The sequence below is a fragment of the Pseudopipra pipra genome, chromosome 8, assembly GCF_036250125.1.
Source record: "Pseudopipra pipra isolate bDixPip1 chromosome 8, bDixPip1.hap1, whole genome shotgun sequence".
NCBI classification, from domain to species: domain Eukaryota; kingdom Metazoa; phylum Chordata; class Aves; order Passeriformes; family Pipridae; genus Pseudopipra; species Pseudopipra pipra.
Genome location: NC_087556.1, coordinates 33,170,927 through 33,379,066, shown reverse-complemented (window position 1 = coordinate 33,379,066; position 208,140 = coordinate 33,170,927). Strand labels below are relative to the sequence as shown.

General features: G+C 41.0%; 1 protein-coding gene across 2 annotated transcripts; it reads right to left on the bottom strand.

Moving 5' to 3' along the window:
* Positions 1-27,686: 27,686 nt before the first annotated feature.
* On the bottom strand, positions 27,687-207,229 carry ADAM12 (ADAM metallopeptidase domain 12). 2 transcript variants are annotated; one of them, XM_064663550.1, is made up of 23 exons: positions 206,969-207,229; positions 189,809-189,942; positions 159,845-159,918; positions 104,375-104,453; positions 100,677-100,753; positions 88,252-88,435; positions 83,803-83,868; positions 82,890-82,961; positions 81,406-81,575; positions 80,169-80,253; positions 76,194-76,342; positions 58,155-58,332; positions 53,133-53,222; positions 51,214-51,409; positions 43,958-44,066; positions 43,656-43,854; positions 41,031-41,108; positions 38,322-38,430; positions 35,581-35,716; positions 34,859-34,967; positions 34,115-34,297; positions 29,818-29,939; positions 27,687-28,989 (listed from the first exon to the last, which is right to left on the bottom strand). In XM_064663550.1, exons 1-23 carry the CDS (start codon positions 207,114-207,116, stop codon positions 28,929-28,931), a joined length of 2,808 nt encoding a protein of 935 aa, XP_064519620.1. In that variant the 5' UTR covers positions 207,117-207,229; the 3' UTR covers positions 27,687-28,928. The 2 variants fall into 2 exon arrangements, with proteins under 2 accessions (XP_064519620.1, XP_064519621.1); XM_064663551.1 differs by lacking the exon at positions 27,687-28,989 and having other exon boundaries at positions 29,717-29,939; positions 206,969-207,217.
* Between the last annotated feature and the right edge of the window lie 911 nt (positions 207,230-208,140).

The following is a 208,140-nucleotide window of genomic DNA, read 5'->3' as shown; positions in this document are numbered from 1 at the left end:
GGGGCAAAAGGTGATTTACCTGCCCCCTCTCTGGTGTTACAGCAAATGACACCGAATTAGGTCATTCAGCTGAACTTGGGAACCACTTTTCCTATGACCTTCATGCATAACTCTACCCTGTGGGTTATCTGATTTTGTGTTACATCCTTCCCTGTTTGTTGCTGCAAACTCCCTACCATTGAGATCTCTGCCTCTCAAATGTGCCCAAAATTACTCAGTAAGGAAAATGTCATGAAAGGATTAGAAGTGCAATCCTACAGAGGATTTTTTTTTTTTTGTAAAATTCAGCTTAAAATTACATGAAGCAAACACATGAATTGCTTTTATTTTACTTATTTTTTCACATGTTTAGCAGCAGTAGCACTGTGTGCTCCCTGATTTCCTCAATTGCAGTGCAGGGTGCAGGTTTACCTTCAAAACACTAAGAACTGGACAGGAATATTTTCTAGTTCACTGAACAAATTTAAATAGTCATATCACAGCAATCTTTTTATTTTTCCTCATTTTTGATTTGGTGATACAAAAAAGCAAATTTAAATGTTACCAAATCAAGAAAAATGTTTATTATTATTTGAAACATCATGAAACTAATACTCCTTTTATGATACTGAATGTTTTAACAGACCAGGTTGTTAAATGATTGATAACCTCATTGCTAGAGCTCTGGAATTCTCTTCCAGAGGGCTGGCTTCTGCTCCTGCCTCTGTTAGTCCTTAATTTTGCTGCCTGTCCCTTCTGTCCTGTCCTGTCACTCCACCTGCCTTTGACCACCCTGTTGAATGTCTTCTTGTTGTTCTTGGCTTTGCCTTCACTGTTTAGCCAGATCTCTTCTTCCTTTTAGAGTGGTTCACCCTTTTCTGATGAGGCTCCATGATCATCTCTTCTGATTGCCATTATTACAGCAGGCCCTTAAGGACTTGCAAGATGTAAATTTTAACATAATACAGCAGGATTTTATTAATCCTAATAAATAACAGAAACACTTGCTGCAGATGAGTGCTTTTAGCAAATGAGGGTATGAGCTGCTTTCAAAGATATCAATGAGAACTTTGCTATTGATTTAAATTATATGTTGTTGTGCAAGTGCTTATGATAATGTGCTCTAGGAAAGCCATAAATACCACATAACATATTCTGGATTTTTAATAAAGACTTCTTAATGTATAGGCACTCTTTGCAGCTTTGCTCTTAAATCTTTCAGAGGATGAGGATGTTCTGTGTGTAGTTTAGAATAATTTAGATTTGTGATATCAGTGGCAGTACAGAGTTCTTTCTTTCTTTGCTCCATTTTGCTTCCCCTGTTTTGGCAGCAATAGTTTGCAACAGCAATGGGAATGTGAGGGTGTCACTTCTTTTTTTCCCCCAGAATGTTGTTTAAATAGAGGATTTCAGATTTCATTTACTATATAACAAAGCCAATTAAGCTTGTGAAATATGAAGGTGAAACATATTGTATTTTAAAAAGCAGAATTATAGTTTACTGTTAGATGAGAACCAGCAGATGCTGTCAAGAGCAGTTCCTCTTTCCATCCTGTTTTCCAGCACAAACTCTTAATGCCAAATCCCTCCAGCACTTGTATGTATGTCCACTGGGATGTGGAACAGCATCTTTGCAGCTGGAAGTGGAGGGGCTGTTCCTAACCTTGAATTAGGTTAGTCCTGAAGGCTTTGCTAATTTTCCCTTTTAACATAATAATAGCAAAAAATATGTGTTCTGGGGTATTTCTGTATTTCATATTTTTGTTTGTGTGCCTGGTACAACACCTGGTGGCTGCCCTGCACTTTAACCCAGGAGCTGCCACCACTTTGAGCTCTGTTTGTCCTAATGAGCCAAACAAGGGCTATGTTTTACCTGCCAGAAAACTTAGTTTATTCCTTGGGACTGGGTTACCTTGCTGAGCCACCTCTGTTTTCCCATGGCCTGAGCCTGGTGGACTCAAGGGCTTTGAAGGTGTCCAGGACAAGGGGGAGCCCAGGTTTTTCCTGGACATGCAGCTCCTCGTCCACATCCACCGCGGAGTCACTGGTCCCCAGGGGCAGCCAAGGAGAGGGGTGCAAGTGGGTGGGTTGGGGGATAGCTGAATTTTGGCATGTTAAACCCTCACTGGAGATGTTTTCTGTGAAAAAGCAGACCAGGGCACTGTGTATAACAAAGCTGACCCCGTGAGCTGTATGCACACACCAGCTGGAGCCCACTGCAGGGGCGAGCAGTGCCCAGTGCCAGTAGAACCTGGAGGTGAAAACATCACCATGATTTATGGAGTTCTGCTGCTAAAAATGACACTTTCATAGTCTCAGCAGGATTTTTTTGTTGTTGTTTTCGTTGCTTTTTATGCTGCTGTGAATATGAAAGCTTGGTGCCTGGCCAAGAGTCAGCAAATAAATGTGAAAAATACCCATCTCATCTGAAGACTCTGTTAAACTTCTCCCTTGGCCTATGGACAGCAACATTTAACCTTGCTTATACTGTAATTTAATTATAGTTTATTGAGCAACTGTAAAGGTAGAATAGAGAATTTCCATCACATGAAAGAGGCTGCAGCAGCACAAACCATTCACACTTCTATTGTGTTTTAATTTCCACTTAAGGATCTGTTGTCTGATAAAATACTAGTTTTTCATTACTGCTTTTTAAAATACTGACAGCCAATGACAGATTGATTTAAAACAAAGTGTTTCAAATCAGGACATTAAAAAATGTCTAATTTTTACTCACTGGTTGCCCAACATTGGGTGAGAATGTTACAGGAATTGAGCTGAAATTGTGCATGTATATGAAGCAAACTTGCTTGTGTTTGAGATTCTTCATGTTCACATTTATGTGAAAGTGAGGGAAAAGTACGTAAGACACTCCATGGTTCTTTGTCTTGTTTGCTAATTGTGGATTTAAATTAATATTAACTTTAAATTACAGTGTAGTTTTTTAACATATTCGCTAATATTGAAATTTAAAAACATAATATTTAAAAATCCCAAACAGATTTATTAAAGAAAAGGAAGTGTGGCCTAATGGCCTAATGGAAAATGTAACATGACTGGATTTTTTAGATCGGTGTAATCCTACAAGATTTAAATCAAGAAAATATTCTCTTTTCATATGGAGACTTTGATGGTCAGAAGCTGTTTTGTCATTCCAGCAGGTTCTGGGCACAAGGCAGTGCCTCTGCTCAGTTTAGTAGTGGCAGCAGATGTAAAATACTCAAGTATTATTTCTACCGAGTTTGTCTGTATAGACTGACGTGAAGTTTACTTAAGTTTTATTTTTAAATGGATGAAAAGTAAACTAGATATATATTTCAGTAATTTGTTAGTTGTTCAATATCCCAAAGAGGTAGCTTGAGCAATTGTAATGATTTTTATTATACATATCTGGTATCCTTTTGCAGATAAGGATAGATAAGATTAATTTCTGTACCATTTAAACCTAACCAGTACTTCTGGAAAGACCTGGTGCTTCGTCCATGAGACATAGGAGGTGTTGGGTTCCCACCAGCACTGTGGTCATCACACCTTCTGAGCCAATTTGGAGCTGCTGGGGGTTTGCTGGGTCTGCTGAACACATTAATTTCTGTGCTGGGTGGTTGAAAGAGAAGATAGTGATGAGGAAAGAGGTTGGGTTGTCACTGCCAGAACCCTCCACCCCCAGGTCACCTCCAGGAAAGGGCTGAGGGATGGACTGGATGAGTGTGGAGCACAATCTGAAAGAATGCCCTTAATTTTCATATTTAGAAATTAAAAACTACTCAAACCAAGGGTTTTTTTGTATGTTACCGTGTTCATCCCCACCATTTGCTTAATAAAACCACTGGCTATCTCATTATCTGCAGCATAACTGTGCTAGGACATTGTCCACAGAACTACCAGCCTGGCATCAGATCTGGGTTTACTCTCCATTTGAATGATGACATGAAAAGCAAAACAGTAGCTCTGTGTGTCTTTTGCAAGTATGTTTTTTCCTGAGCTGTTTTAGAGAATGGCTTTAAGCATAATTTAAACACTAAGACATCTTAAGAAGACAGATGATAGGAGGCCTAAATGGAATTTTATTCTAATTTATTAGTGGTTTGGGGTTTTTTTAATGTAATGGGATGTCTTAATCTGTTTTCTCTTCTCTTTCTCTTGTTTAGAAAAAACAAGACCAGCTTTGTGTTTTCAGTTCATTAGTATAATATTCGTGTGTGCTGTAGAGTTAATGCTTTAGAGAGCCAGAAAAGAGGGAAGAGACAGAGATAACTCACAGGGAAGAGAATAAAAGATATTTTGGACTTGGATTTGCAACGAGATGAAGAGTCAGCTAGACAGTGTTAGTACAGTTTGTTCCAGATGACAGGAACGAGAGACAAGAAGTTTGGGTGGGGGCCAAAATGTCTGATGGGGCAGCAACAAAAACTGGTGCTGTAGCAGTGCAGGGAATAGAGACACATCAGGCTGTTTGTGAGAGAGATGCTGCTTCAAAAACTGATGAAAAATATTCCCTGGAAGTTTCTTGGAACATGTCAGGAACTGTGTGAAAATACCAATGATGTGGTGATGTTTTTCTTTTAACGAAAAGGCAGAAATATTTTTTTGTGGCCTGGAATAGGAATTTGTGGATTTTGGGGGGATAAAGAGGAGTGTATGGAAGGAATGGTGAGCGATGAAAGAGGAAGATGTGCAATGTAGTGGAAAATGAGCAAGGTGAAGCTATTACAGACTGGTAAACAGAGGTGCTGATGGATTTATGGGCAGTTGACAGGGGATGAAGTGGAAGGCAAAGCTTCAGTCACCTGGTGGCAGTGGGTGAAAAGGAGCCATGATTCAACCCAAAGAATTTGAGGATCAGTTCTGGGGTTATTCAGATGATCTTCCTCTGAATCAGAAGATGTTTCCAGCAGCAGAGGAGGTTTTGCAGAGATGAGCAGCCCTGCTGTGTCAGCAGTGTGAGGCTCAGCAGTTGTTTTGGGAATTCATGGCTTCAGTTTTCTTTACAACTTTTGGCAGCAGTGAAATTTTGAGTGGTCACTGCTGCTCTGATGGATGATAGAGAAGCCTCTGCACTCTAGAATTAGTTTTCTGAATTGTAAGATATTCCAAATGCCTCTTTATGATTTGATTGATGTGGCTGGTTTTTATATTTGCCCAATAAAATATATTACACACACCCCCCCGAGTGTTTTTATGTCACAGGTGTTTACCTTTCTCTGCACTGAGGTTTATTCCTTTCTCTGTGGGTATGGATTTCTAATGCTTTAAATCCTGCACAACACAGTGCATACATAAAGTTAACTTAATTTCTTTTTATTATATGTATAAAAAAAGTATTTTGTGTCTACTTTGTTGTAAGTACAAATTCTATTGATTTGTCTCACATTGCAAAGATTTTCATTTATTTGTGCTTGTTTATCCTTACTAGTTTTTAAGGAACTTAATAACTTATTTAATGAAGCATGAGATGTGAAAATGTTGCACATTATGGATGTCCCCTGATGAAGAAACTCAGCACTTCTGCACAACACACACAAAACAGAGGCAAAAGGGTGAGAACTTTGCCTTTGGGAAGGATTGACCGTGCATGCTGGGGCTGGACATTTTTTTGCCATTACTGTTTGAACTGAGCTGATGTTGTCATGGCTGTTCTCTGGTCACACAGTCACTGTCACTGGGAGCTGGCAAGGATCAATGTGCTCTGAAATAAAAGTTTGGTTTGTTTTGCCATTAGGAGACTGTTTTCATGTGACACTGCCCTGGCTCAGAGCACTGGGCCCTGTCACTGTCACCCTGTCACTGCTGGGTTCCGTCACAGAGCTGTTGTCACGCCCTGATCACCAACTGAGACACAGAAAATCCCACGTTGTGGCTTTGGACACCTCTTCTTGTCAAAATATTCCAACTCTAACCAGGTCAGTGGGAGTTTTGTCAAAGACATAAATGGAGTCACTCTTCATTATTCCAGCCAAAATCCTAGGGAAGCCACTGTGCCTGGCGTGGCTCTGCTCTGCCAAATCAGGTCCTCGCTGGTGTTGGATGTGCAGATGATATTTAATATGAATGTCTGTTTCAATACAAATGCAGAACTAAATGTTTGGCCTTTGGTTTAAATGGGAATTTTTCCATTTGTAGAAATCAAGCCAAATTTGTCTTCCAGGAAATGTTGTTAACGTGTCTGTGACATGTGTGTGATTAAAAGGATTATGAAAACGCAGCTGATTTTCTCAAGGTAGAGTAACCCTCTATGTGGGGTCAAACTTTATTATAGTTTTCAAAAAAGTAAATGTTAGATAATGAGTGATCCCTTGACCTTGAATTTCTGTTCAACTCTATAGAAGAAAGAACACATAATTGTGCATGTTGATTAAGAAAAATACCTGCTTTATTATTTTTTTCTTCATTCCCAGTAATTGTGTTGCTTCTTCTGAGAGAATTTCACCTTTATGTCACCTTAACTTTGAAAGCTTCCAGAAAGATAACTTTGACTTTTTCCTTTGATGGTGCTGAAGCAAACTGCAGCACTAGAACATTTTTGGAATGTGTTAGGAAGGGCTATATGGACATGGGAATGAAAATTGATATCTCTTATAATAATAAATACTGTGGTTTAAAAAAATTTACAGTCTCTGAAAGGGGAGGGAAATATAATAACTTTGCCTTTTGTAGGTGCATTTCATTTTACACATCAGACCATTATGGGATGGACTAAATGGTATTGTTAATTTTTAAGGACTACACAGGTTTTCTTGAGCTTTGAATGAACAGCTGAATATTCAAATTCACCTGCTCATTATTTCTACACTCTTTCCTTTCAGTAACTTTCAGTCATGACCTTTATTGAATAAATCATTAAGAACAATCTTATACAAATGGGACCATACATCACAGTTTGGTTCTAGCAAGTTATAAAGGAGCAGGTTTTGTTTGTTTCTCTCTCCCGTAGGTAAAATACATCAATTAATAAGCACTCTGTTGTTTATGCTTTGCTGCTTAATGAAGAGCAACAATGAAACATCAGTGAAGGGAGAAAAATGTGACTCAAGGTAAGGGGAGATGGGGAAAAGCTCTCAAGAAATAATAGAAGCAATAAAATCATACTTACAGAAATCTGTGTGCAGATAAGCTTTGGTTTCTTGGGTGGGGAATACAGTCACCAGATCATGTCCTGCAAATATATATTTGAAAATCATTCAGGAAATGTTTGAATTTTTAAGTTCCTTTAAGTAGGATTTTGTTACCTGGGCAGGTTGGCAGTAGAAATGGAAGTGTCCAAGGCCAGGTTGGATGGGGCTTGGAGCAACCTGGGTTAGTGGAAGGTGTCCCTGCCCGTGGCAGGGGGTGGGACTGGATGAGCTTTAAGGTCCCTTCCAACCCAAACCGCTCTGTGATTTTCTAAAACAGCAGCTGGATTATGTGATCCCAACCATTTCTGAAGGTTTCTTTGGCCAAAGAACTCAGCTGGATTGAGACCTCGGTTCCTCTACTACTGAGTAGCTCCTTTTCTGGTTTTTAGGATTTCTGAAGGTTGGTGGTAAGTCTTGAAGGCTTGTGTTTGCTAAACCACACAAATTGTAGTTGACAAAGTGTAAAAGATTAACGGAGCAGGAAGCACAGGCTTTTCTTCAAGTTACAGACCCCACCTGGAGTTCTGTGTCCAGCTCCTTCTCCCAAACTCTGGAGTCACTTTTACCAAACCAATACTTTCCATGTGCTTAAATATTTCACTTTTTAGGTACTACCCCAAATGAGTCCCGAGGATTTGTTTCCCTTTCCTTGGAACTAAATATGGAATGATGGTGGTGGTTAAATCCAGAGTTGGCTGGTTTGGTTATAAAGGCTCCACACTTCTGTTGTTTTCCAACAGATAAATGTATTTTCTAGGGACACACAGTAACGTCCTTCCAAAACTTACCTTGGAAAGTTTGTCACTAGGTGGCACAATTAGACTGTATTAGTACCAACATTTCTTATGATTTGTCCAGTTGGCTTCTTTCTGTTCTCTAAATACCCCTTCGATTACACCCAGCATTCAAAAGTATCTAAACGTTACAATAAATTCTAATAAATGCAACGGTTTTGAATCAGTTTGGTGGCTTTTTTTTTTTTTTTGAAATAGCAGGTTTTGTCTGCTGGACTTCAGAATTGTTTTAAATATTTGATTAATTTTGGGTTTGACATAAAACCTGCTCATTTTCTGAAGAGTCTTAGAAGTATTTTAGTATTCAAATTTTTAGATGTAAATAAAACCATGCTGTTCCCCTTCGATGTTTTCCGAAGATGTCTAATATTCAGATGTTGCTTTAACTACATGTGCAGATTGAGATATTTATATGTGAAAATGTCTTTTCTTGTCTCTAAATTTTTCATATGAGAACCACTAATTCACAGCCACAATTGAGGATACTTAGAAATCAAGTTTTTCCTGCGAGGGCCAATTTTAAATCTCTTTATTTTGGGACATGAGCAAACTGAAAAAACTCTAATTGGAAAACCAGTGGTTATAGCATTGGTATTCTGGTCTTCATTTATTATATCCAAAAAAATCCTGGTTGGAATATCCTGCTGCCCAGATGCATCAGCAGGAGCAGCGATGCACAACCCCAGGACATTTTCTTCTGAGGGATAAAACATGTGCTTGAAAACACTGTAGAAACATCTCTGATCACTGGTTATGTGCTGAAATGTTTGGAATATTTGAAGGGACATGTGAGACTTCCTTGTCTTTTTAGGGATGTGCCACACAGCACGTGGTGGGTGGCTGTGAGCCAAGAATGTCCTACAGGTGTAGATTAAAGGTCACCAGCCCTAAAGGAGCTTTTACTTATAGTTCAGTTATCCCTCTGTTCAACAACAGAAAATAGTACGGATTTTAAATTTTAATGAAATGACTAATTCAAGGCCTCCTTAGTTAGATTTTTTAAAAAAAAAGAAAAAAGCTTAAAAAATGTGTTTTCTGAGCAAGCATGAGAGGAATCACATAATTTTACTTCAATCCTCAGGCTAACTAATATGGACTAAAGTTATTCTGTACATTAAATTAATGTTACAGGAGGTCTCTAGAGTGCTCTCTAACATAATTTTAAAAATTATGATTAAAATGTTACTTGATTTTCTTCTGGGTTTTTTAAACTATTTTTAAACTCTCTTTTTTTTAGCCAAGTACTGGTTGTTCAAGGTAAGCAGGTGGAGAAGCATCTGTGTACTTTTTATGTAGACTGCCTCATGCCTTCTGGATTTTGCAAGAATGTGATTATGATCCCAGAAATGTTTCTGTCAAGGAAAATGTAGACATGCATGCTCTTACTTAGACAGAATTTTTTATTGAGAATATATTTACATTTCTTTTCAGGTGTCTGAACAACTTCTGAAGTTGTTAAAAATGGCTTTTGGAGGTACCCAGTAGGATAAGACCAATTACAGGAAGGGTTTTCTTAACAGCAAGAGTAACTTCTGTAAGTGGGAGATGCTCAGCTATGAGGAAAATAATATGAAAATCATTAACAATGAAATAATAAATACTTTTTTTCCTAATAAACATTCTCAGTCTTGCATAACATCTGCTTGGAACCAGCCAACTCATTTTCAAGGCTTTCAGGGGTTCTAGTTTTGCGTATTTTTTAGATGCCACCTGAAATCACTTCAGGAATTAGTTTTTTTACCAGAAGCATTTTTCATTAAATCTCCAAGTTGACATTGCAGTTGTTTTTTCCAGAGTGAAGGAACGCTCTCCTAAAAGGTGAACATGTTTTTATAGATGCTTTCGATGCTTAAAACTGATAGTATTTAAGAACTGTGTGGAATATTGGAGACTTAGATGCAAGAAAAGTAAGCTTAAGTAGATTCCCTTGTTTTGAAGCAGACCTTGTAGAGCTGAGATTTATTTCTTCAGGCATTTGTTACAAACCTTCAGCTTTTCAAGGAATCAGAGCTCGCTTGAAATTATTTTTTTAGTTGAAAAGTATCACTGGACACGTTGCCCAGATCATTCCAGGCAGCATCTCATCTCTGCCATAACCTGAGCAACAGGATTTTCATTTGAAATTCTTGCTCATGGCTGAACTGGAACAACCGTGGAGAATCCACTACAGTAGTAGGTAAATTGTTCCAGAGATTAATTACCCCTGTTAAAAAGGTACACCTTGTTTCTGGTGAATACTTCATTAGTTTCAGTCTTACTCTGGTTTTCCAACCACACTGAGGAGCTGAGGTGTCAGCAGCAGTTTTTGCTTCCTTTTTGGACACATTTTCTAACCGCTTTTTAGCTTTTATATTTTACACCAGCACAAAGCAGAAATCTCTTTGAGTAGTTTTGCTGTAGGTATCTCATAAACATATATATAACATATATATGTGTGTATGTGTATATATACACATGTGGACTAAATAGAAAAGGAAGGATGGTTTAAATCTGAAATAAATTCTTCACCAACTGGGGTTTTTTTCCAGTTTATTTCTGATTAACAGTCCAAATATTTTAACTCTGATTTTTCAAATCATGTCTGCATATTCTATACAACAAAGCAGAATAAGTTTCTAATTTGTATTCAGCTGGAAAAATGTTCTATAAATCAAAAGAGAAGTCTTCTCTCCCCCTTTGGTGAAGTACAAGAGAATTCTGCTTAAATGAAGCATGCAATTTTAATCAATTGTACCCTAAAAAAGAAGACAAACAGCTGCTGCTGGTTAATTGGTGAATGTCTCCACCAATGGACTCATCATTTATTCACTGCCTTATATCCTGAAAATAAAGGTGTTCTCACCATGCAACAGCACTGCCTGCACATTTGCAACTGAACAGCTCAGATAATACATGGGGAATTTATTTCACAAGACAAATATGTGACCTTCACCCTCCCAGAGTCATTGTTTTCATCTAATCACCACATTTTCTGTGAAAGGTCAGATCTCTTGTGTGAAGCCAAGGGAAAAACATATTTAATCTCTCCAGCTACAAGATTCATTTCTTCTTAGAAATGATACCAAACTGTGAAGATTTCCCCACTCTGGGAAAGGGTTCTGGGGTAGAACCACAGACTCCTGTGGGTTGGAAGGGACCCACAGAGGTCTCCTGGTCCAGCCTTTGGCTCAGGTCAGATCCAACCACAGCAGGTCACTCCAGGCCTTGATCAGTTGGGTTTTGAAGCTTTCCAAGGGTGGGGATCCCACAGCTCCTCTGTGCTCCAGTTCCAGTGCCTGACCACTTCATTGTAAAATAAATTCTTTTCCTTACATCAAGTCAGAATTTTGCATCCTGCAAGGTGATCACCACCCATCCTTCCCCTGTGCACCTGGGGGAAGAGTCTCTTCATCATCTCCTTCCTTCCTCTTCTCCATAGCTCTTCATTTACTTGTATTTATTTTCCACAACCTCTCTGTTACTTTAGCTTATAGCTCCACTTCAGGGTTGAGATTTTGTCTTCTCCCTCTTTCTGAGTGCTCCTTTGCAGGCTTGCAAACTTTTCCAGGGAAATATCACAGTGAAATACAAGCCTTCAATTCAACTTGACAAAAGTTTGAGTGTTTTATTCTTCTTTCCTTCCTTTTCTCTCTGGTCTTGTTCCCTTCTGGATCCCCTTTTCTTTTCAAGTCGTTTTTGCAGCCACTGTGCTCAGTTGTTCTGTGCTTATCTTTTCTTTTGCCCTTGCCTCTGGGTTTGTTCTTCGTATTTTAGTTTTGCAGCTTATTTCTTTGAGCCTTCCTTGTCCTTGTTTCCCCTCTTCATCCATGGTGTGGCTGTTAGGGGCCTCTCCACATGATCCTGGGACTATTCCAGTGTTAGTTATTTACCTGGAAAATATTTGTTTTGGGTTACCCAGCTGATAAACACAAAGAGTTATAAAATGCAAAACCTAAAAATAATCTCTGGGTTTTTCTTAGTAAAAAGAAAAGTTAAAATTAATTGACAACTAAAAGGATACAAACACTTCACTTGGTCCTATTTTGTTTCCTTTAAAAGATATTTTAAAGGCAGGCTCTGAATCCATTTCTAAGTCTCTGAAAGAGGCAAGATCTGAAATATTTTGCCATAATAATGATATCAGATCTTAACTTTGAATAATCTATCACAGGAAACACACCTAACTGAGAGGTGTGGAAGGAGCTCTGTTTTTGGAGTAAATAAATTGGAAATGAAGTGATATCAGAGCACTGTATTATGAAAAGTGAAGATTAATTATCTGCAGCAGTGGTGTAATCCTGTATAACTAAAAGGAATATGTTCAACTATTTTTTGGAAAAAAATGCTTTATGTCTTTCTTTCTATAGGAGAAGAAATGAATGGAGGACAAGTCCATTGGTTGTTACAATGTAAAGGCATTTTCTGACATTCTTCAAGGAGAGTAAGAAAATGTTCTGGGCTAAAAGAACAGATTTAGAAGTGTTAAATAGCATTATTATGTTATTTAAATGTTTTAATAATGGTGTTGCACAATGTTCTGTGAATGTTATTTACATTATAATTGCTATTATAATGTTAAAATACCATAAATGAGATGCTATTGTGCTTCCAAAATTCAATTATCAGTGTATCTTCTATTATATCAAGCTTAGCTATTGTACTGGCAAATTTTATCTAAACCTTACTCTGCAAGCATCCATATTGAAGCAAAAAGGGGCAGAAGAATGGAAGCTTAAAAGACTCAGTGAGAACAGTGAGAATCTACTTTGTATATGATACAGGGAGACCACGTGATATACAAACATTTCTGTATATATTTCTGTCATATTAATATCTATATTAAAATAGGTAAAGTACTTTTTATGTCATTACTTTTTCATACCTGGAGATTATGATTTATAATCTATTTTAGAACACAGTTAAAAACCACCTTGTTAATTTTTGTCTTGGGTTGCCTGATATTTCCCAGATTTTGCTGTAGGTATTGGAAGGTCAAAACAATCCAGTGCAATAACCTTTTGCCTCCTCTCTGAGCACTGAGCGTTGTAGGGTAGAAGTGATGTCTTTTAGGTGGGACCCAAAGAGAGGAAACTTCTGCACTATTAATTCTTTATGTGTTTCTGAAGGTCTGTGGGGACTTGGCTCTAACCAGTAGTGATTTTTCCCCTTCACTAATCCATGTATGTATTCGTAGATTTGAAAAGAAAGAAATCAAAGAGAATTATTCTCTTTATTTAAAAATTTGAAAATGGCAGTCCTGAGCTAGACTCTAACAGACTTCCCATAACACAGGAGCACTTCCAGGTAATCAGCAGGCACCTTTCCTGTGTCAGACCTCCCCTTTTAATGTACATTTTGTGAAGAAAACCTATTTCTCTGTATTCAAAAGCAAAGATTCACTCTACATCACTGTGCTGTGTGTCGTCCTGATTATCTCCCCCTGTAGCCTGGAAGGAGAATAATGTGATTTTCACTGAAAATCCAGTGTGTAGTCAGATGCCAGATTCTGTTTGTTGTAGGTCAGTTTTTAAGTCCCTTTTACTGAAGGATTGAAAAGCTGCAGCTAAGAAGCTCAGACAGGTGAGTTCACTGTGCTGGGTGTGCAGCAACAATGATCAAAAACAGAACGCCGAGGAAAGAGGGAGAGCACTCTGAATGAAATTAATCTGCATTAGGCATTGCTTTTCTTCTACAGAATGTAAGGAATTTTCAGTAGACCATCCAAATAATGTCACTTTAGGCCTAAGGTTCTGTAGTGGGTAATTATGACTTTTAGGCTGTTACCAAATGTCGCCTAGTCCTGTGGGTTGAAGGGGCTCAGCCAGGGCAGCTCAGAAATGACAGATCCTCAACACAACGACTTCTTTTGGGATTCAGCAGGTGTTTCTTCCTTCAGCTGTAAATCCATAAAGATCCCTGTGTGCTGATTGCTGCATTGTTTGACACCCATTCAGCCCCGAGGTTTGGCAATCACCGAGCTGATGAGGGTGGGGAGGCTGATAAAAGTGTTGTTGGCCTTCAGCAATCCTGTGCTCAACACCTGTATTCCTGGAGAGAAGTTTTGTGGACTGTCTTGGATTTTAATTCCCTGGGCTCTGGTCATCCTCAGAAGTTATTTCTCCCAACTCTAAATTGATATTTTAGTAAATGTTGTCATATTCGGTGGGGCAGCCACAGAACTTTGGTAGCTCTTTCCCTTGGAGCATCCATGTGTTTTCCAACTGCCTTCTGCTGATTTTTCCCAGTATTTTGGTAACTAGTGCTGGTTCTCCTAGGCAGCTTTATGCCCCAAAGGCAGCTGTGCTGTTCTGCATGGAAATTTGATAAATTGTGCAGGAGGGAAAGGTGTTTCTTGGGTTCTTTCATGACCTGTCCATCGTTCCTGGACTGCTGAATGTATTTCAAGAATTGTTGGGGTCACTTTTTTGTAAACATTTTCTTACACATATTGTCCCCAAGTTTGTGAGGTTTCTTCTGCATTCTTTGAAGAAGTGGATGTTACGATTTACTGCCTTTGCTTGAAAAAAACCTGCTTTGTGCCGTGTTTTCATCTCTGGCAAAGTACAAATCTGCAACCAAAGACTCAGGGTTTGAAACCCTGCTTTCTGTTTAACTTGCTTCATTTACAGTTTTACTACACATTTAGCAAATGTATCGATGTGGTATAGAATTATTACATCAGTGACTGGGTAAGCCAGTATAATATTATATTTTGAATCACATTATACTTTGCTATATCCAAGACAACAAGCCTTTTAATGGGAGTTTAACCATAGTGTCACTGACACTTTTCCATGGTGGTTGGTCTGCTTGCTGGTGGGATAAATACATCCTAGTACTGGGGGAAACACTGTGATAAATACAAATGTGAAAAAAAAACAAAAACGACAACAAACCCATAAAATTTTATTTATGCGTAGCTGGAACTTGGTTTTGAAGAGATTGACACAGGAATGTTATTTGGCCAAGCATTACATTGAAGACTCATTAATTGAGAGACTCTTACAGCTTTGTTAATTGTAATCTCTGAGAGATGAATGCAGATAATTAATCACCTCTCAGAGTTGGGTCTGACTATAATGCAAAGAGCTGAAAAAAAGAGAACATTCTTGGTACAAGTAAGTTTTCTACATCAGCACAGTGAGATTTTTGGAATAGCTGTCCGGCTAGCAGGGCAAAATTCTCATTCCACTGAGGACTATATGTGCTAAATTTGTGAAAGGCATAAAATGATATAGTTGGTTTGAACACCAGGAGGCTGGACTTGACCTGAAAGATCTCTTTAAGTCCTGTACTAATAAATTTTAGGATAGTAGTGGAAGGTGTCCCTGCCTGTGACAGGGGGGTTGAAACTACAAAAATTTTAAGGTCCCTTCCAACCCAAGCCATTCTGTGATATATATATATATATATATATATATTTATATATATATATAATTACTCTATGCAAACACATAGTATGACATGAGAGGTGTTGTGGTACCATGCTGAGGGACAGGAGAGTCATAGTGGCAGAGGATGTCAGAAAATCATCTGATATTTTATTCATTTAAGAAAGTAAATAAAAGAATAATCCCTGGTGAGCTATTTCTTTAGCTGTAGTGCTAAAACATTATAGGGTTCTTTTCCAGTATTTTTATTCTATTAATATGTTACCAAATTCTTGTATTTATTTTTGTTTCCCGTTAAGGTTAAGGGTTTGAGAACCAGAGGGATTTCAAACTAAACGAAACCATGGGTGTGGGATGGAGCATCTGAAGCACAGCATCCAATAAAAAGGGAGAAAGGATGAGAATGCAAGACACACACTTGTTAGGCTAATGTTTTATACTTCAGTCTGTCCAGTCCTATAGGTGCTGAAAGTCCACTGACAACTTGCCAACAGGCATGAAATCAAGCAGGAGAGGTTTCTGGCTGGGCATGAGGTAAAGCCCCTCACCCTGGGGATGCCAAACAGCGGAACAGGGAGCACAGAGAGGTTGTGCCTCCTCTTCATCCCCAGACATTTTCAAATCCAAACTAGATAAATCCCTGAGCAACTTGATCTGGCTTCAGAGCTGCCCTTGCTTTGAGCAGGAGTCAGACTAGAGCTCTCCCAAGGTCCCTGCCAGCTTTTATGATCCTGTGATTAAGGCAGTCACAGACATTCAGTGAAGAAAAGGTGCAGAGATGAAGATCTTAACATTTATGCTGGAGATAATGGTTAACTCGAGAGCTGATGGGGACATTAAACAGCTGCTGGAAAGCTGTTCCAGGCACACACTTGAGTGTTAAAACACATGAAGAACTATCAGAAAGACCTATCTGCAGGTTTTATTTTAATGTTTAGTGCCACTGGCCTTCAGCAATAGGTGGCAAACCTCTGAGGAATAAAATTGTCTCAAGTACCTTTGCATTTTAAGTATGAAAGGGGTGTTTTAAGAATTTACCCAAGGAGAAAGAAGTCTATTTTCAGAGCCACACATTGTCTCTTTTGGAATAGAGACATAAGTCCAGGTCCTTTAGGTTTTAATAATTTCCAGCTGATGTCTGGAAATATAAAGGTCACACCCTTGTACCAGAGTGGGAATTGCGAAGTCAGTAAGAAGAAGAAAGACATTTGGTGTGAAAGGTAGATATAGTAATGACATCCCTTTTCTGAACTAATGGATGGTAAAGGCAGTAGGAGAGTTGAAATTTAAATGTAGATTTCTCAGTGTGTGTTGCTGTCCTTGTCTGTCTCTTACCCTCCTCTGTTCAGAGGCAGCTGTTCATGGGGTTTTAGAAAGTTCTTAGAAGTGCATCAGCCTTTAAAAATATATTTATGGTGTTATTTCTTATCTTCACAAGGTCAAGTATTTTCAGATCTTTCACATGTTAGAGTCAAGTTACAACTGGGACATTTTTACTATTATTTATCAGAATTTACAGGGTATTGAACACATTTAATTTTTTTCTTTTTAAACATTGATAATGATGTCCTGGTTTTGCAGCAGGGTAATTTCCTTTTCTTCTGTATTTTTCCTAGTGATGTTAGATACTTTTTCTGGTCACCTGGGCATGATTAAGTACCTGAGATCACCAGGTGCCTCCTGGGAAGGCAGAGATCAGGGAGGTCACACCACTTTTCATTGAGCTACAGGCAGAGGATGTGGACCTGTTATTGGATGGATGGCTGATGATCATCAGAGGTGTTTCATCTCTACATTTTGCAGCAAAGGCAGCATTGTTCCAGATGTGAACAGGTTAATTTTTATGCTCGTGTTAGTCCTGCACTGATACATTCCAGAATCCTTTGGGCAAAGGGGTGCTGCTGCTTAATGGAAATTTATTTGCCCAAATGGATGCTGGCAATAGTGTGGGTTCAGAAAAGTGAAGAATGGTGTAAATGACTGAAAAATGAAAGAGTGGCTAAGCCCCTGCTAATATCATGGCAATAAATAGAATAACCTCCAAGTCTTTAGGGCAGTGAAACTTCCACTGTAGTGGTTCTGTAATTAGATTTATTCTCTTTAGTTATGGCAAAATAGCAGTTACTTAGTAGGCAAGAGGGTATAAGGAAATGTTCTCATTAGCATTTGATAAAGGATAAAATAGGGAGCCTTCCTTGCTTATAATGAGCACTTTTAGTTTTAATGAAGGTACAATATTTACTTTTATTTGCAGGTTTCTATGAAAAAAGAGGCAGGGTTGCCTGGTTCTGGATTCACGACATAGACACAAATGTGTGTTAGCAAACAAAATTGGACATATTTAGTAATGGCTCAGCAAATATTAGCAAATGGATGGTGTAATTTAATCAACATGGTTGTATTTGATAAGGTGCTGAGGAGCTCTGATCAAGCCTGCTGGTGGCTAAATGAGGAGCTGAAGATTCAGAGAGAAGAATTGATGGATATAATGTTATTTTAATTGAGACTGGGGGAGAACCTAAACCACTGAGAAATTAAATTTGTGACCTGTAAAACAAGCTTAGATTAAAAAATAAAATCAATCAGATTGATAGAGGCTCCTACAGGAGGGTAGAGAGAGGGACCAGAGAGGACTGGGCATGTGTTGGATAAGCTGAAGTTTTCCTGATGTTTTTCTCAAAGATGGTCAGGATAATGTGTAATAAATACAGTGTGTAATAATGGGTGCATAATAAATGTGTGATAATGGGTGTCATTAAAAGTTGTGTATTGTGGAATAGAGTTTAGTCTTGTATTCCTTTTATGGAACTGAGTGTGAGGGTGGTTTTTCTCTGCACTTACAAACCCTCTCTCTTCCCAGGGCTGCCTTGTTTGGGAGCTGTGAGATGTGGTGAAATTCTCTGTCCCTCAGCTCCCATCTCTTTGCTCCCAACATTAACTAAGCATATGGTGGTGCCTTAGTTCTGGCACTTCTTTGGGGTGAGGGAGAAATGTTGCTTGGCTGTCTTTGGAAGAAGGAAGGAGAATGTAAACTATGGAATTTGGTGCCTGTAGCAATGACAGCTCTGGAGAGCAGGATGGAGAAGAATACCCTCATTATTTAACAGGTATTGCTGTCCCAGGCATAAGTAGGTACCAGAGCTTCTGTCTTAGCAGGTTTAATGCTGATGGATGTTTGTTTCTCTAGGAATTTCATGGTTAAGGTGCTTACAATTATTTAATTTTTATTACATTCACTGGGAACTGCTGTTCTCCATGAGACATTGCCCCTGGACAGGTTCTGCCGGGGGAAATGTGTCTCGAGAGGTGAAGTTTGGAAAAATTCCTGTTCACCAGTTGTTGCTCAGAGACATTTCTCTAGACCATTTTCATGCTGTTTCCAGAGTGTAAGGGGCAGTGATGTTTTTTGTTCCTCAAAAGACAAGAGACTTTGAAGAGAAAGGCCACAAAGCAGGACAGAGCCTCTCCAAGAATCATGAAATAACCTTTCTTGTTTAAACTTTTGCCCATTTTCTTGTTGTTCTGTGGTTGATCTCAGGCTGCTATTGGAGATAAATATCAGTGGGAAAACTACCAAATTCAACACATTCTCTTGCAACCATAATGTTTTTATTGTTCTTAGGTCAACGTCCTCAGTACTTGGAACAGGCACGTTCTGTAAGAAAGGCACGGAAGTTGTGTGGTATCTGATGAGATGAGCTCTGTCCACCATGAAAAAAATTGCCAAATGATTTTTTTTAATCTGTACTTAAAGCATTCTGAGGCTCTATGATCTATACAGTATCTCAGGATAGAGATTTCTATGACTTTGATTTCCATTCTGTGTCACAAGCTTCTACTGAAACGTTGTGCCTTAATTTTTGTTGTGAAGTTCTTGTAGCTGTACCCGTTCTAATGGAGTGAGATGATGATTATCTTTGCTTGGATGAGTTTCTGATGGCACTAACTGGGCTCCCAAGGAGACTTTACTCACTCAAAAAACAATTTAAAGAATCTGTGATTAGAATTTGGTGCTGGAAGAAGAACTGGCTTCGCAATAGTAGTTTTTAGGAAATTGTCTTCATTGGCTATAGAGGTGAAATAAGAAGTGAATAAGGTTAAGTTAAAGTTCCAGGAGTAACCAAACCTTGTTGGAAAAAGCAGACTTTGTTACAGCCCTCAGAAATTTCAGACCATTCCAGGTGGGGGGAAGTGAACAGTCAGACCTGAGATGGTGCTCAGGTGTGGCTTCACAGAATGAAGAAACAAGATCTCAGGGAATGTCAGTAGTGGAGAGAAGTCAAAGCTGTAGGAGAAGAGAAATCTGAACTGGGAGCATGTTGAGAGTGTAATTCATCTATTCCAATCAATCCATTTGACTATCTTCCCTGTTATTTATGGCATTGCTTCTGGAGATTTATAGTGTGCATCTGAGGTTGCAAAGCTTCATGGCAGACACTAGACACAAAGTGGGGGACAAGATAAAGAAAGAAAAGATTCCTTAGAGAGGGTTTTATAAAATCCTCCTCTGTAAACACCTTTAGGTTTGGGGTTGGTTTGAAGGACTAAAAAAAAAAAAATAAAAATTAGTCTGCCAAGAGAATTGTGCCCCAGAAAAATTTGTGCTGCTCTACTCTGGGGTTGAAAGCTGACACTGGGAATTACTGAAGTAGTAAATCTGGAATTTGGCTTTTTCCTATGGCCTGGCACAGCAAATGGGCTGTACCCAGTGTGCTTCCGGGGACTTGGGCTTCTCCTTGCCTGCAGAAGTGCCAAGTGTGCCCCTCTGAGCCAGGCATGGTGCTGCCCTGGGAAAGTCTGTTGTCTGCATGCCTTGGAAAAACAAAGATAATGCTCAGAAGACAGGCCTGGCTGGAATAAGAAGGGGAAAAGAAGCTCATTCATCTAGAGGATTTATATAAAATTTGCCAGGTGAGCTGTAAGTCTGTCAAAAAGACATGGGAGCACAAAGCAGATGCAGCAAAATGAGAGAATGAAGGACAGGAAAACAGCCCAAAAGTGATAAAGAGGGAATGTGTGAGGAAAGGCTTTGCTGGATGTGGAAGGGCCAAGGTTGTGCAGACTTTCTTCTTCAGGGAATTGAATAGCAAAATGTGAATTTGCTTGTTTTAGGGCTGCTGAGGGGCAGATACGTGGGTGTTGCACTCTGGGCACCCTCTTGGGCCACGGGGAAGGACACCCAAACTTGACACTGGAAATTCAAACTTCAGAAGGTTAGAAACATAGAAATCATGTTAAAGCAATTGTCCTGTAGTTTGTTATATCTTACTGAATGCTGGAGGATATTTGAATTTTATGTAATTCCCTGCTGTAGTAAATCTAGAGGATTTTCTGTCTCCAGAACTGTGATTTTTGTCTAATTTAGGTTACTAATTTACGGTAATAGGTTGAAGGCAATTAGAAAGGAAGGAATAGCCCAAAGTGCATCCAAACCACAATTTTAGGGAAAAGAATTGTAAGCACTAGATGTATTAATTGAGTGAATATATTTTTCATACATTCCTAATGCACTTCAAAATGTTTGTGATAAATAAGGAATTTGATTAATTTCTGCAGCTTTTCTTGACCTGTGTTTTTATATAAATATGTGTCTCATTCAGACTACCTAAGAATCCTCTTAAACCATCTATTTGTTGCAATTTCCAAGCTACTGGGCTTTACTTACTGCCAGATTCATGTTAGTGGTTTCTGCACCAGCCTAATGACTCTATTTTGCATCATTGTGTGGGCTCTGAGTAGCAACAGGGGTATTAAAGCACTTTGGTGCTTTAGGTTTTGTTAAAACCTTAGTTGATAGTTTAATTCCAGTCAGCAGCACCCTGGATTACTTTGGTGTAGGACGGAGATTATACCTTTCAAACAGCATTACAGGTTATTTTTCAGGATGTGCTCCTCCAGGACAAAGTACCCAGACCTGCAGGTGCAACATCCAGCTGGAGAGACTTTTGCTCAGGTATTTTTTAGGGTTTTATTTCTAATGTTGATGATTTGAGACAGTTTTGACTATTATGGTTTCCCTTTAAGTCTGTAGTCATGACTGGGGCTGTGCACTGTTTGTGTTGGCATGTGCTGGGGATCAAAAGCTCTTCTAAAGTGCTTTTCATCAAAATTAAAGGTGTCAGTGTTACTAACAAGAGAATTTGTTCTCTGGTATTAATAATTCTAGAGTAATAATTAATCAAATGCAAATCTATGCACGTTTTATGCTGTAATGTGCAGGTAACCATCAAACACAAGCTGTGGTTAAGGTGAGGTAACATATAATTCCTACGCCCTGTTCCCAAACTTTACAGTGTGCAACTGCCTTCTGCACAGTCCTCCCACTGTGAAAATGTAGTGCAATTTGTCTTAAAATACAAATATTCCTCACCAGTCTATATGGTGGGAATTACCCACCATTTCTCTCTTCCTGTGTTATCAGCATGGCCTCCTATTAAAAATGAGTTGACATAAAAATATAATTTTCAGACAGAAGTCTGAAAAGATCATCAATATCAGATTAGTGCTTAAGTAATTAATTATTAGTAGTAGCATAATAATACTTGAATATTTGTTTTCTAGCTGCTGGAATAGCTGAGGATAAACTGCTGTTAAAAATCAGACAGCTAAGTTTAAATGTAGCTATCACTCCCTTTTTATAGAGAAAAGGATTATTCTGTCCTTTTTACCAGTATCACAATGGGCTCCTGGAAGACTGGAAGCTTTCACATGAATAATCTCTCTCTAGAGATTTTCTGATTCTGGGTTTACTTTTTTGAATGTATTTCCTCCTCCATTTGTTACAATTTTGGTTTGTTTGGAGATTGGTCAATTTGTTGGAGTCAAGAAGAAAGAACTGTGAGAAAAACTGCTATTTCCCAGCTCAGAGGTGGGTGCCTCCGATGGTTTTTCCTACTAAGAGAGTGAAAATATGAATACTGGATCTCGGTTAGATGCTGTAACTTGCCTGTTTTGCCTCTATTATTCAGATTTCTGGGTCCTTGGCACTCTAAATTATGGAACTGAGCCTCCTCCTCAGTGGGTTCTCCTGTATTTTAGTGCTTCTATGGGGTTTACAGACTCTGTTTTCTTATAACAAAACCCTCTTGCAGGCAGAGTTAGATGTAAAAAATTCAAATTAACACACACACTTTTTGGCTTTCCCCTGAGGATATTACTAACCGCATTTAAGCTGCTGAAAATTAAACACTGAATTATTTTTTTGCTTCTCTACTGCTTCCCTCTCTTCTTCAAGACCTTTTTTGCTTTCATGACTGCCTTTTTGGTAAACAGAAAATTAGCATTTCTTACCCAACCTTGTTAATACTCATCTTTAAATTTTCCAAGGAGATGCTTCTTTATTTCCAATCACGGGCTGCTTGTGCAGCAAATTTAGTTTCAGCTCTAGAAGTGAAAAATATGTTCAAGATGTTAAGGCACCCAACAGTCTTACAGAAAATTAGGCTAAAATGGATGTATTTTTGTAAATATATATGTATGTATATTAGTTTTTGGTTTTCAGAATTAAAAAGTTATTTACAACTTTAATAGTAAAGTAATCTGATATAAATGATCTGAGATATTTTCAGACCTATTTCTGGAAATGATACTTTTATGTCAACTCATTTTTAGTAGGAGGCCACGTTGATAACACAGGAAGAGAGAAATGGTGGGTAATTCCTATGCACTGGTGATGAATATTTGTATTTTAACACAAATTGCATAAAATTTTCACAATGGGAGGACTATATAGAAGGTAATTGAAAACTGTGAAGTTTGGGAACAGGGTGTAGGAATTATATGTTGCCTCATCTTAACAGCAGCTTGTGTTTGATGATTGCCTGCACGTTACAGCATGAAATATGTACAGACTGGGATTGAATTTTAATTTTTTTTTAAAAAGCATTGTAATTCTTTCCACTTTGGAAAATGAAATGTTATAGTGCTGCCATAGTACTTGCTTTGCAATGGCCATCAAATGTGGCACTCAAGGACCAGACCTACAGGGGCACCTGTATGTCAAAATATAAAGTGAAAGGTGTCCCTGCCCATGGCAGGGGATGGAACGAGATGGACTCTAAAGGTCCCTTTCAACCCAAACCATTCTATGATTCTACAGCTTACTTGAACACTTTGCAAGAAGAAAACCTCTAAAATTGTCTCAGACACATTTTACTTTACTGGGGAATGTGCTGCAATCTCCTTGTGATATCACTTTACTATCTACCTCTTATGTATAGATGGCTTCAGCAAACAGAAGGACCATTTTTCTAGGCTATGCTTTCATCTGTTCCTTTTGTTTGAGTAATTTTTAAAGCAGAAAATATTTCTCACATTCCCTCTACTTTGGGGTAGCCTCTGCAAGGAAGGCTGTTAACTCAGCATTTTAGAAACAGCAACCAAAACCTTCCAAAGAAGCACAACGAGTTGTGGAGCCCAGTTTTCTTTTAATTCTTCTTTATGTGATGCAGACTTCAAACTGGAGCAGTTTAGGAAGTGTTCAGAGAAACCTGGAGGTGGACGAAGAGGGGTGATTTCACCAGGTAGGAAATGGGAGGAAACAAGTCAGGAGGATGGGAGTGAGACCAGGAACTGAGAGACTTCTGCCTGAAAACTGGGAAAGGCAGGCAAAGAGGTTGGGACTGGGGCCTGGAGGTCAGGAGGGAGATGAAAAAGTCAGTCTGGCTGTGATGGGGACAAAAATCAGGATTCAGTGGTCTGTTTGGAGCAATCCTCTGGGACGCTGATCATCAAATACATGCTTTCTCTTCTACCCACTGCTGCTTCTGGAAGCCCATTATTGCTGCTGGGGATTACAAAAAAAAAGGTGGAAAAGAGTCTGGGATGGCAGGCCAGGTTGGAGCAATCTGGAGCAGTGGCAGGGAGGTGGAACTGGGTGATCTTTTACGTCCCTTCCAACCCAAACCATTCTGTGATTCTATGCCATAAGGTATAATTTCTGTGGTTTAGGTGTTTAAAAAAGTAGTCTTAGATGTCTTATATCGACTAACATCAAGATTGCAAAGTCAAGCATTGAGAAATGCAAAATTAAAGCTGCTTTAAAAACAAACAAAAACCCAAACAAAACCCGACAACGCCCCAAATCAGTCCTGTCCTCCAAATCAAGCATAATCTAATATACTGCATAACCAGGAATTTATTTTCTCCCCACAGGGTCATTCACACATAAAGAATGTAAAATAAAGGTAGCAGTAAGTATATATTGCTTACATTTTCTGTAGTGCAAAGGGTCTGCAGGTAATGACTCCCTTACTCTTGCAAATTTGCCCAAACCTGCAGGGCAGAGAAGTGGGAGCTTTATAAATTTGCTGGCATGTGGGACTGTAGCTAATGCAAGGCCATTCAGTGCCAGTCACTTAAAATCTTGAAGTGACCTGTGGAGTGCACTTGCCCAAAGCCACTTCTGGCCCATGGAGAGGCAGGGGAGAGACTTCTGTAGTGCTGAATTTCTGCTCTGTAATCCCTCCCACAGAGCTGCTGTGTGAGACTTTCTGCTTAATGGCACTCACTTCATACTCTGGGTTTACTACACCCTCTCTGTGCTCAGCTTTTGGTGCTTTCAGTTTGCAGGAGAGCCAGTGCAGCTAATGGCTTTTTTCCTCAGTGAGATGCTTTTCCTGGTTTAACTATACTCCTTTGATTTATCAAGCTTCTTCTTTTCCAATTCTGTTTAATAGAAGGAAAATATCCTGGAAATACCTACAGATAGAACCCTCAGTGACATGCCAATGAAAGGCACAGAAAAAGGCAGTCTATGGGACAGAATTTTTAGGTTTTGCTACATGTTCTTGGAGCAGGGAGGATGTACATGCAGAAAAATGCCCCTCCCTCTTTGCAAGTTGTATTTCTTGTTAGGCAACTTCGTCAGAGTTAGAAATTTGGGTAAGTAATCATTTGGGTAATTACATATAATTAGTAATACATTTATTGAGACATGTAACTTGAGAATGAGCAGATTTGGTGTTGGATTTACCAGACTCTATTTGCTGGAAGATCCTACTAGAAGTGCACATGTAACTTAAAACCTTCTGTGTTGGCAAAAAACCACCTCTAATTCCTTCTTTCAGGGAAGAATTCTTTCCCAATATCCAACCTAAACCTCTCCTGGCCCAACTTGAGGCCGTTTCCTCTTGTCCTGTCACTTGTTCCCTGGGAGAAGAGCCTGACCCCCACCTGGCTGCACCCTCCTGTCAGGCTTTTAATTTCTTTCTCTTATAAATATTATATGACAATATAATTACAGTTGCCTGTAATTTATTGGGCATCTTTTAAGTTTTGGCAACATATGGTATGGTCATATGGAAGGATGGTCTCTGTGCATGGTGAGTTTTAGCACTGCTGAGTTTAGAAAATTATATTTTGTGGAATGCTTGGAAGACAGATAAAGAATGAACTTGCTTGCTGCTACATGGTAATTCATAGTTAAATTAAAAAAGGCTGTTATTTGATCGGAAGTTAATACAAGAGAATATTGTGTACTCAAATGATCAGAAAAATCAGAATTGAAATGAAGGGAAAAAGCTCTGTATCTCTTTCTTCTCTGAGCTTTTGAAAAGGCTTTTAAAATATTCCATGAAATTAAAAAAAAAAAAAATCTTGCTACTCTCATAATTGTTAGCTTTTAAAAACAATCTAGGAATACTAAACCTAAGCGATTTGATGAGGAGAAAGATGGTAAATATGCAATTTTCTTTTTGTTTGCTGCTTATTTATTCCTTTTCTTTGGTGTTTTGTACTTCCTGTTCTATTGACTAGCATAATGGCAGCAGTGCTTTAGGGAGAGCACACTCTGTTCCTGCCTTGCCTCTGGAAAAGGAGCTTGGTTGTAGCAGTTCCCAAGGTAGGAGGCTGGAATATGTGTGTGGAAGAAGAAAGAAAGGAAGAATCAGCATAAAACGTCTCTCACACAAAGGTAAATTGAGCACTATAAAATACTGAGGGTTTAAAGGTTGATGTATCTTAATTATTAAAGGTGATTTTAGAAGTTTGCTGACCATGGAGGTAGAGGAATTTATTATGACAGGACTGAAAGCCTGTGCTGACACAGATACTACAGATCCACACAATGAGTAGCACAGGTAGAATTTCACATCCTGGTGTATCCCACCCTAATTCGTTTGCTTAAACTGCCCTTAAGAATGTAAAACCATTTGTCAGTGGAATTTCACATGACATCTGCATGTCTAATCATAAAGACAATAATTTGGTGCAAACCCCATCACCTACTCATACTGCTACTCGTAAAACTCTCCAAAACAGAAGAGGTACTTGATGGTTTTTTTGGTGTCAGGCAACCTGTGTTATGTATCCTTCATCGTCCCCCCCCACCCCAAGCTGCACATCCTTTTCTGCTGGTAGTGGTTTTCACCCTAATATGTATAAATATATATGCATATGGTGCTAATTGGAAGGATTCCAGGTTATCTGGCTGTCCTACACATTGCACCTGCATGTCTGTTTTGCCAGGAAATAAATCAGTCTGCAGTAGGCCAGTAAGTACTTTTTGTTGGTGTCAAGTAATGCTCATTTTTACAGGATGTTTGAATTTTGCTACCCTTGTTTCAGATAAGGAATTAGGATTTTTTTTTTCCAACCACTAGAAATCTTTAGGTTTAGCCGTGTCTAAGATTAGATAAGAACTCTGGTAGATAATACATTCTTATAGTCATGTGCTTTTAACTGGAAGATGAAATTCCTCTTCACTGGATACCTGTGTTTCAGCTGCTTGTTTTAGGGAAGTGTTAATAGTTAATAAATTTAACACATGACTCGGTGTTGATGAGATGGCTGCTTGCATGACAGGGACAGGGTGCCTTGCATGGATATTTTTATTTTCTAAACTTGTAAGATTGCCCAGGTGAGTCATGTTGAAGTTTATGAACGTGCTAAGTCCTACCTAAGTGGCTGTCATCAAATTTGAGTGTTAGAACTTCTGATGCTGATAATACAGTTTTAATTTCACCACCTCCTTTCACTCCTCACAGTTTCAAATTATGGTTTTCAGCAGGTAGCAAAAGTTGACTTGTCCTTCTAAAAATGGGAGTATTCAACTGGGCAAACTGAGATCATGTGGCTGCTTCAAATGGAGACATCCCCTCACTCCCCCACTTTAGATATAAAGAAGAAATTAGTGTTTTAAATCCAAAAAAAGTATATGAAAAGCATCCTTTTGGTTTCACCTGCATTGCTGATCCAGGGATGTTTGCATCCTCCTGTCCTGGTGATTCTCTATGCATAAAGCCTCCTTGTTGCTGTTAAGAGTTGCTTTAAGAATTGAAACACTTTAGTGAAGCATTTCCTTTGTTATTCAGCAACAAACTAAGCTGGGTTTTATTTTGGCTTGTTTAGTTTCTCAATAAACATGAGGGTTATGTTGCTGCAGTGGGGAATATCTGGGAAAATGAAATACAATTACACTTACTGAATGGAGATACAAGTTTCTGTCAATGCTTTTATTTTTGCTTAAAGAAACAAAAACTACAAGCAATGAGGAAACCAACCTATATAAGGTAATAATTCCTTCTCCCTCTGTTTCAACTGATATTTGAAAATTGTTGTTGTCCCAACACAGGTGAAACAACTGTGTTCAGCAGTGCTACTGAGAAGGTACAGAAGAGATCAGCTGTAATGCTGCCAACAAAGTAGAGATGAATTATTTTCTTCCATGTCTTAGGATAACCAAAATACACATTTTGATTCAAGAATTAAGAAACCCAGAGCAACACTGTAGAAGTTAAATACAAAACAGTAGTAAATATGCAAAATACAGTTGATAAGCAGAGCGGTGAGGCAAAAGAAATAAGTATAATATTTGAGTCTTAAAATGTAATTCTTTGTAATGCTTGGCTTCCCCCCCATGCCTGTAATGTGCTGTCAGTCTGATCAGGACAGTGATGCAACAGAGATGGTTGAATTGAATCAGCAAAGCATCAGAAAGGAGATGACAGTGGGAGGCCTGATATCTGCATTAATATGTACTAACCATGTGGTGTTTGAGGAAAATGAGGTTAAAAAAAATACAGTTTTCTGATATACAGTACTTTTTCAGTGAGAGAACTTGTGAATACATTCTCTTTCAGCACAGATTTCTTCACGATTTCAAACAGTAACATGAAATTACAGTACAGAGTGATCCTTTGGCTAAGTACATGTTACACTTCTTTGTGCAGATATCAGGCGTTTCACTGTGTTCCAGGACAGATTTTTCCTTTGTACCCTGACGTATTTATTCCAAAGTTTGTTCTGAATCACTGAGATTGAGTTGGCTACACGTTTGATTTATCTGTGAGTATCAACACTCCTCAAAGAATAGACCAAAACTAAAAAACCTACATAGGACCAATAGAGCAGAATTATTCAAGTTCAGTGAAATATTACAAAAAAAAAGGCTTCCTTCTTAGGAAAACTCAGCTATGGTAAAAATATCTATTACAGTGCACTGCACTGTAATAAATATTCAACATAAATTAATAATTTACAAGTACCTGAGCAAGTATACAGAGCACCATAGCACAGCACAGCACCAAAGGCAGTAGCTCAGAATTCTTAAAAATAATGCTGTTTTAAACATTAAAAATTCTAAGTATTGTCATAGAAATGAACTCCAGCTGGAGCTGAAAGATAGTGCAAACGTCTGTCTTCACTTTTTAAAACAAAGGTGTCAGGTTTTCCAGTCACTTCACATCCACAGCGTTGCTGGACCTGGATACCTGTGGTGGATGTCTGGGAGCAGGTCTGTTGGAAAGAAAGAAAATAGCAAATTATGTTACTTAAACTCTTTATTTCTTTGGGTGCTCATCAATTTTATACCTGTTCAAAAATGCTACTTAATGTTGTAGAATACCAGTTGGTTTCCAAAAGTTGTAGTAGTCAGTTTAAAATGTTATTACTTTCAGAATATCTTACTGGAACGGACAGCCAGGAGTTTGGAATCAAAGTCCCTTCTTGCAGTCTTTTTGCTAGAAATATTAGGAAACTGTGTTGATTCTATTTTTAATGTTTCTAATTAAGTAGAATTCCTGTAGCTTAAAAAACCTCCTTTATCTTCCTTGGAGCTCACTTTATTCAAATGAAAGTGAAGAATATTGGGGAAGAAAACACCATCGAATATGCTTATAGTTATTCTACTTCCTGATTTTTTTTTCACCATAGTTTATATTTTTTAAGTGTACTATTTGTGTGCTTTCTGAACATTTTGGATATTATTTTCAGATGATAGAGATTGGAAATGGGTTAACAGGAAATTGCTTCTGTTGGTGGTTGATCTTAGCAGCGTTCAGTTCTCAGTGGGATTCTGTCGAGGGTCTGAAAAGGACTTTTTGGGGAGTTATTGTATTTATTGGTGAGTTTTTGTTAACATACAGTTGGGTGCTTACAGTTAAACCCTCACAGGTGGTATAAATTCTCATATTTATGGAGGTCAGAGCAACTGTGCTGCCGCACTCCCAGTGGGAACAACAGAAAATGGTTGCTGTGTGGCTCAGAGCACAAATTACTCAAGACATTTTAGACATGTCTTTGAATGAAGTGCTGTAAATCAAGGTATTCATGAGGAGGACTGACCTTGCAGGAGTGACTTGAGGCAGAGCCTTTGTGTGTCCAGGCACAGCTGTGCAGGAGCTGCGTGCTCTGGTCAGAGGGTCTGCTGGGAGAGGCTTCCGAGGAGGGCTGGGCTTGGGGAGGTCCTGTTATAAAACAAGGTCGAGTTAGTTCTCAGAACTGACAGAACACCCTTCACACAGCAACAACTGAGACAAACTCAGAGAGTAACAGACTGGTTTGGATTGGAAGTGACCTTAAAGATCATCATCAAGGACACCTTCCACTAGCCCAGGTTGCTCCAAGCCCCATCCAACCTGGCCTTGGACACTTCCAGGGATGGGGCAGCCACACTTCTCTGGGCAACCTGTGCCAGGGCCTCCCCACCCTCACAGTGCCTCACCCCCACTGTCCAAATGAATCTCAACTGAAGATTATTTTGAAACAGCTGTGACTATATATCTTTAAATGAGTAAACCATGACTTATTTTTAATAAGTGGGCACTTATGTTTTAAAACAAATGTTTATTAATATATTTTAATGATTTTGTTTCTTTTGATTCTTTACTGTAGAAATACGGGGTGCCACTCTCCTGGGGTCAATGATTAATTGGTGGTAAAAGAAAACAAGGAAGATTAAATATATAACTTTGTAAAAGTAGTTATATAGAAAGATGGAAATATTAGAAATCACTTTAAAATGGAAATTCAGATGACCAGAAAAACAAACTACTCCAGTCTGGTTTGGATTGGTAGCATCTGTGGAATTTTTTTTTTAGAGATGCTGCTGTGCTTTCATTCTGTGGAATTAAAGGCTTCATTAATAAAGAACAGAAGTCATCTGCTGTCAGATGACTCTTCTGGGTGGTCCTTGAAGCCCTGCAAACATGGTAACATGTCTATTTGTGGTCTTCATTATGAAGAGCTGGGACAGATTAAGTGGCTCACTCAGGGCACACAAAAACTCGCCAATATATCCCCAAACTCTCTTCAGATCTTTCTACTATTTGAGCTGCACAGCTGTGCTTTTTCCAAGGAATTTTATTCTTCATTTTTAGTTTGCCATAATTATCATTAGTAAAATTAACCAAAAGGAAATAGGCAGAACTTACAACCATAATCTGGTTAAAGATCCCCTGCAAAATGTAATCAAAACAAGCGATCAGAGCACCAATGGCTCATGAATAAAGTACTCTTCATTATTTGTTTTGAGCATCCCTTTTTTTTTCTTACTTTTCTTGGCAAATGTTTGCTGTTTCAAGAAGGAAATGCAGGTTGACTATCCATAGGCATTTTCATAAGGAAGAAAACACGTGAGCTCAATAAATCTCATATACAGGTAATTTCAAATTTGCTACAAATTACATTTTAAATTACATGTAATGTCCATCCTCTTTTTAACCCTCTGTATAACTGTTACTAGTACTTGAGTGAGTACAGGAGGGTCTTTTATATTCTTTGTTGCCACAGGAGAATCCAAACTCACACAGCTTTGTATGTTAACATGTGTGGGAACCTGCTGGAGCCTTTCAAGACCATGGTTGTCCTTCCCTGCTCCACCTCTCCCCTTTCTCCAAGCCCATTTCCCCCCCTACAGAGCTTCAGCCCTTCAATACAAAGAGTTTGGGGATGGATTTCTTTGTCCAGTCTTATACTGAGAACTTGGCATGTCATACACTCGGTCTCTGCTTTTGGGGAAGTGCTGTTTTAAATATTGCCATGAAAAAGGTAATTTTCATATTGAGCAGCTACAGAGACATCAGGGGCATGAAATTTCTATTCTTCTTTTCACTGATTTTTAAATAAGCAACTGGAAGAATATTCTTGCCTGACATGCAGTGGGTGAGAAGGGGGGTATTCCTCAATCTGTTTAGATGGGAACTTAATTTATGTAAGCCCTCAGTGCCTAAAGCCAGGCTGAGGTGTCACAGGAGAGCTATTCCCAGGGGTGACTGTGGCAGAAGGAGCAGAAGCTGAGCCCAGCTCAGTTTTACTAGAGGAAAAGTAAAAACACAAAGCTGTACCTCCTGCAATTAGGGGTGAGCTGTAAAATATGAGATGTATTTTGGTAAGGAGATGATGACAGTATCAGAGGCAGCAACTGAATGCTAAGAGTAACAAAACCAAGAGGAAGAGATCAAATCCAAGGCCTGGACTGAACCCATGGTTAGGATAAACCTGCACCTTCAGTGGTGCTGTGTTGATTTATATTGACTGTGAATCTGGCCTGCAAATGAAGTATATCTGCCTTGCAAGAGTATCTAAAAGAAGAAAAAGCTGTTTATCAGTCCAAAGTTTGTTAAACATGAAACTTGGCAACAGCTCATCTGCTAAAGAATTTTTGGGGTTTTGTTTGTTTGTTTGGGGGTTTTTGTGGCATCTTTTAACTATTTTAATTACATCTGAAAGGAAATGTTATATCAAAATAGTAATTTTAAAATTCATTAATTTCTGTCTCAACCATTAGAGGGGAAAAGAGTTGTCTCAGAGTCTACTGAGGGTGTGGTGCCTCAGCTCTCCAATGCTCCAAGCCCAGAGGCACAGGGAAGCAGCTCATGTTTAAATGCACCTCTCGGAAGGGAGAAGCAGGAGGAGGCAGCTGTGGAGCCATAGAAGCTGTGAATGGGTTTTTGGATGCTCCTCTTCAGCACCATCCTGCAGAACTGAGCATCTGGAGGACATTATGAATATAGCAATGATTTTTAAAGTGCTTCCTCTTGATGACCTGGTGGATGTGCTTCCAAGAGAGTGCTGAAGCAATACATTCATTAGTATCTATAGATATTATCCAAAGCTATTCTTAAACTAATTTACTTCTTCCAAGATTTGAAGGAGTAAAATTGTTCACCTCAGAATAAAAGATTTTTTTCCTCCTACAGTCTCCTCTGATATAAAAAGTAGCTGTTTCTGACAATGTTGAGATTATGGAGAATGTTAAAGAGGTAAGAACATGAACCATTGAAGCTAAAGACAAGTAAGAGAAACCAATACTATTTCAGATTTCCTATAAAATTGATTTTAGAAAGAATCAGTATTTCCCATTCCCCTGAAAAGGGAAAGGGCTAGCAGGATGGACAAGAGAAAGAAAAAAAGTTTGAATACTTTGAAAGGAATTAATAAACTGGCCACAGTTGTAAAACTTGGTCTAAGTTGAGTGATTAAATATCCAGATTTAGAGAAAATCAAAACCAGATACATTTTATTTGCTGTCTCAATATGTAAGCAGCCTGCCATGGAGCTCAGTGCTGCCTCATCGAATCACAGAGTGGTTTGAATTGGGAGGGATCTTAAAGACCATCTGATTCCAACTCCCTGCCATAGGCAGGGACACCTTCCACTATCCCATATTGCTCCAAGCCCCATCCAACCACGCCTTCCAGGGATGGGGCAGCCACAGCTTCTCTGGACAACCTCTCTTACCCCTGTTTGTTTCTCTGTTATTTTTCCAACCACTTTTCAAATCACTTCAGCACTGAATCTCACAGCCAAATCCTCCCATCAATCACTGGGAAAGTGTCTCAGAGCAGCTCACAGGAGATAGCCTGGTGTTAACAACATTCACTTCATTTTAACCTTGTACCATATCCAGAATAGCACAATGTCTACAAAACAGAAATTGCTGGGTGCCTGGTTCCTTTGCTAGGAAACAGTCATGCTACAAATGTGACCAAAAGAGAGCAGCTATTGACAAGAAAAGGGACTATTTAATGTAGACAACTGCACAGACAACTTCATGTCCCCTGACTACTGCCCTCAGAGGCATCTTACTCAATAAAAAAAAAAAAAAGGTTTCCCATCTCTATTTAAACACTGCAATGAAAGGTGTGTCTGCATGAAGTAGTGAGGGTAATTATCAGCCTTCTCTTCAGATCTGTGCTCTGGGAAAACAGAATGCAGTTCATGCACCCCTTGGCAGAGAAGAAGCACACCAAGCTACTACACCTCCTGCTCTTGCACATCACATCTGCAACCTGCCTTCCTAAACTCTGTCAACTGTATTTGGCACCTTGCTAACAAACTGTACAGTTTCCCCTCTGGTTGGGCAGCTGGGGAGACGAGCCTGCATTTCCCTGTAATATGGAGATTGCTTGCATTGTTGTGTCTTTGGAGTGGTGAAAAGAGAGTTCAGGATTCTAAATTTTAAGCTCACAAGCCCAGCCATAAAGAAACATATCTACACCTCATTTCTAAACTCCTACAAAGCATAAAGGAAATACTGTGGGAAAAGGGCAGCGTGAAAGATGAGTAAACACTTCCCTTCTCCTCACCACATGCAGATAGTCACACGGTAAATATTAAACAGAAGAAAATCAGTGCTTACCTGGGAGAACCTCAGTGAAGGGTTGGCTGGCAAGGGTCTTTCAGGCCCAGCTTGGTGGCCTGGCAGCTGGGGAAGGGGTGGTAGGACTCGCTGTGGTGTTTTTAGTTGTGGCAAATCGTGTGTCTTCACAGGGTTGCTGATGTCGATGATCTGATAGGGCAGAGGCCGTCTGGGGCCGTCTCTCTGTGGAAAAACATCCAAACAAAAGTTATAAACTTCAAGAGCTGACATAGAATCATGGAACGGTTTGGGTTGGAAGCGACCTTAAAGCTCATCTCATTCCACCCCCTGCCACTGACAGGGACACCTTCCACCAGACCAGGTTGCTCCAAGCCCCGTCCAGTCTGGCCTATTGCTACTTTAAAATTATGTTATTCCCCAGCTTTTCTCTTCTAGCCTGTTTCTATCCATCTTTAATATCTCTGCAACCAGAGAAGCAACTAACAGCTTCCAGAATCCTATTCAACCACTAACCCTCCCCCATCCAGATGTTCTGGTGTAAGAACTGGCTCTATCCTGGACACAAAGCTGTTCCTTGCCTGCACTTGCACTGGTCTTAAACTTGGAAGCCATAAATGAATTTTGAAGCCTACATCTTCTCCCATTTTATTACTGTTAGCTCTACATGATATTAAGTCCATGTAGTAATTTTATTATATTAAAGAAGTTAAATGAGATACAAAATATATATTCCTGCCCCGCCCCCTTCCCTCCTCGGCTTTTTTAAACTATTTAGGGACTCACTTTTTGTATGGTTGTATTTTGTGGCTTCGTGGTGAGATTTTTACTAATAGCTGTGGTATGTACATGATTAGGCTCAGATGAACTGGAAGGTCTTGCTGGACTCACAGACCTGCAATGCAAACATTTATTTGTTGAACCCAACATTCTGTTTTATAACACCTATATTTTTTTAAACAGTAGCTTCTTTTCAGAATGGGATTTTGCAAGGACTTTCTGACTTGTTATAGTAAACAAGGAAAGTAAAAATTGTCTAGTGCTCCTGCAAGAATAAAAATAAATATTGATTTTTTGGAAACCAGTAGTCTGTTAAATTAGCTTCTGCAATCTGTGGAAATGCAGCTTTGTAACACCCACGAGACTATTCTAATGAATCTAACATTTAAACAGTAATGACCTCAAATATAAAAGTTTCAGCTCATTCCAATGAGTTTAGATAAAAGGCCACACAATGTAATGAAACTATTTCAAGCAAATGAAAATAAAGGCAATACTTCCATCACTGCTGATTTTTTTATCCCAAAAGGAAAGGAATATATTCAAACCAATACCTACATTATTTACTGGTTATCAATGAAATTAAACTAACCCAGGGAAAATGTTGCTGTTAATCCTTGTTGAATGTTTATGTCAAGGCTGGCTCTCTCTAACATATTCACACTGCTGTGTTTATTGGTTCTTTTCTCTAAGATCTATTAAAGTATAATTAGGGAAAATGATCATACCTTAATTTCTCTATTGTTGTCTTCTTACTTGTAAACAACCATCTCATGAAAGTCTTCCTTTTCAGGTACATGATTGATCCAGCAAAGATAAGGCACAGGATGGTTATCAACACTCCTATGGTCAAACTCTTATTATCTGCAACAAAGCACACGGAAAAAACTTCCTTCAAGATCCATCTTTACCAAAATATGTTGTGGATGTGGAGCAGGACAGTCCTGTCTGGCCTGGCCTGGCTTTCTTTCTCACCCCAGCAACGCAGGTGGGGTAAATAAATTGTAAATTAAGGACTAATCAACTCATTTCTTCCAGTCTGATGCTTGAATTATGGCCTGTTTTAAAATTGTTTCTTTAATATTGGGGGAAAATGGGTTAAAATATGACTTTGTAGGTCCCTTCCCACTATTTTTCTCTTCTCTTCCTCTTCTCTCTAGGTCTAAACATGAATACCTCATTGTATTCTCTCTCTCTGCACCTATGTTCAGATCCTGACATGCAATGCCAACTGGAATTTTCTTCCTGCTGCCAGGGTGAGAGGGGGACAGAGGCTGGGAGGGAGGGAAAAGGATCAGAAATGCCGAGATCATGATATGGTAACGTTCAGACTTTCATGCATTCCATCCCTCAGACACAAGCAGCGATCCAGCTCCTTTATTAAGAGATTTTAGGGGGTTCATTGTGCTTTAACACCAGGCAAACAGTCTGAAATCTGCACAGCTGGGGCTCAGCCCAGATGCTGTTGAATCAAATGTGGAGGCAAGCGAGGAGCTGAAGGAAAGCCTTCGGCTCTCAGAGGGATGCTCTGCCTAGTGAGGGGCTGCAGCCTGCTGGACTTGCTCCAGTTTGCAGAGTGCTTTAAGCTGCTTTAAGTACCTTGCTGGGACCTAAATGAGGCACAACAGTGAGATGAACCCTGCCTAGATGACTTGCAGCTGGAAGGAAGCCTTACTTTTAGGAAGAGGTGAGCGGCAGCTCTGATGTGATATGATCGTTGCCTGGAGGAGAGGATGTTGTGATTCTTCAGGACTGCTGACCTGAAAAATGCACACTCCCACAGTAGGGGAAACTTCTTTAATCTTTGCTCTGGTAACCTATCATCACTGGTTCTGGCTTATCCCAACTAATTCCCAGCCAGCTGGCTCCCATCCACTGGCCTGAACTCACTGGGATGCTGGGGAACAGTCAGCACTGACTGAGATGTGGGGCTTGATGGGGACCTTACAAAACTGCAGAATTCTAGAATCTTTAAGGATGGAAAACACTTCTAATATCATCAAATCCAATCATTTAATGACAAAAATAATAAATCCCGAATAATAAACACCTCACTAAGCTAAGAGGATGTAATTTAAATTAATTCCCTTCTCTACCTAACAGTTAAATATTTAAGGCTTCTTCGTAAGAAAAATACAGTGTCAAACACATTGGTTTGTTGCAAGTCATCTGGGTAAAATCCAAGTGCCAACTGCAGAAAATTCCTCTGGAAATTTCCATTTTTTTTATTCACTGTATTATTAAATATAGCACTCTCTTTGGAGAAAAATGGTGAAACTAAAACACTATATTAAACCAATGTTAAAACAATTTTCTGTTAAACTGAAGTGTTGGCTTCCAAAACACAAAATTCAAGAATTATCAAAGCATAAAATATTAGAAGTATCAAAGATATATACTTGTCTTCTCCAGTGACTTAGTTTTCAGGTAAGCTGAAAAAGGACTATAATGCTTTAAAGAATACCTTAAAAGGAAACATTCAACACAAATAATGACATTTATTCAGTGCCTGACCATGGTTTCTTTGCTATCATTTAAAAAAAAGAATGTTTCAATAGTGAAATCATAATGTGAAGCTTTGTCATGGAAATGACCATGGTGTCATAAATCCAGTATTACAATTCACTGCAGCAGCTGGTATGTAGAAAAGAGAATCCATTTTGGTTTAGAATAGTATTATTCATATGAAAACAGACCTTATTTTCCATCAAGTTTTAGTTTATATATGTATATGTGAATAGATTGCTTGTCCTGTCACGTACTCAGTAATAAATCAGAAACATCCCTATGGAAATCACCAAAGTTACAGCACTCTGGGGAAAAACTGGCATGTGATTATCAAATCCCATAAACTTAGCAATGTGTAGAAATAATGCTTTCTGAGGTTGGCCAAAGAGAAGTAAGATACTATAACCAACGTTCTGCAGACCCAACAAGGGGAAATTGGAATACAAATTATAGAAAATAATAATTTTGAATTTATAGTCTTTGCAATACCCACTCTTCATTAGGCACATAGCTAAGGGATTCCCATCCTGATACACTCAGTGGAGAACACCAGAGCTTGGCATGTCTCAAGGTGAATACAGGAGTACTGCAATGTTCATCTGCCATGGCAACAGGATCAGCTCAAGTGTGGGAGTCAGCTCCTCATCCTCAGCTTCAATCAATACCACTTACTGCAGTCAGCTACTAAACTTGACCATGTATCTTGAAAAAAATAAAAAGAAATGCAAAGAAACTATTCTGCCAGGACTATTCTGCCTTTAGTTATGCAAGAAAATTGATGCTCTCAGCCTGCCTTGGCTTTGCTTCCTGAATTCCCAAGCTGGCAGCAAAGCATTTGAACGAAGCCATTTGATTTACTGACTTATTTCCCGATCTTGCAAGTTCCTTGCTTACAAGGTGACACTTTGTATTTCCATTCTTTCTCACGGAAACACCAGGTAAAACCTGGCTTAGCACTGACCTGCCTGTCTGATGGGTCCACTGTCCACGCTGCCACCAAAGCCTGGCCTGTCACAGAACGGGGGGGCCCAGTCGGCCTCGCAGTGACAGTTCTTCTTGTTGTTGCAGACCTGCAAAACAAGACAAACGGCTGAACATCAAAAGGATTACCCTTGGCATCTGAGAGCAGCCCTGGATGAAAAGGGCTTCTAATCAGACAGTGACAGGAATAAAACTTGCAGATGAAAAGATCTGTGCTGGTATCTGGCTGCTGGCATGACTAAGGTGGGACGGAGCAACTCAGCACGGAGCAACAGGGATCCTAAACAATGTTATTTATTTGGCAGGTAATCGTTGGAGTTGCCCCAGCTGACAACATCAATAATATCAGGATAATCAGACACCTCTGAAAGCTTATTCTTTCTTTGCTTCCAGCAGCATTATCTACCTTCTAACTTCTGTTAAACTAAATTTCTTCTGCCTCCACAGGAGCAGGAGTCTCCCCAGGGTGTTGAGGCTGTAAAGCTGTGTCAGCCCACTCCTATCCTATCCTAGGGCTTGCAACTAGCCTCTGTACTGATTTTTCCACTGCTCCAAGATGAACTAGTTGTGAAACTGGGATCAGAGCTGAGGAAACCCTCAGGGATCTTTGATATCACACCTGCACTGTCTCTAAAGATACTGTCCTCCCTGTTCTGGTAGTTTTAATCTGAGTTAAGAAACAGTTTGCAAGACCTGATCTATCAAATGCCCCCTGCAGAATAAGAGAGCTCCAGAAGACTGGAGCCCATCACTAACATCAGCCTGTTCCCACTGCACGGAGCAGACAGAGCCAGTAGAGTCATGGATTTTTCCTCAGGAGGTCCCACAGTCCAAATGCTTCTTATTTCCTTTTGCTACCACCCAAGGAGTGGCTGTGTGGTTAATACAGAGGGTAAAGTTCTGTGCTGAATTGTCAGAATACGTAGAATCACAGAATTGTTTAGGTTGGAAAAGCCCTCTAAGATCACTGAGTCCAATCATTAACCACTAACCCCGTCCTCAAGTGCCACATCCTCACAGCTTTTAAATCCCTCCAGGGATTGGGACTCCACCACTGCCCTGGGCAGCTGTGCCGGGGCTGGACAGCCCTTTGGGTGAAGAAATTTTCCCCAATATCCAATCTAAACCTCATGGCACAGCTTCAGGCTGTTTCCCCCTGTCCTGTCCCTTGTTCCCTGGGAGCAAAGCCCAACTTCCCTCCCGGCTCCCCCCTCCTGTCAGGGAGCTGCAGAGCCAGAAGGTCCCCCCTGAGCCTCCTTTTCTCCAGGCTGACCCTCCCAGCTCCTTCAGCTGCTCCTGGTGCTCCAGACCCTTCTCCAGCTCTGTTCCCATCTCTGGACACGCTCCAGCCCCTCGGAGTCTTTCTTGCAGTGAGGGGCCTAAAACTGAACACTGAGGTGTCACAGTCACCTGTAGATGATCAAATTGTTTTTAAAATGAAGTTTTTTGGCTTAAGGCTCGTTGTTAATATGGCCCTTTATTCTGTGCTAACCCTGATCATCTCTGATCTACAACTACCATGGAGAACCCATAGAACAGATTCATAAATGGGTTTCTCAGTAAGACACAAATCAGTTCAAAGGAGTTTGGGTTATTCTGAATATGCACTTTTCTGACCAGGGCAGCTGGCAGGCTCTCAGAAACACTGTTCTGTCTGTGTCTCCAGAGTAATGAAATATCATTCACAGAGCCCAGACTGGCTGTGGTCATGTAAAATTAAAAAATAAATGATTTACTTTTCAAAGACAAGAAGATAATTAAAATTATACTTTGTTAAGCTTTTTTTTTTTTTTTTTTTTTTTTTTTTAAATTAAAGCACTACAGGAGTTCTCATTTAAAATTCCACAAGGTCATTTTTTGCCACTCAGGAGGCACCAGAGAATTTCCAGTGTACAGATTTAAAGATGCCAATCCAAGCTGCTGCTCATTTGAGCTCAATGATAACAGGCAGCACCATCAACACTGCTCAGTTTGTCAAATTCAGAGGGATAAAACAGGTTAAAGCAAATTCAGATTCTTTCTCAGGAGAGGACAGTGAATTTCTATGGTTCTTCCAATGTGGTTGCCGCAGCTTTTCACAGAAACAAACAGCTCATCAGCAAATCAATGTTAATAAGGCATAACTTGACATAATTAACATTATCATAATATAAACTGGGTTTCAAAACACTAATATTATTAAATGATATCATCAGATTTTTCATCCTGCACCACTTTCATGCCATGAAACTCATCAATAAGGTTTCCCTTTATTTTAATACTTTTGGAATGCTTTTAATACATTTGAAAATGCTTTTTCATTTGCCTCTCAATTCAAATGCTTCAAATGCTCAATTCGAAAATTTTAATTTCTTTGTATCTATGAAGAAACTGGTTTTTTTAACTATTAATGGGAATTCTTCATGATGAAAGGTTAGACTTAAAATTGCTTTGAAGATGACAACATTCCTTTGTACCACGGACTCTTAATTAAGGACAAGATAATTGCTGCCTGATAATTATTTCTTTGTCAAATAAAAATAATTTCAGATAAGGGACAGTAAAAACAGAAATACATAATAAAAAATTACTGCACCGACTCTGACTTATCGATTACAAACAATCATAGATCCCAAAGCTATAACATAAAGTGAATTCTTGTCCAATAGTTATTGACTGATTATAAAAACAGTGTTTTTATAATGCTTACTCCACGTCCATGGCACTTTGTCGCACATTTGTGGACCCCAAAAACACTCGTGTTCTGGCACCGGCGATTGAGGCAAATCTGCAAAATAAGGGAAAAGAGTTTTAACAGGGCTGCTGCTCCCAAGGCTTCCTGTCCCTCTCTGCTCACCCTTCAGGGCTTCTTTAGCAGTCAAAGATTTCCCAGTACTCATATATATATATATATATATATATATATATATATATATATAATTACATTGATACAAAGATAAGGACACCAAGATTAGGTGTCTTCGTCTTCTCAGCCCTTTTAAATCCAAATCTGTGAAAGTTGAATTTTGCTCTCGCCAGCATGCTGGCCAAGCCTGACTTTCCCACACAGCTCCTATTTGGTTGGTATGCTGAGCTTGTGCAAGTAAACCCTCATAACTTCACTGGAGTGGAACTAGTGCTGAGCCCCTGGGGTCTGGGAGGTTTTAAAGCCAATTTAAAAACCAGTAATTTGCATGTTTTCGGGACTAGGAATGCACTGAGCAGGATTCTTCCAGGTACCTGATCTGTCTGAATTTGTGTCTTCACAGCAGCAGGTAATTCCTCAAGGAAAGCTTCAGGTCTCCTCATGGTGTCAATTATCATAGTTCTGTTTACAGCAAAATGTTTTTCATGCTAGTACAGAACCTGGACCCAGGGCAGCCTGAATATTTCAGTAAGTTCATTGACATATATATGGGCTCATCATTGTTCTTCAGCAAAACTGAGACCTTACGAAAAGTTTTTCCAAGTTAAACAATTTTTTTTGTGTCAAATGTGAGCCAACCATATTCAAAGGCTAATGACCTAAATGGAAATGGAAGTAAACAAATAGCATATGCAAAGTAAAGTAAAGAAGTAAACAAATAGCATATGCAAAGGAATAAAACTCAATCTTTTTTTGTTTTCCAGACACTACAGGTAAACTTTACTCTGTTAATAGAGCTGAAAATTGAAGTACAGCAAGATGAGTGCCATCCAATAATGCCATCAAACAACCAAACAACTGATGAGGATGTTAGCAGTGAGAAGTTATCCTAATCAAAACTGGAAAAGGAAGACATTTGGACTGGAATAACTGTTCCTATTCTATGTCAACAACAACTACAACAACAACAAAAAAAGTCAAACCCCCCGCCACTGCACAATTTTGCTACTGTTTTACTGCAGTGCAGTTCAGTAGTACTAGAAGTCAGTCACAATAATTAGCATTAAGCAGGGAATAGTGTCGAAGGAGGCGACAGGGATGCTTAATCAGGGCACTTATCCCCTGGGGAGAAGGAAAAATGGAAAGGAAATTAGAGTGAATTGGCATCAACATGCACGCACAGAGAGAATATGGTCTGATTACAGCAGCATTCACAATTCAAATATTCACAGTGCAGCAGCTCACAGAATTCTGATCACATTAAAATGGCTGCATTTCAAATTGTGGATCCCCAGCTTAGAAAACCCAAGAATATTTGAATTCATATTCTTAATCCATAATACAAATGCACTAATGTCCTCAAAGTAAAACATACAATTTCATAAGTATTAGCCTGTGTGTTCTATAGTGTGTATGTGTATGATTAGATAGATTAGAAAGATTAAATACTCATTATCAAAACATAATGGGGTGCTTTCCCAGCGCTGAGTTTTCTTAAAAAGGCATTTTGTAACAGATTGACTTAGAAATATTGTAAGGGTTGTTTTCTGTAACAGAACTGTAGTTTAACGAGGGATGTATTTCAAACCAGTTCCCAGTGCAGGGTGATAATCCAAAGTAATTCAAAAGCATTCAGAAATTCAGAGGCTTACTTGAATTTACCACAAATTATCAAAGCATTTGTTTTTTTTTCCTTTTTGCAAGCAGTCCACTGAGGGTATGGAAACCTCCTTCATTTCAATAGTTCTTGGACTTCTTTCCATTCCTCCCCCGCTGTAAACTCATGGCTGTCTCCCATCTTTCTCAGTTCCTTTTTCTCACAAAAGCAAAACTCAGCCATATGAAATCTGGACTATATTCATAGTGGATAATTCACAAAGTTTGCAAAATAAGATTGTAAAAATCAGTTTTGGTGCCTTGAGCATCAATGGCTTTATGTTTTTCTATGACAGAGATAATTTTTCCTGCATTAAAATAAAAGTAATGGGGAGCCATAATCAGCACACAAAATGTACTTTGAAACCTCAAGTGAAGTTAATGACAATTTTGCAATGCCAGGGACACTGGGAAGGTGAATACATTGAACTCACAGGTTCATTAGTAAGCCTGTAATGTATTTTGCTGTACTTATTTTGCAGAAAACCTCAAGTCTATATGGACAGATACTTGGGAATGTCCTCAAACGGAATCACAGAATGGTTTGGGTTGGAAGAGACCTTGAAGATCATCTAATTCCAACCACTTTGTACTAGGTTGCTCAGGTTGCTCAGAGTTACATCTGCAAATCTATAATCCAGAACAGTGTCCAAAAGAAGAGATTAAGAATCTGACTCAGTCTGAGTTTGAGAAACAATTATTTTGTGGGGAAAAAAAAAAAATCCCAAAGAAAAAAAGAGGTCAGTTTAGTACAAAATACTTGGCGGTATGGGGGTGATGTTCTCCTCGTCTGGGAGTATTTCAGAATCTTACTTTTCCATCTTCACACTTGGTTCCTGCCAGTACAAGACCAGGATCAGGCATGTCATCACCCAAATACACGTGGGTACCACGACAGAGGATCTTGCCACCTTCCTGAAGCGGGATATTGGTTTCTATGGAAACAGCGTTGGTACCGATCACAGGTCGGTTTGCTCCTCCTTGACACTGGATTTTTCCACATTTGGCATCCCTGATGGGAATTGAACAAAACCAAAGATCAGGTAGATAATTTTCAATGGCACAAGCCCTCTCCCAGCACCATCTGTTCCTGTGGTTGTAGGGAGGGACCCTACCTGGGTTCACATTTAGCAAAGGAGCTCTTGGAGTCTTTCCCGCAGTTGCCGTAAGGATCGCCGGCAGAATTGACTCTCTCGAAGCAGATCCCAGGAGCAGGTTTCGCACCTGAAACAAAACCTAATCAGAACTTTCATCTCATACAAGGTGTTCTTAATAATTTCCTTTGAGCTCCTCTGATGCTTTAGGGGAAGGTGGGATGTGAGCTGCATGCTGATGAAGCCCAACAAAACAGTTGTGCTGGATCAGCATGCTAATGGAAGAGCTTGGATGTGTGGGATTTCCACTGTGATTTGTCTCTCTTGGCAATGCTGAGAGCAACACACAATGCAGAACTCTTTCAGGATTTCTTAAGGTGATATACCCCTCTTTTGAATCCTCCTAGGACACAAAAACCTTTAGGAGATGCCAAATCTTGCTTGGTGAAGAGAGACAAAGGACAGCTGGTGAGTTAACTCCCTTCTTTTTACAGGAGTCCATATGGTTCTAGTGAGACCCCAAAGAAAATTCTTTTCAAGAAAGGCCTGTTTAAGTGCAGTTCAGAATAAGAAAACTAGAAAAAAATCCAGTTGTAAACTAGAGTGCTGTGTGTCTGTAAAGATCTGGTGACATGAGAAAGGGAAATGTTCTGCTGCTAACTGAGGGTGATGGACTGGGGAGGGGAAGGGAACCCATCCCCACCTTAATCCTCAGGACATCCACTCCTAAGAGGAAAGACTGACTTGAAAGAAGGGCCATTTCTACCATGGTGGTGCAAGTAGGCATCTGGGAAGACAGGCAGCATCTGGTTCTTATCTACTGTGGCCTTTTATGGTGGAGACATATCCTAATGGCAAAGGAACTTCCCTGGTGGGAGTAGGGCTGGAAATGTCTGTGCAGGCAGATTACTCATCTCTACATTTTAGAAGTTAAAGGTTACTAATAGAACATCTCTTCTAATGTTTTTTACAGACAATCTGCTGACCATTTTCCCCCAGATTATGAGCAACTATGGAATATCTGGTAGGGGAAGATGGATGCCTTCATCTGGAATGTCAGAGGTGGAGGATCTGCTCCCCTGCTGCAACAATTAATTAGTCCATGCGTGAGTATTTAATCCCTTTGTTCTGCTCTGAAGTGTGGGTTTTATTTCCAGTCAATAATTGCTGCTCTTTGCAAGATTAAGAGGTCCTTTTTTTAGGGCTCTTTACTACTCCATATTTTCTTTCTGTGAAGACAACTAACAGCACAATCAGGTCATTCCCAACATTTCAACTGCTCCAACAGGGAGACTGGCTCTGAGGAGACAAGGTGTTAAGGAGATACACTGGCTAAAACTCTGACCAGAGATCTGCTAGTTGCATTTTTGTACTTCTGACAGATCAGCCAAACTAAAATAAAAAGAACTTGGCAGCAAATAACGTGATGGCCTAAAGGCTGAAAATACACCATTTCTACAGTGTTCCTGGTCTTTAACAGAGACAGAACATCTGGTAGAATCTTACTTTTTGTCAAATGTTTTGAGCCACTTCCAAGTGTGTATGCCTCTAACTGTGGGTAAAACATAGCATTTATTTAAGCCATCCTGAGGATTTCATTAGAAAGCCTTAAAAAAAACCAATCCTCTTTTTTTTAAAAAAAAAGGGGTCAGATTCCTAGAGAAGAAAATACATATATGATTGTAAAACTTCCAGTCAGTGTGGATCTTTTCACTAATAACTCAGAGATTAAAACTTAATTAACTATCTGCATTTCACAGTCAGAAGCTTGACTAATACTATATACTGCTGAACAGCAATTTAATGCTATTAAGAACAAAATATTAAAAGTTGGAGAGGCTTAAGACAGCACTCTCTTTTTTACATACTTTAACTGGAAAACTCAGAAAGAAAGACACAGAAGGAACAGAATATGAGCTGTTGGTTCCCTGGAGAGAAGGACAAGAGCTTGAAATTCTTTGCAAGATTACGATCAAGCTTGCTGAGTTCAGAATATTTTTTCAAATCTGGAACTATTAAAAGGGACTCACGCAGGATTCTTTCAATTCTTTTCATAAAACTACAAGCAATAATCAAAAAATCAACAAAAGCATCCAGACAAGGCACTGTGCAAAAAGCAAAAGTCAAATTTCCATTTTCAGCATGTAGATTCCTCCTCATCTTTCCAGGGCGGGCACATCAACTATTCAGCTTGAGATAAACATTAACATGTGCATATACTATGCTGGCTTTGGAGGGAAGGGAAAAAACATGCTGTGAGCTGGAGGCCAAGTAAAACTCCTTTTTCTAAAACCGAAAAATCAAAATGAAATGAAAATCAAAATGAATGCTCATGTTCCGTGCTTTGACTGCAAGGGACATAAAGGCTTATTTTAAAAACGGTGTTAAAAGGAGAAAGGGCTCACTGAAATACTGAGAGAGTTTCAGGTATTTATCTTCCTCTTTCACCTGGTTAAACTTTTTTGCATGGTTGATTTTTTTTTAATGTAGAAGTCAAGTGTTCTACAGATGATGGAGAGCAGCCTGCTCTCTTCCTGCAGGAACAGAAGCACATCTGCAGCATCCTTGCAGGGCTCAGACAGCGAGTTTTAACTCCAACCAATAACACTAGACAAGAAAAAAGATCTCATGGAGTACAAAAAAACTCTCCCCTGCCAGGCTCAGAGCAGTGTGTGTGTGAAAACACCTGGTACCCAATGATGATCTGTGACTTGGAAACCAAAATCCAGCCTCAATTTTTATCTGGTTTCAAACTAACACATGCTGGTGCTTGGGATTCAGATGGCTGTTCCCTCTCCCGGCTGGCTTCTCATAATATTTGGACTTTTTATAGATGAAAACATATCAGAGTGTAAGATACTGAACAGATGGAGCTACCAAGTTAAAAGGAGGTTTTCAGAGGGTGCTTAAGGAAGGGAATTGTAATGCTGTGTTTCTGGAGGAAACTCATTTATCACGATTGCACCACAGAAGCTGAAGCAGAAAGTCCTGTCTCTCTCTATTTTGCTGCCTCTGCAGACAGAGGCAGAACGATTCGTGAAAGATTTCTAGTGGTTATTAAGTGCTTTGAGCTGGATGAGCAGAGTTTATTTCACTCTGCTACTGGTAATTATAGTGTCATGACCCTGTAATTAAGGTCCTGTCAGCCTTTCCACGCCAAGCCTTATTCAAGGCATTAAATCAGCCATTTGAAGCTGCAGAAGGTCAAAGCTCAGCACTGCAGTTGTCAGGCTGGAGACTCTTTTTTCTCCAAATGTGTATATTGATGAGTTCACTTCTTTCCCTACGGACTTGCAAAGAAAAAAAAAAAAAAGAGATGTTGTACATCTTGGGAGTGGGACAGAAATGCTGTGTCATTTCAGACCTGCTGTGATGAGAAAACACCGGCAGGGGCTCCCAAAAGGAAAGAGAGAAAGTTCTGACCATGGTGCTGATTCCGAGAAACACCCACTCTCAGGCTGACAGCAGCAAAGGAAGACAGTTCAAGTCAGTTCCCAGATGTCTGTGGGTGTGGAGGGGAAAAAAACCAACCTCTGAGTAACAGGCTGGAATTCTGCTGCCCAGGCTGTGCCAACCGGCACCACGAGCTACTGTGCAAACAAATGCAAGCATAAAAATGCAGTTCTCTGCCATGGGACCTGAATTTCATGCCATTAAGATTGTTTTACTGTGCTGATGATGCAAAGCAAACTTTCCACAAGCTCCCCTTGGCCTCTGTCTCCATCTTGGTGATCCCTGTTAATGTCTGTGCAAGAGCAAGACGGGGTCGAGCATTTTGTTTGCATTTAAGGAATATGATGTCTCCACCTCTGAGAATATCTTAATATCATTTACCTCTCCAAAAGAAAAGGCCTGGCTATAAAACTGTGATGACCAAAATAATTTGATTTTACTGTATTCAGATCTTTACAGTGCTTGGATAATTAGCATTTTTGCCAAACCCACTTAGCAATGGTTTGGTCAGGTAACTGAGAGGGGCAGCCCATGTATTTTGTCTATATAGGGTTGTACCTGGTTTGTGGCAAACCCCACAAAGTTCTTACAACAGTGTCAGGTCTTTGCAACAAATATTGACATCAAAATTAAGAATGTTCCTGCCTAAACAAATGGCCATGTCTATGCAAAACACTGAACTGTGTTCTAATTATTAAGTTGATGCCTGCCATTGGCCCCCCAGAATCATTGCTTTTTTTCCTCTTGGGGAAATATAGGAAAACACACTGACAATCTTCTTCCTTTCCCTAAAAATCATTTTCTTGTCAATGGAGAAAAAAGCCACAGGTCTAAAGTTGAGAATCAATAATTTCTTTGACTTAAGTAGCTTTATCTGTGTATCTGTCTCTCTGGAAAATGCTAATGGAGTAGCAGATATCACACAGAGGCATCACTATTGATGTGTTTCTCAGTCACACTCCTATCAACAGGTCACATTGGTGCAATTTGATATTTTTGAATATGGAACAAAAAAGGTCACAGGCAATTCCTGAAAGTTGCTCCTTAAGGATAAAAATGACATGAATTATGGTGAGAGAGAATAGAGAAAGATGAGTATCCTGGGAGCAGACTGGAATCCCCTTGGTCTCTGAGAGGAATTTATGGCTATTTTCAGAGACTCCTCCTCTCTTTCCCACCAAGCTTTCCATGCAGATAGGAAAAAGCAAAAGATGTTCCTCTATTTGATTTGAATTCATCTGTTGAAAGCAACAAAAACAACCCCAAGGAAATGCAAGTACTTCTTTCTGGAAATAGGTTTCCTACTGCCCAGCCTGATGTAAACAATCTCTGACAGTGTTCATCATTTTTCTTTAACTAGACCTAAAAATATTAAGATTGACATTTATCATTGGGCTTCTGGACATTTGTAACCTGATGAATAAAGAAAGATATACAAAGGAAGACTTTAACAAGGAATTCAATATACTGAATATTATTTTAGGAAAAGTTATTGCATTTTGTTCTGCATGGTTTTTTCCTACTGGGAAGAAGAAAATAAGAATATAATAAAAATGAACTGCGATCTGCTTTAATTTTATGGGATAGAATTTTGTTTTAAAAAGCACAAAATTATTTCACTCTTACACAGTTGTTAAAAACGATTCTAATCAAATACAACAATCTGGTAAAAAATTCCAGTGTATCTTTTTGATACAAAGTCCAGACAGAACATCTTAGAATGTCAAGTCTCTCTTTGTGCTGCAAGCAAGGCTGGAAAGACTTTTTTTTGTGTTTTTTTTTTTTTTAATCTGTACCATGATATTTTTCGACTGCATGACCCACCTACCCCCTCTTCCTATTCAACCCCACATCTGCCACTTCATACTTCAACCAGGTGTGTGATAAAGCAATGGATATTCACATCTGTAGGCTTTAAATCCAGAATATAGGCACCATTATAAGTCTTCAAGGCCAGCTTGGATGGGGCTTGGATCAACCTGATCTAGTAGAAGGCATCCATGCCCATAGCAGGGGGTTGGAACTTGATAGTCTTTTAAGGTCCCTTCCTACCCAAGCCACTCTCTGATTCTATGATTATTTCTAATTTATATTTCCAAGAACATGACAAGAATTAAGACTTTCTCTTCAGGTTTGGTCATGCCCCATCCCCCCTCTTCAAAATCCTTATCCTTGGACATTCCCAAGACACACACAAAAAAAAGTTATTCCAGTAAAAGTCTGTTTGAACTTTGTTCTTAACAAAACATCTTTCTCATAAGCAGCCCCCCATAGCCTTGACCACTGGAGGCTCCAGGCGCAGCATTGCCCATATTGAACAGTCCCAAGAAGGAAGACAGGAAAGAATTAGGATAGCCCAGGGGGTTTGGAGGACTTGCTGTGTTAGGAAACAGCCCTGGCAAGGCAACTGCAGCAACTCAGCTCCCTGACCTTTAGAGGAGTTCTTCTCAGCCACTGGAATTATTCACAGCCTGACCGAGTAACTTTCCATGGCCTGGGAAACTGGATCGGGAGCAGATTTTGCTTTATACAAGAGAAAATGTCTCTGTATCCAGGGAATTAAATATCCCAGTCTGACTGAGGCTGGAGGCTGTAACTGCCCATGCCTGTATGAGCTCACATTAATTCTGTGGTGCACGTGGGACACAGAGGAGGGGATCAGATGCACCGTTTGTTCCATGTGAGTTTTATTTTGAGCTGGAACTCCTCCTGAGCATGTTCTTATGCCCACATGGTCCAGCTGACCTGCTGCCTCTATCATTGATACTAGTTCTTGAGATGCTTTAATGCTCTTTTAAAGAGAAATTGTGAATGGTCCATGTCCCTGGGAAGATAAGAGATAAGTTCTTCACTAGACTTCTGAGGAGGGTTTTGACTAAGGAAACATCTGCGTGTCATTATATTGATAACTTCTGGAACAGAGTTAAAGGCAGAGAGATCCTGAATTGAAAGAGGCTAAAGGAGGTGGAAAAGTTAGTTTAAAAGAAGTAATTACATCTATCTCCAAATAATGTTTCTCCTCAAGAGACGTAAAAGTGGTTTTCAAATTTGAGAGAGGGGTTCAGTGAGATGCCAGAGGAAACATGAGCTGTCCACAGAAATGCAGGAGGCAATAGCAAGATACTGAGTTAATACTTGCATTTCAGTGGAAGGGCCACAGGGCTTTACTGAAAGGTGAGCAGTTTTCCTGGGATATATGTTCAGGATAATTCAAGAACTCATGTTATTAGATTTCTACACAAAGGCACCTATTCTCCCATGGGAATATAACACCTTTCTGCCTCAGTGCATACCCAGCTAAAAGTGCTGTCAGGAGGCAGGTTTACAGGTAGCACCAGTTAATCAAAATGCACCCAGTGATACGAGAGTCTCATGTTAATGTCAAACCCTGAGCCCTGGTTTGGGATGTAGGCAGACACATATGTTTTGCAGATGAGCTACTTAGAGCACAGGAGGAAGCTCACACACCATCTGAAAAGGGATGTGATTTCAACCTGCCAAGAGCAATTCAGCACTTTGTAGGGTGACATAAGGCCATATCAAAGTCAGTATAAAATGATTTGTCTAAGCTCACCTATCCATTTGCAGCATGTTGCAGAATGAGCCTAGTTACTGTTGCTCTCTACCTCCTGCTGCAAGAGATGAACACGACAGCAAATCAAGGCTAAAATGAATCACAAAGTGATTCCCTCATTATTCAGTTCTCCATTTCAGAAGAGAATAGATACAGATTGGCGCTGTATAAAATCCCTCCAAATCACATGGTTTATTTTTTTTTTTCCCCCCCAAGCCTGTCTGACACTCAGCTCTGTTCTTACACTCACCTTGGCCCCAGAGGGTGATGCACTGCTGCTCGTGGGTCTGGCAGATGCCATTGTAGCAGTACCCATCCACCCCGTGGCACGTGTGCCCATCGTGCAGGTACACGTTGGCTGGGCACTGAGGGCTGGCTCCAGTGCAAAACTCTGGCAGATCACAGGAGTTACTGGACTCTCTGCAAGAAATCCCCGCTGGTTTTAACTGCAAAACAAAAGACAACTTTAGCTGCTGCACACGCAGCACACAAGCAGCTCTTTCCACTGGCCCCGCACCAGCTGACTGCAGAGGACAGTGTAAGGGTTACACAGCTCCTTAAAGGCATTTGTTTGACACGTGTTGGGTAGGGTTTGGCAGGAAGGAGGGTCACGCTGGAGCTGCAGCTGCAAACTTGGCTCATGTGGGTCAGGGCAGAAGGTGAACCCAGCCCTGGTGTTTTCAGTGTGGCTCCTCCATCGTGCCTGAACACACGGGCACAGGAACACTGTGATGATCCATAGCACTGGCCAAAAGTCAGATCAGAGCCCTCTCCATCCATGTGGCTGTAACAGCACTGCAGTGACCAGGGCAGCCCACTGATCACAGAACACTGTGCTGTGTTAGGGCTCGTGAAGTCACCAGCCCAGTTGACTACATATTCAGATGCATGATGATTTCCTGGGATGAAAGTTGGGTTGGATGATCCTGAAGGTCATTTCAACCTTAATGAGTTATGTTTCCCCAAGGAAATGTTGCCGTCATGGGCATCAAGGTCTTCTTCAACTTCAACAGAGACTCCCTCTTCAACAGAGGAGACTGAGGGGAGACCTCACTGCAGTTACAACTTCCTTGGGAGGGGCAGAGGAGGGGCAGGCACTGAGCTCTGCTCTGTGGGGACCACAGGAGCCTGGAGTTGTGTCAGGGAAGGTTTATCTTGGATATCAGGGAAAGGTTCTTCCCCCAGAGAGTGGTTGGGCACTGAACAGGCTCCCCAGGGCAGTGGGCACAGCACCAAGGCTGACAGAGCTCAAGGAGTATTTGGATGATCCTCTGGGGCACAGGGTGGGACTCTTGTGGATGGGCCTGTGCAGGGCTGAGGGTTGGACTTGATGATCCTTGTGAGCCCCTTCCAATTCAGCATATTCTGTGATTCTGTGAACTTAATTACACAACAAGTCCATGTAACTGTTCCTATCCTGTCCCCATTTCCCTGAGTAACTACATTCTTTCAGGAGCTGAAGGCATCCACTAGGAAACAGTGGAATGTTCCAGCCTGAACATTCACTTCTCAACACCAGCCACAAAAGATAGGTGTGCTCTCGGAACAGCCCTGCATTTTAATCACTTTCCCTTTGGTAAAAAGCAAAGAGAAATGAAGATTTATTTTGCTAAAAAACATTTGCTCACTGTGGTGAGCACTTGCTGCTCTGAGCTCTGAGGCAGATGGTTGCCACAGACACGATGGGAACTTGCTGAATGCTTTATTAGCCCATATGCAAGGCGTGGTATGAGAATTCAAGCAGGTAAATGCCTGTGGCAAGTTGGCTTTAGTAGTATGTTAAGAGACCACAAGAGCTGATGATCTGCTATTAAAAATACATACGCTGTTGATAGAATTAATATTTTAAGAGCCTTCCCCAAAAAGATGGTTCAGCATTTAATGACTGCTTGCCATGCAAGCATGAAAAAAATCAAAGCATTCAAAAGTTCATTAAAAAAAAAAAGAGGTTTTGCATGAGCAAATGAAGTGGCCATAAATAGCACAGACATTTAAAAAGTCTGGTGATCTGCTCCTTTTTTAAAAAAAAATTCTTACATGATACACAAGCATCGTAACACTGATTGATACCAATTTACTTGTTCTCCATCCATGTTCACTGCTCTGCAGTAGGAAAATCATGGAATTCTGCCCACCCCCCACAGGAAAGAAACACTTCCCAAGGTTTACCTGGCAGTCTTCACAGCAGAGTCCATGTGCACACACTGCTCCTGGTTTCAAGGTGCAGGTAGTTGCATTACAGCACCGGTTTGTACATTCCTGGATAAATTTAGAGAATAAATTTAGAGCAGACAACCTTCAGTCACAATGAGCCCTAAATCAAGAGGCTGCCTATAGCTCTGCCAAGAAAAGCCAGGCATGAAATCATGAATTATGCATGAAATTTGACAACTTGATCCAAACAGCCTTGTCTGCCCTTGGATTCAACAAGCCCAATAAGTGTAGTAAACCCAGAGAAGCTGTTGAGGGAGGCTGGTTTATTCCAGCTCTGGCTCTAATCCCACATGTCACAAACGACTCAAGTGCTCTGACACCAATCCTGATTCAGTACTGTGGTGTTTTATTTCCACAGAAGGCAGTGGAATGATTCCATTGCCTCCAGAGAGGATCCAGGGCCTGTGTTGCAGTTCTTGAGCATCACGACTGCAGCTCTGTTTTGTGATAGCTGCTCTCTGGGGCTGCCACAGAGAAAGATGGTGACACTATTCCATGTAATCTCTTATCAGCATACATCAGTAATAGAGCTTGGAGAAATGGAATGAGTATGAATTGCAGTCTCACTACCTGATACATCCCAATTTCACACTTATGGATTAGATAGTGCCATGTGTGGGCTTTTGCAAACTTTAGTCTCAGTAGAACAAGGTAATAAGGAGTTTCAGAAAATAATGGATTTGTTTTTCCAAGGTTATTCTCACAAGCTGCGAGTTACATCAGCTGAGCTGGAATCTCATCTCTCTAACAGAAATAGCAGCAGATAAAATTGCTCTTCAACTCTGTTAAGTCAGTTTGACTTAGCAAGGGATCACTAACAATTTAGGGAACACAGGGAAAACAAGAGGGTTAGAATGATGTTCACAGCCTCTTGTCACTTCATTGCCTTCTGTAAAGCTTTCCAAGGTAAGGCAGGGCTAACACTGCACTCAGGAGTAAAGAGCAAAATGGTTCTCAGAGTTTCACTGTTTTCTTAGATAATATCTTCCTTAGATAATATCTGCCTGGATATACAAAGCTCCCAAGCAGTGGGACAACATCCTGCCCCTATTTTTTGCTCATGTTAGAAGGCAGCAGGTTATGGAAATATTGCTGTGCAGCTGCTGCATTTGAACACATCTTATAAATTCTCCTTCAAAGCAATCTGAGAAAAGCAGAGTGGAGGAAAGCAGTGGCAGTCTCATTTAGGTCCTTCTGAAACAGTCATCCCCAATACCCCATCCTTTGCCCCTATCCCAGCCATGGAAAGCAATCAGCATTCCAGAGGCAGACTGGGATAAAGACACAGCTCTTTGAGTGATGTTACAGCAGCCACTGAAATTTCCAATTGCTAACTAACTCATTGGAGGGAATGAGCTTGGTAAATAGTTTTTGTGCCTGGGCTATCAAATTGTCAGGAATGGTTTTAACATAAACAGGCAGAAAAACAGGAAAGGCTCACAAGGCTTCTGGAGGAAAATGATTTTTTAAAGAAATGACTGTTATGCTGTAGTTATTATTGTTTATTCTTATTGAAAAAACCAGCAATGATGGGAGGGGATTTCTAAGTCTCCTGGCTCATCAGGGCAACTCAAACAGACTAATGCCAAAGTAATTGTAGCATCACTTACGTGATGCCAGAGACTATCCTGTAGACAGGACACCTTGTTTTCATCTTCTCTTTTCTAGGAACACAAGAGAGAACCCACTGGGACAACCTATAGCCCTTCTCTCCTTGTTTTCCCCTGGCAGCAGCCAGCAGAAAATGCTTAAGGACAAGAAGGTGAACAAACACATGAGACACAATTACAATCTCCTGGCTTTCCCTTGGCTCCATGGGCATTTTTATCACCTGTAACAGCCAGTGAAAAGGAATTTGCACACAGTCACAGTCATGGGAGCAGCTCCTTCTGTTTGTTTGAAACCTGCCATTTTCTACCTTCCTTTGCCACAGTTCTTGTCGGGGGAAATTGCTCCTCGCTCACCTTTTCCACTTTTGCTCATGATTTTATCAGCTTCTGTCACATTTTCCTTAATTTTCTTCTTTTCCAGCCGGAGCCCCTTCGAAATTTTGAACCACCCTACTGCTTTTCTTTCAATCTTTTTCATTCTGCTTTATCGTCCCTGAGATCAGGGAGGGGTAGGGAAAACCTGCTCATGCAGCTTCAAGCTCAGCAGATTTATAGAGCTCTGCTGGTGCTTTGTTTTGTTTTCCTATTTCTCCCCTAGTACTTTCTAACAGCCTATTTACCTTTTAGACCACTCTGGAGCACTGAGCTGACATTTTCATGACACTATTTATTGCAATATGAAGTCTTGTTCCTCTGTGGTCAGAGTCAGTTCTGAGTCCATCATCTTCTTTGTGATTTTTGGAATGTGTATCACTCCTCACCGAGTCCCATTTCTCATCTTAATGCCTGGTCCAGCTGTCTCAGAAGGTTTCTCTGCAGTCCTTCACAGCCAGATTTCATCTTCTACCAGCCTAACTAATATCAGCAAATTCAGACTATTCTTCTTCCCAAGCTGTTTATGAAAATGCTGAATTGTGTAGTCCCCAGGGCTCATCTCGTGGATACATCACAGCAGATCTCCTTCCACTGTATAAAATGGATGATTTATACCTGGCTGCATTTTCTATCTTTTAAACCAGTTTTTGCCCATGGAATTTTCTCTCATCCTACAGCTGCTTGGTCTCCTAGAGAGGCTTTGGTGAAAGCTTTGGTCTAAAGCCTCTCTGGACTCCTAACAGTGTTGCAGTGACAGCACCATCCTTTCCATCCACTTGCTAAGCCCTTCAGAGCACTGTGAAAGGTTTATGAGACAAGAGTTTGTCAGACAAGATTTCCTGGTACAAAAGCCACGTTGACTCACCCCTGGCATGTCACAGCTGTTTGGGCACTAGCTCTTTATTAAATTTGGAAGTAATTTGTCTGACTTCTGAGTTACCAGTTCATAGTTCTCTGATCCCCCTTTGCAGCTGGTTATAGAAGAACATTTTCACCTTTCAAGGACCAAGGATTTTTAATTCTCTTCTTTCTTTCATCTTTCCACCTGTAATCTACACTAACTCTCCTTCCAAAGACACTGTAGCACATCAGACATTTTTGGTCATCTAATCCAAAATTAAGTTTGAATCATAAAATCATAGAATGTTTGAGTCTGAAGAGACCAAGAAATCATCCAGTTCCACCCCCTGCCATGGGCAGGGACACCTTCCACTAGCCCAGGTTGCTCCAAGCCCCATCCAACCTGGCCTTGGACACTTCCAGGGATGGGGCAGCCACAGCTTCTCTGGGCAACCTGTGCCAGGGCCTCCCCACCCTCACAGGGAAGGATTTCTTCCTAATATTTAATCTAAATCATAGAATGGTTGCAAGAGAAGGAACCATCTAGTTCCAACCTCCCTGCCATGGGTAGGAACAACTTCCATCAGCTATCCAGAATGATATATAATTCAGATCCCTGATAAAATACAGCCAGTGTGTGTTATTGTACAGCTTTCCATGCAATAGAATACTGCAACACTATTGACAAAACTCAGCTGGTATAAATGACTGGGCAGTGAATTATTAACTAATCACACAGGTTTTCTGGAGCCACTCAGATTATAGCAGTAAATCCCAAATAAATTTAATTGCACCCAAGCTGCAGTTTTCCAATATAGTTAAAAAGGAAAAAAGATAGAAAGAGGAGGCAAACCAACTCAGGGATTGCTGACATTAAGTGGCTTTGACTTGAAAAGGTATCACTAACATTCAAAAATGAAAACAAGAAAGATAACTGGGTTAGAAAGACATTTGCAAGCTGCTTGCACTCTATTGACTTTAAACAAGAAGATAAGCCTGCTTCCTCCAACCTTGTTACCCTCCAGAATGAGTGAACTGCCAGGAAATCCTTACGGCTCGTATAAATCCAATGCACTCTATAGACAGGATGCAGCAATATCTTGCTGTTTTAAGTGCCCTCATCTCTTTTGTCTGCAGACCTGTATTTATCACAGGAAACAAATCCCTCATGTGCTGATGCATTTAATTCAGATAATCGATACGGCCAATGAGGAAGGGATGTGAAAGGGATAAGGATGGCAGCTCGGATATTATTTGACCCCCAGGTTTTGCCTCTCTCCTCCTGATCTGAGGAGGCCTCTGACACATTCACTAAACTAAATGGAACGATCTTTGAAGCAGCAGCAATCTGTTTGGGAGGAAGAGAAGGCTGTTTCTGTTAGTAAGGTAATTGGCCAGTGGGAAAGAAAAATCTTATAGTGAAGGAGAGAAAGGTCTGGTGCCTAAAAGCTGAAGCTTCAATGAAAAAATAAATAGCTAGTATTAATGTTTATATTTATATAGCATTATAAATACAGCAATGAGGCCCTGGCATAGGTTGCCCAGAGAAGCTGTGGCTGCCCCACCCTTGGAAGTGTCCAAAGCCAGATTGGATGGTGATTGGAGCAACCTGGGACAGTGGAAGGTGTCCCTGCCCATGGCAGAGGGGCTAGAACTAGATGATCTTTAAAACTATTGTATGATTCCACAATTTCTACGGTTATATTGATATTAATATAGATATATTAGTGGCTTTTCATGGATGGAAACAAACCTTCAATTAACGCATGGTATAGTGAGAAATTTGGGCACAATTTGGGCAGGAATTCTGTTCACAAATTTGAGTTTAGATGATTAGCTAACACCTAAAGGGATTTCTCTTATTAGGAACATGATTGCCATGGCCAGTCTGCTGGACAAGCCATGAGAGGGTTTGTTCTCTAAGGATGATCCAAACACGTTCTTAACTCAAGCCCTGTCTGAACTCCAGCAACTCAAATGCCAGTCAAGAGGCACTCCCTGCACTTCTGAGGACTCTGAAGTTTAAGCTGATGAAATAGAAGCAGAGAAGGGAGAGTTCTGTTTTATACCAGATTTAAACATGCCAGGCCAACCCTCCAGTGTTAGAACCCACAGGTGGGAGGTGAGCAGTGACTCTCAGGTGGTGTCTCACCTCAGGCTCCCCACAGTCACACTCCTCTCCATCTTCCACATAGCCATTCCCACACTTCTGGCCACCAAAGGATTCCTTGACCTCAGGCAGGTTAAAGAGGCACATTCCCACTCCTTTTTCCAGGCTGTTTTCCAGGTCCTTCCTGCTGCAGCTGCTGAATACCATGGGAAATGGGTAGCTGGAAGAAAAATACATGGAGATAAAAGGTATTATCAGATGAAAACCCCTCTCTCCTGTCACACTGGTGACCTTTTGCACGTCTGTGCACTAACCAGAAGATTGTGTTCACTTTTTATCACCCTTTAACACAAGATTGAGATATGGCAATACACTGTAAACTGAGCCAAACCCATTTATAATGCTTTCTGACTATGAGTAAGGGAATTTCCATCTTCATCACTTCAATTTGTAGCTGCTGTTAAGCACTGGAAGTTTTCACATTTGAAATTCCTTCTCCCTCTTTTGCATACGGAGTTATAATGCAAATTTTGATTATGAACATAAAGAAATGCTGGGCTTGCAAGTAGTATTCCTGCATTTCCAGGACTGCACAACATCCTAATCCTTCTTGGAAAATTCATCCTCAATGGCAAATTCATTCATCTTGCTCTGCAGAATAAAAAAGTTCCTGCTTTTTCAGGAAAAAAAAAGAGAAAGAAAGAAAAAAACTACCGTTACTTAAAAAGAACCTGCTTCTTCAATTCATAAAAGTTGAGCTTGGGATCTGCATGATTAAAGCAAGACAATTCTCATTCTAAATCAGCATGACTATAAAAGCACTACTGAAAACACCCACATTTTGAATTCCCACTGCTGGGTGCAGGATTGGGCCCTGCTGTGCAGGCACACGGTGGCTTTGATTTCCTTTGCAAAACACACAGACCATGGTAACAAAATGATCCTGTGTGGTACACTAGATAACTGCTGTTTGTTTTTTTTTTTTTTTCTCTTGGAGAACTTAATTCCATCTCTACTGATGAATGTTTGCGGTTTGACTCGCAGATATGAGGCAAAGTGGCACCTGGGTCTGCCCACCAGTGTGGTGTCCTAGAGGCTGCTGTGCCCTCTCTGCACTGGCATGGCATGGAATCATAGAATGCTTTGAGTTATTAAAGATCATCCCATTCCACCCCCTGCCATGGGCAGGGACATCTTCCACTAGCCCAGGTTGCTCCAAGCCCTGTCCAACCTGGCCTTGGACACTTCCAGGGATGGGGCAGCCACAGCTTCTCTGGGCAACCTGTGCCAGGGCCTCACCACCCTCACAGCCAAGAATTCCTTCCCAATATCCAGTGGCCACATGGTTACATGGAATCTGTATCACAACCACATTGTAAAACAACACCTCCCCTAAGACTTGGTACCTTCATCATTGCCAATCCCTGGTCCAGCAGTAATTCAACATTTTGGCAGCACAGGAGCCAGCTGGGTAATTTTATTTTACTCACTTTACTCACTAAATGCTTTGTGTCACCCATGTGTTATTAGGACTATTATCTTTACAGACAAGCAAGGTAACAGATGGAAATTCTGCACTGCTGAACTTCAGACTTCGATTAATCTCCTGGTGTTTCTAATATCCTGAAATGAAAAGCTTGTTTTGGGGATGATGATGCCTGTAGGTATCAGAAAGGGATCATTTCTATTACAAAGAAAGAAATGTTTGACAACTCCAAATGCAATAGAGCTTCCTATGCTGGCATAAGGATGTTAATTAGGTCTTCTAGAAGGTTATTGGTACCTTACAGAACAGAATTTATTTTGTGACTATTTAAAATTACCTCTTTTACAGTTCCTTTTGCAATAAAACAGCCAGCTCATTGGAAAAGAACATAAACATGACTCTGAAGAAGAAAATAATTTTCCTGTATAACTATAGGGCTTGTCAAGTTAAACTAAACAGTTTGGAGTTTCACTGAAATATGACTTCAGAAATTTAATAGGCATCTCCACTTAAAAAGCTGATTTCTGGAAAATATCAATGATTCAGCAAAATGTCAGAGTCTAAGACAAATAAAGAAATTTCAGAAGAGCACGAGGTAGGAGCCAGGCTGCGAGCTCTGGGCCCTGAGGGAGAACAGGGAAGGTACTCAGAGTAATGGAATAGAAAATAAAGGCTTTTGGAAAACCTCTTACTGACCATTTCATATTGAGCAATAGGGGATGTTCTTAACAGGACACCTCAAACTTCTGTCCTACCCTTAGTTTGATTGGAAAGAAAGCTCACAAAATTCTGTGTGAACAAGTAAATGGATGCACAGTCCTGAAAACACCAAAGAAAAATGAAGAAACCCAGACAGATCTGAGTGATAAATCCTGCTGAGACCTTGATCAGACACAATCCTCATATCAAAGTATGAATAAATGAGTATTGAAGCATCCAGGCAAGATGCTTCCCTTCAGTGACACAGAGTTACTTTGATATCCACTGAGGTGACACATACACAACTTACAGGGGCTGAAATCCATGCAGGAACACAAATAATGCAGTTTTCCATGTGATGTCTCTCAGCCACACAAGGATCATGAGAACAGCTCACCAGTCAAAACTGTCAACATTTTAGGGCTGTTCCTGTGCATCCATGAATGCTCAGAGTCATTTGCATGGATGTGAGATGTGTCTGTCCATCAGCAGGAGGACAGAATCTTCATTCTGTACCAGAGGTGAAATAGTGTCACTGCTAATGAAGGAGGTTTATGTTTTCCCCCAAAGGAACTTCAGGCTGTTTCCTATTTTGAACTCAGACACTCATTCATCTTCTGGCTTTTCCTGCTCTTGACACAGATTTCCTCAGCTGACATCAGTGCAGCACATGTTATGTGATGACACTTTCTGAAAATACTTTGTCTGTATCAAGGAAGCTCAAAATAAAGGCATACAAACCCAGACATGAACCCAACATGGAAACAGAGCAACTGAAGGGTAACCACCCCATGTAAGAGGAGATCCCACATCAATTGATGCCAATTGTTATTTCATTGGAAACTCGATTGATCTTTGGTTCTGTGATATTCTGATACACAACCACTCTTCGGTTTTTTTGATAAAAAAAAAAATCCCATATAACAGCCATGGCATTTGGTTGTCATGATTTTAGGCTACATTTTGGCTGTCTTCGCAATTTTAAAGCTGTTTCATCAGAAGCGTGAAATCCCTGACAGATGGGAAGGGAAGCCATAGACATCAGACATCAGGAGCATTAGGCACAATGTTTGAGTGAATCTGGGACTTGTGAAAAATGGCAAAGGAACTCATCCTCTGGACAAATGCAACAAGTTTCCTCACACTACCCTGTCAAGAGGCTTCAGACCTCACCTGGAAAGAACCACCTTTGGGCAGGAAAAGGGAATGGGGACTCCACAGTAAAGTCAGTCCTCCAAGATTTCAGTAACATGCTAAACAGGGATGTTTGTGCTTTCTGTGGTAGCTCAGACATTTGTCTTATTGGAAAACCCCTCAGCTACCAGCTCATAAGCACCACTGGGGAACCTTCCAGAGGTAAAAAAATTCATTAGCTATCTTTATACTCCATTATTCTTCACTCAAGACATTTTCTTTTACAGATCATAATTTTTTTCTGCAGTTGGAAAGAGAAAGAAAATTTTAGTCCAACCTCATTCCTATTCTAAAATGCTGAGTATCCCACACATTTTTAACACTATTTGAATCTGTAGATTTAACACACTATGGATCATTTTGTCAAACTGTTCTGGCTGTGGGTACAACTCTACAGAACTCCAATTGTGCCCAGCACTACCATCAGTCTCTTCAGTGTTTTCATAGCAAGGAAAATCATTTCAGTCTTTCCACCCCTCTTGAATCCACAGCACTCCTCGGTGCCTCCTTGGTGCTTAAAAGATGTATGTCATCCCCAGCAACAAATATCCAATTTCCCAACAGAAGTAGCTTTGTCTGCTCCTGCAAATGAGACCTTCCCAATAGGAAGAGGACCCCTGGTAATTGATTCCTTTGGAAACAGAGCCTGGTCTTTTCCTCTTCATCTATATTTCAAGCACTCAAGCCATCCAAATGCCAGGTTCCTTTATGTAGTTTTGCATTTAGCCTGTGGTAGATGGTTCCTTTCATTAACCAAGTGAAATGGCATCATCACTGTGTCAAGTCCCATTTAAGACTAGAGGATTCTTTGTACCAGCACCTCATTGCCCAGCACAGGCTTTTTTTGGCATGAAGTATAAAAGCTCACCTCCACCAGCTCCATTTCAGAGGAATTCCCCTTCCTAAGGGGCTGAGTAACCAGAGAGTACAAGCACAGGAACAGAGTCACTGCCCCAGAAAATTATAGTCTGGAGAGATGAGACAACCAAAGCATTCAGGAGAAATGGAGGGGCTACTGATCCATGCAAGGTATCCCAGCAGATCAGCTGCAGATCCACCACTGCTGAGGCTGATGGGACATGTTCCCATCACTGTCCTTCCCATTGCTCCGTCTGGGAAATGCCTGGAGGGACACTGACTTGGACTGCAGGAGATGTGTCCTCCATTCCAAACCCTACCCCTGCATTGCAGTAACACCTCAGGAAAGTCATCTGAAGTGAAACTCCCTTGGTTCCTGCAAACATCATCTATCTACACCCTTAGGTGTATAAACATTTAGTACCTTGGATCCACCTCCTCCTTGTTCCTCCCCCATAAAACACAACTTATTTTGCTGTTTCTCAAAAAACATCACTGAAAAAGTAACACCATCACTGCTTTGGTAATTCTCTGTGTGTGGCACAGGAGGATAAACCACAGGTTCACCATACCTTGAAAACTAACATTTTGATTATTATGATTATCACTATCCAATCTCATATTTTGTTTCTTATTCAAGAGCTGTAGGATTTTTCTAAAGTAACTGCCTTGTTCTCTCAAAAATGTTGATGTACATATACACACATACACTATGTGTATTTACATATCTATTTATAGGGTTAATTTATTCCAGTTCATCTCACAACCTGATTATTCAGCATTATGGCAATGTTTATACAGAGCCTTTTACCAAAAGACCCTGAAGTGTTTTACAATTATTCACTCAATTAAAATGCACAAGAGCCCCAAAGAGCTCTATTAAGTACCACCAGGCCTCCCTCCCTGAGGTAATATGATAATTGGAGATTATATTAATTTTAAAAGGGACATTTTGATTTTCTGGAGCATACTTACTGAAAGAACTGTTGGCCAGCTAATTTCCAAAGAGGCAGAAAACTGGGACTGGGCTTTGTCCAGAGCTCTTGAAAAATCAAACCTAAGGAGCCATATCTGGAAATAACTCAGGCATCAGCTGTGCTTTTTAGGAACATGAAGGTGCTCACAGACAAGAGGGGTGCTGGGTCCCAGTGCTCAGAGTCACAATTTCACCTGTCAATCATCTGAATTTCCAACACCTTCCATGACAACACCTTGTCTGAACTGAACATCACAGTGACTCTATGTCTGTCTCAACCCTGGGACCCTTCGAGAGTCAAAAATATGAATATTTACCTCTTTAGCCTCCAAAATACTTGATTTTTGGCTGTGGAGTGGCTCTCTTACAACTGGAGAGGAGGAGAGCAATGGAGAGACTTTTACTGGAGGGTGGAAGATGTGAGTTTGGGCTCCCTCTTGTTCAGACTCCACAGAATATCTTGCACAAATCCGTGGGTTTTCTTTTGCATATCCCAGTTTTACATAGGTACCCAAAAATAGGGGGGTTTAACTTAAAGAATAAAGATAAGGGTTTTTTTTAATATAAGTAATTTTTCCATGGGAAAAATTGGCAGCACTAGAGGGAGTAACATAAGAATAAACCTCTAGAAGGTAAAAAAAATCAAGCAACATTTATATTTCTAGACCCAGTGAAGTGTTGATTTCAAGGGACTGTGACAACTTTCCAGCCTCCTCTAACTCCTGATCTAATTGATGTAATTCTTTCCCACTAAAAAGCATCCCCCTTGGTTTTAACCTTCTAGACATTATTACTGCTCTCCATCTTTTGAGAACAACTTTTTATGGTCTCCTAAGAGAGATGAGCCTACCAGAATAAAAGTGAATTTGCTATTAGATGACATTTTTTGACACTCCAGCTCTTCTGTACAGCATGTGTGTTAATGAATTAGTAAGCATAAAGAACTTCACAGAATTAGGTATCAAGCAAGAGATAAAATCCATTTTTCTTTGATATTGAAATAGGTGTTCAAATACTACAGGTCCCTTCATGTATCAAGTTCTGTCATCACAGGTTATTTCATACACCTCACGTTTTAGTAGCAATTGTTTAAAATTAGACAAGTGCCATAATATGGAAGGACTTTTTAATCTATTATTTAAACAATGTCTTAATTTCTAAGTACTTTTGAGGGAGAAAGACACAAATGCAGTTTTAAAGTAGATCCCACAGGCACAATAAATGGTGACCTCAAAGGTGTCTGCGGGTTGTCTCACACCCAAAGTTTTTCAAATGACAAATGCACAGGAAAATTGGGAGGAGGGGGTAAACTGGAGGACCTTTTGGGCTCCTGGAAGATGTGTAAGCATCACATGATAGAGCTTTGTCCAAGACACAGTCCCACAAATGATGGGGTGTATCTTTTTCAGCAGCATTGGAAGGATTTAGCTAAAAACGTAGAATGGTTTATATATATATATAAAGTATTTAAACGGGAAGTTTGCTTCAAAAGGCAGTAGATGTCTGACAACTCATACTTATTTTTCTAGCCTATTTTTCACTCTCTTGCTCCTCCTTTATAGTTTTAATCCCTAGAGCATCAATAAAGTAGAGCACGGAATTGGGCCATGGAGTTACATGTGATATCAAAGCTCTTGCTGTCTGAGTTCATGGTCAGTGACTTAAAAACAAGCCTAGATCTCTCCTACAGCTTTTGTCACGTTCACTATATGGTGGTTTTTACACTTCCAATAAATACCTGTGATTATGTCACACTGGTGGTTAATTTAATTGATGTATAGTTGGCTGGCTTGTTGTGCTACAATGAAATTTCCGGGGTTATTGAAAAGAAAGTCTTTCCAAGTCAGTGTTTAAATTTCACACACAAATGCTTTAGATTTGTGTTAATTTGGCCCTGGGGATGGTGCAGATTCCCAGAGTGCTTTCCAGTAATCTCCCTTCAGGTTCCCAGGTTGGACTGTCACAGCCCCAGATGAGGTTTGACCTCTCCTGTTACATGGAAGGTGAAAATTTAACTACCTGAAATATTCAAAAAGGCAGATTAATATTACTGGATGTGGGACTTAGGGCAGAAAGCAGTGACAGAACAAATGGCTGGATGATTCCCAAAAATATATTCTGCAAAGGAACAACACTTAATGGCTTTATACAGTATAGACTGACATGGCACTCACAAAACTGCCAAATAAAACATTATTAGCAGTTACTTTCCCTTTGACAAATGGACAGTCAGAGAAGTTTTTTCTTGTTGAGAGGCCTGTTGTGACTTTCTGGGGGTGAAGCAATACTAAACCAATTTATCAACCCTGACAGGATTCTGACTCTATGCTGGAGTTATCTGCATTGCAAAACTCCATGGGAATTGAACTCAGACAACTGTTCTTCCTGTTGGAAACCAGACAGCCAAGGAAAGTAGCTGTAATCACTTCAAATTTGCCTCTGGCTCATCTTTTGCTCTGTTTCCTTTTAGACCACTACCTCATTAATAAAAATTTGCTGGATTGCTGAGAGTTCAGGTTTCACAATCTACTACTTAGAATTTGAGGCTAATCCAATGCTGACTCCAGTAAAAGTGAAAAGGCAAGACAGAGCAGAGGGAGGGATGAAAAGGCCAGGTCAGGTCTGGTCCCAGGCTAAGGAAAAGCTGCTGGCAGAGAAGGAAACTGTAGATAAAGAGAACAACCAGAATGCTCTGAGTTTAAGTTTGTCACATAAAACACAACATCCTCAGCACGTGACCAGCAAATAAAGACAAATTGTCCATCCCCTTGCTCAAAATACCTTGCTGAAGATCAGCTTCCTGCTGATTCTTGGTTAGGGAAAAGGCACTTCATTTAGTTCCAAACATGATTGACAATCCCCTTTTGTTTTAAGCAGTTATGTTCTGATTGTCTCCCTTGCAAAATCTTGGAATTGTTTTTTTAAATGGGCCAGGAGCAGATCAGGAGGAAAAAAAAAATCTGACTTTGCGAACCAGCTTGATTTAAAGACCTGCCATCCTGTGGGTTCTTGGCCTCAGGAAATGGCTTTGGGTGAGGATGAGCCTGGACATCAGGTGAGTAGAGCAAATGTCACTAAGAAGGGGACTCCAAGGGGGGGCCAAACCCACCAGAAGGAACCCAAGGCAGGGAGAAGACATTTCATACAATCATAGAACATCCTGACTTCAAAGGGACTCACAAGGATCATTAAGTCCAACTCCTGGCCCGGGCCAACCCCAAGGATCAGCCCCTAGATGGGGGACATGAAGAAGCTGTTCCCCTGGGAAGAGCAGGACCAGAATCACTGAGAAAATGGAGTGCATGGAAATGCCAGTTGGTGAGATGTGGGTGCTAGAGAAAAACATCTGAGCCCTGCAGAGAGCTGAAAATAACACATACTTGGGGCACAGGCTCCTATTGATTTCACTTAACATCTGTACTGCCTAGTCTCTTAATAAATCAGGGCTAAAGGCAGGAGTGCCTGACTTGCAAGCAGCATGGCTCAATTTTTTTTCCTTTGAGAAGATCCAGAGGAAAGATAAGTGAGGCATAACAGTGCCAGAAATCAAACTGCATTTCCACTGCATTTCCACCTTTCCTTCTTCTGTTAAAAGAAAAATGCAGTTTCTCCCATATCACCTAAATCACCTTGACAAATGGAGGTGGAATTATTTAAAAAAAAAAAAATCATAAATATATAATAACAAGAAAACACTTTTTTCCCCCATAGCTTACAGATAAAGCAAATACACTAATTAGTAGCCACACTGTATGTAATCATTATTTCAAGCCATGAGAAAGAATGGATCCAGCCATAGTCTAGGACTTAAGGGATCATTAAGTGAGCAAATTAAAACTTTCACTCACAGAAATGAAAGACTTCTGATAAATCTAACCCCCCCCCATACATATCCTGGTGAAATCCTGGCCTTATTAAAGTCCTTAGGAGCTTTCCTGTCAACTTTGAGGGAGCCTGGATTTCACACCTGGTGGTGGTCAGCTGCCAGGAGATGGACACAATTCCATGCTACAAGCAGCAGCCAGAAAGGCTCTGTAGGACACCAAAGTTATTTCACCTCTTCATTTTCAGTGACTTTACACTAAAATAGGTGGTTTCTTATCCTCATTCACCGCTGGGGCTGTGTCATTCATTTCAAAAAGCTGAAATGGAGCCTCCCTGCAATTCTGCCCCCAGAACCCCACAGTAAATGTGTCCAGGGCTTTGTAATTGGCTTTGACATCAGAAAAGAAAAAGAATGACTTTGCAGAGAGGAATTGTTGGGGTAAAATGGACATCTTCCCTCTCTGATTTTGAAACATTTTGCACATCTATCCCAGGCACAAAAGCCTCTGTGATTCCCATGACAACTGTGGCAAATGCAGCTGAAGGCATCACTTAATTACAGTGATTCAGCCTTCCAAGTCAACATCAGTTCCTTCAAGTGCTCCTGGCCATACAACACATGTTCAAAAAGGAGTATTCATGTGGCCTTAAGAATATGCCCTTTAAAGTATGTTTCCATCATTATGCTGGGAATTTGGAATTCATTAACACCAATTAAAACTGGACACTGTGTGCTTCATTCTCCATGCACTTCACTACAGATTTATCCCTGCAGGTTGAAAAGTTTGGGGTTTTTTTTTGATGAAACAGAAAGCTGAGATAAAGGGAAATGTCCTTATATGATTTGTTCTCATGGGTCATGGCAATAACAGCACTGCAGGAGAAAAATGTCCCTCACAGAGCTATATTTTCTATGGATATTACAGCAACAAGATGAAACGCAGCTGAGCTCCCCCATTCCAGCATCCAGTAAAACTGTTCCCATTCTGGATACACCTCAGAGTAGAAACCACGACTTGTCCTTAAGTATCAGCTATAAATAATCCCACCAGAAGTAAAATGTGTTTTCATTTGAGAAGTCACCTCTGTCCTTGTCAGTCTCACTTACAGAAAAGTCACGCTGTCAATCTGCACGAGTTCTCCTTGAGAATACACCAGGAAAGCCAAATATTTTCACTTCTAACAGCAGATCTACTGAAATGGGAAAGACTAAACTAAATAAAAAGCAATTTTTTTTAAAAGACCTGCCCCAAAGCTCTGAATGCTAATTGTTACCAGTGACCCAGTCCTGTAAAGGATGGGGAAAAATTAAATCTATTTCAACCAACGCTACTAATTCTTCACCACAGATCTTATTTATCACAAAAACTAAAAATATCTGTAAGGTATGGAAGTTATTAACAAAAAAAGAAGGCCAAATGCACTGCAGATATGGGGCTACTTGGAGTGAAGGAAAAGACTGACATAAATCTATCCTGTAATCTCGTGGCTGCTTCCTACTAAAGGAAGGACCAGAATGCAATGTGCTGAATTACTGGGGCAGAGGGATATGTTGTTTAAGGGTTTTTTTTTAAGAAAAAGCTGTTGCACTGCTGGCACAACAGACCTAACTCTGTCACAAGTAATTTATTACATCAGTATATCAACTTTATTAAAAAAAGAAAAAGACAACAAAGAAGCCTGTCTTTGTGCCGAGCTCAGCTCAGAGTGGTTTGGAAACATAAACAGCTTCAGAGTTTAATTAGAAACTGTTTACATCTGAAAGATAATTTCATTTTCCTCGAATTGTAACAGAGGTAATTCCAGATAGTTCTACTGGCTCCATAGTTTAATGTCTCTGAGCTGCCAGACTGAAAAATGCAAAGTGAGGTCTGAACAGCTGAGAACTGACTGAGAGGGGTCAGGAAATTCTGGGCTAAGCACTAATGGTTTGATTATCCAACATTTAACAGCTCTGCAGCTACAAGATGCTGTGAGATGTCTAGAAGGAAAAAAAGAGTACCAAAAAGAGTCAGCAAACTGAAGTGTCCTTTCCCACACTCTGTTTCTGATTTCTGTCCCATTCCCACCATGACTTTTTGCATTTTTTGAGCTTTATATATTTATTTATTTTTAAATCTTGTGAAGTGTTGGAATAAGTGTTTTTCCCTTGAAGTTGACTTGGTAGCAAAGCCAAGATGCTGTTTTTCCATGACATACCTGACTGTCTCCTGAAGATAGTGAGTTGGAAATCTCTGGAGGGTCTATATTTTCATAGCCCAGATCTGTAGGCTCCAGTTCAGGGTTTGAATGACCAAAATGATGGTGACCTTATATCCTGCTTCCTTGAGGTCATTTTTCAAACAAAAGAAAGTGATTGAAACTAATACTTTATACAACAAATGCCAAGAATTATTAGTATTTTCCTAACTTGTCCTTAATAGATTTTAACTATGTTTTATTTATTTAACTGCATGTTTATAATGTAGTTAAATAAATATTTTCTTGTATGGCAGTTCAGAAATCATACCAGAGCAGATGACAAAATAACAAGGCTCCCCACAAAACTCTTAGAGAACCAAACCTACTGAGTAAAACAGTTCTCCAGGAGGAATCAGCCCCCCCCCCATCTAACATGCAAATATACACTTGTGGAGGATAAAATCAGCATTACTGCTACTGGCCTTCTTTTGATGTGCAGTCCTAAAGCTCATTAATGGTAATGGGTGATACACAAGGGAAGAACAGACCTTCAGCACCATCAAAGGACATCAGTTGTGTAACACACTTTGCTGTTCCCCCAGACACTGCCCTCGGGGGTGAAGGCAACAGAGAAGCTGCTGAGCGTCCCCTCACCCTGACCCAGCCCTGCTGTTCAGTTACCCCAGTTGCACCAGGATAACTGGACAGCCAGACAGACCACTAAGAAATCCTCATTAATATACATTCTTCTGCCTCCACAAGCCTTGCTGTTAATTTGGATGACTTCCATCATGATTATCACGTAGCCCTACAAAACGCCGTTCCAGTTCAGCAGAGATGGAGCAAAGTGCAGCACAGAAGCAAGCCAAGTTTAGATCCACAGGCCAGTTTCTCTGCCCAAACCCGTATTTCATGTTGTTAGCCAGAAATATCCAATGACTTTTGGGTAGAGAGCCTGTACACAGATCCTACAGTTCACACATCTGTGACCTACCATTTAACTTTAATAGAGAGAACATAGACCCAATCCAAGTTGTGACCCCTCAGTGGCTCTGGGGAGCATTTCCAGATGCATCCTTAGATGCCAGCAGTTTGGGGAAGAGGGAATGTAAGAGCTGCTGGACTCCCAAAATAACAACTACACGTGAATGTTAAACCTTCTGCCAATCCTGCCCCTACACCGAGCATGAACTCCAGAGAACTCTTCAAACCCTCAGCACTGCAGAAGTTGGATCAGAGCATTTACACTGGCAAAATCAGTCAGAACAACGTGACAATCACAACAACGTGAAACAAGCATGAAATGGGGATGGGAGAGGAAGAGAAAGCAAATAAGTGGCTATTTTAGATGTCTCTGGTACTGTACTTGCCACCAGAGGGGCTGTCAATAGAGGGGAACCAATAAAACCAGGGTTTCTTTGCCAGCAGAAATGGATGTTTATTTATAAGACAAAATTAAGTGTAATGCACCTCTCCTTGGCCACAAAAGGAAAGCATCAAATGTAACTGTTTCTCTTCCAGATCCTACAGCACTGCACTTCCAAAACAGCTGGGAATTGGCCTGTGATGTGCAACAAAAGAATAAATGTTTCCTAAGATAATCCTTGGATGTCAGGACCACTTCTACAATGAACCCATGGATCAGTTCATCACCAATGAGGCAAAAAGGAATGTTCACATTTATGCTGTCTTCTGTGCAACTTGCTTAGTGTCACATTTTAGCTACTCACAGGCATCTGGTAACATTACTCTGGAAAAAAACACTCTGTTTCCACTTAAATATTTTATTTAGCCTTAATTACAACTGACGTAGTCAGTGTTCAGTGCAGAATATCTAATTACTCCTGGAGGGAATTAAAATCTACTGAATACCAATGCTCTTTTTCAGTGGTATCTGGAAGTAGCCCACCTGATGGTCCTTCCCATCTTTAATTTGTCCCTATTTCTCCTCAGCAGTTCTTAAATGGAGTCAATTAGTTCAATTTGGGGCTGTCACTCAGCTGATTCTTAACAGATCACATTTTGCTCTCTTTGTCTTTCACAAATATGTTGCTTCCCATTGGCTGTCTGCTTTAATTCTAACAGAAAAAAACCACTACTGATAACAGTATGGGGGTTTTAGAGTCGTTAAAAAATGTCCTCTCCAAATTACAACAGTAAATGAACCAGGGTTTTTCTGTGTATGATTTCCACTCTGTGCTCTTTCTGTGTTCCTAATCGTTCTCCTCCTCCAAATCTGGTCTCCAAAAACTCAATAATTAAAGGGAGATTGTGTTCTAAAAGGCAGTTACTCAAAACTAACTGTTCTTTTCTACCATAAGACAAAGTTCCATAAAAATCCTCCAAAATAATGATCTATATCCGAGAGGTTGAATTGATCTCATTTCTCCTTTCCCTTCACTTGTGATCATCAACTACACAAAACACAGGCATTTCCACCAGCAGTGGCACAGCCCAAGCTCCACTTCCCTGTAACACAGTTATGTTTATCTGAGTAAATTCAATTTAAAATATGACTGAATCAGAAGGACAGGGTGACTTTAAATTCTGGCTGTGAGAATGGAAATGGTAACACAAGATCCAAGATAAGAGGGGGAAAAAGGCAGATGTAGAGGAGCTCAATTCATTCTTGACTTTTCAAAAAGAACATCACACTAAAGAAACATGACAAAGGGGAGCTGCTATGTTGAGAAAGTCTCATAGAGAATCTGCTTCTTTGTTTATGTGACTGGCCCAGCCCTTCCTGTGTGGCACTGAATGACTTTCTGTCCCTAACGCTTCGTGCCATCACTGGGATGCAAACCAGAATATGCCTTGGAACTCCTGGAACAGAGGAAAAAATGGTCTACTATGGATCTAGATTATAATAAAATTTTCCTAAGAGATATTCTTTCTTTTAGAACTCCGTTAAACAAATAGCAATGGCCAAGCCCTCTCTCACATGTCGAGTTTTGCACTTCTTAAATATCTACCACTTGTTTCATGTCTTGAAACAACAGCCCTTACAGTATTTTCTTTTCCTAAGAATTTGTCATTTTAAGTTATTTTGAATTCATTTAATCTTTTCTCCATCACAGTCATTGAGGAGAAACTTCCAGGTCAGTGTGAAGTGGATTCCTGGTCTTTCATTAACACCTAAACTAGGAAGGAGGAAATGGAAAGATGTCAAGGAGAACTTTCTGTGAGAGGGAAGGAAGAACAAGTTTCCAGTGTGTTCCACTTCCCAGATAACAAGTTGGCTGAAGAATCATCTATGTATGAACTAGCAGAGCACAGGAGTGGCAAGGACACAGGGATGTGGGTGAGGGGAAGTATCAACCCTTGGATTTACAGGAGGGGAGAAGACTAACTATGAAAATTGTGTTTCCCTTATGGCTGGCAAAAAATATCAAGCATATCTGAACCCTTAAGCTTTCAACTACTTTGGGGGAACTCACCTAATTTCAACTCCCATGGAGGTACCTGTGCTAATTTTGATGAAGGAGGACATATAAAAAGTGCATTTCCAAAATTATTAAATACACTAGCACTGCTAATTGGCAGCATTTTGCTCTGCTTTGCTGAATTCTGCTGATAGTTGTAATGGTATAAATCTAGACCAATGCCTTGGGTTGCATCAGAGCTCTAATATATTTATCTAGTTGTCAGGAAGAATATTTTCACTCCTAAGAGTGGACACTTTAGGGAGATATTTGGAAAACAAGTGGAATACTGAAATGGCCTCACTGGCTCAGCCTTGTCCCTTAGTTTTCAGATACTTTGATCTCAGTATAAAGACTCACAAATCTCTAGTACTCCCTACATCCTTCTTTTTCACTGGGAGCAATCTGTGGTCAAAACAATTCGAAAAAATGGAGGCATGTCTCTAAAACATATGCATAAAAAAGAGAACAATGTGTTAGTATTAAATATTTCCATATTGATACTATTTTTACAGTAACCTCCCACATTTCTACAGAGGGATTAATGTGATTTTCATAGCAGATATTTGAATCTCTAGAAGTCCTGGATTGACATAAACTTAAGGAGTTTTGTACCTCATTTCATGTCATAAAAATATATTTTGCTAAAGTAGTAGTTCTTGAGGCATTTGTAGCTCAGACACAACTGATACACATCTTGGTGGTATCTTTCAAGAGTAAAAACTATAGGAAGCTCATTAAAAGAGAGATCCAACAGAGTTTAAATACCACAGTGATCCCTGGAGATTTTTTTTTCCACCGTGAAGTAATTTCCAAGACCTCTTCAAAGACTGAAACATTAGAACTGAAAGAAATTACAAAAATCTATGAAATCCCATTTAAGTAAAAAGTCTCAAATTTCCTTTTGCTGCACTACCACACCAATGACTCCAAAGTTAAGTTCACAGAGGCCTTTCTGCTATAACTTCCTGGGATGCTCTTTGTTTTGATTTTTTGCTATTCTAAGAGTGTATTTCAGGTAGGGAGCATTCATTTGGACTTCCCTTAACAAAAATGCTTCCAGAGAGGAAAACTCTCCAGTGTTCCTTGATTAATGGTGCTCAGAGGAATACTACTGTTGGTCAGATGCTGGATGAATAAACATTCAAAGTGTTAATTTTAAATGGGTAAAATGTATTTTGGCTTAAGGCACAAAGTATTCTCCTGGAATGTTTGTTACAGATCGACAGCATGATATGAAGGTAGAGCCTAAGGCTATAAACCTGGTGTTTAAGTTTCCATTTATAAATCAATAATCACTGCAAACAAAACAGCCTGCTCAGGTCTGTGAAGGCCACAACTCTTCCTTGGGCACAAGTTTGGTAAAAATCCCAGGAGATGCTTACAAAGTGTGACTGACATGCCCTCCCCAAAGCTCTGGGGTGCTGGGGGTGGGCACAGGGAAGCACAGCCTGCAGAAACCCAAACGGGCAAGCTGAGCTGCTTGGAGGAATGAGGAATGAAATATCCAAATCCTCAGATTCTGAGGAATACACAGAGTGGGTACAACCTTGCTCTGCCCTTGCCCCGAGCCAACCCTGAGCCAGGTGTCTGCACTGGCACATCCAGCACCGAGGACAGTTCAGATTCACCCAAAGGACTCAGGTGGGGAGGGCAGAACGAGGGAAGAGCTCTCTGATGTCACCTTCAGCAGGTGAGTTCAGAGAGCAGCCAGAACTTTCTGTCCTGAGAGCATCCCTGTGTTTCTTCCAAAGTGGAGTAGCTGGATGCTGAACCAGTGAGTCAGCTGAGATGACTAAAGCTGGGATGCACCTTCCAGGAGCTCAGAGCCCGGCCCTGCCTGCCCACTGCTCACCAGCTATCACCTCACCTCACCTCAGAGCCCTGTTTCCAACCTCAGTTTGTTCTCATAGTGTGTTCATGAGCCCTGACATGCTGCAGAACACAATTCCACATGGATAATTACTACCTACTGTTTCAGAAGAGCCAAGCTATTTTTCTTTTCCAAACTGTGGAAATCACTCTCATTCTCCTCCACGCACACAACTCTCTTTTGTTTGTCTCTTAACTTGCTGTGCTTGGCCTCTGGCCAGAGTTCCTCTCTCTGTCCTGATGGAGAGTGACAGCTTGCCTTTGAAGGAAGGCCAAGGCTGCTGTTGGGCTGACCAGCAGGGAGCAATCCAGCCCAACCCTCCCTGGCCTCTCCCAGATTGCTCCCCTTCTTTCCCAGAAATGCAGTCTCGGAAAAGGCAGAGGTTGAGCCCATCACATTTCCCAGAAGAGGTTTTTAAGCAACAGATGAACTTTAATCACACACAGAGAACACTGAAGCTGGAAGAGACATCAGACTATCATCTGGACCATTCTCTTGCCCTCAGGCACATCCAGCTGTACCTGCACTGCTGGCAGGTATTTGCCTGACTGGTTCTTACTGGCTTCCAGTCACAGGCAGTACCATTTCTGCAGGCAGTCCAGTCCAGCACATCACTCACCATCAGAGAGCTTTGGTAAACCTGCTCTCTCTTGCTTCAATTTAATCTATCAGTTCCAGTCTGAATATGGGCATGAACAACTCATCTCCATACCCTTCACTTATAACTGGAGTTTAAAATACAGCAAAGCAAACTGTCACTGGTCACTCCGGCCAGGGTGCCTGGACTTTTAGTGTCTGCAAAACTCTGCCCTTCTCCCTTGACACAGTGCCTTTACCATCAGCAGGGCAATCCTCCAGTACTGACACAGAGAATTGTGGAATATCCTGGGTTGGAAGGGACCCACAAAGATCACAGAGTCCAGCTCCTGGTCCTGCACTCAGAGAGATGACACAGGTTCACTGGCTTTATTTCCCACAATGTCTTATCTCTTTCCTTGGAAGATCTCCTTCCAGCCATGGAACAGCCCTAATCCCACCAACTTCACAGGTTTAATTTGCTCACATGCTAAAACTGCTACACAGTGAAATGCAAAATCTTGTGCAAAACCAAAGCTTGTGCAAAACCAAAAACCTTCCCTGCATGAGACAAAGGCTTTGCAGAGAGTCTAATAGTGTATTTCCTGCATTACTATATTTCCTACACACTCATCATAATCTTGGCCTTGGGATGTTGCTCATTTCCTATTGTGACTGATACTCAGCTGGCAAGATGAGAAAAGGTGAAATTCTGATTTTATTTGTCTGTGGTTAGTTTTTTTAATTAACCACTTGCTGACAGCATTTTTGTCTCTCACACTGGTGACCTGCAAATGGAAAGGTACAGTGGGACCTTTGTTATGCTCTGATAACATATTTAATTTTTCAGTTTAAGGGGGGTAACTGTGAGAAGATTTGGCAGATGCTGAAAGTCTTTCCTTTTTTTACCTTTCAATGTTCCTGAGACACAAAATGAAACCACAAATGTCCCACTGTAACTGTAGCTTGCCAGTCCTACCCTTGCACTTACCCAGTCGAGGGGTTCATGATGCAACCCCCTTTATCAGTAGATGCTTTGCAGTTGCAGCCCCTCTCCAGCGTATCATGATTCATCCCAAAATTGTGCCCCAGTTCGTGAGCCAGTGTGACTGCTGCACCCAGAGGGTTTTCAGAGTGATCCTTAAAAAAAAAACCACAAGAGAACTAGTCAAGTTAACATATAAAACCAATTCAAAATACACATTCCCCCTCTAAGGTCCTGCTGCTTGTCCTTTAAACTGATTTATAAGCTTAGCTGCAGTTACTCTGTTGTTAAATCAACTCAATTTTAAATTCATCCACATATACCAAATGCAAACTGGGAATTTCAGGACAACCTCTCTGGCCCCCCAGTTTCCCCAGCACAATGGACATCTGAGACCACTGAGCAGCTCTGAACATCTGGGTTGCCTCTTTCTTAGAGCTTAAAATTCCCTGTTCAATAAATCCCCCAAACTCCCAAGACATGGAGTGTTCTAAAGGATAATCATTTGTGGGTGAGGATGAGCGTGATGAGTGAGAAGATCCTTCATGTCAGGAGGTAAATTACAAATGCAGCAAGAGATTTCACTCAGTCAATTTAATATTCTTCAATATTAATAAATATATCAATAAATTTCTTTAATATCAGAATGTCCAAGATTTCACAAGCTTTGAAAGAAAAACCAGGCACCTTTTGGAAACCTCCTTATTAAAATGAAAGGCCAAAGCAGGTTAAAATCTTCCATGGCCTTTTATTAAGAATTATGAATAAATATTCTAAATGTTGCAAGTGTCAGTTTGAAATATCAATGTTAATCCCTGTTGAAATGCTGATTTTTGGGACAATTATTTCTGAGATATTCACCTCATGATCTGATTACAGGCTGCTGATCAAACTGATGTTTTGTCTTAACCACTAGGAGACCTTTCCACACTGATCATTTTCCTTGAGGGAAAAAAATCCACCGTACTTGTATGAAAGCTTTCCCTAAAGGCATAAACATGTAATACAAATGCATGATCCACTATTTATCAGCCTGTAAATGGAATTGCTATGTGCAGCTGCTTGCTCTAAAAGCTTGTTTGAATATATTCACTTTAAATAACTCTTTTAGTATCATCTAAGCAAAACTCCAGGCTAAAAAGACAGGTAAGACTGTCTGAAACATTATCTATGTATTAATGAAGGCCTTAATACATGACTTGGGGTAGATTTAAGGTTTCTTCTTTCATCTGTCTGGGCTAAGTTTTTTTTTAGTAAATCATTTCTCAAACATCAAACAAAATAAAAACGAGAATACAAGAAACTCTTTTTTGTAGTAAACTCGAAGTTTCTCTTTTTAGTTTCTTCCTGAGTTTTAAAATCTTAATGTAAAATCTTGTGACAGTCAGGCTGTGGGCAGTTTGTCCTGCACATACCTACATATGGAGATGTCTTATCTAGGTACTGCTCAGACACAGATGGATTTATCTTTGTACACAGTAATTTGTGGAATATTTAGAGGATTCAATGTCATTGAACCTGATGTCACAAAAAGAGAACAGCCTCTCATTCAACTGGAAAAAAGTGCATGAAGAAAGATTAAGAAAACAATGAAATAATTCCATATAATTTACTGGTGACAGTAAATTACATTAGATGATGCCTTGAAATTAAGGCTCTCTGGTCAAGACAGAAACTCCTCTAAACATTGAGCTACCCAGACAGACAGCAAACTGAGCTCAGATTTTATTTTTCCAGTATCTTCTCTACTTACTGAATAGTGATTATATTTATCTGAATAGTATAAAGCTGGCAATTAAAAATAAAAACAAGAATTCACACAGTCCACTCCAGAAGTAGAGCAATAAATGATGTGAAATGTAATTTGGGGCTTGAAGAGGCAAACAATGATTACAGCCATGAGGTTCTCATTACTTGCTCAGATCCACTTGGAATGCAATTTTATCAGCTTCTAGAGGGGGTGTTTAAAAGAAGGAATGTGATGCCTCAGCAAAAGAGGTTATTTGAAGACAGCATAAATGAAGATTATCAAAACAAACAGTGACATGTCCCATTTGATACTGAGACCGTTTAAGTATCACGAGGACTAAAGAAATGAATAGCAATGTGGCTTTGATTTATTCCACCAGGGTCTTTTAAAGTTAACTTGAGCAGTAAAAGTCATTACCAAACAGTTTCACAACCACAGAATATGCAACCATCTACTGTTAAGACATTATAAGCTGTTGCACAAAACATGCAGCTGCTTTCAGCTGAACTCTGCTTCATCCCACTGAGATTCACATCAAATCCTAATAATAAAACACTGTCACCTACACCTACCACAGGCAAATACTTTGGTCCTGGCACTTTCCATGCTCACTCAGATCATAGAGACAAAGAATCACAGAATGGTTTGTGTTGGACGGGATTTTTTAAAGATCCTCTTGTTCCACCCCTTGCCCTGGGCAGGGACACCTTCCACTAGCCCAGGTTGCTCCAAGCCCCGTCCAACCTGGCCTTGGACACTTCCAGGGATGGGGCAGTCACAGCTTCTCTGGGCAACTTGTGCCAGGGCCTCACCACCCTCACAGGGAAGAATTTCTTAAGGGCATCTCTGACTGCAGACAAAGCCAAAGCAGTGACTGCAGCCATGAGAGAGAAATGGATAAAATGGGGCTGTCTGCCTCTTATATGGCTTTACCAAGACTTGGAAGTGCACTGGGAGACCTTCCTTTTTTAATTCCTCTTTTCTTCTTTTCCTTTTGTACGTTTCACCCAGGTACCCAGTGAATAACTGCTACAAACACCAATTAGAGACTCAGCTTTCAAAGCCACCAAGAGCCTGAAACCTTTGGCTCTTCTACAATTTTGATATGACTTTTTGAATTACATGATTTGTTTCCAACTCTCCTACACCTCAGCCTCCCTGCTGACCTTGTAAATTCTCCCTATCATCTCCCTGGGTGCTAGTTAAGAAGGAAGGAAATGCAGGAGCTTCAAGGGATGGTATCTCTGGGATTACCCTGCCATGTGGATTGTCTTGAGGTAAAAGCCTCAGTGTCCTGGGCTCCAGGTCAGCCCATGAAGCTTTGAAGAACTGGGAGCTTTGGGACCATGCAAATGCCAAATGTTGTGTGTTCCTGAGCTACCACCTCATTTATGGAGGATCTGCAGCTCAGGTGTCCAGCAGAGCTGGAAAGACCCATCACTATATCACCTGAGGTGCTGGAAGTCCCCACAGAGCTGTAGAAAACACAGAGGTTTTCATCAGGTGCAAGCTGAGCTCAGACAGTATCTAAGAGGGGTTTAGGGGGTCCCCATCCCATTTTATTTAAAGTACTTTTATTGTAAAGGTTCCTGCCTGACTTAGCACAAAAACCTGTTTGAAATGAAAGAAAAAATTAAAATTCTGAAAGAAAATACTCCAGAACTATTTCCAAATATTGGCTAAGGTGTATAATAGTATGTTCATCATGTCTAATCACCTGACAACAGCATTACCAGTAACAGCCTGTGAGAGACTCAGGTGGAATAAATACTGCCATGGTTTGTTCTTGCTGTCTGGCAATGCAATAAAACCACTGCTGCAGAAATGGAAAATAAGGCCTAACACAGGAAACTCTATAAATATAGAATAAAATCAATATAATAAAAGATTCAGGACAGACTGTTGTTGTCTGTAACACAAGTATACCCAAGTGTACATCAAATACATCTTCTGGTTCTCATCCTTCCCAGCACCTCAGCACCTGATTCAATGACAATTGGGAGCATAGAATCCTTGCAAAGAGTGCATGCTGTATTTTAATGCAATATTTTGATTTTTTTTCACCATGGAAACTATCATTTACAAGCAATCTGAATGGAGATATAAACAATACTGAGACTGAAAGCAGGACAGAGGGGGCTGACGCTTGGGTTCAGGATGCAGTACCATAAAACCTGATATGGTCTCACACCAGTTGGGCCAGTTTGGAGTGCTGTGCTTTTCCCACTTACCATGACAACTCCTCCAGACTGCTCTGCAGTGCACATGCTCATGATGGGTGCCATGCCAATGGTGGTCCCTTGGAAATACACCCCGCTGCAGGAGGGTGGGAGAGAAGAGGAAGAAACACAGAATCACTACTCAATGCCAAGATACCTCCCTGTTATTTCCAGTCTTGTGTTTCTGCCAATCTCAAACAAAGATCCCATTTCCAATGTGTCAGCTCCTCACATTTGCAGGTTTAAAATAATAAAAGATCCCTGAACTGACAACAGCACCCCTGCTATGAGGAACATCCATTTGATCGCTGTCCTTTGGGTTTACTGCTCTAACAGGACCCTTCTTGCCTTTCTTTTTTTCCCCTTTCTGAAATGGGGAATAAAAAAACATAAAAATAATGTCTCCAGTTCAAAGAAGGGTTATTGTAATGCAGTGGGAAGTTTATATGCTACTTGTTTTGACACACAGCCTAGAGTGTAATAATTCCAAACAAAGTATTATTACACATAGAGAGCAATCAAATATCTCAGGAGAGACAGTTTGGAAGAGCTCAATTTATCCTTATACAGCTAATGTAAGAAGTAAGGAATCCCTTTTAATTACTAAGACATCAGATATGTTTATCTGTTTAATACAAAGAATAGTTAATTTATCAAAATAATACCTGACTGAAGAAAGAGGGTTTCCTCTTACTTTTTTTTTTTTTTTTCAGGAGTGCTTTTACTTTCATGGAATCGTAGACTGGTTTGGGTCGGAAGGGATCTTTTTCCATTACTTTAATTCAACAACTAGCAGTAGGATAAAATATGCGTATGATTTAATTTCTAAGTCACAAATTCAAATGAAATGTCCAATTCAGGCTGCATTTTAATGTTTACTGAGGTCTTTCCACTAAGAAACAGGCTTCACACAGAGGCCTTTTAACCCTACATTTGGGTGAGGGCAATTTTTTCAGTAAAAATTTAGACTGAGCCCAGTTTAAACTTCTTGTAAATTCCTAAGTATTTAGCAGCTTATTACACATCTACTGTTCTACAGGAGCTGTGTTCAGGACAGGGTATTGCAGAGCTGGGCAAGGAAATTCATCTGCTGAAGGGCCCTGCACTGTATTTTTATGTCTGCAGAGGGGAAAGACAAACCCTCAGGATCACAGATGTTCCTTCCAACAGTGTAGCCAGTGGGGAAGGATTGATCACATCTATTCCCCAATCCCCAAAATCCTGATGTCAAGCATGGTGCCAAGTCTACCTTATGAGCTGGGCGTTGTCGTGGGGTTTACGAGGTAGCAGTTTTAGCTTTCTCCAGTCCAGAAACTCATGGAGGCTGGTGAAAGGGTCTTGAGAAATAGAGCACTTATCCATGTCATTCCACACTTCCACTCCGACCAGGGCTACCCGGATATTCAGTGGCCTGTAGAACTAACGGGGAAAGAAAAACAGAAACATGTCTCTAAAAACCGTTTTAGGCCACATTGGATTAGAATATTTCAACAGAAACATAATGAACCTTTCTTGTAGAGGTTAAAACAATGTCTTCTCCAGGGCAAAAGCGAACACCTGACAGGACTTAGACAAAGTATTTCCCCGTCTTGCAGAGGGGAGCCAGAGCTGAGATAACAATCCTAATGGGAGACTAATGTGGAGAAGGATTCCAGAATCGATCAAGTCCAGATCTGGCTGACAGTCTGAGAAAAACACACACTAGATCTTTGTCTTGTTTCTATGCACTACAGCCATTTGGATAACAGAGGCATTTGTCGAGCAGAAATTAAGCATGAAACAAAGAATATATTGCAACATGCAAAATTAGTTCTGAGCAGGTAACGTATAAACACCTGTCCTCCAGTAATAAGTCAGACAGACAATTATGGATGAGGTAGAGGTGTCTTCAGCAGCTTGTTTTTAATCAGGAATGCTTTTCCTTGAGCTATTGCCCTTGAAGTATCACTTGATAAGTTCTCAGATAAATTAAGACACTCTCAGTTATAATTTCACTATTGGACTCCTAATGTTTTCTGGCTGTATGGCCCAACAAAAATAAACTCCAATTTGCTCAAAAATCACCATACAGGACTCTTAGCCTTTATTGTTAAGAAATGACTTCAGAACAAAAAAGAATCTAGGGTATGTCTCTCTTATTGCTCTCAATACGAGCCATCCACTTCTGCTTCCTTAAACACTGTATATTTCTAATTCTGCCATTTTCCTTGGATTCTACATCTTATTAACTGTGTCTTCACAGGTCCTTTGCTGGCCTTACAGTTGGACCTTCCCTTGTTGCTGCAAAGGACTTTCTTCTCCAATTCCTCCTTAAAATAATCCTTTTATGTTCTATAAGCTGTTACAGAGGTGATTATCTCCACTCTCCTCCCAGGTGAAAAAGTCCTAGCTCTAAATAGTGCCTCTCTTTAGGAACAGTGCTTCCACAGCCCCATGCATTCCATAACAGCAGAGCAGAGCTCATGGCTTAGTATATTCAAGGGCATACAAAAGGTTTATATTTACTCTTCTGATTTGACTGGTTGGAGAGAAACATTGCTCTGAAACACTGGAGTGCTAGGAAAGCTGCAGGGTTAGCTCCTTGAAAGGGTGAGTGGACAAGGTTGTAAAAGGTGCTGATCTGAGCACAGTGTCTTTCTTAATTTAATACTAGAAGAAACACAAATTTCACAGCAACATCCCTCAGAAAGTGTAGTAAGGTTGGAAAAAGTGAAACAATCCTCATATTCCTACCTTATCAACGTAGTTTGCAATTTCTATCAGCCTCTGCTTGATTTTTTCCACATCTTTGCCTTGTCTCTGAAACTTGGAATGTAAAGAATTAGTGTACCAGCAGCACAAATACCACAGTTTCCCCCAACACCCACCTTACTCTGCCAGCACATCAGGGGTGTTTGGGAATTACAGGGTGCAGCCAAAAGCTGTCAGCAGACATGCTGGATTAATGGGAACACAGTCTGCCTCAGAAAAAGCACAAGCTATGGGATAGGACTTTGGATCTCATGAAAAGATTTTAAAACCTCTAAGTCTTACACAGAGATCTTTTAGGGACTGAGGTTTTGGGAAAAACACTCTTCTCTTAGTGGGTCTCGCAGTAGAGTGGTTGCAATTCCCTGACTGGCAGTGTTCAAGGACACACAGAAAAAATAATTAAGGAGCAAAATAATTCAAACCAAGATTTAGATCTTTGCCTGCCATTCAGCTCATGGGAACATTTCTACAGCCAATGCCTTTTCCTGGCTTTGAAGCTCTGTGTGCAAACCATCAGGAAGTCAGTCGTGTTCCGTGAACTGTGATTGTAAAGTGCTGCTTCAAAAGCACTGACAGCCCCACTGAGGGCAGAGGGAATGGCAGTGAGGACTTAACTTGCTCAAGGAGACCCTGGGCAGTGAATTAATATTTGGCTCTTGTTCAATACTGGCAGATATCCCTGTTATTTGAGAGTCAAATTCCATGAAGTATTGCAAGACATTTTACAATTGACTCGATGTTGTCCTGTCTTAATAACCCTAATTAGGGAAAATGATTTACTTCTGAAAACCATCATATTATTGGCATCATATTATGTGCAGCAAGATGGTAACTGATCTGAGTTAACCATTTCCTACCCATGCTTCCCATAACTATTTATTTTTAAGTTCCTTACCTCCCGATTATCTGCCACAATAACAAGTTCCACGTACTTCGTTGTCTTCAGAGTCTCCCTCTTGTACTGTCAAAAAATCATGAAAATTGTATTTTGTTTTCAGCCTCAGTACAGCAAAGTGCTTGCAAGAGGAGATACACATCATCTCAGATTTCCAAAGACTTCCCTACATATGAATTTGTGTTGTATTCCCCCTCCTCATGGAAGTTTTCCTTACTTACAAAAAACCCCCAGGATTTGATCACAGAAAGCAGAAGAGTGGTGCAAAATCTCTCTCAGCCTTTCAGCTTTCTGCAGTTGAAATGTTTGAGTTATCTTTCCTCGCAGGAGAATATCACCTCTAGCAGAAAGACCTTTGCTGTTTCTAAGGCACATTTAAAGAAATGATGAGATAAACTTCTAACAAACATTTCATACAATAGACAAACTGGCTACTAAGAAAAATGAGAGATAAAGGGTTATTGAGTGAAGCAGAGAAGAGGTCAAGAGGTCAACTGATAAATTATGTAGGAAGAAAAACCCAGGAATAAAAACTGCAGAAAAAAAGCAGAACGAACTGTCAGTGTCTGGGGAAGCAAATTAATACTCTAAAAATGGAAGGCATACATTGAATTTTGTATCTGCATATTCATATAAAAGAACTGGTCATGATACTTGCAGTTTTAAATCCAGGTCTAAAAGAATCACAATGTTTAGCTTAAAAAAAAAAAAAAGCAGTGAAGAAAGTGAAATGATTTTGCAATAGTACAAATCATAGTACAAATCCTCTGCTACCCTGAGTTTAAGTGACCTATTAATGCCTGTAAAAGTTTTGATTTACAGCAGCTGAGCATCTATTCTGTCATGTGTCTGGAATAAGACAGTTAGGGAAAAGAGGTCTCAGCAGAATATCTGATCTTCGTGCCAGAACTTAAGGGGCTTAAGCAGATGTCTGACCTACTACTGACCATGATGTCTTGAACTAAACCAATGCTCTGTAACCTAAAACATGACTAAAGCTTTCCAAAGAAAACTGTTCCAAAGAAAACTGTGTGATCTCCTAAGCTCAGCCAGTGCTGGACATTGCCTTCCAGCCAAATTTCACAAAGTTTTCTTCACATTATCTTTGTTATCTGCAGATTAATCATTTTGGATGTTTGGCAAGAAACCTCGTGTTTAGAGGAAAGTGAACAATGTAATCTCTGGTAACTGATTTTTAAACTCAGATTTAATAGCATTACACAGCCTTCTAACTGCAATAACTGGGAAAGTGTTAAATTCTATTTGGACCGTGTTTATGAACAGAGAGAGGAGTAAAATCTATTGTTAATGAACTAAACATCAAGGATACAAACCCTTCATAGGATTACACTTATCAGGGGGTCTGTCAAATGAGCTGAGGTAGATGTTCTCACAACTTCTGGTATTTGGGTTCTCTGTCCCTTTCTCGAGTTCTGCTGGAGCCCACTGTCACCTCCATGGGGTCATGGTGTGTGCACTGCCTTGGTGCACATGGCCCTGCCTTGTCTGCCCCACAGGGCAGCAGCAGTGCCTGGTGACGAGCTGGCTGGAAGCCAGGACACCAAGAAGTCAGTCTGTCCCCTCCTGTTGCTCCTGGAACAGCAACAGCTGCAGTGCAAAGGGCCTGTGATGTCTCAGAAGACTCCAGCAGAACCTATAGTGCTCTGGAAGAGCTTGATTTCATAGAATCACAGAATTATTTGGGTTGGAAGGGACCCTAAAGACCATATTGTTTCCACCCCCTGCCATGGGCAGGGACACCTTCCACTAGCCCAGGTTGCTCCAAGACCCATCCAACCTGGCCTTGGACACTTCTAGGGATGGGGCAGCCACAGCTTCTCTGGGCAACCTGTTCCCTACAAAATACATCAGACATGAGATGCCACATAAGGCAAATGACCACGTGGGTTTGGTTTGTGCCGGAATTGATCTCTCAGACACTAAAGTCTAACATTGTCCTGAAATTTATTACAAGATCCTGAAGAGAAATGTACCCACAAGGTGCCTCCCACCCTCTTCCAAATGAAGAAGAAAAGATGACCCAGGAAAATTCAAGTACAAAGATATAGGAAGAGCTCTGTTACATGAGTCAGTTTAAAACATTTACTTCTTACCAAGAATAAAACTGTTTGGACTTGAGAGAGTTTGCTGCAGAGAAATTGGCTGGCAGTGTATCATCACATAAGCCTCTGGTAACTGCCTTGCATAACAAATCTGTTCCCGAGATTTACCCAAAGGCTATGTGCATTCCTAGGATACAATATTTATTTATAAAATATACCCAATAATGACCTTTTTCAGCTTGCTCTCTGCAGCCAGCTGCATCAATGCACAGCCCACTGCCTGAGTTAATCCTTCAGGACTAAAATGGAAAGTCAATAATAAAGCCATGACAGATGTACAGATGGGGGGCAACGTGCTTTGTTCCACTGGCTGTCATCTTTCTCCCCTGCTTCTACCACACCCGATTCTACCACAAAACTGCTATCCCATGCAGCTGTAGCCATTCCTCATACCTCCCTGCCTGGGAATCAGCATGGCTTGGATTCACACTGCAGTGGTGAGCCTCTCTCTTTCTCTGTGACCCACTTGCCCCAAACAACTCACCTGCCTGATCTGTGTCCACCACCACAAGGCTTTTTGTGGCTACAGAGAAAATTCCATACTGCAGGTGCTTTTCTACGCATTGGCCTTGCTTTCTGTAGGATCCGATCTCAATGGAGCTCCGCTGGAAAACACATTCCCTGCTGTAATTTGAGGGTCCACTGAGTCATGAAATGACCCAGTATTTATAGTGCCCCGGCTTCAATGGGGCAAAACGTGTCTGCAGACATCTGTGCATCACCTGAATCGCTCTGTTGAGGCTCATGTTTGGATCTGGGAAGCTGAGTCTGCTGCGTGTCCCATCATTTATCTGTACTTACATCTAACCCAAAGGTTGGACTAACTCTGTGATACACTGATCTCACATTTCAGCTCTGCTCAACAAGGATTCAGTGTAGGTAGTTAAGTGAAGAGTTGGGAGAAAGCAGTGAACACAAATCTCCCCCTGAACTTAAGACTTGGTTTCTGCTTAAGTCTGTCACCCAGTGGAATTTGGAGCAGCCTTGTGTCTCCCTACTTTGCAGGTCACCTTTATTCAGTGTGTCCTGACAGCTTGCTTAGCTTATGACAACACTGAAATATGAAAACTCACTCCACACATTACATTTGACAACTTCCAAAATTCCTACATTAGAAGCGTATCCAAGACACTCATTATGTATATTGTACCTATCCATATGATGTGACTGTTGACAGGTTTTATAATTATGTCCACTGAACCACAGCAAAAATAGTTTTCAGATATTTAAAGTGAATTCTGGGATGTGGTTGAAGCCATCAACAAAATGTGAGAACCATAAGGGTAATAATAAATTGCTTTGACTGTATCAGTTTGTTACGTGCACACATTTTATTTCAGTGTTGCTTTGATTACTTCAGTAAAATTCAGTCAGAAGCCACAAAGAATTTGTGGAAACTTTAATAAAGTTATAATAAAGTTATGAAAAGTACTTTTCCAATGCTTTCAACCTATAGGTATTTTCAGAAATGCATTTAATTCTTAAAATGGTATATGCAGAGGCTAATACTTTAGATGTAATATTTAATATTCCTAAAATATAAAATAATTCTACCACACAGAGAATATCTAGGGATGTAATTTAGGTTGTTTTCCTTAACAATTGACCAGATGAAGAGACTTAGTCCTACATGCAAGTACAAATCCCCATATGTGACATTTAATAAATGCTGAGGGCAGATTTATATTATTACATAATTCCTGAGCACCTAAAGCAGCCTTTTCCACAATCCTCATCCAATACATAGACAAACTCATTGTAGTATTTCCTCTTCCTGATTTTTAGCTCATTTAATTTCCTACAGTTTCTATTAGCATTTCACATGAAGTGCACTTCTGCCTACATAAAAGCAACTACAATAATACATCTGTAAAATAATATGGTGAGAATCTGTTTTGTCTGCATAAAAGACCTTCCTACTAGAATGTAATGTTTCAAAACCTGATATTAGCAAAGCATCACAGCTATCAGGTTCTCCTCCACCTTGGGTGGGCAAGAGCTTTTCCAGACATTGCTCAGTATTCTTAGGGGGTCTTAAATTCTGGTTGTAATCATGCAAGAAGCAAAATATATTACCATAATATGGTGAAAATAACACGTTGAAAAGAAAGTAAAAAGCAAGTTATGCATGTAGAACGAGAAAAAGTAATAAAGCTTTAACAAGTAATTTCAAGCCTGCACTTAAGCAGATGACAGTTGATGATGTGGGTTCATGACTTGCTCAGCAGAGACTCTTTGTAACAGAGTTTTGACAGGCAGCAATATGGAAATGCTGCCAGAGATGTACTCAACCAACCAGACATATAAAAGTGCATCATCCACCTACCCTGCCAGCTTGAGAATGGTGTGATGTGTCATTGCCATCAGTTCTCGTGGCAGAGATGTCCAGCTGGTGGCCACAGGATCCTGGGGCTATTTTCAGATTCTCTGCTCGGTAGATCCTGTGTTCACTTGTAGCACCTTCTAATGGCTCCAGAATGTAGCTTTTGTTTCCAAACACAATAATTCCCCTGGGACAGAGGAGAGCAGAGTAAGATGCACGGTTTGGAACTACAACAAAGTTACAACAGATTTAATAATGATGGAGTATGAGAAAGCAAAACGCTGATTTACAATGTCATGGTCGAGTGGAGCAGGAAACATCAAAGCTGTGTATTTGTCATTGCAGCACACTGTACTTTAAAAAAAGCAATGGCTCACAGAAAATTTGTCTCTTCTGAAGTGCTGCACTGCAGAGAAAAATTATATTTGTGTTTTATTTGTTTTCCATTCTCCCGGTGATGCACTGCCATCGCTGAGGGAGACACGGAGCCTGTGCTTCTGAGGCCCCGTGGCAAATGGGAATGAACAAAAGCCTGGAGAAATGCCTTTGTAAGGAAAAGTACAGCCTGAAGCCATCCATTGTGGTCTGCAGTGAGCATTACACCTTTAGACCAAACACTGATGGGAGCATTGGCTCTGCCAGATGAAAGAGGCATTGCGGTGTCGAACGGTTATTAAATATTGCACAGTGGGGCAGCAGAGGGAAGCTCAGATGTATTAACAGTGGATCCCTGTTTAACTCATTTTACTGCCCAAAATAATAATTTTGACAGCAATAGCACCTGCTCTCTGAGGATCTCAGATTTTCCATCAATGAAAAAGCTCTTGCTGCACTACTTTCAGCTGAAAAGAGGAAAGACGGGTTAGGAAGAGAAACAACACGGTGATCCAAGAAAGATGTGGAAGAACTTAGGACATGTAGCAATTCTGGGTTGCATGTGCTGCCTCCTAACCAAAAGCCTCTCCCCTTGTATGCTCCAGACAACTCACCAAATTAAAAAAACCTTCTTTGGTTCTTGTGCTGGGTCCTGGCCTGTTATTCTAAGATGCTACAGCAAAACAAAGTTGACAAAAGATTGGATATATGACAGTCTGAGAGAGTTGGGGCTGTTCAGTCTGGAGAAGAGAAGGCTCCAGGGAGAACTTAGAGTGCCTAAAGGGTCTCCAGGAGAGCTGGAGAGGGACTTGGGACAAGGGCCTGGAAGGACAGGACAAGGGAGAATGGTTTCCCACTGCCAGAGAGCAGGGTTAGATGGGATATTGGGAAGGAATTGTTGGCTGTGAGGGTGGTGAGGCCCTGGCACAGGTTGCCCAGAGAAGCTGTGGCTGCCCCATCCCTGGAAGTGTCCCAGGCCAGGTTGGATGGGGCTTGGAGCAACCTGGGCTAGTGGAAGGTGTCCCTGCCCATGGCAGGGGGGGTGAAACCAGATGATATTTAAGGTTCCTTCCAACCCAAACCATTCTGTGATTCCATGATCTTTCCAATTCTAAGGAAGCTGCTCGTTCAGCCCAGCCCAGCAAACACAGACAGTGTGGTGTGGGAGTCCATGGTCTGCACATGCTGGAATAGGATTTCTGGTATCATATGACACAAAATAAGATTATCTCCAGCAAGACCTCTGGAATAACTAATTGTAATTATAGACTAATAAACTAATTGCAATTGTAGACCCCAAAGTAAGAAAACTCTTGTACATCAGGACTGGCACAGCATTAGAAGGCAGGCAGTAGGTTTGCAGACAGGGCTCAGGTAGAAATTACTAAGTAAGGAAGGAATTTAACATTCTGTGCCTGACCATATTCTGCCAACCGCACAGGAGGGTCCTACATAATTCCTACATGGAGCTGGACATCAGGTTTTGTTGGGTACCTGTGTGACTATGCAAAAACAGTCTTTAAAACCCACTTCTCTTTACTAAACTATGGATAAACATTTGTTTGTGAGGTAGTGTAAAAATTCATCAATTAGACACTACATTGGACACTACACTTCATTATTAATTTCTTCCTGTTATTAAATTATGAAGGTTTTCAACCCTTAATTTGAACCAGTAATTACAATGTACCTATCTGGATCTCCATGAAACTTTTAATTGGCCAAGGCATTCTTCCTCAATTCCTGCTCTAAACTGCTCTATACCATCTATATGCTATTAAACAGCAACCTTTTTCAGCACAAAACTGGCTGCATTTTATTAGTATGTCTTGTTAGAAGTGTCTGCCCTTTTTATTTCTGTCTGTATAGCAACCAAGGTAAGATACTACAACCATTTTGAGACCAATACATGTCACTGTACAATTCTTCTGCAGAAAGATAAAAAAAAAAAAAGGCAAAAAAAGAGAAAGAAGAAGGACCCAAAAGCAGGCTAATGACACTGTAAAGACTCATTTAAATATAAAAAGCAATATTATTGGGAAAAAGTTGCCTTAGCTATTCTAAGAAACTCAAAGTCTTTGGTCTCCTAACCAGCTAACTGCAATATTCGTTCCAAGCTGCAAAATCTTGCTACAGAACATCATTGACACCAGTTCAACCAAGCCAACAGACAAGCATTCCACTGTTCCTAGAGCAGCTAAAAGTCCAAGAGAAAAAAGAAGACTGGAAAGCCATGATATTAAAGCCTGTACAACAGCATTTACTGACGTGAACCGAGGCTCAGGGGCCGATAATTCATTTCTAGCTTCCTTAGCACCCGTGGCAGATCAGGTAAGATATATTCCTCAGCCATCACACAGCAGGCTGTGGGTGATGGATCACAGCTGGAAAAGCAGGACTGATTTATCACAGGGCCTTTGCAGCTCCAGCCAGGATACAAAGAGCATCCGTGACATACGAGAGACCTCTGAGCAGGTCACCCCCGATTTGAGTAACCTTACACCCCACACTTCTAAAGTATTATCAGACCTGCCTTGCTCCTTGGGGAATTTAGGAAACTAGGACAGTGTATTCCCTTTACTCCAATAACCAGCAACTCTGTAATCAGCACAATCAAATAAGGATTGCTGTCTTTGCCTTGTGCAATTAATCATTTAATTTTGGAGGCAGCTGGAATGAGCATTGGAGGCAGGAGTCCATTAGTCACTGTTTGAAATGGGCCAGCCCTGTACTGGCAACTCAAAACCAATATAAAACCATGAAGAGTTTTATTTTTAACATTAAACTTATACTTCTCAGAACATTCCCTTTAAAAATTAGAGACTTAAATAATTTTCTTTAGTTATAAACACTCTAGGAAGGGAGAGACTTAGAAGTATTCTTTTACTGGGTAGAAATCTTTCCATCTTTTTTTTTCCCTATTTTAAAGCCAGCATTTTGTTTTCAGGAGTTCATATCCAAAACATGCCACATCAGTGCCAAGTCTCCAAAGTATCCCTTGAATACCCAACTACTGTCTAAAATAACTAAATAACTATTTATTTACCCCTCATTTTCTTCAGTTGAAGAAGATATGGACTATTGATCATATACCAGTGATTAATTTTGTTTTTTACTGAGCGTATCAGACTCAGGGCTGTCTGACTTCCACCCCAAGCATGAGCCTTTAAGGACAGCTCCACCTTTGCATGTGGAGCACTCCCATGGTAAAGAAAATCTGCAGATTAGGCATAAAGGCAAACATACTTTTCATTTAAGGCACACTTATCCCTTGAGTGCTGCCTACAGGATATCAGCACTTGGCTTGTGACCATCTGTAATAAGATAATGAATATCAAATATGAATTTTCTTGGCCAGCTCTCTGGTTTTGACTAATTTTCTTTTCCTACAGTTGCATTTTCCCCCCACTGACCAGTGCCAAGCACAGCACCTTAAGAATGTAACTAGTCAAAAGCTATGGTTTCTTTCTTTCTTTGGTCTGAACCAAAACAATCTACCAGTCATTCAGTAGTAAGAATTTGATGCAAATAAAATAAATCCATCACTACTGTTTCCCTCCACTCTTGTCAGATGTTTCAAAGAAGCCTCTGTTACTCCTCCACCAGTTCTGTGTCTCCCTCTTGAACAGAGTTCTCTCACATTTCTGAGTCATCCTATAGACCCCAAAGTACAAGATGGTACAACTTTTCTATTTTTCAGGAAGTATTACTGTTAAATAATACAAGGTTTTCCAATGTGACAAATAGTCAGTATGTTAAATTACAGATCTCCAACCGAAAATCACACAAGGAAGCCCAAAGAGACTTCATCAACCTCCCTCAGTGAGGGCTCAAGAAGTGGATGGTCCATAAGACCAACTTCTACTGAAATATGTGGGATTTCTACCAGTACTTCTACCAGGCAAAAAAACTTACCAGAATTCTCAAGCTAGTGAATATTTGGGAAAAAAAAATTGCAACATAAAGTATTCCATTTTTGGTCTCCAGGTGTCTACTTCGTGCCATCTGAGTTTTCCCCAATCCCAAATCAAACTAATGCTGGGAAGTCAGAAAGACCTTGCAAATGAGCTGAGCAGGAAAGAAAGGAGACAATCCAAACCCTATCTAACCCTATCACTCTGCCTTTTTCATCACTGGTAGCAGAGAGGGAGGAAAAAATCTCTATACCATACAGCATGTCCAGACAGTGGTTCACAAGCTCCAAGCCAGCTGGAAGCAGCTCCAGCGTAGTCTTGAGCCTGAGCTGATTTTTTACTCTACCTCTCAACAGTGTTTGATTCCTGCTCATGCCTGGGGGTCAGCACCAAACCAACCTCAGCCACATGGCTGATGGTCAGCTCTGGATGTGGACAACTCGTTGGTCTTTGCCTACTGTACTCCCTTATATGGACACATGGGGAACGTGTCTATGAGATGGGAGAACTCTCTCCATCTCAAAGAAAAAGAAATTCAAACATAACTTATATAATTAATTTGCTATTAATTGCTATTTAACTTGCCAGGAGTCTCTCAATCAGGGTGAATGTAATTTTAATGGAATAATTCCACTAATTAAACTGTCAATAAAGTCAAATGTGATACCTTTTTTTTTCTCTTAAAAGAGGAAAACCAAAACAAAAGCTACAGCAAGACCAGTCATATTTCATAAATCAACAGACTTTAGGAAATCTCAAAAATATAAATGGGATTTTTCTTTTCCAACTTGTCAGCAGAAGCAAAGGCCCTGCCAACATAAACCATCAACACATACTTGTCTGAGAAATTGTGATGCTGAAGTAAAACTTGGCTAAAACAGCATTATATGAGACTATTATATATTATTTTGCAGCACTATCCAGGAGAAGTTAAGTCAATCGATAAACCTGAGAGCCACAAATGCAATTAAACATTTGGTTTTAATGAAGCTCACAGTTATACTCATTTCTAAACAATAATAATAAAAACCTCTATTACAACTGGAAGAGGAATGTTCTCAGTTTGCAAGGAATTAATTAGAGGGCTCTCCTGCTCACACACCACACACTCACAGACACAATGAAACCTTGCAGTGCTCATGTGCCACCTAAAAACCTGCAGGATCTTCATTCCACAATCAATGCCACAGCTTCAAAAGGAAAAGGGCTGATCCCACAGTTGTGCCACGGATTTCAATCAGTTTTAGGTGGAGAGGTACCAAAATTGAAGCCTTGTGACCCTGGAGTGCTGTTCTCATGATACTCATGGTGCAGCAATCCCTCCCTGCAGGGTTTCTCTGCAGGCAGCATATCAAGAGGGGATCCACACAGTGAGAGGGCATTTTTGTTTATTTTTCTTCTACATTCTTCATTCTCAGGACTTTGTCTAACAAATTCCCAGGCAAGTAAGCAGGCAAACAAACAAAAGAGAAAGAAAAATGAAGTGGCGAACGAAAACTTCACTTTTAGGCTGTTTTAATAAGTTGCAGATGAATATGAGTGGGATAAATGAGCAAGATGATCTATTGACTGTTTTTCTAATAGGATAGCTGATATTTAGATATTTTCCAAATGGCTTGGTTATTCCTTAACTTTAAAGAACTGGGAAATACAGAGTCTAGAGGCAGAAATACTCCTGTCTCCATCACTGCCCTGGAAAGGCAAGTCACCTCTTCTGCATCAGTTCCTCACCTTTAAAAAGGGGTAAATTTTAGTAACCACAGACAGTAATTATCTATTGATGAAGAACACAACAAAATAGACCAAAAAACCCCGTTACCCTACTACACTGCACAGCCAGATTCCATTAAAATAACCAACCTGACCCAAAGCAACGAAGGGCAACATCTCAAAGGCAGGTGAAAGCAGTAGCATTCTTGTTTTTACATATTGCAGGAGTGGTGGAGGTGCTCTCACTCAGACACATCATTACTCACACGGGAGGTTTTTTTCCAGCCCATGTCTTTCATTAACCTGAAAATATATTCTCTAGCACAGTGTCTGAAACATGGTCATGGCCAGAGACTACTGTAGCAGACACTTAATCCTTTCTCAGTGCAAGACAGATCTGTGCAGAGTGAATGCAGGTTGGTCTGCAACTCTGATGCCTGGAATTTAAGCAAGGAGCTACTTGAATGGAAGGTAATAAATGCAATCTCATGTCCAGCATTTGTGTTGCAAGAAACAATAGTTTTGTTGTCACAGAAAGTGTCACGTGTGGGTTCAGCTGGGAGGGTGACAAACCAGACCAAGGGAAGCAGAGAAAAATGAAGGAGGAACGAAATGCTGGCATCAGTGTCAATTTAGTGAGCAGGTTTTATAGCACTCTGCAGGAAACAGTGTGGCAATAAAGGGTTGATTCAAACTTGCAAATCACATTAAGTGCCAGAACCAGACTGGGTGGAGAAGGGAGAGGCTCAAACAGCCAGGTAATATCATCCCTCACGCCTGTCCTGGCAGGAGCAGTGATCCCTATGCACGTGGGGACAGACTGCACACAGTGGTCACAGGATGGACATACTGTTCATGTCAGATCCCAGAGGTGATTGTGATCCAGGAGCTGTTCACCCCTCCAGCAGACAGCACTCAGAAGCTATGAAACTCCAGAAAGTGAATGGATTTTAATGCTAAGCTCAAAATCCTCCAGTAGTCTCATGGTCAGATAAATTACAAACCACATGGGATGTTTATGTGAGCTAAAAGCTCTTCAGAAATTATGGAGGAAAAGCACACATCCAAACCAGTGCTTTTCTCAACTGTGATTTCCTCCTAACTTAACTTTTGGATGAAATCTCCCCTTCCATGGGGAAATCATGCTTGAGAAGTCATGAGGAATTTATACTTTTTTCTTTCCTCACTGGTTTCCTACTTCCATTCCTTTTTTGAATAGTTGATGTCTGGAGTGTCACATTTAAACCCCTTGTTCAGCTGACTGTGTCTGGGATACAGTGAATTCAGCCAGACTATTTGAAAAATGGATGGCCCTGGTATTGGCAGCCTCATGTACCATCACTGTGTAATCCCAGTGAAAATGAGCATCTATTCCCTTCTGGGGCCTTATCCCATCCCTGCCACTGTGCACACAGACTCTTGCAGCTGCTGACGAGGCGGGACAACGACTGAGTACTTTTTGAGTGTGTGAATGGGTTTATTATCTAGGAATTGGGTAACTCTGAGGGGTTCTTAGGCTATTTGAACATGTTTTTGATATTTCAGAAGGAAAAGGCTCCCTGTAGGATTTATGGTTTTAAACTACTGAGGCATTTCTGAGAGCATATCTCAAGCTCTCCCCCCCCCCCACAAGAGGTCACTGCAGATGCCTTTGTGGCTGCACATTCCTGTGCCAGGGTCCTGTGCCAGCCCCTGGACCATGGAGATTTCTGCTGCAGTTTTCTGTGTGTTTGCTGCATTCTGCACTCAGAGAGAAAGTAATAAGGGAAAAATCATTCAAGTCTAAACAAATTTATCGCAGAAGATGTGAGTGGTGGCCATAGGCCAGAATTATTTGCTAAAAACTTGAAGGGCCTCCAGGCTAGATAAACAGGAGGGTATTTCCTGGGGGCAGGAAGGAAACGACTTGACTTTGTGATACCTTCAACTTCCCTCAAGCCTTGACAGTCTAATTGGCTTTCTTATCCAGATGGAGGCAGCAGAAATCCTGATTACCTATTGTTCCCATTCCCTGCATTCAGCATTTGCTATCTCCTCTCTGCCATTCAGCCCTTCCTTCTCCCGAGGAGCCAGCAGGATACAGATTATGGCATGATTATATTCTCTCCTAACCTGCATTTTAGGCAGCTATCAGTGTCAATCCAAGTATTTATGCCATTGTACTCCTGTGTGAAATGAGGAGCTTGAATGTTGTGTCTGTGAGGATGTAACAGCTGGAATACCTGTGTGTCTGTGTGTGAGAGAGCCAAGCCTCCTCACTCATCTTTATCTCTCACCCCTCTATCTGCCTGATAAATGTAAACTACTCAAAACTGTCTTAGTTTTCAGATTTTGCACTTGATTCTTCCTCATCACAGAATAATCACGTCATGTTTACAACTTAATAACACATCTCAAATGCTCAACCATGTGGTTGCACTGTAAGGGAGACCTTGATGGTTGCAGTAGGTCAGAGCTAAGTTCCTACAGCTCAGCACCCCATCTCTGGCCTTGGCCAACAGCAGATATTCAGAGGTGAGATATAAGAACATAGCAGAGCTCCCCTTCCCAAATTGCCTCATCTTTTTCAAATATACTGATACTTTTTTCATTGACACCCACCTGTGACAGTGAGATCCAGAGCTTCATTACGTGGAGAATAAAAAAAAGTACTTTCCTTTGCTCTAAAGTTCCATTTGATGTCTCCTAATTTTGAGGTTATGAAAAATATTCAGTAATTGTCCCCTCTTCAGCATGATATTCATCCTGCCCCTTTTCTCCGTCATCTCCTTTCAGAAGTGACAAATCCTAGTCTATTTTCTGTCCTTGGATAAAAGCTGTTCCCTACCTTTGATCATAATTTTTGCCCTTCTCTGTACCTCTTCTGGATATAATGCCTCTTCATTTTTTGAGGTGGGGATGGGGAGGGGAAATCAAGAACTGCATGCAGAATTCAAGACATGAGTACCCTATGGATTTATAAAGTGGTAATGAGGGGTCTTGTTTTATCTTCTATTTCTGTCTCAGTAATTCCTATGATCCTTTTTGCTTTTTTGCCTACTGCTGAGCACTGAGGCATCAGAGCACACTAAAGTGGGGAACCTTTTCTTTATGACTTGTTTCATGTCTTTTAATGAACTCTCCTAATCCAGAGGAAAAAGACACAGTTCCTACCTATTCACACCTGGAACAGTGCCCAAGGTGCCTGTCTAGTGGGAGTGGGGGGATATTAGTGCTCTGAGATTTCAGGGAGATAACAGCCTGCACTTCCTTTCAATAGATGTTTTTCAGGCACCTTAACTCCAGCTCCACGTGACAGCTGTGGGTAAAATCATTAAATGAATTTCACAGATGGAGAAACTGAGACGGAGAGATTTGTCTGATTCACTTAGAAACTGTCACAAAGCCAGGAACAGAGCCTGAAAGTGAGACCAGCCTTTCCTTCCACTGGCTGCTCCAGGGACTGTCCTCACCTGGGGCTCCACGGCCACACAGTATTTATGTCCCTACTCCTGCACCTTGCAGTCTTTAGCATGCCATGCAAAAACAAGAGTCCCTGCTCCAGTACATCATCCCATCCTATCCTATCCTATCCTATCCTATCCTATCCCATCCTATCCTATCCTATCCTATCCTATCCTATCCTATCCTATCCTATCCTATCCTATCCTATCCTATCCTATCCTATCCTATCCTATCCTATCCTATCCTATCCTATCCTATCCTATCCTATCCTATCCTATCCTATCCTATCCTATCCTATCGTATCCTATCCTATCCTGTCCTATCCTGTCCTGTCCTGTCCCATCCCGTCCTGTCCTGTCCATAACTATTCTTTCAAGCTAGCAAAGTTGCCAGCCAAGTAAGCCACAATGTACTTTTGAACTGTCCTATTTCTCCTTGTATTATTTCAGACTGGATCACATGCAATAAATCAGAGAATCAAAGAATGGTCTGGGTTGGAAGGGACCTACAAAAACCATTTAGTTGCAACCTCCCTGCTATGGACAGGGACATCTTCCACTACATTTTTCCACCTAAATTCTCAAGGGATGCATTGCCACAACAGTTTTTTGGTGGCACAGGTGAACTGTGAGCCTGATTCTGGAAGGTGCTTAGTGCTCTCAGGACCTCAGCGAAGCTCTTCAGGATCTCACATCACTTGGGCTTTTATTCCTGACTGGTTTTAATGAGAAGGCCTGGATGGTTCATGGAGCTGACAGTGAATTATGAAGCCTTTTAATAGACATCAAGGGCATGTAGTGATAGATCAAAGGACAAATGTAGTGAGAGGACAAGGAGAATGGCCTTAAGCTGAAGGAGGGAAGATTTAGCTGAGATTTTAGGAAGAAATTCTTTGTTTTAAGGGAGGTGAGGCCCTAGCACAGGCTGCCCCATCTCTGGAAGTGTTCAAGGCCAGGGTGGACAGGGCTTGGAGCAACCTGGGATAGTGGAAGGGACACCCCATTTACCAACCTCAGCAGCAAATGCAGCAGCTAAATGGGCACAGACACTGAGGTGTATCCTCAGCTGATCTCCTGCTAGAACAAAACATGCATTGCAAAGGAAACTTCTGAAACTTTGTCTTGAAAAAGATGCTGTTCCATTTTTTTCCTGCGGAGAAGAAGCCTAATACTGTCAGCTTGCACTCTGGGGATTTGTCTGCAGTAGTGCCAGATGAGAGAAAAGTGTCACTGCCAGCATATGCTGCCTTGACATATCTGACTGCCTAAAACTGGGAAACAACTCTGTGAGCTCGACAATTGTAAAAAGAGCACATTAGAGAAGAAAGAAAATACTTCTAATGTGGAGGAGAGTATTTTCTCTTGAGAGTTATGAATTTTTCAGGTAGCTCTGAAACAAAGACATCATTGCAGACCCTCTCCCACGTGGTACGAGTTTTTCCCTGTGGACCTTACAGCACTCTGATCCCTTCGACTAAAATACTGAGAGCACTGTATTATATTTTTACATATAATTTTAAATTTTGCATATATTTTTACAATGAGAATGACAGGTGAATGTTGACTGCCACGATCCATGCAAGGGGTTAATTAGATAAACTTGTGGAAGGTGCCAGATATATAGAGAAGCACCCATAAACCCCCTCTCTCTGTGGGAATGAGTCAGAGGAATCCTATCCACATACAGCAAGTGGGTTATTCCCACAGGGAGAGGGGTCCTGGTAACCAACTGTTTGCTCTCTCTGCTGCTGTCAGTCCCAGAGCTCCCTAATAAAAGCCTTGACAATACCACTATTGCACAAAATGCAAAATCAAGGGAAAAAGATTCCAGCTACTCATGCTGTTTGTAGATAAATTAAACATAGAAAAGGCTGAGACAGCTGGAAATCTGACAGGAAAACTGGGTTTTCCAGGGAGAACACTAGAGCCAATTTACAGTTAATTACTGTGATTTGGAACAGCTCTGTGAGTAAATTCCAGTCTCTGATTGTCCAAGTAAGGAAGATAATTGTTTCCTGAACTGTGTCCATTGTGTACTTAAAACGTTGTCAGCCTATTCCTTTCTCAAACTCGGAAGAGGTTTGGTTTTTGGTGATGGGGATCTGCTACTCTTCTGACAACAAGCAGCTAAAATCCTAATGCTGAGCATCATCATGAGGCCAATTATTGAGCCACCTCTCCTAATGATGAGGCTGCTGGACATGCATGAGTGCACAGCTGCAAAGCAGCCCTGACATCAGTGGTGAGACAGTTTTTGGGGACAAGGAGGACTGGAAGGCCACCAGGCACTGCCAGCCCAAAAATGTGCCAAGCACCACATTGCCACAAAGGGCATAGAGAGGCATGTGCAGCAGGAGAGAAGGGATGGCTCTTGGAAAACCCCCCATCTATTTCTTTTTTTTTTTTCCTCTTCAGAGCAACTATGGGGAAAATGATTTGTAGAGATTGGGCTAACATTTGAAAATGAGTAGAATCATGGAATCATTTATGTTGGAAAAGCCCTCTAAGACCACCAAGTCCTACCATTCCCCCAGCACTGCCAAGGCTACCACTAACCCATGTCTCCAAGTGCCACATCCACATGTCCTTGAAATCCCTCCAGAAAGAGTAAATCCCTGCCCTGGGCAGCCTGTTCCAGTGCTTGACAACATTTTCAGTAAAGAAATTTTCCCTGATGTCCAATCTAAACCTCTCAACACAACTTGAGGCTATTTCCTCTTGTCTTCTGACTTGTTACCAGAGAAAACAGACTGATTGACCCCCACCCTCCTGTCAGGGAGTTGCAGAGAGCAAGAAGGTCCCTCCTGAGTCTCTTTTCCTCCAGGCTGAGCCCCCACAGCTCCCTCAACCACTCCTGGTGCTCCAGACCCTTCACCAATACTGATACATTAATTAAAAGGAAAAAAAAAAAAAAAACAAACCAAAAACCCCCCTCACCATGTTATAGGGTGGTTTCTTAAGCAGAATTAGTGAAATATTGGCTCACCTGAGTCCAGAGCAGGTGCTGAGGCTGACAGAGGAGTCGGGGTCCCCTTGCACAGTGCCATGGTAATAGCAGTGACCCTGATGGCAAAAAACAGAAAACATTTCAATAGTCATAAATGCTCTTTACCCTCTATTTTTTTTTAATGTGTTTCCATCCCTTTTATTTCAAAGGGATTATCAGTTTCAGGTTACAGCATTCAGGATCACACTGACAGTGCCTTCCATGTCCCACAAAATATTCACTGTGCTTAACAGGCCAAATGGTTCCTAAATGGAAACCTTGGGTTCTTTGTAAATCCTAAAAACCTAGAGGTTTTTTGTTTTGCTTGAGTTTGGATTTTTTTTAAGAGGGTCAATGGTGTTTAATTTATGTGACTGACCACCTTTTCCTGTGTTATTTTATTTAAAGCTACAATTTGGAATATTTTATAAAATTAATCAGATGAAAAAATCAGCTGCCACATTTCACTTCTTTCTATAGACCCTTATTTTTATTTAAAAGCATTTACACCTTTGTATCCACATAAGGGATAAATATGTATAAAGAAAAGTATAAAAAGACAATCCCAACCCCATTATTTGAAAAAAAATCACAGAGCAAATGAAAGGGAAGGGAAACAGGCTGGAAAGGAAATCTTTTATTGAATTACCCAACCAAATAGCTGCATGTTATTAAGAACAACCAAGAATAAGAGGGTCTTCTATTTTGAGAGGCAACTGTCCAATTTAATTTTGTGGCTCGGTTATTGTATTTCTTTAATAATTCACTGCTTGCAAAAGGCACCCACAACAGAGATAGTTTCTGAGCATACACACATATCTGTCTGGAATCAAGGCTAATTTTATTGTTGACTAAAGGTTATATTACATTCCCAATTATGTGACTGGCTGGAAAGCAATGACTGTGTCCCGTCCAGCGTTTCTTTTCTCATGGCTCCTTTGAATGCCACCTGGAAACCGAAAACACTGTTTAAAAGGTTCCTCTCTTATTAGTGCAAAGGAAAGTTATCAGTCCTGCTTCAACCTGACAGCCATCTCACTGTGCCTTTTTATTACTTGGTCCATTCACATCCATCCAGCTGCATTAATTAACCTTTTCAGTCTGGGGCCGTGGTTTTCACTTACAAAGCCTTCTAAAGACCACCTTGATTTTGGTAAAGAAAGCAAAAGCCATAAAAATGCTGGGCAAGATGTAATGACTCGGATACGAATTTTCTGCAAATAAGGTTATACCAGGAAAAATGTTTGTTTAGAGCATCTTTATTTCTAGCATGAGCAACTGAACACGGCACAGCCACATTGGACTTGCTAAATACAAATCTCAATAGTTTTCTCAGTGAAAGAAGCGGCAGAAACAGGATAATAGTGTTTTACTCTTGGGTGTTTTTATCATCAGTCGTCATAAAGAGTCAGTAACATATTAGCAAGGATAAAGCCACAATGGAAGGGAAGGGAGTCATAGACTGAGTTTTTGGGGGAGAATCACTTCAGTCACAATTGCTATGAAGGTTAAAGTTTTCAGTGTGAGTGCACTATTTCACTTTCTTTCAATATTATCAGTTACAGGCATCCAGTTGATAAGACAGAAAAAAATCAATGCCCTTCGTCTCAGCACTGACTCCTATGGTCACCCTGAAACAGGCTAAACCCCAAAATAAATAGGTTTATTCTGTTGTTTAAAGTAAGCACAAGGCAGAGGTGCAGTTCAGAGCTCCTAAGGAAGCAATCTTTGGGTTTAGCATCACCAGGGCTGAGCACAGTCCCCAGTGAGATGGGGAGGGTGAGCTGATATCTCTCCCCTCACAGCTGCTGCTGCAGCCCAGCGTCTTTATCAAAGAGTCAGTTATGGCAAAGGTCCTGATTTCTTTTCCCCTCCACATACAACTTGTCATTTTATTAACTCTGAGCTCCTCGTTGTGGCCCATTTCACAGTCTCTCTGAGATCCACAAGCTATGTGATACCAAAGTTCAATATCGAAAATGTAAACTTATCAGACCATGGCCTGCAGTGGGACTGGTAGAAAATTGATTTCTAGCTCAGTAACTCCACTGAATTGCAGGATTATTTTTTTCTTCCTATCAAATCTTTTTATTCCTGTAAACTAGTATATGAAATGGATGACCCTCTAAAAATAATTACCAAGGCTGATTTGTCAAACTTGAAACAGTGCCTTGCTCTTGCTTGAGATCATTTAATAAATACCAACTTTTGATGAATTTTCAAGGGCTATAAATCATAAAAACAACCCAAACAATGACTTGTGTGCTAGAGAACCTCTCCAAATGACAGCCCCACAGACCTGACTTGCTTTGACCTCCAAGCAGAATTTGACTAAGCAACTTTTCAATGGAAAATTGGATTTGGTTTCAACTCCAGGCTGTATTGATGTCCTCAGTGAAGAAAAGATATAAAAATAAAATCATAGAGACTTATCTTTTCTAAACCATATTGCAGCATTTAATGAAAAATGAATTCAGTCATCTTTCTCAAAAAAATATCTTTCAGGCAGCAAAACGCTCTGTCATTATTAATCAGGACTAACTGCCATTATGCAAACAGATATTTTTTTTAGTAAGGTAAACCTGTCATGAGCTGTACACATATTCCTGTTAATGCTGGTAAATCTCTAATAGACTTGTGTGCTTCATTTATTTCCTTTTACTTCCTTCAGGAGTCTCTACAGCCTTCCTGTTTCTGAAACAAATGACTATTTTCTACCAAGCTGATTTTGAAGAAGATACGAGCATCCAGCAGAATGAAAGTACTGAAAGCTTTCAAAATGATTGCTTTACTTGGGAGGTCTGGAGCTATAATGAAGATGCTTTTTCAGAAGTAAGATGTTATGCATAGAAATAATTCCTTTCACTGATACCAGCAAAGCCCATTATGGATGGGAACACAAAGCACAATGGCTCTGCTGACAGAGTCAATAAATAAATACTATAACATAAAAAATATTTTAGAGGACTTAGGCAGATAAAAGATTAGCTTTGTAATTAAAATAGCTTGTTGCATTATTTCTTATTAAGTTGTTCATGCTGTCAGAGGACAAAAACATTACTGCCTTAAAGGGTTTATGATTTATGTAAAGGAGGTTTGAACTACTTATTTTAAAAGGCCGTGTTTATATCTTTTTTATGTATGTACATAAATATACACATATATTTATATTATTATATATTATTTATACACACACACATATATGTACATAATTATACACATACATACATATGTGTGTATAAATCATGGTGTGGTTTAAAGAAATAAACCTGACCAAACAACCCCTTTCCCAAATGCCAGCCATGGCTTCCCCAGTGAGGAGAGACACTCAAGCCTTCAAACCACTGACCTGAGCCACTAGAGAAATCAGATATTTAGGGTTATTTTCCCAACAGAACCAGGTCTTTCATCCATAACTTATCAACAATGGCTGCAATAACTACCAAATATAGGTATATTTCCAGGAAGCTGGACAAATCTTACAAATTTTAAAAGTCAACCGGTGAAAACCCCACATCTTTCTTTCGAAGCCTCTCTAAAAATTCATTGTAGGATCACAGCAGGTAAAAAGATACTGAAGGCAACAATAAAAAAGAGATGACACATGGAGCTGTTTCATGCCAGGGCTTGGATCCTGACAGGGAGCACTTTGGATTTTAATGCCGAGGCCTCATCTGCCCGTGGAACAGCAACCTTACCGTGTGATTGCGCGCGAGAACCACGTCAGTGCCGTCCTGCAAATAATGGGTCTCTGTGAAGCTGCTGCTCAACAGGCCCCTGGAAAAAAAACAGAGCACACGGAATATTAAGGCCACATCCCCTTGACTCTGTCCTTTAGAGGTTCTGCTTGAGGCAGAGATCAAAGCCAGGCATTAAGGACACGATGAGTGCCAGGATAAGGGAAAATAGAACACCAAATACTGAAGCTCCAGGACATGAGCACTTCCCGTGGTAATTGTGAAAGGGCTACAAGTTTCCAGAGTTTTCTCTTCCAAATGAGGGCTGTGTGCCAGTATATTTCAGTATTGAATCTTCCATGAAATTTTCGACACATTTTACAGTAAATGGGAAATGTGGGCATTTGGACTGTTGTTAAGTGATGGTGGTTTGCTGAAAAGGAAAATGTTTTGCCTGTGTTCCTTATTTTATAATATAATCTGTTGTATTCATCAGCAAGTGACCACCCAAAGACTAATTTAGCTCTTGGTGAACGAAAAAACTTCTTCCATTGACACTCAAGGGAGAACACTTCATGAACATCACAGGAGTCAGAGCACTGGATTTATTCTGATCATCTGAAAAGGATATTCATGAATGGAAATCTCACAAAGTGATGTACCAGGAGATGGTGAGCCCATGTCTGTGATGAGGTATTTTGTTCCCATTCTTTCCACACTTCCCCTCCTGCCTTTGGCAGTGAGACAAAAAATTTTTACTTGCAATTGTCATTTCCCAGAAATCTCCAGAGAGAGGCATGTGTGTGACAACTATGAAAATTTCTCTTTTTGTAGTAAACTCATGGAACAGGGAAAGTTGCATCTACCTTTTTTTTAAAAAAAAAAGTCTTGCTATTGATCTGTTTTTCAACTCCTTATCTAAAGAGCATTTCTAACAAAGCCAGAAAGAAGAATCCTCATTCACGTTTACTCCTAACATAGGTCTTGAGATGTGCTCTTCCACACAAACGTGTTTGAGTTTTGACAAACATGTTGGTGAAATGCAGAAGCACAATATAGAAGAAACAAAAGATAAATGGCACCATCAGCTTCTGAAAAGTGGAGAGTGTGGGGTATTGAAAATCTTTGGCTTTGCATTTCACCACGTTCTCTCTGTTCCCTTTCAAGGATGTGTTTCTCCCCTGGGTTGTTCATCTGAACAAACCAGGCCCTTTCTTTTATTTAAAGCTGTTTAATGCTGCACTCTTGAAAATATACTGTTGCAAACCATTATACAGTCCCTGTACACATTTCTTGTGCTTTGTATAAACAATGAAACTAGAATGCAAACAAACATTCAGTTTTCATTCCTCCTTAATTTGCAACACATCAGTATCCAATGGCTTGATCAGGATCTGGTTGTACAAGGAACTGTACAAACACTTACTGGAGAGAAAAGCTGTCTTTAAAAACCTCTATGTTAAGGTAGTAAAAAAAAAAATGAATGTAACAAGAACAAAAACTAAAAAGAAAATAAGAAGAAAGTGGCAAAGCAAAAGATGAAGCCCCAACACAATAATACACTGAGTATTCAAGAACAGATTCTCACCTTAAATTTTAAATTTTTCATGCTCTTGTAAAAAGTCCCTCTATGTTTCCTACTGTCTCATTATCACAAAGAGCAGCTGCTTTCTTATTACCATTAATATTTATATAACAAAACTGCTAAGTTCTGCACTTAGCAGGCATTAATTACCTTTGTAAAGGCAAGATCCCATCGTTGAAGCCAAGAGAGTTTTGCTGTGCACTTTTTGGAAGTGGGATTTCATACAGATGGGGGAGTGATTTTTATTTAATGGGACAAAACACAGGCAAGGGTAACAGATGTAGCATAAGGGCAAAGTGATTGAGCAATATACTTGCTTTGTGCTCTGCTATTTCCAAAGTGTTTGACAGCAATGATGATAAAGGTGACCTTTCTGCTGCTGTTCATTCTGCCCTCAGGCACAGATTTAGAAAATACTTCAGAGATCCATAGGTTTTAACACCAGAAGGGAGCGCTGTGATCAACAACACGACCTGGCCCATTACAGGGGTCACCAGACTCAAATTTATCTTCTGCTACAATGACAGTTGAGGAACCAGAGACTTTTTCTTACTGTAAAGAGCCCTTGCCTAGATCTCTCATGGTAAAGAAACTGTCATAAGCCTGGCAGGTTTTTAATATTTAACTAAACCCAACATAAAACCACAGCACTTCGTATCTATTTTAACTGTGCCAACGTTCAGTTTCCAGCCACTGGATCTCATTCCCTCTCATCAGTGCTTCATTTTGGTTTGAGCCTTTCATGGACAATTCTATTTACTAAAGTGAGGAAACACAACAGGTAAACAAACTCCTGGTGCAGCTGCCATCAATCTCCCCATCAGGAGGAAAGTTTGCTATCGACCCGGAAAATACTGGCTGAACGTAAGAATTCCCAGTAGGACCAGTAAAAGACTGGTAAGAGCACCAAGATGATGGAGTTCCACTGCTGGACTCACCTAAGAAAAGAAAAAGTGTCCCCCAATGTCAAAGGGAAAGTTGTGTCTGCCCCATCCCTGGAAGTGTCCAAGGCCAGGTTGGACAGGGCTTGGAGCAACCTGGGCTAGTGGAAGGTGTCCCTGCCCATGGCAGGGGGTGGAACTGGATGGGCTTTAGGGTCCCTTCCAACCCAAACTGTTCTGTGATTTTATGATTTCAAATCATGGAAATTTCATCTACCACTGGGAAAATGAGAGAGCTTTTCAGGAGCCTGCACTGACACCGCTCCGGTTCGGTAACTAAGACATCACTGCTGAGACATCTGTTTTCCTGCCACACGCCGTGCTGGTGCCAGTCTGACAGCAAGCCAGAGGGAAGGTTTTCTCCACACTGCAGAGGCTGGAGACCTCTATGAGACGTGTTGCCAGGGAGCCCAATGGTTTCTGGCAGAGAAAGGAGCTGTTATCCCCACTTTTAAAATGTCCAATATCTTAAAAGCTCTACAGCCACATACGCAGTGTTAGTACCCAGGGACAGCAAGGCTTGTTGTGAAAGGTTATGAAAATTAAGTGTAACAAGCACTCAAATTCCACTACTGAGTGTGCACCACTTCACTTTCCAATTATGGCAATAATGTTTAACATACTAAACAATGAATCCAGTATATGTATCTATTAGGTAATTTAATTACCTTCCCACCCCCCAAAGATATGCAATATAATAGATTGATTTACATTTCTGGTTCTGGCCCAGAGTGAAGGAGATTAATAGACGAAAGTAAATTAATTTAGATGGCAAGCTATTTAACCTAATTGGATCAATGTAATTCTAAAGAGCAGGGATCAAAATAACATTAATATATCATAGTGCAATTCATCACCATGTCTAGAGTTTCAAATGTTGCCAGCTACAATGCTCAGCAGTACCAGATGATTATCAATATTTTGCCCTGCTTGAAGAGACAGAAACAAATGCCACAGAGAACTGCATCAGCTGCTGGATATGATTGAAAATAAAAATTAGATGAATTAACACCACAATAAATAAATAAACTGTTTGTTTATGCCCCACATTTCATAGAATCAGAGAAAGGTTTGGGTTGGGAGGGACCTTAAAGCTCATCTTGTTCCAACCCCCTGCCATGGGCAGGGACACCTTTCACTAGACCAAGTTGCTCAGGGCCAAACTTCCCAGAGCCAAATTAATGAGTAAAAGCTTTGATGGCCCAGAAGGACATGGCCCCTCCTGATCTATGACAGACACAGCACAAGCTTCCTCATCCTCTGTAAGTCAGTAGAAAGCTCACATGTCACATTTGCTGAAACATTTTCAAGTGTCAAACAAGCTTCCAGTAACCTAAGCCTCAGGGAATATGATGAATGTTATTTAAACTTCTAATCCTCACCTTCCTGGCCCCCAACAAGGTGAAATCTCAGGTGGGTTGTTTGGGGAGGGGGAAAATGTCTTGATTTAAACACATCAGATTTTTTACTCCATCCATTTAATGACAGGAATGGTAATTTAACACACTGCTTCTCACTTGCAAATGAGAAAATCAGTCTCTGCTCTCCAGGCACCGATATATTATTTCAAAAGGTTATAATGATATTTCATCACCCAGGGCGAGTCAGACAGACAGTCACAGAAGTTAGAGATGGAAAAAATCTAGTGGATCATACAGAGGGCCTCCCTGGAAGCCAAGTATGTTATAGATCAAATCAGGTGCTGTCTCATTGAGCTTCAAATGTCAGGGGTAATGCTGATCCCACACTTTCAAAAGGAGATTACTTTGCATTCCAACAGATGTTCCTGTCATGATGCATTTCCCGATATTCAGCCTGTTCTAGTTTCTCCTAGTCCACTTCTTTCATTAGTTGAAACAATTGCTTTCCTTCTTGGTACATATATCATTCAGATAGGTGCAGATTGTTATCAAATTCCCCTTTAACCATCCAGGCACCAAGCGTAGAATATCAGGCTACAAAAAAAAGACAAGAACTGTGCACTTTTTCGTGTCAGCTACTCAGGAAAAATCTAAGCATCATCCCAGTAGGAGCAGACACCAGGGCTTCCCTTGGTGATACAGCAGAAAATGTGAGACAAACTTAGGGAGTAAACCTGTTTCTAGCAGCACACAGGTTTGGGTTTCAGTCTGTCTTTCAGGATCAAAATCCTTTGGTTGCCCTCCCTGTTCCAGGCCATGCCCTTGCCATACAGATATAAGGGAAGGTACCACCATTGTTATCCATCAAAATGGATCTACAAGGTGTAAAGCAGCCTCATGTCTGAGTTGGAGCATTGTTGACTCTGATTCTGAGGTCTGACATGCCTTGGAATGAATCTGAGGGGCTCTGCATATATACTGCAAGGCTTAGGGCACGGAGGTGTACGACCTGTTTTTGGTCTTGCAACTCCTTATCCCATGGAAAGATTTGGAAATGCAGCCCCCAATCACTATTTTAAATTTTGTTTCAAATACAGTCACATGTGGACATGTCCCTGGAAGTCTCCAAGGCCAGGTTGGAAGGGGCTTGGAGCAGCCTGGTCAAGTGGAAATTGTCCCTGCCCATGGCAGGGGGTGGAACGAGATGATCTTTGAGGCCTCTTCCAACCCAAACCGGTCTGTGATTCCCTGATCCCTGTTCTGGGGTTCAACATCACAGCAATGCACCCTTTGGGTAAATGTTTTCACAGGATTGCTTTCAATGATACAGAGAAGATGCTGTGAACCTTTTGGGCTTTGGAACATATGCTTTCTATGCTCTGAAGTTCGATTTTCTGCTTACCTTTGGCTTTGATTAACAGCTTAGCATGGTGACACTACTTTAAGAACTGGTGTTTTCAGAAGAACACTGAATATTCTTATGACTTTTTAAACAGTGACAGTCAACTGCTCCGTCTGCTCCGTGGGAGCACTGATCACAATGAGGAACCAGCAGTGCCTGGCTGACTCAGATGTGAGTGTGGTGCCTCCCCTCTCCTCAGGTGTGCTCCTGCAACTCACACAGACATCTGACCTTTACTGGGACTTCTTCCTCTTCTTTGTCCTTCCAAATGATGAAATGCCTGTTTTCTCCCCCATCCAAGTGCTGCCTCACTCTGTTGTACAAATTCTTATTAAAACCCCTCTGGCAATGCATTTTAAACCCTGCCTGTGTGGGGGAGGAGAGGAGAGTGAAACAGGATGGCATAGAGGTAGTTATAAAAAATGTCATTGAAACTGCTGCCTACTGACACCAGCCTACTCCATCAATTCTTAAGCATCTCAATTCAGGTCATTTTGACCTTTACACTGAAATTAGTTGTTATTTCTTCAATTGTCGTGTTTCTTCACAGGTACAGAGGAATAAACAAGTCTGTTAAACCTGCTACCTCTGCAGTGGTGGTCTCAGGGCTCCTGCTCTCACAAAGGTGATATTCACAGAGGTGTTTTTCAATTCTTCCTTCTCATTACAACATAAGGAATGAGAGCAGCCAGGGTAATGAGTTTCCCCTGCACAGGCACCAACATCATCCTATTCACAAAACCACCTCATATTCTTTAAACACGCCACATTCTTTCCCCTTGTTTAATTATCTTAAGTGATTTGAAATGCTTTTGGACATTTTCCCATTGAATGTCTCCACTTCATAATATCCTATCTGCTACACTCCAGTGTGCTGCCATAGAGGGACTGCAATGTCATAATTGAAGAACCTGAGAGATTGAAATTTGCAGAGCTTAATTAGCACAACAATTCGGAGGAAAAGATGGGAGCAAAATAAAACTGTAATAGCTGGGAAATCAGCCAAGCATCCAAAGTTTCAATACTAACTCTGTGGCTGTAGCCTCTGGCCTATTTCACGTGGTCTATGGATAGACAATTTGAGGAGATCATACATTACATTTGCAAAATATGCCTCTGTACTTCTGCCCAGTTCTTTGGAGGCAGAAAGTCATATAAACCTGTGTCTACTGGAGTCCATGTTAAAATCCCTCTCCTATCCCCTTGCATGGGTGGAATAGTGCCGGGCACAGCAGGAGAAAATGTTGAGAAACACATCCTACAACATCCAAAGTGAGAGCCACGCTCTGACTTATCTCTGGACACTGTGTTGAAACACTCTCATCCATAGCTGCTCTCTGATGTGCTGGGAACAGGGAGAGAAGAGGGACAAACACACCTTTTAAAGCCTACAAGAGTCCTGCCTTCATAACTCCTCACCACGTGCGGTCGCAGCGCGCAGAAAACCGAAGAATGGTGTAAGCAAACAAATCCCAACAGCTGAGGGAGAAAACCAGCTCCCTGGCTGGCAATCACTGAGTGATTGAGAGCTTTCTTGTTTCCTGACTGCTGGGAAAATAATCCATAAGCTTCACCTCCCCAAACTTCAATAGGAAAAGACTGAAATGAAATGAAGCACGTTGGCGGCCTCCCATGCTGTTCTGGGCTCTCACTGCACACCCTGCTTCCATCACTCTTTGTCGTGTTTACAACATCATTTACTTGCCAAAACTGTAGCAATTTTTTTATCATTCTAACTCCAAAATGTTAATGAAGAGACTACTGCTAACCAGTGTTGCGGTGAGAGCAGGAAGAAGAAAAACAACATGTTTTCCAACAAAGTGGATGGGTAAAAATGAGTTCTCTCCCTAAAATGGCTTAAACTTGGCCTAGATCCCCGGGTTAGTCACAATGGGATGGTGTTAGGTAGCCTGCACCTCAGATGGTCATTAAGGGAAGAAGAGGCCAACCTGGCACATGTGGGGGAACGAAAGGAAGACCAGCAAGGTTCACTCTGTCTTCACAAGAGAGCCCAGAGACACAGCAATAGAGGAAATGGCACCACAGCATCACAGAATGTGCTGTGTTAGAAGGGACCCAAAAGGACCATCAAGTCCAACCCTTATCCCTGCACAGGACCATCCCCAAGAGTCACACCATGTGCCCCAGAGGATCATCCAAATGCTCCTTGAGCTCTGTCAGCCTTGGTGCTGTGCCCACTGCCCTGGGGAGCCTGTTCAGTGCCCAAACACCCTCTGGGGGAAGAACCTTTTCCTGAGATCCAACGTAAACCTGCCCTGACACAACTTCAGGCCATTCCCTGGGATCCTGTCCCTGGTCCCCACAGAGCAGAGGTCAGTCCCTGCCCCTCCTCTGCCCCTCCCGAGGAAGTTGTACCTGCAGTGAGGTCTCCCCTCAGTCTCCTCCAGTTGAACACACCAAATGCCCTCAGTGTCCTCACATAGCTTCAAATCAAGGCCCTTCACCATCTTCATTGCCCTCTGACTTCTGTGAGCTTTGACTAGAACTGCTCAACCTCACACACACCTAAAGCCAAACTCAGGGCAGGATTCCCAGCCTCCCACCCATATTAACCTCGAAGATCATCTGGTTTTGTTTTTCACTGGCCAATTCTGACATATCAGCGCAGAATTTGACTGTTTTCAGCACTTCTTTCAGAACTGTCCTTGTGAGGAATATTTTATATTTCCTCTTTGAGCTTCCCTGTGTGGTGGATTAATAGAAATCATGTTACTTGTTCATCTGGGCAGGATGCCATGAAAAGCAAAGATTTCAGGAAAGGCTCCTGAATAACACTGTCCACAAATTGTTGTCAGTGATGGAGAGATGATGGTGCTCATTGTCTAACTGATTTTTTGATGGGAAAACACAATTCTGTACATTTAGGCAAACTCTGTAGGCTGCCTGCTTTGGAGATACTTTACTGTGTGATCTACATGAAGTAGTTCTAACTTAGAGTAGTGGAAGTGGCTGTAAAACCCTGAAGCAACATGCTAAAAGTTAAAGCATTCTGCTGGAAATAACCACTGAACTACTCCACCTCTGAACTATCTACGGCAAAGATCAGAAATAATGTGCACTGCTGCTCTGCAGGCTGGACCCAGACAAAAACTGAGTATTCTGATTTGGCTTTGGTTAGACTAAAGACTAACACGGCTCTGGAAGGCTCCCCATCCATGGATCTGTTCCTCAGATGACAATACTGTGGTTTCTGATGAAAAGCACACTTCCCATTATTATGCTTCCACTAAAACTTGTACAAGACAATCTAAGAGCTTTTCATAACCATTCTGATCTCACGTGCCTAATACAGTTACAGATGTAGGCAACACAGCACCATTGAATCACAGCTCAAAAGACTCACTAGAAAACACTGAGATGTTTCAGAAGCTGAGAAGCACATATATATCACGAGTGGCAGACATGGTATTTTAATGCATTATTTTCCAACATCACAGCACTGCCTTTCATAAAACAAATTCTTTGTAGGCCCTGTAACGTTTCTAGGATGGCATATTTTCACTAAATAGTAAGTTGGGAGATACTGGGCTGGAAAGCTGTCAAATTCTATTTGAAATGTTCCATTTAATTAATTATGTCATTTGTAGCTGTGTAAAATTATGCTGCTGAACAGATGTCATTGGGCAAATTGTCTGACTGTACTTTCATCTGAACATTTTCAGACTAGTACGGAATTCTATTCAAAACATCCAAGAAAGCCAGTCTTAACATGGAAAATTAATAAAGACAGAAACTTAAGTAATTCCAAGGAAAAATCAGAACTTATTAAAACATAACAAACAAAATGCAAATAGTGCTGTGGTACTACAAAAGGTTATTGCAAGCATCTGCAATACTTTTAGGAAGCCAGGCTTTTACAGTAATGAAAAGTCACTGAGCCTAGGTTTATTCTTAGACTCCAACCAACAATTACATTCTCTCTGTACCTTTTTCCTTCTTCTGATTGTGTGCCTGGAGGCTTGCATTTGCATTTTTAATTCAAATGAAGTTGTCTTGCCATTTCTGCTCATTTGTTAAAACATAAAATAATATTTTCTTTTTACCAATCCCACAATTTTCTCCTTGCCACAAGCATGAAGCTTTTGCTCTAAGCAGGCTGTACTCATATTTCACTTGCAGAACACCCTGGACTTTAAGAGACATGCCTTCATTTTACCCTGTGCCTCAGTGTCCCTCTCACTAACCCTTTAAAACCCTGTGGATGAAGAGGGCAGAGATGTGTAAGGATATTTTTGCATTTAAATCTCAAGCCCACAAATCTGCTTTGCATGCTCATATAAAACTGAGTAGGTGCAAAAGCCATAAGATGGGCTGCAGGTTGTCAGACCAAAGGTCCACCTAGTCCTCTATTCTGGCTGCAACAGTGGCCAATACTAGGGAACAAACTCATGGAGAGGAAAAACATGCTTTATCTCCCTAAAATACTGCTCCCACATCCTCCAAATCCTTTATGTGCCAGAGATCAATGAGGAACAGAGACTGAGATTAAACAAGAGCTCACAAGGGTGTTCCCACTCTCTTCTGACACTCTCCCTTCCCAATTAAAGCAGTGCCTTCCAAGAAGATCAAATTAATTTGGCAGCACAGCCAGAGTGCAGCTGCAGATCTCAGGCCCCGTGCTGAGGCTCCCAGCAGCAATCACAGCGTGCTGTGCTCTGAAGGCTCCTCCCGCAGAGAAGACTTTGATTCCAGTGCCCAGCACAAGTTCACCGGGACAGAAAAACAGCCAGGAAGATTCCCACTGTCTCAGTAACCTGTATGGTTGTGTTTGGAGGCTGACTGTGAATGCTCATGTGGTTTTCAAGCCTGTAAGGATTATTCTTACCTGAGCAAGCCAAGCTGCATGAGCTCACAGACACCTCTTAGCATTATTCCAATCCAGTAAAATACAACCTCTCTGGCATTGCTGACAGCACCATTTCCTGCAGGAAGGTGTAACTGCACGTTTTCTGAAGCACTTCTGGAACAAGCACATCATCAAAGGCAGTGGGTTGCTCCCACCCTGCACCAACTGCCTCAGCCTCTCAGCAGGAAGGGCATCCCAAACTGCTGGCATGTGGCACTTCAGGTGACCTGGGAAAGCCTGGAGTGATTTTTCAAGTGACATTAGACTTTCAGAATATGATGGCTCATTTCCAACTAATTCTACTTCAAGATATGGACTTAAAATTGGGATGAGGTGATTCAGAACAAAACCACAGGACTGAGGTACCAAGCAACGAGTGAGTTTATGGGGTGGAGGCATCTGAGAGAAAGGATGGGGGTTGAAATATTTCTCCTTCCTTTCCTCTTTCATATCTGTTAATTACTGTCCTACATTCCCTGCATTTTGCCTTAACTATTCATCATCTTTCCACTGCCTCTCCTTTTCCCTACATTATTGCTCCATAGTCCTTCTTTCACCACCTCTTACACGTCGAGGTTTATTATTACATTGTTAAACAGAAGACACCAAAAAAGCTACACAACCACATTGGTGCTTTTCTTAAATGAGCCTCAAAACTGTGGGTGCCACAACATGCTGTATGAGGTTGGCAGTTCTTGGGGCACCGAGACCAATTCCACAAGACATGGCTTCATCTCAAAGGAGATAACACAGGCCATCATCCCTATTTGTCAGGTCAGGCTCCATGTTCATGTTTTTCAGGCAGCAAAGGAAGAATAGCCAGTGAAACCAGGACACTGGAACAAGGGTAAACTAGAATTTTAACTTCTTTCTTTCCTTTTTCACCCTTCTCACTGCTGTGCACTTCCCCTGAATCTAATTCCTTGACTCTGCCACATGTCAGAACCCTTTATGAACGAATTAAACACAAAAATTCAACAGCAAATGAGTGCAGGAGAACATCAGAGCAACACCTGTGGTTCTAGTCGGGTGAGCTATGAGCCTGTGAGCAGGGCAGAGCTGCAGCAGATGGATGTGGGAAGGGAGGGCAGAGGGATCAGCATCCCTCCTCCTCACCCCAGCAGTGAGCCTGCAGCCAGAAACACTAAGAAACTCCCCACAGCATCAGCTGCTTCTTCTTTTACTTTTTTTTAGGCCTTGATTAATGTCAGAAACAGACTCTGACTTCTCACTACAAAAGGTTTTTGGTGGCCCAGGGGTCCAAAGTTGTCTCTCACCCATTTTGAGGGCACCTCTTGGCATTGAAGTCACTGAAGACATGCTGGTAAAGACTTGGGGTGAGAGAAGGATCAGACACCATCTTTTAGCAGTTAAGACACAAAATTATAATTTTCTGTTCAATTCAAGGAAGTAATTAGTTTATAATAACATTTAACATTTAGTTGCTGACAGAGATATGACACTTATCTTACATAAGTCATTTTAATTATTCCTACTAACCAAGACCTCAAAAATATTGTGTAGTCTGAGCTAACAATGCCTTTCCAGATATTTTTGGTTCTACTGTCATTTGAAAAATTGATGCCTAGAGCATCAGCATTTATCAAGCTCATTATAGATTTCATCCAAATGACTACAGATAATTAAAAGTATGCTTCATTTTTATTGTAATGTTTCCCCCCCTAACACTGCAAAGTAATTCTGTTGTTGCTTAGGGTTTTAGCAATTAATGTAGATCCATCTGCCAGAAAATGAAGTTCCACAGGATTATAGGTAAACTATTAATATGTGAAACATGCAGAACACAAACATACACACACATATATATACTTTGGAGTATTATATGCATTTTCATGTACATTAAATAGCCTTAAAAGTGAATTGTTATTTTAGAGACAGCTTCAGACACTTGGGTAACCAATCCCTACAAATCAGTCTTGTCTAAGACACTTGGTCAAGCCGGACACACAAAATCCCTCAAGAAAATGTTATATTTATCTATTACTACATGAAATGTATTCACCTGGTGCCCCATCATTTTACATCACACAGACTTATTCACACTGAAATAAAGCATGTATGTGCTACTAATGCTGACATGAGAAACCCTGGCAGACTATTGCTTTATTTTGTGGAGCTGTTACTAACTTAGAAGGTGTCCACAGTGAAGAAACAAATCTTTGGAGAAGCTGTTCCCCAGGATTCTGGAGAGTGCTCCTTCCCCAGCTAAAGTTCAAGTGATACACTTAAGGTTTTTTAGTGATGTGAAACCTGTTAGGAGAGTTGTGAGCTAACTCAGCTTGCTGTGCATTGGGAACTGTGTACTGCACAAATGAAAAACAGGATTGCTGGATAAATATAGGGCTACGTTTCCGCACAGCACTGAATTAACAACAGCTTAAATATTTTTTCTGCTATTCAAGGATCAGGTTATGTCCGTCTTACCTAGAACTGCTATGATATTTTTTAGTACTGCTCATATAAAACTATAAAAATTATGTTTTTTATAGCTTATCAGTTTGCAACAGTTAGTACAACAGTGAGTTTGACTGATTAAGTATAATACATTGCACCTAGAAAACTGCTTTATTCTAGGATTGTTAACTGTACTTAAATTAATTGACTTCATATATGATCAATTTTCCTTGGCACACCTGTATCACCAAATGCTTTATGTTTTTACATGACTTTCTATGTTACCTTGAAATTGAAATTACCTATAAATAGCAATGGCATTAAAAAGCAATTCCAGATACATGCCTTTTTAATGCCTCTATTATAATCCACACTCTGGCAAATCAGAGAGATAATATTTAATGACACAGACACAGAAGAAACTCCAATGATTTAGTGTTCACATCCTTGGGAAGCAGTGCTAGCAAGGGGCTGGTGAGGCAGCTTCAGACTGAAGTGAGAAAGAAGAAAAAAAACCCATAATGAGGAGAATCTGACATAAATATTAGGAAATAGATCTATATTTTATGAAGGCCATTTTATCGAAGACAGTTTAGGTTTCCTCCCACTCCCAGAATGAATTCACAGTGAATAAACCCTTGACTCAGGAGAATATTTCTCATGCAGATTTGGATTTTATGTAAATTATTTAAGTATGTTTTAGGGAGTTTGGGCAGTGATGTAGAAATGTTCCCCTGCCTATGCATATCAGTCAAAGAAATAGCACTCATCACCAAGGAATTCATCAGGGGAAAAGTTTTGCCAACAGGCTTAGGACTAGACTGCAGCATGGAAAAGATGAAACTCTGCTATGCTATCCCTCAAATTTGTCTCCTCCTGATGACAGGAGGAGAAGGCAGTGCCTTGGACCAGGCTGTGCCCAGAACAGCACACTGCAAACAGGAGAAACCCAAACCTGGAGAACATGGAGGTGTATGTTGATGCCATAATATCCAAGAGGAAAACTTTTACAAGGGGAATCTCGGAAGAAAGGTTAATTAAATGAAAGGGTAGGAATTTTTTGCTGTATCTCCTGGTCATTACCAAACCATTCAAAATTACCTTTCTTTCATTTGAGGTGCACTCAAGCCAGGACAAGTTTCTCCATATTTTAGTGTTGACAGTATTGGGTAAGGAAAGAGGTTGCTTTTAACAACAGAAAACTGAAACGATAAAACCCTTTATGTAAGTCCCTCCAAAAGAGTTCTCCAAAAGAGAACTCTGGAGAAAATACAAGAAAATCCTCCAATCATGGACTGGTTTGGGATGGAGTGGATCTTAAAGTTCACCTCATTCCACCCTCTGCCATAGGCAGGGACACCTTCCACTATCCCAGGTTGCTCCAAGCCCCGTCCAACCTGGCCTTGGACACTTCCAGGGATGGGGGAGCCACAGCTTCTCTGGGCAACCTGTGCCAGGGCCTCACCACCCTCACAGGGAAGAATTTCTTCCTAACAACTAATCTAAATCTCTTTTAGTTTAAAATCATTTCCCCTTGTTTTAGGCTTGAGGTAATGAATATATAATTCTCCGGTGCATGGCAAGCATAAAAAAAACTCTCTTTGCTTTCTTGCACAATGTTGAATTTTTACTCTTTAAATTTATCTATGTCCAGATTTATTTCTGTCCATACAATATTTTATTGCTGATTGTCATACTTAAAATAAAGGGTGTTTATTTTACTTAGGCTGGGTCAATATGACCCGGGAAACAAGGCTGTTTTACTTGATGAGAGATGTTACACTGTGCTGCACCTTAGGAATTGGCTAAAAAAGTAGGAGATAAAATTTTATCACTCAGACAAGGCAGCACACACTGAAGGTGTGCACCAGGCTTTCTACCACTCCTGTCTGTCTGCTCCCAAAGCCAGACAATCCTACAACAGCACTGTCTACAAAGGTTAAAGAGAAAGCACACGTTAGAGAAGAGATGCCAGGTTGTCAGAGAGATCCAGATAATACTGAACAAAAAAGCTCTTACCCAGCTCAGGCAGGTGAGGGGACAGAAGATACAATCAGAGCTACTCACAAAATAGCAGGGAATTCAACAATTTGGGAAACATGTAATGGGATACTGAGCTTTCCCCCTCCAGACTTCTGGTTTTAATTAGATCCTTGTCCAAAATAATGGAAAGGTTTTTAGCAACTGATGGCTGATGTGTAGATTGCAAAAAATGAGCTGGTCTGAGATTAGACAGTGATATCATAGTACAATAGACTCAATCCAGCCACATTCCCCTTTCCCCTCTCAATTCTGCCAACTGTCTGTTTTGTTATCAGTCTGAGCAGGAAGGAGATGCCTTATAAATTCCCAACTATTCTGTCTCTATTTGGAGACAGGAGGCAGAGCACAGCTGAGGTACATGCAGTGGGTAGAGTATAAAGGGGTGCAGTAAAACTGGCTGACATATTCTGCATGCAAAGCTCATCAATCCCAGGGATGTGATTCCAGCATCTCAGGCAGCTAACTAATAAAAAGAACAAAAGAAAACCAGGAATAAGGAAAATCATCGACCACCAGAGAAATATGTAGGATTTTTTGGTCAATATTTATGGGCATTTTCCAGGTGTCAGTAGTGCTATAGAACATCCTTCCACTGATTTGAATGTTAAGAAGAAAATTAACCCTATCCTAGCCAAAACCAGGGCAATGCTTTTCTTCTCCAATTATTGACTAGTTTTTATGGGATGTGGTTGTTTTTCTTAAAAAAACCCCATCTTCATTGAGCTCACATTTTGACCTAGTTTTCCAAATAGGTGCTTCCTTTTAGCAATAAACCACATGTCCCCTGCCATGGCTTTTAGGGAGGGTAGAAGTTATTATGGTAACCACTGTTGTCACAGCTCTATCATTTTCAGATGCCATTAATGAAATACCTCTTGATTCTGCCCTTTCAGGCCAAACTGCTTGGTCCTGGATATACCCTTGGTCTGCTCCAGTTTGTCAGACTCCAGCCAGGATGAATATTCCAGCTGTACTTTGGGAATTGCAATGCCTTGCAATGTGCATGACCTTCTGAGACACGTTGTTCTCCAGATCATAACACACCAAGAGAGATGAGCTTTGCTCTGCAGCCCAGAATACTGGGGTTTTTCAGCATCAAGAGCTGTGGGGGAGTTTTCCTTGGAAGATGGTCCTCAGTGCAGCAGTGAATTTCTTTACCTTGATCTGATAGAAAACTTTATAAAGACTTCACCAAGTGATGAATGTACAAAGCTTCATGAGCATATTTTGGACACACCTAGACAGTGCACAAGAAGCAATATTTCATAAATATTAGTGCAAATCAGCAGAGTCTCATCATCTCCTACTGGGCTATGGTGATTCATAGGAGCTGAAAGAGATATGACAATAAAAAATAGAATGCTCCTTGAATTAAAATCAGGCAGCAAACAAATGAAGCTGAGTTTTGAACTCAATGCAAGACAGTAATTGTAGATCGTGAAAGAAGAAAAAACCCATCACAGCCCTGGAATTCCAGAAATCTGCTCTCCTAAGAGGAAATACTTCTTAGCCTTTCTGATGGATGAGAGGCTCAAAGTACAGTGTCACTGAAACAGAAAAGTAACTGCAGCTACAGAGACCCAAACCTGCCAAAATACAGAGAGTGGTGCCAGAAAGGCATTTTAGACTTTAACAAGACCTGACCAGAGACTATTTGGCTTGTCTCAGCTTCCTGATGGTTAAAAGCTGGAAAGGTAGCAGAACCTCAGCAGAAATACCTGGAAAGCTTAGGTGGGGAGAAAAGAGCCAGGAGCATGACTGGAGGAGGGAGGACACAGGGACATCAGTTTTTACTGCCGGAAAGTTTCCTGGTATCTACAAAGCTTTAAAGGTATTGTTTACTTGACAGCTTTTCAAAACACATCAGCTTAGCTTGTGACTCTGCGCCTCAACAAACAGAAGGCAAAGTTTCCCCCGCTTCCCAAAATTCTCTCTGCATCTCCCTAAGCTTAATTTTATTTATAATTCTTCACTTTTTTTTTTTTTTGGATGATCTAGAAGCAGGAAACCTTGCAACTTTTTGAGTTGCAAACGGCTCCAGTAGGAAAGAAATGACCAGTGACCCTGAGAAAGGATCAGCAAGAAAACGTCGACGTCTTGTTTCTTTGTTTGTATTTGAAGAATCCCCGTTGCCAATTACAGTTGGCTGCTGTCAGAGAGCATTACCCCTAACAAGATCTCTAGAAACACACAACGAACATGAGCTTGAAGTTTCTAATGCTCCAGATCTGCAGAAAGCTTGAGGACAGTGATATCATGCTGCCAACAGCTGTCACAAGCAGTACGGTTTCATCTTGTCGTTGGCCTAACAACCGTCTTTTCCTTTTCTATTTTGTGCCTCAGCATCTCTTCAGCTGTCACAACAGATATGTCAAGCAATATTACCCTCCCAACAATATCAGCTCTAGTTATTCCCAGAATATTCCTCTCCTGGCCTCTCAAAGGCACGAGTCTATTTTCTCAATTGCAGTCAGTGCAAGAGTAGAATTAATTCACTCCATATCAGTGTGTCTTTTCCATAAAATACCAAATTCAAGATGTCAAAGATTAATCCGAAAGGCAAATTCATGTAAAATTGCTAAATCACAGCACTTATGTTCTGAGTTGCTATGGAAAACTTCCCAGCTTGAGGGAGAAACCCTTTTGCTTGTGGCACCAATGCCATGGAAAGGCACGTTCTGCAGCCCAGACCGACCCACTGCCCACAGCCTTTCATCCACCAGGAAGATTAGGAGTGTGCAATACTCCTTTTAAGCTTTGTTGCTTCCTAAGAATTATCTGCTCCTGGAATCACAGATTGAAGGAGATAACAGCTTACAGAGGAATCCTCAAGAAAACAACACCTTTTGAGTGGTATAGATTTAAATATGGGTGTAAAAAAAAATCCCCAAAGCATCCACGATGAGGAGGAAGGGAAACTGTCATTCCATGGGCTGAAAATCCAGAAAAAGCTGGTCTAGTGGAAGATGTCCCTGCCCATGGCAGAGGGTTGGAAATAGATGAGATTTGAGGTCCTTTCCAACCCAAACCATTCTGTGATTCTGTGAAAGAGCTGCCACAGGTACCAAACACGTTCCAGGTCAGCTGCATTCCCTACTGCAGCACTCAGTGGGCTGTTCAGGCCTTTTATCCCTCTGGAAACATCTGTGTTTTGAAATCCTGTTCTTTCATGAAGACACAGCTCTTGTTGTAGCAGAGCCTTGAACCTACCATGGATTTATTGTAAGGTGTCAGCTGTGACTGGCAGCGAAGGAGAAAGGCTGACAAATCCTCTTTCTCACTGCATGTCTTAATGTTCAGAAAGCAGGTGTGCCACAGCATGAATATTTTATTTCCAGAGAGAAATTATTCCTCATGATAACGTCCTGGCTGCTCAGCACAGCTGATTTCACACTTGGTTGGTGGAGATGATGCTACAGGTCACACAGTGGCTTTCTGCCATGCAAGATAAAAACCTGTCTGCTGGAGTCAGACCCCCAGCTGTCTTCATCAGAGCCAGTATTTCACTCAAATCATTACAGTAAATATGGTTTATCTGTAGGTAGGGGAAGAAAGGAGTAATCCAGCAGACAGCATTCAATCTAAGACAGAAACATATCAGATAATACACAGGAGAGGTAAATTGTGCCTGTACAGAGGTAGACACGCATCGAGCACCCCAACAGAGAACTGCAGACAAGAAAATGAAGTCCAGTCAGTTGAAATCACACTGAAGCCTCTTTGCATGTTCTCTCTTTTCCCTGCCAATGGCATGGGGGGGGGGGTGGTAAAATTTAATTTTCCTATTTTGCCAAACATCTCCTTCTCTTCCCAATGGGCAAAGCCCACCAAACCTAAAAGGAAACTGCAGAATCAGGGCCAGGATCCAGCTGAGATTTCAGCACCCATTTAAGTAAAAACACATGCTTAGTTCCAGCTCTCTTCTGAAAAATCTGGAAGCTCACAGCTGAAGCTTTTTAAGTGTTTTGTTGTGGGTTGTTTTTTGATTTTTTTTTTGTGTTTTTTTTTTTTTTAATTGTTTGATGAGAGTAAATGTTGACTAACCAAGTGCTTGAGGAGAGAAGCAGCACTCAAGTGTGGAGGTCTGAACTGGGACTTGTACAGAGTGTAAGATGAAGTTTGCTCAGGGCACTTTCTGCTAAGATGTTTCTGTATCTAGAAAGGCAGAAGGCAACAAACAGGAAGAAAAAACTGAATTGTCCTTCATCTCCCTTGTGCACAGGAACTGTTGAAAACGCCCAGACAGAAGGAGGACTCTTCACTGTGGCCCATTCACCAAACAAAGAAATCAGCTGTAAGACACGAAGAGCAACAACAGTGCTCAGAGTACCTATAAAATGTACAGTTTGGACTGCAGTGGCTCTTATATCAGGAATAGAGAGGAAAATCCTGGCTTCTCTGAGCATGAAAGCAAATCAAACATCAAGAAAAGAGGGTATGGCAATTGCCATCCTGTGCTATCATGAAGGAAGACAGATGAGTGAGCAAAATCATTCAGCAGGTACAGGCAAGAAAAAAATAGTGCTTTCATTAAAAAAAAAATCATTAAAAAATAATCTCTGCAGCTCACAAGCAGGGCCAGCTCCTGCTTCCCTCAGGTATTCCTGGTCATCCATAACCATCAACATTTTTCTGTCTTGTATCTGATTAACTCCCATATCAGTTTGGAAAACACTACAAAAATCTTCATTAAAATGAAAGAAGGGATAACTACAGGAAAGAGTCCCTTTGAAACATTCATGGTATTTACAGTTCCAACATCAGCAAATTCTGCACTCTGGGCAGAATGAAATACAATAAAATTAATTGGAGAAATTTTCGTATATGGAGAGAAAATGGAAAAGACAAGGACTATGGCTCTGAAAAACCAGAAGACTGCAGAAGCCTTAGAGGTAAAGCACAACTTGCAACCTCCTCAGTTTACTTATAGCAATTTAAAATTGTCTGGAGATTGCACCAGGAAAGCGGGGGGATGTTTTTATAACTCCTCACCTGTCTGTCTCCTCCAGGTCAACACCAGTTGCTCCCAACCCAGCAACAGTGATCCCCATAATATTCAGACACTGCAGCATCTTAAGCCAAGCAGTGCAGAATAGCAACAGAAACTGTGGTAGAGTACAAGGGAGGATCATTATCCTACATAAGTGGTCCAAATTGCACCCTGAGGTGTCAGTGGTTACACAATTGCCAGAGTAAAAGCATCTTTTCCATGTGGTTTGCAAAGTGTTCATATACAGCTCAAGCCAACCATTATGGCTTAAACACAGTGGATTAAATAGTTCACTATTTCTTATCACTTTGCACTCTAAAGCTAATATCTCAGGCTTCGATAACACTGTGACACACTGTGTGGGTTTGTGAAGTGCTGAGTCACTATAAAATGGATTTAAAATATCATCTGATAACAGAATGGGATTTTCAATGCAAACATGAAAAAGGAAAGAAAAGGACTGAAAGTGGCACGAAAGGGCATCAGTCTGAGGGCTACAGGCTGGGGAGGGAGTTCAGGCTGGGTAAAGGCTCCAGCAAAGGTATTGATCCATCATTATAAGACGCAGTAAGTCCAAGGCTTGGAGGATAAAGAGGTACTGACAGACTTTCATTTATGGACTTGCACTGTGATTGTATCTCACAGTGTGAAGGTGAATGAGTTTGCTGTTTCAGGGGAAGATTGCTAAGGACATGGAAGGTTTGTCTTCTGGCCTAACTCTCAGTCTCTCCTGGGGTTTGGTTCCACTGGGAAGGCCTAGAATAGACTTAACCCCAACAAGAATAACTACCCAGCACCCCTGAAACACACACTGCAGCTTCCTTAACATGAGGAAGAAGGCAAAAAAAGAAAATCTGATACTTAAAGGTTGAATAAAGAGAAACACGTGAAATAACACTGGAGAGCAAGCAGTGATAAGGGAGACAAAAGAGAAAAATAAGCAGCAAGTACCCCTTGGATCTACTCCTAACTCCTCTATACTGAAACACCTGCAGGAATTCTCTTCATTTGTCCAACTCCTCAGTTTCCTCATCTGTGAAATGCAGTCATGGTCTCATGCCCCAGTACTGCAGAGGAGACAGTGGTACCTGGAGATCACCATTTATCTCACCCAGCCCTGTGCAGTCTGGTGCTAGAAGATGTATATAGTTCCATTGTGAAGTCTTCAATATCTAGTTTTATCAGACTTCTAATACAAGGTCTTAAATAAAGCTCCTAATTGAAACTGAAGCATAATTCAGGCACACCAAGGGAGGAATAATGAATATATACTACAAATTTAGCAGTGCTGGGGGGCAAACATGGGAGTGAGGAACTTTCAGGCTCAGTTGAGGGCACAAAGATGGTCAAAGAGGAGCATGGGGCAGTGGGAGGTGGAGGCAGTAGCCACACAGATATGATGATGCAGAGCTCCAGTTATTTGTATTTATACTTCTATCTGGCTACAGCTATAGGCAAATTAAAGCTGACTACACAGCATCCCATAATATTCTCATGATGGGAAATTCTAGCCAAGTTGTTAGCCTAATTACTATTATCAACACAAAACACATCACCACATCATCAGTAGAGAGAGATTTTATGATTGTGATGTGTTCTGCTCCCAAGAATTCAGCGAGAGGACAAAATTATATTGTCAGGTGAGAGAGTAGATCTAGAAGAAGGGAAATGGGAAAGCCAAAACTACCCCTAAATAATAATCCACCTTAATGTATGGAATTAAAAATTATTGAAGTAATGAACTAAAAATACATTTACTGCTGTCTGTACAAAAATATATAACATTCTATTGTTAATTCATTTTAGAATTTAATCAGAATTTCCATTTTTACTTTTTCAATAAAACTGTACTGTAAACTTGTCAGACATGTATGTTATGTGTGTAACTGATGGTGTTCTGCTGTCAGCTATTCATCTCTTAGCAGTTTTAGACTATTTCCAGCTGCTATGATATTCTATTTAAAGAGTATTAAAGTACCTTTTAAAAAGCAATTTAGCCAGTAATAATGAATGAGGAACAGTTTAAGCACAGGTGAAGAGCTGGCAGCAAAAGGCCTCTGGTTTGTTCTCAGTCACAGTGAGATTCCAAGTACTCATCTGAAAATGTAGTAATTACATCTCCACTCTTACCCATCATACTTGTCCCATTTCATCAAAAAGAAAAGCTCAAAGTCATGTGATGAGCTATGGATAAATAACAACTTTAACTTCTGTCTAGTGAAAAAACTGTTCATACACAAGGTATGTTACAAAAAAAAAAAAATCTTGCAAAATCATTTATTTTTCAATTAAATAATCCCCAAACTGTTAGTTTTAACATCAGTTAGTTGGGTGAAGGAAAACCCAATGAGAATTCAGTATTACCAGCTAAAATACCTGAAAAACATAACTCACCTTTCCCATCTCATGTACTTTTAATACACATGTAAAATCCTACCCCATTCTTCAGGAGGACAAGGGTTTCCTGAGGTTTGGAAGATGCAGAAAAAGGCAGTACAAAGCCACCACACCTGGATCCTGTGACATTTTTAATGGCTATTTCTCCAGCTCTAGATTTTGCAATGATTCTACAGAAAGTGACTCTGCCTGTTCCTGCACCTACCAACTCTGATCTCACTGTCTTGACTGCATTTTACTGGAGAGGCCTTTCCAGCTGCCCATTGTACTTGCTGTCTCCTAACTCCAGCATTCTGCTCTCCCCAGCCTTTCTTTCACTCCCATATTCACCATTATACCTGAATGGCACCCATTTGCCCCACATAGGAACTGGGATTTTAAAAGGGAATAAGTGATGGAAGTTCTGTCACCGATACCAAAAGGCTCAGTTTGACCAGCTGCTGATCAGCCGAGCTGGTGATGCCCTGCCCAGTAAGCAAAAAGTTACAGGTAAGTAATAATGATAAAAATACAATTGTATTTCAAATCAAAACACGTTAAAGAGGCTAATCCAAAAAATAAGAGAAATTGAGATGGGGTTGTATTAAATCCAGGATGTTTAATATCTCAGCCTTCATTAACTTAAGAATATTTCTTAAATCAGCATCACAGATGAAAAATAAAGCACAGCATGCTTTATTTTTATATCAGGGCACATTTCATACCTCTGATCCCCCTTTCTCTCCTTTCCCCATTATCAGAAGGTTGCAGAAGACACCAAACCAAGCTACTCCCTGCTCACCCACCCCACTCTATGGAGCAATATAATAACATTTGTCCTGCAGGGTTTTCACTATGAGCTGCTCTCCCTATCAAGAATGTAAGAGCTTAACCTGGAGTCTGGACAAAAGCCCCTGTACATGCATTTTAAAAAGGCTGAGATCTATAAAACAATTATAAGCAAAAGGAAGTTTTGGAGCTTAATCTTTGTCAGCATTGCTGTAGGAAAATAGGTCATGTCGAGCAAACCTGATTTCCTTCGTTGATATGATTACATGTTTGATTTATAAAGATGATTACATGGTTTAAACTGTTGTAAGGCATTTGACCTAGTATTGTACTGAATACAGATCCATGTATGGGAGAACCTAAATGAAACAGGGATTAGTGAAGCAGGAAAATTCCAAAAAAAAATGAGTGTCAGCAAAGAATGTTCTTATTCAGCTCCTGGTGGGATTCTACAGGGGTTTTTTTGGCAGGTATTGTGTTATTCTGCACTGCAATCAACAATTTTGAAGTAAACAAATGGTATGTAGTATCGTCAAACTTGGAAGGAATTTCATGTGATGAGAGAGAAAGGACTATGGTGTTTTGGATTTGTGGAACTGTCCCACAGGTGGGCCACCATCCCACAGGGATGTTTTTTTCCCTGGTGGTGGTTTTGGATTTTCTTAAACGGGTATGAATGCCAAATAAACCCACAGAGTAGTGAGAAAGAAGAGGGGAGTTTTCTCTTGGAAAACAGTGACTGTAGAACAATACAAGGTTGTACATAACATCTGTTGTCCCAAGTCTCTGGTCAGGAGAAAAAGTGGTCAAGTGAAAAAATGACCCAAAATTGAGAAAATTAGGAAAAGTGCCCCCAAGCAGCAAAAAATGAGAGAATTTGGTGAGTGGTTCGAACTATAATTACAGATCGTTTAAGAATACAGCAAAGAAAAGAGAGAGAGAGAGAGGGGAACTTAACACCTCTGAGGGCTTTGTGAAGGGAAAAAATAGAGAAAAATACTCATAGAATCATAGACTGGTTTGGACTGGAACGGACCCTAAAGACCATCTTGTTCCAGTCCCTTGCCATGGGGGAACTGGAAACACTCCAGTACAGGCACAACTGAACCAATCCAGTGGTCTGGAAAAAAGAAAAAGTCAGAGTAGAGGATGCAGAAGTTGGACTTTGTGTTCTGTACATGACTGGGTGTAAATACCCACCATGGAGCAGAAGGGAATGTTATTGGTGTAACTTAAAACTGAGAACAAAGAGATTAGATACAAAAATATTTCAAGGAGAAAGACACTGTTGGGAATGCATTTCCCAGGGAAACACAGCATGAATTAGGAATCGTGGGCATAGGATGCTCTGGCCTGTTTAATTTGTACCCATGGAGGGCACAGACAGCAGGATGTGAAGTGGCTTGGAGAACACCAACGTGCTTGTGATGCTACTGAACACCAATTTTTAGCATATTTTCAAGGTTATGCATTTCTTATGCAGAGAATACAAAGCTGAGGAGCATTGCTGCCAATAAATCTGGTGATTGCTCCTGCTCAGAGTCCTCCTTCCCCTCTGAATTTAATGAAATCCTCCTCAACTGCTGTTGTACTTGTTGCCTGTAATTACTACACATCCATCAGGTTATTGTGATGCAAGCTAAAAAATGCAGCAGGCAAAGTTGATTTTTTTAAAAATACATATGTATTTCTTTAAATTACACTGTTGCCTGAAAACACCATGAGTCTAGTCAGTTCATGTATTATTTTCCAATGAGGGCTTTTGCTCAGAATTAATGTGAAGTCTCCACAAACACCATATTTTCCTTCGGATAAACAAATTGGACATTGCTTTTCAAATGGACAAGTGGCAGATAATAGAGTGCCTGCTGGCTGCCTGGGAATGCAAGGTATTCCTGGATAATGAGATATTGCAGAGCAGAGACTTGATACTTCTTTAACAAAACAACATTTCTTTGACAGAAGGCTTTCAAGGTTAAGTATGTAGAGCAGCCACAATTTATGCAAACAAAATCTGCCCTGATTCTTTGAACTGATCACATCTATTTTCTATCTCAAGTGTAATCTAAAAACATCAAAACCATCTGATTTCCCTCTTCTCTTCACCGTGCACTGAAAATAATGGTGGTACTTTCAGGGAAAGGTCCAGGAAGGTTGCTCAGAGTTCACTTGTGATTTACAAATGTGCCTATTTTAACAATACAGAGGAACAAGTTAAATGAAAAAGACTTAAAGAAAATATCTCTGCGTGTGATACAAAATAAGGAAGGTGAAAGCACCGGCTCTTACTAAACACAATCCAACTCGATAATCAATTTACTTTCTTGGTATGTTACCCTCCCTCTCCCAACATCCTTCTTTTCTAAAGGGCTCCTCTTTACCAGAACTCTTGTACCACTGTAAATTTTGTCATAATTTAATGTGTCCTTTAAGGCACACCTGCTCTTCCTACATGAACTCATTGCAAACATGATTTATTACCTCGCTTTTCATTTCATCAGCCTCTAATCAAATTCTTAATGCGATAATTTTAATGCCAAATGGATTTCACAGGAAGAAATATGGAAACGTTTTCCATATGGTCCATTCTTCCTGTTTCTTGACTCTCACTACCTGACAGGGCACAGAAAAAAACCAGAAATCTGAAGGCAATGGTGATGCTCTTTTTGAAAGTCCTCAGTGGTGTTGCAAGCAACAAAAAAGCTAAGAAATAATCTCATTTTTTTTCTATTTACCCTTAATATGAAAGTTTAAATGTTGTAAGGTTGGTAAATCAAACTAGAATGTGGTCAATACAAAATAAGTAAGGTGCAACCACTGGCTCTTATTAATCACAATCCAATCCAATATTTAATTTGCTTTCTCGGTGTTCCAATATCCTTCCTTTCCAAAGATCTCCCCTTCCCCACCAAGGCTTCTGGAGGTATATATATGTAAAAACTATCTATTTACACAATAATTCTGCCTTCAAATCACATATGATCACCTTGTAAATTAAGAGATTTCTACACATGTACATGAAAAACTGGCAAACACCAGCCAAAAAAAAAAATACTAAACACCACTCAAAGGCACACTCGCTCGTTGTTGGAAGATGCCACATGAAATATGATATCAACAAATATATTTCACCCCCTGCCATACATCAGAATAAGTAAAAACTGTCAGTAGTTTGGCTCAATGAGGTGTGAGAATGCAAAATGAGAAAAACTAGAAATGTAGCTGCAAGTGCTTAATACGAGACCCTAAATTTAATATTGTTTCCCCTGTGCTGGCAAGGAAAACATGAGGGTGGGCAGATGCAGACACTGTTTTCACTGGCACTCTCAGTGAGACATTTGCCATCTGGTTTGTTGAGGTAAAGCGAGTTGAGAGAAAAAGCCAAGATCTCTCTTTGAATGTTAAATGAGTTGTTTCTGTTGGAGAGTAGATATTAAAACTTAAACTGCCTGGGTAGAAGGTTCCTTCTCTCCCCTTAAACAACCATTCACTTGTTAATACACTATTCAATTATAAGTAATGCAGCATAGATGAGAAAATCTAATGACACTGTAACATTTAGAAGGTAAAAGTAAAGGCTTCATATGCTGACAACGAATTGCAATTTTTATCCCAAGGTATATCTGCTTACTCTGACCAATGTTCACTTTCAACTCTGTAAACTATTTTTTCACATTTCATGTATATTTATGAATAGACTATTACTGCCAAATTCCTAGCTTAGCTATCCTTGCAGAGCTTAATACATATTCAAAAGTCACAGCTGTGACTAGGAGGAGATGAGTATTTTTGTGGAAACCAATTTTTCTCACATATCAAAATGTATTTCCTTAATTTATTGTCACATGCTTGTTAAACCATATTTTAGATTCTTCCCCTAATGCAAACTCCTGCAGAACATGGATTGTGGTTTAGAAGGCTCCTACAATTGCAGTCCACACTGATTTAAAGAAAGATTTCCTTCAATTATGGAATACTGTGGGCAAACACTGGAAGTAGCACTTGGTGATAACAAGAACACTTGGAAAAGTAACAAAACTCTACAATTATATTAACATGCAGAGTGTTGATGACTCTCCCACAGTATCTGTGACAGTTATTATGGCTGTTCTCAGAAATTACTAATTAAGTAAATCAGCAATAAGGATAAAGGATGACAACTGAAACAGTTTTAATTCATGACAAAAATCCCTCTGTATGATACAGAATGCACTTGTGCTTTAAAGGTTTTGAGAAATGCCATCTTCTGAGGAAAAAAAAGGAAAATTTACAGTTTATCATTCAGCCTTAACTGAAGAAATTACTTTTAAATCTTGCTTTCACTGAAAAATGTTATTTTGGGGATAACTGTAAATGTCTGATGCAGGTGATGCTACTCCTAAGGGCAAAGGTGTTGCTCCCCTTGGCAATGATCCCATAAAGAGGGAAGGTTTTGTGGAAGCTCATAAAGGGTAGTTTTTGGGGATACGCACATACCAATCTCTAAAAATGCAACTGAATATCTAATAAAAAATCTTATAAATTTCAGTACAGTAAAATCTAAGGTCAGACCTATAAAATAATGGATATTTTCATGTGGTCTTTCCTGTCACCACTGAACCTTCATAAAGACAAAGGGGACAAGATTTTGGGAGCCTTGTCAGTGGGAGCAGTGAGGGCAGCAGTGCTCACCTATCCCATTCCTGCCTCAGAAATGCTCCTTCCAGGTGGCACAAAATCCCATTTATTCCAGTGGACTCCCATGTCCTGAGTGGTGCAAGAGCTCTGTTTTTGCAGTGTTACTAATCCATGCTTTAAACCTAAGCGTGGAGTTGGGTTTAAAGCCAAACTAGTTAAACCAAAAGGAGTTCTGTGGTATTTAGGCAACAGGAATGACCAGGAGAGAGCTGGGGGATAGATTAACTCACTAGAACCTTCTGTGTGTACCAGACAAGCATTAGACAGACATGTAAAACTCACATTTCCTTTCCCAGCCTGGACAAACTCAAAGAGCAGTAATTGTTAAGCTACAACAAGATATGCAAAGAATAAAACATCTGGCATTGAGATCCAGTCCGTTCTGGAAAACAATATAGCTGTAATGTTTTTGCATACTTTGAACATTCATAATGGAATGGCACTATCTCTAGAGCATGGATTTTCCCAATATCATTTTCATCTGCTGAGTGAGCCAGAGTTTGTTAACCATCTGCATATGTGCAGCATGGATTTTAAAAGTAATTATTTTTGTAGCATTCCAAATTGCTGTTGCATAAAATAGCATATATTTCTCAGTGAAACTGCTGGAGGTTATGCAAGTCCTAAAACACCATTTTTGCATCCATTTTAATTTAGCTGTTGTGCAGCTCCAGCATTGTATGTGTTTGTTTTGTCTCAAACGCAAACAATGTGGATTGAAGTTTGGAGGTCCCTTGCTGGTGACAGCACTTGTAGGGAAAGGTTTTGGTGATTGGTTTTTATGCCTTTAGGGATAGATTTGGGATGGTGTCTATCCTGACCAAAGCCTACTGAGATTTAATTCAAATGGAAATTATTCAGGTGGAGTTTTGCAGTGGAAGGAGCTTCATTTGGATACCTGACTCTCTTTCCACTTTTCCTACTGAATAAACACCACTGAAATTCTGATTTACAAAGGAAAAACAATATCTACAAAATGTATTTAAAGGCTAACCATGGGCTAAGGTTCTGCTGTAGTCTTTACTGTTCTTTATAATATTGTCTTTATTATTTGTTGTCTTTATTGTTTTCTATGCTTAGTTTTCTTGAAGGGAGAGGAGGATTCAGTCTAAAGCCTTCTGCTGTGTAATGTGTGATTTCAGTAATTAGAAATACTCTTGGTTTCTGAAATATTTACAGATATAAATAAAACAACCAAGTGAAAACAACTTGCCTTCAAACAACAATTTCCAGTGGGCAGATTCATGGAGACAATGAAATTAAAGCTGTACTTAAGCCTTCATAAACAGAAACCTCCAAAGAAATCTAAGTGAAGTCTAATATGAATTTTAATTTTTTATGTACCTAAAACAGAGTAATTTCTCTTCAGGACAGACAACAGGCCCCAAAAAATAACTGCTCAGCACATCCCAGACTGCCTGAGCTGCACCATCACTCGGACGAACTAATTTGAGCAGATCTCTATTTGTTTGAAAGGTCAGAATGAGATACAAATATCTCAAAACAATTGAAATAAAAGTGACTGAAGACTCTTATTTTACTTTAATTTTCTTTTATTTCAGGAAAGAGGATGACTGGCAGTCAAATCCATGTATTAACTCACATAAAGTCAGGAGGCTTCTGATAAGTGAGTCCTGAGAAATACTACACCTTCATGGCCTCAGGCAAACAATTTTTTTCTGGTGGATAAACAACAATATCATCCTACTAACATGTGTAAATTCTATTCCTTCATGCACAAATTCCATAATTATTTTTTCAGGCTTTGATAAACAGCATGAATTCTATATTATGCATGGTCCTCCTCTGTAATGAATAAATTTGCCTTTTAAAGTCTGCAGCCCTAATAACTGAACGGGAAGGAAACATGAAGAACAGAAAGAGGAACTGTTTCGACAAGCTGATTGTAAATAAGGTTAAAAAATAATTTAAAAACTAAAATCAAACCCCCAAAAGTGTATTCAAAGTTTTATAATGATTTCCAAATGAGACTATTCTAAATGTAACACCTTCAGACAGCTGTAAATTTGATCTACAGCACTAACAGCCACAGCAGTGATTTCTAATCAGGAATTACCAGCCCCATCATGTCTGGTACATTTTTTATTCATAGTTTTCCGTTTTTCTTTTAGTATCCATTTAAACAGAGCTGTTTTGGTTTTTTTTTTAACTAAAATGAGAAAACTGTACTGTGGCTCAAATCAGTTTAAAGCAAATACAAAAATTAATATTGCCACTGCAATGAAATTCCTTCTTTTCCACATGTTCACCAAGTTTTAAGATTTTAGATCCAACTCAATTCTGAGTGCACCCAAATGCTTCCAACTCCACGTCCTCACCCACACACCTTGAGAGCAACTCAAAGTTTGGTCAACATGGTGGGATTACAAAGAAGAAAGATCTGCCTGGGTGATTCAGACTGCAGCAATTAGGGAATTAATTATTTTAGGAATTAAACAGTATAAGGTGTATTAACCTCACAGATGTTCCCAAGCTGACCTTGTCCGAGCTTTGCAGGTCCTACTTGCCCATGACATCGACCAATGGGGCTGTGGAAGAGTGAACATATATTTTTTATACATTAGGCCTGCTTTTTCCTACTGGATAATTGTACACATCACTATGAGTGTGGGAAAAGTACCACTGAAATCAACATTATTCACATATTTAGGGTGTGTACAAGCTTCAAGATTGGACCAGGACATGGTACCAGGGACTAGAAAACAGCAAAATATTGACTTTTCCTGCTTTACAGAAATCTGATTATATTACACTATTATTACTAATTATTACTATGACAATTAAGTCAAAAAATCAGGGCTACATGTAAAATGATTTCTCCTTGGTGTTAAACAACTAAACCAAAGAATCCTAAAGAGCTTTCAGTCAATATCTCTGAGTTTTTTTGCTTTATCATGAAAGACTCCCTTTAAATAAGAGACAAGTTATGACACCAAAGAGGACTTGCATACTGTCTGATATATTTTAAAAATCAAATTATTTCATTCTTTATGAAGTGTTCAGGTGATGGGAACCCTGTTATTCCCACCACAGAATACACCTTGGGATCTCAAGGTGATTTTGTGTACCTGCTTCTTCTCTTCAATGACACAGTTATTGCAAGCCAGCAATTTCTTCCACTCTGTAAACCAACTATTTTTCTTCAAAACTTCATGAAGGTATGGAAAAAATGTACAAACTGAAAATAATAGTTGAAAATCTGATGTAATACAGTGATCTGATCAAAATACCTATTTTATCAACTAAACTCTTTTTGTGCTAAGGATAACTGCTCAGGTCTGTGTAAGCTGTGGTCTCTTTGTAGTTTTCCCCTTATGAAAAAGTAGTTCAGAAAAAAAAAAAAAAAGCCAGGAAATTAGAGTTAAAAAGCTGGAGATTCCCACCTGGCAACTGCTTTGAGTGCTGCTCCAAAGGGCTGCCACTACAGTGTAAGGCAGTGTCACTCCTAATAGTATTTTATTAAATCAGGATCTAATTCAATTACAGCTGCTCTCCATATGATCAGTTCCCTTCACTGGAGAGGAAGGATTTCCCTCCTCACACGTTTAAGGCAGACTTTGTGTGCAATGTGATTATTCAGCAGTGGGAGATGACAGGCAATTCAACTCTTGCTCAAGCAACCCCATAAATCTCTGCTGACATCGCCCAGATCAAAACACAACTCTTAAAAAAACGCTGCTTTTTGTTAAGCTTTCTTGATTTCATTCTCCTTTCTTGGTCTCAAGTTTGTTTTGGGATTACAGAATCCCAGAACCACTGAGGTTGGAAAAGCCCTCCCAGCCCACCGAGTCCACCCCATGCCTGATCCCCACCTTGTCACCCAGCCCAGAGCACTGAGGGCCATGTCCAGTCATTCCTTGGACACCTCCAGGGACAGTGAATCCAGCACCTCCCTGGGCAGCCCCTTCTGATGCCTGACCACCTTTTCCATGGAGAAATTCCTACTGTTGTCCAACCTGAACCCCCTCCAGCTCAGAGGATTTCTCTCTCTCTTCATGCAGTTGTATGTGTACAAGAAAAAGAGCAAGGGAGGGCAGGACAGTCTTGCATCAATACCCACACTTCAAACAATAAAAGAGAATTCAGAAAAAATTACCAGCTCTGACCTATCACCTCAGTGGTTTTATCCTCTCCATGCAGAAGAACAAGGTTCAGTTTATAAATCATTACATTTTTACAGAAATACACCTCTGTTGACCTTTGGATTGCCCACCTTTTTGGGATGCCCTTAGGGCATAGAAGTGCTGGAAACCTAAATGAAGACACAATTATAGAATAGAATTACAGAATAGTTTGGGTTGAAAGGCACATTTAAAAGTCATCTAGTCCAACCCCCTGCCATGGCCAGGGACACCTTCCACTAGAACAGGTTGCTCCAAGCTTCATCCAGCCTTGAACACCTCCAGGTTCTCTCTCCTCTCTCATAATCCAGCCTATTTTCCCCTCAGGGACCAGCCCTTGGGGTCATTCCAGTGCAAGGAAGGGCAGGATGCTGAGTGCCCTCAGTCCCTGCCCAAACCAGTGGGTTTCCCTCTGCAATCCCATTGCAAAATCTAGGTCCTGTGTACCACAAAGCTCCTTGTTCCTGGACTGTCCATCAAAGTACATAAAATTATTAAAACTGGCAGCTACTTACAGATGTAGAACCTGCATTCTTTTCTGGTGTGTTTTAGTCTAGAAGCCAAAAACTATTCTATCATTTTCCAAGGGTAGGAAATCACAGCAAATTAAGAGCAAACTAAGAAGGCAGGCATCTGCTGAAGGGAAGGTGGTGAGAGTGGAATGGAGATATTTTCACTTAGTCATATTTTTGGTTAATTCATATTAACTTTCTGAGCATCCCTGTGTGGAGAAGTCCCTGGGGAGCTTGTCACTCTCGCTGCTGTAGCAGCTCCTGTCACTGGAGGGCACACTGCTGCTGCTTTCACAGCCTCTCACAGCCTCAGCTCAGCCAGTTTGGGATAGATAATCTTTTTTTTTTTCCCCTTTAAAAAAAAAAAAATTATCTCTCCAAATTATCTGAACGTACAGGTCTTCCTTTACTAGATTTCTGACTGCTAAATTGTGCAAGGAAAAAAAAAATCTCCAAAAGTAAGAAGTCAAGAAAACCCAGAGTTTTTATTTCCTGCAGTATTCCAGACAGTGTAACTATTCATTAACTTTAAAGCATACAGTTTAAAATTCTGTTTTTCTTTTGGTCTCGGCTTTACATTCTGGAGTTCATTTAGCCCCAAACCAAATCCCTGGCTCTGATTCTATGCTTAATATTAGGAAAATCGGGCTTCCATCCACGTAGGCTGTTATGCTTATTCAGCATTTCCTGTAGGTACTTGAGGAAAAACCTGACCCAGGTAAATCTCCTTCCTATGGATATGCATTGAACCCCCAAAAAAATCCTTTTTCACTGTGTCTGGGCTCCTCTGGCAGAGCTCTCTGGGCTGTTGAGCATCCAGACAGTGTGAAACGCTGAACTATGGAACAAATTGCAAAAGAATTAAAAGGAAAAAAAAATCCTAAATGTTTAAAGCTCACAGGGTAGAAATAACAAAGCAGTGAATTCCCTGAGACTACCTGTCTTATGCAACCCCTGTGTAGCCTAGAGGGGTAATTGCAGCCCTCCATATTCCTGTCAGGTTCCTCCACAGGATGAGGGAGCCCTGGAGAAGGAGACCACAGAGGCAAATGCACAAACAGATTCCTCCAAAAAGGGCCCTCTGTGTGGTTTCTCCTTCCTGCCACAGCCTATGAGATGTAAATTTGAGCCACCCAGGGCCAGGAAATACGTTTCACAATGCTGATGGTCTCCTCGGTGCTTTTGAAATCATATTGTGACCCATGGCTTGGAACAGTTGGACACAACTACTGGAGAAGCTTTTTGGAAAGCAATTTCATTAGCACACAATATTGGCCTGACTGCCTGAAAAGTCAATGGTAAAACTCACAGTGATTTTAATGAGAGAAGAAGTAGGTCAGTACTGGAAAATCTCATGCACAGCCTTTATATTCTGTCACTGATTCCTTGTGATCCCCAGAGAAAGAGGAATAATTCTGAATCTCCCCTAGCAAAGCAGGGAAGGCAGTTTTACTGCCCAAACTGAGGTTTCGTTTACAGCATAAGAGCTTAACTGTGACACTTGCAAATAAATGGCAAATACATCTTTGCTGTTGCCCCAGTATTTCAGACCATCTCGCTCCAACAAGTTTCCTTTAAAAATAAAACGAGCCCAAAGTTAAAGGAGTTCAGATTAAGATATTTTAGAGTCAATGTAACAAGTTGCACTTAGATGTAGAAGCTGCTGGAGGACACACAAGAGTGTCAACAATTCCCTGTCAGACACTAACAGGATCAATTCTTAATTCCCTGCCCAAATGAGGTTCTAACACAGCCCGTCCTGTTCAGACTCAGACGGTTTCTTAGCTCCATTTACAGCCTGAGTTTGTCTTTGCCTAGAATGTTATTTGATCCCACATACCTCCCAGCCCAGCCCCTGAATGCTTCATTTATTAATCTCATATTATTTCCTCTGCAGGCAAACGAAAGGATTCACAGCTGATGATCTGGGCTGGTTGTTAAACAGCTGGGTTCCCTTCCAAGCCTTTTCCACGCTTTGCCTTTTCCCATCTCGGGAGTTCAGCTCCAGCTCTGTTAGACAAACTCCTCAGCTAAAGGAACAAATTAAAACACTGGAATCCAAACCACTTTAGATTGGCAACCTCATGCAATTGCTGAATCTCCCTAAGCCATAACAAAACTGTCATTGAGATCAGACCCCTGTTCCCAAAGCCTTCATGGAAGTTTTCCATTCTGGCTCGGCTCGTCACGTCGCTGATATCCCCACGTCCTCTCAGTGCTGAACACTCCAGCCCTGCTCCAGTTACAGACTTCACCAGCACAGAGAAGGACCAGCACTCCCTGCAGGGCTCTGATTTACTGCACAACACAGGTCTAAGGGTTGAATTCCCCACTCTGTCCCCAGGAAGGGGACAGTCCTGCACTGAGGAAGATTTGTCGGTTCACTTGGTCAACCTCAGAAAGGGCCTCTGGAGAAAGAGCAAGTAGACCTAAACTGGAGAAAGAGCAGGTGGATCTAAACTGCAGGTCTCTCCCTCAAGGTCACATAATTCCCCTCCAGAACTGCATTTCCAAACCAGGTAGACATAAACTTCAGGTCTGTCCTTCAAGGTCACAAAATTCCCCTCCAGAACTGCATTTCCAAACCATCAGTTCCCTACCAGTGAGAAGCATCACAACAGAACATCTGATATTGGACAAACATGGCTAATTCTCCAGGGAATCGTAATTGTGACAGTGAAATATGATGATGGACGAGGTCAAATACTTTCTTCAAAGAAACACGCTTGAAAATTATATTGAAAGCTTGACTTAGACAGATTGCAGGGAACTGATCCAGCACTACGGTCAAAGAGATTTTTTCCCCGAAGAAATCAGTCACTGCACTACACAAGACTTTCACAGACACAAACACAAACAGCAAAATAATTTGATGTTTATTCTGACTTATCTTCCTGTGTTAACATCATTAGGACTTGTCCATACTGGAATATCAATCAGATCTTGTATGTGTTTTCTTCTAATACTAGATGAGGTCTTAAAAGATAATCTGAAAAGTTCAAGCCAAGTCAAAAAGCCCAAAATGTTAATATTATAGATAGACCTCCATCTATAGATAATTTGTGCCTGAGAAAGGAATATTTTCTATTCAGCAGATAAAACCACCTTATTACATATTAAGAATGGATTGTAGCTTTGCTTTCAGGGAACCTAATATTTTTATGCTTAGATATCATTCAAATTCAACAGGCCACAAAAGTTCACCCATTATTCCGTGTCCCTGATCTTTATATTTGCACACTCAAATGACTAAATTATGGTGTTGCTTGATAAAATTCCATGACATAACAGTTTGCAAAGGAATCACAGGAATGTAGGAGTAGAAGGAATCACCTGGTAATAAACATTCACTTCGAAAGGGTGCACACAACATCAGCTCTGCTCATTTGAGGTTGAGAAATTCCCAGAATCTCATAATAAACCAGAAGCATTCAGAAAAGAAGCCTAAAACCCAGGAAATCTGCTGTGCCACAGATGGGCAGCAGCAGAGATCAAAGATATTGTCACTGTCTCAGATCCCTCCATCAGCAACAGATTTCCAAGAGAACACCCAGGCAGCCAAATTATCTGGAGATATTTGTACTCACACATCTATTTGTATTTTATGGGAGAAATCCTATGTTGCTCTTAAAATAAATAGGCATTTTAAAACCAAAAAGTATTTCATTGAAACAAATTTCTACAGATGAACAATCTGGTCTAATGGAAGGGTCTTTGCCCTTGGCAAGGGGTGGAATGAGATGAGCTTCAAGGTCTCTTCCAACCCGTATCATTCTGTGATTCTATGACCATATAGATAAAATATTAAGCATAAATTAAGTACAGTGGCAACCAGATGAATTACAGTTGGATTTCATTATCCACATCCATCCAGATGTTCTGGAAATGATTCATTATAGATACATTCTGTAACTATAGAGATAAGGAGTGGAACTAAATGTCTGGAACACATTTTACTGATCACATCAGGATTCAAAGGTCTTCAAATCCGAGCAGGTTAGTAGCCATGGACACTTGAAGAAAATATTCTCATATAGTGTCATTCTGGCAAGCTGATGCATACATTAAAACACATAATAAGATGGAATTTATTTAAAAAAGAGGTGTTGGCAGCTGCAAGATGTCAGCTGTATTTGTAATAATAAACCATCCTTCTGGGGAGACCAACCCCCCACAATTTTCAGTAATTAATACAAAGCCCAAACTAAGTCAGTAATGTTAGCCAAGGGTAATAACATGAGCATATTTTGTTAGTAGAACATCATCTATTTTGCTTTTTTCTGGCACACAACATTATTGCTTACATTCTTTTATGGCATCTGAATTTGTATTATGGACCTACATGCTACTCCACCCTAAAAGCACAAGAGCTTCTCTGTACACCATGAAATGTCTATCATCTGTTCTTTGGACATATCCAGCTTTCATGTTGGATAAAGGAGCTTTATTTTTCCCTGCAATGAATTCTCCCCTCAAAAATGTCCATTTGGAGAAAATATTTAAGCACATCAAGCAGCAAAGTGTGCTAAAAATCTACCCTTCCCTGCACAGGGCCTGCTAAAATCCTGCTGAACCACTGATTACTGGAGACTCCTCCAGGGCTAAAAAAAAGTTCCTTGTAAAAGATAAAGAAAACTGAAATTTCATATTAATACCAACAGACTTTGATCTAGCAATATATCTACCAAATATTATTCCAGTATCACATTCTAAATCTTTGTCTCGAAAATGATGTGGATTGTCAGAACTTCATACATAAATTTATAAGGGCCCATCTTTAATTTCATGCAAATGACAGTCCTAAATGGCCCTAGTAAAATAGTCATTGTCTCCTACTGTCATAAATTTCAAACTTCTTTCGGCTTTTCACGAACTCAGAAGATGAATGACACACTAACTGTTCTCATCACACACTGCAATGGCCTTGGCCTTGCACCGTGTTCCTCTGCTGAAATATTCAAGTTCCAACCAAAAAAGTTGATATCGAGGAAAAGTTTGAGCAGTTCTGAAATAAAATGCCCTATAAAGTTGGGAAATTAAATGTTTTAACATGCTCTAAATGGACCTCTTACTTCCTAGGCACATAGATGTGGCACCTGGGGTTTAGTGGTGGGTTAATGCTGGGTTAATGGTTGGACTCAATGATCTAAGAGGAATTTTCCAACCTTAATGGTTCTATTATTTGATATTCAGTTCAAATTCATGATTATTTTGGAGCCCCTTACGCTGTACTTTGAATGATTTGTTACCTCGAGGGTTTTGTCCAGCTTTCCCATTTCTGTTACAATAATGACACTTTCTACAATCCTTCCTGAAAAAATTACTAAATGTTTTCCTTCAAAGTCAGTCTTCAGGAGAAAAAAAAAAAAAAAAAAGTGGTTTCTAAGACTTTATCCAGAAATACTTCTCTCCAGGACAGAAAAGCAGGAAGCCAAAGGATTTCCCAGCTCTGCCATCCTACATATTTACTGACCCTGTAGTGGTAATAAATGTGGCCGAGTGAGTTGATCCGCGGCCAGGCTGTGATGTGAACTTACTGGGACCCAAACGTGGCCATAATTTGGAAGACTACTAACTAATAGATGAGTCTAATGAGTCCATTTCCATGCTAGTTCTCTCTCAGGATTAAAAAAGAACCTGCCAGGTCACCATGGGCAAAGTATTGGTTCTTGAAATGCAACCAGAGCCGGGAGTGTTAGGTCCTAGATATAAATAGTTCAAACCAATTAGTAGTAGAGAGGTTCATTTACTAAAAGTTCTACATCTAAGCCTCCTGCAGAGCTTCTGTGGCTTCAGGGACATGAATCACACATGACAAGGACCTCACAGTTCTTGTTCTGCATCATTACAGAAATTTCCCTATGGCCTTTCGGGGGTGAGAGAGTCAGAAGGGAAGGTAACTGTTGCCTTTAGTTCATTCAGGCCCCACAGAAAAATCACAGTCCCAAATCTTTCCATAAAAACATTACAGAGGTTGGCCTGGGAGGTCACCACTATGTAATTAATACTTGTAATACAGAATAGACTTACTACATAGATGGTTCAGGGTCCATATAAACACAAGCAGTGAATACCCCTGAGTCATGACAACAACAGATACCCTTTGAGGGAATGCAGAACCAGCAGAATATCTGTGACTGCTCTTAAAAATCAATTATTAATTTTCAAAAGGGGGAAAAAAGTCGATGGCAGAAATGAGTGGTACCAGGACACCTCTCACACACAAAAGAATAGAAACAGAAAAAAACCAAATTCACTGCTGAGAACATGAAGATGATAAACAAACCATGACTAAAGAACCACAGGAAATGAGAGCTAGCATAGAGCATCATGCTCTTTCCAGGTTATGCACAGAGAGATTAAAAAATGATTTCTTAACCACTTGTCAAAGCCTTTATTTCAGAATAAGTGTGCTATGGTCCTTCTGCATTAGGACACCACTGCTCAAAATATACTTCTGAGTGTAAATATAAGAATCAGTCTTTAAAATCTTTTTTATTTTACTTTGATGATAGATGTATCATAAGAAGCCTCTGTGTCCTAGCAACAACATAACTCTTGCTAAACTCAAGCAATTGGAAAATCAGTCAAATTCAGACACAATTAAGATTAAATGTCATAACTGGCAATGTATGAAAAATACTAGGCCTTTCCACTTTAACTCTTTTTTTTAAATTCTCATCTCCATATCTTTTGCAATGATTCATGCAATGACATTAGTAATACATGGAAATAAATTAGAATTGACTTTTGCTACAGTATCTGAATAGCACATTGGTGCTATTCTAAGCATGTCTGAGTGGAGTCCCCATTCTTCTCCGAATCAAACACACAAAGTTCATAAAAAGCATGAAGGCAACCAAGCTCTAAAATGTGCTATTTTGGTACTAAGGTCACATCCTAAACCCCTTTCTAAGACTCAAGCTTCCTAATTTTTCCTTGACTGGATCTCAGCTCAGCCCCATTGTCAAGCCTTTGTTCATTTGAAATGAAAGAGATTTAAATTAGATATGAGGAAGGAATTTTCCCTGTGAGGGTGGGGAGGCCCTGGCACAGGTTGCCCAGAGAAGATGTGGCTGCCCCATCCCTGGAAGTGTCCAAGGCCAGGTTGGACAGGGCTTGGAGTAACCTGGGATATGGAAGGTGTCTCTGCCCATGGCAGGGGGTGGAACTGGATGGTCTTTAAGGTCCCTTCCAACCCAAACCATTCTATGATTCTATAATTTGCTAGTGGCTGCTAAGACTTCTCTCGGAGCTCTATTTCAGAAAATCCTGTTTCTGAATCCTGTTTTCATCCCTCCTAAATATAAGGTTTTCTATTTTCCCATAGAACACAGAGCTGCTTCCTGTTTGACATAAACTTCAAGAATCAACATCAGTCAGCCAATTCTGGTATCAATAAAATTGTTTCTTCAAGATCCCAGAGAAAATTTAAAATAACACAGCATTATAGAATCAGCATATTTTCCAGACTCTTAAGTTATTAGGTTTCATTTTACTTCTGTGTTTTGAAGTGTTTTTTTTCTTTACCACAAGTTTTGTAAGCAAAGGATCTATCCAACTTATTCTCTCTCTTTGCTACCTGTTGTCTTCCTCTCTACCTCTTCTCTTCCTCAAAAACATCTTTTTAATTAGGGAACAGAAAAATAATGATATGAAGAATCCACAGGAACCTTAAATGAGTAACGTATCCCCTGATCTAACCTGCTCTTCCTGGACAATTTTTAGTCAGGAATTATCATGTCATACTAGTTTCCTCATACATTCCTGACATAATTTCCTAAAGGAAAAGACAGTTTCCCAACATCCCCTTTCAGTCCCAGCTGGGTACTCTTCCTTGTACCTGGTCTGCAACTTCCAAGGTTAAAGCATATTTTAGTCCTGTCAATAGTTGCACTGTCAATCACATCCTTGGCATTCATCCTTTGCTTGGACTGAGGCATTATCTTAATTTTTCCTTATCTCTGGACTGCAGTAATCCCTTCCTAATAAATTCTGATCTCAGAATCCCTCCTGGAGTGAAAACCAAAACAACTTTCAGCAGTCCAGCTGGGTGCATTTCCTGACTTCTAGGGCTGACCACAACGACTCTGGTTTTATTAATGACAGTTCCTGTGCAGCCTTGCTGGACAAGAAGGGTTTTCCATAGAATATTCCTATGGATATATCCTACCTGAGCCCCTTTTCTCTGCCATCACCTACAGAAAGCACACATCAGCCCCTCCCCACTCCTCAGCCTGCTGTGAGCAGCTACAAGTGGTGTCCAGGATGGAGCACTATATGGGATACAGGCTGTGTGTGTAAACCAGGGGGCTGTCACAGCCTCCTCTCATGCTTTTTGGGGAACACCTGATTTCATACCTGAGTGCAAATTAGGTGAGTTAACTTTGTGACCTCATGACATCAGTAACCCATCAGCATCCAGAGTGACTATATTCCCACTGATTCCTTACCCTCATAGTACCAAAACCACCTCTTGGATCTTCCAGACTATCAATCACAACTTGTGTCAATGGAGACACATTTGTGTTCAGTTACTCATGAGGTGCTTTACACTCCCAAAAGTTGAAAAATCCAAACTTTTTAATAGCCAAAAGCTAAATTTTACATTGTTTCTTTCACCATCAGGCCAGTTTTGCCACCACACTGTGAATCCAACATGTCACACGTGAGCCAAGGGTGGCATTCCTGAGAAGTGACCATTGGTCAGAAGCCTCAGCCCGTGGCAGTTGTTCCATGTTGGTGTTGACATGAAGTCATAATCACAGATAAAGATCCTGCCTATATCCCACATTCCCACCTTGTACATTTGCTTAAAAACTCATGTGTAACCTACACACAAGTCCCTTCCCGCATCCCTCTTCCAACAATTCTAATAATGCACAAGAGCTACACATGTTTTACAATCCCACAACAGTTCCACAGCACTGCCCAAGGCAACTGTCACAAGCAGTAGCAGCCTCTGAGGTGATGCCTTCAGATAAAGTAAGGAGGAGGAAATTGCATCTGGCTGATGTTCAAGATTAATTCCATTTTTAAGGTAAGGAAGAGCTCAGGTTTCAGACTGCAATCACCAATGCATGCTGATTTCTTTAAAAAATATACAGTAATGCAAAATTTTTGAATCTCGTGGGATCTGCAGCTCTTGGAGACATCATTTATCATCTGCTGAATTTTCCAGACAGACCTGCCCTTGCATGGTCTTCAGGAAATGGAATTAAGATCCACAGAGCTGAGATCAGAGCTCAGTCTCATGCTGTATGTTGAAAAGTTTACCTGCATGGAAAAATCCATACCCTGCCTTTACAGAATCACAGAATCAATTAGGTTGGAAAAGACCTGTGAGGTCAGCGAGTGCCATGTCCAGTTGTTTCTTAAACACCTCCCTGGGCAGCCCCTTCCGCTGTCTAATCATCCTTTCTGTGAAGAAATTCCTCCTGATGTCCAACCTGACCCTACCCTGGCACAATTTGTGACCATTTCCTCTCGTCCTGTCCCCTGTTCCCTGGGAGAAGGGCCAGATCCCCACCTGGCTACAAGCTCTAATGGGAGAATTCTGGGAAAATCAACGAAAGAGGGATTTTCTCCTTTCAGTTCTACTGCTGAAAATGGAAATGTTTTCCTTCTGAACTGAAAACAGGTAAGTCACATCCTGCTCTGATACACCTCTAATTCTCTTAACAGTAGGTGAGGAAACATTAGTAAGACCTCCAAAATTCCCCCCAGCTCAGAAATTTCAGCAGAAGCAAAAGCCCTGGAGATGTGGTTTCCAGACATTGCATGATCTTCTGTGGTCCCTCTGCTCTTGAAATAATTTTCACTCTTCTAGAACTTTGTAAAAAATATGCATAAAGCAGCAAAGAAGAACATTGGAGATGAGAAAAGCAACCATGCCATGATTAAATGTGTATGGTAATGCCAGTGCTTCTCAGGGAAGTACAGAAAAAAACAGCTGGCTATTAAGACCAGGAACACAAGACAATGTATCCACCTCTCTTCAGACCTGTGATATTATAAGGAGAGTTTCCAAGGAGAAAGCTAATATCACTGTAATATTACTTTTCCCAGGAAAATATATATGTTTTTGCAGAACAGGATTCACTTCTGAAGCTGAACCAACAAGTAAATTATTCATAAGAGAAGAGATAAAAGACAGAACATTTCTCAGGCTAAAATATTTAGACTCCCCCAGCTCTGACAGTGTGATCAAACTCGTACTAACTGGGCATACTGGGAATCAAAATGAACCCAAATTAAGTGGTACAAACTACGCATATAAAATACATAAAGTTGACAAAAATGAGAGCTCTCCTTTACCTTTTCATCTTTCATGTTGAACCAGTTCAAACAGAGCTAAGCAAAGATGCAATTAGTCAGTGCTCTAACATTGTGCTACTTATCAATATGTGAGTGTAACACCTCAATAAAACAGGATGCTCAAAGGGCTGCTAAATGTATCAATATTCAATTACCCAGTGTTAATAAAGCCATTAAAAGAGAATTAACAAGGGTTTACTTAGGAAGTATCTCTGTCTGACATTAGGTGGCTCTTTAAACATTTTCTAAAGAAATACAGTAAAAAGCTATTAAAATATTTATGCAAAGCTTGCATTAGTTCTATTTAACTGGCATAGCAGCAATAATAGCAGCAGTTTTAAACGCCTTGCTTCTCAGCACCACATGATTATCCACTAGTTACGAGGGATAAATAAATTCCCAGTCTTAGAATTTTAATGCTTTTCATTATAAAGAAAAGGTCTCCAAATCCTTCATTAAAGCTCAGAGCGTCACCAAAATTGGATGCTTCCAACTGTTTGTTGAGGAACTGATATTATTACAGTGTACTGCAGCAGCATCCTGGGCTGGAGCTTGTCACCAAGGCTCTTGTCTGCTCAGGTGGCCCCAGTGGAAAACTAGGTCTTGCCCCAAATTTTTGTTCTTGTGAGCTCAGGCAAAACCTTCCCGGATTGCTCAGAAAGCAAAGGCAGATTATTTCATTCAAAGAGATTGTGCTGGTGCAGCAGTTCTGGGCTCTGTGGCTCCTCCTCTATTCCCCAGTAACAAAAAGCCTCTCAGGACTTGTTAAATTAGCCAATGTAATGAAGTCCAATTCTGTGTTATTTGCACAGGGACTGGAAAAGATTTCATGTTTCCATGTACATAAACAAAACCTGGCTCAGCACACCAGGGACTTAAGAGGTTTATAAAATATAAAAGACATTCACATTAATCTGTTAAACAATTCATTCTCTACCCTGCCCTTTCCTACTAAGTGGATTCATTACTTATAAAAAATATATATTTGCTGCTGGCTCTTATGCTGATGGTGACTCACTGCTGGACCCCAACCCCTTGGGGCTCTCTGGGGGGACGGGGATGCTGCCCTGGGGCATTGGGCTGGTGCCACCAGCACTGGGGACAAATGAAGGTGCAAGTATTTTCTCTCCCTGTTATTCAGAGGATTTGGGTGCATGGCAATGCCAGTTTTGCTGTAGAAGAAGGACAGAAAGTCTTCGTGACTGCACCTTTGATCTGAATTAAATTATTAGGAGGTGTGGAAACAAAAAAAATGAATTCACCCCTTGGAAAATAAAAAATTAAGCGGTTTCTCTGATGCTGCTCAGATAATGATGAACATTTTCCTTCTAGGAATTGCTAAGGGACAATGTTGGTTTCTTGCAGAACACGTTGGGCAAACTTCATCAATATAAACCCATCTTTACATTCAGGCATCTGTGATTCCTCTCAAGGAACTCTCGCTTGCAATTTTGATGGACATTCCTCTAAATTTGTATAAAAATGCATAATTATTTTCTGAAAATAACAGCACTTATTATTAAAAAAGATCAAACAGGTGCTACTAAATACAAACATCCTAACAAGAGCTGGCTTTGTTTCATCTTTAAAAAGATCATTATACCAAATCACTAGGCCTCTGAGTTCAAAGAAAGTCAAATGCATGCCCTGCTTGAAGATTATCCACATGATAGTTTGGAAAGACATTAACTTGTCACAGTTTACATCCCCAAAATAAAGCAATGAAGACTTTTAAAGATGACGCAACTCCTCCTCGAACAAAGAACAAAATCCAACCCAAAGGTGAATAAAAGTTAAAATAGCAGCTACTTGCTTTTGATTGCTTTGTTTTCAGAAGGCACTAATAGCTCCCCACTTCTGTAACAAAACAATTAGATCTTTCTAGTGCACATGTCCTCTCCTACCCAAATATTTTGTTTCAGAAGCATTTATGTTACAATCACTGCTGGGATTTATGCTACCTCAGCACTACAACCCAACTAATATTGTGATTTTTTTTTTATTTTGTATTTGGGGGTTTTGCTGCTTATGTAGAGGTAAGAGATATATCCCACATTTTACTCCCTGTGTAGCATTCAAAATCCCTGCTGTTTTGTAGGTCAGATTTTTATTTTTCCAGCTACAACTGCCCAAGCTGTTAAAGGGGTCTGTGGAACTTGTTAAACTGTTGTAGCTTCCACCTACCCCATTTCCAACTAGATTACTTTCAAATCTAATCAAATTATGATACACCTACAGGCACCATGTGATACTTCCCATTTCTCAGCCACATGCAAGGGGGTTGAACACTCTTATTTTCATTTTGAGTCCTCTGCCAACTTATGGCACAGTCATCTTTCACGCAGTGACTGTAAGAGCGTCTCTTTAAAGCCCATTTCCAGCCAGGGGACACATCTCCCACAGGAAGTGGTGCTGCACTGGACTTGACACATATTGGAGAGAAACAAATGTGTACATTGGATTTATGAGTCACCCCAATACATTTATTAAGCGTTAAGTTGTGCTTTTACAACTGGTCTTCATCAAAGATATTTCATCTCCGAGCCAGAGCGTCATCTCTTCTAATGACTCACAATGAAGACTCATTCCATTTAGCTTGATTTTACTGGCTCATCAGCCTCTTGTTCTCTGGGGGCAAAGTTGTTCTTTTCAGCATGTTCAACCCACAGAGAAGTGGCCATTAACTAGAGTTTCTCATTATGTAAGAATCAGCTAATCAAGACTGACCAAGAAATAACTGATGTTGTGATTTAAGAAAGGGAGACATCTGCTTGGAATTATCCAGCCTGCTTTTTCAGAACTGATAAGGCATTTACTGCCTTAGAGTTCAATTAGAGCAAGGAGAAACAATTTTGGGGGATGGTTGGGGTAATGTGGAATTTGGTTTACCTGTCACTTGGGAGGGGAAGGGAGATGGAGAGCACAAAGGGCAAGCAGAGACCAGTGTTGAGGAGAAAAGGCAGAATCTGCCTGTAAACCACAAGTCATAGCAGGCAAAAATTCTAAGCTGTATACGTGGGGCTGTATGTAATGTAAAGAAAACTGTTATTTCCAGGGTTTTCAGAGATGGAGCAAATGCTAAGTTGTGAAAATATCTCTACTTCCATTTCCTAATTCCCTTCAGTTGTTTTCTTGTTTTGGTTTTTTTGTTTGTTTGGGTTGGGTTTGGGTTTTGTTTGGGTTTTTGTTTTTTTCTTTTGTGTTTTTTAATTTATGTAATATCCAGAATAAAACTAACAATTATATGTAACAAATTCATTTCTCATGTAAATGAGGAACCATCCCCCTGAAGTCAGAGTGGGCTGTGTATCTGTATTTCTGATTAATTTGGTGAGGAATCTTGCTTTACTTTATTTCTAAATGTCATATACAACTTTTCTGAAGCCAAAACTTTACTTATTTTGATCAGAGCACAGAAAAACTGTTATAAAACATGACCTTTTCATACCTAAGCGCTAGCAGGATATGCTAGGCAGATAAAATATGTAACATGATAAAGACTGCATTGAAACTGAGCCCTGACTGAACATAACTCTTTTTTTCCTTGGGGAAAGCAAGAGCATCAGATAGGAAGAGGACAGTGTGCTTTTCCTGGACTGAGCAGCACAGAAAGTGCAGATATGTGGGTCAGATGAAGGAACAGGCAGGCTCTGCTCCCATCCCAGGAGGACTGGGGAAAAAAAGATTGCCAAGAACAGTCCCATTTCAGGGGAACATTACAGCATACTCAAATTACCTTATTCATACAAAAAGTACATTTCCACACCAGCCAGGTACTCGACTTTTTTCACAGCTCCTTCAAATGAGCAAGTAGCAGGTAGTAAGATAAAAGCCCAGGAATAAATTGGACCAATTTCTTGAAGGAATCTGTCTGGATTACTGAGGCCAGACATCAAAGAAGGGGAAAAAAGGCACCCTATTGCCAAGCTTATGTTTCCATATATGTATTTCCTCCCCACTCAGGCCCTTCATATAGGCTCTGCTTTTTGCATCAGCCCTCTTGGCTGATATCTCAGTGCTCATACCCTGCTTTTCATCTTCTAAATGTGAACAAATTCATCCTCGAGGCTCTGCTGGAGGGCAACGAAATAAAGAAATACTGTGATCCCTCCTTCCCCTGCGGGTGGTGGGAGGTGACCTGGCCTGGACACAGCTCAGCACCTCCTGGCCCACTGTGCTCTGCAGGAGGGGATGGGTTTGTCCAGCAGAGCTTTCTGCCACCCTCTGCAGCCCTGAGAAACTGCTCTGTCACTTGGAAAGGAACTGACACTTTCTGGAAAGACTCTCAAATTTAACATCCAGGAAAGTATCTGCTTCTCCTCCGAATTCAGCCCTACACAGGAGATTCTTGTCCTTACGTACCTGTCATCTGGCTTTTTCCCTCTTTACATCTTAATTTTTTCTCTTTTTTCAGTCTGATTCTCTGCTTTTCTTTCCCTTTTTTAATTTTTTTCAAGAGGCAGAGCTTGCCTGAGTGGCTGCAGAGGCACAGCTGTTGCAGCAGGCAGCTCTGCAGACATGCCTGCTGCCTGAGTCACACATGCCGCGCTCAAAAAATGGAAAAGAAACCGTTACATCAGTGGTGCTGAATCCTGTCGTGCCCAAAGAAACATCCAGGAATCACACTCCTTGCTGACACTTCTTTCTCCTGCTTTCCCTCCTCCTTCCACGGACTTAGTGAGAGAGGAGGACCCCGATATTTTTGGAGAGGGGGGGGGTCTGTGCACAGTGACCACCTCAACTGCACCCCCGGCAGAAATGAAACTTAAAATGCTGACGGCTGCCCTGCTGTGCCTGTGGGAATTCATGTACACCTGGAAATCCCTCCCAAAGGAGTTCTGAAAAAGATTTTAAAAAAAAAAAAGAGAGAGAGAAAATAAAGACGAAAAAATAAAGAAGGAAGAAAGGAAAAAAAAAAAAAGGGGAAAGAGGGACAGATTAGACCGAAATTTTTGTGGAAGTTCCTGCACTCACTTGACTGAGATTTTTAAAGGAAACTAAGGTATGAACTCTTCATGAGAACAGGATGACTTGTTTCTCCTTAGCTCCTTAAAAAAATTCCTACACTCAGTTCTTCATAAATCTTTGTTCTTTTAAGGCTTTGGGAGTGTAAAAGCATCTCCTCAGGACCTCAAAATACAAATCACGTGGGACAGAGTGTGTGGGGAAGAAAAAAAATCTTCTCGTTGACTTTCATTCATCTAAACTCCATGACCACAGCATGGCAAAGCTGCCAAACCTTAGGATTTAAGCATAACTGTGACAATATTATCAGGGGTTTGCTTTAGATTTGGTTTGGTTTTGGTTGGTTTGTTGGGTTTTTTTAAGCTTATGAAAAAAACTTGAGGACATGAATTTTCAGAATCTGAAAAAATAAGAAGATCAAAAGGACCTCAAATACCTGCATCTTGCATTTTTTTTCTTTTTTTTCTACTGTTGTGATGGTTTTTTTCCCAGTTTGTTCTGACATGGATACATATTGCCGGGGCACAGGTGATTCTCCTCCTCCTGCTGCTGTTATGTCCCTTCTGCCATCCACCACACAGATAAAATCCTAGGGGGGCAAACTCGGGAAGTTCAATTACTTGAACCATAGAATCATGGCAAGGTTTGGGTTGGAAGGGAGCTTAAAGCTCATCCAATTCCAACCTGTGCCTGGGCAGGGACACCTTCCACTAGCCCAGGTTGCTCCAAGCCCTGTCCAACCTGGCCTTGGGCACTTCCAGGGCTGGGGCAGCCACAGCTTCTCTGGGCAACCTGTGCCAGGGCCTCACCACCCTCACAGCCAAGAATTCCTTCCCAATATCCCATCTAACCCTGCCCTCTTGCAGTGGGAAGCCATTCCCCCTTGTCTTGTCCATCCAGACCCTTGTCCAAAGTCACTCTCCAGCTCTCCTGGAGTCCCTTTAGGCACTGGAAGGGGCTCTAAGTTTTCCCTAGAGCCTTTTCTTCTCCATGCTGAACAGTCCCTACTGTCTCAGCCTTTCCTCATAGGAGAGATGTTCTATCCCTCTAATCATCTTCATGGCCTTCTCTGGACTTGCTCCAACAGGACCATGTCCTTGTTCTCAGTACCCCAGAGCTGGATGCAGCACTGAATGAACTATAACAGAAACAGGTGCCAAGAGCTGCAGCAATCTGACCTATAGAAAGTCCATCACAGAGGTGTTTAAAGGAAACAATAAGGTGTTCTCTCCCTCTTAAATGTGTAATTTGTGCCTTGGTGATGCATGTGCTGTGCCCAGCCCTGTGCCTCGTGGAGATGCTGCTCAGCTTCCCAGGCAGAGAAGCAATATTCACAAATGTTTCTGAAAAACAGGAGAATTCTCTTGGTTTTGGCCTGATATCTTTACATGTGTTGTGAAAAGGAGATCAAACAACCCGGGCAGTGCCGGGGCACTGACAGTGCAGAGCAGAATTGAGTATTTCCCCTACGCTGCTACTGAAATGCTGCTTGTTTCTGTCAGAACAAATTAAAAAACAAACAAACAAAAAAAACAAACAACAAACCAACAAGAAGAAGGCTTCTGAAACTTGCCCAAGGAGCAGATATCAGGAACACATGAGGAACCCTCGGGAGGTTTGTCAGCAAAGCTGGGTCCAGCTGGACCCACCCGTCCTTCGCCTGCCAACCTGCAGGACGACCTCGGACATGCGATGCTCCTGCGCCACGTGGGCTGGACTTGGACTATCAGCAGATTACAGGGTTTCCAGAAAGTTGTTTTTATCTCTTGTCTCTCCCCTAGTTATTAATTTAAGCTCCTAGATGATTGCATTCTGTCTGTGTGCTCATTATGTTCAAGATGGGCTGACCTCAGCCTGCTCACAGAGGGAGCACACATTCCTGTTTCCTGATAGCCAGCTCTCCTCCCATCCTCTCTGCTGAGCCATGTCAGACTGAAATGCTGAAAACCTCACATTCTGCAGTGCAAAGGGAGATTAAAACACAGTTCTGAAAAATATCATATTCTACTGCTGCAATATATTCAGAGAGTAAAACCTAAAGCACGCTAATTTTTTATTAAATTGATTCCACCAGCAAGTATCTGCCTCACTATTATTGTTATATCTTTAATTGGAAGGGCCAGCTCTAGGATTGCTCCTACTGACAGACAGTGAACAAGCAAAACCTTGTGTTAACTTGCTTCGAAGCTGTCAACTGATGAAGCTCTGGAAACTCAGGAAAACAATCGTGCAGAGAAAACAGGACCTGTCCTATCCATTGGACTAATTTTTTTGCTATGGGAACAAGGTCTGTAGTTCTGTGGAACACACAGAAATTTCTAAACTTCTCACATTTCGGTTTCTTCATCGAGAAAGAGCATCATTCTCTCAGTTCTTTACATACAGCCAGGCTCTCCTGACCCCACAAATGCCCCCAGAGCCAGGGTTTGGGCTGTGAGTAGGACACAGTCCTCTCTTCTCTCCAGGGGACTTGGCACAGCCCCAGTGTCCCACTGTTTTATGGGGCATGGGAAGAGAAGAACTTGACCATGTTAGAGATTATGACATTCAACCACAAGGTCTTGGAAATACATATTCCAGTCCTTTTATCCTCTCCACTTCCAGCATCTTATATCAGGATATAAATGTCTTTTCTCATTGTTCCTTTCTTTTGATGTATTTATGTAAGGAGTTGGAACTCTTTATGTTTATGGGGTTTGGAACTCGATGATCTTTAAGGTCCCTTTCAACCCAAGCCTTTCTATGATTCTGTGATTCGAAGGAGAGAAAAAAACAGACCAAGAAAGCAGCAGTTTATCTCCTGATGGAGCTGAACCCTTTCACTTCCACACACAGCTCCAAAATGGCACAGGCAAAGGTAGCCTCAACCACACATTTGCTAATGCTCAATCATAGAACAAAATCTTGGTGTCTCAATGCCCACCCTAAATATGCCATCCTTAGACCACAAAAATGTGGGAAATACCTGTACCCTCAGAGCCACAGATTGATCATTCCTGTAAGCAGTGATAGCTGAACTTTCACATTTCACTGTCATTTAGACCATTTGACTGTTGCCATTGCAGAAAGGAAAAACCCTTACTTCCCTTAAAGTGAAACTTTTACTTCAATTACAGTGAAATCCCAACTGTCAGCTCACTCTGAAACGCTGCAGTACAGCTGCCAGCTCCAGCACTTGCAGATAAAACAGGCTGAGGTCACAGTTTTTTGGCAAAGCTACAGCACAGAATTATAATAGTAAGTATATTCTGACAGGTCCCAGCTCTCTATTTGGGATTTGTTTGTTTAGATTTGTTTCCTCTATCACTATTTCAAAGCCATTGATTCTACATAAGCAAGTCAATTCATTAACAAATCTCGTCAGCTATTTTCTTTGGCACTGGAAATGGGTTGTTTCCCTGTTAAATTAATCCAGCTCCAATGTCACTTGAACACCAATCAGGGCTCCTATTCACAAAGATCAGGCAGAAAAGAAGAGAGAAGACTTCTTTTCTTCTAACCACAAAAAGAATATAAAATATTTCTGAATGCTAAAGCCTCACTGGAACAGGTCACACCAGCACCATGCATTAAGATGGCTATTGCCTGCTTTTCAGCCCAGGAAATGCTGCTGGAGCCTCCTCAGTCCTGGAGCTGAGGTTCCAAAGTGACCTCCAATACTGGGCCATTCCATCCCAATACATCCTGGGCACTGTGTCTCCATGAAGAAGTTGCAAATGTGCAAGGGGGAGAGTCAGAGATGATCTAAACCTCTGGAGATGTCTGACATTCAAAGGGATTTATACGATAAGATGGAGGCTTATACCGTGGCCTGAGGTGGATTTTGCCTCCTGATAAAACAGAAGAATTTTTACTGAGGGACTAAAAGGCAGCAATCTAACTTTCTATATTGCCTTTTTTATATTGCTTTGTTAAGGGTGTGCTATAAACCTGACAAAAAGGAGCATAAAGTTATGGGGAAATGAATAGTGAAGTCAGCTTCTCTAAAATATTCAAGCTTTTTCTTTCCATTTCCATGTTCCCATGGTCACTGCCAGGGGCTCATGAGCCACAACCACACTGATGTCACCCTCACTGCTCCCTCTGCAGAGCTGGACAAGTCCCACCAGGAGGGAACTGTCCAGGACACACCTGGAATGCTGTGGATGTCTTCAGGGCAAAGCCATCCTACCTCCACACTCACCCTGACATGCCCTCCACTTATCTCAGCTTTTTATCTTCATCTGCTGCAGACTCAGGTGCATACAGGAGTCAGCACTGAAAAAGCTCTCTAACATCTGTTCAGAGTTATATTTCTTTGACATTCATAATTATGACCTTTGTCAGCAAATCATTTAAGCATGAAATTAATTTTGAAAATCAGTAATTCCACTGACTTTACCTGGATTACTCATATGTTTAAAGTTAAAAGAACACTTAAGTACTTTGCTGTATACAGACCTATTCCTGACAGAGTGTAAAATGTTTCCAGTCCCAGAAAAACAGCCAGTAGCCACATGCTGTTCCACTCTCCAGCTCAGATCTAATCTTACATGGGTTCTGTTTCACTGACACAATCATGAGCCTGCTCTCCTCCAAAACCCAAAGGCTGCAATCAGCTTCAAAGGAATTTATATGTGCATAAAATACTGCCCCTTGCACAACAGCAGAGCATCAGTATTACTGATGTAATGCACACCAGCACAGTCAGCTGCTCTGAAAAGTGGTTTATTTTGCAGCTGATCGATGATTTGCTGATTCTGGAAATCTCTCCATATGACAAGTGTTTCTAAAACATTTAAGGTACTACAGAGCTTAAGGTTCTCAAGAGTGCAATCATCTTTTGCAACTAAATCATAGTAAGAAATGTACTTCCAACGTGAACTCGCAGCTTCTCTGCCCTTGACAAATTGAATTCACTGCAAATAATTTTAGTTTTGCAATTATGGATGGGCAGTGCCTGGAAATTAATCACTAAAGTATTTAATGAATATACACAAAAGTAATTTTAACAGCTGCAAGCCATCCAGAAGATTTCAACCCCCAAGCTGTGAAGTCAGGTACCAGTAACTCTTCCAGAACTAAGAACATCCTGCCCAGTACCTGTGAACACATCTTGCTGAGCCTAAATAACAGAAAACACCAAACTGACATTAAATTTTTCCATAGATAACAGATGGTTTAACACATTGCTCCCCACTTGGGGTTGCCTAATGCATCTGAATCATGTTTTGAAATATAACTCAAGGCTTGGAAAATCTCTAAGGTTTTCAATAAATGGAGTTTAATGTCAAGACTACTCATAGCAGCTGTTCCTCCTAACCATGGAAAGTCAAATCCAGGTGGTTTTTTTTGCATGACCCAATGCAAAAATTCGGTAATTTAGGGGTCCCATCCACCTCCACTCCCACCATTCTCCAAGGAATAACATGTTTTACATGAAAGCATTATAAAGTAACAGCAGAAGTATCAGAGCTTTATATGTGTTGCTACTTACTACTCAGGGAAAGGTGTTTGTGTTCATGCCTCTACTCCTACCTGCTGCTGATTTAATGGCCACTCCACTGCTCAGCAGCAATGCTTTGAGCTGCATATTCCACACCAACACCAGGAAGATGGAGCAGGCTGGAGAAGGCAGGGTCTGTGTGCACACCTGCAGCCTTGGACATTCCCAGGAAGCAGGAATTGAAACACCTCTCCCTTCCCCAGGTACGTGATGACCTTCTCACACCCCCGGAGTCCATAACCTACGAGGTCCAGTCTGACCTGCTGCCACCAGTTGTTATTCCCCATGTTTGCTCTGCAGAAATACATTCTCATTTCTCTCCTGGGCGTTATTTCTCACTCCATCATCCCACTGACCCTCTGGAATAAGCAGTGTGCCCGTGCTGGTTGTTTCATGCCCCCAGGGCCTCACCTCCTCTGCCACCATTTGTCATTCCGTGCCAGTGACAATGTGCCCAACACCAGCATTACAGGCAGAAGAAACACAACCACCAACGTCCACAGACAAGCACAGAGGCCTTGGAATTGTTTTCCTTAGGAGTACAGACCAGTCCTGCAGGCCAATGCATGGTGTTATTCACAGAAACAGGTAAAAAATTACCTACATACACACCCCAAAAAAACTTCTGCAGGGACTTGCAACACTCAGGGTGTTACTCCTCCTGAAAATCAAAGCCAGGAATGCTGGAGAAAAGGGAGAAATGGTTTTGTAAAACCAAAACCAACCTCTTCTGTGGTTTGGCATCTACGAACTGTCTCGTGTGTTACAAATGCCAACCACAGGCAAGACTAATTGTGCCATCCTACAACCCTACCTACATGAGAAACAACATGAGAAACCTCATGTTGTCAACACCATACACAACTCTTCCAGAATGCAAATCTTTTGGTGGACACCCTTTTAAACTGAAAAAAATAATCTCAGTTTACCCCAGGTAAACTAAAAAACATTCCCTGATGAACACTGTATCTCTTAAGCAGCAGATCTCAACATCTGCAACTCCAGTTAGTCAGACAGAACCCACAGAGGTGATTTACTGCGCTTTCACATCCTACATTAAAGAGGTGGAGATTGCATCTTACTATCTTCTAAATCTGACTTTATTACAGGTACAAGGGAGTTTGGTATGTTCAGCAAGGCCTGTATTGGCAGTTTTATGTTCTTTTAATCGCTGACATGGAATGTAAATAGTTTCCTCAATTGCTGCATACTTCCCATTCCTGAAGGAAGGCACACCCTTTGACAAAGATTAAGAGAATATAAAGTTAAACCTCTGTTTACTAAAGGAATTAAATCCTCCTCTAGTTACTGGAATAGAGCAACCTGTGTAGGGGGGATCCACACACCCTTCAAGGACAGGTTCCAAACAACTAGGGAGCATTAAAAATAATAGAAAGCTCAAGATTTGGGCTTGATGTCAGATAATAAAGTGAACTGGAATTTATCACAGCTGGGTGATGTTAGAGTTCACCCAAATTACTGGAAATAAAAAACTTCTTTTTTACCACAGAGGACTGAAGAGGTACCCTGTTGCTTTCCACTGAAGTTGTCCATCACCAGCCCAAGGCAGCACAGGCTTGGCCTCCCCTGGACATTTGCTTTCACAGGCACATTCCTTCCCCTTAACACATAAACTGCATCACTTACATCTATGGTCTCTGTATTACACTAAAAAAATACCTTTGTTGCTCTTATTCCCCAGCAGGGAAACCTACAGAACACACAGAGTCTTGGGAACTTTTATAAAAAGCTTTCCCTAGGTTGAGAGTGATCTTTGGTTTTCCTTTGACAAACAGCACGTCATTGTCCTGCTCTGGATTCCCACAATATACTCTGGAGATTCTCTTAGAGGAGAAGCAGTTGAACAGTTGGGGGGTAGACTAAGACTTTGATGACTTTTTCCATTTGTCATGGACTTCCAGAGAAGTGACTTCACTTCTGGATGGTTCTATACCCCTTTAAAAACTCTGCTGGGAGTCTACAGCATCCCTGATATCCCTCTCTGAAAACGTCTGCTCATGAGGGGAGTTGTCAAGAGCACATGGAAGAAGATGCACACAAACGAGGGCTCGAGCTCAGCTTTGGTCACAGGCCTCATGAACAGCACAAACATCCCATTATCAGCCCCTTGCCAGCAAACCCAGAGAGCTCCTGTTTAAAATTCCAGCAGGGGTTAAGTCCAAAGTCTTGACTCATCTTCCCTGAGCAGATGCCCATGGGTACTGCATGGAGCAAAACATGGTTGCAGGCAGCCTTAGGAGTGATGAGTCCTCCAAAAAAAATTCCAAAGGCTGTAGGATTTTCCACATTGCTATAAATAAAAGGACTAACCACAGGAAAGGAGGACGAATCCAAACCAAATACACAGGAAAACACTGAGAGGCAACATGTCCATTTCCAGCCCCACATAAATGCAGGCAACCATAGAGATTCTTGCTTTATCAGCAATGTGCAAACACACATACTCCAAACTGGAACAAAACTCTCTTGTTAGGGGACCATTTATAATGGACCAGTAGAAAAATTGGCCCCAGGTTAATTTTAAAACCATCAATTTTGAAATTATAACCCTCCTTGAGAGATCCGAGTACAGAGCGAACACGCAGCAAGGGTACAGTACTCACTCATTCCTCTCCAAATCGATGACCAGATGTTTGCCTTCAGCTTGAATTACAAACTGCAGCAGTGCTGGGTGATCCTGAAAAAGGAAAACAGAGTTGGTTGAGTCCAAACTCCAAGCCCATCATCCTGCACCCGGCTCTGACGGAGAGCCGGACATATCATGGAATCACAAAATGAATTGGGTTGGAAGAGGCCTTAAAGACAATCTCATTCCAACCCCCTGCCATGGGCAGGGACACCTTCCACTAGCCCAGGTTGCTCCAAGCCCCATCCAACCTGGCCTTGGACACTTCCAGGGATGGAGCAGCCACAGCTTCTCTGGGCAACCTGTGCCAGGGCCTCACCACTCTCACAGCCAACAATTTCTCCCTAAGATCCAAGCTAAATCTACCCTCTTTCAGCTTAATGTCATTTCCCTTGTCCTTTCTCTGCTTGCCCTTGTCCTTTCCTCTCCATATAAAGGCATTACTATATTAAACACTAATAAAATCACTTTTTAATACTCAGTCTTCCTGTACTACTTTTTAAAGCGAGGTCCAGTTAATCAGATTGGGGCTTTGCATGACCATTTTCAGTTTAACACATCATTGTTCAAAGCCAGAGCCTCCTGCACTAAGGGCAGAGCTGGAGTGCTGTGACCACAGTCAGCAGAGTGACTCTGGCAGAAATGATTTTCCCTTAAGGCTGAGTGTCCCAAATATTCCCACATAGAACTGCACATAGATCTAAGAGCATCATGGAAACTAAATATAAAGTACTGTCATGCTGATTTATTTTTTTAATAAAGAGCTAAATATTTTAAAATGCATTTCAAACTTTTTAACACACATTTCAAAGTTTTTAAAATGTATTTCAAACTCTTCATAAGGAATAATTAAGTTTTAGCTTAAAAGAAAAAAGAAGTGGTGTTGGAGCAATTAGAATCATAGAAGATCCTGAGTTGGAAGGCACCCACAAGGATCATTAAGTCCAAAAAATATAAAATATCAATATAAATATGGCCAACAGTATTGTCAAGCATCTCTGTGAGAGCAATAGACAAAGTATTTAAACACATACAAGTATTTAAGAGAATCTTCTAAACAAGGCATCAACAGAGCACACAGAAATCCAAGTTGCACTCCAGCATGGAGCAGGAATCTGGACATCTGGATTGCATTTTCAACACCATCATGACTGTGTGCAATCTTCATATTGCCCTTCCTCTGATTATAAAACAAATTCTTTTTTATCTCAAGTATCCAAAGGTAAACCCATTAATTTCTTTTGGAAGCTCTGGGAGAGGATCTGAACCAGTGGAGGCTTAAATACTTGCAGAAAGGGGCAGTGCACCTACACAAGCTCTGGAAACTGCACTTCAAAGGGGAAAGAACAGTTTACAATACGCTGGTTACTCTTAATCCAAAAGACTCAACTCACATATATTTTAAGACTGTTTACACTTAACTTACATTTCATTAAACAAACTTACTGGATTGAGAGACAGTATTTCCTTGTTTGAAATTCCAACAGTAGCTCAATAAATCAGTTGTTCCTCCCTACACTCAATATGCTTTTCTGGAGATTTATGTCAGCCAATTGCAGCAGGATAATTTTAGGGTTCTAGGATTTAATTGATTTATTGGGGAATGTGTCTGACTCTGTGATTGCTGCAGCAGTGCCTCAGTGGAGCCCCAGCTGTGACAGGCAGAGCATCCCTTCGTGGAACGCAACGGGTTTGAAAAGATTTGAAAAATTAGAGCTGTTTATTAAAAAGAGAAGTTATTGGGAGGCTGTCATAGACTAAACAGAATTGTTAGAATAAAAAAATAGCTGACAACTCCCCAGTGCTCTCAGACATTCTTAGGCACAGACTGTGACTGAGACACCACTGCTTTCTCCTGAGTGTCCTGCCCCACTGCTCGTGCAAATTCTAACGTGCTTTGCCAGCAACAAGATTGAAATTCTGCTTCTATGTGAACTTTGCAGAAACCAGATCCCACTAGAATGCTAAATAAATGCTTCAGACTATCCCTGGCACTCTGCAAACACATGGGAGTCATTTATTAGCATGAATATTTAGAAGCAGTGTTGATTATGACTTTAATATTAGTGCATTACTTCCAAAACCCGTAAGATATACAGACTATAGAGTTTTGAGAGAGTAAAACACAATTAATTACAATATAACACAGTAAATAATTAAGATATTGCAGTGGCACAAATGGATTCTTTTCAGCTGAAGGCCCTCAGTTAGTATGTAAATGACAAGTATGTTTATTCATGAGTTCACAGTGGTACTTATTTGACAGTCAATTGATGTCAGTAAGTTGCAAAGTTAAAAAAGCAGCTGCAGAATAGAACAGACTGTTACAAGACAAAATCATCTCTCAGAGAATTCCTAAAGCTGAAACTTCTTATTATGGAGCACAATAATGGCCCCAGTCAGGATGCTACATTGCTTTGCACAAGACCCAGGTTCAGATTCTTGCTTTACCATTGATTTCTCTTTCACACAGATGGCTCATTTCCTTCTCTTCCATCTGGGAAGAGATGGAACTATGTTTTTTCTTATTCTGACTGAAATTCATGATCATAAATACAGTAAAAATTACCCACTTCTCAGGTGTGATGGTGACTAAAAACAAACAAACACTTAAAATCATAAATTTCTAATGTTAAAGAAAAATAAACATCAGTCAGAAATAGCATTTTAGGTTTGTGGTTTGGTTTTTTCCTCCCTTCTCTTTAAACATATCCACCTGTGAAACAAACTCATATTTTACTTTATTTTTTTGCAGTGGTGGTAGAGTCTCTCCTGAATTATTTGCACAGTTCTACTACAAAACCTTAAAAGCTCATTTTGAATCCCATGAAGCTCTGTGATACTCTCCCCTTACAATCAATATTTTCCAAACTGAGTTGCAAGATGAAATGGGAAGGACTATAAATACAGACATTAGATGGCTGCTTTATATTTTCCTTTTAGAATAATCAAAAAAGCACATTGTGATGGCACAGTCTCTCCTGCTCAGAATATCTCAGAAAGAGCCACTTCTTATGAGTCTTTCTTAAGCACCACAAAAAATAATTTCCATGCTGATACATCAATTTATTCCCACGTTGATCCCTTTAAAATTATCAAAGGGGAAAGCAAAGTGAACCTGATGAGAGCGCCATTATTTAAACTAGAAAGAAGAATTTTGTGCAGTTCCACCTTCCTTTTTCTACAGACTTATGTTTTCTAGTTCTTTCTACTCTTAAACTACAGTTTGCTTTTTTTTTTTGGCAATATCTTTTTTGTGGCATAAGAGAAGATTTCATCAATGCACACAAGCTGTTCCCTCACATCCTAAGAGGCAGAACTGACTTCAGGATAATTAAAGTAGGACTTGACTCCACTTCCCTTCTTAGTGAGAAGATTTACTTCCAAAATCTACATCAAATCGTATCAGCAGAACAGGAAAAGCATTCTCCTCCTTAATTTTCTCCTTGCTTGCTTTCTAGCTGAAGGTTTTTAGTTTAAATTGGTGTGACACTTAATATTCTGAAGGAAATCAGTGAAACAGCAAGTCAAGGTCAAGCAAGAACTCTCACTGATAAAGCAGATTGAAAAAATTAATAAATCACTACTTGAATAACTAGAAGATGATGAGACAGCAGCCTATTTCTGAGTCAGAACAGTTCTCTAGTAAAACTACTATAACAGGTTTTTTAAGTACTATGTTTTTTTTCCATTTTAAATCACACTGATCTCCAGGTCTTCATCCAGGAAGAGAAAAAGAAGGATGGTTTGTGGATTTAGGGTTTGTGAATTATGATATGATAACCTCAAAATAATCAGTTTTTATTCCTGAAATACTAGTAATCATCCATTTTGATTTGTTCACCTTGGTGGGATGCCCCTTCTGGAAGCTGAATACAAAGGAATCACTGAGCATATTTTTCTGCACAGTAATCTAGGAAATAGTCTTAATTATTGCTGGATCATCCCTTCCTTTGGGCTGTGCAGTTGGGAACCACTGTGATCAGGTTGTAGTGCTCTGAGCTTTTCCCCTGATACTCAGTGCTGAGATTGGGAGAAAATACTGCAGGTTATTTATTATGTTTGAAGAGGCAGAAAACTGGTGAAATGGAGAGTCCTAACACATACATCTTTGCAAATTCCTCTCTATAAACGATAAAGGATTTTATTAGATTAAGACACGTCAGTTAGACCAGGACACACACCTTTGAGTAAAAAAAAAAATTCTAGCAATTACATAACAGAAATAAATGGAAAATCTACAGACAAGAGAAAGAGAGAAAATGAACTCAAATCAGCAGCATTAATTCATTTGGAAACAGAAATGCACTTTCAGCTGTATCTGATCCCAGTCCAGAGAATAGAGATCAGCACAAGACATAGAACCAAAAGGGATGATTTTGCTTCTCTGGTTTCAAAGTTTTAAATTATATCCTAACAGGGTAAACTGAAATAGGCAGGTTTGTTTAACCCAACAAAGTGGTTTCCAGAGCTGTTATTAACTTTGCTAAAGCCAACCTTGTAACAGGGGCAACTTTGCCCGTGTGGCCAAGCTGAACTACACCCATGTAGTTCTGTCAGCTGCCAGGGCACAGTTTGCATGAACTGTCCTGACAGGTCACTGGGGGGACAGTTCTGGGCTGAAATGGGTCCCAACTGGCAAGATAGTAAGGAAAAATATAATTATGAGGACAACTATGGATTGTAAGTAGTTATCTGCAACAAGGCCCCTGACATTCAACATAGAGCAAAAATGAAAAGGCAGTAAAACCTCACAGACTGGCACATTTCATAAATAGTTGCCTGGGCTTTAGTTTGAAGAGAAACAGAGAAATCACGTCGTGTCAAACCAGACTTAATGATTTGATAGCCAAAGTCCTCCACCATGGGATAACTGGGAGTATTTTTAAATCCAAAGCCTTAAAGTGTGAAAAAATCACTGACATTTACTGCAAGAATAAGACCCACTTTGGAGAGACCCCACCTGGAGCTGTGTCCAGCTCTGGGGACCCCAACAGAGGATGGACATGAAGCTGTTTAAGCAAGTCCAGAGGAAGCCATGAAGATGATGAGGAAGATGGAGCCCCTCTGCTCTGGAGCCAGGCTGGGACAGCTGGGGGTGTTCACCTGGAGAAGAAAAGGCTCTGGGAAGACCTGAGAGCCCCTTCCAGTGCCTAAAGGGGCTCCAAGAGAGCTGGAGAGGGACTTTTGGCAAGACATGGAGTGACAGGACAAGGGAGAATGGCTTCTCACTGCCAGAGGGCAGGGGGAGATGGGATAGTGGGAAGGAATTGTTGGCTGTGAGGGTGGTGAGGCCCTGGCACAGGTTGCCCAGAGAAGCTGTGGCTGCCCCATCCCTGGAAGTGTCCAAGGCCAGGTTGGACGGGGCTTGGAACAACCTGGGCTAGTGGAAGGTGTCCCTGCCCATGGCAGGGGTTGGAATTGGATGAGCTTTAAGATCCCTTCCAAATCAAGCCACTCCAAGATTCTATGATTCGATTTAATTTCTCCTCTATGCTCCTGTAAACAGAAATTCCACACAAAAAATGTAAGGGTCATAAGTTTATGTTATCTCTTAAGCAGAGTTCTGGAAATCAAGGGCTTCTGAGATATGTCAGATAGCTACATTCCACACAAATACAGATGTTTTTCTTGTATCACAAGAGTTAACAGCAGGAATTAGAAATTGCATAACCGAAGAAAGAGTACATAATTTCCAGGAGGGATAAATTCTATGCTGTTTTCTGTTATCTATATGAAAATGCCTTTTATTTCCCTTATTTATCATACATTGACATTCTGTGTTGGTGCCTTCACAAGCTAAAAGGTGTATTTATAGGTATCAGATCTTTGGGCTGATTATATTCCTCTACTATCTATAATACACAAAGAGGGAAAAGCTGGGAAATCTATAAGAAATAACGTCACTTAGGGAACCTTACCATGGAAACTGGAATTCAATCCAACAAATGCAAGCTGTCTGCAAAGTATATACATTTAAGAAAATCACAACCTGCAACAAATATTATAAATTGCATGTAATGCTTTTAAATCAATAAATACTTATTTTTCTTTTGGCTTTAGTTTAGAAGTAAACACAAAGGGCAATGTTTCCTGCAGATACCTCCAAAACCAAGTGATATTTCATGTGGACATGAAAAGTATAAACAGTTAATTCAGATTGTTCTGCAAGTTCCTGAGGGCAGGGAATTCAGCTGTGCTTTCCTTACTGTCAGATGACAAGCCTGTATCCCTGTGGCTGCATCTAATGAGCAGCAACTAACAGAACAGAGTATTTTGCAGTTGTTTTTTTTTCCTTAATGCCTTAGCAAAGACTCACAGCCCTTTAACAAATTGGCTGAGCAAGTCCAATAATGCAGGAAAGCAAAGAACTTCCAAGTTTGTTCCCAAGTTTATTTTAAAGAGACTCTTTGAAAACAGAATGATTATACTTTTTGCTTTCTTGCTGACTGTACAAATAGATGTAAGATTCCTCTATCTGGAAGGCACAATAGCTAAATTTCTTTTTCTTTTTTCATCCCTCTTCTTCTTAACTCCTTCTAGAGCAAATCAATCTGCTGCTTGGAGGTAGTCAGGCTTTTACACCCTCTCCTTCTCCTGCTCCCCACACTGCCATATGTATATATGAGGGGCAAGTTATATATCCATATCTACATCTCTCACTACATATATCATTACATATATTTCTATATCTCTCAATAAATATTTATATAACCTGCTGCCCACCACGTGACACAGCCAAACCCATTACACACGAGATCCTAAATGGATCAGCAGCTTTTCTGCCCTTTCCCTGGCTTCCTTCCAGGAATCACAGAAGGGTTTGGGTTGGAAGGGACCTTTAAAATCATCCAGGCCAACCCCCATCCCACGAACAATAGACACCCTCCACTAGATGACAGAAAACCACACCATGGAGCTTATGGGATGTGCACAAAATAGAGCAACAAGACAACTTTGAGGATGACCCTAATTTAGGAGAGTACTTTTCATAAGCTAAAAAGATTTTCAATTAAAATGAAAAATATAAATGTTTGTGTGCTGCCTCTATAGCACTGGCATGAACCTCTGGCCATCAGGTTATTTGGCAACAAGCTGGAAGTCCTGTGAATCTCTATAAAAGGCTATTTAAATTAACAGCTCCTTGAGCACTGTTGGTGTCCCAGGATCCCTATCCAGAGTTAAAAATTCAAGCAAATAACACTCAAGAAAGTGGAAACAGAGAAGTTAATTGTGCCAGACCAAAATCAGCAAAATTACACAGCTCTAGCTCCCAGTTTCCTGGTTTCCATGCAGAAATACAAAGTTAATGACTACTCTGGGAAAGGGAGAGCTCCATCCTTTCTGTCAGATATTCCTGATTTACTTTTTTTTTTTAAAAAATCAAAGAATAACCTAGCTAAAATATGTTCAAAATGTCATAACACGAAGGATCAACTATTTCAGGAGCAAATCCAAAATAACCAGTGTGATGTTTGAAAGCAATCTGTGCCTTCTGAGGCTGAGTTGTTATGTTGTGAATTAATTCAGTGTCAGTAAAAGTCAGGCATTAAAAGTGACTTTGACCTTTTCACCTTATTTTAATTATCAGGCACTGAGGTTGCACTGAAACATACTTAGGTGCATTTGACCAGCTAAAAAGGGATTAACAGAAAATTCTCAGCTTTATGCTTTAAAAAAAAAAAAAAAAAGACATTCTTTCTGTCTTTTTAATTAAAACTAAGCAGTGCAAATAGGGCAGCCTTGGTTTTTACAGCAGCTCTCCAATTATCCTCTGAACTATATCAGTTAAAAATAGGTCGAAATCAATACTCTCTTTGCAGGACAAACTTTGCAACAAGAAAATCTTTCGAAGATTCCTAAAAACGCGCTGGGAGAACAAACATGAGTGAATTACGAAAAAGGGGACAGGTGTTGGCAACACTTTGAAGGAGCTGATGGGAAGTGAGCTCCGTATCCTTTGGTCCAGGATGTGGTCTGGGAGAAGGATGAGTGCTGGAACACAAACCAGCCAAAGGGAGGTGTGGAAGCCCTCCCTGTATCTTTTTGCAGCAGGGTGGATGCAAAGCAACCCAGAGCAGCATTCGGTGTGTGTTTCTCACACTTCCCTGCTGACCTGCAAGGAGTCTGCTCTGCATCTGGGAGCTGGTGATCCGTCACACTCGGGGATCACAAAGGAAAGAAGAAAGGAAAATGCAACAGCATATGGTTTGGGCTAATGGAAATGACTGCACCCAACCGTGAACTCGATTTTGTATTAAGAACAACCAATAAAAATAATAATAATATGTGTTATTTCAGCCAGCTCTCATTTGTTGTGGTGTATCCCAAACAGAGCAGCCCCCAGTGTGCTGCCTGCCAGCTCTGAGAAGGGCTATTCCCATAAGACCATAAAATTTTGTCACTCAGGTACTGATGTGACTTCATTGAGTGAAGGACTTCCTACCCAGCCCATCAGTGTGAGTGGCAGGACCTCAGCTTGGAAGAGGGTCAAGAGCAGCAGTGCTTTTTAATCACAGCCTGATGGAAGGGTGTGTTGTTTGCTATCACAACCCACTCCCTGAACTGGCTGGAAAGACCAGGCCCTACCTGTGCTCTGACATCCTATGACCTTTCCAAAGGGGTTGGGCAGGAGGTTCATTGCACCGATGCACTTTTGAGCTTTTTGAGAGACCTGCAAATATAAAGATCTTTTTACTGGGGGAGAAAAAAAAAAAAAAAAAAAAAAAGACTTGTTGAAGAGTGACTAAAAGATTGGTTTAAAAAAATGAGTCCTCCCTCTGTTTTTCTTCCTGTGTTCATAGAACCATAGACGGGTTTGGGTTGGAAAGGACCTTAGAGACCATCTCATTCCACCCCCTGCCATGAGCAGGGACACCTTCCACTAGGTCAGGTTGCTCCAAGCCCCATCCAACATGGCTTTGAACATTTCCAGGGATGTTGCCCCAAAAGGCTAAAATAGAAGTACCCCGTATGTCTCTGGGGGAGTGTCTGCATGGCCTTATATTTGAAAAAGCCAACCTGATACCACAGAGCCTTAGAGAACTGAGAAGCTCCTGCTCCTGGTACCTGCTGCACAGTCAGGTCTGCTCACTGAAGCTTTTAACTATCACCTGTGCACAATGATGGGTCACACTGTCAAAAGCATGTCTAACACCTGAAAACTTCAGGCCCAACATCAGACATTCTTCCCTGCCTCAAAAACAGACCAGAACCTGGCACAGGAATGGAACAACCTGGAATTTGCTCAAAGCAAACCCAGAGTCATTATCCAGTATTTACACTGCACGTCTGAGTCACAACTGCTCGCTCTGCTATCAAACAGATGGGAGCAAAAAGCACCTCTTTGTTGGAATACATGATGTGCTGCTTAAACAATGCTTGGTGGAAGGCTGTGCAAGGAAAACAAACGGGCCTGTTCTGTAGTAAATTGTTACAAAGCACAACTTAATAGAGTTGGCAGGGAGGAAGCAATTGCAGAGGGTCTGAGTAGCCTTAGTTATGGAACAGAACTCGTTGCAGACGGTCCTTTGCAATTTGGGTAATTATCATGTGAATGAACAGCTGTTGATATTTGCCAATTTAAAATGTACGTGAACTTCTTCGAGGGCTGTGCAGGGTAAATTTAGAGGATCTCATTTGGGTTCTACTCTGCGTAGCCTGAAAAGTAAAATTCCTCCTCTTTGCAAGGACACTGGGGACTGTGACCTCCTTTACTAGAAGTTTGATTGCAATGTCATGTACGTCCAATGTGCTCAAAAAATCAAGGTCAAGCAGAGACCATGTCAATGACTGTGTTAACTCGCTACCCAGTGTAATTATATTTTCTGCACCTTACTCCCTCTATCCCACCACGCTTCCTGTGGGTATTCCCAGCTAATAACTCCACATTTTCCCACCCACACATCCACTGTTTTATAACAGAGCTGGAGCTGAGCAGCCAACCTGCCCCTCTGTAGAAACATCTCTCCTTGTACAAATGCAATTACTGCAGCACTCATTTGTGGGGTGTGCACTGTGGGGGGTGAGAATTGTGATGATAATTACTGCTAAATTCTCAGTGATAAGAAACTACACGTCCTCCAGACTGTAGCTGATAATGTTCTCCTCAGTGGGAGCTTCTCTCATGCTGAGGGGGGCACCAGCAGATGAGCTCCATGTATTGTGCACAGGGACTGTAACACGAGATGTTTGTGTCTGCTGGAGAGGCAGCACATCAAGAGACCCGGGTTTCAGGAACAGTAGAAAATTAAGTCCATTCTGAACTGTGAGAGTCATTATCTGAGCCACCTGACCACTCCTTACACCCCTCCAGTGCCACCTCAGAGCCTCCTGCAGCACAGCCGGGATGGAGGTTTCCTCACATCCATAAAAAAGGGTTACAGAACTATAAAAAGAACAAAACAAAACCACAGTCAGCCTCCTCCCAAAATTTCCGTGGTTCAGTTAACTGACATGGGAAGAAATAATGCTAAATACAGTAGTAACTGTGTCCACTGAGAAGCAAACAGAGGTGGCCACCCATTTCCTTGAACTGAAAGTCAACTCAGAATGCTTCAAGAAAGCCCATAAATTATTCTATCACTGAAAGAGGATTTCAGATGCTTTTTGTTTCCCGTCAATACAAATCTGGTTGGGCTCAGTAAATTATATTGAATGCACATGTGTCTCCTTCAAGCCACATTTCATGCTCTCCAAACATCTTTCTCTAAATTAGATCCTTTCATATTCCTTGAAAAGCTCAGTTCTTAATTAGGAAAGAGTTCTGATTTTCCATTTTCATTAATTCATTTGATTTCAAGATTTTGAAGCCAGAGTAATTGCAACTAAATGAAACTTACTGAAAGGCAAAAAGATACAATCAGCTTCAGACAATGAGAAAATTAAGAACTTTTCTTAATGCAAGGGTAGGTCTAAATGTCCTGGCTAAACTGAATTCTCCACAATGCAACAATCTCCAGAGAAGCAATGATAGATGTTTTGCTTCTCTGAATGAACTCGGAGGGTTGGCCAGATTAATGCTTAAATCACTTAATTTATTTGGCCTAATTCACATGCTGTTCTTCACTTTCAGATCCCTCCAGTCCCGGGGCTCTGCTGCACCAGGCCTGTGCCAAGATCTCTGAGCTCAGGCTTCGCTCTCTCTAAACATCTTTTCATATTGTGCGGCTCAGATTAAATCTCCTTCGCTAATTTGTTATTGCAATCGCAGATACGCTTCTGGATTCCAGTTCCCTTCTGCACCACAGAGACGGGAATGCAAAGCAGGAGTGAGGAGTCAAGGTCTGATTTCCACTCCTTCAAACCACAATTTGTCTCTGATGATCTTTTGGAGATGACAAATGAGTTATAGAAAGAGAGATAACACGTTAATTTTTTTAAAACTAATGGGAAGGGCGATTTCACCCCGGTCTTGGGCTACTCGAGATAACTTGACAAACTTCCCAAAGCTGTACTTCCAAAACACATGAATCATTTCTATATCCTGGAATGTGCCCTAAGAGAAAGAAGGATCCAAGGATTTCCTAGTAAAGCAAATTATACTGGAACCTGTGGGCAGCATCTCACATTTTTCTGCTTAATTAGAAAGAGACTTTACTCACAGATACCCCAACTCAACATTTACATTCTTGTAGAAAACAAATGACACAAAGTACTGTAGAAAGCACAGTAAATTTGTCTAAGAAAGCACTCCCTGGAACAGAAACATATGTTTTATTCTGAATGATACCTAGAGATTCAAAGTATTAGTGACCAGCATATTTCTTGCCACAAAGGCAAAGACAAAACGCAGATGAAAATGCCATTACCATTAATACATGCACAAAAAACCGGTACACAAAATCTAGCTATTAAGGATAAAATACATTTTTAAGATACCTAACTAGGTCATAGAGGCCAATAGGCATGTAATTACTCTTGTAGATAATTTAAGTATTTTCAATTGCCATCTGAGCTTATAGAGAATCTGTTTCTTTTCATAGTACCCATATGTTCAAGAAGAATAAGCTATAAAAAAGTACTTCTAGAACAAGTTCTCTCATGACATATTAGATAGACCTGTGGATCTAAAAAAATAACCCGTGGATCAAGGTTATATAAATTGATATTAAAGCTCAGCAAAGATCTGCTTTACACTAAATCATCTAGAAACAGCACACCCTTTCTCCATGGAAGGGCACAAGGTAAATAACTGAAGAGGAGGTAAAAACAGATAATCAATTATTTCAGTTGGCTTCAGGGTTAGTGCTGAAATTTTCAGCCCTTTAGAGAAAACCCAAAAATCAATAGAGCACAGTATTTTGAGATAACAAAGAAAGAAACATCTTAAAGGCATTTGCAACATGTGATAAAAGTATAAAGAAAAGCCTGCTGTCACCTTCAGCTGCTCCACCACAGTGTGAATGGGCAAAAATATTCCTGAACTGACTGCACAGGGTGAGAAAACTGAAAAAAATCCTGCAGAATTCTTGTAAAACCTTTTAATTACCCACTCTCAGCCCCATGGACCAGTGCAGCAACACAGAAGGAGCAAGAACACTTTGCAGTTCAAGCAGTGGATGCTGGAGGCAGATTCCCATGGGGACTGGGGGAAAATGGCCTTGGGAACAGTAGCTTGGGAACAACAGCAGAAAGCAGCAGTGGCTCCTGAGGCCAAGAGATGAGGACAAGTAGAGTTATAAGCTGCAAACTAGATTTTAATTGTTCTTTATGGAACCAGACCTTTCTCCAAGCTCCTTCTGTGAAAAACCCAGGCTACCAGAGCATCCCATCAGGAGAGAAATCTGTCCACCTGCCTTCCTGGACAGCTCTCAGTTGCTGACATCTCATTCAAGGATCTATTCACAGGGTTTCCCTCTCTTCTTGTCACTCCATTATTTGTACAAGTCCTGTTCTGCTTTTGCTTCCTCTCCCAAAATCAGAAGCAGAATTGGCACAGGTAAGAGATGATAATAAAGATCACCTGAGACAGACTTTTTTATGTGGTTTTGCCTGAGCAAATGCAACACTCTGAAAACACACTCATTCAGATGTTGGTCAGAGCCTCAGAGTCTCTGTTTCTAATTTCAGTTTCAGAGATTTTTTTATTCCCTTCCCAGGATTAAACCCCAATGGAAATTTAAATACAAGTTTCCCCATGGATGGGCTATGATACACAGAATATTTAGGTATTTGTACTACATGCATTATGTGCCATATCCTGTTGATTTCCATCAGCTTTGGACTTTTATTGTCTTCTGGAGCAAAACTCTCATGTTTAGACACAGGGGAGCCTCCCTTCTAGACCTAGAACTACAAACCAATTAACCTTCATCACAAATAAGGAAAGACAAAATGAAACAGAAAAATCATATTTTCCAGCTTAGCATTGGGAAAAGTTGGTAATAACAGAAGAGATCTCTTAGTGAGGAGCACTGAGTGAAAAAATCTGTTGAACACTTGAACATTTCAAGCAATAAGCCAACCACAGAATTATCTGCCCCAAACACTCCACGCTCTGCATGCACTCTACTTCCTCCCTGCCTACTGACACAAAACTGTTGAAAAGGTACTGAAAGGAAATGAAAAAAAAGACTCACAAGCAGCTCTGGATAGACCATGTTTTCATCTGGATGATCCTTCAAAAAACAACCCCAAGCCCATTACCATGTTGTTGTTCACTGCTAATTAAAAATTAGATATCTCTGCAACACAGCCCATGGGATCTACAAGGACTTTACAACCTCAACATCCCAGAATGTGTTTTGAATTACTTCATGCTTATTGTAAACAGTTGGAATTGTCACCTCAGGACTTGGTCTATTCCTGATGCTCTGCACTTAAATTCTCTTGTCTCTTCCCCCTTCTTGAAAATCTTCTGAAGCTTTGGTGCTTCTCAGGGCAAAAGATGACACAGATGTGTGTCTGCTGCTGCCTCCCAGCATTGCTTGTGAAACTGGGGTTGCTTAGACTGGAGAAAAGGAGGCTTGGAGGGGATCTTCTCACTCTCTACAACCACCTGACAGGAGGGTGGAGACACAACATTTAACAAGTCCTCCCATAGCCAGAACTACTTCCTCCCCAAACCAAATCTCTTCAAGCTATAAATATCCCAACCTCCATGGCATCCTGATCCACTCCTATGATTTCAGTGTCCATCCTTGAAATAATAATAAAATTTAAAAGAACAAACAAAAGGCTCAACTTCGGCTAAAGCATTTTCTCTGCACACAGTTGAGAAAGGATTACATCTAATGTTTTAGTTGTCTATGTATTATTTAGGGTCTGGTTCTAAGTCGTGCAAAACTAATAATTAGAAGAGAAGGAAAAGTTGTGGGGTGCCAATTTTTCATCCCAGACATGAAAGGGTTCCCTGTGAAACTTCAAGTATTTCAAATTTCAGAAAAATCCAAATCTTATCCTTTGAAATGCAGAGATGGTAAAGTTCACAAAGCAGGTCTTTATGAAGGAGAAAGAATGGCCTCCACTTCACATCAAATCATAGAAAACGTGGCCTGTGAGACCTCAGAGGTTCGCGCCCCATGTCAGGATCAACTACACTACTCTCATTAGCAGCTGTTTCTCTGTCTTTTCTGAAAATCAAGTGCACTCAGAGACTTCTAATCTTCCCTTCCTCACGACATGCATGTAAATACATCCTTTTCTCATTAGCTTTATTACTGAGCTCTTCCTTGCTGCCTTGTAAGGCCATTCTTCTTGTTCCTGCTAGACAGGAGCATATCTAACAGTGACACAGAAACTAATTACTCCCTCTTTCTCTCCTGCAGCCATTTACACACTGGAAGATTCATCATGTCACTGCTCAGCCTCCTCCTCTCTGGACTGACAGTCCTGGTTCTTTGCTCCTCAGCACAGCCATGGTTTCAGACTTCCAAGCTTTCCTGCACTCCTTCCTGTGTCCTTTCAGAGTGAACTATCTGTCCCATTTATTTTCATGACTGTTCTCCTTCCCAGTAATTATTCAATGAAACACATACAGTCTCCAGTGGGATTCAATGCCTCAGTGCCTCATCCTTGGTCTCACACCTACACTCACGAGTCCTCCAACCACCAGATTATTAATCATAGACTCATTGAATCATTTAGGTTGGAAAAGACCTCTCAGACCACCAAGTCCAACCATTCTCCCAGCACCTCCAAATCCACCACTTAGCCATGTCCCCAGCTGCCACATCCACATGGCTTTTAAATCCCTCCAGGGACGGGGACTCCACCCCTGCCCTGCGAATGCACAGGCTGCACCACACTATTGCTCTTGAGCCATTCAACACTCCTTTTTGTTTTTCCAGAAAGCAAGAAGTCCAACCTTTCACTGAGGTTTGCACCTAAACTACCGAATTACCACTCCTTTACAACCCTTCAAAAAAAAAAGTAACCTTAATGCTGCACCGTGTTGCATATTTAAATGAAATTCAACTACATGAGGGTATGAAACTTTGCCTCTTATGACATATAGTTGACATATTGCCCCAGACTTCTGGGTTTTGCACTTCTGAGCCACGTAAGTTGGCAGAATGCAGGGAGGAAGGGCTCTGGAATGGTTCATTAATGTCCCTACAAATAGCAAGTGGTTGCCAGATATAGGTACCACTGTGTTATATCACAAAGTGCCAGTCAACATTGTGTGTTCAGGGCAGGACTGTGCAGCACAGGAGCCTTCTGGCAGGTTTAAAAGTATATATAGTATTTTTGGAAGTTTTCATCCAGGCTCATCAACATATAAATAGAGAAGGGCTCTGTGGGGGTTCCCCTCGCTGTGCTGATTTCCTGAGGTGATGAGGGAAGGAGAATTTTAGGGTCATATCACGAAGCTTAAAGAAGTCTTGCTCATCAGAAGAGTTTCAGAGAGGAGCTCAGATGGGCAACTCATTGAGGGGAACAAGAAAATAACATCTGAGGGTTGAATAAATTGGTCAGACTTAGAGAAAGGATTAGGAAGAGCAAAAATGCCAAGTGTGTGCTCATTCCCTGAGGGATTCCTGAGCTGAGGGATGCTGCATTATTCCCCTCAGACAACACATATTTGCTTTTACATAGAGACTGTTTTTACAGAAACATAAATTTCATGATGCATTTGATAAAAGAAGGAATACCAACTGCAGCCTCCCAAACAACCCAATCAAATTTTAGTTACAAATCAAAATTTCCAGGTAAAAAGAATACTTTGCACACACAAACTATGCCTGAGGCTAAATATGTGGGACAAGTTATTTCTTTCCCATACAGCAAGGCTGTGATGGTGATATTGCACCAGTAGAAAAGATACAGCTCCCTAAAAATGAAGAAGCAAATTTGAGCATTCCAAGAGATGCAGAGGAATGGTTTTGTGGGAGAGGTAAAGACAGCAATAAATTGCTACAACTGTATTTTATGCTGAATAAATTTCTCTGCTATCTCATTGTAGGCTGTCAGGTGCCAGCCAGCACAACAAAACAACAGATCTTGAAAATAACTTCCCTATTCTTCTTGAGGAACTTTTGAAACTCCCCTTGCTAGGACAAGAAAATACATGTGTATAATACAAAAATATAGAAAGCAAAAATATAAAACGGCAGGGTGGCTGCGGAAAAAAACAAAGCACAACATGGTATTTCCAAATAATATGGCTTGAGTGTGATGGCTAATATCAGAATTCTCATTCAGCTTAAGGAATACACCCTGGTAAGACACAGCTCTGTGTTTACCAGTGATGTATTGATTTTTCTTTCACTGGGAAAGATAAAGATTTTACTGGGAAAACAAACGAATGTGGCCTTTGAAAACTTCAAGCAGAGATTGGATTCTTGGTCTAAATCATTTACTGATAAAGGCAGTGAAGACTTTTCAAATGCTTCTTTTCCTGCACTGAAATATCAAAGTCTCCCTTTTTTACCTGCCCCAATGTAATAGAATTATAGGAAACACTGTACAGCTCCACAAAGAGCTGTGGGGAGCTCCACAAAGACATTTATTTCATAAACATCAGCCAAAATGTCTGTAGCAGCTGATCCTCTTGCAATTTTAAGCTCTATAATGATGACACAGATAATATCCACACTTCCAATAGTGTTTTTATTTCTTTTACATTAAGTTGTTTTTTTTTTCAGTGCCTCTTCCTAAAATTAGAACAACTCTATGTCCATATATGAAGTTTATGACATTGGGAGCACATTACAAGGACACACTGATAAGCTCTGACTCTAAATGAAATTCCTCCCTAATAACATGTCCCAGCAAAGCAGAAACACTGATAACAGAGTTTCACTTGATGGTATCTTCCCTCTCAACTACTTGATTTTATGATTTGATTTCAATGCAAAATCTTGCTTTAACCTTGGTCAGCTGTTTTATCCTCACTTATTGTTGCCCAAAAAATTCAAAACCTGGTTTAAGTGCTGAATCCTGAGACAAGGTTGGAAACAGAGAAGCTGTATATGTATAGATATAGACATATAAATACAGATATCTACATCTACATTGATATAGATATAAGGGAATTCAGCAATGAGGTGGGGAGGCCCCAGGAACCTCTTTAAAATAAATGACTCAAAGCCAGCTGTGATTCTCTCCATCTCAAACACAAAGATTTGGAGAAATTGCTAAATACCAGTTCTGTGAAGGCTGAAATTAGAGTTGATTTTGATTTTACACATCAAGGTTTCTTTTTAAATTATTTAATAAAAGAAGTATGGAAGTGTGTTAAGATTAATAAATTGCATTTTAAAAAATAAATTGATGCTTGATGATTAAATTGCATATGTGAAAGAAGTAAAAATGTACATGTAAAAGAAAAATACCAAATAGACCAAAATATTATTTCTCAAACTGCTCCTTAAAATAAATTGTTTTCATGTCAATGTTGATCTATCTCAAAGAAAGGTGATTGTGCTAAACTTGGACTGAGTTAAATGGTTCATCATACACTATAAAAATCTCAATTAATGTTCTTCATGATATTTACAAGCTGTTTTTAAATTGCCTCCAAGGTTGCAACAATGAAAATCCTCGTACATAGAAAGCAAATACTCCTCTCTTATTCTTTGAGACCTAAAATCTTGAAAATATTTGTTCCCTTGTTCAGACAACATGTGTGATTTTTCCACACATGCAAGACATCCCTCTTTTCCGTGGAACACCAAATCCTTGCTCCCTAAAAGTTGTACAGCAAGAATACAAATGCAAATAACTCTTTTTTTATACAAACACTTTTAACCTGAAATGGTCATTACCAGAATCAAATTGATGTTTGGGTTAAACTTCATTCCCATTGTATAGATGAGAAGGGACAGGACAACAAAAGGGGAGGTGTTTGACTGCACAAAGTAAAAAATTTAGGTTTCCATCTTAGAAAAACACCAACTGTTTCTATCCATATCTTAAATTTGCCCCTTGCAACTTCCAGTGTTCCCAGGCTCCTGACACTTGGTCTCCCAGGAGTAGCAATTTCCTTTCCTCTCTCCCTCCTCTGGGGATCCTGGGAAACAATCACTTTGGTCTGGAGGGCTCCCACAGATCACAGTTTAAACCAGTCCAGCCCTTTTCCCCTTTCTAATCAACATCCCACAGAAGCAATTCTGCACTAAGCTTGCAAGGAATAAAGAGAGTCAAATATTTTGAAATCTTTCTGTTCCAATTGAAGCCTTTTACAACCAGAAATGCTTAAGTAATACCTAGAAACTCAATAAAGCATGAAATACAGTACTTTATATTTAATTATGGGCCTCTCAATTGATTTTAGTTTCTCTCTGCAGGGTGTACTGGGGGTTTGATTTGGGTTTTTACATTTGCCACTCACTCGTTCACAGGGATTTATGTGTGTCCCTCAATAGCTGCTTCACTGACAAACATGACACCTCTTGGCAATAAAAGGTTAAAATTCACTTTGCCCTCTGCCTATAACAGAAATACCTTTGCAAGCTAATGATTGTAACAGGCTGCTCTGTTCCTGAATAAACATTCTAGGGATTTCCTGAGGTGTTGTTTTGTTTTGTCTTTTCTTCTTTCTTTTTCCCCCCTCCATTTTTTAATTGAAGGAAAAGAATTTGGAGGGCACAACCAGCTTAGATGTTATTTCAGTCAAAAAAATGTGTGTGTGTTGTCCTTCTATACACTTTTCAAACTGAAAAAAATACATTTACAGAGCTTCTGGATATTCATTTTATAGAGAAAAAAAAAATCTTTAAAGCTTATCCAACTCATCTCTTTCTGCCAGCTTTCCTTGCCAACTCTTTCTTAGTAATGCCAGTAAATGCCAAAAAAAGTCTGGTTTAAACAATGTTTCTGTCTGTTGAAACCAAGGGAAAGGCAGTTTCTCTTGGATATCCTCGATTCAGGGATCCCACTTTTCCCTCTGAAGGGAGTGGGCCATGTTAACACAGGAATACTCCACGAGTTGCTTTGAGGACAAAATTACACACAGTTCCTCTTATTGACTTTTCCTGCAACGGCTTCATTTCCAGAAACTCCCCTCTGCTTTGAAAAAGGCAGGTTCAGGATCTGCCAAGGAAACGGCCCTTTTTGGGGCAGGGAGACTGTTGGCTGTCCCGATTCACACATCGGAGAGCTTTTGTCTCACTGCCCCTTGCCAGGAGGCAAAGCAGAGCTCCTTCAGCAGCAGCGTTACTTTTTCAGGGACAAGATGTACTTAATGTGAAAACATCTAGGCAAGGATGATGGAATGGGTGAAACTAAAGTAAATAATGTCATCTGAAAGACACCGGTGCAGGATTTCATCCAAGCTTGCTGCCCAAAGGAGAGCCTACCCTCTCCAACACTCACATAAATGAGATGTGCCAGAAAATAGCATCCACCAGCGGGCAAAATTTAGGGATCTCAGTGAAGATATGATCCTCCCCTCACCAGGCAGCAGCTTTGGCTAAAATGTTTGCTCTTGTACCCGTTTAGGTGGCCTGAATATTAAAGTTGTCTATAGGCTTCACTTCAAACACAATGTAAAATGCTGGCACCTCAGAAGGAGGCAAAGTTGTGGCTGCCCCATCCCTGGAAGTGTCCAAGGCCAGCCAGGAGCAACCTGGTCTAGTGGAAGGTGTCCCTGCACATGGCAGGGGGTTGGAACAAGATGGTCTTGAAGGTCCCTTCCAACTCAAACTGTTCTGTGATTCCATGAATCACTCCAGACAATGATGGATTGGCTGGGAAGGGTTTGGCAGGTTCACCCCAAAAAGACTGTTTCTATGCAGGAAATGCTCCTCCAAGGATGTGGTCAGTGGAGAGAGAAGGAACGAACCAGGAGGTGAACCCTGCCAAGAAACCTCCCAGGAGCTCCTGGTGGAAGGAGAAGGCCAGAAGAGGAAAGGGGAGCAAGGTCAAGCAGCAGAAGCAAAATAAAGTTGATCCTAAGGCACGACATAGTAAAGGCAAAAGAATGAGGGCAGGACTGAAGAGCACTTCATTTCCTGAGCGTGATTCAAACTCCAGAGGAAACAACATATTCACATCCTGGAACCTGGGCAGAGGATGAAAGGGCAGTGACAGAGCCCGAGCCAAGATCTAAATGGAGCTTAACACGTTCTGGTGTGTGACAAGAGGGACAAGACCCCTCCTTGGCTTCAGTGGCCATGTCAGAGGGACCACGTGTGTCCAACTGCTGTGCCAGGATGGGTAAACATTTAATGCAACCAGTATCACCAGCAGAGTTATGGTTACACTGACCAGAAACACCACAAGCAGGACAGGGATGAGATCAAGTCCAGTAAAACACCACAGACTCTGGCAGCACCCAGCACACACTCACTGTGCACATGGAAATGCATCACACAAATCATCCCCAAGTGCATTTCATCCCCAGGCTCACTAAACTTCATCACTCCACCACACTTACAATTCTGTAAATTGTAGATTTAAATTTTAAGTTGCAATCTTCCTGTTAAATCAAGCTCCAAAAGCTCAACTTTAGAACTATGTCCTTGAGGAAAGACGGCGCACAAAAGGGACACGTGATTTCCACAACACAGAAAATGGAACACAAACTTTCTGCTATGATATCAAAATGATACAGATAATTTTTACCTCATCTATGCAAGCTTTTCAAAAACAGCTGGCAGATTTTTGGGCAGTCATTTTATTTCTAGAAAAATAGCAACACCTTGAAATCCTTTTATTGTCGAGGTATTCCTACTGCATTTTAAAAGAGGCTTGTTATCAATCCTAATTATTTTTTTTTAATCAGGCTTAAATTGAATATAACCTCTATGACTTCTCATTACAGCTCTGAAAAAAGAGAAATATTCCTATAGAAGAGAAAAATCAAATGAGGTTTGAGAGAATCATATTGAAATAGAATTACAATTCAAGAACGAAGGCATTGGACTTGTTAACGATAGGACTGAGTGGTTGGACAAGCTAAATTTACTTCCTCACCCCTAAAATATACACTGAGTACAATTCAATTTACTATGGCTTTCTGAAAAAAGGGTCTTCATCACATAATATGTCAGCAGCTAATAGTTTCCATGGTTTTCCCTGCCTCAGAGGACTTTAGTCCTTGGAAAGGCCCCAGGTTCTCCTGCTGTTACCTGCAAGTCCCCAAAGGATTCCTTGCAGGAGATGAACACTCCAGGTACCAAGAGCATTTGGTGGAAGAGAGCCTGTTCTAGGAATTGAGCTGTGCTCAGTTTGACTCAAGGCAGCCACAATAGGAATTAAAAACAAGGGAGATTCTCCTTTTGACTATAAAAACTGATCACATGTTCAGAGCTGGAAACCAAAGTATTATTTTAATCCAACACTGAAATTCATACCTTACGCTCGCAAGATCTGTTGCAAGAGACACGAAATAGCCAAGTATAAGCTAAATTAATTCAATATGAAAATGCCTCAGTACAAGGACTTTACAAACCCAGCATAAGGCAAGAACTTAGGTTTATATTTTAATCCCACCTTAAAAGGTTGCTAGCATTAACCAAGATAAAAATATTTTTTTTTCCATTTTATTACAGAAAGCACGATCTGTTTGTTTGTGGTTTTTTTTTTTAAATACCAGTCTGAGAAATGGTGTTAAAGGGCATTGCTTCAGCACCATCACCTTAGGAGTGGATTCCTCGAGCTCAGATCTGAGACACTACCTCATAGCTGGTGGGTCCCAACAAACCCCTGTGCAGAGCCCCATCAATCCAAGTGCTGGCAGGGAACAGCAGGGTGGTACTGGGAGACAGAGCTCTCCCAACACTATTATATCACTGCTGATCCTCACTGGCCAAGTATGACAAAATTCCTCCAGCAGCTCAGCGTGATACAAGTTCATGAAAGGGACTTTCACCCTATGGAGGGCTACAAAATACTGAGGAGAGCAGGAGGTGTCTGGTGGGTTGTTACTATAAAACTCCGCGCTTTCTGTTCATTAAAAGAGCCATCACCTTCAATAATACCTGTGATTTATATTGGGCATAAACTGTCACACAAAGCTTTACAAACTTAACACACTGTATCACTTAAGCTAAAAATGAAATGGACTCTTTTCTGGGATGAATCCCAATTGTTTAACACTTCCCAGTATGCCCAAGTGATTCAGGCAGGAAATTAATACTAGTATATCTAGTTGAAACCAGGGCACTGATTCAGTGCAGACAGAGAAAAGAATTTTCCCTGCTCAATCACCAACACAAAGCTTTTATTGGTGGTCCCAGCTCCAGGAATTTCTCAAGCCTGTGGCTGTTGTGTAGGATCCAGCAAGTCCCTGGAACCAAGATACATTCACCAGCGTTTCTAAAAGATGTCATAAATTAAATTATCAGATTGATCAATTGGCTTAACAGGGTTTGTTTGGTTGGTACAGGTCTGGATGAGAAGAAGAGAACATGTTTTTCTCCACAACAATCTCCCCTTGGACAAGATAAGGTGAGAGGGGTGGCTTTAAGCTGCTTTTGCTCACCCAGTGGATCCATTCATCCCTCCCAGCATGGACACGGAAATTGCTCTGATTACCAGAGGAGGTGACACTCTCCTCCTAGTGTCCATGCAAAACTTGTGCTGTTTCCAAATTAAACAAACACAGAAGAGTTAATAAATAATAGAGAGTATTTGAACTAATTAGTCCTCACAGTGGCCCTACAAGGCAGGAGTAAAGGTACAGAAAAAAGCAAAAGAAATAACAGATTGTTTACCAGGCTATTAAATTAATGACTTCCAGGTTATTAATTAAAGGCTCGAGGAGAGGAACTCCCAGAGAAGGTTATCGAGGATTAGTGCTGTTCCTCACACCACTGGAGCTGCCTGTGCCAAGCTGCATTCCCAGCTGGTGACACAGCTCTGCCTCTTATATTGGATGCTCATGAGTCATAAAAAATATGGAGAGGACTATAAATTCTGTTTATGCCTCTCTCTCTTAAGATATGTAAAACTACTATGTAAGAGAGCTCTGAAAGCTGTCCTCTCAGTCTTCAAAAACTTGTTTAAGCAGCACTGTATGATTCCCCTTAATACAATTGTCTGCAAGTCTAAACTTTGGTAATTATTTCAAATGAAAAGGAACAGCAGGAGGCTCAGTTGAAGGGAATATAAACAATTATCACTTGCACGAAGGCTATGCCAGTTATGAAATAAACTTGAATGGGTTTGCTCTTGAAAACACTGAGCACTAAATTAATTCTGTGACATAGGGAGCCTCTCAGCTGTATCCGTGCATCCAACCCTATAGGAGAGTCACGCAAGAGGTGCAGCAAAGAGGAGGAATGAACCAGCACAGAGATGTTCCCTGTGAGGGTGGTGAGGCACTAGGACAGGTTTCCCAGAGAAGCTGTGGCTGCTTCATCCCTGGAAGTGTTCAAAGGCCAAGCTGGACAGGGCTTGGAGCAACCTGGGATAGTGGGAGGTGCCCCAACCGTGAACAAGATGGTCTTTAAGGTTCTTTTCCGCCCAAACCAGTCTGTGACTGTGTGATGATCTCACTGGGGTCTTTCTGCTGGGGGTACCAATAAGTTCCTAATCACACTGAAGCTGCTGTGCAGCCCAAAACTCTGGATGAGAGACTGGATTATGGTTGACTTTGCCTCTCCTGCCAGTTTGCAAGAGAAATTCACTGATGCAAGAGCATAATGAGAGGATCAAACAGGTGAGGCCCATCCCTGCTTGGCTTCAAATACATTCTTGAATCTCCAGCATTATTATCCTGACTTTTTGACAAATTTAAAGTTATTTCCTGTTCTCGCCAATGTTTTTTTGTTTAAATGGCAAAAAATACCTGTTTCAGTAGGTGTTAAATTAGGGCCTTATGGTGAAGGCACGAAAAAAATGGCAAAAGGTGAAAAGCACCAGTGTAATATCCAATACATATGATAAATCTGGAGAACTGTTGAGATTACTAACAACTGCCAGAGCTCATGATACTTTTATAGATAGTGGAGAATTTCACACTGAGATTCATGTAATCAGTGTCTAGAATACCATACAAATAATCAAGATTCAGATGTTTGCTTCTGAACACAATCCATAACACAATACTTCATGAATGAGGCAGGCAGGGGTGCCAAAGCTGCTTCTTCAGGAGCAAAAGGAGATGCAATGCATGCTAAGCAGCAAGAAATGGTAATCCTCTGCCACTTCACATGCAGAATCTTTTGAGCTGTGACAAGTGTACACTTAAAAACCAGAAGAAATATGGTCTAAATATATATTTTATAGCTGGCTTTCATCTTTATCTTCACATTTCATTGCTAGAGTTTGTATTCAAAGCATAACATAACACCAAGAAAGAAAAAAAAGAGTGTTGCTACAAGAAAAGGAACTCTGCCTTCTCATCTTTCTTTTTCCCTTTTTTTAAAGCACTTCTTTAAGATTTCAATTTGCAACACTGATTTATTCCAGCCCAGCCAAAGGAAGGAAACGGATTCACACGAGCTCAGAATCTGGCCTTGAAAACTTAAACTTGGCAAAGCAGTGCTAATGTTCTCTGAAACCATTGCCCCCCTCCCTCAAGGGGAAAAGAATTTCTGATTTATTTGGATTTCAGTCATTGGTGTTGGAATCATAGCTGTTCTTTGTCAGGGGACACTCTACAGCTCTTGCCATCCTCTCTGCCCACCATGGGCATCTTTCTTTTCCTTTGCTTGTCTCTAACCCCAGTAGCAACCCCAATCTCTTGGAGTGTGGAAAGCCACTGAGCCAGAGGTTTATCTCTCTGCAAGGTGGAGGAGAGGTTGCTTTTCCAATCTATTTTTTATATATTGAGGTCAGTGACATTATTTTAAAAGAGGCCGGTGAGTCTCACAGCGATCCAAGTGGATTGAGGGTCTAACCCATTGACAGGTATATTGTGTGCTCCTACTTTCTCATAGTTAATTATTTTTCAGGAGTTACACAGCAAAATTTGCTTATTATTCTCTACACATCACCCAAATTTAAAGGGAAAAATCAAATTTGCTGCATCATTTGAAAGCTGCCTGGGCTGACAACCCCCAAACTCAAAGCAATTTAAAGCATTTCAGAGTTTTCCAGCTTCTCATATGGCTCTTCAGAAACCACACTCAGCTCCAGGCTGCCTGGCTACAGGTCCTCCAATACCTGCCCAGGTCCAGCTGTGTTCAAATTTGTCTTTCTTTGTGGCAATTGTATCCTGACTGGAGCACACACCTACGTATGGAGCAGTTTAATATTGTACCGAGGTGGATACAGAGATCAGAATTACAAAAGTAGGTCCAAAAGCATCAAAATATGCAAAGTATCACCCAGTAAGGAAAGCTGCACTTCACCTGCTCATGTGCTTTCAGAAAATTCAGAAGACTGAATCTTTCAAAGCACCCGGTCAGCCTCATGATTCTATTTGAGCCCTTGCAGGTGCCAGTGACGGAATTACAGATCCTGCACAGCCAAGATTAGAGAAAAACCCCACACCTGAGTGACAGATGCCACAACCCGGGGTCTCTGTGTTTACCTGCATAATGGATCACATCATATACCCACAAAATGCTTCCAATTTCCCAGGAACTTCATGCATTTTAAAATCTGGACTAAACCCTGGGTGCAAAGCCAACTCCATTAATCAGCGTGTCACTCTGGGAATACGAGTGGCAGCTCAGGGCAATGCCACACTGGGATCCCCCCCAGCACTGCAGCTATTCCATGTCTGCCCTGGATGGGCTCTTGGCAGCAGCATTTCCCCACAGTTACGAGCTTTTAAGTGTAGAAATGGAGCCAAAAATCCCTTAATGCCCACGTCAAATGCTTCCTTGTCTCTCCAAGAGGAGCCATGTGCTCCAGGCTCTGGTCTAACACAGATATTACCTGACCTCCAGCTCCTGGGATGCAGGGATCTGGCACACATTAACCAGTGTGTGTCCCTTACAGGGTGTGAGGATACAAGCTGAAGCCAAACAGATGGTCTTCTAAAAATCTTCCCTAAAGTGCTCCGTGTACTAAAACATCACTTACCCAACTCTCATCAAACTTGGCTTGATTTGCAAGTCTCAAGCCAAGTCTGAAGAAAAATATTCAGCTGGAAACATGCAGGGGGAAAGAGTCTTTTCCCTGCACTTGAATAATACAAAAATGAAACAATTTCGAAAAATTCAGGAAAAATAGAACCCAACCCTCTTGGGTTTAAACCAAGTACTGAGAGAGTGGGGAAATCAACACAGAATGCAAAGTGCTGAGCAAATGTAAAAAGAGAGAAGTGGAAGGACAACTGGAGCTGTAATGTAAGACCTATCAACACATTCTGTAATGCACAGGATTTCAGCGGGGACGGAAATCACATCTGCACAGAATATGGGCAGCTATTGTTAGAAAGGCACAGAGTGATGTTGCACAACCCTTCAGGGTCCCAATTCCACTGTCACACACCCACAAATGCAGTTGCTCATCAGCAGCCCTGACTGGCAACAACCGGATACTCAAAATAGTAGCCACTAATTTTAGCACCATGTTCAGGATTAGCAACCGAATATTATATCCAGTTGATAAAAGAATTTAACTGGGAACTATTAAAATATTCTGACTGAAAGTGATCTAAATTTTATGAATTCAACAAAAGATGCCAGGAGAAATGTTAACAACCCCTAACTAGATGAACAGCATTGTATAGCTGGAAAAACATACAGGCATTTCTGTAGTAACTTCTCTTAAGTATCCATATTTTATTTTTTAAATGTACTTCACTCTGTAGGGCACTGATAGGACAAGGGGAAACGGCCCTAAGTTGGCCAAGAGGAGGTTCCCATTGGATATTAGGAAAAGTTTCTTCACTAAAAGAGTGGTTAAGCATTGGATGAGGCTCCCCCAGGGCAATGTTGGAGTCCCCATCCCTGGAGGTGTCCAAGGAATGACTGGACGTGGCACTCAGTGCTCTGGGCTGGGGGACAAGGTGGGGATCGGTCACAGATTGGCCTGCATGATCTTGGAGGTCCTTTCCAACCCAAATGATTCTGTGTTTCTATATAAAGTGTTTACATGTGCATATCCACCTTATTAAACAAGAGAGAAGCAGCAGCATTTCTGAACTGGTTCTACCACCACAAGATCCTGGTCTTGGTCCCTTAGAGCTCTGACTCAAGTTGGGGAAAGAGAATATTGATCTGCCCAGTAAATGATGAGGTCTGTCCCGAAACCAACCACTATATTTATATTGGGGGAATCCCAAATTCTTTAATTATAATTTAATTACGTCTAAATTTAAAATTGGGGTTTGCCCACCATTCATTTGAACTGCCATTCTTAGGAAGCACCTAAATCATTCGATGTCCTTGAAAAAGTACATCCCAACTGTACTAAAGTAAAACCAGGTTAGAGCTAAGAAACTTTATTTTCCTCATTAAGTGGAATTTTGTTGCTACTGCTGAGCAGGTTTGTGTGTTTGTGCCATGAGAAACTGTGACTGGCATCAGATTTTTTGCTCCTGCTCTGCACAGTGTACGGCCCTCAACCAGAAAGTCATTAGCTTAATAATCATTCCTGACAGATTCCAAATGAGAGATTCCAACAGATACTGCAGTGGCTCCTGGGGTAAATAAAAGGACAGTTTTATCTCCAAGATGGGAGAGAAAGAGCACACTGCACTAAATGACAGCGTGGTTTCCCAGGGACTAATTGTTAAGCGGGAATATTTATGGATAGAGGATTGGAGAATGGGGCTATCACTGCCAGGCAATTATCTATACACTAATAACTTTAATACTTTGGCATTTTTATAGCCACTCCATTATTTACTTTACTATATCTTCTATTGCAATACCATTCCCCTGCTTACAAGTACATACTTTTTTTAACTTCATATACAATTAATATAAAGCAGAGGAACACTTTGAAACAAGTTGGAGAACAATAGATCCTATTTAACCATCAAGTACAACAGTATTTAACTTTTGTGCTTTTGATCAATATTTATGTGACAAGCTATTCATTACTCTTCTCTACCAGTTTAAAGCTGTTGTTCTTCCCACAGCCTGATGTGCACTTTTGTGTATTTAATTTATGTTTCCATGGAAAAGAAGCATTCAAAGGAGGATAAAAAGTGCTGAGACAGCACGTGGATCTTTCTACCAAGCCACAAATCTTTTCTAATGTTCATCTTAAACTGAAAGTAATCCTGGGAAACAAATTAACAATATAAATCATATTATCATTACTCACATAAAGATATTCTGTTGTAACTCTCTCAGAAAGCTACAGTGAGTAGCTAAAAGGCCTCTATATCTATGGATAATGCCTGTTTCTAATTAAATTATCTAAAAATAGAGTTGCACATACATCCAGGACCAAGCCATCTGTGTTGTCTCTCCAAGATAAGCCCCTATACACCCACTATGATATCCCTTTCACCACTGCGGAGATTCAAAGCTGGGACTGGCCCTTCTTTACTATTTAGGAAGGGAAAAAGAAAACAAAATTTTAATCCAGACAAGATTTTTGAAACTCAGAGCCCCTGTTTTGAAATATCTTTTCACACCTACTTCTGTCAATCAGCAATGTGACTCAAAGCCTTGCCCTGCAAGCAGTGGCAGTAAAGCAGGATTTCTCCATGAAACACTTTCCCAATTCAGTAGTGAAAGCTGTTTCTAATGGGCTCTCTGGCCTCTTTGCACTCTTTTTGTGTGATGGTTTTTGCCTGGGTTTTTTCCCTTTTTTTTTTTTTTTAAACTCTTTAAAAATTTAACTTTTTTTTCTCCTCATTCTGATAATTAAAAGAAGAACATAAGAAGTGAGCTGTACCCCAAACTGGACCTGAGTTAAAAGTTTGGGTAAGAGATTCCCATGACAGTTTTGGTGATAATAAACAACAAACTGCCTTCATGATTCAAGGAGGAGACCAAGGAGACAAAAACCAGCCCTTTTCTCCTAAAAGCAGCTACACATACAATCTGCCAATGTCTGAGGGGAAAAAAAGGGGGAAAGCTTATCAGGGCCTGTCAAGAAGGGGAAACAGTCTCTGTTTGGTCAGAGCCAGAGGCAGATTATCCCTTGTTAGGCAGGGGGAAAGCAGAGTGTGAAGGGAGAGTCACTCCTGACTCCCAACCCAGCACATGGGATGGAATTTGGGAGCTGTCTCCCATAACTGGTAATTATCTCCAGGTAATGCCTCAGGCTGCACACAGCACAGCAACATTATTTACACTGTTCCTTAAAGCTCTTGCTGTCAGACCCTATTTACTCAAACAAACGTGTTTGTTGTGTTTACCCCTCAATTTTGGGGCTGTTTTGCTCTTCCATGATATAATCTCAAGCAATGAAATTATTATCATTTCACTTTAAGCTTCCACTTCTGCCATAAGAAAGAAGAATGTCCCCTGCAGGAAAAAGCTATTAATTTTAACCAAACACCTTATCCATTTCTTAAATTAGATAAGTAACAATTTTAGATATACAACAAAAATATAAAAACTACTCTATAACCTATATGATCAACCTATATGATAAGATCAATCTATGATGAAGAAAGTGCATTTAATTCCCCCTAAAGCCTTTAAGTTGTTACATACCTTAGAATAAAATAGTAGGCAAAATGAAGACTAACCTTTGAATAAATGTCATTTACTGGTCTCCACTGTTCTCCATTCAAAAGGAAGGGAATTGTTATCTCATAATCTTTTGACTGGTCCTTTGACATCTGCTCTCTTGAGGACTCCAATTTGCTGTCCACATTCTCACCTAAGGAGAGAGAGAAGCACTTCAGGTTAGTCACAAAGAGCATCTGACAACCTGAACCTTGTTATTTAAGGGACCTGGCAGCACATTTGAAAAGGAAATAATTCAGGAAAGAATTAAACATTAAAACACTGTGGGGTCATGCTGTCAGCATCAAAACCTACACAAATTTTGAAGAGAGCTGGGCTTCAGGGAGAGAAGTTGGAGGTTGATTAGATGGTGTCCTTCTGTGGCAGCAGAGGGCTAAGACTGTACATAAGGAGTAAAGATACCAGGGCACAAAGATAAAAAGATCAAGGTGCACATTCTCATTAGTGGGGGAAAAAAAAAGCCTGGAAGTGAATATAAACTCTCATTGAAAGAACACTCTACTCCTACACAGACAGATGACTTCAATTCATCCTACCAGGTCAAAAAGCAAATTGCATGCAACATTTATCAAGGATTTCCCCCCTTCCTAAACACACTTATGTCAATGTGCCTTGTCAAAGCAGAGCCTTAAAACCAGTATCACAGTACAAGAGCTGGAAAAGGTATGGAGAATAAATCTTAAAGGGAAGATAGGGATGGCTTCCAGGTGTCATGGGACAGTCCAAACACTGGCGGGGTTTGCCACACTCTTGACTGACCATCACACTGGTCCCTCTGGTGCAGTTGGATGAGGATGAGACCTGAGTCTTCACAGTTGCTCTAGAAATGTGTTCATCCTGCACTAAGGTGGAGAAAGGCCAGTGTTACCTCTCCTCCTGCTTTCCCCATCCCCTTTGAGCTACAAGGTACAGAGGGAAATGTGACAGGGCAGAATTTTGGCAGCTAAATCATGTCCAGGGTTGAACCAGGTATGGCAGAGAGAGGAGAGCTGTAGGGTCAGACCTGCCCACACAGCCCAGTGCTCAGTGCTGCCATCCCAGCCGCCTGACCCACCCTCTGTGCTCACCTAACACACTCTGAGGATCAAGAGTTGTATTTTGAGCAGAATTACCTCAACTAAATAACTGCTAGAATTAGCTTAAAAACATCTGTGCAGTCCTTACAGTGAAGCCAACGTGAGAGGAAGGCAAGTTGGGTATTTCCTGATATGCTTTCAAAAATATGGCACTTTGCCTAAAACCAAAAAAAAAAAACCAACCACAACTACCAAGATAAAAAGATAAAGAATATTGGAGAGAGGAAAGTTGCTTGTCATACATGGCTCTTACACCCCCTCAGAACAGCCCAAGCCCAATTGACAGGGGTCTGGGAGGAAGGACACAGTGCTGGTCCTTGGAAGGGATGGTCCAAATCTGGCCCATGATGGGGTTCACCCCCGTGGAGGCATTTGAGATACCATCTCATCTGCCAAAGAGGGTCTAGACAGAACCTCAAACCCTTTATTCTCATTATCAGGCATGAAGTTCCCTGCACAGAACAGAAATTTATGAGGCATATCTCAGTGAAATGAGAAAAGTTTGGCTCTAGCCCCGATCTCCCTTTTTCTTGGCTCACTAGAGCAGACTCAACTATAGGAATTAAATGACTCAGGCCCTTCTATTATTTTGTAGGATTTGCATTCTAAAAGTTTCATGAGATCTAAATTTTACGAAACCCTACAGAGATCCTTACCCTCCCATGTCTGCGTGGCTTCCACATAGTCTGAGCCCATGAGGCTGCAGTGAGATACCAGGAAGCATCAAAGTCTTTCTGCTACTCCTACATGTGCAAGTTGCCTTTTTTATTAATTCTGCAAAGCATTAACTTCACAGCATTACCCAAAACTGAAGAAAAGGGGAGGGATCAGCATTTGTGCACAGATGTGTTATTCCCTAAATAGACAGCACAGTCCAAAAGTGCAACAGCTATAAAAATATCACGGGATAAGGGAAGAAAATCCACACAAAGTGTGGTTCAATTTTGCCACTCCTCCTTCCCTTCCATCCCGATCAAGGGATGCTTGTGGTGCATAACAAAGGAAGGTTACAATGAGCAAATTTAATCTTACACACATGGTTATTTATCTGCATGCTGAAAACATGCATTGTGCAGAAGTGTTGATAGTCTGGAGACAGACATCAAGACAGGTTTATGGGCAGCAGTTATATCTTTATTGGAAGAGATAATTTATTTGGGGGAAACAAAGCAGACAAGCTTTAGGGCTCGCAAACTCCTCTGAAGCCACAGCGTTTATAAAACACAAGATCAATTTCTGTCTAGTTGCTTTCCTTCAACCAGATATTTGGCTGCTTATCTGAATGTTTTATTTAAATTATTGGGTGTGATAAAAATCACAGCTTCCTGCGGAAGGCAGAGGAAGCACTGCAGCCCAGTCCTGGGCCTCATTCTGGAGAGCAGTTGGGCACAGGCTTAAAGTTATGCACTTGCTTAACTCCCAGCTGCCCTCAGTGTGATATATGCACAGGGTGGTTTCTTTTGTCAATCAAATAACAATGTTTTGCTAAGGTAAGTTGATTATGTTCATGGGCTACAAGTATTTCTGAAAGAGAACTGTTTAATTGATAAATAAACTCTAAATCAGGCTTTAAATATAAAAGTACAGAGCAGGTAAAAAGGTAAAATTTTTAAATAGGATTCTGCAGCCTGATTGCAAAGCTTCAATGAACACAGCCCAGAAAATAAGGGATCACAGCCAACAAAGAGCGACCCACACTTAGCCATGAGTGGAAAAGGTCTGACAGGCCACTGAGCCTGACCAAACAGCGGGACACAGACATGGGTAGAGGAAGATTCTAAATCAGGAGGAAAAAATATAAAAAAAAAAAAAACAAAAAAAACAAACCACCAAAAAAAAGTAGAAGAAAGACAGGCAAAAAAAAAAATAGATATAGAAGTTGAAGTGTGCAGAAGACTTTGAAAAAATGGGACAAAAATGGGTAGGTACAAAGGGGGGATACCTGCTGGCAACCTCAGAGAACCTTCAGCATGCACAGCCCTCACCTCAGACAGGACCGGAAACACCAAAGAATTTATCCCAGGGAGGGATGTTCTACCCAATCTCTCACACAATGGCTGAACAAAACTCAGTCCCAGTTCTCTCCTATTGATTTTGGGCTACCCATCCCTGAATGTAAGCCCAGCCCTCCCAAGGAGCATCCAAGGGGCACCAGGAGAGGAGCACGATGGGATGGGAGAGGACACCTGTGCTAAGGAAGGGTTTCCATCACCTCCATCACATCCCCTGAGCTCCCAGGGCTGCAGTTCCTCATGCACACAGACATGCTGGTATTTCCTCTCTGCCACTTTCCATCTCCCTTCCCCATTTTCATTAGGATTTCTTTGAAGCTGGAACCATTAGAGTTGTTTGTGTTACATTAATAATGAGGCCTCTTCTCCACGGGGACTCTTGGTACTACAGCAACATAAATAGTGCAATAATTGAAATCAGAGAATTGAAATTTCGGTAACGTGTCATGAGAGGAGAAGAAAATCAGGCCATCTGCAATACCAGAAACTTTTATTAGACCCAGGTTTCCTATCTTTTTTGTCACATGCACCTACTTACTCACCTACTTATTTTCCATTTCAGTGAAATTCTGTCCAGTCCTCCCTGACTCAGGCTCGTCTCCCCCTTTTTCACATGAAAACCTTCACAGTTGTGTCTATCTGTTTTCTATTTTCAGCCTGCACTGAAGGTAACTCTTTTGATCCACAAGCAGCCCACAAGCTGATGCAGCGTCCTTTATTCTTTTTTTTTCCCCCACTAATATAAAAGCTACTTTGTACAAATAGTGAGATAAGAAGTTGTTACCTGTCAGTGACTTTTTGCAGGGCTTAAATATTTTTCATCTGCCATGTACTTCTACAACTTTTCTTCTTTGCACAGTATCATACAAGGACTTATTGGCAAAGAAGTTAAAGAATAGTTTTCATCTTTTTGCTTTGTATTTCAGTTCCTCTGAGTTCTGTGCAAAAGAAACTCTGAGCACGTGATGTGACATCTCTGCTCACTGGCCTCTGCCTCCTGAAGAAGCCCAGACATACTCCAGATTTGCATTTACTTAAAATTAATAAGCTTTTAGTGAGGCAGTGCAATTTATTTGTCCTTATGATAAACAGAGAGGTGAATGCTGCCAACGCTGAGTGGCTCTGGATAAAATGGGATTAAGTGGAAGGAAAAATAGCATATGTCCCACCAAATGCATGTCCCAACCATCCTGGCAGTGCTGGCTGTGCTCCCCTGGCACAGTGCAGGAGAAGAGTCAGACCTGGGGTGGTTTATAAACACCATCCATCTGTTACCACACAGATTTACAGTAAAGTTAATTATGATGCTGTGCTTCCTTCCTATTGTGGATGTGCACGTTCTGGGAGTCCCATCCACACATCTTGGCCCACACACAATAATATGATTAACAGAATCACAGAATGGTTTGAGATGGAAGGGACATTAAAGCCCATCCAGTCCAACCCCTGCCAATGGGCAGGGACAACTTCTGCTAACCCAGGTCACTCCAAGTCCCATCCAACCTGGCCTTGGACACTTCCAGGGATGGGGCAGCCACAGCTTCTCTGGGCAACCTGGGCCAGGGCCTCACAGGGAACAATTTCTTCCCAATATCCCATCTAATCCTGCCCTCTGGCAGTGGGAAGCCATTCCCCCTTGTCCTGTCCTTCCATTCCTTATCCAAAGTCCCTCTCCAGCTCTCTTGGAGCCCCTTTAGGCACTGGAAGGGGCTCTAAATTCTCCCTGGAGCCTCTCTTCTCCAGGCTGAACAATCCCAACTTTCAGCCTTTCTTTGTAGGAGCATCAGTCATGAGGCACTCAAGGACTCTCACAGTCCCAGAACCCCAAGAAAGCCCAGCCAGGGCGCCAGTGATGCTGGGGGGTGCCCATCTCTATCCCAACCTGGAACCCTTTCCCCACCACACTGTGCCCAGACACCCCTCATGTCACCCACTGCACTTGCTGCTGAGTTATGAAAATAACAGAAGAGGGAGAATAAAAAAGGCTAAATGAAATTGAATTATCCTTGTGTTAACTTTTCTATCATGAATGGGCTCAGAATTGTAAGTCACAGTGTATCAACATTTTTCTGTGCAACAAAACACCAATGCATCAGAATGATCCCAGGACAGAAAAGAAAAATAGCACAGAGTAATCTTTTCAGCAAACCAAGAACAGCCAAGGGCAGTGCTCTGTACTGCAGGGCTTTGGCAATGCCCTGCAAGTCAGGAAGGATGTACTTTATCCATTTCCTTCCTCATTTTCTTCAGCTTCCTCAGTTTAGTTAGTGGGATCCATGACCTGGATGGGTCATTCCTGGCTATGGAGGAAGGGATTTACACATGGCTGCTCCCAGCGCTCCCTCAATCACTGGCCATTGGTTTTGTGGTACTGAGCCATCCCCACAGGCTCTGCTCCCAGACAGCTTCCCCTGTGACTTGGGATACCTCGGCTCTGCTCTGTGCCCCCAGCCCCAAAAAGCTATGCAGGAATCTCAACAGAGCCACCACTCCCAGCAGTGATGCCCATCAGTTGGCAAAGAGCTTTATCCCCCCATCAGTCACTTTTCTCTCATTCGGGATGATTCTTCTACCACCTCCAAAATAGGCTCCAAAATAGAGCCTTTTAATCTCAAATTACCAAGTTTACACACTGAGAGAAGAGGACCAAGTATTGCTCTTCAAAATGGAGGTGAACTTAAGATATTTAAGAAGGAGGGAAACAGGGTAAGAAGAGCTGTCTATCCACCAGCACGTCACTAACCAACCAGGCAAGGGAAAGTTTCTACCAAGGTTCAGTAAAAAAATATATTAGGATTAATCCCAGTATTTTCACCAGCAGCCTTATTCAGTGTGCACAGGTGTCCTCAAACCCAGTGCTCCAAGTTAGGACATAATGTCTGCACAGAGAAGGACAGGAATATTACAAGAGAATCCAATGACTTGCAGGCTGGAGCAAAGGGTTGAAACCAAGCAGTGGAGGATGGAGGGTTGTACCCTTAGGGACCATAAAGTTTTCTGCTCTTATCATTAATCTTCAAAGGCAAGTGACACCAGAATGACCCACACATGCTCTTCAGCAAAACATTGATAACACTGCATCAAAAGAGGTACATCAGGGAATATCAGATATCCAAGTTACTCCTGGGAGTTGGCAATAGAAGCACATGTGGAATGTTGTGGGCATTTCTCCTCACCTGCATTCACAGAAGATTAATTGAGCCTGGAGCTGGTGGATTGGAAAGGCTGCCAGGGCAAGCAAGGAAGTGGAAAGACTGAATTACAAGAAGGGAACTAAAATAATTACTTTATATAATCTAAAAAACCAAAGATGACAGGATCCATGATTGTCCTTTAGCTTTCTATACCACTTGGTATTTATCTTGCCAGTACTGATATATTTATAGGTGACAAGAGCATAAAGTAGCTATACATAAAGCAAGATAGGATTCCAATATAGAACTTCTGAGCACAGAGGATCACATCCAGCTCTTGGGCATCAAAGAAAAAAAGAATTCAAAATCTACTTGCTTTAAATGGAAATTGTTAACATTAAGTCTCGGACTATATCATGCCAAAAAAAAAAGAAAAAGTGTCAACTATCCAACTATGTGGCAAAGGCGTGGGGATGTGTGATTCCAGTCCTCTATTTCACTCCATCTTCCAGCAAAAGCCTAAACATCACCCAAGTTAAACATTATCCAGGCACAGGTCTTGCTGAAACCACCTCCTAGAATGGTACCCGTTCTGCCTGAGACAGGAAAAATAAATTGGTGCTTAATAAAATCATGGAATCACAGAATGGTTTGGGTTGGAAGGGACCTTAAAGACCATCTAGTCCAACCCCTGCCATGGGCAGGGACACCTTCCACTAGCCCAGGTTGCTCCAAGCCCTGTCCAACCTGGCCTTGGACACTTCCAGGGATGGGGCAGCCACAGCTTGTCTAGGCATTAATATAACAAAAATGTAAAAAAAAAAAATTATATCTGATAATAAATGTGAAAATGCTGCAAAATAAACTGTATAAGATTTCTAGTACATAATGGTTAAAGAAAGGAAGCCCAATAACTTTCATAGGGTCAACTAAGCAATAGCTTGAATTTTACACTAATCAGCAGCTGAGAACAGACACCCTCTCAAAAGAAAGGACAAAATCAGAAACTCCACCACATTGATAAGGTGCTCCCATTATCCCACTTACAGCACTTAGGCAGCTTTATAAAAGGCAGCACATAACATGCCAGGCTCTGCCCTCCTCTACATACATAAGCACAAAAGCCTGGGCTTTTATGTATAAAGTAGAAATCTTATCTTTGAAGTAAAATTTTTATTAGTTTAAAATCCTAAATTATTTTTCCAGCTGAACTTTGCTCACCTAAGCAGTGCATTGAGTCTCTTTACAAAATCTGGTAGAATTAGTCCTTTCATGGCCTGCCTGCAAAAAACTATTTTTAAAAAAAAGGGAAGAAAGGCAAACCACCTAACTAAACACAAAGTTTTACTTGTTTTCTCCTTTCTCCCCACATTCCCAAACCTAAGAGCTCCAGCATTTAAGCACAAGTAACTTTTGGAAAGCAACTAATCCCATGGATCTTCTTGAGTTTGAATCTCCTCTTTTCCTTCACGTGGCAAAATTACTACTCGTGTACAAAAATTCTTAAAACCTGAAACGTCAGCAAAAGGTCTCTGATGAGCCTGAGGAGAGGCAGCAGCAGGATGATTCCATGCATTTCTGAATTTAATTTTCTGTTCTTTTGGCTTCTAATGGAAAAAGATCCTCCCTCCAGCCTGACAGGTCTGTCAATGTTGAAGTGCTCCACGTACGGCTCCGTGACACGTCCACGGATCCTCCGCTCCAAGCAGCTCCATGAGCACCAACTGCTCAGATGAGAAACAGGAGTTTGAGACCCACTGATCCCCATTAACTGAACAGCATTAAAAACACGCTTTTTAATATTTCAGGTTTGTAATTCTGAGAACTATCTCCTGTCATCACTTGTTCTTGCATTGAGTTATTCCCTTCCTAAATCGAGTTCTGCTGACGAAATAATCGGCGACAGGGAACAGCCCTCCCACCCCTCCCCCTTGAAATCCCATAAACTCCATGGAATAAGTCATGTGTTCAACATTTTAACAGGGACATGGGAGGGAAAGCTTCAGTTTGAAGGTAACTTGCTGTTCTTCTCCACCAAATACTCCGTGGTCGGTGTCACTGTGCGCCCAGCTGAACAAACTAATGACACATATCAGGGCGAAAAATAGAGAGGGAGGGGAAAAAAAGACAAACTAAAATGCTCATTGTGGAACATACCCCCTAAGCAGTTGGATCATCTTAATCTTCAAGCTTCTGTAATACAACTGTTGGAAGGCTCTAAGTCTGCGCACAATAAAGTGCTTTATTCAGGGAACCATATGACTCCATCAGTCATTCAAGCACATGTTTGGCACAGATTGAAAGTGAAAAGCATAGCTAAGGCAAATATTTCAAAACTGAACTTGTCTTTCTAACACACATGGTTTATATATTGGTGTAATATCTATATAACTTTTCAGTTCTCATATAGAGTAATGTCATGGCTGAAGTACAAAATGATGTCTGCTGCACCAGGCACCAGAGCTCTTCTCAGCAGCTAACACATGCCAAAAAGCCATTTACCAGAAAATTAAAAGGGAACTATCACACTTGACAGGTCCTCAGAAAAGAAAAAAAAAAAAAAAAAATGTAAAACCAGCTTTTGTTCCTTCTAATTCCTGAATATTTCTCAAATCAGGATGCTACACCACCCCTTGCTGGAGAGCTGTGCTGCTACAAATCCAGGACAGCCGGTTCCTTCCTCCTCATGAGCCTGAGATCTGTCTCCTCTGTTTGCAGATGAAATATTGCTCATCACAGAGAGTTCCTCCTGCTGATGCAAATGCGATTAGAGCAATCTTGGGAGAGCACAGTGTGATTAAAGCATAAGTAATGTGAGAAGGATTTGGGCTCTCATTATACAAAATACATATTGAAATGCACTCAAGGAAAGAAGCCAGTATATATCTCAATATCCTCCCTGTTCTCAAGAACAAAATGTGACAAGTGGAGTTTTGAGAACAACATTTGCCATTGACTGCAGGAGGGGGCAGGGAGACTGCAGAACATTTCAAATAGCCCAAACCCAGCTTTATTATGTGTATAGAATATATACAGAGACTATATTTGGGAAACAGCTGTCCAGCCTCATTTGTGATGCTGTTATGTTTGACTGAAGAATTACTATTCAGAACCAGTCCAAAGACAGAGTTGTCTTTTTTTTCCTAGAAGAGAACACTTCAAAATATGAGAGAAATAAAGCAGCAGAGCCCTGAACCAAAGGGCATTTCAGCACACCGGGTGATGGGGGGGTATAGAGAGGTTCCCTCCAAGGCAGAGCTCAGTGCTTGGAGTTCACAAAAGAGAGCAAGTAATAAATGCAAGACTCAAACCCAAAGTAGCTTTGGAAAGTACGTGACACAACAGCTTAGGACAACTTCTGTCCTCTTGCTGCAAAATCCTGTTTTAAGCTGCTGCTTTTCCAAGTCCTGATGCACACCATGCCCGTTTTCCCAGCCATTCCTTCTTGTAAAAACAAGCAGGAAAGAACTAACAATGGATAAAAATCATCAAAGGTTGTTCAATGCTTTCCCACAGCTATTTCCAGCGTGCCATAGTGAAGGATGCCCCATCTTAGCATCACCTCAACATAGGTGCTACTGGGGCACATCTGCTTTTTCCTGAAGTGCTGCTCCTTCCCCAAAGGATCCCAGTCCCACAGATTCTTATTCTGATTATGAACTCAGCCCTCAGTTCCAACGAGGCAGCACCTACCTAAAGCATTTACTGAAGGGGAGAAATAATAACCTCTGCTTTACAAGCACAGGCACAACTAATCCCTAGAGCTCCAATGGCAAAGAAAAAGGTACTAAATATATAATCACTTTTCAGCAGTGAGTCCAGATAATTATATGAAAATCCAGATCCAGTGTTCCTCCCCAGCTCCTCCCCTCCAAACCCTCATGAAAGACTACTTTCACTGAATGAAGTTCAAATCACTCTCCAAAACATAATTTCCTCCTGGTCTTTCAAAAGGTACAGTACAATCCTTCTCTCCAGTGATTTACTGGCCTCCCTCACCGAGCACAAGGAACCCTCAGCATAGCTGAATTGAGGGATGTTCCTTCCTGGATACAATCATCAGTGAAACGCACCACTGAGTGGGAGTTGTGCTCGTCACAGGCACACAAATCATTCATTCAGATTTCTCTGGGAAATCACACTGAAAACACAGCCAATCCAGCTGAAGTGAATTTCTGTATTAATTTAGGTAAGAATGCATGGGAAGTGATTTGTAGTTCTTTCCCAAGCCTAGAAAACGAGCTACTGGGCTGGGGAGTTTACATCCATCAGGAGTTTTTGTTTGTATGGGAATACCTGCTACTCACATTACACAGCAGCAGAAAGAGAAAAATTAACTGCACTTGTACTAACATAAACTGTCACTGAAGTCTCTCTTCTGGTCTTTAAAACATGAATGAAAAGAAAACTTAGAGTTACTCAATGTTCTTGAAGCCACCTATCCTGCTCAGGTTTATGTGTATGGCCTTACAGCAAGTGTCAGCATAAGCACTGGATCGGTCCATAACTCCTGATTTTCCCACATTCCTTCAGGAGATGAGCTACAGGAGTAATGAACATTTGCTTTTATGGTTTCCTCAGGGCAGGATGTCTTCCCAGGTCACCAAGACAGCTTTGCTCATCTTGCCTACACATCCTCTGACGGTGCAAAACAGACCTTAAATGATAGCACAGAACATCAGCATCAGGTTGTACAAAGGATCCATGGAGCTGAGACAATTAATTCCAACTGAGGATCACACACACAGCCAAGGAATGTAGACCACACAAGGTAAGCTCCTTCTTTCTGATGACTGAAGATTTAAACTAAAAGAGGAGAGATTTAGACAAGATATTTGTAAGAAATTCTTCCCTGTGAGGATGGTGAGGCCCTGGCACAGGTTGCCCAGAGAAGCTGTGGCTGCCCCATCCCTGGAAGTGTCCAAGGCCAGGTTGGCCAGGGCTTGGAGCAACCTGGTCTAGTGGAAGGTGTCCCTGCCCATGGCAGGGGGTGGAGCAAGATGATCTTCAAGGTCCCTTTCAACCCAAACAACTCTGTGATTCTGTGGTTTCTTCTGCAATGACCCTGCATTTCCCCTCAGCCACAAGCATTTACCCAAAGTTTCTCTCCAATGGGATGCATGTTCCTCACTTAAGACACAATAGACGAAGAAATAAATCCTACTTCTTTTGGAATGCTTACTTCACACTTTGAAACCTCTGTCAAAATTCAAGAGTGGATTTGAACCTGGAGACAGGAGTATGATCTTCAGTTCAGAGAGGAACATGGATCAGAAGTGAGATGCTATTTCTGTCCCTGTGCACTGCAGAGGTCACATTTTATTCTCAGCTCTCTGTCACCACAGTGCCCTCAATGGCAGAAAAGGAATGCAATACAAATTTAAATAATCAGGGCTGAATAGTCCTCCTCAAGTGTTCTAATTGTTGAATTAATAGAGGACCTTCAGTGAGGAACCATTGCTGCACACAGACAGTGCTGCTGGATGGAAATCCTGGTCATGCTCAGCCCCACACATGATCAGGCCCATATGTTTACTTTCTTAAATGTAGCATTATGATAAAGTCCAGATCTTTTATTTTTTAATGGGTTTTTTACATGACTGTATCAAAACAATCCCATAAATACTTGGATTCAATGAAGTTTATATCCTAATATATTCTTACAAAAGTAAACAGTCACACATGAGGTTTATTTATCTTCCAGCTACTTTCAGAATTAGAACACATTTAAAAAAAAAAAGGCAATAAAACAGCAAACTTTCACCATTGTCAGAGGAAGGTTTTTCACTTAATGCATATGACATATACTATTAGACTAAACTTCCAGGGACTAACTCAGTTCCTCTTAAAAAATATTTCAAAATAAACTAATTAAAGATTGTTTTGTGCCAAATTCTGCATCCAGCTTTTTATGCCTGGATGTGTATTATCCAGCATAGCTAACACACCATGAAACATTTCACTTCTTGCCTTATTACATCATATATTTTGGACAAGAAGGAGTTTGTTCTTCTAATGAATGGTTTTAGCATGTTGACCTTGTGAATGGACAATCTCCCGCCCCCAAACTAACCAAATATTTCTCATCCTGACTCCAAGTCATGGAAAGCATACAAACTCATTTGTATGGGGTGTAAAAAAAACCATCAGTGACACAACCTGAAGTGATTTAACAGAGGATCAACATTTCTGATTAGATGATGAAGTTCAAGTCACTCTCTGAAGCACCAGGGCCAACATCACACTCGATACCCACGTGGCCTCAAACTCTTGCAGGACATTAAAAAGAGATGGGTCGACATTCTGGAGCAGGGGTCTGCTAAGAAACAATCCCTTTTCTCAGTCAGTGGGATCCTTTTATCAAAAAGATACAAAATGAAGACAATTTAAACCCTTAGCTCTGTGCTAGCCAGAAACAAAAGGGATTGACCTTTTGGGCTGCACTGTCCTGTCAAGAATCAACTGCAAGTCTCTAACAGATCTACTCAAACTATGGGCTCTTCATGAGTTGAAAGGGACCTCAAAGACCACCCAGTTCCACCCCCTCTGCCACGGGCAGGGACACCTTCCACTAGACCAGGTTGCTCCAAGCCCCCTTCAACCTGTTTTTAATTTAATTTGTTGTAGATTTGCCCTGGGAAGACAGCAGAATCTCAGAGAAGCCTCTGCAGGTGTGATTTAGGGTTTTAGTCCTACAGAATTGTGGAGGTGAAGTGCTTTTGTCCTGGGAGAAATTTGAAAAGCTACTAAGCTACTTGAAATGCAAGTAGAATCTGCATGCAACAGGGAGAGCAAGATCTGAGGCCATGTAGAGTAAAACACAAGAAGTTGTAGAGGAAGAAAAGCCATGGGAAAAAGGGATTACATAAAAAATATCTCCAACATGAACAGCATGAAGAGTTTGGCATCCTAAGCAGGTTGAGATGCTGTGTGAGACACAGAGCTGGGGAGAGCCTGCTTTGGCAGAACCTGGTTGTACAACCTAACAGTGCTTCAGACCTATTTCCAAACACCCGAAAAAATGTCAGCTCCTGGTTTATAACAACTCTCACAGCAAAAATCAAGAGAAAACCCACCCAATCAGTCCAGTTATTCAGACAATGCAGCTCGTGGAGCATCATTCACATGCAACACCACAGCCCTGGAGCACAAATCTGCTGCCCAAAAGGATGTACATGAACACTAACAAAATAAAACAAAGCTCAGCTGGACTCCTTGGACAGTTTGCACAGGCAATGTGAGATCTGTTAGAAACACTAGTGGTAAATCTGTCAGGATGAGGATATGTGAAGTCTGAACAAGGCTGGTGGGGGACCAAATAAGCCTTTTTAAAACAGAATTCCATGATCAGCAGCAGCAAGTGACAACCTTGGTGGAAGTAACAGATACACAGCCCTGATCTGCTGCAGTCACTCACGTGTCATTAGAGAAGTTCCACTGGGGCAGCCTCTGTGCTGCAAGCAGGATGAAAAGCCACCCAAAACACAGCCTGTCAATCATGAGATGGAGAGTTTTCCAAAAACTCCAACAAAAGCAAGAGATGAGACACTTGACAAAACCCCAGTGAACAACCTGCGAGCTCCCCAGCGAGCAGGAGGTTAATGATACAAACGTGATTTTAAGAGTGGGCATAATATCCTCTGCTGGTGGATTTTGGCATGGAGCTGTGGAGCCCCATGGACAGTGACAGCTCATGCCAGGCTGTCTGCAGGGGACCTGATAGGGGTAATCATCAGACAAGGAGGTGATTATACACAGACCAGAAATACCTGCCAGGAGCACTGGAACAGTTTGAAAGAAGACACTGTTTTTAAGTGAGCTCTAAAACACACAGTGAGCTGTAGAAATCGGGTTTAGAGTGAGAGACAAGGCAAGATTTCTTCCCCTGCAGTTGATTTTCATGATACCCAATGCAGTGGCAATCAGTAACAAAAATAAAATCTTTCACAAATCTTATTTTAGTTGAAGGTAAAGAATTTTGGGCTCCAGTTTTAGGATTTTCATTTTTTCATGCCCGGAGAAGCTGTGGCTGCCCCATCCTTGGAAGTGTCCAAGGCCAGGTTGGATGGAGCTTAGAGCAACCTGGGCTAGTGGAAGGTGTCCCTGCCCATGGCAGAGGGGTGGAACAAGATCATAATTTATGGTCCCTTCCAACCCAAACCATTCTGTGATTCTGTCATTCTATGATTCATTTTCCTGCTGTTTTCCCAGCTAGCACCCAATATTTAAAAGAGATCTAAAAGTTTACACACACAAAGGAAATTTTGAATTTATATTTACACACCATCACTTTGTCTGCCCTGCAGATCCAGGAAGGCCTTGACCACAAAAAGCTTATACAGGTATAGATTTTAAGTCATTTGACTGAGTATGTAAGCTTAGATATTGTCATCCTTCTGAAGGGGGATATGTAGTAGGATAAAGTTAATTTTGCCTTTTTGGGGTCAGTACTCCACTTGGTTTTCCTTTTTGTCCATGAGGTCCTTCAGCCAGCAACCAAGAATAACACTGAAAACTAGAAGGGCAGTTGTAAACCCATAAAAACTGAAAAGAAAATATACTAAAAGCGAGCAGCAAGGCTACTTTTAAGCTGTCTAGCTCATAAGCTGACAATTTCTGTTTAATATTAGAGCTGTTACTCGGGCAGACCCACACTGTGCACATCTCTTGCCACATTTCAAACCCCGTTTTCAAGGCATATCGTAACTCAAATTTGTCTTAATCACTAAGCGCGTGTTTATGTCAAAATTAGGATGTCCTGGCAGCACCTCAGCTCGCTCCCACCATGCCCAGAGGAGTGAAGCCAGCTGAGGTAGAAGTTGCAGAGCTCCAGAACGCCTGGTGAGACTCGTGCCAGCACAGCTAAGAGGACTTTTCGTCACCGGGCAGCTTGGCCGGCGCGGAAACACGCGGCTGCAACTTTCAGCACCTCCCCGACCAAGAAAGCAGCACATGCTCTGGCAAAGCTAAAGCTGTTCTCTACTTCCACAGGAAAAAGTGGAATTAAGGAGGGGATGCTAGCTGAGCACACTGGCTGCAGATGGAAAAGGGCAAGTTATAGATATGTTACAGGAAGAAGAGGAGTAGGGAAGATGTAGCAAAGCAAACCCAAGGTGCAGCTGAGCTGCGAGGGGCATCAAGCACCACTGTGCCCAAGCTTGGACATCCAAAGATGGGCACCATAGACATAAACAGCTGGCACAAACGTTATACAGGGCTTAATCATCAGTGAAAATGTAATCTTAGAGCTCCAGCTTGATTCCCAAGGAGTCCCAAGCCACAACTTAACAGGATTTCCACCCCCTCTTACGAGTCTTTTCACTTATCTGTGTGCTAGAGCCAAGTCCCCTGAAGTTTGCCTTCTAATTATTGTAGGACAACTGCTTTGAAGCATCTTATCTCAAATTTTCCTGCATGTATAGTTGTTTATCCTCTCTCCCAGTGCACCTCCAAACCATGGAGGGGCCTGTCCAGCCACAGTGGCTCCCACACTCAGAGAAGGGGTATGTGCTGCCTCCACCCAAACCAACCCACTCTCGATCCACAAAAAAGGAACAGCCAAAGGGACCTATTTCTCCTCATCTACCTAAGATTTTCTGCAGCCTTTATCCCAAACACACTGATTTGGTGTAAATGGAAGCATTGACAAGGAGAAATTAAGACCCCTCACAAAGGCAAAGCAAAGCTGCAACTCCTGTTAACTCATTAACATAAATCCCAGGTGCCTGATAAAACTCAACACCTTGTCCTTCCCACCCTGGGATTTCAATGTGCTAAAATGTCTTCCCGTCTTTCTCTTAGCAAGTCCAGAGCCAAAATCCCAGTGAAAGTCACTGTCAAGACATTTGGAGGCAAGCAAACATTTACAGAGTTTAAAGTTACAATGAAAAAAAAAAAAAAAGATCCAGGATGAGTTTGTAGTAACACACAGGGACACACACACCCCTCAGCGCTGTTACATGTATTTACACAGGAGAATCTCCCCTCCTCTGGCATAAAATATGCATTGTCAGCTGCTGCTTAAGGAACAGGAGAGGGCTGGGCCCTCCAGGGATTCCGGAATAAACCCCAGACTTGCAGAGTGAAGAGAGAAGTCGCTTTCCTAGGCTTCTCTAACACGGATAGCACAGAGCCCGCGCCCCAAAACATCCTCCTCGATCCCTGCCGTGCGCTCCCTTTGAATGGACAGAGAGGCGAGAAAACTTCTCCCCAGCCAGGACGCTTTTGCCATCACTATTTGACTTTTCCATGCAATTTTTCCCGGCTGGAAGCAGAGTCCAAACTCTGACAATACTTCCAGACCCTGAATTCAGTCCCGGGGGCTGAAGGAGGACCCGTCGGGGGGGGGGGAAGGAGGGAGGGGAGATGGAGGGGGCAGAATTTCCACCTGGGAGACCCCACAGGGCACCCTCAAAACACACCGGGGGGTCCCCGGGACCAGCCCTCCATCCCAGGGACAGAGACCAGTGGGGCTGGGGGTGCAGGGCTGGGGCCCCGCGGGGTTTGGGATATGCAGTTGGGGTATGGGGGTGCCAGGGATGGGACCACGGGAGGTTTGGGATACACAGCTGGGGTATGGGGGTGCCAGGGTTGGGACCCCGCGGGGCTGGGGGCGCAGGGGATGGGACCCGGTGGGGTGGGGGGTACCGGGGGATGTGACCACGCGGGGGTTGCGGGTGCAGGGACCAGGGACCCGGCGGGGCTGGGAGTGCCGGGGACTCTTCCCGGGAAGAGCTGGGAAGCCGCGTAGAGGAGCGGGAATTCCGCGTGTTCCCGGCCGGGACCTCCCTCCCTCCCTCCAGTCCCGCAGCGCGTCCCGCAGCGCGGCGGGGGGATCCCCGCGCCAAAGCCATCCCCGCGCTCCTTATCCCGTTAAAATGGAGCGCGGGGCTGGGAATGCCGTCAGAAGAAGCCTCGCGTGTGCCGGGCTGACTTACCGCGGGCGCGGGGCGATGCCGAGGGCAGGCAGGGCAGGCAGGGCAGGCAGGGCAGGCTGAGCAGCAGCAGCGGCAGCAGCGCGGGGAGCCGGGCCGGGGGCAGCGCACGGGGGGAGCGCGGCTGCTCGACCTGGAGGCGCTCTGACATCTCAGCCCAGACTGAGGGAGACAAACTTTCATCAGCTGGGGCTGGAGAGCAGCCCCATAATATACAGTTACAGAGAGGAGCGAGCCGGGACTCAGGATGTGAGAGATTTCCTGCATGCAGTTAACTCCAAAACCCCTCCTGCTCCTGCCTCAGCTGCTGATGAGCGGGGCTCGGCTTCTTAGGGGGGAGAGAAAAAAAAAAAAGGAAAAAAAGAAAAGGGAAAAAAAAAAAAGAGGAGTTGGTTTCTTCCTTCCCCCCCCCCCCCTTATTTTTGAAGAGGTTTGGGGCGGTTGTTGTGATTTTTTTGTTATTTTGGCAAGGAGAACCCAAGGGTTGCCCAAGGCTCCTCACCCAGAACAGCTGAGCCCTGCAGTCAGCGCTGGGGGGCTCCGGGTCCCCCCCCCTCCATTCCGGCTCCCAAGGTTTCCCCACTTTTTCTACACACACTCAACCCTGGCTGCCTCCTCTGGAAAGTCATCTGTATACGTTACAGCTCACGGTTATTTATTGGCTTCATAATTATTTTGGAGTTGTTTCTGGTGTTGTTTCTTATTTTATATTGTGGGGGTTTAAAAAGAAAGAAAAAAAAACAAAAACAAAACCAAAAACAACCAACAACAAACCAAACAACAAAACACACCCACAGAGTTGCCAGATGCATTTTTTAAAATCTTCCTCATTCAAATTATTATTACTGACTGTCTGGGAGAATAACCAAATGCAGATTATCTATTCCTTAACATATCACCAAAACACATGTAATACCCACATGTTGCTGTAGAGCAATAAAAACAAAAACAAAAACAACAAAAAAAAAAAAACCCAAACAAAAAACCAAACAAAAAAAAAAAAAAAAAAAAAAGAAAAAGAAACTTATCCTGAAGATCCTCACAGACTTTTATTGTGCAGTTTTTAGTTTTAATTCATTAACATTCTTCCTAAATCTCAACATTTGGATATTGATGGTTATTGACACTTAATTCTGCAGATTGGTTCCATGTTCCTTGTGCATGAAACAGCTGGC

Excerpts from the sequence above, each read along its gene's own strand:
- ADAM12 (XM_064663551.1), bottom strand. The coding sequence starts at position 207,116 with ATGTCAGAGCGCCTCCAGGTCGAGCAGCCGCGCTCCCCCCGTGCGCTG. Across the intron at positions 81,576-82,889 it reads TTGCAAACTACGTTGATAAG|TTCTACAGGCCACTGAATAT; the intron begins GTAGGAATATGA and ends TTTCCCCGTTAG. Across the intron at positions 34,968-35,580 it reads ACAACAATAGAGAAATTAAG|GTCTGTGAGTCCAGCAAGAC; the intron begins GTATGATCATTT and ends TTTGCATTGCAG.